The 288,358-nt window shown below is 39.5% G+C and overlaps 2 protein-coding genes across 6 annotated transcripts; one reads left to right on the forward strand and one right to left on the reverse strand.

Annotated features, from left to right (window-relative positions):
* The first annotated feature begins 1,784 nt into the window (after positions 1 to 1,784).
* PHYHIPL (phytanoyl-CoA 2-hydroxylase interacting protein like) lies at positions 1,785 to 60,694 on the forward strand. Its single transcript, XM_003409273.3, has 5 exons — positions 1,785 to 1,890; positions 46,058 to 46,254; positions 48,430 to 48,604; positions 52,430 to 52,547; positions 58,912 to 60,694. Exons 1-5 carry the CDS (start codon positions 1,785 to 1,787, stop codon positions 59,444 to 59,446), a joined length of 1,131 nt encoding a protein of 376 aa, XP_003409321.1. The 3' UTR covers positions 59,447 to 60,694.
* An 878-nt stretch (positions 60,695 to 61,572) lies between these two features.
* Positions 61,573 to 221,835, reverse strand: FAM13C (family with sequence similarity 13 member C). 5 transcript variants are annotated; one of them, XM_010589138.3, is made up of 14 exons: positions 221,774 to 221,835; positions 211,831 to 211,887; positions 208,461 to 208,662; positions 154,820 to 154,938; positions 130,181 to 130,244; positions 110,758 to 110,842; positions 86,153 to 86,363; positions 84,914 to 85,052; positions 79,166 to 79,247; positions 76,804 to 77,015; positions 68,895 to 68,990; positions 67,423 to 67,622; positions 65,987 to 66,088; positions 61,573 to 61,776 (listed from the first exon to the last, which is right to left on the reverse strand). In XM_010589138.3, the coding sequence occupies exons 1-14, from the start codon at positions 221,833 to 221,835 to the stop codon at positions 61,653 to 61,655; spliced, it is 1,755 nt and encodes a 584-aa protein (XP_010587440.1). In that variant the 3' UTR covers positions 61,573 to 61,652. The 5 variants fall into 5 exon arrangements, with proteins under 5 accessions (XP_010587440.1, XP_010587442.1, XP_003409322.1 ...); XM_023546973.2 differs by lacking the exon at positions 61,573 to 61,776 and having other exon boundaries at positions 65,377 to 66,088; positions 67,423 to 67,619; XM_010589140.3 differs by lacking the exons at positions 76,804 to 77,015; positions 79,166 to 79,247.
* Positions 221,836 to 288,358: the final 66,523 nt, after the last annotated feature.

The raw sequence follows: 288,358 nt of genomic DNA on the forward strand, positions 1-288,358 counted from the left end.
GGCTTCAATTAACTAAATTTAGTCATGTTAATGGCTAAATGGCTGTGACTGGAACGGGTAGCATGTAGCAAACTATATGTAAATTGTTGTTTTATTGGTTAACATTCATGTTTGAAATTGGAAAATCAATTAAAAAGGAACTTAAATTGATTCCAAATATACACACTAAAAGAAAGGGCAAGGTGTGCTATTTTTAAGGTCCCTGAGTGGCCCAAATACTGGACTACTAACCTAAAGGTTGGCAGTTTGAACCCACCCAGCCACCTGAAACAAAGGTCTGGTGATCTGCTTTCCTAAAGATTACAGCCCCAAAGTTACACACAGGTCTCCATGAGTCGGAATGACTCCAGGGCAACCGGTTTGGTATTTTGTTTTTTGGTGTGCTATGTTTGAGACTAAGCTAGCAGCAAAACTAAAAACTAGTCCAATGAAGCAAACGGGAACAGAAGTCAATAGGCTGTGACTTATCTCTATAAGAACGTTTGCTGCCCATTAAGTGCACTGTAGAATCTTAGATGCTATTAAAAGCAACTGATATACAGGTTTTAGGGTAACAGGTCAACCTTTATTTCCCGTAGTAGCAAAGGTTCCTTCCATACCCATGAGGACAGGGGCTATTTCTCTCCTCCCCGCCCTCGTCATCAGCACTCAGAACAGTGCCTGGGACGGAGTGAGCGTTCAATACGTATTTGTTGAGTGAATTAATCTAGACTTCGAAGCCTGTCTGATGAGTGGCTGTCAGCTTGAAGCATGCCTGCCTGCTGCCTTCCCAGCACGCAGACTGGCATCGTCTCATCCCCTCGTCTTTTTGGCAGTTCTGAATTCCCATGTTTGCCGCCTTCCAGCAAAGCCCCGGTGGGTCAGTGGTTAAGAGCTTGGCTGCTAACCAGAAGGTCAGCAGTTCGAATCCACGAGCCACTTCTTGGAAACCCTATGCAGCAGTTCTACTCGGAATCGACCTGACGGCACGGATTTGGTTTTAGTGGTTGGTGGCCAAAATCCTATCCTTAAACTCCTCGAGTTCTTAGATAATCCGCTTCATTTCTGTGAGGATTGTCCGGCTGAGCAACCAGGGTACCAGCAGCGAGTAGCCAGGGATTTTTTTTTTTAAGGAAGAAGCCCGCCGGCTCCAACACCCCAATATATAAAGGGTCTGAGCTCTTATTTTTCCAATCCTTGAGAAACAAGGGAACTGCTACCCTCGCCTCGCCATGCAGACACCACACTGCCAACTTGGACTCGGTCTGACACTACGAAGAGGGCTAAAAACCCAAACCGCCATCACAAGAGCGAAGCGAGGCGAGCGCGCAGGCGAAGAGCGGCCCCGAGGGCCCGCCGAGCGACACCTCAGGCGCGGGGTTGCGAAGGCAGCCGCGCGAGGGCAGCCAGGGGCGCGTGCGCACGGTCGGGAGTGGCGACGGGGGAGGGGCGGGAGCCGCGCGCCAGCAGGTGGGCGCGTCCTCCCGCGCGTGCGCGCGCCGCGCCGTCTCCCGCACGTTCCCCGCGCGCCGCGTCCCCTCCCCGCCGGGAGCGCGCGCCTCCCGCCCTCGCGCCGGGTCTCGCTCGGTCTCTCAGAGCCGCACACTCCCCCGAGCTCCCGTCACGGCCGTCGTCTCGGCCGCGGTACCCAGCCCAGCGGCTCAGCCTAGGCACCTCAGCGCCGTGTCCCCGGCGTCGTCCCCTCCTTCCGCCACTGCCCCATTCCTTTCCTGCCCTTCTCTCCCACCTGGTCCGCCGAAAGAGCCTGGATACGAAGCAGGAGGGCTTGAGAAGGGGTTGGAAAAATGGAGGTGCCGCGTCTGGATCGTGCCCTCAGCAGCCCCAGCAGCCCCTGTGAGGAGGTGATCAAAAACCTCAGCCTGGAGGCCATTCAGCTGTGCGACCGGGACGGTAAGAGAGGCCGGGACGCTGAGGCGAGGGGCCGAGCCCGCGCAGCCAACGCTGCCCTCCGGGGCGCCGGGGTCTTTTGTTGTCCCCCGCTCCCGCCCCGTGCAAATAAGTGCAGGTGCCGGCTCCCCTCGGCCCCCTGCCCTGCCCTCAGACCCCAGAAACAGAAGGTCCCCGGGGCTCGCGCGTCGGCGCCGAAAGTCTCCGCCGTCCCCGGGCGCCGTGCCCTCGCCGCCGGCCAGGCCGAGGGCGCCGCTTCCCGCCCGGCTCCTACCCGGTACGAGGCGTTTCCGATCTTTGCCGCAGTCCCGATTTCCTGGGTGTCCCCGCACTGACGGGAAAATGCCCTCTGGATGCCTGGATGCTTCCAGCGCACCCCCACCCCCCACCCCGGCGCACACACTAGTTGGCATCCTCTGCCAAGAAACTTATCGGTTCCTTTTTAAACCTCTCATCTTCAGACTCCTCGCATGGAGAAGTCTTTTAATCCCCTCAAAGTGAGATTGGGATGACAGTTTTTCAGTGAAGGGGCAGAAAGAGTGTGTTTCAGCACCACGGACAGACACAAGCTTCGTGGTTCTAGGCTGTGATTCAGAAACTGTCAAAAATCTGTAAGGGAATTGGACTAATACATCAGCTATGATTCAAAATATGTGGCGAGTACTCGCCATTGTGTGGTGATGTTAAATCGTTTATTCTATTGTTAAAGTTGGTTGTCTCCTATGAAGGAAATTGATCGAGCATTAAAGAGATAAGCTAGTACTGTGTGCAGTGTGGGTAGTTATAGTGCTTCTGTGTTAGTTGCAATAGTTGGAGAGTCGATGCTGTTTCAAAAATATGGAATAAAACTTCATTTGTAAAGAAGTCATCTGATTTAGTAATTGGTTGGCCAAATGATTGTAAAATTGTACATCTGTCAAAGGAGAAACAGTTTACACGTTGTCAAGAGGAAGGACCCTGAACACTTTTGGTTATAAATGAAATTAACGTTTAACTGCATATAGAGAGGATGATTTTAAACAATTTTTAGCTCCAGTTATGTAGCGATACTAATGTCTTCACAATGATATTGTAAAATTTATCAGTGTGTAATCCAAGTAGAGAGCAGCGGTCTTCTTGCTAAAGTCATTTCAACGGTAGTAACTTGGTGTTGCTATTCACTACTTTTAAGCAGCTGAGCACTGAATTCCGGTTTATTAATAAATTTAGGAAACAAAATGATTACTCTTTGAAACCAAAGCCACTTTAAATAATTTCTGGAACAGAATAAATAAATACTTCTGCAAAGGATCTGTATATTTCCTTTATCTTTACCCTGTTCTGGACACCATAGTTGTAGGTGCATATATTTATGGCTTCTAAAAAATTCATCATTTTTGTATTTCATTATATAAAGATACATAAAGATTATTTTTAATATAAAAATAGGAAGTCATTGGGTTTTAGTTTATGCTTTTATGAAATTTATTTTCCTAATGTTATCATTGTAAATTGTAAACAGATTTTGATTTTAAGTTGGTTTGAGAGAAAACTAAGAACCTAGGAAAGAGAGATTTCATTTTCATTTACTTCAGTGATTCATCAAAAGCTCATTCCAGTGGTAATTGGAAATAGACCATTCTTTGTGGCCCCTCATAATCCAGTACTGTCAATATTTAAAATTTCATTTGTCACACTTTTCAAAGAATAGTAAGGAAAGCAGGGTTTTTTTTTTTATCATTATTTAAACTTTACGGGACTAATAATGCAGAGTGCAAAAATTACTTCTGCATTTACTCTGGTCTCTTCCCCTAGAATAGTAGCTCTTTTATTCTGGTAATATTGTTTAGCCGTTTCTATTCACATTATGAATCTTGCAAAATGAGCTAATTATGTAACATCTAATTTTTGGTAGGGGGTGCTGATACTGAGCAGTATCTTTGAAAATTGCTACTTATTGTAGACTTCTAATGGATTCAACACAGATTAATTAAATAGGATTTCATTTTGTAAGATAGCTCATGCCAACAATTACAAAGAGCTAATTCTTCTATTAGAAGATGCATAAAAATTTGGAAATAGCTTATGTAGAGAGGTTGTTAAAGATTTAACTTTTATTTATGATTCTGCTTCACATGTCATTTCCAAAAATATTAAGTCAGCTTCATAGGGATAATTTAGGGGGATCTTTTTACAGAACAATTATAAGGTGTTGCGTTAAACATGTCAATCAGACCTTATTTAGGTAATTGTGTATTTACTACTTTCCTTTCTCTTCCTTTCACTTTCTTTCCTCTCATGTCCCATTATTTACTTCTGTAAATATATAACATAGAAAGATAAGGATGTGGCAGAAGAACATATACCTAATAGGATCTGTAGTTTAATAATTTTATGAACATATAAATACATTTGTGATGCCAGCTCTTTACTTTTCTCACTTCTTTTACTCTACTATTTGTTGTTGATAAAAATAAGGAGAGAAACATTAATTCTTTGGAAGTAAAATAAAGAAGTAGAACAGGGGAAATGTATAATAGAATTAATTGTTAAATATACATTTCCTTTTACCCTCTCCACTCATATTTTATGTTTTGTGTATTGCATTAACTAAGAGTTATAGCTCCTGTGAACATAACTGCATGTCTGTCTTATGTTTTCTTGGCTTGTCTTTATGTTTTTGTCTGTTACTTGTCTATTTTACTGTAAATTCATCTGTTAACATTAGTAGCAACAATTCACAATGTTTCTTTTTCTCATAGTTTCTCAGAGTATTTAATAGTCTCTGAAAAAATGTGGGATAGAGTCCAAGTGGCCATATAATTGGGTTTAATTAAGCAGGGGGGTTATTTTGTACACACACACACACACACACACACACACACACATACACAGGACTTCACGGATATAGTCTTCCCTAGGCTTTAGTTGCTGGTACAAGGTCATTGCCTGGATGTTGCTTGTTTTTCAAAATGAGGATTCTGGATAGACTTATATTAGGAAATCTTCTGCAGATGTGCTGTGGATCTAGTGGCTTCTATAATCCCTATTGTAAATAGAAGAGTGTTTCTCTTTATCTACAATGCTGAAGTATACTAAAGTTGCATACATGACGTACTTTAATTGTGGCATTTTTTAAAAAAAAGATGAAGGAAAATAGCATCAATTTCTCATCTGGAAGCATTGATCATATGGGAACCCATTTCCAGTGTGTTTCTTCCTGTGGCGACTTTAGACCTTTACTGACCTGTGACCAAATAAAACAGCCTCTCTCTATCCCTAGAATTCTACATTATTCCTGACTCTCTTCATATTTTTATCATACATGCACATATTTGCTGCCTTCTTTCTTTCTAAAAAGGAAAGTTTTGTATAGGTTGCCTTGCAGGGATCCAACTCCCTGTGCCCTTGCTATCATAAAACATAAGAAAATAAAAGAAATACAAAATGAATTTGTTGTATAGCACTTAAACCCACCTCCAAGACTTCCTAACTTTACAAGTATTATTTCTATGATTGGAATCGACTCAATGGCAGTGGGTTTAGAACATTTTATGACTGCCTAGAACACTTTATGGAGTTTATGATGCTAGTCAGCAAGGGAACACATTTTAAAAGAATTACGTGGTCAGACGCTAACAGATTTCCTTGTCTTTGTCTCTAACAATAGTTCTGTGGAGGAGAAGAAAAAAATTGTGGGGGGCTTCTCTCTTTTACTTATTTGAAAGAATAGATTACTTTGAATTTGGACTTTATCATATCTTTTGAAATTATAACTCAGTTTTGGCTTCCTTGTTTATGTTTATTGCCACATGAATTAAACAGATTTTAACTATGGAACCAAAGTAATGCAAAAATGTTTATCAGCACAGTGCTCTATTAGATCATTCTTAGTGACATTTTTCTGAAGCAGACGTCTAGAAGGAGCACCTATAACTGTTACCTTTAATAGTCTTTATTTAAAATATATGTATATATAAATTACTTATAATAATTGGACTGCAATATAAAAAAAATATAGCATAGTGATAATACCATTTTAGAATCAGACAGACCTTTGAAATATTGACTCTGATAGATGTGGAATTTTAGACAAATTATTTAATCTTTCCTCATATAAAATGGGTATAATAATGCTTATCTACAGGATTGTTGAAATGATTAAATGACGTGTTACTTATATAACATTTATCACAGTTCTTGACCCAAAATGGATAGTAATAATAACTATTATATGACATACCTTCTTGGGTTGACCTACTAATTTTTCTCCCAATGTTTAGATCTTCATCATTTTCATAATTTCTTTTAATTGCATGTTGTTTAGCTAGAAAATCCTTCTTATGAAACTTTCATATATTTCATGAGTAGTTAATGGAAATGGTAAATGCTGATCTTTAAAAGGACAGTAACTTTTTAAACCAGTTATAGTACTCTTATCCCTTGCCTCTATTTTACCGTCCCATCAGTAATACTCTTGTCAGCCTTAATCCTAAAAGCTGTTTTCAGCTTCTAGCTCAAACCTACTGTTTCCTGTTGTTCATGTGCCTTGTGACCTTGATACATGCTTTGGGTTGTTATTTTCATCAGGGCCCTCCTCTGTTCTCACTTTACAATTTTTATGATTTTTCTCTGAGGCTAGATCTGTACTAGCACATGTGATCTCTAAATTCATTTATTTGACCCAGCTATGCAGTTTTTTATTTTTTTATGACTATAAAAAAGATGCTGTAAATTTCCATTAGTGGGAATGAAACAAAACAAAAATTAAATAAAAATTAAAACAAAAAGCTTGAAAACCATTAGATCATGTTAAACCAATTCTTATTCTTGGTAGGGGTTCTAATTCTTTCCCAGGGAAGACCAGGAAGTTATTAGAGTAAAAGTCACATCAAAGGATGTATGGCCAGACTCCCTCCAGTGGTAGAATGACTTTGTTGCCTAGGTAAGGTAGGTCAAAAATTCACCCCATACAGGACGCTAGTTAGGCAATTTTCAAGTCACTTGGTTTTATCTCCACTGATATCTCTCCCTCGTTTAGGACCAGTCTTGCTTTTTACCTCGAATTTATGTGAGTATAGTTTCCTGATAAATTTTATATTTTATTCTGGGCCTCAGAATTAGCAGCAGTTACCCATCCATCATTACTTATTGCAGCAAGCTTAGTATTTCTAGTTTCTGGGTCTCCTTCTCTATCCTTACCCAGATATATAATTTAAGTTTTGCAGGATTTGCCTTATTCTTTAACTATTTAAAATATTTTATTATTACTAGTCAGTAGTTAAACAGTGATGTATTGAGCAGGCTGTATTTTTTACATACATACTTGAGAAAAAAGTAGTATTTGGGGAAGACTTCTTTCTAGCAGGTATGCATAGAAGAGTTGGAGAGGTTAGGCAGGAAAAATAGGTAGGAAGCATCAGCATGTTTTGTATATATAAGAATAGATGGTGGCAGTGGTATAAAAGAAATCAAGAATTTGTGATTGATTGAATTTTCAAGCAAACATAAAATGATCAGGTGTAACTTCAGGATTTTAAACCTGAGAACTCACAAAAATCATTGACAGAAATGAAATAAAAAAATGGAAAAAGGAAATACTGTTTAGAAAGCATGATGATGTTAAATTTTCACATCTCAAATTTTAGATATCAGTGGACATCCAGGTATATCCTATCCCACAGATATATCGCTAGAACCATATTATATAGTGGTTTCACATTAGTGTTTCAGCTTGAATCCCCCAAAAAGAACCCACTTATATTCTTTTTAAACTCTTCCTTTTTTGATTTCCCCTCCTCAAAGACGTCCAACAATAATAATTTGAGAATCGTTACTATATAAAAACTAGCACTTGATACTTAGCATTGTGAAGTAGAGGTTTTTGAGTTATCTGCCTAAAAGCATGGGAGTCTTAGGAGACTCTTTTTTTAGAGGGACTGAATATAAAGTGAAAAGATTTGAATTATGTTAGGACATTTGGAATCTAGCATTAAGAGATTCCTTAGCAACATAATCATAACAAATATTCAGCATTTTTTTTGTATTCTAGAATAAGAGTTTAGAATGGAGAGAAGAATTGTTCATAGAAGCCTATATGCCACTAGGGAAGTGAACTTAGGTGGACGTGGAAGGTTAGGATTTGACTTCAGTTTTAGCATGACCTAATGAGTTTTGTATCGTATCCTTTGAAGGAAGAGAGTGATCGCATCCTGGGAAAGGCTGCCTTTGAACCTGAAAGATTAAATAAATCTACAATCCAGGTTTGTTAAAAAATATAAACAGGAGCTCTGCATTGTGTAGGTGCTCAGTAGATGTGAGTTGAATGAAGACTATCATACTCTGCATTGTAGTTAAATTTGCTTATGATGTTTTGACTATTTGGGCCAATTTTATGGTTCATTTAAAAAGGGGCTGCTCTGTAGGGATTTTTGAATATATGCTATTTGTTGTAGCAGTTGTGGCGACTGGTGTAAATAAATCTGTCTTTTGTTTTCTATTCCTGTGGGGAAGTGTTGCTTTCTAATAATAGTCAGAAAGGCTTATAGCTTCCCTAGATGTTCACTATTAAAGACAAGGAAAAAAGATTATTCGATGTAATCTTCTTTTCAATATAATATTTGTTTTTTCTTGAAAAATAGTACATCTTCCTTTAGCCTGAGTGTTGGCAAATCTCAGTCTTTAACATTTTTAAACCTAATTATAATTGCAAACAAGAATCAATTTTTGAGCATTTACTATGTGATAGGCTCTTAGTGACTGCATTTTTTAGTTATATGTAGTGCAAGGGTCAGCAAATTACTGCTCTTGGGCCAAATCCCCAGGCCTGCTGCTGGTTTTTGTAAGTAAAGTTTAATTGGAACACTGTCACGCCCTTTTGTTTGTATTTTGCCTATGTATTTTTTATGGCTGCTTTGTTGCTACAATAGTAGAGTTGGGTGGCTGTGACAGACCCCATAGCCCAAAAAGTCTAAAATATTATTTGGACCTTTACAGAAAGAGTTTGCCAAACCCCTAATGTAGAAAATTGAGAAAATAAGTTTATGTCTCTTGATAAGAATAAAAGTATTGAGAGAAGAGCTTCTGAAAAAAAAAGTTGTATGTTTGGTTTGCTTTTATGTATTGTCAGGTTTTGAGATTATGCAGATCAGGTGGAGCTGTGGAAAGCAGGCAGTAGGCCAGCTGTGTGTGGAGGCAGTCAAAGATGGGTGGCTCTCTGTGTCATTGTGTTAGATAGGCAGCGAGAGAAACAAGCCCTAGCTTTAACTTGGAATCTGGTCTCCATATAAATAAATTTAGAAAAAAATGCTAGTTTTCCACCATTATTTCCCAATACACTTTCAGTTCTATTAATAGCTGTGTTTTTAAGTGTCAGAAATGATGATGTGAACTTTCAGAAATATGTATATTATATTCATATCAAAGCCAAAACCAAACCCGTTGCTGTCGATTCCGACTCATAGCGACCCCATAAGGTTTCCAAGGCTGTAAATTTCTATAGAAGCAGGCTGCCACATGTTTCTCCACGGTTAGCAGTTAGTCGCTTTAACCACTGCACCACCAGGGCTCCCAATATTTATACATATTATAAAATTTATATGTAGAGGATATCCCTCCTTTTAAGTAAAAGTCTTCTTGAAAAATAGTCAAGGTTTTATTCATCTTATCTTCCATAGTCTAATGCAGTGCTTCTCAAGCTATCTGTAGTAAAGGACCAGTTTTTAAATTTTAATTTCCAATCTGTCACTGATTGATACTTTATAAAATATAGTAAAAATGAATTACTAGAAAAATTAAATACAAAATACAAGCCATTTTTTTAATCATTAAAATCAACTGTCATAGTTACATTCCTGTAGAAGTTTCTAAATGCTTAATGCCAGTTTTTAGATTTAGCTCATCACAGACTGGTAACAAATATTTTTCAGTCCATTGCTTGTGGATGGACCACACTTTGAGTAGCACTGGCTAGAGGACAGTGCCATTCTATTCTTGTTTAATATTTATAGGTACTAGACTTTTAACTGGTTCAGATTCTCGCTTTGTTTCTTTTTGCTCTCTTACTTGCCTAGTATTTTTCCTATTTATATATGCATTCCAATTGTAGAGTTTGTATTAAGAACAAGGTGGGAGGGAGGATGGGAGGATCCACGAATGAATGTAACTTGGATCCTGCATTCAGAGGATTCACAGTCCAATCAGGGAGACAAAATATTTAAATAGATAAATATAATGCTATGTGATAAATACTGTAGAGTATAGAAAAAAGTGGTGAATTCTGTCTGGAGTCCTCAGATGGCTTCCAGAGGAGGCAACATTTTTCTGGGTGTTAAAAATAGAATAAAATTTTGCTAGGGGAAGTGCAAGAAGGGAATTTCTGGTACAGAGATTGTATATATAAAGGCGTAGAATCATGTATGTTCTGAGAATACATAACATGTAGTATTGCTGGAGCAAAGAAGTGTATGCCTGATGGGAAATTAAGCTGAAAGTTTAGTCAGGGCTGGTTAGACTATGCCATGATTAAGAGTTTGGCCTTTATCTTCTTAATAGGTTTCAAATTTACTATTCAGTTAAGAAATTTTGTTTAAAAATATTTTCTTTGGAACTCTCCCAAGTTAAAGTAGCATTTTATTAATATACATTTTAAAGTCAGTAAATGGATATTCTGAGAAATTAAAATTAGCAGTTATGTTTGGAAGTTGTTATTTTATATTAGCCTAAAAAAAAAAATCCGTTTATTTCATTATTTTATTTAATTTTGATTGCATTGTGTCTAGGAAATTCTGGTTTATAAAATAAGTAGTGGCAAATAGGGTAACAGTTTTTAATTCATATTGCCTTTTCAGAATACTGTTCAAATAAATTTATCCAGAACTGAAAAAGAAATAGAATTTTTTTTCAGAGTAGAATCATGAAAGATACTGATAAATTAATATAGGAAATATTCCATTTGAAGGGTAGTGATAGACTTGATTCCTCAGATAACTTATTCATTATTCTGTGAGAAAATAGTGTATCTTCTAACATTGTGAGATATTCATAACATTCAAAAAAATCTCACATCCCTTCTGTTATAGATTGAACTGTGCCCTCCCAAAATGTTTGTCAACTTGGTTAGGCGATGATTCCCAGTATTGTGTGGTTGTCCTCCATTTTGTTATCTAATGTAATTTACCTATGTGTTTTAAATCCTAACTCCCTTGACAAGGCCAGATTAGAGGCATTTATGTTAATAAGGCAAGACCCAGTCTACAGGATTAGCTTGTATCTTGATTCAATCTCTTTTGAGATGTAAAAGAAAGAATCTAGCACAGAGGAGAGGGACCTTATACCAGCAAGAAAGAAGTGCCAGGAGCGGAGCATGTCCTCTGGGCCCAGGGTTCCTGTGCTGAGAAGCTCCTAGACCAATGGAAGATTGATGACAAGGACCTTCCACCAGAGCCAACAGAGAGAGAAAGCCATCCTCTAGAGCCAGCACCCTCATTTTAGACTTCTAGCCTCCTAAAGTGTGAGAGAATAAATTCCTGTTTGCCAAAACAGTCCACTTGTGGTATTTCTGTTATAGTAGCACTAGATAACTAAAACAGAATTTGGTACAGGAGTGGGTTGCTGCTCTAACAGATACCTAAAATGTGGAAGCAGTTTTGAAACTGTGAAGAGGCTGGAAGAGTTTTAAAGTGCCTAACAGTAAAAGCATAGATTGGCTTGAAGAGACTGTTGGTGGAATTATGGACATCAAAGACAATTCTGGTGATGGCTCAGAAGGATGTGAGGAAAGCTGTAACACTGGAGACGGTGCAGACGGCCGGAAGCAACACCAGAGAAATGTTAGCGACAGAGCCAGGAGACTAGTGCAAGACAGGGTGGGAGCTGACCCACATAGCAAGAGAGCTTAGTGTCTTCAGGCAGGAGGCTTGCCGGCAGAGTGGGTTTCCTCCAGACACTTATCAGCGGAGCTAGGCTTGCCAACCCACAGAGGGAGAGAGGTGAGTGCCTTCCAGCTGAAGTTTTCTGGTGGAGTGGAGTATCTCCAGGCACTCAGTAGAACTAAAGAGCTTTGGAATGCTTGCCCAAGCAGGACAAATGCCAAGTAGGCCCATGAGGCCCGAAGGACCAAAATGGCCTGAGGTTGAGGGGCCAAGGAACCAGGAATCAGAAGGTGAAGAAACAAGGAGCACAGGAAGCAAAGCTGCCTTGGTCTCAAATGGTATGACCAGGACCTCTGTAGTTTCAAAGTATGGAACCATGGCTTGCTGGGTTTCAAAGGGTGGGGCCACAGCCTCCTACGTTTTAAAGAGTCAGGTCTTCACCAACTCGGTTCTGGAGTGTGGGACTGCTTCTTGCAAGTGCCAGCAGATGGGGCCAGATCTGCTGCCCAAAGCTGAGGGGGTAGGGCTGCCATGCCCAAGGGGCAGAAGAACTGGGCCTGCCAGAGCCTTGGGGTTGGGGTTGCCACTCAGATGGACTGGGAGAATGGGGCCACGAAAAGTCAAGGGAACAGTGGGCCTGGAAAACAGAGCTGAAGTTTAAGGCTGAGGAGCCTCCATGCAGAATCCAGGGAGTGTGGCCAACATCCAGAGTCTGGAAGGCAGGGCCATCGCCTGAATGGCTTGAGAAAACAGAGAATTATTTTCAAGGCTTGAGAGATAACGTAAATTGTTGTACAGGGTTTTTGACTTGCTTGATGTCTGTTATTCCTTATGTCCCTTTAGTTTCTCCCATTTGTAATGGAAATGTCTGTATTATGCCTGTTATGATATGATGGGGTGAAAGTGTTTTACATGTGACAAGGACATGAATTTAGGGGGACCAAAGGGTAGAAGGTTACAGATTGAATTTTGTCCTCCAAAAATGTGTGTCAACTTGACTAGGCCATGATTCCTAGTATTGTGTGCTTGTCCTCTGTTTTGTTATCTGATGTAATTACCTATGTGTTGTAAATCTTAACCTCTATGATATTAATGAGGCAGAATTAGAGCAGTTATGTTAATGAGGCAGGATCAATCTACAGGATTAGATTGTATCTTGAGTCAACCTATTTTGAGAGGTTAAAGAGAAAATCTAGCAAAGAGGAGAGGAACCTCGTGCCCTAAGAAGCACCAGGAGTGGAGCCTGTCCTTTGGACCCAGGGTCCCTGTGCTGAGAAGCTCCTAGACCAGGGAAAGATTGATGATAAGAACCTTCCCCTGGAGCCGACAGAAAGAAAATGCCTTCCCTTGGAGCTGGCACCCTGAATTTGGCCTTCTAGCCTCCTAGACTGTGAGAGAATAAATATCTGTTTGTTAAAGCCATCCACTTGTGGTATTTCTATTATAGCAGCACTAGATAACTAAGACACCTTCATTCTTATCTTTGTTAAAATTTCAGAACAGCTGAATTTACTTTAATTGCATGATGAGTCTTAACTGTAAGGATCACTTTCATTACTGACACTTGTCTGCATATATAGGCTTGATAACATTTTGACCCTATATTGTCAGATCAAGTTCTTTTAGCTTATTAATGAGCTAGATAACCAAATTGGTTTTCCCAAATTATTTATATTGGAAAGATATCTATAAAATGAGTTTTTAATTAATAAAAACATATTTCTTGTTTCTTTTGAAATATTTATACCTCTTGCTTCAGGACACCCAGCTAAGTTTGGAATGAAAAATGAATCCTGATATTCTCTACTGTTTACAAGTAGCTCAGAAAAATCTTCAGTGTAACTGATAGTTTGCATGTGATTATCTAAAATGGTTTTGAAATATTTTATAAATATCTAATCCTTATTAATGTGTACTTAACAAATTGATGAAATATTGTAACAGCTTTTACAAGAGCTACCACTTATGAGGTTTATTATTTTACCTACTTCTTTCAATATAGTTATCTCAACACTTCAAAAAATGTAGTTGATGGTGTGTTAAAAACTGACATAGACATTAAAATTTTCTTCTCCATTGTGTGTTGCTTTCAGAGTAGTATATTGTCCTTGAATTTATCTATCTGAAAAAATTGTACAAAAGCAAATGGATATTTTCTTTCCAGTTACATTGGAAAGATTTTATATAATCTCAATATTTGAATCAATCAGTATATGTAATGAATAATTTTGTGTTTGTCTCTACATTTTTAGACATGGTACCAATATTTCAGTTTTTGACAACAGCTTACTCCTCTGACATATTTGTTGCAATATCAGAAATATAGGATTTAATAAGTTTTTTCTTAATTGCATATGCATTTCCACATAGGTGATATGATGACTTTGTTCTCAGCATATTTTAATTGTTAGATTTTTAATAATGTCAGGCATACTATGTTTTATTTCAAAATTATGGAGCACATCAGAGACCATATCATTATTTTATAAAACCTTATTATATAAAACTTTATGAGAACTTGTCAGTTTTTATCACCATAAAGTAAATCCTAATGACAGATGACTATCATTGTATTTTAGGTTTGAAGGGGTACGTATAAGAACGTTCAGATTACTTACTTCATTTTGAACATAGTTGCCAGTGTGGCCAATACTAGCTGAAAACTCAACTGGTAGTAGTATAGTAAGACTTGAGACATCTGAAGCCTAATCATTCTCAATATACCCATTGTTAAATTTGTTTAACATTTCCTTTTTATAACTAGGGGAGCATTTTTAGTTTTATAGGTTTTCTTTTATTACCTGCACTGAAAAAAAATGTGAAGGAATAAACTTGATAACAAGCTATTAAAGCAGTTTCTGGACAAGTTGAGTTGAGATGCCTATGAAATATCTAGATTGAAAATCCGGAAAGCTGTTAGAAATATCAATACGTGTCTCGTAGAAAGAGTTTAAGGATAAAGATTAAACTTTGGTGGTCCTTTTAAAGATGTTTTTCCATTGCCCCTATTTCTCCTTTATTGTGTTTCCCATCCTTAATTTTGTTGTCAGTTGGAAACCTCTATCAAATGGGTGAGTAAATTAGAATCCTGGCTTTGTGAAGTCCGAAAGGAACATTTGAAAATTCATTACTTTTGATATAATTACATTTGTCTGGGTGTGGTTATTTGGGGCAGTTAGTGGAGAAGAAATACAATTGACCTAAGCTTCACACTTAATAGATAGACCCCCGCACCTTCCTCCTTGTTTTGACAGTCAAGAGAGTTAAGTGTATGATTTTCTGTGTTTATTGTGGAAATATATTGGATTAATTTTTCCATCCTCGGTGATATAATCTGCAATTCATAAAATAAATAAACTGTTGGAAACTCAAATTAGTGGAAAAATAATGATATTGGAGCCTAAAAAAAAAAAAAACTTTAAGTTTTCACCAAGGCTATTTCTAAGACTTTTTTATGGAATGTATATTTCCAAAATTTTCTTTGGACCATGAACCTACTAATATTTATGATTACTGGGGCATTTATTGAGCACTAGTCTAAATAAGTCACAGTCTTTTTTACTCTTAATTTTTGTTTTTGCAGATTATTTGTGTTTAAGGTTAGATAAACCTTCCATTTTAATATAGTTTTTATATGACTTTTTCAAGGTGTATTTTGACTGGGTGTTTGAGCCTATTTTTCTATATTTTCTTCTGATGCAATTAGTTCAGTATGTCCAAATTTGATTTCCCAGGGGCTTGATGTAGCTTTCATGGTTGTTATTTTTAGCGACTTTTAAAAAATGGAAACTCTCATGAATAAAAAGCAGTGGTTCTAGAATTTGCTGTTTATACTACTTGTTTTGCCAAAAGCTTTACTCATTCAAATTCTAATGATAAAATTTGCGGTAATAAAATGTGAGGTTGAAATAATGATAAATGTTCCAAATACAAGCTAATCTTCTAGAACTTTCATTTTGCACCATGTATTATGGAAGTGTATATCTTCACTTAGGTAAATATTTCTAAGAAATTTGTATGGGCCAACAAACATTTAACTTTTTCTTCATACCCTCATAATAGAATAATTTTTTTTTAGTTTCTTTGCCTCTAGTATTATTACTCTCAGATTTTAATTTTTTGATACACAAAGACTTCCTAGTTTATCATGTAATAATATTTTAATGAAAATCTTAAATATGTTTTCTTTAATACATGCACAATGCTTTTTAGTGCAGGTGTCTATTTTTTTTCCAGAATACTTTAAAATGCAGATGTTCCATATTTTAAGGAAATCTGAAATCTAAACTTATAAGACAAATTGATCAGGGAATAATTATTTTCCCTACAGTAGTGTTCTCTGGAATTTCTCTAGTTCTTAATTGTTTCCTTCTGAAGAATTTGACAGAAAGACAAAATGGTACCAAAATGTAACAACTAGATTGTCATAAAAAATGATTTCTTATATTATCTTCTTAAATTATTTTTGTGAGTGGAAATATATACTACACATTGGAAATTCAAGGTTAAACATTTTTAATTTCATCTATTTATAGGCCATATCAAAGGAAACTAAATTGTCATTTTGCTTACAAATTTTAATAGCACTCTGCCACTACTACCAGTTGCCCTTGAGTATTCCAGCTCCTGGCCAGCCCGTGTGTGTCAGAGTAGACTGTGTTCCACAGAGTTTTCAATGGCTGATTCTTGACAAGTAGATGAACAGGCTTTTCCTACAAGGTGCCTCTGGGTGTACTCTAACCACCAGCCTTTCAATTAGCAGCCTAGTATATTAATCACTTGTACTACCTAAGGACATTGGTGTTATTTATCCCTGAGTTTGCAAAGCTGTTGCACAGCCTATCTATGAACATTTCTTTATTATTATTTCCTTTTATTTGAACACACAAAACTCTTGTGAAATGTCAAGAACATTGTTTTTAAGTTAAAACAAAAACCCATTGCCATTGAGTCAAAAGCTAAATGTGCTAGCGGGAGAAAAGGGAAAGAGGAAGGATTTTAACCAGAAGAATAAAAAATAGTTATGGATAAATTAAACATTTTTGTATTGACTAGTGTTATTTATTCTGACAATATAATTTATGGTACCATGTAATTTATTTTGGTGCCAGAATTTACTTGAATTGCTGTATAAACTACTTTTATTGCCGTTTTATCACTAAGGATCTGTGAATGGATCACTTTCATTTTTCTCTTGTAATCTACTACATTTCATGGGGAAATTGTGTGCTTTAATTGCATTTACAAATGAAAAGACTTTCGAAAGTATCAAGTGTCTTTTTTAAATGCTAGAGGCATGTGGTAATGGTCTTCAGAGTAATGTGTATGAACCTCAGAGGGCACGTAAGATAATCAGTTTGTCCATGGAGGAAAGTAATAGAACTTTTACTCATATTTATCTTATCTAAAATAAGAAAAAAATTGTTAATGTTAAATACATATATTGGTTCCCATATCCAACTATCATGTATCCTATATCTGTATGGGGTACCTTTGTATAATTGGTATATAGAATTGAGAAATGAGGAATATTATTGTTTAGTAAGCATAGCTAATTAGCGATGCACTTTGTCCATTTTGATGTACCCATGTGTGGTATCTTTTCCAACTATGACCAACTTTAAAAGTAAATATCTAAATAAGTCAAATTCAGAACCAGTCATTTGAATTGCTGTACCATGCACTTTAGACATGATTTTTCAAACTGTATCTTTAATATATTTTTATTTTACAAATTACATTTGGTAATTTAATACAAGGTCAAGGTCACATTAACATAAACTGTGGCTTACATACCTTTTGTAGAATTTAGTGATACAAATAGTTCACGCTAAATTGCTCATTTAGCTGCATGGTACAAAGGTTCCTTTCCATCAGCTATGATGGGAGCAAAAGAAGCCTAAATGGTTACATTGTTATAGAAATCTACATCAAGGTCAAATTCCATAAAAAGTCTGTATGTGGATATAGTACCATAGTATAAGCCAGGTTTTGAAAAGCTATAATAGGAACTATCATAAGTAAAACAAACAGGTCATAAAATATGCTTTCAGAATTTACAAGTATCAAAAATAAAATGACCTAGTCTCCTAAGAGATTGGACCTTAAATTAACTCTAAAATATTGTGAAAATTGATGACTAACTGCTGCCATTTAAATTCTGTGTTGCTATTAGGTACATGGTATAATTTGAGGGGACATTTACCCTCCTAAATAGTCTAAATGGTTATGATGTTAAATACAGCTATATTTTATTATATAGTGAGTCTAGGGGTGATGACTTTTAAAAGATCCCTTTTTATGGGAGCTTTAAATTTCTCCTGTCAGTCAAATTGGAATTCATTTATTCAAAAAAGAAGAGGGGAAGAAAGAGGATCATTAATTTTAAGGTCCCTGGATTAGTGCAAAATTTAATTTGGTTATTCCATTTCCATGTCAGCTAAGAGAACTCATGTTTTAGTGTATCTTCTGTGTAATGACTTAACATTGGTTTTTAATCTGAGATTTCTGTTAAGTATTGTTAACCTTCGGTAGGGAGTGCCATCTCAGTCATGTATTCATGTTTCCATGCTTTCGTATTCATTCATTCATGCAACAAATATTTATTAGGGCCAGGTGCTTGATTAGATATGGTCAGTAGAAAGGAGGAGGAGGCTTATAAAGTTGTTAAAAGAACATCAAGTTGATATACTTCAAGTTACATATACGATATGATAAAATCATCTCAGTTCCTTGCACTTTGTTCATGTTATCCTGATGTATCAGCTTTATTTTGCCCATGGGACTTTCTACGTGGGTATCTCGTGATTATAAGATCTTACATGTGTTGGAAAGGGGATCAAAAGGGAAGTAGATGATTCATCTATTTTCCACAGAAGAATTTTCTCTTATTTTTCTTTTATTACAACATTGCTACTCTTTTGCCAAACATGAGATTGCCTACTTGCTCACGTTATTATTTTATTTTTTATAGTCTTTAGTGTATTCACATATTTTGTTTGCTCACAATTGAGAACATGCTTGTATATGTATTCCAAATGGTGTGGTAATTTTCTAAATGCAGCATTTATCTGCTTATAGAGTTGTTCATCATAAATAACAAATTAGGAATAAACTATAACTCAGTTAATGTTTCCTTTTGACTTTTATATTTGTTGCCTGTGTTATATTCAAGGTGATAGTTGATAAACAGTCTTGTGTTCATATTATCTGTCAACTCATAACTATTAATTTTATAAATTAGTTGGTGGTCATAATTCTGTATATGGTTCCAAAGTATACCCTGTACCCAGTACCCAGTGCTGTCGAGTCGATTCCGACTCGTAGCGACCCTATAGGACAGAGTAGAACTGCCCCATAGAGTGCCACCAGGGTTTCCCCCAAAGTATAGCCTTTGATCAATAATTTGCAGAAACTACTTAAAATGTGTAGTAAGGCTCTACATCTATTTAGATGAAAGAGAGATGGGGTAAGATAGATGCCAAGCCACATGGAGATCTTGGAGGAACCAGGAAACAGAAGCTAAAGAGACGAGGACCTTCCTCCAGAGCTGACAGAGAAAGCCTTTCCCTAGAGATAGCACTCTGAATTTGGACTTCTAGCCTCTTAAATTGTGAGAAAATAAATTTCTGCTTGTTAAAGCCACTCACTTGTGGTATTTCTGTTATAGCAGCACTGGATAAAAAAGCAAATCTTATGTCATCCAATGTACTTTCACCAAGGTGGTGAGAATGATTCTTATGACAAAAATTTGATCATGTCATTTGCTACTCAAAATTATTCAATGGTTCTCTTTGTCATTTGGCCTCTGCCTCATAGTCCAGCCTTATTCCTCCTATTCCTCCTACCTATTTTTTTTCTAACCTAATCATTGTGCTTGCTTTGCCTTTAACACTTCATGCTGTCTTTGACAGCTTGAGAATGACTTTTATAGAAAAAATAATATTTAAAAATAGATTTAAATCTTAGGATAACCACTTGGAATTATGTTTACTCTTTTAAATTAAAAATAGAAAAATAATGAAGTAGTGTGAGCTACCTCATTATTGGTTAGTTTTTTTTATATGTAATAGAGTAAATTACTAGAGATAATAGTCAAAACTTTGGTAATTATAATCGTGGACATGAGTTTAAGCTACAGAATGAAGAGCAGAGAACCAAAGACCGAATTTTGGGGGATGCCCACCATTGAGGACTAAGGTGCGCCTGATTCAAGCCAGGGTATTTTCAGTCACCTCATGTACATCCAAAAGCTGGACCGTGAATAAGGAAGACCAAAGAAGAATTGATGTCTTCGAATTATGGTGTTGGCAAAGAATATTGAATACACCGTGGGCTGCCAGAAGAACAAACAAATCTGTCTTGGAAGAAGTACAGCCAGAATGGTAGAAGTGAGGATGGCAAGACTTCATCTTATGTACTTTGGACATGTTATCAGGAAGGAGCAATCCCTGGAGAAGTACATTATGCTTGGTAAAGTAGAGGGTCAGCAAAAGAGAGGAAGACCCTCAAGGAGATGGATTCACACAGTGGGATGGTTAAGGTTGTGTGTCAATTTGGCTGGGCCATGATTCTCAGTGGTTTGATAGTTATGATGTAGTTTGGCAGCTATGTAATGATGTAATCACCTCTATGATGAGATGTGTTTGAGCAGCCATTGAGCAGAAAGGGAGTTTCTTTAGGGGTGTGGCCTTCATCCAATATATTTGGACATTCTGGCAAAGCTTGCTAGATTTTGCTGTCTGTGGATTCTGTAGCTGTCTCCTCAGCTGACCTCTGGTTCTTCGGATTTGAGCTAGCAACTTACCTGCTAATCTTCGCATTCGTTGGCCTCCACAGCCAGAGGCCTGCTGTCTGACCTGCCGATCTTCGGTTTGCCAGCCCCTGCAGCTACATGAGTCAGGAGAAGCCTCCAGCCTGATTCATGGACTTGGGACTTTTCACCCTCTACAATAAATAAAATAATAAAAAATATTTTATTTTTACAACCATGTGACCCATTTTCTTGGTATAAATCTCTCTTTCTCTCTATGTATATACATATACACACACACACACTTCACTGATTTTGCTTCTCTAGAGAAACCAACATAAGATAGACGGGCTCAAGCACAGCAATGATTGTGAGGATGGCACAGGACCAGGTAGCATCTCATTTTGTTGCACTCAACACCTAACAACAACTACCATTGAATTTTGGGAGAAAAATCCTATTGTACAAGTCAGAGTTCTTGACTGTCAACAGCCAAGCTAGCTTGATTTCAAGTGGCTATCAATTAGTGTTAAAAGTAGAGAAGACCTAGGTTGGACAGAAAAGAAAGGATGCAACATAGCCAAGATTCTGCCAGGAGAATAGTCTACTTCAGGTACCACCACTAGTGACATTTCCAGCTAATGGTTTCAGCCATTGTCACTGACCATTCTGCCACTGGAAACTCCCTGCCATGCCTCTGTGCTCTTAATAAATAATGGCATTTCTTATTCATATGGGAAAAGATGAACTACTCAATAAATGGTGTTGGGACAACTGAATAGCCATCTGGATTTAAAAAAAAATTAAAGTGATTACTTCCTCCCATAAATTCTGTACAGATCACAGTTTTAAATATTTAAAAAGTGAAACCATAAAAGCGCAGGACAACACATGAGTGAATATCTAAAAATATATAATGTTGGAATGCAGAAAGTACTCAAAGTACGATAACTGTTGCCATCAAGTCAATTCTGACTCACAGCGACCCTGTAGGACAGAGTAGAACTGCCCAGTAGGGTTTCCCAGGAGCAGCTGGTGGATTCAGACTGCTGACCTTTTGGTTAGCAGCCGAGCTCTTAACCACTGTGCCACCAGGGCTCCTCAAAATATGAAACAAAGCCCCGAAATCATAAGATTGATAATCTGAAAAAAAGTGAAAACATAAAAGAAATTTTAAAATATTCCTAAAATTTTAAAATAAAATTAAACATTAACTTCAAAGTGTATCCAGTTGTTGGCATGATCACACAGAAGGAAGTATTCCAGGTAACTTGAAAATATAGCAGTTAGACTGTACATCCCTAGTGATATATACCCTACTGAAAAAAAGAACTAAAAAAATAAAAGCATTTACAGTAAATCATATTGTTGGTGATAATGGTGTTTTAGTTTTTCTGAGACTATTGTGGTTGTGTTAGGATTTAAAAAATAAGTACATAAGTAATACTCTAATTCTGTCTTTTCTAGTCCCCTTGAGAACCAGGCATGTGAGAAAAGAAATTAAAATATATAAAAAAAAAAAGAGTTTAAATATAGTGCTGAATTTGAATTAAAGAAGTATAAGTAGGTTTCATGCCTCCATGATGAATTTTGTATCGTGATGAATTTTGTCTTTAAAAATAAAACAAACAAAAAAAAGCTTTGTCATCTAAAAATGCCTAAAAACAAAGGCCAACCCAGGAACCTAAGAATAAGCTTCCTTCCTGTCAAAACCCACTGCCGGTGAGTCGATGCCAACTCATAGCAACCGTATATGACAGAGTAGGACTGCCCCATTGGGTTTCCAAAGCTGTAAATCTTTACAGAAGTGGACTGTCACATCATTTTCCCACAGAGCAGCTGGTGGTTTTGAACCACGGACCTTTTGGTTAGTGGCTGAGTGCTTAACCACTGCACCACCAGGCCTCCTTGAGCTTCCTTAGCACCTAGGTTATGGTCTTGAAATGCCATTTTCCACCAAAAAGAACCAGAGCTTCTTGAAGAAATGGTTGATTCCAGGTCTGGACAGGGCAAGAAAAGTATCTGATAACAAGAATATATGCATAGAATATTCCAGAAGAATAGACAGAAAAACTGATAATAATGGTTATTTCTGGCTGGGTGATAGGGTAGGTGATCAACTTTGTACTATACACTCCATTGCTTTGAAAATATTGTATAGATATTTTGTCTTTAAAACAATAAAACAAAATAATTTTTAAAACATTTTCTTGCTCATTGTTACAGTCTCTACCTGAGATAGCATGTTATTTGAGGGTAGGGTGGCAGAATTTACCCACATAACATGATAGCAAAACATTGTAGTGTCATATGTATGCTTTAGAACTTAGTTATTAACTTCATTAAATCTAAAAATAGGTCATTGCCTTCTAATATGTTATCACCTGAGTATACAAAAGACATGCAGTTTGGTAGCTGAAATGGTAGCTAAAAGTCAACTTAAACATTTGGATAATTTATCATGAGGCTTCAGGAATCAAATAATTAATGGTTAAAATTTATTTTGCCAGTTCATCAGATAGTATATCAAAAGCATAAAAATAATGTCAGTTCTTGAGAAATAAATTAGTTGACTTATTAAACAGTTATTTATTCAATAAATATTATTTTTAGGCACTGTAGATATATCAGTGACAAGATGGACATGATCCCTGCATTCATGTAGCTTATGTTCCAGTGGGAAAAACATACTAAATACATAAAGAAACTAATAGATGATAATTGATAGCACTTAGAAACTATGGAAATGATATGTGAAAACAAATAAGGAGCATATAGAGAATATCAGAAGTAGCGGAACAAACTTACTTTAGATAAATAGTCAGAGAAGGCTTCTCTGAGGGGTCATATTTAAGCTGAGACCTGGAAGATGAGAAGTAGTTGTCTTTCAAAGAAGCAGAAATAAAGCATTGTAAGACAAGGGTAGAAGCCTTCAGGGAGAAAGAACTTGAGTTTTAAAAGAACTGGAAAAAAAAAAGTGTCGTTAACTTGTATTAGTTATCGAAGTCTAAAATTTTGGAATGGAGGATTTGGGTGGATTTGATGCTGTTTAGTAAAACGGGGGAATACAGGGTTAGGGGATAGGTTTGGGAGGGAAAATCAAGAATTCTGTTTCAGACTGAAAATACAAAGAATCAGATAGCTTCATGTAGAAGAGAGAAGAAATTCTGCTTTGGATGTTTTTTCATGAACAGATTCATCCATTCTCATATTAAATATTTCCTGAGTACCTCCCATGGGTCAGACATTGTGTATATAGGCACTGAAAACACAATGGTGAACAAAACATTACTGTTCCTTAAAATGTTTAAGTTTGGGTTGCTTTCAGGGGCATCAATTGTGCTTATATATGGTAGTTGTACATTTATTTGGGCCTGGGGTTTGTGAGCTAATGTGAGCCTAGTGATAAAGATGGAAGAGACATCAGCATACATCATCATAAAGTCTATGGTTTATGGTTTCTTACCTTAAAACAAATCCTTTTTTGAAGTGTTTAATATAGAGTTATATGAGCCAGCATTCCACTTCTAGGAATCTAAGAGAAATGAAAATGTATGTCCTAACCAAAACTTGTACACAAATGTTTATAGAAGCATTAATTGTAAGAACCATTATGTGGAAACAACCCAATTCCCCATCAACTGATAACTAAAATGTTCTATGTTGTTTTTCACCAGGTCTGTTTTCTGAGGTGCTTTTCTGAGTGCATTTGAACTAATATCTGTGTATTATTAGTCAGGGATCTCCAGAGAAGAATCAGTAATTATATGTATGTAAAAGAAAAAAGAAACTTTCTTTTATGGAGAGACACAGACAGACAGACCCTAGGTGGTGCAAACAGTTAATGCCCTTGGCTGCTGACTGAAGGGTTGCAGGTACAAGTCCACCCAGAGGTGCCTCTGAAGAATTCTTGGCTGAAAAATAATAGCCATTTGAAAACCCTGTGGAGCACAGTTCTACTCTGATACACACAGGGTCACCCTGAGCCTGAGTCAACTTGACAGGAACTGGTTTGGTTTTATGTGTGTATATGTATTCAAGGAAACCCTGGTGGCTTAGTGGTTAAGTACTATGGCTGCTAACCAAAGGGTCAGCAGTTTGAATCCGCCAGACGCTCCTTGGAAACTCTGTGGGATAGTTCTGCTCTGTCCTATAGGGCCTCTATGAGTCGGAATTGACTCATTGGCAACGGGTTTGGTTTTTGTTTTTGGCATATAGACATATATATGGATTTATTTTATGGAATTGGCTCATGCAGTTGTGGGAGCTGGCAAGTTCAAAATCCATAGCTCAGGCGACAGGGTGGAAACTCTGACAGTCTTGTGTCTGAAATCGATAGGCTAGGAGGGAAGCTGGAAACTCCAACAAGATAGCTATGTTCTTTCTCCTTTGGGAAACCTCAGTTTTTGCTCTTAAGACCTTTAACTGAGGTCCACATAGAGGGTAATCTGCTTTACTTAAGGTCAACTGATTTAAATGTTAATCACATGTAAATACCTTCATAGCAACATCTAGACTAGTCTTGGACCAAACAACTGGACACCATAGCCTAGTCAAGTTGATGCTTAAAATTAACCATCACACTATCAATGGAGTATTGTGCAGCAATAAAAAGTAGTGAGGTACTAATATGTGGTACAATACAGATGAATCATGAAAGCATTATGCTAAGTGAAAGAAGCCAGTACAAAACACACACACACACACACACACATCAAACCATTGTTTGGTTCCATTTGTAGAAATGCCCAGAATAGGCAAATCTGTAAAGACAGAAAGTGCATTAGTGGTTGCCTAGGTCTGGAATGCAGGATGGAGAGTGACTGCTGATGGGCACAGGGCATCTTTTTGGAGTGATTGGTGATGGTTGCATAGCTCAAATACACTAAAAAAATAGTGAATTATATACTTTAAATGGGTGAGTGTTATCATATGTGAATTATATTTCAATAAAGATGTTAAAAAAAACTTTTGTCTACAAGATCGTAATGTAAGCTCTGTGAAAGCATAAACTCTGGTGTCTCATTGATTCATCTTTAAATCCTTATGCGCTTACATTTAACAAATATTCAGATCAGTCTGCCTCCTATGTGTATCAGAAAAAGTGGTTTGTAATAATTATTTTATTCTGCTATTATTGGATTGAGATTCTCATCCTAAAAAATTATATATTTACTTATGAAGAACTGCGTTTGCTTTCTTATAATCTTGAGGTGGCAAGTGATACAGTATACTCATCTACCTTTTATAAAAACAGATTGTTTCTAGTATTTATTTTGCAACGAAGACACTTTTTTGTCTTCAAGTATAACAGGAATCTGAAGTGATGGGGAAAATTGGCCTTTTTTTTTTTTTATTTAGGAAGATAAATTTCAGTGGGCTGATCAATCTTATTAACATGTACAGAATACAAATAGAGCTTCAGTTTTAAAACACTTTGTGTTGCAATAGATTCTCTAGTGTTCGCAAGCACACTTGCCGGTGAAATTAAATTAAATAAAATGATTAAATAGTTAGTCAATAACAGCTATTATGTATACATTCTTAAATGAAAATATTTGCATTTTAATGCAGAAAAAAATGTACATCTTCCTCATTTTTCTTTCTAGTATAGATCCAGGCTAAAACACAGTTATGGTATTTGTATTTCATAAAAATAGTTGCTCCTGAAATGTTTTAGCTGCTTCTGGGTACTATTATTTGAGATGTTAGTATATTGTTGGTATATCTTGCATTTTAAAAATATTTTTGTATAAGTTTATTGTGCATCACAATGAAGGGGCAGATATGGTGAAAATATCTACCTTAAAATATGATACATAATAAATTCTATTTTATAAGTCATTACTCAATTTTTAAAAAAAAAATTTGGATAACTTTATGATGATTCATAACCAAAGTATAAGGAAAACAATATAAATCACTTCCTACTAAATAGATGGAGTAGCATTCCATCATTCTTATCTTCATGTGCGAGACAGTTCTTTTTAAGGATACTCACCAGAGAAATACTGTCTTTCGTATCCAGAGATTCAGGTATGCTGCCAGCATAAACCTTTCTGACCTTCTACTCAGATCAAACTTTTATACTTTTTTCACTTAATGTTACCTTTTAGTTGACCACAAAAAGAATAATTCTCTAGCTTTAATGTAAGATTTATTGAACTCATATGCAAAGATGCTGGTGTCAATGCCCTGAGTCATCCAAGTCCCTGAGCTCAGAATTTTGGTTAATTAGCTGTTCTTGTTCTTGAACATTTTGGAGCTCCATATTTATATGTTTGTTATTATAAAAGATAATAAGATAGATGGATCTAGGTTTTGTAGTGCCTGAAATTTATACAATTATTTTTTTTCTATGAGAAAAAAATACAATATTGTGGATGGAAAATCAAGTAATACTAACAAGCACAAGTGAAGGACCCTTGAGTCTTCAGCTTTATTAAGCTTCGTGTTGTAATAGGTCTCATTCTTCTCATTTTTAAGGCGAATCAGTTGCATACAAAGAATTTAAGTAATCTCTCAAGATCATAGAACTTGAAGTGGCAGAGATACCTGATTCGAAATCCCTATTTGATTCCAAAGCCCATGCAGCATAGAAAGTAGAAAAGAGAAGAACTATACAGATCTGACAAAAAGTGTCATAAGAGTTCTGAGAGAGCTATTTGTATACCCTGGTATCATAAAGATAGATTTTGGGCAGATATGGCTTGAGGTCAACTTCAAAGACTAGGTTAAAAACATGGCTGGATTAATCATTCAAAAAAAAATCGTACCTCCTTTGGAAGAGTGGATCCAAATATTATGCGACTTCCACCTTATATAATTTGGGGGACCTTCTTTATTTTTTTTTTTCTTTAGAAGAAAGTACACATAATTATAAATAAAATGTTATGTACTAGGCCATGGAAGGGGACTGTACAAATGAGGGACCCTGAATATTAAACTTCATTAACCTCATAGTAACCAGTTGCCATAGGGTTTTCAAAGGCTGATTTTTTTAAAGTAGATCACCAGATCTTTCAACCAAGATGCCTCTGGATGGGCTCAAACCTCCAACCTTTTGGTTAATAGCTGACTGTGTTAAATGTTTATACCACTTATGGACTCCATATACTCTATAGTTTTGGAAAAAAGGACTGGCAAAAACAGTTTGGATCCTGAGTTTAATGCAGATTCTGCCTCCTTTCACACCACTTTTTTCCTCAATTGCTGATAACTAAGAAAATGAATAGATATGTCTCTTGTCCACTCCCCCTTTTATCTGCCTCTGCATGTCCTTGTTGAGGATTTTAAAAAACTATAAAGTGGCAAAAAGATAGGCAGTAGAAGAAAGTCCGCAGACAACTACCCAGCAACCCAACCAACCCATTGCCGTCGAGTCGATTCCAACTCAGCGACCCTACAGGATAAGTAGAACTGCCCCATAGAGTTTCCAAGGAGTGTCTAGTGGATTTGAACTGCCATCTTTTTGGTTAGCAGCTGTAGCTCTTAACCACTATGCCACCAGAGTTTCCAACAGACAACTAGTAAATAAAAATTTCTCAGTTCTGCTTTTTATAATTTTTTTCAAATCAAAAACCAAAAAATCACTAAAAAGAATGGGAAGCATTGACAAGTACCCTCAACTTAAAGAGAAATCTGAGTTCAAAAGAAGTGAATTAGGTAAGGCCATACAATATGTCTTACCACCTGTCTCTCAGTTTGTCATACTGTGGTGGCGTGTGAGTTGCTGTGATACTGGAAACTTTGCCACTGGTATTTCAAATACCAGCAGAGTCACCCTTGGTGGGCCGCTTTCAGCAGAGCTTCCAGACTAAGACAGAACAGGAAGAAGGACCTGGCAGTCTGCTTCTGAAAAGATTGGCCAGTGAAAACCTTATGAATAGCAGTGGAACTTTGATACAGTGCCGGAAGATGAGCCCCTCAGGTAGGAAGGCATTCAAAATACAACTAGGGAAGAGCTGTCTCCTCAAAGTAGAGTGGAACTTAGTGACGTGGATGGAGTCTAGCTTTCAGGACTTTCATTTGCCGATGTGGCATGACTCAAAATGAGAAGAAACAGCTGCAAACATCCATTAATAATCAGAACGTGGAATATGTGAAGTATAAATCCAGGAAAATTGGAAGTCATCAAAAATGAAATAGAATGAACAAAGATTGATATCCTAGACATTAGTGAGCTGAAATGGATTGATATTGGCCATTCTGAATCAGCAATCGTATGGTCTACTATGCCGGGAATGACATATTGAAGAGGAATGGCATTGCATTCATCATCAAAAAGAACATTTCAAGATCTATCCTGAAGTACAATGCTGCCAGTTTTAGGTAATATCCATATGCCTCCAAGGCAGATCAGTTAATTCGACTATTATTCAAATTTACTTACAAGCACTAAGGCCAACAGTGAGAAAATTGAAGATTTTTACCAACTTCTGCAGTCTGAAACTGATCAAACATGTTATGAAGATGCATTGATAATTACTGGCGATCAGAATGTGAAAGCTGGAAACAAAGAAGTATGGTAGTTGGAAAATATGTCCTTGGTGATAGAAATGACTCTAGAGATCGCATGATGGAATTTTGCAAGACCAACAACTTCATCATTAAAAATACCTTTTTTCAACAACATAAACGGCACCTATACACTTGGACCTAGCCAGATGGAAAACAGGAATCAAATCAACTACATCTGTTGAAAGAGACAATGGAAAAGCTCAATGTCATCAGTCAGAACAAGGCCAGGGGCTGATTGCGGAATAGACCATCAATTGCTCATACGCAAGTTCAAGTTGAAGCTGAAGGAAATTAAAACAAGTCCACAAGAGCCTAAATACAACCTTGACTATATCCCACCTGAATTTGGAGATCATCTCAAGGATAGATTTGACATATTGAACACTAATGGACAAAGACCAGATGCGTTGTGGGAAGACATCAAGAACATCATACACGAAGAAAGCAAAAGGTCATGACAAAGACAGAAAAGACCAAAATGGATGTCAGAAAAAATTCTGAAACTTGCTCTTGAACATAGAGTAGCTAAAGCAAATGGAAGAAATGATGAAGTAAAAGCCAAGCAAAGGATTTCAAAGGGCGGCTTGAGAAGACAAAGTAAAATATTATAATGATGTATGCAAAGACTCGGAGTTAGAAAACCAAAAGGGAAGCATGTGATTGGCATTTCTAAAGCTGAAAGAACGGAAGAAAAAATTCAGGCCTCAAATTACAGTTTTCAGGGATTCTATGGGCAAAATATTAAATGATGCAGGAAGCATCAAAAGAAGATAGAAGGAATACACAGAGTCACTGTACCAAAGAGAATTGATCAATGTTCAACATTTCAGGAGGTTACATATGATCAAGAACCAATGATACTGAAAGAAGTCCAAGCTGCACTGAGGGTGTTGGCAAATAAACAAGGCTCCAGAAATTGATGGAATGCCAGTTGAGATGTTTTAACAAATGGATGCAGTAGTGGGCTCACTCATCTACTCTAAGAAATTTGGAGGACAGCTGTCTGGCCAACAGACTGGAAAAAATCCATATTTGTGCCCATTCCAAAGAAAGGCGATTCAATAGAATGAAGAAATTATCAAACAATATCACTAATAATACACACAAGTAAAGCAGCCATCTGAGATGCAACAATTGGTCTCAACCCACATGGAGCAAAGGAGAATGAAGAACACCAAAGACACAAGGTAAATATGAGCCCAAATCAGAATGGGCCACATAAACCAGAGACTACATCAGCCCGAGACCAGGAGAACTAGATGGTGCCCAGCTACAACCAATGACTGCCCTGACAGGGAACACAACAGAGAATCCCTGAAGGAGCAGGAGAGCAGTGGGATGCAGGCCTCAAATTCTTGTAAAAAGACCAGACTTAATGGTCTGACTGAGACTAGAAGGACCCTGGAGGTCATGGTCCCCAGACCTTTTGTTAGCCTAAGACAGGTACCATTTCCAAAGCCAACTCTTCAGACAGGGATTGGACTGAACTATGGGATAGAAAGTGATAATGGTGAGGAATGAGCTTCTTGGATCAAGTAGACACATGAGGCTATGTGGGCAGCTCCTGTCTGGATGGGAGATGAGAGGGTAGAGGGGGTCAGAAGCTGGCTGAATGGACACAAAAATAGAGAGTGGAGAGAAGGTGTGTGCTGTCTCATTAGGGGGAGAGCAACTATGGTTATATAGCAAGGTGTATATAAATTTTTGTATGAGAGACTGACTTGATTTGTAAACTTTCACTTAAAGCACAATAAAAAGTAAAAAAAAAACCACAAGAACCAATTTCTGTGTAATTGAAGGAAAAGCAATTGAATTGTTGAATGGTGCTGGAGGATAGAAGAATGATTAAATTTGACAGGGACACAGGGGCCTTCAAGATGGACCTGGAAGTATTGTGCTGAGAGAAGAATATGAAGTAGGAAGATGATCTAGGCTGAGAAACAAGGTAAGTAAAGGTGCTGAGGTATGAACCTGTAGGAGGTGTCCAGAGTGTCCAAGAAATAGGATCCAGAAAGTGCAGAGAAAGTCCAGAAGGATGTTGGACAGAGAGATGGGAGTAGAATCACACAAAGCCACAAATATATATAGAGGGATGAATAGTGTCCCCCCAAAATTCACGTCTACCTGGAACTTCAGAATGTGACCTTATTTGAAAACAGAGTCTTTGTAGATGTAGATGATTTAGGACCTGGGAATGAAATCATCTCCTTTAAGGGGACCCGAGATCCAGTGACTGGTGTGCATAGGAGAGGACACACAGAGATGCAGAGAAGAAAGCTATGCAGAAACAGAGACAGAGATTGGAGTTATGCTGTCACAAGCCAAGGAATGCCAAGGGCCACCAGAAGCTGGAAAAGGCAAGAAAGAATTTCTTCCTAGAACCTTCAGAGGGAGCATGCCCTGCAGATATCTTGACCTTGGACTTCTAGTCTCCAAAACTGTGAAAAAATAAATTTCTGAGTTTTAAGCCAAGTAAATAAATACATAACACACACAAGTAAAATTTTGCTGAAGATCATTCAAAAGCAGTTGCACCAGTACATCGACTGGGAACTGCCAGAAATTCAAGCTGAATTCAGAAGAGGACATGGGAACAGGGATGTCATTGGTGATGTCAGTTGGATTTTGGCTGAAAGCAGAGAATACCAGATATTTACCTGTGTTTTATTGTCTATGCAAAGATATTCTACTGTGTAGATCATAACAAATTATAGATAACATTGTGAAGAATGGGAATTCTAGAACACTTAATTGTGCTCATGCAAAACCTGTATATAGACCAAGAGGCAGTAATTCGAACAGAGCAAAGGGATACTGCATAGTTTAAAATCAAGAAAGGTATGCATCAGAATTGTATCTTTTCACCATATTTATTCAATCTGTATGCAGAGCATATAATCCCAGAAGTTAGACTATATGAAGAAGAATGTGGCATCAGGATCGGAGCAAGACGCATTAACAACCTGCAATACGCAGTTGACACAACCTTGTTTGCTGAAAGTGAAGAGGACTTGAAGCACTTACTAATAAATTTCAAAGACTTCAGCCTTCAGTGTGAATTACACCTCAGCATAAAACAAAAATCTTCACAACTGGACCAATAAGCAACATCATGATAAATGGAGAAAATACTGAAGTTGTCAAGGATTTCATTTTACTTGGATCCACAATCAACACCCATAGAAGCAGCAGTCAAGAAATCAAATGACGTTTTATTGCATTGGGCAAATCTGCTGCAAAAGACCTCTTTAAAGTGTTATAAAGCAAAGATGTCACTTTGAGGACTAAGATGCTCCTGACCCAGGCCAGGTTATTTTCATTTATCTCATATGCGTGTGGAAGTTAGACAGTGACTAAGGAAAACTGAAGAAAAATTGATGCCTTTGAATTATGGTGTTGGTGAAAAATATTGAATATACCATGGACTGCCAGAAGATCGAACAAGCCTGTCTTGGAAGAAATACAGTCAGAGTGCTCCTTGGAAGAAGGATGGCAAGACTTCGTCTCAGGTACTTTGGACATGTTATCAGGAGGGACCAATCCCTGGCGAAGGACATCATGCTTGGTAAAGTAGTGGGTCATCGAAAAAGAGGAAGACCCTCAACGAGATGAACTGAGACAGTGGCTACAACAATGGGCTCAGACATAACAATGATTGTGAGGATGGCGCAGGACCAGGCAGTTTCGTCCTGTTGTACATAGGATCGCTGTGTGTTAGAACTGACTTGATGGCACCTAACAACAGCAACAAATGATCTGTCGTTGAGAAAACTTGGACCAGATACTGAGCTGCTCTATTCCTACCGCAGTGTACTTCCCACTATACCAGGACACTCCAATTCATTACCCTATTGAAAGAAAATATCAGAAAAGGATTAAGTTCCTGAATAGAAGAATATTTTTAATTTGATCATAAGATGCTGGAATAGAAGAATATTTTTAATTTGATCATAAGATGCTGGAAAACTACTGTTAAGTAATAAATGTAAGAAGCTTAAGAAAATGGCACTTGAGAAGAAATGCACTACCCTTAATTTTTCTTAATTTTGGAGTCGAATGTAACTTGAGAGAATCTAATGTAGACTAGTTCTCTTATTTTACAAATGAAGAAACAATGAAGGATAAATCATTTGCCCAAAGCAGTACAATTAGTTTTTATGGTAAGGTAGCTGTAGTACAGTGGTTAAGAACCTTCTCTAATGCCAGGATTCTGGAGTTGAAATCTTGCCTTTTATATCAGCTATTTGACCTTGGGCAAGTCATATAACCTCTTTGTATCTCTGTTGCCTCATCTGTTAAGATGAGGATTATAATAATAATACTTGAAGGTTTTTATGAAGATAAAAATATATGTAAAACTCTCAGAACGCTGCGTAGCACGTATAAGTGCTTATTTAGTGTTTAAAAGGCTTTGAGCCAATGCTATATTTAGTGATTGTATATTGTAATTAACTAAGAAACCTTAGCCCAGATAGTTAGTGAGAGAACCCGGGCTAGTCCTCCGATGTCGAAAATTGCCGTCTAATGTTTTTTCCATAGAATTTTTTCTTTTGCTACAGGTGTCTGTTTAACTTGAGAAATCATTCCTGTTTTAGCATGTTGCCATCTACCAAAGATCTTTTCAGCTTTATTCTTTGAATACTTTTAACATTCTTTGAGTAGTGAGACAAATGAAAAATAAATTTACTTCACCTTTAAAACTTGCTTAACAGAATGCCTTCACTTTATCATCATTGGTGTAGTTGCTAGGAGCTCTGGTGGTGTAGCGTTTAAGCGTTTGGCTGCTAACAGAAAGATTGGCAGTTTGAACCCACCAGCCACTCTGCGGAAGAAAGATGTGACAGTCTGCTTCTGTAAAGATTTACCACCTTGGAAACCCTATATGGCAGCTCTACCCTGTCCTGTGGATCACTATCAGTTGGAATCTACTTGATGGCAATGGGTTTGGTTTTGGTGCACTTTTAGCGTTTGTAAGGAGAGATGACAAAAGTCATTGCTATTTGATTCACTGATTTTCAGCCTACATGTATGTACTTGAGTAATCTAACTACAGAGTAGATGCTGAATGAGTTTTACTTTTTCATTTGCTCCTCATTTGCTAATGCTTCAGTTCAACTTCAGAGGCAGTGATCACATCCTTAAAATCTATTAGACAATTGAAGTCGGAACTTAACACTGTGGCTAAGAGAGATAAGCATACAAATAGGAGCATGAAGCATTGATCTTGTGCTGTTCCTGATGTCAGTGAAGCAAGAATTTTGTGTTTATTTTTGTGGACTTGAGACTCTAGAATTATATATGTGAAGGGTGACCACCACAGAGATAAACAGATTTTTCTTAGTTTCATACAATAGCTAATAACCCTAAAATCCATGAACATTGGAAATTAACTACATTCAGACTTTTTCAAATGCTGGTGTCTTGTGCTTTAGAGTTTGAAGTTCCTGTGTGGTCATATTCCACTGCTTTTGATAACATAGGTTGCCTTTCCAGAGAGGGAAAGTTTTCTTAATATTTGAGTGCCAGATGGTTGGTTCTCTGTAGAACTCTTTCCCTAGTATTGTGAGTTGAATTGTAATGTCCTGCATTTGTAATTCTTATTCCCTGGAGTAATAAGAAGCTGTGAGAAAGCATTGTTATCAGGAGCTTTCAAAAGCCCTGAAGCTGGTTCAGTGAATGAAGAGTTTCATCACTGGTGAAGAGTTAAATAACAACAACAACAACAAAAAACCAAACCCATTGCCTTTGAGTTGATTCCAGCTCATAGCAACCGTACAGGACACAGTAGAACTGCCCCTTAGAAACTGCTGACCTTTTGGTTAGCCCTGAACGCTAAACAGTACCTCATAAAACTCTCTTGAAAAATAAATTAGCATTCCCTTAATAAAGAACTACTGTCACATGAATTTAAAACATACACAGGAGCTGTAATCACAGAATAATAAGAGATTTTAAGTGAATTGGCATTTGAGTAATACGAATATTTGGAATTAATGCTTTAAAAATTTTTTTCATTAGTGATTTGGAAGTGAAATAACTGAAAATGTGCAGAAAGTTAGGAGGTATTATAAGCATAAATGCAGCCTCAGTGGCACAGTGGTTGAGAGCTTCAGATGGTGACCAAAAAGTTCAAGTCCATCAGCTCCTTAGAGACTCTATGGGGCAGTTCTACTTTGTCCTATAGGGTTACTATGAGTTGGAATCGACTCAATGGCAGTGAATTGTCTTTTTTTAAATAAGCATGAATGTAAGAGAAAAATAATTCAAAAAGAGGGATTTAAAGGGTTAGATACATTAGAAAAGAAGTAATAAAAAGTGATGTACAAAAATAAAAGCTAGAGTCCTGTGAAAAAAAATAATGGACCAAGCAGGGTGGCAAGCTATAAGGTTAAACAAGACTTTAAACACATGAAATTAAATGTTGCCTACAAAGTAATTTGGTTAAAAAATAAAGAAAGAAAAAGGTAGGAGAGTATATTACAGATAGGAAAGTATGAAGTAATTTAGAGATCATTTATACTCAAATGTCACATCAAAATAAGAAAATTGTAGTCTCCAGCATGTATGGATTTACTAAAAAATATTTACCTAAATATGGACACTAATGAATGTTAGCAAATTGGGGATTTTAAAAGAAAAAAATCATTAAAGATCACTGGAGGCACTGACATTCCGTAGTGAATTCGAAGAGCTGTGAATTAATTGGACCAAAGGATGGAGTTAATTACTATTGCCTTTTATATCAATATAATGTTAAATTAGCTATCATTTATTGCGTGTCTGCTACATGCCAGATACTTTGCTAAATGTTTTCTGTCTTCCTTACCTCATTTAATATTCATTCACCCTATGAGGAAACCAAGGCTTACAGGGTTGTATAATTTACTCAGGTCAGACAGCTCTATGTAGCATAGGTAAAATTCAAACCCATGTATCTGACTAGTACTCACACTCTTTCCCACTTTGTAGTTAGTAGTTGTTTACTTGTGTATGTGGGATATAACTATAAACATAGGAAATTGATTTGGATATTACTATAACGGAAGTATGAGATTTATGATAAATGTTTTAGGCTTACAAAAGACAACTTTTGTTGTTGCTAGGTGCCATTGAATTAGTTCTGACTCATAGTGAGCCCAGGTACAATAGAATGAAACTCTGCCAGTCCTACACCATCTTCACATTCGTTGTTATGCCTGAGCCCATTGTTGCAGCCACTGTCTCAATCCATCTCACTGAGGGTCTTCCTCTCTTTCAATGACCCTCTACTTTACCAAGCATTATGTCCTTCTCTAGGGAGAAGGAAACAACTAAAACACTCAGATTGTTAATATAGTTGATCTTTTCACTGGCATCTTTTTCCACACTGCTCTGATCATTCAAATAACATACAATATTCCAAATAAAAACTCATTAGTGATCAAAACTGGGAGAGAGAGCAGCCTATGGACTTGAAGACAAAACATGGAGGCCATGTTCAGAAAGAGGGTGTATAATTCTGCAAGCTTATAAATAGTAGTTCTGTTATTTACTCTGACCCAGTAAGAGCAAGGAGCACTGGTGATGCAATGGTTAAGTGGTCTGCTGTAAACTGAGAAGTTGGCAGTATGAACCCACCCAGTGACTCTGTGGGAGAAAGACCTGGTTATGTGCTTCCATAAAGAATACAGCCGAGAAAACCCTCTGGGGCAGCTCTACTCTGTCACACAGGGTTGCTATGAGTCAGAATTGACTCAACAGCACCCAACAACAACACAGAATAATATTTTAATGAACTACATAAGGATAATCTGGTGAATGCTGCTAGAAAGAATTTAAAAAATTTTTTTAAATGGATAAAAAAAGTCAGATGAAAACTTATTATTTTTAAAATGCATTAAAAAACCTCCAAGTAAGATGGTAATTTTGAGCATATTTTTATGAAATTAACCCACTCCAAAAAGATCTTAGCCAAAATGAATAAAGAAAAGTGAAAACAGTGGAAAACTTCCCTTAGCCTTGAAAATTATGTAAGAGTTCCATCAGCATTCCACTTACTGACGAATCTCCATTATATAATTTATACATGGAATCATTAGAGAAAGGCACTTAAAATTTTGACTCCTATTCCTGAGAAAACCACATGATGTTGCAGGAAAAATAGTAGAGAAACTCTTGGTAGACTTGTTCTAGCACCCTCTGATTTTGTGGAGAGAGGGATGGATAGGGAATAATTCCACTTGAAGTTTCCCTTGTTGCTGGGAATCAATGGTTCTTAATAGGGTATATGCTAGAAAACCAAAACCAAACCAAACCCACTGCCGTCTGAGTCAATTCCGACTCATAGTGACCCTATAGGACAGAGCAGAACTGCCCCGTAGAGTTTCCAAAGAGCACCTGGTGGATTTGAACTGCCAACCTCTTGGTTAACAGCCATAGCACTTAACCACTACGCCACCAGGGTTTCCAGGGGGTATGCTAGGGCCCACAAAAAATGGAGTTTACCACCTGGTAAATAACTAGGTTATCCCTAAAATAGTGAGACTATGCTAGAAAATCCAAACCTGGCTGTACATTGTAACTAGAGGAAGAAGTCAGCTGACCCCTGATCAGTAACAAAACCAAGAGGAGAGACTGAGATAACGTTTCTCTGCTGGCATTGTCCACATCTCTAGTTCTTTTTCTTCATGTGGACTTCAGAATCTCTTTACAGGAAAAATAAACATATACAACTATTGCTTCTGATTAAGACTTAAGGAAAATTTAATAATATCCTCTTATAGCAAGTGAGGAAATTTAAGTAGGATCCATCTACCCTATACCATACCTAAACACATGTCTTCTTTTTCAGGAACGAATACACAGAAAAACTAAAATGCACCTAAAACAAAGGAACCTGAAAAGATTTAAAGCAAAAAGAAAAATGGCATTCAGAAATGAGCAAAGATATTCCATTCACATGCAAATTGAAATAAACCAGTGTTGCAAAATTATTTGAAAGTATATTACAGCTATTAAGTAAGGTACCGTATAACCTGTGAAAGCTGGAACCTGTGTAAGGTGGAAGCCTGTCAGAGAAGGAAAACTCGATTATTTTCCACTTATAGAGAGTAATAGAGAAGTGGTAAGACTGCACCCTGGCAAAGGCAGGAAACTTGTGAGACCCAGAAAAAGAAGGTTGTACCATTGAGTTCTGGCTTTCACAGGTCTCACTGTATATGGGCTATTTTTAAATAAAGAGGGTTATATCCCTAACGACGATAAAACTGTTATATACATATGGCGTCAAGACATATAAAGGAAAAGTTTTAGACACATAAAGTGAAACTAGCTAAAACAAAATAGTAGAAGGATACTTCAAATAGACTTAAAAAAATAAAATAAGGATAAGAAGGATCTGAGTAGTATAATTAGTAAATTCATATATAAATTGTACCATAAAACATTTTCTCAAGTGATTACAGAACATTTATAAAAATTGAAACATATTTATAAAACAGAAAAGAAAATCACAATTCTGAAATTTCAATACATAAAATTGAACAGATCTTACTCTCTGAATACAGTGCTATAAATTTAGAAATAAATGACAAAAAGATAAAACAAGCCATTTAAATGTTAAAAATAATTACAATTCTCATATGTGATTCTTGGGTCAAAAAAGAATCAAAAGTCACATTCATACTCCCTGAGGGATGGAATTACTGGGCTGAGGGCTGGGGACAATAGTCTTGGGGGACATTTGGCTTAATTGGCATAGCAGTTTATAAAAAAAAAAGTTCTACATCCTACTTTGTTGAGTAGCATCTGGGGTCTTAAAAGCTTGTGAGCAGGCATCTAATATACTCCCCTGGTCCTACCCCGTCTTGAGCAAGGAAGAATGAGGAAAACCAAGGATACAAGGGAAAGATTAATCCAAAGGACTAATGGACCACAACTACCACAGCCTCCCCCATACTGAGTCCAGCACAACTTGATGGTGCCCGGCTACCACCTCCAGCTGCTCTGACAAGGATCACAATAGATGGTCCTGGACAGAGCTGGAGAAAAGTGTAGAATAGAATTGTAACTCACAAAAGACCAGACTTACTGGTCTGACAGAGACTGGAGAAACTGCGAGTATGGCCCTTGGACACCCTTTTAGCTCAGTAATGAAGTCACTCCTGAGGGTCATCCTTCAGTGAAAGATTAGACAGACCCATAAAACAAAATGAGACTTAAGTGGGCACACTAGCCCAGGGACGAGGACAAGAAGGCAGGAGGGGACAGGAAAGCTGGTAATACGGAACCCAAGGTTGCAAAGAGGAAAATGTTGACATGTGGTGAGGTTGGCAACCAATGCAACAAAATAATATGTGTATTAATTGTTTAATGAGAAACTAATTTGCTCTGTAAACCTTCAGTAGAAAAGAAAAAGTACAGTAGAAAAGTACTGTACAGTACAAAAGAAAAAATCAAAAGTATATAAAACAATGTAATATATGTAACAATGATAATTAGAATAAAATATTTTGGGAGTTAGTGAGTTGCTATAAAAATATTCTTAAATTATGTCATTCTAGTAGAATTAAGTTAACTAGCATTCAGATTAAGATTATTCTGTAAATAAGCCAGAAAACAGTCCCAGGGTTTTGTCGTGGTTGCTATTTTGAGTATTATTACCATCTTAATCAGTTTTCCTTTCATGGCTTTAAAAGTATTACAGTTTATTGAGAGACTGCACTTCTGTTTGTCGAAGCCATCCACTTGTGGTATTTCTGTTATAGCAGCACTAAATGACTAAGATACCACCCTACATATAGCAGAATGAAATGTTCTCAATCCTATTCCCTCCTCACAATAGTAGGTGTGTTTAAGCCCATTGTTTTAGCCACTGTGTCATTGTATCTTATTGAGGGTCTTCCTCTTTTTCACTCACTCTCTACCAAGCATGATGTCTTTCTCCAGAGACTGGTCCCTCCTGATAACATGTCCAAAGTAAGCAAGACAAAGTCTCACCATCCTTGCTTCTAAGGAGCATTCTGGTTGTGACTTCCTCCAAGACAGATTTGTTCATTCTTCTGGCAGTCCATGGTATAGTTGATATTCTTCACCAACAATTATTTCAAAACAAAAAGTTAAAAAAAAAATTCAACTTAAAAATATTTTTTTAAGGTAAAAGAAGATTTCGGTAATTTTTTTTTGTCCATCAAAACACATGGGTACTTTAAATTACAATATATGCAGTTGATAAAGGTACACAGAAGTAGACACTCTGAAACTATAGTTGGCAATACAAATTGGTGAAAACAAATGTGATTCAGCAACTGCACTTCTTTGAGAATTATCAAAAAAAAAAAATCATAGATATGTACCAAAATTTACACGGAATAGTGTTGACTGAAGTATTATTACCGGAAAACACTAGAAACCACCTACAGTTATTAGGATAACTGATTAATTGAATACACCAGGATTAAAATCATGTCACCGAATTAAATGTAAATGGGAAGATGTTCATGATATATTATTAAGTAAGAAAAATAGGTTAACAAAACAAATTCACAATATATTAATAGTATAGAGATTACAAGTGATTTTTATTTTGCTTGCGTTTTTTTTCCCTAGAAGCTCCAGAAATATTTAGTATTCAGTGTTACCAGTAAGAGTATTTTTACTTTGAGAGTTTATTGTAAATAAGCCAGAAAACAGTGCCAGTGTTTTGTTGTGGTTACTATTTTGAGTGTTATTACCATCTTAATTAGTTTTCCTTTCATGGCTTTAAAAGTATTGCAGCATTTTCCAGTTTTTATGAAGAGGAAAAGACTTTTCCCCAGTAGATGGTGTATCTGACTTTATAATGGAAGTTATTGAATGTATATGTATATATACACATATAGTATATATTAAAAAATCCTTTCTACCTATGTGGTAGCACACTTTTTTTTATAACTTTAGAAGGGAAATTGACTTGGGTTTTTTTTTTTTCTTCTAAGAGTTGCATAGCTTTAGCTCTTACATTTACATCTTTGATCCATATTAAGTTTTTTGTATGTAGTGTAAGGTGAATTGTGTGGTATATGAATTACATATCAATAAAGCTGTTTAAAAAAGATCTTGATCATTCTTTAGTTGTTGTTATTGTTAGGTGCCATCGAGTCGGTTCTGACTCATAGCGACCCTGTATACTACAGAACAAAACACTGCCAGCCCTGCAGCACCCTCACAATCCTTGTTATGCTTGAGCCCATTGCTGCAGCCACTGTGTAAGTCCATCTTGTTGAAGGTCTTTCTGTTTTTCACTGGACTTCTACTTTACCAAGCATGATGACCTTCTCTAGGAACTGATCCCTTCTGATAACAGGTCCAAAATCTGTGAGACCTAGCTAGTCTCACCATCATTGCTTCTAAGGAGCATTCTAGTTGTACTTCTTCCAAGACAGATTTGTTCATTCTTTTGGCAGTCGATGGTATATTCGGTATTCTTCACCAACACCACAATTCAAAGGCGTCATTCCTTCTTTGGTCTTCCTTATTCGTTGCCCAGCTTTCCCATGCATACGAGGCAATTGAAAACACCACGGCTTGGATAGGGGGAACCTTAGTCTTCAAGGTGACATCTTTGCTTTTCAATACTTTAAAGAAGTCTTTTGCATCAGATTTGCTCAATGCAACGCGTCTTTTGATTTCTTGACTGCTGTTTCCGTGGCTGTTGATTGTGGATCCAAGTAAAATGAAATACTCGACAACTTCAATCTTTGCTCTGTTTATCATGATGTTGCCTATTGGTCCACTTGTGAGGATTTTTTGTTTTCTTTACATTGAGGTATAATCCATACTGAAGGCCATAGCCTTTAATCTTCATCAGTAAGTGCTTCAAGTCCTCTTTTACTTTCAGCAACCAAGGTTGTGTCTATCTGCAAAACACAGGTTGTTAATGAGTCTTCCTCCAACCTTGTTGCCCCATTCTTCTTCATATAGTCCAGCTTCTCATATTATTTGCTCAATATACAGATTGAATAGGTATGGTGAAAGCATACAACCCTGATACACACCTCTTCTGACTTTAAAGCCTGCAGTATCCCCTTGTTCTGACAGAACGACTGCATCTTAAACTATGTACAAGTTCCTCATGAGCACAAATAAGTGTTCTGGAATTCTCCTCCTTTGCAATCTTATCCACAATTTATTGAGATCCACACAGCTGAATGCCTATGCGTTGTCAATAAAACACAGGTAAACATCTTTCTGGTATTCTTTGCGTTCAGCCAGCATCCATCTGACATCAGCAATGATTTCCTTGATTCCATGTCATCTTCTGAATCTGGCTTGAATTCTGGCAGTCCCCTGTTGATATACTGCTGCAGCCAGTTTTGAATGATCGTCAGCAAAATTTTTCTTGCTTGTGATATTAATGATATTGTTTGATAATTTCCACATTTGGTTGGATCACCTTTCTTGGGGATAGGCATAAACATGGATCTCTTCCAGTCATTTGACCAGGTAGCTGTCTTCCGAATTTCTCGGTATAGGCTAGTGAGCACTTCCAGTGCTGGCATCTGTTTGTTGAAACATCTCAATTGGTATTCCATCCATTCCTGGAGCCTTGTTTTTTGCAAATGCCTTCAGTGCATTGGACTTCTTCCTTCAGTACTATGGGTTCCCGATCATATGCTACCTCCTGAAATGGTTGAACATCGACCAGTTCTTTTTGGTATAGTGACTCTGTGTATTTCTTCCATCTTCTTTTCATGCTTCCGGCGTCGTTAAATATTTTCCCCATAGAAGCCTTCAGTATTGCAACTTGAGGCTTGAATTTTTTCTTCAGTTCTTTCAACTTGAGAAATGCTGAGCGTGTTCTTCCCTTTTGGTTTTCTACCTCCAGCTCTTTGCACATGTCATTATAATATTTTGTCTTTTTGAGCTGCCCTTTGAAATCTTCTGTTCAGCTCTTTTACTTTCTTTTGAAGAGCAAGTTTCAGTCTTCTGACATCATTTTGGTCTTTTCTTTCTTTCCTGTCTTTTTAATGACCTCTTGCTTTCTTCATGTATGGTGTCCTTGATGTCATTCCACAACTCGTCTCGTCTTTGGTCATTAGAGTGGTAAATTAAGTACAGTGAGAAAAAATATACCGTATATATTATAATTTGCAATTTTTTTCAGCTGGCATTTCAGTAATTGCAGTTGCTAGAAATAGTTCTTTTGAGATGTTTGTTCTCAAAACCAACTTTCATATTTAAACAAAGTATGTGAAGCCATTTTTTTTATAGCATCTCTAAATGTGAATCTCAGCTTCTATTTCTACATTCAGTTTTACTAATCAGCAGTGTAGCTGTGCGTGTTAGAATCATCTGGTATAAAAAAAATAAATGTAGCTGGAATTACCCTTAAGATGGAGTTTTATTAAGGAAGGTGAGTAAGCTGAATTGGAAAGCACAGTGATTTGATGGGACTGTGATTGTGCTGGTTATTGAATATTAGTGTCATGTGGATCACTGTTGTTTCATCAGTTTTGTAGATGGAATCATCTTCTGTTACTTATCCCAAAATCTTAATCCACTAAAAATTGATTTACAGAGTATGAGAAGGAAGAAAGTTACATGTATACTGATTATAAGTTTTTTTTTTTAATTAAAATTTTTACTTGTTCTACTAAATGAGCAGACTGTGGAGCCCTGGTGGCACAGAGGTTAAGTGCTTGGCTGCTAACCAAAAGGTCAGCAGTTCAAATCTACCAGCCACTCATTGGAAGCCTATGGGGCAGTTCTCTGTCCTGTAGGGTCACTATGAGTTGGAATCAACTTGATGGCAACGGGTTTGGTTTTGATATAGAGGTTAATCTAGAGTTGGACTATGAGTAGTAGCTTGGAAATAAGATTTTTGGAAACATACAGTTTTAACACAGGTTTTCCCATTTCAACAAAGGTAAATTTTTTTACTGAAATCCTAACAATTAGAAGTAAACAAGTGATAAAATATACGGTATTATATTCTGTGAAATAGCGTGTTTTTGACTTTAAGGTCGAATGACAATAATAGAAGTTTAAATGGCAAAATATAGTCTCTTAAATAGTATTAATATATTGAAGTTGTATTTTCATTAAAGTGAATCAAATATAATATCACTTTATTTTTCTCTATATGATCTTGTAACAATTTTAATACATTTTTACTCAACTTTTGTGGAATTATGTGGATATAGTCATAATGTGGATGTGTTCTACAGAAATTTGTACCACTAGAATCCAGAAAGCTTTTCATTAGCATTACTGATGTTTTAAAGATAACTTCAATCAGAATGATAAGTTGGAATGTGAGCTTTTCTAAACAGGACAAAAATTACCAATGTTTGAGTGTTTATTGCCTTTTCCTTTGCCAAGACCAATAAAGAAGATTCCATTTGATTTTTTCCCTTGCCTTGACTTCTGAAAAGTTTTAGGCCAGAAGCAATTTGGGACATTTATGAGGCCAAATGGGGAAGAAAGAGAAGGGGGGGGGGGGTAATTTTCCTGGTAGTTTATTAGAGAGGGAATCTGGAGAAGTCGGAGGTGTGAGGGAAGTACATAGGAGAAGAAAGATTTTAAGAAATATTGTTCAATAAATAAAAGTAAAGACGTTATTTTGAAGTTAGTTTTCAGTTGTTATCTGGTTCCTCTGGCCACAACACAGCTTGAGATGAGACCACGTGGGTTAAGATTTAATAAATGTGGGGAATTGTCAAAAGTTTTGTATCAGTTACGGGTGGCAGAGAAGGTAACAATCTAACCTGAAGTGGGAAAGTATTGCCACAAGGTGGCGTTCATTGTTGTTGTTTTCCATTTTTGTTGAACAGCATTTGCTATTTTGTTCTGTTAAAGAACAAGTTATGTGCTGATTTGTGACCTGATTTTTTTTATCATATGAATGAAAATTTCATTTAATTTTTCCTCTTCTGGGGTGTCTGAACATTTTGTTGGATTGGGAGAAAGGGAAGTGGGGAGGATAAGTAGAGTAAAATTTGATCCCAGTGTGTCTTGGTAAGTCTATATTTTCGCTTTTTGTTCTGTCATCTATCATATGCTGCTCTATACTGTTAGCCAAGCTGTTAGCATTTGCTCTAACTGGAAATGTAGACACACAATCTTTAAAGTAACCAGGTGTTACATCAATTCTTCAAGATTTTAACGGTAACGATCAACGTGGCAGTTGACTTCAGCCTTTTGTATTGTTTTAGTATTCAAGATTAAATGTATCAAAATATCACAGGCAAAAGATTTCTTGGAGTAATCCTTGATATGGTAACTTGTAAGCGAACAGTCTTTAGTATTATTTGTATATGTAAATAACAGTTACATGCTGTTTCTATATATTTCCAAAAGGGAAAAGAAGTACTTTTTATAGCTTGCTGTTGATACCTCACAGATTTCTTAAGAAATGTCTCCTTTATTTGACTGGACCCTTACATTAACAAAGGAGCCCTGGTGGCACGGTGGTTAAGCACTAGGCTGCTAACCAGCAGGTCAGTGGTTTGAACCCACTAGCCGCTCGCTCCACAGGAGAAAGATGTAGCAGTCTGCTTCCATAAGGCTTTACAGCCTTAGAAACCATATGGGGCAGTTCTACTCTGTCCTATAGGGTCCCTATGAGTCAGAACTTGACAGCAATGGTTTTTTTCATTATCAACATTTCTGTGAAGTCACCTAGCTTAAAATACCTGGTAGTACTTTAGAGAAAAATTTATTAGTCATACAGAAAAGATCATCTCTTGTGGATTTTCACAGGGAACTTACCATGTAAGCCTAGCTTTTCATAGATTAGAAAGATGGAATAGCAGTGCTTTTGTTCTTATTTTGAGAAAACATAAGTTGTAAAAATAAGTTGAAAATGTATAGGAGGTAAGGACTAAGTCAGCTATGTTTTTTATTGGTATCGTGACCTCGTAAAAGTTATTTACCGTAACTAACATTCAAATTACTTCGTAAGCAAAATGAAATTGCAGAACCAGTAATGAGATAGTCGAGTTCAGAAATATGTATACAGCTAATGACCTTGCAAACTGGAAAAATCAATTGACTGGGAACTAACTTTCTTTGCATTATTTTCTTGCAGGGAACAAATCACAAGACAGTGGCATAGCAGAGATGGAAGAACTTCCTGTACCACATAACATAAAAATAAGCAACATTACATGTGACTCATTCAAGATTTCATGGGAAATGGATTCAAAATCAAAGGACCGTATTACACACTATTTCATTGACCTCAACAAGAAAGAGAACAAGAACTCTAATAAATTTAAACACAAGGTAAACCCTAACACATCGCAACGTTACAATACCCGTTACTGTTGAGTGAATTCCGAGTATGCAAAATCACATTCATTTGTATCTTAAAAATATTGTATCTAAACATGAGGACATTTTCAAAGGAATAATAAGACATTTTATAAGAATATGAAATGCCATGCATATTGTTAAAAGAAAATGTAAAATCATTGCTCATATAGATATAAAAGTGGAAATGTGATAAAAGTTTTATTTAACTCATTAATAAGGAAACTGATGGGGTGTTGCAACCAGCTCAAAGGATAATCCTAAGAAGAGATACATTTACAGATCAGGAATATTGAAATGAATGTGCAGGTAGAAGCAAAACTGGTTTTTCCATCTGGAAGGAAGGAAAAGGTAGGGAGGGTTGTTCCTCCACTGGACAGAATTCATTTCCATGCCTTTAGAGGAGAATTACTGAGCTGTTATCAGTTATCTACAAATCACCAATACCAAACCAAACTCGTTGCCATCAAGTCAATTCCGACTCATAGCGACGCTATAGGACAGAGTAGAACTGCCTCTTAGGGTTTCCAAGGAGCGACTAGTGAGTTTGAACTGCTTACCTTTTGATTTGCAGCCAAGTTCTTATAAAATAGCTTCCATAGAGTCCGAAGCAGATATCCAGAAGAGTGTGTTAGAGGCATAGTTTTCCCCTTAAGCACAAGTGTTTCCTCATGATAACTGCCAAAAAGGAATCTGATGCAGCTTCTGAGCTTTAGGATACTTGTTAAAGCAACTTAGGGCTAACATTGTTTTATGTAGTGAATTTTATTTTGTGTTTTGAGGACAAAAAATAGCAACCTTTAGATGTGTTAGGCATGTAACACTTCTCTGATATTTATTCCTATATCTGTGGTATGGGTCTACATAGGATACATCTCTTCTCTAATATATATCTCCCTCCAGAAATAGCTGTAGAGAAGATCACAGGTATCTGGTTTAAGTTATCCTTTCTTACGTTTTAATGTTTTCACCCATGATGAGAAACTCATCTCCCCCTCCCGCTCCCCCATTAATACTGAGTTTTGACTTGGAAAATCTTTTGAATGAACTGCCTGTCTGGAAATGTTGCATTTTAATAGAAATGCAATTATAACATACTAAAGATAAGTGAAGGTTATACATATGAAAGATGAGAGAGAGCAAGATTGATCAGTCATTATTCTTCCCCTGTTCCCATTCTGTTATGCTTTCTGGTGACAGGTATTTGTTATTTGCCTTCTTGAAGCAGCTTTGAAATATTTAACACATACAATGAATGGGTCATTTGACCCCTTTTCTTCACTCCACACTTAGACTGCCATACCTTTGGAAAGGTTTAATTACCTTAGTAATAATTGTTTAGAAATACTCAAACTTTATGGTGATACATAGGCTCTATACCTGAATACAAGTGAAACAAATGTTACCTCATTTGTAGGTAGAGCTGATTTTTATATTTTAAAAGTTTTCTTTCACATATAAAATGTTCAGCAATGCTACCCTGGTAAAACTATTGAGTTGCATAAATTGAGAAAGAAATTAAGAAAATATAGTATTTTAAAGTAGTAAATCTATTGAATTTTATCTCTTTTGTTTCTCTCTCTCTCTTTTTCTTTTTTTCCTTAAGTTTTACCACTTAGTATGAGAGTGTTACACTTTTAAGGAACATAATGTAAAAAGAGGAATACCAGCTGCCATTGAGTAGATTTGGACTTATAGCAATCCTATAGAACAGGGTAGAACTGCCCCATAGGGTTTCCAAGGCTGTAAATCTTTACAGAAGGAGACTGCCACATCTTTCTCCTATGGGGTAGTCTCGTGGGTTTGAACTGCCGACCTTTCGGTTAGCCGAGTGCTTAACCACCGTACCACCAGAGCTCCTTATGAAGAAGAAGACTACTATATTAGAAATCAAGAGATCTGAAATTCAAGTACATTTATGTCATTAACTAGCTGTATGATCATGGGCATGTGACTTAATCAGCCTTGCCTTAGTTTCTACGTATGAAGAAAAAGGGAATTGAATAAAAGAATTGTTAAATTTTTTCGAACAGGAAAATTCTGTAATCAGCCAGGAATTTAATTAGTTTCTCCTCCCTATTTAAAATTTTTTCAAGTTATGTTGCTCTAATTAATTTTTCTCCTTCCCTTCCTCCCTTCCTTTCTTAGGATGTTCCAACAAAGTTGGTGGCAAAAGCTGTTCCCTTGCCTATGACTGTCCGCGGACACTGGTTTTTGAGCCCAAGAACTGAGTATACAGTAGCGGTGCAGACTGCCTCCAAACAAGTTGATGGTGATTACGTTGTGTCTGAATGGAGTGAAATTATAGAATTCTGCACAGCAGGTAAGAGAACAAAGTACAAATACAGAGATGGTAATAGTTCCTGGAAAGCTAATTACAGAAAATTATTTCTTTTTTTTAATTATCAGTTGATATATATTGCATTAGTCATTTTTGCATTGTCAGTAGCATTCTGTAACAGAACAGCCATGCAATATTAATTGGAGTGTCCTGAGGCTCTTAGTAGCAAAAAGCTGGGTCATAGCATCAAGGTATTTTTCTGCATTCTTAGTTTGATTTTTCAAAGCAAAAGTTTTGCAAATACAAATTGATACAGTTTGAAGAGGCACTCAGCATATTTTGAGCTTCATTTTGAGAGAGTGAGCTTTTTTTCTTTCTTTCAATTTTCACAGAAATTAAGAGAAAGAAGTGAGGAGCATCCCTCCTTAATTTAGGGGATTGAATGTCTCTAGCAGAAGTCTTACTGGATTTTTTCATTTGAGGGCTGGGAAAGCTGAGAAAATCTACCTCTGACCTAGTGTCCTCCGTGTGTGTGCCTTTGTTTCAACAAAGTACCTGCATAGGCACTGGGAGATCTGATGTGGACAGCAGTCCTCTTTATTTAATTAGATTGGAAATATTGCCATCGTCTCATTCACTTGTTTATTCACTTATTCAAGAAATAAACATTTATTGAGAGCTCGCAGTGCTGCCCAATAAGTCAGCATTTTGATCAGTGTTGAAGGAATACAAAGATACCTCTACCTGAGTACAACTGTCACCCTCACCTTTTGTCTGCTTTGTTTCCTCTTCTTTGTCTAGATGATTGTTTCCTATAAACAATTGTAGGAAAAGGCCAAATGTTTGTTTCAGCTTTAACCTTAAAAACAATTGGCCTCACCTATTGCAGGTTTTTTTTTATTTTATTGCAGGTTGCTTAGCAACTTTCTGCAGCTGAGGCATCCTTCAGATAAATCAGCTTTTTCTTTCCCATGGCTTCACACTTCCATTATTTTAGACTCAGTGCATGGTTAGCTACTGCTTTATCTCAATGTGTTCTGTTCTTTCTTAATCTCAAACTCAATATAAAACTTCTTATACCGGTATGTTAAATGAATGAAATTTTATTTTACTTCTGAGTGAATTTGATTTTATCTTCAACCTTTTTAAATTGTTTATTCTATGAGGAAGTTGCCAAAGATTGCAACATCCTTATATTGCTAAGAATTTCAGTATTTGAGAGCAAGGAAAACACTACCTTTGGTACCATATTTCTTTGTATTTAAGATGTCATCAATTATAAGATCCATTCTGACAGAAAAAATACTGCCAATGAAACTGTTTTCTTATCACATTTATTGTCAGACACATTTCAGAGATGATAAAATGTGAAAAAATGAATTTTAGAAGACATGAAATATGGTATTAATCATAGTTCAGTAATCAATAATGAAATATCTACATATTTTACTATTGTATTAACAGTGAGTAAACAGTTCTTTACACTGACATAACATTTACCTGTATTTTATGTGTGATATTGGAATTCGTACTTCCCCTTGTTGTTTTTCTGAATTCAAATTCCCGTTTGGAATCTACTCTTGTTTACTCTTTCTATTGCATTTCTTTCTATTTGCTTTCATTGTGCCCTACCAGGGAGGTTTAATCTAAATTAGACATGTAGGCACAGTCTCTTTTGACATTGTCTTAATACATGCTATTTTCAATAAGACTGCACCAAACAGTATCATATTATTCGTCTACTAAAAGGAATTCTAATTTACCTACTAAAACCTCATTTACTGTGAGGGAAGGGTATGAAATACTTCTTCTTTGGCTTAAGGAAAATCCTTGACATTTCCACTTCCAAAATACATACACACACACATATGTACGTATGTATACACATACATGTATGTATGTATACATGTGTATTTAATACACGTACATGTATTACAGAATAACCTTATGTTTTCTTACTTTCATTTAGAGTGATCGTTTCCCTGTTGTTCTTTTATTTACCTACATCCCGTAATTTTTCTAAGGAAGTTTTGAAGTCAATAATAAGGACAATTCCAGCTTTTAAATGTGCCACGATATTTTTCTATAAATTATTTTGCATTTTTTGTTTCCATGGGTAAAATCTAAGAACTCATGCTGTTCAAAGCTTGTCTCAGTTTTTCAAAATAATTTGGAGACTATTTTACCCAAGGTTTATCAGTGACCTCAACTCCTGTAAACTTTGAGAAAGCTCTTTCATGCAAGGTGCCTTTTAATCTAGACATCTAATTCATTCAACATTTGTTGAGCACATATTGTGTGCTAGGCACTGTGCAAGGAATTAGAAATAAAATGGTGGTGGATACAATCTATAACGTTAAGGATACCACAAGCAGATTTACTTTTAGTCTATGACAGAGATAAAACCCTGTGCTTACCCCAACCTTAGAACATTAATACTTACAGTGTTGTCATAAGCTATTGTTGAGTCAGCCCCTGACCCATGGTGACCCCATGTACAATGGAAGGACATGCTGCTCAGTCCTGTGCCATCCCCATGATTGGTTGCGGATCAGACCATTGTGATCTGAAAGGCTTTCATTGACTGATTTTTGGAAGTAGAGTATCAGGCATTTCTTCCTAGTCCATCTTTGTCTAGAAGCACCTCAAAATCCTGCTCAGCATCTTAGCAACACAAGAGCCTCCAGTGAAACATGGATGGTAGCTGCTTATGAGATGCATTGGCCAGGAATAGAACCCTGGTCTCCTGCACAGAAGGTGAGCATTCTACCACGGAACCACCAACGCCCCTCATAATACCATAAAAACCAAACAAAACCCACTGCTGTCGAGTCGATTCTGACTCATAGTGACCCTATAGGACAGAGTAGAGCTGCCCCATAGGGTCTTCAAGGAGTGGCTGGTGGATTTGAAGTGCAGATCTTTTGGTTAGCAGCCAAGCTCTTAACTGCTGTGACACCAAGGCTTCAAAACTTACTATAATAAGTTACAATTGTCTAGATACTTATCTCTTCCCTAGACTGTGAGTTAGTTGAGGAGAAAAATAATATCTTTTAATCTAATAGTCTAATTTTGCATGGTGCTTAGTACATTGTATGTTCTAACCTAAATAAAAGAAGCAGTGAGTCAACAAATAAATGGCGCAGTTCAACTAGATTCCTTTTTTTTGGAAAATCTTATGAATCTTTATAAGCCCAAATTTTTCCTTAAATTCTGGTGCAGGGTTTTGACAATTCCCAATTTTCCAAACAAAAAGTTGTCAAAAAGAATCAAATTACTTTGACAGATGCTTTAGATTTTAAAGTCTTTTGTACCCAAAGAGCTTCAACCAAGCACCAGAAGACAGTCTGTATGTTACTATGTGTTTGAACATTAGGCAAATCATTAAATTTTGACAAGCTTCAATTTCTACATTAGTAAAATGGGCATATTATAATCTACTTTGCCAACCTTATAGATTTAGGGAATACATTAAATGAGTGATTTTATTGGTCCTTTTCAGCTTTTCTATTGATTGTGGGTTATAAGCTTCTTTTATTCAACTTATCAACTGATTGAAGAAAAGCCGATAAGATGCTGATTATTATTACTTGGGTTGTACAGAGTCCATATTCCATATTTAACATGTTTTTGTTTCAGGATCTTTAATTTCAAAGAATGAAGAAATGCAAGGGTATTCTCAGAAACAACTGTAAACCGTTATACAATTATTTTGTGGAAAGAGATGTGTCTCACAAAGTCAATGAATGTTTTCTTTTTCAAAAGCATTTTCCAGCTTCCTAGAAGTGAATTTTAATCTTCTCTAATTTATTAAGCATGTACTTTTGGCACTATGTTTTTAATAGCAGCCTTTTTTGTTATTTTCAGACTATTCAAAGGTTCATCTAACACAACTGTTGGAGAAGGCCGAAGTGATCGCAGGACGTATGCTTAAATTTTCTGTTTTTTATCGTAACCAGCACAAAGAATATTTTGACTATATTCGGTAAGATTAAAAAATATATAGTGATTTGTTTTACTAAATACCATTCTAAATTCTATGCCAAGTTTCCCTTTGCTTCTAGTTCTGTCAGATAGCAATTTCAGTTTTTTTTTTAAAAATATTTAATTGTACACTGCTTTTATTTCCCAGAATAAGTAAGTATAACAAGTCAGATCATGGGATTTTCCCGTTTCACTTAGATTTCTTTCCATACTCATTTGAAATATTAATTCCTGTATATTTTAACTGCAGTGTCTTAAACCTCTAGTGTTTATACTGATGAATATTTCACTCACAGATTTCCTTCCCTAATTCCCAAAAACTCAATGCACTCTACCTCATATAGACTACTACCTTTTCTCCTCTATTTGTGGACCCTTTTTGGATACTGAAAATGAGAAACTAAAAGGGTGACTATTTCATGAAATATTATGGTGAATCAGTTGGGATTTGTAGGCTTCTGACTAACTGGAATCTTTCAGCTATTATCTTGAATTAATCATTCAATAGGACAGTCTCCTTTGATTAATTTTGAATTCTAGACCAGTGATTTGACTAGTATTTCTAAGATTGCCTATGTTTATCCCTGGAAGCAGATTCCAAATAGGCAAAAGAACTCTATCCCATAGGCAGTTTTGATGCTTACGGTACTTTTGTATGTGTGGAAAGAAATTTCAGGGGAGTAAATAGGCAGGTGTGTGTTTTAAAGTGAGACTGAGGCTTTTAAAATGACAAATGCTATAAAAATTCCTGAAACTTTTACACAGCAATTCCTATAATTTTGTCATTTTATAAGCCTCATTCTCAATTTAGACTCTTAAGGATTCTTAAGTTGACAGGGCTGTATATATTTAAAAAAAAAAAAAAGGAAGATTGTAAGTTTCATATTTCTCTAGTTTTTCTTAAGTCAATATCATGGTTCCAGATTGAAAGCAACTCAAAACTGTGAAAAAAGCAAAGGAAATTAATAGGGAGAAAGTGGATTTATGTGTCTGTGCTCTTCGAATGAAATACTTGGCAATGTCATATATATTTATATATTTTTGTGGTGAGAAACATTCCTTTTGTTTGAATAATTTTTAAATACAGAATTTAGTCCACCATTCTATTAGCTGGTAAAGTATTTACCCTAGAAAAAAACTTCTGTAATTCCTGGCAGATGCCATTCACCTAATTTGGAGAATGCAAACTAAGAGACAGACCACAAATTGATAGAGAGTATATCCTCAGCAAGAAAGGTGTTTCTTTATATTTGTTAATCATAAAAATTGAAAACAAAAAGAAAAATTTACCATTGCTATTTTCTTTAGTAAGAAATACATCAACGGATTAAGTTATTACATCTTTGGTCCTAGGTTTAGATGCCTGGAGTATTGCTAGGATCTATTTTAGGTGGCCACTGGAGGTCAGTATTTCTCTATGATTTTCCCTGTCCTTTGGGTGAGAACTGACCTTTGTTTTGAGGTCCTTAGATTAAGGAGCCATAGTGGCACAGTGGTTAAAGTGTTCAACTTTGGTTTGAAATCACCAGCAGTTCCTCGGGAGAAAGATGTGGCAATCTGCTTCCATAAACATTTACAGCCTGGGAAACCCTATGGGGTCACTATGAGTAGGAATCGACTTGATAGCAGTGGGTTTTTGGGTTTAGACAGTTTTCAAAAATCGTTTTGAAAAGAAAAAGTCAGAGCATCTGAAAAATGGAATAATTTATTCTGTGTGTGTGTGTGTGTGTGTGTGTGTGCATGCGTGCGTAGAGGGAGAGAGATTCCAAGCTACTAGCACAAAAGATATATTTGCTAATGAGGAAATTTATCAGATTTTTCATAATGTTAGTTGTAAAATTCATATAAATTACATCTTAATGCTGTATATATAAATAAAGTATATACACTTGCCAAGGCACGGTGCAATTTTTCAAGTTTTTTTTTAACTTTATTAAAAAAATGAAACCAAAACCTGTTGCCGTCAAGTCGATTCCAAATCATAGTGACCCTATCAGATAGAGAGTAGAACTGTCCCATAGGGTTTCCAGGAAGTGGCTGGTAGGTTCAAACTGCTGACCTTTTGGTTAGCAGCCAAGCTCATTACTGCTCCACCAGGGCTCCATTAAAAGAATAAAAACCCAGAATAAAAAAAAAAAAAAAAAAAAAACCCAGAATAGGAAACATTAATTCCAGTGGATCTTGGTTTCCTTTTTATGTAATGAACTCTAATCAGGACACACACCTTCCTTAATCAGAATCCATGTAAAATGTTATCTTATTATTCAGAATGGAAAGGAACCTTTCACTTGTCTGATAAACTTTCCAAATCATTATAAATTATGAGAAAGCCCGTGGTAAATTCTGACTCATTCTATCTAGAATGAGCTCATTTCATTCTCTTCCTCTAGGAATGATTTCCTAAGTGGACATTGCTTGTCCTTACTCCAAATGAAAATACCACTTTCTCTCTTACCTACTGTGTTTATTGATTAGGTAGCTTAACAGGAAGGGACTACTTATGTGTCCTTAAAATTCTTTTTTATATCTGAAAGTTTTCTCTTCAGGAATCCACTGACATTGGTAGGAAATCTTATACTTTTGGCATGAGATTATAAATCCTCAAAGTTGATATTCTGTCACAAATATTAAGATACTTTTCCTAGCCGAAAATTCCTGTTTCTGTGTGTAGTGAAGAGGCAAAGGCTGACCAGCTGAGAACTTCAGGACTCAAGGAATGACACAGTGATGAGTTTCTTGGATTTCCCCCTCTCATATTCTAGACTAGGTACTGGAGAAGTCAGCAACCCAGAAATGCCAATGGGCATAGGCGAAAAAAAAAAAAAAAATCCCCCCCAGAAAGTCTGTTCTCTCTACCCAAAGGACTAGAAAAAGGGGCAGCCTTGCAAGACAGAAAACTTTTAGACAGCCACCATTCTTTTCCAGCCAAATACCGTGGACAAAAACCTGCAGGCCCCTCCCCACCCCTACCAGCCAAGGCCAAGTGGGAAACCTAGACTTCCACCTAGCCTAGCTGAAGAAGGTACCTTCCCACCACACCCCTCTACAGGGATTGTCTCAGAGAAGGCCAAGTGGGGATCCTGGACTTGCACTCCCCACCTAGTGACAACAGGGTGCCCATCCTTCTCCCCACTGGGGTGGTTATCAGAGGAGGCCTAGTGGAAGCAAAGACTTTTGGTAAAAGACCAGCAGTAATGAAACTTGCCCTCACAATGTCCGTGAAGGCCACATAAGGAGCAGTAATGAGGTGCTCCTTCCCCTTCCCAGCCAGAATGTTAGTGGAGACATAGTAGGAAGCCAAAACTCCCACCCTCACCCAAGAGTAAGTTCCTCTTCCTATGTCATTGGAGCTAGAGTTGGGAATCTGGACTTCTATCCCCCACCTGACAGTAATGATGTGCCCCCCCCCAACTTCTGCCATCTGTACAGTCAGAAGAGGCCTGCTGGTTAAACTGAAGATTTAAATAAGATCCTTATGCTCATATCTAAATACCTAAAACACACAGGATACAACTAAAATTCATTTATCATGCCAAGAACCAGGAAAATCTCAGTTTGAATAACAAAAGGCAGTCCACCAACACCAGCACCAAAATGACAGAGATCTTGGAATTATCTGACAAGGATTTTTTGAGATCAGATGAGATCGAGCACATTCAGTGTGGTACGACCTTAGACCCAACAAGGATATTCAAAGAGCCGCCATAAAGATGCTTCAACAAGCAATTATACTACCACTGATCTGTCAGTTTGTTGCACTGTGGTGCTTCCATGTTGCTACCAGTATTGCAGATACCAGCAGGGTTAACCATGGTGGGCAGGTTTCAGGGGGGCTTCCAGACTCAGACGGACTGGGAAGAGAGATCTGGTGGTCTACTTCAGCAGAGTGACCAGTGAGAACCCTAGGGGCTGCAACAGAACACTGTCCGATACAGTGCTGGCGGATGACCCTCTCGGTGGAAGGCGCTCAGGGTGTACAGTGGCCACGACAATAGGCCTGAGCATATCGACAATTGTGAAGATGGCACAGGACCAGGCAATATTTTGTTCTGTTGTATATTTGTACATGAGTTCACCAGGTGTCTGGGTGACTCTATGGCAACTAACAAAAACGACAAAACACTTGAAACAAATGAAAAGGGAATCAACAAAGAAATAGAAGACATAAAAAACTAAACGGGAATTTCAGAACTGAAAAACACAGTAATAGATAACTCAATAGATGGACCCAGCAGTAGAAAGAAGGGGATAAAAGAGTCAGTGAACTTTTACCCATTGTCCTTAAATCAGTTCTGACTCATAGTGACCCTAGAATTGCCCCATAGAGTTTCAAAGGCTGTAATCTTTACGGAAGCAGACTGCCACATTTTTCTCACTTGGAGCAGCTGGTGGGTTCGAACAAGCAACCTTTCGGTTAGCAACCAAGTACATTAACCACTATACCACCAGGGCTCCTTTAGTGAACTTTAAGGTACAACAATAGAAATAACCCAATCTAAACAACAGAGAGAAAATTGACAAAGATTAGTAGAGCCTCATGAACTTGTGGAACTGTAACAAAAGATCAAAAATTCATGTCATCAGAGTCACAAAAGGAGAGGAGAAAGTTGATAGGGCTGGAAAAAATAGAGAAATAATTACTAAAAATTTCTCATATTTGGCAAATGACATAAATCTACAGATTCAAGAAGGTGAGCAACCAGGATAAACCCAAAATAATTCACACCAAGACACATCATAAACTGTTGAACGCTAAAGACAAACATCTTAAAAGTGGCAAAAGAGAAACAGCACCTTATCCATAAGGGATAAACAATTCATATGACGGGATATCTCATCAGAAAACATGGAAGCCAGAAGGAAATGGCACACCATTTTTCAAGTGCTGAAAGAGGATTGCCAACCCAGAATCCTATATCCCATGAAATTATCCTTCAAGAATGAAGAGGGAATCAAGACATTCTCAGCAAAAGGAAAACTAAGAGAATCTGTCACCAGCAGACCTACCCTAAAAGAAGTTTTTGAAAAAGATAGGAAATGGTAAAAGAAGGAATCTTGGAACCTCACGAGGGAAGAAGAAATAACAGAATAAAAATATGAGGTCCTATCCGGGACACCACACTGCATTTATTCATCATGTTTCCTGGTCTCTTCTGATCTGTGACCGTGTCTTGGTCTTTCCTTGAATCTGCGTTTTTAGTAAGCTCCCTAGGTGGTTCTCAGCACTAGAATTTGAGACCTATTGCTCTTCTGAAACCAGGCGCAGATCCTGGGCACACCTCACTGACCCACAAACTCTAAGAAGCATGTTAAGTAGGGTGGAAACCCTCCCTTGCCTGCCTGGTAGTTTGTACTCTGCATCCCAAATCATGCTGGTAGCAGTTGGAGACTCAGCAAGAAACAGAAACACTCAAGGGTAATTCTGGAGAGAATTTAACAAAAATACGATTAACAGAAATGTAGGCATGTTTAAGGGAACAAGTAAAAAAAAAAAAATGGGGAACAAATAAGGGCTGCTAAAGTAACTAAGAACTATTAAGAGACGAAAGGTTTTACTATTCTTGGAAAGGTGAAGGGGACTAGGGGCCACCCAGAGGAGCAGTAGTTGGGAATGTGTAGTTATAGAAGAACTCAGTCCTGCCAGAACCATAAGGCTTTGAAGCATGGAGGAAGTGAAGGAAGACATGCTCAAGGCTTTCTTCCTCCTACCCTACATTTCTTGCTGGCACGTCCCATTGGCAGAACCCAGCTAGAACCCAAGGGGTAAGGAAGAACTGGATAAGAGTCCCAGGCCACAAAAGAAGACAAGAAGGGTGGAGAATGGGTCTGGGGTGAGGGCAAAGTTACTGTTTTACGCAAAATGCAGGAGATATAGCCTGATAAGTAAATCATGGCTGGATAATTGATCAATTTGATTGTGCTAACATAAGTGAAAGCACTGATTTTGTAACTAAATTCTGGTGGCTTGAAAGAAATATTGGACAGATTTAACGAGTGCTGTTGGTCTAGTTCTCAGTAAGTCATTTCTGAATGTGACTTCAGATACAAGATTTCTAATTCCAGCTTATTTTCTCTGGCTAGGAAACTTATTATGTTGAAGACCTCCAACGTGTGTAGTAGAATATCCTCCTTACTTTAGGGTCAAGGCTAGAATTGGGTTATCTATAAAAATATATATATATATATATATATATATATATATATGTAATGTAAAAAAATTCATTCTCTTTGATCTCATAGCAGGATGGGCATGCAAGCCCTTTAACACTAGACAATTGACTTTTGGGCATATCACCATGCATATGTACAAATTAGTGGCTTTACCACTATCGTACCTGGCAATGACCATTTCTTTTCTCTTGCAGAGAACATCATGGGAATGCTATGCAGCCCTCTGTCAAAGATAACAGTGGTAGCCATGGCTCTCCCATCAGTGGAAAATTAGAAGGTATCTTCTTCAGCTGCAGCACTGAATTCAATACTGGGAAGCCACCCCAAGATTCACCTTATGGAAGATACAGGTTTGAAATCGCAGCAGAAAAACTTTTTAACCCCAATACTAATTTATACTTTGGGGACTTCTACTGTATGTACACTGCTTATCATTATGTGATTCTTGTTATTGCCCCTGAGGGATCACCAGGAGATGAATTCTGTAAGCAGCGCCTTCCTCAGCTAAATTCCAAGGATAATAAATTTTTGACCTGCACAGAAGAAGATGGGGTGCTGGTTTACCATCATGCCCAGGATGTCATTTTAGAAATCATTTACACTGACCCCGTGGATCTTTCTCTGGGCACCGTGGCAGAAATCACTGGTCATCAGCTCATGAGTTTGTCTACTGCAAATGCAAAGAAAGATCCCAGCTGCAAAACCTGTAATATCAGTGTTGGACGTTAATGCCCATATTCTTACTTAGCCCCTTTCCTTCCCCGAGGAGCATTGATCCTCTGTTGTCCATTTTCATCACCAGATGTTTTCCACTGAAGCATGCACATGCCGCTGTCACCAAAAGCAGACTACCATATTTCAGATTTCATCCAGAGTCGTTCTGGTGTTTCCTATTCCCTACCCTTCCCACTACTTTCAATGATGAAGTATCCTAAGTTCTCCTTCTGACACTTTATTGCCTAGATGCTGCAATGTTTTTATTTTTCTTTTATGCCAAACATAACAAAACAATTCTATATAGACCGCTTTAGCAAAATATCAAATAATGGCTTATAAATGGTGTTTAAATATGCATTCATTTTAATCTACTGAACAAATGCTGGGAAAACTCCAGACCGCATGAAAGGGTGTAATTGCAGCATGAGTTAAATCTTGAAGCCTAGAATTGTCAGCACTTCCAACTTGTTGTTTGATGGTGTTATTTATGTTATTTATATTAGCTAACAGGGAACAACTGCTGTGTTTCAACATAATAAATATAATAGAAAAATATTTTATTCGTATTGTTGTATAAAATATTTACAGTCATAGAATATATAGAGTTACATTTTAATAGCAATTGTATACATGTCACGAAACCATTTCCCTTATCAAAGCTTTAGTTTGTAAACCTCAAATTGTTGTGTATCTGTCCTGTTACAAGTAGATGACTTTAATTAAACACATTTACGAAGGACGTTATTCTGATTCATAAAAGTTATAAAACGTCACATAAATACAGAGAAAACAATAAGTCTCTGAAATAGTCTGCTTCTGAAAGTCAATATTCTTCCCATCCAAACTAGATGAAAACGTGAATTTCTTCAACATCATGCTTAAACATTACAGAAAATAGAAATGCATAGTTGCTACATGAAAGAAAATGTTGATTTTTACTTGTTTTTACAAAAAGAAAAATAAACATGTGCTTTTTTAGTACAAAGTAACACAAAATATTATATACTGAAGTTGATGAACAAATCAAATATTCTGGCTTCATATCTAAGACGTTATGGCAAACAATTTTCAAACCTTTAATTTTGTACAGAAACAAGAATAACAACTATAGCTTGTGAGAAAGCTTTTTTGACTTTACGAAGTATAGATCTTGGAACATTAAGAAAAATGCATATTCTCAATGGAAAAATAGTTATATAATCTTAGTTAAAATAAACAAAAAGATTAGCAATCTTAACTATGATCACATTAGATTATATACTAGACACATATCTATCCAAAATATCTATTTTCAAATTTTAATGCAATATTTTAATATAAACATCTGTCAATTATAGACAAAGATAGTAATTCACAAAGTACATGCTATCAGAATGAACTTTGGTAATCAGAAATGCAAAATTTCAAATAACAGATAAAATATTGTGATTTTTTTTAATATAGAAATAAAAAATTAGCAGTGACACATTCTAGTATATGTTAGAGTTACTGAAAGCCTAGCAGACTTAAGGAACAATGTAGTAGATTTTTAAAAACCACTTAAAAATCTATTAGAGCTTCAAATAAGTTACTGTCTTACTAGCTGCATCCCTTTCTACACGAACATAAGCAGAAATTCTTTTCTTCCTCTCACTAGGCTTTTCCGTACATCAACACAAGCAGTCTTTGAACACTAAATAGACTTTCCCTAACAAGTAGCCTGTTAAACAAGTAGATGCTATATGTTATTTAGGTTTCACAAAATATTAGGTAACTTTTTTAAGTAATTATATTGATTGAATTTTCGCCTTGGCATGGAGCGGGTTGGATTTTTTTTTTTTTTTTTCCAATTATACTGTCACTTGTATTCTTCCCCTCATTTAAATTCCTCTTCCTCATATATGGGGCCCTGGTGGCACAGTGGTTAAGAGCTATAACTGCTAACCAAAAGGTCAGCAGTTCGAATCCACCAGCCACTTCCTTGTAAACCCTATGGGGCAGCTCTCCTGTCCTATAGGGTCGCTATGAGTTGAAACCAACTTGAGGGCAAGAGGTTTGGTTTCGGGTTTTTTCCTCATGTATAATTACAGTTGCCATCCTTTCTTAGAAACAACTAATACTACCATTAAAGTGCTTCAATTTTCAGTATGTCAAAACTATAGCAGGAATGATAGGAGAAAATAAACTTGATTTTTTAATTTTTTCTTGGATGAAAGTGATCCAGGAACATTTCCTGACCTCAAATCGTTTTGGCTACATCTTGCTTGCTGATGAGGACCTCTAGTAGTCTCAGTTTGGCTTTTATATGCTTGTATTCATGGTACTCGTCTGCCATGGGGATCCTATCTTCCTTTTGTGGACTTCTGCAAAATGGAAAATACAGTCTCTTAGTTCATAATGAATCAAGCTATTACAAATCCTTTTTGAATTTGAATTCATACATGAGAAAGTACAGCGTAGCAGCTTCTCTTTATTTTCTGCACCATGTCTTCTTTACCTTTGGGAACTTGAATGGTTTAGATGATGTGCAAATACATGGCCCAGTACATAGGTATATATGACAGTAGGGCAAGGGAAAAACAGAAAACCCTCAAGGCATTCTGTGTCCAGTCATTCTCCCATTACCTCTCACAGTCCCATATCTTGTAAAATGTTCAGCCCTTATAGTAAGAGTTATTAAAAATGTCAATCTAAAATGACAGCAATTTAGTTACAGAAATAATTTATAAATTTATGATGGCAGGGAGAAAAAAGCTTAGTTGCTACCTTACAAACCTGAAACATTTCCAAGTTTCCTTGTAATTATAATGCCTATCTCTGCGAATGCAAAGTAGAATCACTGAGGAGTTCCATGATAGAGGCAATTGATAAGAGTCCAAATTGCAATGGTTCTCTTCTGCACACTAATTCTGAAAAGACTAGACATACAACAATGCATAGATTTTTGTACACGTGCATTCTAACTACTACATGTTCTCGCCATTTACTACGAGAAATAATTGGGTAGCATCTGCAGTTAAAATCATTTGCCTTCCCACAAAAATATATTGCCAGGATAGGTTTTCTAAAGGCAAATAGTTGCTGCAAGTTTTGAGAAGGTTCTTTTCATCTTGGCTGATAAGATGACCAATTGTTTTTAAGATATTTCCACTCATGACTTTTCAGTTGCAACTGAATACAAACATAAGTATTCTCCAATGTTAGTATGGCTGAAACTGGGCAAACAGTAAACATTTAGTGTTTTACCTGTTTCCCAGTATTCATAAAAAGATATTTCTTGACACTATTACAAAAAAAAAAAAAACCCAGATGATCTATAAAGATTCTCTAAGAGTGTAGTTATCTACTTGTGTGGTACCACAGTTTACTGCTCTGGAGTATCTAGTAGAGAACTCAGAAAAGTCCATAAATCCATAGACCTGTCTTTTAAATGTTGCCTAAATTATATAACATAATTCCTTTGCTTCCATTCTATCCTGTGTGCCAACCGTATCATAGTAGCTGGGTGCCTGAATACCACCTTGATTTGTGTAAGCAGATCTAAGTGAAGGAAGAAGTGGTCAAATTTATAGGGAACACTCATAATCAATAACATGACTTTTTCCTGGTCCTACATACCCCCATTTTGGCAAATAAACAAGAGTGCTATGGCCAGAATGAAAAATGTTCCCGTCTTCCCTGAAGAAATCGTCCCATTATATAAAACATGCTTAAGTCCACAGCACAGCTCTCAGCCCCTAATTGCTAACAATAATATCATCTATGTGATTACCATGCCTCTTACATGGTAAATATTACCAAGAAAATTTATAGTACCTTAAAATTTCTAGCAATCCATTTGCATGGTTATTTTACCTTATGGTTAAAAAAACCAAACCACACCCATTGCCATCCAGCTGATTCTGACTCATAAAAAATGACTCATAGCCACCCTATAAAAAACACCCAGTGTCATAGAGTCACCCTATAAAAAACACCCAGTGCCATAGAGCCACCCTATAGGACACAGTAAACTGCCCCATAGGATTTCCAAGGAGCCGCTGGTGGATTTGAACTGCTGATCTTGTGGTGAGCAGCCAAACGCTTACTCACTTCGACACCAGGACCCCATGGATGTTTTGGCCTTTTCAATAAGATGTCTTAGGAAAACAGGATTAATATCTGTATTTTCCAACTGTTTAATTTTAATTTTCGTAATCACCACTTTCGCATTTAGTTAAAATATATCACCACAAGAGGGCGTACAATCTCATAGCCAGTTATAGGCATACCTGAAGTGGGTTTAGGACTCAGAGATGCAGAATACTATAGATAGAACATAACTAGCATCCTTGTGTGCAAATAGACATGCCAAATACTACTGCAGATCTACTAGGCAAGACTACTAGCACTTTGGGGGGTTCTCAAACTCTTTAAGGTAGATTCCTGAGTTCAAATGGGTAAAAATGTAAATTTATTCAGAGAACCTAGTTATGAAAAGAATTTATGTACATATTAAAGTGATTGACTAGTTTCTCACATATGATGACTATTTAGATTTGGAATACTGATACCATCTGGCCATGTATTTCCCTGAGTGAAAAATCCCACAAAATACATTTAATCTAAAGGAAGCAGAGATCAGAAACTTTTAGGCAAATCGATATATACCCAAAGCATAGTATAGCTGACAGTCCTGAGAGACAAATTCACAACTTAAGGAATGTTTTGCAAAGAAAGTTGTATGAAAGTGTGGTAAAGAAAACCAAACCCGTTGCCGTCAAGTTGATTCCAACTCATAACGACCCTATAGGACAGATTAGAACTACCCAATAGGGCTTTCAGGGAGTGGATGGTGAATTCAAACTGCCAAACTTTAGCTCATCAGAAAAGAAAAAGGTATGGAAAAAGAAAAATAAGAAATAATGCTTTATACTCTAAATTTAGCATCCACGAAACACTTCTCACTAGATTAGTTAACACCAGCAGGACAATAAATGCCACAAACAACAATCATTTAAGTGTCTGTAATCCTCACAGCCATCCTATGAACTAGTTACTATTTGGAGAAACAGACTTAGAGAGATGAAGTTATTTGGCCCAAATCACAAAAACTAGCCATTCAAACCATGCCATTTCCTCAGGAAAGTAGGATTTAACAACTGGAGAGGAAGATTCCAGGTACGAAGCTAGGTGGGTTCCATCTGTATTTGCTGGATGCAAAAAAAATTCCTGACGTAATAGGTCCAGTTGTAGTGAACAGCCCTGGAGGTCTGAAATGGAAAAGCTGCAATGACTAAGAGGTGAGTAGTTCAAAGTGCCTTTAGAAGATAGTCCATCTCCACCAGGGTAACCCTCAGGCTGCTGAAATGAAAGCGATTGATGGAAAGGAACATCAAGGAAAAAAACCAGTGTAGTACTGACTCCGGTGCTTATGTTTTAAAACCCAAAGGGAGGTTTTAAAACCCAAAGGGAGATTTTAATCTCATCTCTGCCACTTAGTAACTTTTGACTTTGAAAAGTTACAGCCTGTTTTTTGTTTTTTTTTAAGACTGGTGTCTCATATGATAGCATAACAAAAACAAATCCACTGCCATTGATTCCGACTCATAGCGCCCCTGTAGGACAGAGTAAAACTGCCCCATGAGTTTTCTAAGGAGCGGCTGGTGGATTCAAACTGCCAACCTTTTGGTTAGCAGCCGAGCTCTTAACCACTGATCTTACAACAGAAGAAACTGAGGCTCAGAATGGCAAAGTGTTTTATCATTATTTTATTGATGATACACCAAAAATTAGTGGAAACTAATGGAACGCATGATGAAACTAGGGTTGACACAAAAAAATAGAGGACAAATAGAGGATAAAGCTCTAAAACATTCATTTAAGGTATAAAAAATATATATATAAGGTATAAAAAATAGAAAGGATAAATATGAACTTCTGACCACATTCTGAAATAAAATAATTAGGGGAAGATCCTGAAGTTTAAAGGAGATATTTAAAGCAAAAGAAAAATTATTCTTCAATAAAGTAGGGAATACCTGTGTAACTAAGTAATCAGGAACCGTTGAGTTGGTTCCACCCATAGCGACCCTATATACAACAGAACAAAACACTTTCTGGTTTGTGCCATCCTCACAATCGTTGCTATGTTTGAGCCCATTGTTGAAGCCACTGTGCCAATCCATCTCACTGAGGGCCTTCCTCTTTTTTGCTGATCTCTCTACCTTACCAATCGTGATATCCTTCTCCAAGGACTTGTCCCTCCTGATAACATGGTTTTAATAGGTTTTTTTTAAAGTTTAGATAAATTCAACACTTGAAAAGAGATTTATTATGCAAAGTTAGGGATGTTTGGAGTAGGTTCTTTAGTTTTTAAAGGTTGATGTCACACTTGACAGCTACAGCCTCCCATAAAACATTCCTAATAATTGCACTATAGAATGTTGCATTGAACAAATCCTAGGTCTAAGCCAATATGATAATTTTTAACCTCTTATATAAACTCCCTGTTTCTGCAGAAAGTTGCAGCTTATTCCTGTCAACAGTTCTCTAGGAAATATTAACTTAAAAAATATCTCTTCCCACACTCACCTTCCTGTTTGTTTAAAAAACTGTTCTTCAAATTCCCTTAGGGCTTTCCGAAGTCTCTTCTTATCAGCCCTCGTTTCTCGGAGATGGTCAAGAAGCACAGGCCTGGAACAAGTAAAATATGTATTTGCAATTACTGATCTCTGGCCTAACCTATTCGGCAAAAGCATATTATGATTCTGAGTGCTCTGCTTAAAGAGTGTCTTTTGAATAGTATGGCATATGTAGAGCCTGATCATAGGGGCACACATAAGCAGGGGAAATTACCCAATGAAAGCAATGTGATAGGAAAGGAGAAATACAGCAGGCAGAGAGACTGGTTTGAGTTCACTGTAAGAAGTAATGAGGGTAATGGCTGTATGAATAGATGAAGGAAGAACAGACGTTTTGAAGAAATAATCATCAGTATTTGGTGACAGACAACATAAAAGACACAAGAGGAAGAGACTCCAAAGAAAACTCTACCCTTCCAGTCTGTAGGGTGGGGAGAATGACAGTGTCCTTGGGAATTAAATTAAGCCTGAGTATAGTATAGTTACACTGCAAATTCTACTCACCTCATTCTTCTAAAAGAAGAAAGAAGAGTCATACATTTTAGAAGTGAGATTTTTAAACTGGGGACCCTATGTAGGGGTTTCAGTAACTGTGAACTCCCTGAAATTATATATGGGCATTTTCTAAGAAAAAATTCTATTGCTTTCAAAAAAGTCCAACACCCCCAAAAAGTTAGAGGAACCACTACTTTAGAACAAGAAAGAAAAGAAAAAGGGTTTTCTGCATCCAAACAAGTTATTCTTCTGTGAAATTAAGGTAGCAACTGATTCTCTAAGCACATTAAAATCTCACCTTACACTGTAGTCCTTAGCTTCACCTCATAAATTTGTGTGGTTCCCATCCCTATCTTGGGATATAAACTCACTGCACTATATAATAGATGTTATAAGAAAATCTCATAATCTGGGCTGTAATATACAAAGAAGGCCAAATAATCAAAAGGAATGCCAGCCGCTGATGATAGCAATAATGAAATACTAATGAAAATCCAAATAGCTACTGCCGAAGGACCATTAGGAGACAAGAGACAACTCATTTACTTAAAGCCAAGAGGATTTTTCAGCATTTTCAAGGGCCAGCTCTGCTTTACACCCTGCTCAGTGTTAGACTGGGGTCAGACCTTGCTGAAAAGAGGTGTGGCCATTGCAAATTAAGTATTAGCATTTATGGCATCTTTAGGATCTTATTGGGAGCCCTTGGCTTCTCATGGCTTTGTCTTCTCCATTCTCCAGTTAAGAAGACAACCAGATTATCCTTTTAGGACTACTTTTTGGTGGATGGCACTTGTTAGAGAGTCTAATAGCTCTTTTGAACTTCATATGCAGATACAAGGTACCTCAGGCTAGGAGTTAAAATGAGACTCCACACTTAGGATTTACACTCACATGGTGGCCTCATGTAAATTGGACATGGAGAGGGCTGGTTGTTTGACTTCTTTCTTTTCATCTGGTAGCAGGGCCCCAACAGGTTCAATTTCACTGGAGTAGGTGAGGTGGTCACCAACAGGGATGTGAGATGCTGGATCTGGCAAAGAAGATTGTTGGCTTCCCCGTGGACACTCTTCATCAGAGTCCTCTTCCTCCTGCTTATCACAGGTAAAGTTAAATAAAGTCACAAAATGTGAAGTGCCTGTTGAGGAAGCAAAACCAGGAAGGGGAACCATAAACGTACATCATGAAAATCATTAGATGATCCCCTGTGCCTACTGAGGACCAGGAAGAAAGCAACTAAGATGAGCAAAGAGGCACCCATTCTGGGCTAAAATGCTCACCATGTTCATCTGTGTTTACTGTGCCAAAGAAGGCACAGCCATTCAGGATCTGGTCCAGTTCTGTACTACATTGTCAAGTGATTCCTCCCCATGACCCAAACCTTCTGGGTCCTAGGTCCACACCAGTGATGTGAGTTCAGATAAGATGGACTACAGACCCATTCTGTCACCCAGAAATACCCCAAATCAGGTCCAGATATGGGCCACATTCGGGCAGAGAGGTACTTAGCAAACTGACAAATACAGGGAAGAGCTCTATGAAGGTCAAACAAAGCAGGATTACTCCTTAACATGTTCTGATACTCCTTATCATGAACAAAAGATTGTCTTGCAAGGAATATCTGAAAATCATACTCTATTTTAAATGAGGAAATTTCAAAGACTATGAATCATTATGTTTTATGTCTTTAAAAATACTTAAGTATAAATATATTCAATATTTAAGTATAAATATATTCAAGTATACTTAAATTTATATTAATTATTCCTTTTTATATTGATAACTTGAGCAAATGTTTTGGTACTGTTGGAGTGGTATTTGTGGTACATTTTCTAGTTCTTTATTCCCATAAATCATTCTTTATTAAAAGTAGTCTAACTCAATTTCAGCACTTCTATTTTCTATTGAAAGAAATCTACTCATATTTTTTTATGATGATTGTCAAATGGTACCCAAACCAAATGCTACATTATATCAAGGAACATAATATCAATTTTCTTATTAAAGGAGAAGGATTAACCAATACACACAGAATAGACGGGCTCTGTCTGGTCTAGCATTAGACAATGCCAAGCTGAAATAAATTGGTTCTTCTTCCGACTCAAGACAATGGAAGCAAATGTTAAAACTGACTTCAAATATATAATAGCTCTAACTGTATTGAATAAACACAATAGTTCTAATTACCAGCCACTGTTAAGTACAGTATTAGGGTTGGGGGAAGCCACTTTCTATTTTCTGAAATAATAACTGGCCATGTTGGCAGCATATATTGCCTTTATAACTCTAACAGTACTGCCTCCCTAACTAAACATCAATACCAGCACCAGTACAGGCTTCTAGTTAATGCAAGCATCCTGACTTACAATTGTTGGGATTAGGGAAGGTGTTGATAAGATTTGCTTGATAATTCTGTATCGGTCGTAAAGAGGCTTTATGAGGTTCTTGTCTTGCTTAATTACCTGAAAGACATGAAATTCATTATTGCTCCTTTCTCAGACAAGGATCAAAACGCACCAATGTTTTTAGCAGGCAAAAAAGTAAATGTCTTGAAGAATCAAAGTAAAGGACTATAACACTATAATGCAACAGTAATTAGAAAAAGTAAAAGAATGTGTAAGGTGCTATATAAAGCACATGACAATTTTCTTTGGGAGAAGTTTCTTAAAGACCAGCTCTAAGTTTAGAAAGATATTTTTAAAACTTTCTGGAGGAGTCTTCAATGCCTCTTCTTTCATTACTTCATTTTCAAAAAATCAATAGGTGATCAAGACCTATTGATTTTTATTCTGAAAAATCTATTTTATCTGTGCTTCCATAATTATATTCACAAACACCAACCTTGTCCAGGTCTTCATCCTTAAATACTTGGATTATATACTAGTTTACTGGCTAGCTCTGACATAAACTAGGCAATTGTGATTGGTAAGGTTGTACGCAAGCTGGCTAGGCCATGATTCTTAGTGGTTTGGCAGATATTAAGTAAGCTGTGATCTGGTGTGAGCAGCTAATCAGCTGAAGGGGGAGTTTCTTTGGGGGTGTGGCCTTTATCCAATATATATGAATGTTCTAGCAAAGCTCGATCTCCCTTGATATCCTGCATCCTACTCGTCATCCTCTGACCTCTGATTCCTGATTCTTGAGCCAATAGCCTGCTGCCTGACCTGTAGATTTTGGGATTCACCAGCTCTTGCAACCCTGTGAGCCAGCAGCCTTCTGCCTGACCCGCTGATTTTGGGTTCATCAGTCCCTGCAACCATGTGAGTCAGGAGAAGCCTCCAGTCTCACCCCTGACCCACAGATTTGGGGCTTGCCAGCCTCCACAGCTGTGTTACTTCCTTAAAAAAAATATATATTCATATATACACTTCATCGGCTATCAGGTCACTATGAGTTGGCATTGACTCGATGGCAAGGGGTTTGGTTTTTTGTTTTTTAGGTCCACTATCCATTCAATGTCCCTCTATTGTATGACCCATCCATAAGAACTGTTTTCAACAGGTCACACCATGCATAAAAATCTGAATAGCTTACTATCTATTTATTATCATCAATCCAAAGTAACCAAACTCTTATGCTTGGCTTAGTTTTCTCCCCGCTGTGTATTCTGCATTAATTTGCAATAGATGTACTACACGTGGCCTCCTCTTTCCCTCTAGACCAATGGTCCTCACTCAGCAGAGAATGGAAGGAACGTGGTAGAAATTGCACAATACATAATCACCCAGGTATCTTTTATCAAAGTACATATGCCCAAAAGTGCTATCTGGCTCTGCCTTCCAGATTCCCCAAAGAGAATCTTAAGGGGAAAAAAGATGGCTTGAGCATGTATATTTTTAAAGCTTTCCAGTTATTCTCATACTACCCTGAGAACATTGCTGGTCCCTGTTGATCTGACTTTCTATCTCATTATCTGGCCTTAACTTTCTTCCATGTTTCAGTTTTCTTGGCCCAAGTAAGAAGTTTCTTGAGAACAGATATCACATCATATATTTTATTAAATTCTCACAGTACCCAACATATCCCATTCCCACTACCAATCTATTAATTCACCTTTATATGCAAAAAGAACCCTGTTTTTTATAATCTTCATATAAATTATACAAGCTACAATCTAAGTTTTCCTCTTTATTCTTAGCAGAAAGAAAGATCACCTCTTCTCTGTAGAAGCCTTTTAAGTATTAAGTGACTCCAGGAACTTTCAATTTTCTAGCTCAACCATTTCTTAAATATTTGCTTAGTCATGACACAGCTTTCCAAGAAAAACAAAATCCATCAAAACATATTCCCTAGGATTTTAATAGGTGATAGAGGAAAGAAATCGCAATCTAACCAATTCAGAAAACATTGAAATGTTTTCTTTTTAAAATGCAGCACTCATCGGGATTTATATCCCACAGAAAGCACTTCATAAAATGCCACACTTAAGTATTATTGGCATCCTTCTGTTGAGCTCTGGTGGCACAATGGTTAAGCACTTGGCTGCTAACCAAAAGGTTGGCAGTTCGAAACTCCCCCCCCCCGGCACCCAACAGCCCAGTGACTCTGCGAGAGAAAAACATGGAGATCTGCTGTAAAGCCAAGAAAACTCTATGAGGACAGTTCTCCTCTGCCACATGGGGTTGCTATGAGTCGGAATTGACCCAGTGGCACCCAACAACTACTGTTGCAATTTGATTTTTGTGATTTTATTTATTTATAGTACATTGCCTAGATTCTAGAAAAAATTAAATTTAATCCTAAAAGAAAAGAAAAGGGGGGAGTGACCAGAAAGCAAGTTAGAATGATGAATGACCATCCCAGGTTTGTTTCCTTTTGGGCCCTGATCATAGTTTTTTGGGAAAGAAGTGCTGTAGTGCAACTGCTTCTACAAGTGCATTTGTCTTCCCTCCTCCCATGCCACCGTCCCATTGATCCTTCCATTGTAAACCACCGAAATGCATAAGAAAAATCCTCTTTAATCTTCTCCATAGGGGGTTCTTCTTCAAGGTGATAGATAAAACTGACTTTCTCTTCTCTGGAGATTAAGTGGCAGAAGTCTTTTACTATTTACCTTTAGGGACTCAAGTCTGCTGAGATTTTTCTGTGTCTAAGTATTCCCAACCGCTCTGTTGAGGGAGACACGATGTATGGAACAAGTCTGACCATTTGACAGAACTAACAACGTATAAAGTCAGTAATTGAAATAAGCATGCAAAAGAAATTTATAAGCAGGGTAAGGCACATCAGCAGTAACCTTGAAACCAGAGGACCCGAGTTCAGACACCCACCTTCGAAACTTGCAATCTCTGTGTGATCTCTGAACTCTAACTTCCTGGTATGCCGAATGACGATCACTTTTAATAAGATATCACAGTAAATACGCCTGGCACAGACTCAAGCACGCTAAATGTTAGTTGAGCTATCAAACTAGTCAACCCTGAGATTACTATCAATGTCGTCTATTACTAAAAAAGGAATATTGTGGTGTTATAAAAGACTAGATTTTAAAAAGAAGAAGAAAGAAACTATGTCTTGATGGAAAAACTCTATGGAATATATAAATTTTAAAAAGGACACATAATTGTGTAGATGGCAACCTAAGAATATATATTGATAATTACTTGTATATTTATTTAAAAAAAAAAACAAAACTCCAAAAGGAGACATAAACTATCAATAACAATAGCTATCTGCTTGGGGTGGAAGACCTCAGAGCTGGAGATGGTGGAGATAGGGTAGTCAGGAGTCTTTTTATTATGTAAACTTTTAGATATACATATTATATATATTTACATAAAATATATGTATTTTGAACTATGTGAGAAAGTATTACCTAGTCAATAAATTAAAAAATTTTAAGGATATATAAGCAGGAAGAAGAACTTGATGGTCTCTTTCTTTTGGTGCTCTTACCTCAAAGTCTTCCCTCTTCCCAACTCACAACAAAGATACTAATCACTTCTTAATGTTTTGTTGATTTTAAAAGTTAAAATAAATTAAGTTTTTGTTTTTATTTTTAATCTTCCCCCCTCAAAGATGCTACAGTTGATGAAAGACCAGAAGAGGTAACTGCCAGTATAAGTACTGGTACCAATTCAAGATTTTCAAAAGAAAAGGGCATAAATAGGCACTAGAGTCATAGCCAGGGAATGATTCATTTCCAGTCCACAAAAGATGCTCCGTGACCCAGAAGTAATTATCTCCAAAAATCATCCATAGATGAAAGAGGAAGAAAATTGCTCAGTAACCATATCTGAACTGACAAGGCAATATTGTAGGATTTATCAGCTTTAGTATGGGCTCTGACTAAACACCCAAAGCAAAAAATTCAGAAATGAAGAGTCACAATAAAGGTCTATCTAGAAAAATAATTTTTCATCTTGGAAGTTTTATTATTTAATGCATTTTCAGCAGTAAGGCAAGAACCCCAGATTAAAGTTATCTGTCAATTTGAGTTTAAAGAAGCGGGACCTAATGAGATGCTGTCAAGTGCTGATGAGTTCACTGAAGAGCTAGGAATAATACCAGCTGCTCTGGAAATTTAGTCTGCCCTTTGGTTCTACTATAGCCTCTGGACTTCTCCTTAGGACCTACCTTATGACCGACTAACCACTGCATGGCTTGCTGTGTTAAGCTCTCCCAGAGACAATACTGCAGCTTTATATATTGAGGCCTACATGTTCTACTACAGGTGCTCTCTGTTTAAAGGGCCTAACATTAAAAACATTAGCCTACTATAAACCCCGTTGCCGTCAAGTCGATTCCAACTTGTAACAACTCTATAGGACAGAGTAGAACTGCCCCATAGAGTTTCCGAAGAGCAGCTGGTGGATTCAAACTGCCAACCTTTTGGTTAGCAGTCAAATGCTTAACCACTACACCATATAGCTACCAGGTTTATTTGAAGGGGCTTCTGACACTTAATAGGTGGTTCAATGGATACTTTATTTAAAATAACTGAAATAACTGCCACATATACAAAGATGACTTCTAAAGAACTCAGACATTTTTCACTGATCTTAGACTCTAATTGCAAGTGCCTACTTGATAGCTGCACTTGGATGCCCGAGTAGAGTGACCAACCATCCCAGTTTTCCCAGGAGTGATAGCGTTTTCAAGACATGGGGCTTTCAGTGCTAACACTAGGCAATTCTTGGAAAAACTGAGATGGCTGGTCATCCTATTCCTCAAAATTGTTAAAATTAACGTGTTAAAAATGAACAGACATCTTGAATTGTCACCCCTACTCCCACATCTCCTCTTTCTCTAATTTTTCCTACTGTAGTAAATGACTCCATTGCCATCCTGGATTCTTCCTTTCTTCCCTCACATCTAATACTTGAGCACATCCTTTTGATTATACCTCCAAAATATACTTTGAATGTGTTCACTTCTCTCCACCTCTTAGGTCACCATGCTAGTCCAATACATCTTTTTTTCACTCTTGCTCAGAAAGATTTTTTTTAATGTAAATGATGTCATGTCACTTTCCTGTTCATTCAACAGCTTCTCAATACCTTCCATGGCCTATAAGATCCTGCATAATGGGTCCCATTCTACCTTTCTGATTTTATCTCACATCATTCTGTGTTCCAGCCCTTAGACCCAAGAATTCCAAGTATGCAACAAGCTTGTGCTTACTTCAAGGCCTTCATACTTCATAGTTCTGTCTAGAATGTTCTTTGCTGCTCCTTGCATGCTGATTCTTCTTTATTAAATGTCACCTTCTTGGCCTTCCTAATCACCCTATCTAAAGTAGAAACCATACCTATTGTTTTCTATCACCCTGTTTATTCCCTACACAGTGCTTATCAAATCTGTAATGATTTTGTTTATTGAGTTGTTTATTTGTTGTTGTATCCCAAACCCTTGGAGAACATGAGCCCTACTAGGGCAAGGAATCCCATAACTTCCCATCTTGTTTCTTTGCTCTATACAGCATCTAACCTAGTTCACAGCACACAGTATGTACTCAAATCTTTTTGCAAATAAATGTTTTCCCACCAGTCACCAGGCATTCCCCTTACTGTCACAATAATTATATAAATAGATATCATCTGTATTTTACAAGAAGTTGAAGCCCAGAGAATTAATTCTCTTGCTAAGTGCATGTGGTTAGAAAGCACCTGGCTCAAACACTAAGTCCTGCTCTGAGTCTACTATATAAATCCCAACTCACTATACTGGTCAATTGAATATAGAATTAGGACTTGGGTGTTGATCAAGCTGATTTTTCAGATTGTGGTAAAGGTAACTATAAAATAGAGAAAGATGGAGGACCACAGATGTGTCTGAGGATATGTACATAAACTGGCTAACACAAAGATCTAGAATCTTTGCAGGTGGGGAGGGGATAGATTGGCTGAGTGCTTAAAATTATATTCACTGTTCACAACATGTATTGGTTGATTTTGAGTCTAAAAGTATTTCATGAAGACAGAGGTGGCGATGGGCCCATTTCTACCTGTAGACCACAACACCCAGTGTAAAGGACTAGTCCAGAAGTACATGGGGAATATTTTGGAATTTGGTGTATGTTGGTACCTTATGATTAAGAGCAGATAATGTTTACTAGAGCAGGGACAGGCATCTTTCTTCTCAAGAAGTCTTCATTACACAGTTAAATGTACTAGTTCATTTATCTGTCCCTCCATCCATTCACTCAACAAACATTTATTTCATACCTATTAGGTACAGGCACTGCAGGGAAGTTTAAAGTGTACTGTGAGAGATGAAAAATGACAAGGAACATAATAAGAGCTACAGTAGGGTAGCTACAACTCTTACTAAAGAAAGAAAAGTCAATCACAGCAGGGAAATTTCCTGGGTGTCTTAGGCTGGGTTCTCTAGAGAAGCAAAACCAGTGAAGCACATATATATGTATACATAGAAAGAGAGAGAGAGAGAGAGAGAGATTTATCTCAAGGAAATGGTTCACGTGGTTGTAGAGGCTGGCAAGTCCCAAGTCTGTGGGTCATATGTCAGGCTGGAGGCTTCCCTTGACTCACATAGCAGCAAAGGCTGACAAATCTGAGATCAGTGGGTAAGATAGCAAGCTGCTGTCTCACAGGCTATGGAGGCTGATGAATCCCAAGATCTACAGACAAGCCACTGGCTCAAGTCCCAAGAACTGGAGGTCAGACGATGATGAGCCAGATGCAGGATCCAGAGCAAGAGATCTTTGCCAGAAGGTCCATATTCATACTGGTTGCAGGCTACACCCCTGAGGGAACTCCCCTTACAACTGATTGGCTGATCACATCAGATCACATCATGGAGGATGACTACATTATTAAATAACTGCCAAACTACATCATTACTTAACTGCCAAACCACTGAGAATCACGGCCCAGCCAAGTTGACACACAACCTTAACCATCACACTGGACATACCTGACATATAAGCACATTGAAGAGGAATTAGCCAGGTAAATGCCAATGGCTCTTCTCTTCTTTGTAAAATATAATCTTATTTTGAGTTTCAGATTCATATATCCACATGCATAATTGACAACTCTACCTGGATGTTTCACAGCAGTTTCAAAACTGAGATATCTAAAGCTAAATCTTGAGTTCCAATCTGACATTCCACAAGAAACCCTACATCTCTAATCTTATTAAATAAAATGCAAGACACTTTTCTTACTACTTAAACCTTTTACCTACTTTATTGTTTTTGTATAAAATACATGAGAAGATGGGACTGTAACTGGAGCACTTTCCTTTTAAACAGTATGCTTATGTTCTAGTCTTGGATTCATTAGTTAACTTTTGTAGGGGAAAACTGGGGGAGGGAGGGATATGACATACCCTAATGTCTTTGCCATTTGCTTCTGATCAATATGCTATAACTTCCAAAATGGCAACACATCCTGAAATCATGTGGCAACACCCATAGGTCACGGCCAATAGCCCACCAGGAACTCAAAAAATAAAAACAAACAAAAAAAAACCCCATTGCTGTCAATTCTGACTCATGGCAGCCCCATGTGTGTCAGAGTAGAACTGCCCCAAAGGGTTTTCTTGGCTGTAATTTTTACAGACATAGATTGCTGGGCCTTTCTTCTACTGTGCCACTGGGTGGGCTTGAACCACCAACCTTTAGGTTAGAAACTAATTGCAAACTGCTTGCGCCACCCAGAAAGCTACTAGGAACTCATCTGACTTAAATTTCAGAGCCAGTCTCCTAAAGATGTTTAGGTGGTCCCAAAGTGCCCAGATAAATTGGTCTAAACCATGATCTCACTAGCACCAGGTTGGGTGTTAGGACCCTAGGAAAATAATGTGAGGTACCTTAGCATCCTCCTGGGGGGGAAGCTGCTCTCTCTTCTCCTTCAGGCATTTCAACACAGCATCTGGGGTCTCCTCTCCAGAGGAATTTGGCTCAGGGCCTGCAGCTTCTGGCTTCCCGTTGTCTCTGGGGACTGTGGGTTGCTCACAGAACAGGTTTCTAGGTGGGCCTTTGGGGGCACTCCCTTGTTCTTCCGACAGCTTCAGCTTTAGTTCTGAGAGAAATGCAGTGAGTTACTACGAGCAAGGACCACTCACAGGCCCTGATAAAAACGGAGAACCTTTCAGCGATTCCCTTTCCTGATGCCAAGTTATTGGAAATAAACAGTGTTAACAGTACTAATGGTGGCATTCCATGGAGTGAAGGCATCCTTAATCACCAGGGCCAACAGCATCAGCTCCCAGTCAGGTATGAAAACAGAGGCTCTAGAAGATGGGACCCCATGGAGGTGGAGGATCATGTGTGGAAATAACCGAGTGGCTTAGATTTCAGAAAAGAAGGAGTTCTGGGGGAGGACCAGTATCACTGGCCCCCAAATGTTCACTGACACTTATCAAAACAAACAAACAAACCCGTTGTCGTCAAGTTAATTCCAACTCAGAGCAACCCTATAAGATAGAGTAGAACTGCCCCATGGAGTTTCCAAGGAGTGGCTGGTGGATTCAAACTGCTATCCTTTTGGTTTGTAGCCAAGCTCTTAACCACTGCGCAACCTGATATTCTACACTCAAGGAATTATTTCCTTCAGTTTTAAAAGCTGTGTGGTCAAGAGTCCCTCTGTGGAAATGCAAGTACTTCTCAAAGGCATTACATATGCAGATAAAAAAAAAAAAATGCAGATACCCAAGGAAATATAGGAGGGATAGGAAAGGCGAAATGGGAGTGCCAGTCCCAATCTGACAGATCCCACTATTTTCTCTAATGCCAGCTTTTAAAATCCAGGAATCACCATTATTGCAACATGGCTTTATATAAATATGTTGTTGTTGTGTGCCATTGAGTCGATTCTGACCCCGTATGACAGAATCCATAGTGACCTTCTAGGACAGAGTAAAACTGCCCCATAGGGTTCCAAGGCTGAAATTTTGACAGAAGCAGATCACCAGGTCTTTTCTCCTGCAGAGCAGCTGGTGGGTTCAAACCAGCAACCTTTCGGTTAGCAGCCAACTGCTTAACCATTGCATCACCAGGGCTCCTTATATAAGTATAAAAAAATTAAGAAGCCACCTGGGACTTATCAGGAAATTACATTTCCAAATATTCTAGGGGACTGCTCATTTGAATGAAGTCATTTATATCGACTGCACAATTACATAGGTCATTTTGTTTGATTGATGTTTGTTTTTTTGGTAGACTCTGGCTTGGTGTTTAAGCACTGCATATTTTATAAACCTGCTACATCATTACAGTTTGATACAACTGAATTAATCTTCCTTTCCAGCCCTTTAGTCACCATCCTTCCAGAAATTTGGAAAAACGCTCACATCTCTAAATATTGAAATAAGGGTATAGAGAAAAGAAAAAAATTAATGCTTATTAATAATAATCATAAACCAAAAAAAAAAAACTGTCACTGTCCAGTCTGCTCCAACTCACAGCAACCCTACAGGACAGAGTAGAACTGACCCATAGGGTTTCCAAGGAGCAGCTGGTAGATTCAAACTGCTGATCCTTTGGCTAGTGGCCTATGTTCTTAACCACAGTGCCACCAGGGCTCCATAATAATGATAAAAAGCAAATCAAACCCATTGCCATCGAGTCAATTCTGACTCATAGCAACTCTACAGGACAGAGTAGAGCTGCTCCATAGGATTTCCAAGGAGCACCTGGTGGATATAACCTTTTAAAATGGATTTTAGAGCTAATTAATTCTCATACCACCATACCTAGAGAGGGACACAGAAGGAAGAATACTGGATTAGGAGGCAGGAGAACTGAGTTTTACACCTGGCTCAACCTCACCCCAACTGTGTAATCTTTCTGTCGCTCTGGGCATAAATTTCCTCATCTGTGCATTGGGATATTGGATTAAAGGTTTTCTCAGGCCTCTTCTGTTTCTAACAGCCAAGAGTTCAATAATTCAGGGAGGTTAATGCTCCATACGTTGAAGTATTCCTGGCAATGAAGTGAATCATCCCACCTGGGAGTCTGGAGTTCCTTAGACCTTTGTAAGAAAATTAATTAAATGGGGCCAAACAACGAAGGAGATCTAGGACCCTTTATTTCAAGATAGGACCCCCCATCTAGGTGAGAAACAAGGTTCAAAAGGGCACAGGTGGAAATGAATCAAAAATGACCTGGAGTACATGGTCACTACGTTCACTGTTTCCTTTCTGGGCAAAGGGACCCTTGGCTGGCATTTACCTTTGAGCTGTTTACGACCTTTAGCCAAATCATTCATCCATTTCAGGACTTCAGGATTAGAAGTCTTGTCACCATGTGAAGGCTACGGGGAGAAGGAAAAGTAGGGATGGAAGGAGGGAGAGGGAGGGAGAGAAAGAGAGAAAAGGAAAAACAAAATTTATCAATAGCTGAGCCACGCAAAGATAGTTTAGGAACATAAAACTGGGAGAGATATTCAGGCATGAAAACTTCAGCTGATAGAGTTGCTTCTGGAAAACAAAGCAAACATTTCTGACCTCCTCCACTCTTTTATCTTTGCCACAGGCATTATTTCTAAACAACACACCATCCAGTATGCTAGAGCCTTCTGCATTCTAACACTCAATCACCTTGTGGGTCACCCACACTCCACACCCCAATGCCAGGCCATTCTTCATCTGTGCAGATGACTGTACTGGTACAAATCAGTGCTTACTCTCTTGCAGTTGAAATGTTGACATGTTCCTGGCACTGAAGGGAATCATGCCACCTGGGAGTCTGGAGCTCCTTGGACTCTTTGTAAGGAAATTGATTAAATGGGGCTAAACAATGGAGGAGGTATCTAGGATCCTTTATGGACCCTGGATCTTGGAGGAAAACAAAGTTTAAGAGGGCACGTACACAGCAAATGACTGCAACCTGCCTGGGGAATACTGACAAGCAAACTGGAAGATTTAGACCCTATCAATCAAGTCCAAGTTAAAGAAAGGAGACTCCAGGATTTCTGAAACCTGTCAATAGTCCTGAGAAGCCAGTCTGTAGGAGATACCCAGATTTCTAATCCTTTCACTGTTTATAGACTCAGTGTCCTATGGGGCTAGCATTATAGTGAAATGTAATCATACTTTAATGCCTGTTACAGGTTGAATTGTGTCCCCCAAACTATGGTGAAAGTCCTAATCCCAGAATCTGTGAATGTGGCTTTATTTGGAAATAGGGTGTTTGCAGATGTAATCAAGTTAAAATGTCATACTGGACTAGGGTGGGCCCTAACCCAATGACTGTGTTCTTACAAGAAAAAGGCAATTTGGACACAGAGACAGAGGGGAGGGGGCTGTATGAAGACAAAGGCAGAGATCGGAGTGATGTATCTACAAGCCAAGGAATGCCAAAGGGTGGCCAACAGCACCAGAAACTAGAAGAGACAAGGAAGGATTCTTCCTCTAGAGCCTTCAGAGAGAGCACGGTCCTGCTCTCTCAATTTCAGACTTCCAGCTTCCAGACTGTGAGAGAATAAGTGTCTGTTGTTTTAAGCCACCAGTTTGTATTTCTTTGTTATGGCAGCCCTAAGAATCTAATACAGTGACCCTGGGCAAGTTATTTAGCCTCTCTGTGCTTTAGTCTCCTCATCTATAAAATGAAGATTATACTAGCATCTCCTTAGTAGGGTGGTTGTGTGGGATAAGTTAATGCATGTAAAGCACTGAACACAGTTCTAGGTACAGGCTAAATACTATAGAAATGTCAGCTAGAATTAAATATATCATTATTATTATCATTACTAACAGTGGGGTACTAGTAGTGTTACCACCAAACCTTCAAAGGAATACTATGTTTTCCTCAACAGACATGCATGTAAGAATATGTATGTCTATTAAGTAGCTAATCACACCTTGGGTGTAGTGATAAGAATATATTTTTATTTTAGAAGGCTAAAAAAACATAAAAAAATAGTTTATTTTATTTTTTTTATGCTCTGTCAATACCAATGATTCACCTGGATCTAGTGATTTCTCCTTCTCAGAGGACAAAAGTAGATTTTGTACAGAAAAGAGAAACTAGGAGAGCAGTGTAGCCAACATACTCATCCCCGCTGTATTCCAGCAAGAAACTGTCTTGCACAAATCAAGGCCAAGCTGGTTATGTACTTACATGCAGGCCCAAGAAGATTAACGGTTACTTGTTGGAATTGAGGATGTATAAAGGACTATTTAGCAATTCTTAACATGACATGATCAGAAACAGAATGAAATGTATGCATTGTTAGTGATCCAATTTAGGGCCCCTGCCATGTTTCTTCAAAAAAAAAAAAAAAAAATTTTTTTTTAGGTTCCACTAAATCCGTGTAACATCAGCAGGTTATTGGTGAAAGGGAGGCACAGGGAGATGGAGAACACTTTCAAGTTCAAAGTGGGGGAAAAAAAAAAAACATGTACTTGTAAGTATAACAGGACCTTCTAAACTACATGGGATCAGGTATGTGAAGTTATGAACCATAAGGCATGATTCTGTCAGTTCTGCAGTGCTTGCAGTGCTATAAAAATCATTTTTAAATGAGATAGAAAAGAATTCTTTCCTAAGAGAGCTTGGACAGGAGTCTGTGCTTTCCACTATGAAGCCCTGGTGTCAGGACCGATACACTGACGTGTGCCACCCTCCCCACCTCTGTCACTTAGCCTGGCCCCATCTATGGTCTGGTAAAATAGCCAACTATTATAAAACTATTCTTGGAACTGCTTCTTTTGCTAATCACATAATGCTTTGGCTTTCGGTAACAGTCTGGTTATATGGACAGTCAAATATTTTACATTTGGGTTCTCAAAATTCTTACAGGGTCCTCCACCATGATCTGACAACACACCCTGTTGAATAGTGCTTCACTGGGTCTGCCCTATGCATTAATGCCATCTTTTGAAATATGGTAAAAAAAAAAAAGAACTCAGACGCTAAGCCATTGACCACCAAAGATAATGAGCTTTCACTACTGCACATAGGACTTGGGGGAGATTTAAGACTAAATTTTCCTATAAAGTATTTTAAAGTTTGAAACTAGTTTCAGAAATGATTTTTTTATTTCCCTACCTTTGAAGGAGCTTTTAAAACAGGTTAAATCAAGATTGCGTGGATGGTGGCCCTCAAATCATATGGAATGTTTCATATACAAGCTGTGGATCTCAAGCCCTCCATCTTCTGAGCTGAGACCTGCTGGCTTAATAGACCCCAATGGCCATACACAGAGAAGTTATATGGTTAGGGTTTTATTCAATGCAATTAAAATGGGGCTCTTGAGTCACATAACTGGGGGTAACCCTAGACCAGCTTTGTGGTCTGCCGAAGATGGCTCAAAAGACACTTGAGAGAGATTTCTGGAATGGGGATGAGAAGACCTGAGTTATTGTTTTGGCTAGAACCATCTTTGCTGTGTAATTCTGGGGAAGTCACTTTCCCTCTCTGGGCCTCAGTTTCCTCCATTATCAAATAAGAAATAAGACTTGCTAATCTCTACCAATTCTAATATTCTCTGATTCCACTGAAAGTGGACATCTGGCTGAAGCAGGCTTTTTCTAGGCCATTAGACCAATGTTGGTCAAATGTAAAATCAATTGGAGGGAATAAGCATGGTTTGGGATTAGGGATATGAAAAGGTTACAGTCAACATGGATGGAAAGATGCATGCTGTACATGGGGATCAGAATAGCACACAGGCCCAGCAGGAGCTCACATTCAAAAATTAGCAGAGGATGCTATTAATTCCACAGTCAGGCTGCTAGGAAGTCTTACACACAGCAACCAATTAAAGCCCACTGACACGTCAAACCTCTAACCACAGCCTGGCACCCTGACAGGAAGGGCAAGGGGAAACCCTGTTTCCTGAGACAAACAAGGCTGATTACACCAAAGACTTTTATATGCACTGAAACCTCCTTCAAAGCTTCGAACTGGTTTGTTCCTGTTTGAGCCTCTACTGAGAATTTGTATCTCTAACAAGTTCGCAGGTAGTGCTAATGCTGCTGGTTAGGGACCAATTCTGAGAACCATTAGCAGAGCAGTGCTTCTCTAAAATTTATTATACATAAGAATCACCTAGGGATCTTGTTTAAAAAATGTAGATTCTGATTCAGTATATCTGGGGGTGGAAATGCAAACTCTCAGCAGTGGTTTGAACTAGAATGAACAGGTTTGAAACCCTGGCTTCCTTCCCTTCCTGTTCCTGAGTCTGTCTGTCTGCACGTGTGAGTGTTTAAGGGTGTGTGCACGTGTCTGTTCCGACTCTAAAGCTTATCTAGACAAACGCAGGATGTGCCAGGAGAAATCGTCCTCCAAAATAGGCAGCTGCTGGGTGGCAGTTATATTTGAGTGAAATGTCTGTGGCTGTAGGTAGAGAAATCCAGTGGAGAATTAATGTGGAAAAGTTTCCTTCATTTTCTGACAAGGGTGGGATTGTCTTGTAGCAGTCTCTTCCAATACAACTTAAATAGATTAAAAGCTAATAATATTTGGGACCACTCACTTCCATTGTCATAAGCATTTTACCGGTACCACCTCATTTAATACTCACAAATTTAAGAAGTCACTAACAAATGTCAGCTCCACTCAAATGGATGAACTGAGACTCAGAAAGGTAATGTAATCAGTCTAAAGTCACAAAATTCCTAAGTGGCTGTGCTGAGATTCAAGTACAGGTCCATCTGACTCAAGGACTACCAGGTAAGAAGAGGTATAACAGATTCAGGGAACAGAGCCCTAGTTGTTACTCTACACTTTTCAATGTGAGGGCATCACAGAACCAATTACACTCTAGTAGCAAATGGGAGATCAATTTCTCTCAGAATATCTGGAGCTCTCAAAATCAGGACACTTCTTTAATCTACCACCCCAAGCCTGGGCTGATAGAACACAAACTATCTTAAGCAAGTTACAGGTCTTCTCTGGGCCTCGGTTTCCTCATTGGTAAAATAAAGGGCTAGACTAGTAATACGTTAAGCCCCCTCCTGCTCTATGGCAGACAATAAGGTGCTGTGACTTCCAGGTAGCTGGGAAAGAGGAGTATCTCCAACACCCTGACTAAGGTAGTCTGGAAAGACAATCTGATCTTTTTTCTTTTTTTTCATTTTGCAAAGCTGAAAACCATTCCATAAAACCCTCTTTTTAGTGAACTTGAGGCCACTGTGGGAAACACAGGACAGGAAGAACAGGAGTGGAATATCACCCATCTCATCTCACTGTCACAGGGACCTTCTGATTGCCTCAGTACCAAGTGCTCAGGAGCTTAAAGATTTCAAGATGTGCAAGAGATTATTCCCCAGTCTGTTTTCATTCTAATAACAAGCTATTCTGGGCCCTCTGCCAAACACCCAGCATCCTTGTGTAATTCTACATGACATGATTTTTCTCTATACTATGGTCACCATAAGAGAAACTAAGAACCAGCACTGGCCATCAGGACATGTACCTATGACTATTGTTTCTTATGTGAAAAAAGAAAAGGTTCAAATGTGTAATACTGTAACACCAGCACAAAGACTGGTGTCTCTGGCAGGAGGGGACTTATCAGGTCCTGAACAGATGTCACTTGAGAGGACTCCATCTTTCAACCAGTAAGTACTTTTCTGTCAAAACTCTCTCCCCCTCCATTCTGCTTCACAACTGAGATTTTGCCCTTTGGGTCCTTGATAGGTTATTATCACAACATAAATGGGAAAAGGTTAAAAGAAAATAAGACTATAATTCAAGTTGTTCCAATTTTGGTGGTAGGAAGACTAGTGATAATCTAGCTCCTCAAAAAAGGGGGAGGGGGAGCTTGATAGTCAAATAAGATCAACTGACAGCATCTGAGAACAAGACAGACCCAGGATGGGGGACTCAATTCATGATGAGTTCTCGACTGCCCAATGGGCACAGAAATGTTGGCTGGCAGAGAGGTGTACCCCAAAAGGAAGGTCAGAGATACAAGAAAACCGATACACCTCTGACACAATGTGGTCTTATTTCAAATCCCAGGGTCCTTACCCGGTACTTCTTTTCTTGTTCAAATTTTTCTTCAAATTTCCGAATTTTCCGCTTGAGGCTCTGGATGTGCTTGGTAAGTTGGGTAATGGTCTGTGGCTCCTTGCCATCCCCACAGCTACATCGTGAAGAACTTCGGGGCCTGCAATGGTTATGGGGCAGGAAAGGGCATCAAGAACAATGGTTTTCCTGTAAACACTCAGGTCTACAACCAAACTTCCTTGATCATGTGGTAGGTCTATGAACATCTGTTCATTGATGGTGACCCCTGATCACAGAACTCCATTATGGGTGGATACAAACATCAGAATATTAGCCCAGGAGATGAATTTCCTAAAGCCTGGAGGAGAACAACTTAAGTCCAAGGAGAGACAGCTCTGCAGAGGCATTATCCTCAATAGGTTGCATGAAGCCATCTACCAACATTTTCAAGGAAGATTTAGATGAGTGCTTAACTCTTATTGACTTAACAGAGGCTTTGAGAATCTGATGAAAGGAATGGGCCCTTTTTCCAGAGAAATGTATACATCCTTTCACATGCACACAACTGTACAATGTAATAGCAATAATTCACTTATTCGCTCGGTCCATGAATTCAGGTTTGGATAAACTCATGAATAACAACATGATTTAGAGAAACTAGAGATGCCCTGGGTATATTTTTAGCCAAGGAATTTTCAATTTTAGATATGCATCAAAAATAGCTGTATAACTTCAAAAAGAAAAAAGAATACACAGTTCCCCTACCCTACTCCAATCCCAAATGCAAATTCCAAGTAGAATGTTTGAGTTTTTTTTTGTTTGGTTTTGTAGCCAATGTAACCTACCATGTCTCTAGACTCTAAGAACTTGAGTTGGGCAAATCCCAAGCATTCCCAAATTCTACCCATCAAGGCCACTGTTGGAAATGGAAAGAACATTGAGCTCCTCAGGTATGGTATTCCTGATGTTCACATGTACGTATATTTTCTTAGAACTCCAATCATTTCGCCAAAAGCATTTAAACATGTAAGCATTTGGGGAAATTCGTATCTCATGGCCATTTCTTCTGAGACGTTTAGGCTTGAAATAACATTTCCAACCAGGAATTACACTGATTTTGTCACTTATCATTCAGGACTTGGAGTTGCATTGGTAGATCTGCTTTTACTCTTTCAGACACACACACTTCATTATAGTTTGTAATGCAATATTTGAAAATTCGTATTCAATGAAGGTAAGGACATAACCAGGTTTTCTTACATCATAAACTGCTGAGTGCTAGGTGGGGAAGGGGCGGACTCAGGGTCTAAGTTGAATCTCTGGCTTTGGCTGAAGATGGAGCATCGCGGTGACAGGAGTGGATTGTCCCCATCAGTTATGTGATAAAGCAGCCTGCTGGGCCCAACAGACTGGAGGTCATCCGGTCCATCGTCAGCTTCATTTTGCCAGTCTTTGTGGACTGGTGCGGGCTCTGGGAAAACAAGATAAATCATCAAGACTTAGAGATGACAGAGGGTTTATGACTGTCATGTTCCTAAATAAAGATCATAAACATTCATTATAATGTCTTGCCTCTTTGTCATTTCTTCCTTCTGGGGATATAAAAGGCTTTCAGAACACGGTCATATTTGTTCTCATAGAACCTGGATGGAAACAATAACAAAGCTACCAACAAAAAATGGAAACATAAATTTTTCCAGTATGCGTTATAGAGTCAGCGTAACCCAAATTCTACAAAATTTCTCTCTTTATTTCATATTATTTGTGTATGTTCGAGGGTCTATTACAAAAATTAGAGTGGCTAAAAATAAAATAATAAAATGGAGCTGGAGCAAAAAAAGACAGATGAGGAAGTAAAGGAATACCGAATTGCTAATGAAGGGAGGGAAAGAAAGGAGTGTGGAAGAAGAGAGAGAAGAGAACAAAGAGTGGGGGGACAATTCCCCAGAGAGAACATTTTCAGCAGGCATTAATGATGGTGACCTCTGCTTATCAACATGGAATGATGTTCAGAATGAAAACCACAAATTTCAAAACATGATTCTGCTTTATATAGAATGCATAATTTATGTGTACAAATAAATGCAACAGAAGATCTATCTGCAAAATACTGGGATGGACCACTCGGGCTCATAGGTAGCATTCAGGTACATTCCAAAATGCCAGACATCAGCCTTTATTGGTTTTAAAAGCTAAATAACCAAAAGCATGTCCATGAATCTAATGAGGCTTGCACATCAGGGTTCTTGGCCAGCCTCTCTCAGACCAGATACCAGAGAGGAAATAGTGTCACACACACAAAGATGGCTGTAGCCCCTCCCCACCAATAAAAACAGAAAAATAAAAACAAAACAAAAACCATTAAATGATAAATGGATACATGATGGGTTCTTACTACAAAACATGGTAGAATTAGGAATGATTCTATATGCTTCAAAAGTTTATCTAGTGTTTTATTTTAGACTAAAACCAAACGAAACAAATACAAACCTTGCTCCAAACACTCTCACCAGCTAGCCAACTTTATGCAGGAAATCTCACCCTTTAAATTAGCCCCAAGGCTCCCGCCCCAGGACAAGTTCAGAAGGCTGGCAACCTGGTGCTATGGAGGTGGGTGGGGATAGGGGGTGGGGCACGGGGCATGTCAGCAGAGGAACATTAGAACACTTGACAGCAGAGGGGCCCTGGTAAGAGTCTCGCCATCCTGGGCTCTGTAAAATATTATTCAAGAAGCAGCCAAACAAACTCCTCAATTGTGCCCAGCAAACAAGTCAGGACAACCCAACCTCTTCTACTTCCCCAAAGGAAGAAGAAAACAAAACTTATCTAGATGAATAAGCATCTGAAAATAATGACAATCCACTTTTCCAAAATAAACATTAATCACAATTTAGTACCTTATGAATCTTAATCAGGTTTAGAATGGTTCTGTTCTCTAGAGCTTGAAATGCAATTTGCTTTGTGTAACATCAAAGGTCTGATTGGGTCTTTGCGTGTTTTCAATTGGTTTCTTCCCTGTTGGGTTGTAGACTGTGAGGGTAGATATGCCTTCCTCCTGCCTCTGAAATTCTCGGACAGCACTTCCACCAGTAGCTGAGACAGGTCAGAAATGCACATGAGGGCTGGGGAAGAGGTGGAGCCAATGCCAGTGTCTCAAGACCACAGGCAAGGTATGCTTGTGTGAATGACAGCTCAATACAGCAACACCCTTGCTATGAATAATTCACCCAGAAAACACTGTGGTTTAGCAGGAGCCCTAAGGAGTAACGGGAGCAACAGTTACTACTGATAAATCACTGCTTACACTAACAATCACTTTCGAAATCAACCAGGAGGTGTATGGGTCCCTCATCCAATAATTTCTTAAACCATTGGGCTCTAAGAAGAAATGCATTTTACTCATGCTCTGTTTCTTGGCAGTACCTTCTGGTAATAATGATGGGGAAGAACAGAACTTTTAGCAAGCATGTGGGATCAGCATCATCGTTATCAGCTGCCATGGAGCTGGCTGCTGCCTGAAGGCACAACGGGACGGACCGTTGTGATCCAAAGGGTTTTCACCGGCTGATTTTCGGAAGTAGATTGCCAGGCCTTTCTTCCTAGTCTATCTTAGTCTAGAAGCTCCGCTGAAACCTGTTCAGCATTATAACAAGCAAGCCTCCGCTGACCCACAAAGAGTGGCTGCGCTTGACGTGCACTGGCCAAGAATCAAATTGGTCTCCGGCAAGGAAGTCGAGAAGTCTACCACTGAACCACCACTGCCCTCTGGAACCAGCACGCTTTTGTTTAAATGGGAAAGGTCTGGGGCCTTTAACCCTCAGCTTAGCAGTGGCCCTTGTGTCAGAACCAGCAAGGGTCTCAGAGGTTTCCAAAATGGAGGTACTTCAGATCCTAGCTTCACGACTATGAAGTGGAACTGGAGTAAGAGTACAGCTTCTGAAACCCACAGTCCTAAGCTATAATTTTACAGAATCACAAAACCAAAACCAAACCAAACCTGTTGCCGTCGAGTTGATTCCGACTCACAGTGAGCCTTTAGGAAGGAACAGAACTGCCCCGTAGAGTTTCCAAGGAGCACAGATCACTAGGAATTGCTCTCTCTGAACTGCACTGTAATAGTAACTGTAAAATTCCATTTTACATAGCCATCTGTTTTCCTTGGGCACTCACATAACTTACCAGTGCTGCCTAATTAACATCCCTGCCCTCCCCCCAAATGCACCACTGAAGGACACGCTCAGCCCAAAAGATTCCAAAGCACCCAGTTGAAAAGCATCGAAGAGTCAAACACTGGTAATGTGTAATGCCTCAGTTCTTTGTGGGAACTCACCATCTGAGTTGAGAATCAGCTTAATTAAATCAGCTGGCACGTGTATATGTGTGTGCACTTGTGTGGACAGAATTATTGAGCTCCACGCTCAGAAGAGGCCAGTGGTGATTCAGAGCCAGCCAGCATTGCTGCTGTCCTGGGAAAAGAGCCCACGCCCTGCTCCCTCCCAGGTTGGACCCCAACAGGGAAGCATGTGGCAATATTAAACTCAGGTGGCTTCTGATGATCCCCTAGGGCACTTTGCTTTTTCTTCCAAAGGAAGGGGCAGCTTGCCAGGGCCCACTGTGTAATGCAATGTGGTTTGAAGGACAGGGTCTGCAAGCCAGGAGTCCTGCTGTGCCTATACTTTCTTGTGGGCTCCAGGCAAGTTCCCTACTTTTCTTAGCTTCCTAGTTTGGCCCGACTCACTCACAGGTCTGTGACTAAAAAATAATAATATAAGGAGACAACAGATATGAAAGCATTTCTAAGAAAGGCGTAAAAATGCACCCAGGGCAGCACGATAGAGAGGAAAGTTTGTAAGTCTGGAGCCCAGGCCTACCACTTGTTAAGGGACACTTTGGAAATGACGGACCTTCTTAAACATCAGTTTCTTCATCTGTAAAATGGGGAGAACAGTGGCGCGTCTGCCTTACAAGTGTGAGGATGAATGAAATAAAACTGTATCCTTTACAAACTTCTGTATATATATATATATATATATATATATATATATATATATAAACCCTTCTTGAAACTCCACATATGTATACATATACTATAGGGTCGCTATGAGTCGGAATTGACTCGACGGCAATGGGTGCAGGTATATATACATATACATTTAATTTTATTAGTAAAATATACATTTATTTAAATTTTAATCTACTTTTTTTTTTAATTTCAGCTTCATCCTAAGCAATGATGGACAAGAAATCATGAATGTGAAGTGTAAGTTACATTTTTTTGCTAATACACATTAAAATAAATTCCTGTTAAAACTAACAATGTTTACCCATATGTCCGGTATAGATCATAGTTGGTAAAACACTGAGACAAGGCATAAAAACTGCTTACCACGGTAATCATAAGAATCATCATTTTAAGTATTGTTATTAGCAAATTAAAGGAGTTGAATATTATCTTCCCATACTGAGAACTAACTTCACTAGGTGACTCCGTAGGGTTACTATGGAAAATGAAAACCAATATACTTCTCAACATGTTGTCCCTCCAAGCCATCATTATTTATAAATAAGAATAATAATCATATTTAATATTTACAGAGTGACTCACTGTGTTCTCAAACTTGTTCCAAGAGTGTTTGCATGTATTTAATCTTCATAGCAACCACGTGAGGCTGGTGGTAGTGTGGTGTGATAAATTACTTCTGTGTTGGTCCTTTTAGTCATGGTCTGGTAGCTCCCACCCAGGTGATTGTGTGATAGAGTAATTGTGACCACGAAGGGGACTGGTGAGTTTTGCCTTAAAAGAGAGCCAATGCCAGAGCAGAAGGAGGAGCCCACCGCCAAGGAAGGAGAGACCTGGCGCAGAGACCCGGCAAGAGGAGACAGCACCTTGGGCTTCCGGGCCCACAGAGGGAGAAAGCCGAGTACCTTTGGGCAGAGGCCAAGGGGCAGGGAGAGGCTTGCCTGCAAGCACAGCTGGAGAGAGGCTGTCCTGATGAGTGTTCCTGAGCCCGAACTGTAACTGTTCCTTCCCTTATAATAAACCCCAGAATCGTGAGTATGGTCTGTGAGTTGTGTGGCCCTTGCAATGAATTATCGAACCCAGCAGAGAAGTAGAGGGTGATGTGTGAGGGACAGCTGGTGTCAGAATTAGTAAAGATGGCACAGAGAGGAGGCTTGTCTGGCCTCTACCTCATGGGAGTCAGCCTTGCACTGTTGATGTTGGTTCTCCTTCCCCCTTGTGGGGTTGCAGGAGGTCAGACACTGTCCCCAAGCCACTCCTACAAGTAGTATGCTCTCCAAATTCAGTAGGGAAGGTGGTACGTTAACTCCATTTCGGCAAGGGTTGGCCAGTGTCTGCCTTAGAAGGCAGAAGACGCCTTAGGCTCCCCACTCTGACCTGGGGAGCCTAAGGGTGTTTCTGGCAGTCCCCTCACTAAGCAGAAGGGAACACTGAGAGCAGAATAGTTACCGTCAGTGTGTGGAGGCCAAGAGACCACTTCTGATCTGGCTTCAACCCCAGGCAGAAGCAGACGCTGTATTACAGCTGTTATATGAGTCAGTCAGATTTAAAAATATGCCTTTTTAATGTGAATTTTTAAAGTGATTCAAAATTTAAAAACATTTCTATCTGCAAAATCTTGGGATGGACTAAGATTTAACAGTAATAAATTAGCTACAGTCGTGTAGATTTGTTGATCTTCACTCTTGGGTTTACCAATTATGGCAGGCTCATAGATGGTATTCAGTTACATTCCAAAATGCCACATATCAGCCTTTGTTGTGGTTTAAAAGCCAAATAACCAAAAGCATGTCCATGATTCTAATGAGGCTTAAATATCAGGGTTATCTGCCAGCCTCAGGCCAGATAACAAGGAGGAAATAGTGTCACACACACAAAGACCCCTCCCCAATAAAAACAGAAACAAAAACTATCTACTGGATACATGATTAGTTCATTTTTAGGTATGTTGAATTTGAGGTACCCTCGTGGCATAGTGGTTAAGAGCTATGGCTGCTAACCAAAAGGCTGGCAGTTCGAATCTACCAGGTGCTCCTCGGAAACCCTGTGGGTTCCTATGAGTCAGAATCAATGGCAACAGGTTTGGCTTTTGTTTTGGTTAGAGGCACTAAGGGTGAGACACAGGGTCAGAAGAAAGAAAACACTGGTGAACCTGAAGGCCATTACAATAATCGAGGCTGGGGAAACAGGTGAGCTTGCTTGGTTAGAGACCACAGAGAGACAAACAGTGCCACCAATGTTTGGATGCACAAGATGGGAATGTGGGCGGATGAAAAGGTATTCTGGGTTGGAGAGGCTGACCATACTAGGAGAGGTCAGCACTCCAAGAAGGCTTCTGGCACTAGCTTCTGTGGAGAGCCACCAGAAATGCCAGAGAGAGAGGGGTAGGAAAATTGTCATCGTGAAGGCAGGGCTGGGTTTCATGACAGAACAGCACCCTGAAGACACCAAGAAGTAGTTTGCCATCATGGATAAGAGCATGGGGTATAGGGGCAGAAAGATCTAGGTTCAAGTTTTGTCACTTACTACCTGTGTGACCTGGAACACACAATCCCTTTCACCCTCAGTTTCCCCATCTGTAAAATGGAATTCATTCATTCAAAAAATGTTTATTGACCATCTACTGCATGCCACATCCTGTTTTAGATGGGAATAATTTTTAATAACAGTACCTCATGATTTGCTTAGAGGATTAGAAAAGATTAAAACTGTCAATGCTTAGGACAGTGCCTGAAGGAGGGGAGCATGAAAATCCAACAATAAATGCTAGTTGTTGTCTCGTTATTTTTGGTGATACATTCCACCTAGTTAGAGAACTGAGGAGGGGAAGCAGCTGGTGGAGGGAAGGATGAGTTCAGTTCCGGGTACACTGAGTTAAGAGGCATTTTGAACATTCAGGTGGAGATGCCCAGCAGGCCCTGGATATAGGTACAGAGCTCAGGAGAGAGAAGTCAGTGTTCACTGTCAGCACACATTTCCCTAACTCCTGGAGTGAATCTCATTTTCATTTTGAAGGAGCCAGCGCACTCATTTCAATTAAAAGGCAAGACCAATAGATAAGGGCGTTGGGTTTGCTGAGCAAGGAGAAATTCCCAAATTCCTCCAAAAGCCAGAAAGCTACATGGATCAAGAAGCCTCAGCCCAGATCTACATCTGCTCCTTGCCTTTGTGTTTTCTATCACAATCTTCTTGTAAATTTTCATTGGTAAATACAGATCCAAGTTTCAGGTTTAGAGGAAGCTCTTAAGATAAATTTATTCTCATCACTTCTGTTTCCTAGAGAATTAAGGAGAGGAGGACCAATTTTGGAATTTTTTTTTAAATAATTTTTATTGTGCTCTAAGTAAAAGTTTACAAATCAAGTCAGTCTGTCACATATAAGCTTATATACACCTTACTCCATACTCCCACTTACTCTCCCCCTAATGAGTCAGCCTGCTGCCTTCTTCCAGTCTCTCCTTTGTGCTGGTTTTGCCAGTTTCTAACCCTCTCTACCCTCCCATCTCCCCTCCAGACAGGAAATGCCAACACAGTCTCAAGTGTCCACCTGATACAAGTAGCTCACTCTTCATCAGCATCTCTCTCCAACCCATTGTCCAGTCCCTTCCATGTCTGATGAGTTGTCTTGGGGAATGGTTCCTGCTCTGGGCCAACAGAAGGTTCGGGGACCACGACCGCTGGGATTCTTCTAATCTCAGTCAGACCATTAAGTCTGGTCTTTTTATGAGAATTTGGGGTCTGCATCCCCCTGTTCTCCTGCTCCCTCAGGGGTTCTCTGTTGTGCTCCCTGTCAGGGCAGTCATCAGTTGTGGCCGGGCACCATCTAGTTCTTCTGGTCTCAGGATGATGTAAGTCTCTGGTTCATGTGGCCCTTTCTGTCCCTTGGGCTTATAGTTATCGTGTGACCTTGGTGTTCTTCATTCTCCTTTGATCCAGGTGGGTTGAGACCAATTGATGCATCTTAGATGGCCACTTGTTAGCATTTAAGACCCCAGACGCTACACTTCAAAGTGGGGTACAGAATGTTTTCATAATAGAATTATTTTGCCAGTTGACTTAGAAGTCCCCTTAAGCCATAGTCTCCAAGCCCTCGCCCTTTCTCCACTGACCTTCAAAGCATTCAGTTTATCCCGGAAACTTCCTTGCTTTTGGTCCAGTCCAGTTGAGCTGACCTTCCCTGTATTGAGTATTGCCCTTCCCTTCACTGAAAGTAGTTCTTATCTACTAACTAATCAGTAAATAACCCGCTCCCACCCTCCCTCCCTCCCCCCCTCGTAACCACAAAAGTATGTGTTCTTCTCAGTTTATACTATTTCTCAAGATCTTATAATAGTGGTCTTATACAATATTTGTCCTTTTGCGTCTAATTTCACTCAGAATAATGTCTTCCAGGTTCCTCCATGTTATGAAATGTTTCACAGATTTGTCACTGTTCTTTATCGATGTGTAGTATTCCATTGTGTGAATATACCATAATTTATTTCACCATTCATCCGTTGATGGACACCTTGGTTGCTTCCAGCTTTTTGCTATTGTAAACAGAGCTGCAATAAACACGGGTGTGCATATAGCTGTTCGTGTAAAGGCTCTTTTTTTTTAAAGGCTCTTATTTCTCTAGGGTATATTCCGAGGAGTGGGATTTCTGGGTTGTATGGTAGTTCTAACTTTTTAAGAAAACGCCAGATAGATTTCCAAAGTAGTTGTACCATTTTACATTCCCACCAGCAGTGTATAAGAGTTCCAATCTCTCCGCAGCCTTTCCAACATTTATTCTTTTGTGTTTTTTGGATTAATGCCAGCCTTGTTGGAGTGAAATGGAATCTCATCGTAGTTTTAATTTGCATTTCTCTAATGGCTAATGATCGAGAGCATTTTCTCATGTATCTGTTAGCTGCCTGAATATCTTCTTTAGTGAAGTTCGTGTTCATATACTTTGCCCACTTTTTGATTGGGTTGTTTGTCTTTTTGTGGTTGAGTTTTAACAGAATCGTATAGATTTTAGAGATCAGGTGCTGGTCAGAGATGTCATAGCTGAAAATTCTTTCCCAATCTGTAGGTGGTCTTTTCACTCTTTTGGTGAAGTCTTTAGATGAGCATAGGTGTTTGATTTTTAGGAGCTCCCAGTTATCTGGTTTCTCTTCGTCATTTCTGATAATGTTTTGTATTCTGTTTATGCCTTGTATTAGGGCTCCTAACGTTGTCCCAATTTTTTCTTCCATGATCTTTATCGTTTTAGTCTTTATGTTTAGGTCTTTGATCCACTTGGAGTTAGTTTTTGTGCATGGTGTGAGGTATGGGTCCTGTTTCATTTTTTTGCAAATGGATATCCAGTTATGCCAGCACCATTTGTTAAAAAGACTATCTTTTTCCCAATTAACTGACACTGGTCCTTTGTCAAATATCAGCTGCTCATATGTGGATGGATTTATATCTGGGTTCTCAATTCTGTTCCATTGGTCTATGTGCCTGTTGTTGTACTAGTACCAGGCTGTTTTGGCTACTGTGGCTGTATAATATGTTCTAAAATCAGGTAGAGTGAGGCCTCCCACTTTCTTCTTCTTTTTCAATAATGCTTTACTTATCCGAGGTCTCTTTCCCTTCCATATGAAGTTGGTGATTTGTTTGTCCATCACATTAAAAAGCGTCATTGGAATTTGGATCAGAAGTGCATTGTATGTATAGATGGCTTTTGGTAGAATAGACATTTTTACTAAGTTAAGTCTTCCTATCCATGAGCAAGGTATGTTTTTCCACTTAGGTTGGTCCTTTTTACTTTCTTGCGCTAGTACTTTGTAGTTTTCTTTGTATAGGTCTTTTATATCTTCGGTAAGATTTATTCCTAAGTATTTTATCTTCTTGGGGCTACTGTGAATGGTATTGATTTGGTGATTTCCTCTTTGATGTTCTTTTTGTTGATGTAGAGGAATCCAAGTGATTTTTGTATGTTTATCTTATAACCTTAGACTCTGCCAAACTCTTCTATTAGTTTCAGTAGTTTTCTGGAGGATTCCTTAGGGTTTTCTGTGTATAAGATCATGTCATCTGCAAATAGAGACAATTTTACTTCTTCCTTGCCAATCCGGATGCCCTTTATTTCTTTGTCTCGCCTAATTGCTCTGGCTAGGACTTCTAGGACAATGTTGAATAAGAGCATTGATAAAGGGCATCCTTGTCTGGTTCTCGTTCTCAAGGCAAATGCTTTCAGGCTCTCTCCATTTAGAGTGATGTTGGCTGTTGGCTTTGTTTAGATGCCATTTATTATGTTGAGGAATTTTCCTTCAATTCCTATTTTGCTGAGAGTTTTTATCATGAATGGGTGTTGGACTTTGTCAAATGCCTTTTCTGCATCAATTGATAAGATCATGTGGTTTTTGTCTTTTGTTTATATGGTAGATTACATTAATGGTTTTTCTAATATTAAACCAGCCTTGCATAAAAATAAATCCCACTTGGTCCTGGTGGATTAATTTTTGATATGTTGTTGAATTCTATTGGCTAGAATTTTGTTGAGGATTTTTGCGTCTATGTTCATGAGGGATATAGGTCTGCAATTTTCTTTTTTTGTGGTGTCTTTACCTGGTTTTGGTATCAGGGTGATGGTGGCTTCATAGAATGAGTTAGGTAGTATTCCATCATTTTCTATGCTTTGAAGTACCTTTAGTAGTAGTGGTGTTAACTCTTCTCTGAAAGTTTGGTAGAACTCTGCAGTGAAACCGTCCGGGCCCGGGCTTTTTTTTGTTGGGAGTTTTTTGATTACCTTTTCAATCTCTTTTTTTGTTATGGGTCTATTTAGTTGTTCTACTTCTGATTGTGTTAGTTTAGGTAGGTAGTGTTTTTCCAGGAATTCATCCATTTCCTCTAGGTTTGCAAATTTGTTTGAGTACAATTTTTCATAATAATCTGATATGATTCTTTTAGCTTCAGTTGGGTCTGGTGTGATATGGCCCATCTCGTTTCTTACTTGGGTTATTTGTTTCCTTTCCTGTATTTCTTTAGTCAGTCTGGCCAATGGTTTATCAATTTTGTTAATTTTTTCAAAGAACCAGCTTTTGGCTTTGTTAATTCTTTCAATTGTTTTTCTGTTCTCTAATTCATTTAGTTCAGCTCTAATTTTTATATTTGTTTTCTTCTGGTGCCTGATGGATTCTTTTGTTGCTCGCTTTCTATTTGTTCAAGTTGTAGGGACAGTTCACTGATTTTGGCTCTTTCTTCTTTATGTATGTGTGCATTTATCGATATAAATTGACCTCCGAGCACTGCTTTTGCTGTGTCCCAGAGGTTTTGATAGGAAGTGTTTTCATTCTCATTGCATTCTATGAACTTCTTTATTCCCTCCTTAATGTCTTCTATAACCTAGTCTTTTTTGAGCAGGATATTGTTCAGTTTCCAAGTATTTGATTTCTTTTCCCTGATTTTTCTGTTATTGATTTCCACTTTTACGGCTTTGTGGTCTGAGAAGAGGCTTTGTAATATTTCAATGTTTTGGATTCTGCAAAGGTTTGTTTTATGACCTAATATGTGGTCTATTCTAGAGAATGTTCCATATGTGCTAGAAAAAAAAAGTATATTTTGCAGCTGTTGGGTGGAGTGTTCTGTATAAGTCTAAGAGGTCAAGTTGGTTGATTGTAGCAATTAGGTCTTCTGTGTCTCTGTTGAGCTTCTTACTGGAAATTCTGTCCTTCTCCAAAAGTGGTGTGTTGAAGTCTCCTGTGATAATTGTGGAGGTGTCTATCTCACTTTTCAGTTCTGTTAAAGTTTGTTTTATGTATCTTGCAGCCCTGTCACCGGGTGCATAAATATTTAATATGGTTATATCTTCCTGGTCAATCGTCCCTTTAATCATTACGTAGTGTCCTTCTTTATCCTTTTTGGTGGATTTAACTTTAAAGTCTATTTTGTCAGAAATTAATATTGCTACTCCTGCTCTTTTTTGATTGTTGTTTGCTTGATATATTTTTTTCCATTCTTTGAGTTTTAGTTTGTTTGTGTCTCTAAGTCTAAGGTGTGTCTCTTGTAGGCAGCATATAGACGGATTGTGTTTCTTTATCCAGTCTGAGACTCTCTGTCTCTTTATTGGTGCGTTTAGTCCATTTACATTCAGTGTAATTATAGATAAGTATGTGTTTAGTGCTGTCATTTTGATGCCTTTTTGTGTGTGTTGTTGACAATTTCATTTTTCCAATTACTTTTTTGTGCTGAGACGTTTTTCTTTGTAAATTGTGTGTTCCTCATTTTCATAGTAGTTGAATTTATGTTTGCTGAGTCGTTATGTTTTTCTTAGTTTTTATTTTGAGTTATGGAGTTGTTATACCTCTTTGTGGTTACCTTGATATTTACCCCTATTTTTCTAAGTAAAAACCTAACTTGTATTGTCCTATATTGCCTTGCTTTCCTCTCCATATGGCACTTCTATGTCTCCTGTATTTAGTCCCTCTTTTTGATTATTGTCATCTTTTACATATTGACTTCAATGATTCCCTGTTTTGAGCATTTTTTTCTTTTTAAAAATTAATCTTAATTTGTTTTTGTGATTTCCCTATTTGAGTTGATATCAGGATGTTCTGTTCTGTGACCTTGTGTTGTGCTGGTATCTGATATTATTGATTTTCTGACCAAACAATTTCCTTTAGTATTTCTTGCAGCTTTGGTTTGGTTTTTGCAAATTCTCTAAGCTTGTATTTATCTGTAAATGTTTTAATTTCACCTTCATATTTGAGAGAGAGTTTTGCTGGGTATATGATCCTTGGCTGGCAGTTTTTCTCCTTCAGTGCTCTGTATATGTCATCCCATTGCCTTCTTGACTGCATGGTTTCTGCTAAGGAGTCTGAACTTATTGAGTCTCCTTTGTAGGAGACCTTTCTTTTATCCCTGGCTGCTTTTAAAATTTTCTCTTTATCTTTGGTTTTGGCAAGTTTGATGATAATATGTCTTGGTGATTTTCTTTTTGGATCAATCTTATATGGGGTTCGATGAGCATCTTGGATAGATATCCTTACGTCTTTCATGATGTCAGGGAAGTTTTCTGCCAACAGATCTTCAACTATTCTCTCTGTATTTTCTGTTATCCTTCCCGGTTCTGGGACTCCAAGCACATGCAAGTTATTCTTCTTGATAGAATCCCACATGATTCTTAGGGTTTCTTCATTTTTTTTAATTCTTTTATCTGATTTTTTTTCAGCTATATTGGTGTCAATTCCCTTATCCTCCAGGTCTCCCACTCTGCATTCCAATTGCTCGATTCTGCTCCTCTGACTTCCTATTGAGTTGTCTAATTCTGTAATTTTACTGTTAATCTTTTGGACTTCTGAATGCTGTCTCTCTATGGATTTTGGCAGCTTATTAATTTTTCCACTATGTTCTCGAATAATCTTTTTGATTTCTTCAACTGCTTTATCAGTGTGTTCCTTGGCTTTTTATGTAGATTGCCTTATTTCATTTCTGAGGTCATCCCTGACATCTTGAAGCATTCTGTAAATTAGTTTTTTATATTCTGCATCTGGCAATTCCAGGATTGTATCTTCATTTGGGAAAGATTTTGATTCTTTAATTTGGGGAGTTGTAGAAGCAATCATGGTCTGCTTCTTTATGTGGTTTGATATCGGCTGCTGTCTCTGAGCCATCTATAAGATATTGTAGTGACTTATTTTATATTTGCTCACTGAGTCTTATCTTGTTTTGTTTTCTCTCAATATACGTAGATGGGCTACTAGATTGCTCTGTCTTGATTGTTGTAGCCCTTGAATCACTTATGTCCTATTACCAGCTGGTTTGGGCTGTTACCAGATATATAAGCCTAAGAGTCCATTCACTATTCTTGAGTAGAATCTGATTTTGGGTCACCAAGTGTGTGGTGCAGACTGTCACCTATCCACCTAGAGAAGTAGCGGTGCTAGTTGTGTGCACCAGATTCTAGTAGCAGCAGGGCGTCACACTCCAGGGGGGGCAGGATGCTGACAGGGTTCCCCCAAGTGCCAGTGAGGTAGGTGTGTCTCTATTCCTTAAGCACTTTGGTGGGTGGGCTCTGCAGCTGTACCTTAGGCACCCAATGCATGTACCTCTACAGATTGGTAGGTATCACCATCCTCAGACCCCTAAGGCAGGAGGCTAGGTGGTCTGGGGGGAGCTTCAGCCCTCAGTTCCCCGTTGTGGGTCAGTGAGGGCTCTGTTTAATATGCAGAGATATCAGACCTGGGAAACTTTCCAGCAATCCGCTAAAACAATTACAGTCAGATCCCTATCAGAATTGCCTTTGCATTATAGTAGCCACCTTGTTCCCTGTAGGGATGAAAGCCCAAGACTGTGGATCTCATATACTTGGCTGGAGCCGGTTCTGTATTTTTAGTCCAATTTCGGGAAGTCTGGGAAGGACTTCTGGTCCTTGGGTTTTTTGTAATTGCTTCTCTCAGGCCAGGAGAATGGGTTAGGAAAAGACCAAAAAAAAAAAAAAAAAAACCGCGGAGCACTTCATTCTCTGGCTCAGGAAATTCCAATGTTAATGAAGGCGCCTGGGAAGGGGAGGGGAGGGATCAGATAGATAAGAGAGAGTAGCACCCGGGAATATAGACAAAGTTACTTATCTTGTTTGTTGATGATTGTTTTATCTGAGATTCCCGAGGGGTGTGTAGCCTGTGCGGGTTGGCTGGGTCCAGATTGTCCCCGAGGGTCAGGCCCGCGTCCTTTGCTTGTGCTGTCTCAGAAGTCGTGGTCAGTTCCTCCGGTCCCAGTCCAAAGCCCAGCGCCAAGGTTCCCTGGCTGCTCCAAAACCAGTCGCTGCCTCCTGGTAACTTCTCCTCCTGTCAGCCCTGTCATTGTGCTGCCTGCGTGCACTGGCTGGGCTTCCCCCAAGGTCACTTCTGGGGGTAGGGCTGTGTCCCGTGTTTGCGCCGTCTCAGGATGCCGTGCTCAGCTACTCTGTGCCCAGTCCAAAGCCCAGCGCCAAGGTTTTCTGACTGGGACGCTGGCTCCAGGCTCCAAAAACAGCCATTGCTTCCCCGTGGTTGCTCGTTCTCAGTCACTGTTACTCAGGTCAACTCTTTCTATCTGTGTTTGATGGTCAGGGTTCGTAGGTTGTCATGTATGTGATCGACTCACTTGTTTTTCAGAGTCTTTGTTGCAAGAGGGATCCGAGGTAGCTTCTACTTAGTCAGCCATCTTGGCCCCGCCTCCCCAATTTTGGAATTTTTATAAATAAAATTCAGCTTCAGTCATCACCATCATACCTAATATATACAACACTTTTTACCCAGTGCACTTAGTCATCTACTGCAGCTATAACAAATACCACAAGTGGATGGCTTTAACAAAAAGAAATTTATTTCCTCACAGTAAAGTAGGCTAAAAGTCCAAATTCAGGGTATCAGCTCCAGGGGAAAGGCATTCTCTCTCTGTTGGCCTTCTCATCAATGTTTCCCCTGACTAGGAGCTTCTCTGTGCAGGAACCCCAGATCCAAGATACACCACACTCTGCTCTCGCTGCTTCTTTCTTGGTGGTTCTTTTATATTTCAAGAGATTGCCTCAAGACACAATCCAATCTTGTAGGTTGAGTCCTGCCTCACTAAGACAACTGCTGCCCATCCTCCCTGATTAACATCATGGAGGCAGGATTCACAACACAAAAACAAAATTCACACAGGACTGGGAATCATGGCCCAGTCAAATTGATACACACATTTTTGGGGGGACATAATTCATGACACGCATGTAACATTTAAATCTGAGGAATACATAGAGCTTCAGGCTATATTGTCGCTGGTTATTTTAAAAGTCCAGTAATACCTTATATAAACTGCGATGGTTAAACTTGTATTTCAACTTGGCTGGGCCATGATTCTCAGTGGTTTGGCAGTTATGATGTAGTTTGGCTGTCATATGACGATTGATCACTTCCATGATGTGATAATAACATTATCACCTCCATGATGGAATCTACTGTGAGTAGCCAATCAGTTGAAAGGGGGTTTCCTTGGGGGTGTGGTCCATGTTGAATACAAGTAGAGCCTCTGGCAAGGCTCATGCATGGCCTTTTGTTCTCTCTGGATCCTGCAGCTGGCTCCTGTTCATCTGACCTCCAGTTCTTGAAACTTGAGCTAGTAGCTCACCGGCTGTCTTGGGTTTGCCAGCCCCTGGGGCTATGTGAATTAAGAGAAGGCTCCAGCCCGACCTATGGATTTTGGATGTTCTAGCCTCTACAACCTCGTGAGCCATTTCCTTGATATAAATTTCTTTATATGGCTATTTATATACTTTACTGGTTTTGCTTCCTTAGAGGACACAGACTAAGACAAACTTTTATTAAGACTTTTTAAAGGGCTTTATTAGTATTTCACTGTCTCAATAGTCAGAATAAGGAGTAAATGACCTCTACCTTAAAGTAATATCAACTGAGGTTCAACAAAAGGAAAATCGCATTGTTATTTGGCTGACTTGTTATTTAAGATATAATTTTGGAAGAAGTACAGAATTCAAACTCACCCAAATTTTAAGAATCATAATGGAATTCAATAAATTTAAGTATCAAAATGAAATTCAATAAATTTCTTAAGTATGTTTTAATTCCATACCATGGTCAGTTTAGCAAAGGAAAGTCCCAAAGGAAAAGAAAAGAGGAAACAGACCACTTGGTTGAAAGATGACAAAGGCAGATTAAGTGGCAAGATAGTAGATAAGAAAGAGAAGCAAAAGAAAGCTGCAGAAGAAGAAAAACAAAAAGACACCGTCATGGCAGGAATGGATGTGAAGGAGAGGCAGAGTGACAACACTTGAGTTGGCTTGAAGAAATGTGCAATGTAGGTAAACTCTTCCGGCCAGTAGAAGACTGAGGCCTTCAGAAAATTTGCACCTTCTACCCTAAATAAGAACTCTACTGTGGGCTACAGAGTCCCTGGGTGGTGCAAATGGTTAGCTTGACTGCTAACCACAAGCTCAAGGTTCGAGTATACCCAGAGGCACCTCAGAGGAATGTCCTGGTGATCTACCTCCGAAAAATCAGCCATTGAAAACCCTATGGAGCACAATTCTACTCTGACATGCATGCGGTTGCCATGAGTCAGAATGGACTCGATGGCAACTGGGACTGTGGGCTCCAGCTGCATGACCCAGCTGAGGACAGGTATGGTAGGAGTCCCCCAGACCATTGTGGTACTGGGAAAGGGAAGAAACCCATTCTTGGCAAAACTCTGTAGTAGTACCTGTGAGGCGAGTATAATTCATATTCTTGGAAGTTGTTTTTACACAGCGCTAATCCAATTGTCCAATTTGGGAAGGAAAGAAAAAACAATCTTCTAGACAAATCTATGGGGTGCCCAGATGAATCTTTTCACTTTTCCTCTGGTTAATCAGGACTTATTACTTTGCCTGTAGGCATACTGTCAAAGAACAATTGAGAAATAACCAAGGGAAATGGCCAATAAACAGAGTTTCATCTCATCTTTTTCCCCTCCTGTGTCACAAATGTGCAGCCAACTGCTCGGATTACAATCAGGCTGAACAATGCCTGCTCAGGTGCACAGCTGCCTGGCAGGGAGAGGAGGCGGGCAAACATCACCCACCACAGCATCAAAGATGCAGAAGGCCTCTTGGTAGATAGAGCTGGGTGCTGTGATGCTGATCATTTTTCAGCCTAATCGACTTCCCAGGTCTTCTAGTCAATTCCTGCACAATTGATCACCTTAGTGGTACAGCTGATAAAAATCTGCTTATTAAGATAACAAGAGCCATTTTCAAAAAGGAGTTGTCATTTATGAGCAGATATGCTTTGAGAAGCAGAAGAGAAGTTGAATTTACAAAGCCAACAAGAAGAATATGGAAGGAAATTCCAACCAAGGAAGTGGTTGTACCTTTAAAAGGCTCATCCAAAACCTATTAGGAAACATACTCATGAACTGCCATCTCAAGGTCCAGTTAGTCTGAATTAGCCAACTGAGTCAAAGAAAGTAGGCCAGCAGCTCCACAGGCAGAACCACAGAAACTTATGATTCTCAGGGAACTAGAAGAGACTAGAACAGATGTTCACCCCAACCCTGGGCCTGGGAGTGTGCAGAGCAGTGTCAGGCCCCAAACCTCTCAGCATATTGTCTGATCACTTCCAGACTCTGCTCTTCATAACCATGGAGGAAAAATACCAAAATAACCATAAGATTAAAAAAAAACACACACATATATATATACATATATATATATATATATATATACGGGAAACTGTGTGCAGAGGGAGAGCTGGTATATGGTAACTCTCTGTATTATCCGTTCAGTTCCTTGTAAACCTAAACATGTTCTAAAATATAGTCTTAGTTGTTTTTTTTTAAATACTGGTTAAAAGCCATTGCAAGTCAGAGTCCTGGGTCTAATCTGTTGGCGCCACTAACTCACAGCTGTTATATCCTTGGGCAGACAAACCTCTGCAAACTCAAATCCTCATTTGTAAAGAGTTGTGGGAAGGACAAATGAGATAAAGCAAATTATCCCGGTACTTGGCCTGACCTAAGAACTAAATAAAAATTAACAAATAATAATCATGTAGTAGTTGGGGCTGTGGGATTGATTATTTCCTTCCTTTACAAAGCAGTTATAGAAACAGCCTCGGAGAATTCATTACCCTATCATCTACAACTTTTGAAATCACTTAAAAAATGCTTCCTTTGGAAAACAAGGGGTTAATGTGAAGCTCCCTCTGTGAGAGGTTAAATGAAGGTGGTTATAGAAACATCAGAGAAAAATTATGAACAGTAAGTTATGTCATAGGTTTAGTACAAGAGAGGTTTTATTGCAACAAATGTAGTTTCAACTTTTATAGGTGGTAATTCAGCCATCAGCTCTAAAGATTATTGCTGTTATAAATACCTTCTGCTTAAGGGAAGTAGCGTGATGTCAGTCATAAGCAAGACTTTAGAGGGAACTTGGAGAATGAACCATTCTAAATGTCATTTCCACACCTTTAAAGTAGTTAAAAATGACAATAGAGTATAGACATCTTAGGACAAATTCAACCATTTTCAACTAGAAGAAAGGCAACTAAGTTCGGAATGCAGTAACAACTCCCAGCTTTACTAATGACAAACTGACGTTTATTGAGCGTTTACCACAGTGTGCTAAGAGCTTCACATGTATCATGGCGTGTCATTCCACAACCATCTTCAGAAGTAGATACTATTATTTTTCCCACTTTTCAGAAAAAGAAACTGAGGCATGAAGAGGTTAAATGGCCTGTCCATGCTTGCCCAGCTATCACATGGAATTCTGCAAGAAACTATGTTTCTGAACAAGACAGCCAATAAATAGAACTTATCTGGGCTTTCAAAAAGTCTATGGCATGGTTTTCATACAGAAGGCTATTTAAAAACAAAACCAAAACAATGACGGGGCTAAATGTTTTGCAATGGATACAAAATTCACTTAACAATACGCCAAAAAGGGTAGCGTTGAATTCCTATCTTTATGATGGACACGTCAGTACCAATCCTTGCAAATGGATCCTAGATTAATCTTATTTTACATTTGCAGAAATGCCAGGGAAGAGGAAGTAGAGAGTGATAAGTCTAAATTTGCAGATGATGGTGATGTTTTTCAAAGAGTAAAATGCTAAGCAAATCACAGAAGAGTTCACAAGCCGTGGAGAGGCTAAGCATCGATAGATGACTGCTACAGCCCAGTTGCTAACGTGGCTAGAGAAAATGAGTCAGTCTACTCTGAACAAATAATAAGCACTAAACTATTAATTTGATAGGGAATGTGCTCCAAAAATCTCATTCCCTGTCAAATTAATCGTTTAGTGCTTATTATTTGTTCAGAGTAGACTGACTCATTTTTGGAGCTCTTGTTAAATATACTACTATGACAAAAAGGCAAGACAACACCGTGCATCCCTAGGAGGAATTTGGAAAAGAATCTTAAAAGCAGAATTATTTCGTACTTACTTTTTAAAACACCCCTGTGTCCATATTGTTTTTTAGATATTAATTCACTTTTTTAAACTGAGATTATAGATTCCCATGCTGTTGTGAGAAATACACAGAAAGATCCCTTGCACACTTTTCCTAGTTTCACCTAATGGTAACATTTTGTAAAATTATAATACATCTGCCCCTACTTAAGAAAAAAAAATAAAAAACTTGACTCCAAGTGGAATACCTTATGTAAGTCAGATAAATATACATCAAGGAAGGCAAAGGGAAACAGGAATGGCGTTTCCGCAGCCAGGTACATATCTGTAACAAGCACTCAACAGATAGGTGGAATCTCAGTTCTCAGTGATGTGGTTGCATAGTGAGGAGCTTACATCCTCACCGGGAGCCTCCTCTCTCCCTTGACAGAAACCAGAATGGATGTACAGTATGTTTCTTCTGGATGGTGTGGTGTGCAGAGGTGAGGCCCTAACTTTTCTCAACCCTTTAACTATCCCGAAAGAAGACAGCCTAAACAATGGGAGTGACCAATGAAAAAGAATAGAGCCAAAGAGTTCACAAGGAAATACTAAATTGGAGTCTGGATGACGTCCTGAACCTTTGGATCATCACTCAATGCCTGAATCTGGGATTCTTTAAACTTCTCACTTAGCTAAGCCAATAGAGTCTTCTCTTTGGTTAAGCCAAAAAGAAGGAGAAGGAGAAAGGTACAGAGACTTAGAGATGGTTTAGCTCAGAGGAGGTGAAATGACTATGGAAACAGAGGGCCTGCCACAGATTAATCAACAACAGATCTGGGTCTCTTCAATTTGACAAAATTAGGGATAGATTAAAAAAAAAAGTCTTTGTCAAAACCTTAGTTATGTATAGTATATGTAGGCTAGCTAAGGGCTTAATTTGAAATTCTAGGATATTAGAACTATGGGGCCTTAACACTTAGGCTGGATGGCAATTAGAATAATGGGGAATAGCTTAGACTATAGAGCCACAGTAAGGAGCCACCCTGAGGCCCATGTCTCCCATCCTCCCTACCCCTCCCCGCCTGCCACCCAGTAGCTGTAGGACCTTCTGCAAGTTTTATCAACTCTCCAAGTTCGTTCTGTGTCTTTAAGCTGGCAATAATAAGCTTCACAGAGTTCTTGTGAGGATAAAATAAGAAAATTCATGTAACAATACCTGGTGCAAGAGGTGAGTGACAGCAAATGTTGGTGTTATTCTTTAAAAGTTTTAAAACAAGGATTCTGAACTTCAGCACTATTGGCATTTGGGGCCAGATCATTTTTGTTATGTAGGGATGTCCTATGCATTGTAGAATGTTTAGCAGCATCCCAGGTCTCTACTCACAAGATGCCAGTAGCATCTACCTCTGAGCTGTGACTAAACCAAAATGTCTCCAGATATTACCAAATGCCCCCTTGGGGGAAATTTGACCCCAGTTGAAAACCACTGCTTTAAAGGATCCAATTTAGGACAAATGGCGACTTTCCACAGTGGTGGTGATTTTTTTTAGTTAAAGCAACAGGTTGAATATACTAAAAATATAAAAAGGTTCCAGAGGGGTTTAGAAATAATGCGCACACAGACACCCATGATGAATGAAGTTTCTAAAAGACATTTGGAAATTCCATGCCCTTCTGAGGTTGAAGAAGCCCTTGTGGTGCAGGGATTAAGTGCTATGGCTGCTAACCAAAAGGTCTGCAGTTCATATCCACCAGGACTCCTTGGGAACTCTATGGGACAGTTCTACTCTGTCCTATTGGGTCGCTATGAGTTGGAATCGACTTGATGGCAATGGGTTGGGTTTCATTATTCAAGGCACTGTTCACTTGACCAATGGTTCCCAATTATCTGGGTGTGTTTATGAAACATACGGATTCCAGGACTCCCACCCCAAACTATCTAGAGAGGAGGCTTGAGAGCCTTCATGTTTAAAAGTTTCCCCTAGTAATTCTGACATGCAGGCAGATTTCTACTTTCTACAACACCATGAAATGTGTCTTGCTGCAGTTGAAGTTTAGGACTGGATTTCTGGACCAGGGGAGCATCTCAGGCATTGTACCATCAGGTCTTTGCAACTCATAGGCCTAAGATAAAGCCCAATAATTGATCTTTAGACACTGAGACCACTATATTTTGTTCATTGAGATAACCATCATTTCAGATACCCACCACAGAAGCTAAAAAATGTACTTAAGTTATGCCCTAATTAAGTCTAAATTAAGTTTGAAATCTATTTAAGTGACATCAATTTATAAATATTTGTCTTTAATGGTAGCATATGGTATCTAGACATTTCCATAAAAATCACTTATCACTGTAGCCTATTCATGGGTTTTGTCTCCTTTATACCAATTATTGACACAAACATTACTAATTGAATATGTACATGTAAGGCTCAGGGCTAGATGCTAGACTTGAAGAAAGACAAAACCATTTTTAAATTACTGTAATCTTTTATTAGAAACCCTGGTGGTGTAGTGGTTAAGAACTATGGCTGTTAACCAAAAGTTCGGCATTTTGAAGCCACCAGGCGCTCCTTGGAAACCCTGTGGGGCAGTTCTACTCCGTTCTATAGCATCGCTACGAGTTGGAATCCATTCTGGAAGTCCATTCACAGGCCCTGAGTTAAGAACCCTGATCTAAAACAGCATAAATTTCTTCCCTCTGAGTGACGCTAATTAGAAAATGTATGGTGTTTCAGAGTTCGTCTTAGAAGCCAATAAGACCAATCCATCCCATAATTTAAATTGTAGAAGTGTCTTCCAAAAAGCCTTTCATTCTGACAATATCTCTGCCAAATGAAGAGACTCCTTAGGTCCCTGAAAACATCTAACAGATGGCTTCTACATTGTGTCAAAAGGTTTTATTGGAAAATTAGAGAGAAACATGTATCAAATAAAACCTACAAGGTCTACCGCATTCCCCATATGAAGTTCCCATGAAGTCACTTCAGCTAAACCAGACTCCTTCTTGTACATGAGCTCTGCAAGGTGAAAAACATCAGGATGGGTTTTATCTTTGAAAATGTTTTAGAGCTGTTCTTAGCTAGTGAACACGTTCTACAAGTGTTTGCACACGTGCGCACACGCACACACATATACACACACAATGTGAAAACCTCTTCAAAGATGGCCTTGGAAGAGCTCTGGGACACCTCAGATTCATCTACATTTTGGAAAATCCAGCATCCAACCAAAAGCCTCCACTGTAAGGAGGCTTTTGCCCATTTCTGCCATTTGCAACTTACCATAGAATGAATGTATCGTTGGTTTTTTTGTGTGGGCAATCCCTACCTAAACCCAGTATGTGTTTCCATTTTGCAGTGAGTGTTAAAATCTTGTTTCAAATTCTGTCCATCCAAAGTGAGAAAATGCAAAACTAGTCTTGATCTTTGGGAGAAATAGGAGACACACACATACAAGTAATGATTAAAAAAAAAAAATACATCCACATCCAACATGTAACAACTACTTTATTGAACAATCACTCCTTGCCAGGCTTTTACATAGCTAATCCAAAAACATCAGATGCTTTATAGGTTAATCTGTGTTTGACTTGGAGCTGTTTTATGTGTTTTGTATGTATTCGTTTGCAGGAGGTAGGGTATGGGGTTGGAGGAAGAAGAAGGATGTCGTCTAATAATTTGACTTAAATCTCTAATTGACTTGACATTCGTCCTGGCACAATTTTACATGCAGCCTACTCCAAACACAATGGCCAACAGCAAGGGGACTCTCCAGGCAACAAGGCAACTGGATACCTACATCCATAGGGAAATAATCTACCACCTACCAGCAGTCACCTTGGGCTAGTTACTTAACCTCTCCAGGCCTTGGTGTACTTACTATAAAATTGGAAGAGTATTATTTCACTGGTTGGCCTAAGGATTTAATATAATACAGATAAAGTGCTTAGAACAGTGCCTGAATTATAGAGTCTTCAGTAATAACAGTAAAAAAAAAAAAAAAAAAAATTTTTTTTTTCAACAGTAGCTACTATTAATAGCTATCATTTGACACTATTATTCATCTGCATTCAAACATTGGAATGACTGTTTTGCCTGCCGTAGACCATTTTAAACAGTAGTGTCTTAAATGTACTATTGTTAATGCTGCTGAAATATATGACCTTTGTAAATCTCTTCCATCAATTCCTAGAGATAAAGGACATCTCATGAAGCAAGCTCACCTAAGCCTATTTCTATCATCCATCCAGAAACCAGCCTGCAAACGTCTGACCCATTTGAGTTAGAAAATTTAAGCAGTGCTCTCATTTCTACTCACTTGAATTAGTACCTCTTTCCTATCTAAGTCTTCTGAGGAGTGTTTGCCTTCTGCTTGATAGTCAACCTACCAATCCTGGGATTAAAACTGGAGAAACTTACAAATGAGACCTAATTCTGAGACTTTTTGACACAAATTAAAGCTAAAAAAAAAAAACCAGACAAGACAATATGGGATAACAGTAAGCTACCCCATTTACCTCCACTCTCCCTGTGTTGATGGGTCATCTTACAAGCAGTTAATAGAAGAAAGGAAGTAGCAACGTTTAAACATCTCCATCCCCACACAACCTCAAAGATACCAGGAGTTTCAAGACAGCGCAAGTAGGTCCAGTGATAGCAAATAAGCACACACTCAGTTGACACATAATTACCAAACAGGAAAATGAAGGCTACAAGTTGGGGTGAGTGCTTTCCACCTGAATCCCATTTACATAAGCCTGACTCTTGGTCCCTAGCTGGAGAAGAAGGTTCTACCTTACAGCATATCCTCATTCCCCCTGCTCTGGCTCAGCTACTCCTGGGTAACTCAGAAGCACCTTTTCAGCTTTCATGTTGCACCAGGTACCGTTTCCCACAGGGAGCCAAGTTCAGGATGAAGCAACAACAGGCTGAACTACCTTGAGAGTACAAACGAGGACATCCCCCAGCCCTGCCTCTTACCTGCAGAATCCGCGGTTTCGGCAGGCAAGCTCTGGGTTGACGCTGTGGCTGGGTCCTTGACTCCAGGCACCTGAGCAGCTTCTTCCTGATTTATCAAAAATGCAGAGCACAGATCAGATTCAAGGGCTTGGAGCTTTAGCAAGGAATTCTGCCAGCAAAAGCAGAACATTGGGCTAGCTCAGTAGATGCCTAAAACCCGGCTGTGGCTCCTCAGCTTCTGGGAGAGCACCTTTGTCCAGGGCCAGGCAGGAAGAGGGTCGCGGCCACAGCTGCTGCAGGGAAAAGAGCTGCTTGTCTCCGAATCAGATAGGCTTTATTCCACATGCAGCCTCAGAGTCTGCCTCATTTAAATCCTAAGGTATATGGATTGTCTGTGACACATGGGACTGGCGATTTCGTCAGCAAGAGATGCTGCACTTGAACTAATTTGAGAAGGTTTCTGTTTCCCAGGTGCTTGAGGCTTTACGCTTTGCAAGTGTTTCATTCATTGTGCTGATATCAGGAGCAGATGACATTAGGCCCCTCCCAGGCAACCATTCATAAAAGCTGTCGTCCTTCCACTGCAAAGCCTGCAGCAGACCGCAGTGCATAAAGAGTTACTGCTGCAGAGGGCGCCCGGCATCTGGGAGGGGCTTCGGGGGGCGGGCCTTATCTGCATCTGGGGGGTGTGTCTTCTAAAGTTCCTTCTCTCACATAGTATGACTGCAGCTGCCTCTTATCAAAGCAGAGTCAGGAGAGACAACCTTGGTCCCTTATTGTGGCTGAGCCACGGAGGAAGAAGCGATTTATCTTTCATAGCCCCCAGCACAACCTCCCACCCGTCCCCTTCACTTTTCCCTTAAAATCTCTCCTATGGTTCGTAATAAAAGCAAAGTCATACAGACTGACGCACACATCCTGCCGTGATGCAGACGCCCAGTAAATTAATTCCCCTGACCAGGTGAAAGTGAGTCACGCCTGAGTCTCTGGCCAGCACAGCTGCCATGCAAGGGAGAAGCACTGCAGGTCTCAGCAGTTGCTCCACCTACCCAGCTCCGGGAGGAGCAGTCACCTGGAGCGGAGCCATGGGTCCTTTCCTTACTATGACCCCCAACACACACACACTCCTATTCACAATCTGTGCTCCACATATCTTATCCCTGAAATCCTCACACCCTACCCCTCCCACACATCCTCACACCTTATACCCCACACACCCTACCACACACATACCCTCACATCCACCTCCCCCACCCTCACAACTTACCCGCCACACACCCTTACACCCTACACCCCACACACCCTACCACACACACGCCCTCACACCTACCCCCACATACCCTCACAACCCACTCCCCTATACCCTTACACCCCACACACCGTCACACCTTACACCCCACACACCCTACCATACACACACCCTCACACCCACCCGCACACACCCTCATAACCTACTCCCCCATACCCTTACACTCTCATACCTTACACCCCACACATCCTACCACACACACCCTCACACCCACCCCCCACACCCTCACAACCTACCCCCCACATCCTTACACCTTACACCCCACACTCTCACACCTTATACCCTATACACCCTACCACACACACCCTCACAACCTACCCCTCACATTCTTACACCTTACACCTCACACACCCTACCACACACATACCCTCACACCCACTCCCTTACACTCTACTCCCACACACACAACCTCATAACCTACCCCGACACCCCCCACACACTCTCACACCCTATCCCCACACGCTCTCACCCTACCCCCCACAGACTCTCATACCCTACTCCCCATACCCTCACACCCTACCCCCCACACACCCTCACACCCTACCCCCCATACCTTCATACCCTCCAACCCCATATACATGCTCTCACAACAAACCCCCACCCTAACACCCTACTCCACACTATACCCCTACCCGACCCCACACACACTCCTATCCCTACCCTATAAATAGACTCACACCTTACCTCATATAAATACCCACCCCCTCAACATCTCCTCACACCTCACTGCTCCTCTCCACACAATATCCAACCACCTAACCTTATCTGTTCTATTAATGTGAGTAACTATGAACCTACATCAATGTTTTAAAAGCTGCCCACTGAGGGACATCTTAAATCTGTTGTCTCTTGTCAACTTTGAAAGCAGCAGCAGCCTAAGCAGCTCAGGATCCCTCCTGTACCATGCTCAGAGCTGGGGCTAGATCTGGTACAAACCCCTCTGTGTTCAGGGGCTGCTACCTGAGAGTCAACAGCTCAGCTGAGGCACCTGCAAGATACCAGGCCATTTTTTACAGCCTTCTTTCCTTTCCAGGGATGTTTTCCCAGCAGCTGAGTATGGAAATGGGAGCCTGAGGTTGTCAACAGGAGTTGTGGAAGGAGCAAGGGCACCAAGTTCCTGGAAGGGTTTAGCAGTCAAACAGCTGAGAGGCAAACAGGACTCCAGGGAAGTTTCCTACTAGAAGAAAACAAAAACTAAAGCAACTGCTGTTTAGTTGATTCCAACTCATAGTGACCCTGTAAGATAGAGTAGAACTGCCCCCATAGGGTTTCCAAGCTGTAAACCTTTGCAGAAGCAGACTGTCACATCACTCTCCTGCAGAGCGGCTGGTGGGTTTGAACTGCCAACTTTTTAGTTGGCAGTCAAGCACATTAACCACTGTGCCACCACCTTGGAAATCAGAGTGACTTCTCAAAAAGAGCAAAATGACTCTGAAAATTAATAATGCCAGTCCCTCTCTTCATTCAGAAACCCTGGTGTATAGTTATTAAAAGCTACAGCTGCTAACCAAAAGGCCAGTAGTTCGCATTTACCAAGAGCCCCTTGGAAACCCTATGGAGCAGTTCTACTCTGTCCTCTGGAGTCGCTATGAGTTGGAATTGACTCAACGGCAGCGAGTTTGGGTCTCTGTATTCAGAGGGAAGACCTGGTACCAGCAGCCTCTCTGAAAATTCATATGCACCCTGTTTATTCTGTGAAGCAGAATTGGGCACAGTCTTCAGGTTCATACAAGACCCAGAAGGGAATGTCAGCTCAGCTACGCACTACGTGTCTGACTTTAGGCAAGTACCTTGGCTATTTCAAACCTTAATTTCCTTATCTGTAAAAAGTGAGGATAATCACAGTAACAATGACAACTGCTTTACAGGGCTACTCTAAGAATTAAAAGAGAGAAGTCATGGCAAGCACTTTGCACAGCATCAGCACATGGAAAACACCCAAGGACTGGACACTGAGGTTATTTGTAATGTCTCTTATCTCTAGTCAACCTGGAGGCCGCTGGGAAGAGCTCAGGTCCTGCGGTGAAGCCAAGCTGTACACAAGCTCTGAGACCTTGGCTCATCGCTTTACCTCCCAGGGACTCACTTTCTGCACCTGCCCAGCAAGGACCTCAAGCTAGATAATTCTGAGTTCCCTTCCAACTTTTAAGGAGAGAAAAGCCAGTACAAATAGACTGAGGGTTGATGCACAGAATCTGGTACCAAGTGGGTGCTTGGATAGGTTTGAGGAACTGAACCAAGTGTTTACAAAAGACAGACAAATAGCAAAGAAAATGAAATAACAGTTCACTGCACAGAGTATTCTGTAGTTCATATTCAGAGGCTGCTGGACTCCCACGGGGAGTATTAATCAGTACTAGAAGTACTACTAGAAGTATTAATCAGATTGTTCTCATCCATCTTCCTTTCCCATCTTCTCTCTCACTTGTCATACTGAAGCAGAAACAAAATTCCAAGAGCCAAAGGAGGTCGATTGGCATTGCTGATTTACTCTCCTCTGAGATGCTAGATAGAACTAAGCTTCAAGGAACGGAGAAGAAAAGGAGGAGTGGGAAATGCAACAGAAGAGAGAGGATGATGGTCTGGAAAGAAAAGAAGACCTCCAAGTAGAAGGGAGAACAAAAAACTGTAAATTGAGGAAAAGCACACAGAGTGGAAGAAACTCTGCACTTCCCCACTCTGCACCGACCTGTGGCCTGAGGACAACCTGATGTTCAGCAGTAAAGGGCACCTGTAAACAGTAAAGTATTACCCTGTGTGGGTGATATGAAGGGATACCTCTCCTGATGACCAAGCTGGAACTGGACGGAGCCCAGGTAGGGCAGAGTGGGGGATGGGGACTTACCTATGAGCAATTTGTGCCACTGTTATATATATGTCCTTCTAGTAGAAGACAAGTGACATCAAGCCTGTCCTATCAGGGCTGACCCTTGTAGAGACCTTCCCACCCCCAAAAGGCCACAAACAGCCCATACCACACACCTGGGCTCATACTCCCATGCAGAAGTAATATCATACACAAACCTTCAGATGCTCAGACGTAGTTATGAATTCACAGATAGCTACACTAGACACATATGGGCCCCTTCCTCATGGGGCGTCCAGTCTAGTGGAGAGACAGCTAGCAAATAAGTAAATAAATCAGGAAAATAATGACAGTTATTATTGTTATAGGGCTACGGAGGAAAGAAACGTAAGGCCCTGGAGAGAGTGGCTAACCAGCTGCTTCACTATTCAATCATGCCGGACTTACTGACCTTTAATGTAAGACCATGGTTTTCCACTACAGGAAGATGAAGAAGGAAAGAAATGTGGTCCTAGTGCTACTTCAGTCCAGCCCTCCTCTCCCAAAGACTTCTGCTCCCTGCCAGGCTGCCCTCCAGCTCTTCTTTTGGGGCCAGGATGCTAGCATTTTTTCCAAAGTCTCTGTGAATGGATCTGCAGGAAAAAGGAGTAAGGGCTAATGGGTCCTCTAAAGAACAACTATCTCTGCTTTCCCAACTCTTCTTTCTGGCTACGAAAGAAGCTGAGGGAAGTCTGGAAAACCTAGCCGTAGTTTACTAAAGCTAATTTTTCTCTTTTACATAACAGACAATATGCTACTTGTTTTAGAAAATGCTCTACTCATTTTCCCTCCTCTACAATTACCCAGGTCCCACTTTCCTTGGGTTGGAACAGAGAACACCTACACAGGCTGGATTGGTAAATGCTATTTTAAGGTGGTGTCATCTGCAATGTACCAGCTGCAGAGCAGGGGCCGCTTGCTCTTAGTTTCTATAAAGGATTTGATGCCCCTCCCCACCCTTTATCTATCCAAGAACTGCAGATACATGCTCTATGGTGTTATATAGCAAATCAAATGAGAAATCTGCTCAAAACTGGGGATAAAACTGCGTTCCCAAACATCCCCATGTTCACTTACCACTCTTCTTCCTTTAGTATCCACGTTCCCTGAAAATATTCACCCTCTCTCCACATGCACACATATAATACCCTTCCTTTACATATGCTCATTCGCCTGCCCCCACACCACCTCCCAGACTCTATTTAGCTGTAGTTATTACTACAGTCTAAGTTCCATCAAAAAGTCTTGAGTTAGTTCTGATTACCTTATCTAAGCAGGGCTCCCTTTATGTCTCTCTTAGCATTGTGTTTGTTTCTTTCTTCACACTCACTACAATACGTGATTTTCTTTGTCTACTTGTGTATCAGCTTTTTCTAGCTCCATGAAGGCTGGAACCATGGCTCAATTGTTCACTATTGCATACTAGCACAATCTGGAGCACAGTAATTGATCAATTCAAGGCTGTCGTTGTATATTAGTTTTTATAGGCTCTTTAGGCAGCATGCTTGAGGATGCCCTCTGGCTACCCATATTTCAAGCCCCCTGCAGAAACTTTAATAAGCTTAAGAATCACTGGGGGAGTAAGAAGTCTGTTAAAGATGTGTACTCCCAGCAGGCCCCAACCCCCAAAATTCCAATTTACCCCCAACAATCCCTGGTGGGGTCATTTTAATTGCAGGAAATCCAATGTCCACACTTTGAGAAACAAGGGTCTATTCCCTGGGGCCCTGACCCACTCTAAAAGTCCACCATGGTTTCCTTCATGGCTCCAGCTGCCCTGGGCCACAGCCCTCTGACACCCTCATTAGCCTTTTGCTTCAGTTTGCCCTTGAGAGCTGGACACCCACACAAGAAGCATAAAGGGGCTGAAGTGCTTAGAATCATGCCAGTGTTGCCTCCTAAACTCCTGTTGCTGTACTCTGGATGTTCTTGCTAAAAGAGTTGGGACTTCTTTCAACACTGATGGCTACAAGAATAAAGCCAAATTCACCAGGCCCCTGAGGACCTGGGGTTTTTGGTTGATCCCTCTGGAGACTGTGTTGCTATGTCCCAGCATGCTTTGTGGCGAAGTCTAACTGAAGAATGGTTTACCTCAGCTCAGCCCACCCCACACAAAGAAAAGTGATCCAACAATGAGGAAATTATCCAACAATATCACAAGCAAGCAAAATTTCGCTGAAGATCGTTCAAAAGTAGTTGCAGCCATGCATAGACAGGAAACTGCCAGAAAGTCAAGCTGGATTAAGAAGATGTGGAACAAGGGATATCATTGGTGATGTCAGATGGATCCCGGTTGAAAGCAGAGAACATGAGAAGGATGTTTACCTGTGCTTTATTGACTATACAAAGGCATTTGACTGTGTGGATCATAACAAATTATGGATAACATTGTGAAGAATGAGAATTCCAGAACACTTAATTGTGCTTATGGGGAATCTGTACTCTACCAAGAGGCAGTTGTTCAAACAGAACAAGGGGGTACTGTGTTCTGGAAAGGTGTGTGCCAGGGTTGTATCCTTTCACCATACTTATTCAATTTGTATGCTGAGCAAATAATCCAAGACGGTGGACTATACGAAGAACTCAGCATCAGGATTGGAGAAAGACTCATTAACAACCTGCGATATGCAGATGACACAACCTTGCTTGCTGAAAGTAAAGAAGACTTGAAGCACTTACTGATGAAGATCAAAGACTACAGCCTTCAGTATAGATTACACTTCAACATAAAGAAAACAAAAGTCCTCACAACTGGACCAATAAGCAACATCATGATAAATGGAGAAAAGATTGAAGTTATCAAGGATTTCATTTTACTTGGATCCACAATCAACACCCATAGAAGCAGCAGTTCAAGAAATCAAATGACATATTGCATTGGGTAAACCCTGCTGCAAAAGACCTCTTTATAGGGTTAAAAGGAAAGGTGTCACTTTGATAACAACTAAGGCATGCCTGAGCCAAACCATGATATTTTGGTATTTTCAATCACCTCATATGCATCTGAAAGCTGAACAATGAATAAGTGAGACTGGAGGATTGATATCTTTGAATTATGGTGTTGCAAAGAATATTGAATATACCATAGACTGCCAGAAGAATGAATAAGTCTGTCTTAGAAGAAGTACAGTCAGAATGCTCATTAGAAGCAAAGATGGCGAGACTTCATCTCACATACTTTGGACATGGTATCAGGAAAGATAAGTCCTTGGAGAAGAATATCAGATCTGGTAAATTAAAGGGTCAGTGAAAGAGAGGAAGACCCTCAATGAGATGGATTAACACGGGGGCTGCGATGATGGACTCAAACACAGCAACAATTATGAGGATGGTGCAGGATGGGGCAGTGTTTTGTTCTGTTGTACAGAGGGTCGCTATGAGTCAGAACCCACTCAAAGGCACCTAACAGCAAAAGCCCACCACTATTTCTGTCACCTCTGGATGGTCAGACCTTGCTTTCCTGCACTCCCTGATGGAGAAATTCAATTTAAAGAACAAACTATTCACTTCAAGGATCTCTCTATTGATAAGAGGATCCAGGACCTATTCTGATTCTATCAGCACTCTTTTTAAACAAGGACTCTTTCAAATCCAGCCACAGCACATAATAACCCAAAACAAATTTCCTTTCAGCCAAATGATGTCATGTTGGGAGAGGCAGTCTTCACCTAATTGTGATATCCTTGTTACGTTCACTTTTTAAGATAAAAAAAAAAAAAAAAAGATCTGGGAGAGAATAAGACAGCTTTATAAACACACTTTAAGACTCTGGTCTTCTCTAGAGAAGACACTGATTTTCTAAAAAATAGAAGGTCTCATTTACAACTCACAGAATGGGCTTCAAGGCCTTCTCTTTGTTGTCACTATTTTTTAAGCCATCCATAAGCACAGGTACTAAGGTGGATAAACCCTCAACTAATCATTTTCCTAAGAACATCAATTACATTCTGAGGGCTGAGGTCAACAAATCTATGCTTATTTCTTTGTGGCTATTTTTGTTCTGATTTCTTTTAGCCCTGAAAAATATTCTAATTAAAAACTAAACTTGAGTAAGATGCAGGTACAATAGAACTTCTAGTCCCAAATCTACTACGGACTCATTCGGTGTCCCTGGGCCAACCACCCAACTGTGCTGGGCCCAGGCCCTTAATCTTTTCTGATGACACTACCTTAAGCCCTTCAGTTTCTGAAATTCAATAAATATTAGAACTTAATAACTTTCACACCAGGAATCATAAAATCACATGCCGTATAAAATAAATGACCTACCTATGCCTTTAAAGGTGGCGGATCACACTGGAAAATATTTGCCATTTCCTCAGATACAAGTCTTTTGTTATAAAACAAAAAAATGCAGCCTTTGTCTGCCTTAAAACCTGAATTTTATACCCTTAAGAAAACCAGCCGTGTCTAAAAAGGGCAAAAGATAACAATACAAGGAAGGCCAGAATCCAGGATATGAAGTCAGGAGTTGATGTGTGCCCCTATAAATCTTCAACCCCTATATAGAAAGGGAGGATCATGGAGTTTATTCTTCTACTGCAGCCCCTCTACCCCCACCCCAGCACTAATTCTGGAGCTGGGTATATATTAGATTCTCAACTACTGTTGAAATAAAGAATTACTCCTTAGAAAAAATATCAAAAGGTCACAGCTTCCAAGCAAAATTGTGGTCTTAGGAATAGCAGTAATATTTTTTCAAAGTTGAGTGGGAGATATATATATATATATGAAGGCTGTTGACTTTATATTTTGCCAAGTGAGAGCATGTAGAAAAATGAAAAATCCCATTCCCCATCATTTTATCACCAAATGAAAAATTTAAAGAACAATTTATAAATTAAAGAGTTATTCAAAGACTTTAGCTTTATGAAAAAACTCACTACATTGTTCTTATTTTTCTCCTTTGCCTACAAAGCAATAACAACTACAACACAAGCTGACATTTGGGAGGCACAGTACTAGATAAGGTCCACCAAGCCATCCATGAGAGTGAAAGGAATTAGTAGAGTAAAGAAGAATAAATCAAAGAGTGAGAAATAAGAAAAAGGACAGGGATGACATGCCAGAGATAAAGAACACGGGCCAACGGGATAAAGATCTAGTGGAATGTGGAGGACAGGGAAGGCAAAGCAGCTAAAGGCAAACACAAGTGGGTCAGCTCATGGTAAGTCTTGCCACAACTTCTCCGCTCAGCCCAACACCTCTGAAGTTTCTCCAAGTTAATCCACCAACAAGGAAGAATATGAGCTGCTGGCCTGGTTTCCATCTTTTCTACCAATACTGCTCTAAGAACTCCCTTGAGGGTGAGGGCTACAGGCTTTGGAAACAAGAAGCCCTGGTGGATGGTTGCTTATGAACAATGGGAGAGAATAATCCAAGCCTCAAAGTGGCTCTGAGAGTTTCTTTGGTGTGCAGTTAATTCAACTGAGAATGAAAACTAAGATTCACATCATGACCATGTTGGCTATGGTACATACTCAATGACACAGACAACAAATTTGTTATAAATAAATAAATCAATAAATCATGGGACATCATTCTAGCTGAGTAAACATAAAGCTTTTCTTGTAAGAAACCTTGGTGATGAACACAGTCTTTTATATCAATTTAGAAAATCATACCAGAAAAATGCCAGGGCCTTCTACAGTGGTCTAGCAGACAGGGGAATTACCTTGCAGACCGTATTTACAGAGACCAATATTATCCAACCCAGCATCCACTTCCCATCTTCTGATAAAAGCACTCCCAGATCCACAATTGGAAATATGGCCCACATCTGGCCATCAGCTTATTCCAAGCCCCAAGGTCATAGCGCCTGGTTTAGGAATGAGCACGTGATCCAAGCCAAATAAATGAGCACCAAGTATCAGGCTTTTTAGAACTAGAAAGAAGGACTTTTCCACTGCGTGATAGGCAGAATTCTAAAGACAGCCCCCAAGATTCCCATCTCCTGGTAATTGAATCAAACACTAATCCAGATACTGTTGTGAAGGGATTATGCAGATAAAATTAAAGTCCCAAATCAGAGACCCAGACAGCCTGACCCAATCAGTGAGGACTTTAAAAGCAGAGTATTCTCAGCTTGTAGCAGAAAAGGAAGAGTGAGAGATTCAAGGCACAAGAAGGATTTGGCATGCTGTTGCTGGTTCAGAGATGAAGAGGGCTACATTTCAGGAAATAGAGCCAGCCTCTGGAATCTAAGAGCACCCCTCAGCTGTTAGTCAACAAGGAAATGGAGACCCCAGCCCTACAACTGCAAAGAACTGAATTCAGCTAAAAACCTAAATGAACTTGGAAGCAATTCTTCCCCAGAGCCTCCAGATAGGCGCCCAGCCTGGCGATACTTTGATTTTAGCTTTAAAAGACCTGCAGTAGAGAACCTCATCAAGCCCACCCAGGTCTCTGACCTACCTACTATGAGCTACTAAATGGGTATTGTTTGAAGTTGCTAAATTTCTGATAATTTGGCACAGTAATAGAAAACTAAAGTTGTTGTTGGTTGCCATCAGGTTAGCCATAACTTACAGCAACCCCGTGTACAACAGAAGGAAGTGCTACTGGGTCCATGATCAATTACGGATCAGACCATTTTGATTCATAGGGTTTTCATTGGCTGATTTTCAGAATTAGGTCATCAGGCCTTTCTTCTATTCTTTCTTAGTTTGGAAGCTCCCCTGACACCTTTTCAGCAACAAACAAGCCTCCACTGACAGGTGGTGGCTGTGCTTGAGGTGCATTGGCCAGGAATCGAACCCAGGTCTCTCACATGGAAGGTGAGAATTCTATCACTGAACCACCAAAACTAAAACACACTGCAATTACTAGATATGAAAATGATGTGTCCCTGGAGAGGGGTGTACCTAAAGATGAAGCCAAAATAGGAAAGCAGAGCCAAGAGATGGAAATAGATGGAAACACGTGACAAGTTTGTAATCCCTGGGTCTACCCAGGCATGAAGTCTATTCCTATCCTAAACTTTCATCAGTATGAGCCGATAAATTCTTGATATTATTAAAGCCAGGTTGAATTTATTTTCAGTCACAAGGAAAGATTCCCAGATACTTAAAAAAAAAAAAATCATCATCATCAATTCTGAACTAAGGCCCAACCCTATGTACTGGGTTTACATTTGAACAGAGAAATACTCTCAATACCTGTTCTTACAGAAATACTATTTGACCAAATCAGAAGTATCAAAAGTCTAAACAGGCCTCTTACTAGACCATTTTCTCAAAATTAAAACAATTTTGAGGGAGAAATGCATCTTGAACAAAACAGTAAATACCATCTTGAGGTCTGATATGATCGATACCAAAAGATCTATATGCTAAACTATGGATGGCAATGAAACAACAATCAAACCCTCCACACACAGACACATATGGACACAGATATATCATATACACTGCAAACTGTTTTGCTTTTACTAAAATTAAGTAATTAATCTCAGGCTTCTTCATAGACTTTAAAAGAGGAAGATATCTTTAATGTTCAGGCTATGTTGAGCTATTATGACTACCATAATTCAACAGATGAAGGGTACCAGCAGCATGTAAAGAAAAGATGAATTTTTCATATCAACTTCAGGTGGATAGATGATCTTTTTCACACCCAGCTAAACAAAAATAGGTGTCCCTGTGGTAGAACAAGACTGTGGTTAAAGGTCCAAGGTTTAACTTCTTGTCCTGGTATTAGGTGATTATTGAGGATTTGTTCCATGCTAATAATTTATTACATTTGTTGATTGTAACATAGACCCTTACTGAAAGTTCCCATGGTATTCCTAAGAGTTTTATCCCCTTCTGATAGAACTTCAGTCAGAACATACCACAGCATGAGACTGAATCCAGTCTCACTCTGCGCATTTTCCTTTACTCTGGCTCTCTACCAATCAAGAAAAGTAAAAATCCAGAAATCTCCCAGTTATTTTTATTTTTTTATTAACTTTTATTGAGCTTCAAGTGAACGTTTACAAATCAAGTCAGTTTGTCACATATAAGTTTATATACATCTTACTCCTTACTCCCACTTGCTCTCCCCCTAATGAGTCAGCCCTTCCAGTCTCTCCTTTCGTGACAATTTTGCCAGCTTCCAACTCTCTCTATCCTCCCATCCCCCCTCCAGACAGGAGATGCCAACACAGTCTCAAGTGTCCACCTGATATAATTAGCTCACTCTTCATCAGCATCTCTCTCCTACCCTCTGTCCAGTCCCTTTCATGTCTGATGAGTTGTCTTCAGGGATGGTTCCTGTCCTGTGCCAACAGAAGGTTTGGGGACCATGACTGCCGGGATTCCTCTAGTCTCAGTCAGACCATTAAGTATGGTCTTTTTATGAGAATTTGGGGTCTGCATCCCACTGATCTCCTGCTCCCTCAGGGGTTCTCTATTGTGCTCCCTGTCAGGGCAGTCATCAATTGTGGCCGGGCACCAACTAGTTCTTCTGGTCCCAGGATGATGTAGGTCTCTGGTTCATGTGGTCCTTTCTGTCTCTTGGGCTCTTAGTTGTTGTGTGACCTTGGTGTTCTTCATTCTCCTTTGCTCCAGGTGGATTGAGACCAATTGATGCATCTTAGATGGCCGCTTGTTAGCATTTAAGACCCCAGACATCACATTTCAAAGTTCTCCCAGTTATTATGATAGAGTTAAAACTAAACCTCAAAGCAATCACAGATTTAGGACACATCTCTAAGGGTCATATGACACCTAACATGTTTCGACCCTATTCTATACACTCAAAGAGAACCCATAGTGGAGTACTCAGTATAGATTTGCAATAATATCTTTTCATTAAAGAGATTCATTTGTCCTCTTGCTTAAACACTGAAAAAAAAGGAGAACAGTATGGTATCAGAGAACTGTGTTTGCCTCTTTCAGATATACTAGGTTTTATTGGTTACCAAGTGAAATGGCATAGCCAGTTTGACTGTGCCAACTTTCCTCATGAAGAAACAATGTGGCTAGAATTTTCTCCACCTTTGGAAACCATTTCTTTTTCCTACTCTTGACTTCTCAGAGTTAGGAAGGGGGCAGCAGGGTGGAAAGGATGGACTACTATACTGTTTTGATCTTCACTGCTGAGTCTATCAATTTTTTCTCCTCTACAGAAGATAACGCCATCATCTTCTCCAATTCCATGACCTGGGTGTATGTGACTCACTGACTTCTGGCTGGTTGCTTTCTTCCTCTCCATCAGTGGTCCCTTCCACATTCAGTTATTTCAGTGTCCAGGCTGATAACCATGCTGAAATCTGGCCCCATAATTCCTTGGCCCCTTGGATTCTAATGCCGTTTCCACTTTGGCTGGCCGTATCAGCAGGTTTCCATAAATTTTGAAAATTTCAGACCTAAACACAACCTCCTGTCCTGTTCATCTCTCCCATTCTTGCCCTACAACTGAACTTGTTGGTCACCTTAATGATATTAAGGTTCTAGATCCTCTATGTTCTTACAGTCAATCATTCCACTTAGACCTCTTACCCAGTGGAAATTATATGTGGGGGAGGCAGGTAGCTGTCTTCAGTTTGACTCTGGGGACACTGAAAGGCCAGTATACCTGCCTAGAAACATTTCCCCTAGTGACTTCATAAGTCTTAGCCACCTTGAAATCCTCACCATTAGAGTTGCATGACTTACTAGTGGGCAAAAGACTAGGGCACCCATTCTAAGATTGAGCATCTGCTTCTTTGTGCTTGACACATCTCTCTTAGGTAAAACCACTAATCCATGGCAAGATTTTGGTTTTATTTTGTTTGTTTGTTTTAAGATCTATAAACTGGCTCCTTAGCCCTGGAAAAAGTAAACTGTAGAGTTGGTCCATGACAGCACAAGACAGTTTCATAGCCAGTAAGCCTCAAAGCCAATTGACTTGTGGCTTAGCTCTTAAAAAAAAGAAAAAAAGAATACTATGCATCGATAAAGAACAGTGACGAATCTGTGAAACATTTCATAACCTGGAGGAACCTGGAAGGCATTATGCTGAGCGAAATTAGTCAGAGGCAAAAGGACAAATATTGTATAAGACCACTATTATAAGATCTTGAGAAATAGTATAAACTGAAAAGAACACACACTTTTGTGGTTACGAGGGGGGGAGGAAGGGAGGGAGGAAGATGGTTTTTTACTGATTAGTTAGTAGATAAGAACTGCTTTAGGTGAAGGGAAGGACAATACTCAATACATGGAAGGTCAGCTCAACTGGACTGGACTGGACCAAAAGCAAAGAAGTTTCCGGGATAAACTGAATACTTCAAAGGTCAGCGGAGCAAGGGTGGGGGTTTGGGGACTATGGCTTAAGGAGACTTCTAAGTCAATTGGCAAAATAATTCTATTATGAAAACATTCTGCATCCCACTTTGAAATGTGGTGTCTGGGGTCTTAAATGCTAACAAGTGGCCATCTAAGATGCATCAATTGGTCTCAACCCATCTGGATCAAAGGAGAATGAAGATCACCAAGCTCACACGATAACTATAAGCCCAAGAGACAGAAAGGGCCACGTGAACCAGAGACTTATATCATCCTGAGACCAGAAGAACTAGATGGTGTCCGGCCACAACCGATGACTGCCCTGACAGGGAGCACAATAGAGAACCCCTGAGGGAGCAGGAGGTCAGTGGGATGCAGACCCCAAATTCTCACAAAAAGACCATACTTAATGGTCTGACTGAGACTAGAGGAATCCCGGCAGTCATGGTCCCCAAACCTTCTGTTGGCCCAGAACAGGAACCATTCCCGAAGACAACTCAGCAGACATGAAAGGGACTGGACAGTGGGTAGGAGAGAGATGCTGATGAAGAGTGAGCTAATTATATCAGGTGGACACTTGAGACTGTGTTGGCACCTCCTCTCTGGAGGAGGGATGGGAGGATAGAGGGAGTTGAACGCTGGCAAAAATGTCACGAAAGGAGAGACTGGAAGGGCTGGCTCATTAGGGGGAGAGCAAGTGGCAGAACGGAGTAAGGTGTATATAAACTTATATGTGACAGTCTGACTTGATTTATAAACGTTCACTTGAAGCTCAATAAAAGTTAGTTAAAAAACAAACAAAAAAACCCAAAGCCATTGTTGACAAATTGATTCCAACTCATAGCAACCCTATAGGACAGGGTAGAACTGCCCCCATAGGGTTTCTGAGGAGCAGCTGGTGGATTTCAACTGCCGACTTTTTGGTTAGCAGCCGAGCTCTTAACCACTGCACCACCAGGGCTCCACCTTACCTCTGGGACCTTTGAATTCCAGGTAAAAGGTGGAACAGAAACAGACTTTTATTTACGCAGCTGACACTTGCTTTACCCAGAAGTTAAATACAGAATGCCATCAAAGTGTCTCTCAGATAAGGAAATAAAACATTTTCTTTAGCACAGAGACCATGAACATTTTTTGAAGTGACCACTCTTTCTGTAGAGTGATGACATAAAAGCTGGACTGGGCAAGAATAAAATGGCAGGCCAGAAAGAAAGCTCCAAATGACTCAGGGCTTCAGCCGGCTCCTGAGGATGACTGTGCTGTTTCAGAGCCTGGGTTGTCCTCAATTCTTCCCTTAAGATAACGTGGCCTCTCTCCCTGGTGTAAGGGTGATTAATAACTACACTAAGCACATGTGTCTCTTTTGTAGCACTAGTCACTATTTATTCTCCAAAGCAGGCCTTCAGATGGTTGGCCTTAAAGATATCTTACCCCTAAGTAACACTGGGACAATTTGTCTCAACCCCTCCTTCGTGGGAACGTATGACTAAATTCTACAAGCACTGGGAAAATGAAAACGAACAGAATTAATGAGTGTTAAAACTAAAAGGACTCCCAGATTGAGCATCCTGTCCCAAGTTTACATATAAAACACTAAAAGAAGCTGATATAATGCTCTCTGTGATACTGCCTAGGAGCTGGAAAAGTAGTGTGGGGTCCAATATGCCATATTTGCTCAGGGAAGGGGAGATCCATCAGTTTTCTTTATACATCTATTATTTTTCTTAATTGGAACTGAACCCAGGAGTTGGGTCTGCTAGGACGTAAAGAGAGAAAACCACAGTTCTTCCTCCTTTTATCCTTCAAGTGCTTTTTTGATCTATTGAACTTTTATCAAATATATAGACATAGAGAAATAATTAAGACTAAGAATTAAGGCGAGGGAACATTGATAGATCTCAAGTCTAGACTTTATTCCAATCAGGATGCAGAAGAGTCTACCAAATAAAATCTCTTGGTGTCTTATAGAGGTAGACTCAGCTCTGATAAATGGCAGGAGGGAGGTTTAATCAGTTTTTCAGATACAAACACATACTGCATAGTCCCAGAGTCACCAAAAAATACAGAATGGAGATGCAATTCCTATCAAGAGACTCAAGGTTAAAAATGGGAGCCCTAGACCAGTGGAGGAAAACTGAGATTGGCAGGGACCAGATCGATATATCAATTGGAAGCAAGAAGTGAAAAGATTCTGCAGCTCCTGGAGAAGTATGGGGAACATACACACAGAGACACTCATAGATAGATATGTCACATCATGTATCACTATACTGGTCATATGAGACCTTGGGTTGTCTCTATGCACAAAGACCTTGGGTTGAGTACCAGTTCTGGACCCCAACTATAGCTGAGCTCACCTGTCTGTGGCAAAGAAAGTAGAATTAAGAAGTGCAAATAGTAGAAGTGAAATACCAGATGTGAAAGTTGGGGAAAATATGGAACACTTATGCAGCTTCTTATAATTGTTATTGTTTACACACAATGTCAGGATCCATGCGAAGCCTGGAAAATACTGTGGATTAGGCCTCTCATGAGGCTCAAGAAAATGTTTTTGATGTTAGTCTTCCAAGTGGGAGTGGAAGAAAGACAGAAGATATAGAACTGGTGTGTTCTTTTAGAGAAATAAATGGTTGGGGAACAAATAAATAAAGGGATAGAGGTCAATGTAGAGAGCTAATATAACAAGAAATGATAACTTAAACGTTTTTGTTTGAGATGCAAAGAATGCTCCTATTAAAAGTCAGCTGTACAAAGAGGCAAGAAAAAAGCTCATAGTTTAAAAAAAAAAAAATTACAATCCTTAAAACAACTGATCATAATAGTTAAATGCTAGAAAAAAACCATACAATGAGATACAGTTACAGCAAGGAGAATGAAAACCACAACTACGTGCCAAAACATGGATGAATCTTGCAAAGATAATATTGAACAAATTGAACCAGACACAAAAAAGTACATACAGCCCATTTCTAAAAAACCTCCAAAACAGGCAAAACACATTTATGTCAGTCTGAAGAGCAATGATTTTTACAGAGGAGTAGTGACTGGAAGGAATTACTGAAGGACATCTAGGGTACTGGTAACATTCTCTTTCTTGATCTAATTACTGGTTACACACTTTGTAAGAATTCATCCAGCCGCACACTTGCAATTTTTGCACTTTTCTGTATGCATTTTCTATTGCAGTTAAACATATTAAAGCAGTATTTCCCATCGTGTCCCACAGTGCTCTGGTACCGAATGAACTATTATCAGGGGGTTATTCCATAAAAGATTTTGGTGGTCAACAAGTTTATGAAATGCTGGCAGAAACCCAGTTAAATATGTACCCACTCTATAGGACCTCTCCATTGATGAGTTTGAACATGGCTCTCGCTGCATGGCCTTTGCCCCATTATGCTGCCTGCCCCCGTACCCCCTTCATTTCTCCAAGGTCTCTTCCAGTTTCCCCAGTTTTGGTCACAACGGAAACAGCATGAAAGAAGATGAATCTGCACAGACAGTTTACTCTCGGAACTGGGACAAAAACACCTTGAGCGCATACTCACAGTCCATACAAACAGGCTGAGTCAGCAGTGCCAACTTTTCATGCAAAAGGGCACCTTTAACAAATGGCGCTGCCTACTCTTTCAGATGCACGTCTCCATTCAGCACTCTCGGTGCCCAGAACAGTGAGCTGGCACAGTCCGTGTACTTTACAAACACGATATAGTGAAAGAATACAGAAAAGCAGGTTTTCAAATAGTGATTTTTGCAATAGTAATTTAGGAATAGTAATCTCGGCATTCTCATCTGTTACCAGCTCACAAATCGGGATTTCTCCCAAATACTCGAAACATTACGAGTTGACTCTTGTAATCACCTCATTTTTCTAGTCACTAATGTCAAAATAAACCACGGCTTCTTTGCAAATAGTATTTTGCTTGTTCACGTGAGGCAGACAGCTGTGTTCACTGATTCAGGCTCTTGCCTCTTTTCTCTTAAGCTGTTTCACTCTTGTTACCACGAGTGAGGCTGAAATCTGAAGGCTGTCTCTACGCACAAATAACAAGCAGCATTTTATGATGTTATCTTTAGGACATTTTTTTTTATAACTTTAGTTATTTAACTTGGTTTCACCAGGCAGCTGGTTCACCTTTGGATATTGGTTTCTGCCAAGTTCTAGAGTAAAAAATGAAAATAAAATCACCTAAATTCAGTTAAATTCTTTGGTGGGAGGTGGTAGAGGGGTGTATCCTGAAAATATCAAATAAACAATTTGCCTAAAGCCCATCATGCCTCTTCCAGTCATCTGGACATCAAGTTTTATCATTCTCTTTGCTATGATCCTAATCAGACATATCACCCTCTTTTCCTTAATTATATAATGAGGGGAAAGGAAACTAGACAGGGTATTCTAAACCAATATCTTAAATCAAGACATTCATAACAACATGGATTGTAATTATATTAGACTGGTCTCCAACAGTATAATTAATTTATATATTTCAAAGAAAATCTAGGACAAGCTAATTAGCAGTATGAAGTCCAGTTTGGTGGGAAACCACTTGGATTGGGAATTATGGCTTTGTGTTTCAAAGTACACTAAGAAGACCTGATTGCAAACACCAAACTCTATCATGCTCAGTGGATAAACAGTAAGCCTGATTATGTTTGAGGCTGCAAAAGCCATTAGAAAAAAAATAGAGAGGGCTAGATGCTGATAAAATAAAATTAAGAGAAAACTGCACAAATGTTCACTGTCACGGACATCGTTATACAATCCTGAAGCAAAGTTGAAAGAGTATAATGAAATGACTGCTGGACTTGGTTTCAGGCCAAGATGTGGTGAGCAGTCTTGCAAATAATATTTTTAATGTGCTTCCCACAGAGTAAGGAAAAACATTACCAATTGAACAAAGAACTACAAGCCTGGCAAGTTCACTTAAGAGCAAAAATACTTAAAGTTTTAATCAGAAAGAATTCCTAGTACTGTGAAAAAAGAATACATTTTATGATCAGCTAATTCAAGTTCATACAACCAGCAACGAATGCACCTACCTCATTTAAGTCCTGCCGAGTTTCCAAAGCATCCTTTGACCAGATGGCAGCCCTCTGGTCTATTCTATAAAACACAAAGGAAAATTATTTCCACTTAAAAGAAGCCTTTCAACAATGTACATTTGAAGCCAGTGGCTACAAATCTGGCCAGACCCCTATTAAAAACCCACAGTGGTATCCCACCGCCTGTAGGATAAAACCCAAACTCCTTATAATGGCCTGTAACACTTCACAGCATTTGAACTCAGCCTGCTTTTCTGGCCCCACCTCCTCCCACTCTTACCCTTGTTTACCCCACTCCAGCCTCCTTGGCCTTCTCTCTGTTCCCTGAACAAATAGTGTTTGTTCCCGGTTCATGCCTTTGCACTTGCTAGTCCCTGAGCCCAGATTACTCTTCCCCAGATTATCATACAACTGACTCTTCTCATCATTGGCACATCAGCTCGGCTCCCATGTCACCTCCCCCAATAACCTTCTGACCACTCTAACTAGAAGCAGCCCCCTCTCGTGCTCTATCACACCGTCCTGTACATTTTCCTCTTTCACTTCTCACCATCTGAAATATATCCGCTTATTTGTGCTTTGTACACTAAAATGTAAGCTCCAAGAAAGCAGTTATTATGTCCTACACTGCTAAATATTCAGTACCTGGCACAAATTAGTACAGGTAGACCCCGACTTACGAGCGGATTCTATTTCAACAACTACATCATCAGTCAGTTCAGACATAAGTCCAATACCTCTTTTATATATATAAAAAAAAAAAAAAATTTTTATACATATATATGTTTTTAGTTTTCATTATTGCCTGCTATACAGCAGTGTTTTGAACAGTCAGTCATAACATCTGAAGATGACAACATCAGCAAATTACATGCTGCAACAGTGTATGTAGCACATATTCCTAATGATAAACCAAACCCATTGCTGTTGAGTCAATTCCGACTCATAATGACCCTATAGGTTAGAGCAGATCTGCTCCACAGGGCTTCCAAGGAGCAGCTAGTGGATTCCAACTGCTGACCTTTTGGACAGCAGCCAAGCTCTTAACCACTGTGCTACCAGGGCTCCATTACTAGATGCACAAAAAAAACCCATATGTTTGTAAGTGTGGGTTTGTAACAACTCTAATATGTCATAAGTCAGGGACTACCTGTAAATGTATTTTAAATGAATGAATGTGATCTGTGAATGAATGTGAACAAATGTGTTGTTTGGAAATCCCATCCTATCTCAACTAACATAATAAATATTACAGTAATTGCTGTGATGTGAAACTAGCTGGGTTTTGCCACTGCATAGTTAGTTCTGAAAAGGAAAAAAAAGGGAGAGTGGGGACTTAAAACAAGGCCTAATTTACTCTAAATCTTTTTTTTTAATTTAACTTAAAAAAAAAAATCCCAGTTTCGATGCTTAGCTCCAAATCATGACTTGTCCAAAGATATCTATTACATAACATTCAAATTTTTCTCCAGCAGTTTGCATGCTATTATAATAATAAACATACTAAATTATAGTTATTATCTTTGTAAAAATGCCAGCTATCTTAATGAAGAAAAGGTTTAGTCAGTGTTAGGTCATTTATAAAAAGTTTTATTTGGGGACATAATTATTTACACTTATTAGTCTGCCTCAATTTGAATCTTGAAGAAAGCATATGTATCTTCTAAATGGTCAACAAGATTAATCATTTTTAAATGCCATGAGACACACTTCTAAACGCCACAAGCCCAACTTCTTCAAAATATTCTTAAGAATGCAAACTTCTTTCAGTCCACAGGCAAGCAATTTACTTTTAATGAGAAAAGCAAGAAAACGGTAAAATAAGAAAATTGTGAGGTCAAACTGATGGACTGGGCTACCGATGTCTACCAAGCCTGCACAAACCACCAGCATTTCTCATTGCATGTAAGAGGCTCCCAACCCTGAGTTCATGGATAGTTCAAGTGAGAAGAAAGAGAAGAAGAATATTGTTGATGTACCTATCTTATCTCCATCAATCCCCTGTACCACAAACTGTGATTTCCAGGCTTCAAAAAATACAAAGTAGCTCTTTCCCCAAATATGGGCAAAAGGACTCAGAACTGAATCCACAGGTATGGGCTGGGGCGCAAGGACTCTTGGGGACAGGGATTAACCCATCCTACCTGATGGAGCCCTGGTGGTGCAGTGGTTAACTGCTACAGCTGCTAGCCAAAAGGTCAGTAGTTTGAATCCACCAGCTGCTGCTTGGGAACCCTGTGGGGCAGTTATACTCTGTCTATAGGGTTGCTATGTGTTGGGATCGACTTGATGGCAATGTTTTTTTTGTTTGTTTGTTTTTGTTTGTTACTCAGTAACATGTAAAACTTTGACTGGCTCTTAATTTCTTCGTAACCTTCAAGGGGTTCTCAAACTACACTTCTGCAGAGGTCTGGTAGTACCAGAAAAAATGGGAGCATTGTGTTTCTTACTGGAAAGAGTATTTACCAGTTTACACTTTTTAAACACAAATTTCTCTAGGACTTTGGTGCCAGCTGCCTGTTCATGAGTGTCTTAAAAAAAAAAAAAAATTGCTATCCAGGCTATTCCGACTCTTAATGACCCTATAGGACAGAGTAGAACTGTCCCATAGGGTTTCCAAGGCTGCAATCTTTACAGGAGCAGATCGTCACATCTTTCTTCTGCAGAGCAGCTGGTGGGTTCAAACTGCCAATCTTTTGGTTAGCAGAGGAGAAATTAACACTGCACCACCAGGGTTTCTTGTTGATGAGTGATACCAGATAGTAAGACAAATAAACAAGTAGCAAAAATTAATGGAAGAAAGGAGAAATACAGTTTTTTAAAAATACAGTATATATTATTGAGATGCAGAGAACAGCCTACATGTAATATATTTACATTATCTTCTAGGAAAATTATTCTTAACCCATTAGATCAACCCCCAGAGCAAGCGTGAGAACTGTTGGTCTCAAGCATGATTTAAAAAAAAAAAAACTGTTGCCATTGAGTTCATTCCTACTCATAGTGACCCTATAGGACAGAATAGAACTGGCCCATAGGGTTTCCAAGGAGCAGCTGGTGAATTTGATCTGCCAACATTTTGTTTAGCAGCCGAGCTCTTAACCACTGTACCACCAGGGCTACATCGAGCATGACAGGTGCTTTAATTTAATAACCATCTGAATGCCTACTATGCACCTAGTACTGTGTTGGGGAGATAATAATAAACAAGTAGAGAGTCTATGCATTTAGGGGGACATGCAATGTAATGGAATCTTAAAAAGAAGGGGATAAAACTAACACACAGCCTGGAGATGATTTCAGTAAAGCAGAAATCATAACATAGGTACAATATTAGAATGGTGAAGAGGAAAGGGAGAGGTAGAGACAGATAAGAGAAAATTAACAAAAAGAAGAGAAATGGAACAGTAGCTAGACTGTCTCAAATTCCCGTCTTTTTTTTCTTTTTAATTTTTATTGTGCTTTAAGTGAAAGTTTACAAATCAAGTCAGTCTGTCACACAAAAACTTATATACACACCTTGCTACATACTCCCAATTACTCTACCCCTAATGAGACAGCCACTCTCTCTTTTCATGTCCATTTCACCAGCTTCTAACCCCCTCTACCCTCTCATCTGCCCTCCAGGCAGGAGATGCCAACATAGTCTCAAGTGTCCACCTGATCCAAGAAGCTCACTCCTCACCAGCATCCCTCTCCATCCCATTGTCCAGTCCAATCTCTGCCTAAAGAGTTGGCTTTGGGAATGGTTCCTATCCTGGGCCAACAGAAGGTCTGGGGGCCATGACCACTGGGGTCCTTCTAGTCTCAGTCAGACCATTAAGTCTGGTCTTTTTAAGAGTCAAATTCCCTTCTTTTTAAGATCTTTACAGATATTGCTTGAACCATGTATAATCCTAGATGGAAGCTGGCCTAAACACAAAAATTGGGTCACACTGAAAAATTCCTTCTAATCCTCTTGCCTCCATCCACCCAAAACAATAATAAGAAAGCTGCCCACTTACATCTGTATCAAATATATGCTTCTGGAGAGGGCAAAGAAAAGAAGGCCAGTCAGTATACTCTGCCAACTCCAGCACAACTCTGCACTTTAGCCCAGGCCCATGCAATGGGAAAGGCAGTCTATACTTCTTAAAGCCCAATTATGGCCCTCAGCACTGATGAGAGTACAGTGCTGCCAATCACCACCACCATTCCCATTACCACTGGCACCACCACCACCATCATCAACACCACCACCACCACCATCATCACCACCATCACCACCACCACCATCACCACCATCAGTATTACCATCACCATCATCAATACCACCACCACCACTATCATCATCAATGCCACCATTACCACCACCACCACTACCACCATCACCACCACCAGCACCACCATCACCATCAATACCACAACCACCACCATGATCAATACCACCACTACCACCATTGCCACCACTGCCACCACCATCACCACCACCACCATCACCATATAATTTCAAAATAAGAACACTTCTCAATAGAGAAACACAAAACTTCTGTAATGAAATTTAAAAGAACTTCTCCCTAGATTTTTTGACTCCACAATCCCGAACAACCCAGTGAGGCACAACTTTTCTAAAGAAAACTTTAGTGTCCCCACGTTGCTGGAAATCTAAAACGTGTTGAGTCAGCCTGTAGGGTCCTGCAGTGGCCTTCCCTTCAGAGGTGGACTGGAATTCAAACAGCAAAGCCAACTAAGGGTTAAGATATTTGTCTTGGCCTGAGGATAGGGTCAAACCACAGAGGCTGATAATTTGTGAAAAAGCAGTATTTTAGCTCAGGATTTTAGATTTATATAAAAATTTTAACTATAACTAAATTAGCAGATGAAAGCAGAGAACTTTGGGAATTTTTCTTTTCTACAGGTGATATTTTCTAATTAGGTACAACATCAGACTTACAAAGATAATTTACCACAAAATGGAAGATTCCCTCCTGGTATATCACACACAAAAGAAATCTTTATTCTCTTCTTAGAGCGTTTTTCTAATACCCAGAACCAAAAAAAGAGCATATTTTTCTAATATGCTCTAATAAATGAGACCAAGATAATCCAAAGGGTTCTTCCTACAAATTCAACAATTGAGCTTGTTCAGCTATTATAACATGTTGTACTGTATATATTTGATTCGTATCCCTGAGAGTACTCCTAAAAGTTGATGTTTATTTTCTTTAGAACCCCATAACCTCATTTTTTACTTAAAAAAATAGAAACCTAACAGAAGAAATAGTGTAAAAGATATACTTTTTTTTTTTTTTTTCCAAAAATGTAGGCAAATATAACTAAATAGCTTCAAATCCTAAAACGGTGATCTCTGAGCTGAATTACTACATCAGTGTTAAGTTTCTTTCCAGGTAGAATTCCTAAGGAATGGTGTTCAAACACTCAACTCTGTTAACAAGGCCACTTCCATTACTCACTATTTGTATGCGCTGTAATCTCTCAAATAACACCTCATCTACTTGAGCAGTTTGGTAAAGTGAAGGCAGCCAGCAGAAAGATCTGGGTTTTAACTAGCTGCTAGCTGATTGCCCTTAGGCAGTAGCAACTATGCCCCCATTGGCTGAGCACTATGTGTCAGGCACAGAAGCTAAGCACTTTAACCCCTCAAACTTATGAAGCAAGCATTTGTCATAATAATATGGATGACACCATCTGGAACATGATGACACAGAGACTACACATGATCTTTAAAGGTACTGCTTGAACCATTTACAAACCTGCCTGGAAAGTGATCTAAACAAGCAAGCTACTTCAATATATGCATCCTTTGCCCAATTAGAGTAAAAATTGTTTCAGAAGAGGAACCACAGTCTTAGTTTTCCTACTCTCTTGAGCTTCTCCTCCCCAGTTCATCCTTTTCTTACTGATCCACTAGGAAACGTTCCTCAAGATCCAGCCTAAACCCTCCTATTACTCCATACCGTTTCCTCAGGCAATTTCATCCACTCCAGTTGCTTCAATTACCATCTATGAGCCAATTTCTACTTCCAGCCAAAACCTTTCCAGATGAAGCCAACTGTCTATCTCTCTACTCGGATGTCTCAAACTTATAATCATCAGGTCCAGAACTTATAATACCCACCTCCTTAGCGGACTGTCTCAGTGTTCTCTGCCTCAGTGAAGAGGACCACCATCAAACCTATTATACATGAAAGTTATCTGAGAGTCATCTAACACTTTCCTCCCCCTCAAGTCCGATAGCTAATTTATTACCAAGTCCAATAGCATTTGCTTCTGTCCTCTCCCTTCCATCTGCACTACCACCACCGCCTTAGGCCAAGCCACCATCATCTCTCATCTGGACTACCTGGACAATTATAGCTTCCGTGCTGGTATGTCCACTTCCTCTCTAACCTCCCCGAACCATTTCCTAAACATTGATCTTGTCACTACTCTTTTACACACTGCCCTTAATATAAAGATAAAAATTCTTTTTTTCTCACAAAGTATTTTGTTAATTGAAGTAAACTTGGAAACCCTGGTGGCGTAGTGGTTAAGTGCTGCGGCTGCTAATCAAAAGGTCAGCAGTTCAAATCCACCAGACACTCCTTGAAAACTCTGTGAGACAGTCCTACTCTGCCCAATAGGGTTGCTATTAGTCAGAATCGACAACAGTGGGTTGTTTTTTTTCCACATAACATAAAATAACCATTTTGTACATTCACCACATTGTGCAACCATCACCTCTATATACTTCCAGGACACTTTGATAACCACATATGGAAACTCCATACCCACTAAGTAGTCACTCCCCATTCCCCCTGCTAGTCTCATCCTCTGTCAACCACTAATATTTCTCTATGGATTTAACTATTTATCTCTCTATGGATTTACCTATTCTGAATATTTCATATAAATGGAATTAAACAATAAGTGAGCTTTTCTGACAGGCTTCTTTCATTTAGCATAATGTTTACAAGGTTCATCCATGTTGTTGTATATTTCATTACTTCATTCCTTTTTATGGCTGAACAATATTCCTTTGTATGGATATACCACATTTTGTTTATCCATTCATCAGTTGAGGGACATCTGGGTTGTTTCCAACTTTTAGCTGTTGTGAATAGCGCTGCTATGAACATTCATGCACAAAGTTTTGTTTGAGTACTTGTTTCCATTTCTTTGGGGTATACACCTAGAAGTGGAAAGAACACTTACGTCTTGAAAGAAGTACAGCCAGAATGTTCCTTAGAAGCGAGGATGGAGATACTCTGTCTTATATGCTTTGGACATGTTATCAGGAAAGACCAGTCCCTGAAGTGGAACATCGTGCTTGGTAAAGTAGAGGATCAGCAAAAAAAAGAGCAAGACCCTCAACAAGATGGATTGACACAGTGGCTGCAACAATGGGCTGAAACAGCAACAATTGTGAGGATAGCGCAGGACCAGGCAGTATTTCCTTTTATGGGACATGGGGCAGCTATGAGTTGGAACCCACTCAATAGCACCTAACAACAAGAATGGTAACTCTATGTTTAACTTTTTGAACAACTGCCAAATTGTTTTCTATAACAGCTGAACCATTTTACATTCTCACCAGCAACATATGAGGATTACAATTTTTTCACATCCTCACCAATATTTGTTATCTTCCCTTTTGTTTCTTTTTGTTTGTTGGTTTGTTTGTTTGTTTTTATAGTCAACCTAGGCGGTATGAAGTGGTATCTCATTGTGGTTTTGTTTTGCATTTCCATGATTACTAATAAGGTTGATCATCTTTTCATGTGCTTGTTGGCAATTTGTGTATATTCAAGAGCTTTGCCCATTTTTAAATTGGGTTGTCTTTTTGTTATTGAGTTGTTTATATATTCCAGATACTAGACTTGTAACAGACATATGGTTTGCAAATATTTTCTCCCATCCTATAGGCTGTCTTTTTACTTTGTTGATAGTATCCTTTGATGCATAAAAGTTTTTAATTTTTATGAAGTCCAGTTTATCTATTTTTTATTTTTGCTCATACTTATGGTGTCATATAGAAGAATCAACTGCCAGATCTAAGGTCATGAAATTTATGTCTATGATTCCTCCTAAGAATTGTATGGTTTTAGTTCTTACGTTTAGGTCTTTGATCCATTTTAAGTTAATTTTTATATATGGTATGAAGTAGGAGTCCAACTTCATTTTTTGCCTGTGGATATCCAGTTGTTCCAGCACCATTTGCTGGTAATACTATTCTTTTCTCATTGAATGGAAAGACCAAATTTCTTAAAATATCTTGCAATATCCTGAAGGACCTGGTGTCTGTCCACCTCTTCAACCTCACCTTGCATCTTTCTTTCTCTCTGTGCTTCAGCTATGCTGACATCCTTTCAGTTTCTTGCATACAACATGGTCCTTTCCACCTCAGGACCTTCATATTTGCTGTCCCTTTGCTCCGAATGTTCTTCCCTCTCTACTTTTTCTCTTAGCTAACTCAGTCATCCTTTGTTGTTGTTAGGTGCCATCGAGTCGATTCCGACTCCTAGCGACCCCATGCACAACAGAACGAAACACTGCCCAGTCCTGAGCCATCCTCATAATCGTTGTTATGCTTGAGCTCATTGTTGCAGCTACTGTGTCAATCCACCTCGTCGAGGGGCTTCCTCTTTTTTGCTGACACTGTACTTTGCCAAGCATGATGTCCTTCTCCAGGGACTGATCCCTTCTGACAACATGTGCAAAGTATATAAGATGCAGTCTTGCCATCCTTGCCTCTAAGGAGCATTCTGGCTGTACTTCTTCCAAGACAGATTTATTCATTCTTTTGGCAGTCCATGGTATATTCAATATTCTTCGCCAACACCACAATTCAAAGGCGTCAATTCTTCTTTGGTCTTCCTTATTCATTGTCCAGCTTTCACATGCATATGATGAAAATACAATGGCTTAGTCTTCAAGGTGACATCTTTGCTCTTCAACACTTTAAAGAGGTCCTTTGCAGCAGATTTACCCAATGCAATACATCTTTTGATTTCTTGACTGCTGCAGTCATCCTTTAAGCAGTCATCCTTTAGATACCACATTTTCTTGGTAGCTTCTAATTAGGTCCCATTTACATGTTTTTACTGTATTGTGGTTTGCTACTTCTGCTATGTAGCACTTTTCAGTTCCTAATCACGTATTCATTTAATGATATAATTGTCTCTCATGACAGTAAGCTCTATGAGGCAGGGGCCATATGAGTCTTGTTAAAATTTTATCTCTATGATCTGTCACGGTACCTGGCACATAGTGGGTATTTAAATGTTTGTTTAATAAGTTGTTAATGCTAGTGTTATGGGCAGCTGTCAATTCTGATATATTAATGATTATGATACGACTCATGCTCCATCTCCACCCCCAACCTGTGTCATGCTGTCAGGGCCTGCAAGATGAGATGACTCTCCACTCATAGTGAGGAGGCCTGCTAAGCACTAGCAAGTGGCTTTCTAAGCCCCAATTTAGAAAACTTGGGCAGAAAGAGAAAAAGGAAAGCATCCAACAAACTTTTCAGAGTGCTTTGCATAAAATCAGAGCCTTAAAGCTGAACAGTGCCTGCCTCACATCACATCTTAAGAGTTCAAGATATTCTACTGCATTCAATTGAGCCTCTGTATTAGAAAGCAACACTTGGGATACACTAATGTATACCCAGATGAATGTTGGCTGGCTGTATGAATGTTGCTTCCTGAAACTCTTTCGAAAACAAAAAGTCTATCCCAAGAGGACAACCCTCTGAGGAAAGCATTCTTCATGTACAAACAATAGCTCTATATGCAGACACAGAGAAGGTGCCAATAAATTCCAGTAATATTATTAGCAACAATAACAGCTCTCAACGTCAGTAAATATAAAGCTCCTTTCTCTAAGGAGTGTTATGGTACAGGAAAGATATTCTTTTATTGATTCTTACCAAACTTTTGTGCTAAAAACTGAGGTCAAATGTTGGGCAGCCAACTTCAAAGGTAAAGAAACCAAGGCACAGAGTTTAAAATGATTCCCAAAGAGACTACAAGCAGGAAACAGAGCTAGAAGTCAATAGACGTTCATGAACTGACTTTCCAATTCATGTACCTACTTGTCCAGATCAATCAAAGCCCATAAAGGGAACAAAGGTTTCATGGCAGGAGGCAGGACACTGGTCCCTACTAACATGCTGCCCAGTCAGTAGCTGGGACCCAAGTCCCATCAGTACACCTCCCACCTTATACTTCTCTCAAAATAAGGCTCAACTGGTAAACTTACTAAAATCAACTGGTATACTTACTAAACACCAGACCTACTCAATGCACATTTCCAGAAGGGTGGACTGGTAGCTTGTATTTAACAAGCACTTCAGAGGATTCTTAAATAGGAAACATTATCCTAAAAGTTCAAGTACCAAAGTCTGGAAGGAGGCCAGTGGCTAAAGACACTGGTGAGGGGCTTTTATGAGTACAGGCATGACTTTCTGGCCTGGCCTTCCAGGGAACACATTCTAGGAGAGGGAATGGCTGTGTCCCATAGCGAAGATACTATGAGAAACTCAGTAAACAAGGTAGCCCTGACTGCACTGGAATCCATACTTCTTACTTTGGTGAGCTGGATCAGAGCCCAAAAGCAGCCAAGACCACACGAGAGAATGGGTGGGCAGAAAGTCAGGGCCCAAGAAGTTAGTATCAGGGCTGGCAGAGGGAAGAAAAGTAGACGTAGCCATGGGCGTGGTTCAAAACATCCCACAAACCAGAAAGGAAGAGTTTGGGATGGGATGCTGGTGACAGGGGATCCAACAATTTTGTTCATGGGGACCAGGCTAGAGACAGGCCCTAATAATAAATTATTAGGCTGCTAACCAAAGGGTCGGCAGTTCGAATCCACCAGGTGCTCCTTGGAAACTCTATGGGGCAGTTCTACTCTGTCCTATAGGGTCGCTATGAGTCGGAATCGACTTGACGGCACTGGGTACTGGGTAATAATTATGAAAGAAGCACCTGATTTGCTGAGTACTTGTTGTGGCTAAGCAGGATACAGAGCTCTTTGATTGCATCATCGTATTTATTTCATTCACTTAGTCAGCAGATAATGATTAGACACCTGCTCCCTGTGCTAGGCGGTGCTCTGCCCAAGAGACAGAGTGGCTACAGCTCCGTGGACAGTTCTGCTCCCTCGCAGGTCCCTGCTATATCTCTTCACTTTTCTGCCTCAAGGTTTTTCTGAGGTAGAGACCCATTCTCTCAGCCAAGAAGTATAGGAGAGGTAACTCCCGGGGACAACCCTCAACCAATGGAGAGGAGGACTGGTGGATAAATACTCCTGCCTCCCAGAGGGATAATTCTGAGGTATTTTCTATTCAGTTTCTCAGAGAGGCCCCCCGGCGACTGCTCTCCAGTTACCAACAGTGATAACTACTCAGTAACACACCCATCACTGGCTGTTCCTCCTTCCCTGTCTTCCACTTCCTGGGATCACCTTCCAGTACCCAAGTCCTCGTATCAGGCGCTGCTTTCAGGAGAAACCTAATTTAAGAAAGTAGTGAACCACGTAGGCATAAAACTCCCTGCCTTCCTAGAACTTACAGTTGGGGAAAGAGAAAAAAATAATCACACAAATGAAGACCCAGTTCAGTGATAGATGCAGTGAAGGGCAATGCCGGTCTGAGACACAAGTAAGGGAGCCCTCCATTGATTCTGGTCTTACCAGATTTTTGTCACGCACAAATTCAACCAGGAAGAGCTAACACTTTTTGTTTTCAGTTACCTTAAGTAAATTCTCTTCTCCTACCGGTTTCAAGCTTTCCCCATATCCCCAAACTACCCCAACACAACTGACTGATTTTATCTGCCCAACACTTTTTATCTCCAATCTCACTTCTTCTGACAACAACCTGAGAAACTGGCCCTCCATCATTCCAGGTAGAGGGATGAACGTGTGACCTGAGCTAAGCCAGCTGGCTTCCCTTTCCCTGGAAGTAAAACCTTGAGCAGGAAGGAAGGTTTCTGGCACTGAATCATACAATAAGTCCCTGGGTTGCAAAGTTCCTACTTGCCTTTTAATGTTATGTTGGTTTGCCCTCACTTTGAAAACACTGAACCAACAACCCCTAACTGCAACAAATCTTCGCCACTATCACCTTCACTTGCTGCACCTGCAGCTTTTAAATCATTGAAAAGGCTTCAAGCCTTTTCTTGGACTAAAAACCAAAAAACCAAACCCGTTGCTATCAAGCCGATTGCAACTCACAGCAACCCGATAGGACAGAGGAGAACTGCCCATAGAGTTTCCAAGGAGCGCCCGGTAGAATCGAACTGCCAACCTTTTGATTAGCAGACACAGCTATTCGCTAAAAAAAAAAAAAAAAAAAAAACCCATTGCCATCAAGTCAGTTCCAACTCAAAGCTGCTAAAAAGTAAGGCTAAATAAGGACCCTATGTGCCTGTTTTGACTTACCTACAAATTCGTTCCATTCGTGACCCAGGGACTGCCTGTATTTTCATTTCCATTGCACGTCTGAAGAAACCAAAGCCCAGGGAGTTTAGGGAATTTGTCCAAGGAAGTAGCAAAGCTTGAATTAGCATCCAGGTCTGCCTACGATTTTTACACTAAAAGTTTGTTGGATATGTTTTCTCAGCCCTTCTCTGGGGCTCTATTAAGTGTGTTTGGATTTATGCAATAGGCTGGGTGTGGACAAGATTGTTTTCATTTGTTGGTGTTAAATTCAAGGCATTGTCTAAGATGCCTCTGAAGTCTGGCTACTCCTGCTTCCAGCCCTTTTTGGCCTTTCTCCTCAGGGACCCCCACCTGCATTTGAATGGGCCTTGGTATTTCCTTTGTCCCTGGCATCTGCAGGCAAAATCTCTTGTTCTCTTGAACCTCTGAGAGGCTTTCTCTGTTTAAGGGATTGAGAGGATGTTTTCTATTCACAGAGTGAAACATTCAAGGAAAGAGGTGTCTAGAATATAAGTTCTGGTCTTAAACTTCATCTGGCTCTGTAAAAATCACTTTCAATATCTGCTTTCTGGTCCCAACGACCCAAACCATAAAATTCACAATAATGATCAAAATTCCTTTTAAATTTCCCCCAGCTAGCCGAAAACAAACAAAAGCTCCTAATACCCTGCTAATGTTGTTGTTGTTGTTAGGTGCCTTCGAGGTGATTCTAACTCATAGCGACCTTATGTACCACAGAACGAAACACTGCCCAATCCTGCGCCATCCTCACAATTGTTGTTATGCCCGAGCCCATTACTTCAGCCACTGTGTCAATCCATCCCCCCATGTATGTCAGTCTGTCGTACTGTGGGGGCTTGGGTGTTGCTATGATGCTGGAAGCTATGCCACCAATATTCAGATACCAGCAGGGTCACCCATGGTGGACAGGTTTCAGCTGAGCTTCCAGACTAAGACAGACTAGGAAGAAGGACCTGGCAGTCTACTTCTGAAAAGAATTAGCCAGTGAAAACCTTGTGAATAAAAATACTCTCCTAATATTCTTATCTGCCCCAGACTAAGATATGACAGGTAAAAAACAAGGAAAGTAAGGCAACTTTACAGGATTGTAGACACTGTAACACATTTGTGATGGTTCTGTATCCTGGGCAGTACATGCTATCATTGTCTCTGCATTTATAATCTTACCACTTTTTCCAATTAAAAAATTTAGCGGGGGCTCAATGGGAAAAACTCGGAAAGCAAAAGCATAAAGAATATTTTTAAATCACTCAAAAGTAACCACCAAGAAAATGTTGATTTATGTTTTCCACTATATGTTTCTATATATTATATATTAAACAAAAACATGATTACATTGCAATTGTTATTAACGGCTTTTTATCACTTATAAATATATCAAGAACATATGCCCATGTTAATAAAAAGTTCCATAACACATGGTTTTAAATAAGGTAACCATCAAGCAGATCGGCATTTCTCAAGTGGGTGGTGGTCCATCCCCTGGGCACATTTAGGAAATTGGAAGGTTATTCGGGATTGGTACAGAGGCTGGGAATGGCAACCAGCATTCAGTGGGCTAGGGCCAAAGACGCCACAGGCCTGAGACGTGTGAGGCAACATAGAATTAGTCCACACCCCACTTGACTTTCCAACTTCCCCTGGGAGAGTTAGAGCTGGAGGCACTTTGCCCTCAGCAAATTTGAACTAGAAAACCACCAGGGCTAGTGTACTAAATAAAAGTATCAAGTGAACACACAAATATGGCAGAGGGAATTGGACTGAATTGTCTCAAATGTTCCACCATAGCCACCATCCTACGATTCCAACACTAACAGAAATCCAGCCACATGATCTTCTATGTGGTTCTCTCATAATGGTCAATTACCTATTATGTCCCTATCTTCTTCCAGGATCAGATAACTGAAAAATGTATATCCTAAATTTTATTTCAGCTAACCATTTCACATCTCGTGCCTAGACGTCCTTGGAACCTTAAGCACAAACAAAGGAAACTATAATGGATGTATATAAAGGTTATTCTATAAAGATGTTCACTGTAGCAATATCTACAATGATGAGTATCTAGAAGTAATCAAAATGTCCAATAATTTGGAATTAGTGGTGGTGCAGTGGTTAAGAGCTCAGCTGCTAACCAAAAGGTCAGCAGTTCAGATCCATCAGCTGCTCCTCGGAAACCCTATGGGGCAGTTCTACTCTTTCTATAGGGTTGCTATGAGTCAGAATCGACTTGACAGCAATGAGTTTGGGTTTTTGTTTTTTGGATATATGGTATAAGGAGCTCTGGTGGCACAGTGGTTAAGTGCTCAGCTACTAACCGAAAGGTCAGGGGTTCGAATTCACCAGCCACTCCACAGGAGAAAGATATGGCAGGCTTCTACCATAAAAGATTTACAGCCTTGGGAACCCTATGGGGCAGTTCTACTTTGTCTTATAGGGTCGCTATGAGTTGGAATCGACTCAATGCCAGCAGGTTTGGTTTTGGTTTTTTTTTATATATGGTATAACCACAGAATGAAATATTTCACAGTCGTTAAATATATTGTAAAATATTTAATGATATAGAAAAATACATTATGTGGGGAAAAAGTTGCACTGCAATGTGCCTCTAAGATTTTGTTACATATAATAAAACCTCTACATTTTGTTTATGTATGAAAAAATTTCAATCCAAAGTATGTTTTAATCCAGCCTTGGTTGAAATGAAAATACATACATATACATATACATAAAAAAAACCTTTTTTTTAAATGTATATGTATACTTTTTTATATATGGAAAGAGAAAGAAAAAGAGAGGGGGAGAGTTTTGTGTCTCCCTTTGTGTGTGTGTAGAATTTAATATAAGTCTCAAAAAGGAATAACTTTGTCGACGAATACTGTGACAGATATACTGGAGTAGCCATTCCCTTATTGGGAAGATAAAGAGAGTAAATTGAAGAATAGCTACATTCCAAGACCTCAGGAATCAGGTTTAAATTTATACATTCTGTTTCTTACAGGGTCTCCATGAGTTGGAATCAACTCAACGGCAACAGGTTTGGTTGGTTTTCTCTTATAAGGAACTCCAGTTGTACAACGGTTAGACGCTACACTGTTAACCGGAGGGTTGGTGATTCAAATCCATTCAGTTGCTTAACAGTAGAAAAGACCTGACAACCTACTCCTATAAAAATTACAGCCTAGGAAACCCTATGGGGCAATTCTACTCTGTCACATTGGGCGTCTATGAGTCACCTAACAACATTTGTCTCTTATTACATTATTGCAGTTTCTCTCCTGAATCTATTCCAGGTTAGTCAGATTTAAGTACAAAGTTTTCTGTTTGAGCTCCCAGGATTCTGATTTCTAACACAGGGCTATGATGAAATCAAAGCTTGTAAAACATGTTTCACATAGAAAATTGTATGATAGAATATTTGTTATGAAAAATCAACTGTAGTCACTTTACCCATAAATGAGCTCACTGGCCTTGTGATAATTAACCTACTACTACATTACTCAGCTAATGGTTTTATGTTAAGTAACCACACTAAAGATATTGTGTAGTCAGAAGGAGCTCTGGTCTATCTTTCTGCTCTTGAGCCTGCTTGAAATAAATAGTGTTTCTAGAAGAGTCAAATCCCACGGCATAAGGAAGGTCCTCTCATACACAATTCTTTTTTATGCCAACATCAAAACAATAGCAACAACATACGAACACATATCAGTCAAACACATAGACAATCAGAACACATATCAATCTGAGTGGTAAGATTATAAGACATTTTTATTTCCTTGGAATTTTCTGTATTTTCCAATATAACAATATTTCACTTACTTCATTCTGGTTATTTTTTTTAAATGAGAGAATGTATCTCAGTTTCCCTTTTATCATCATGACTAATCATTGTCTGGTAAATGCTAACAATTTCAAGGGGCCAAGGGCAAACTACTTAAAAAAAAAAAAAAAAAAAGAGTTTCATTCCCAAAATAATCAAGTGTGGGTTCTTTTTCAATCAGCAGTTTAAGGATTTGGTATGGGGTTCCCCCCAACAACATCAGGGGGAATTATTTTTAGCTTTGACTGCAACACCTTGTATTATTAAGCTCAAGTCTTTCCATGGCTAACTCTTCAGACATCCAGTGGTGAGTATTTTAAAAGTTAAAGCTGGAAGAGGCAGATATTACTTGGCACAAACACCTCATGTTAGAGGAGAAGATCCAAGGATTTGAGTGATGTGCCCAAGGTCACTTGACAGACATAAGAGCCTGCGTCTCCCCTTAATTGGGATTTTTTTTTTCCATTTCAAAATATTGTTTCTGCACATATATGGGTAGTGGGGTGAGGTGAAGGAGAGGCGTTACTATAGGGCTCCCTTCCTATGGAATAAAGTTTATCTTAGAACCCATTCATTACCCAAAAGCGTACCAGGGATTCTCCAGATTTGTCAAGATAAGCTGTTTTTTTGTCTCTACCTCATAGCCCTCCCCCCAGTACAACAAACAAAAACAAGACAAAACTCTGAGATTACACTCATGGGAAGAGAGGACATGCTAGTATTTCTAATCCAGTCCAGTCCAAGAAGGAAGATCTTTTTCTTTCTTATTATCAAAAATCTCTGGGTGCTCAGCCTTTTATACATTCTTTTTTTTTTTTTTAGTAAAAATCATTCAGGCCCTGCTTACCTCCAAGAAAAACATCTAAATAAGAAACAATTTGCTATTAAAACACACACACACATTGGCTATCCCAAAAATAAAAGATGAAAGGATTTACCCCCCATGGAAAAGTTGCTGCCAACAAATCTTCCTCTTTCCATATAGGAACAATGCCTCCCAATTTTTTCTTTTATCTGGAATGTCACAAAAATAGTCAAAGCCATCAAAGGCCATTATCCTTGTGACTACTCCAATCTTCAACCCCCTCCCACTGGGGACTTCCAGATGAAGAGGCTAAAGAATTCGAAAATGTAACCACCAACATTATTAGTGTTAAGACAATGCTATAGAATAGCTCCCATTTATGCAGACAAGATCTTTAAAGGCATTAAGTGTTTAATGTTGTCATAAATTTTAATACAATATTTTAAACACAAGCGAGTTAATGGCCCTCAAAAGTAAATTTACATAGCTGGATAAGAAATTCCCGACTTCATTAGAATTCAGAGGGTTTACGAAACTGGCACGGGCCTTAGCTATAAAAATTGATCAAACCAATGCATATTCATCAAGTCACTGCTCTAAATAGATGGACGGCATTCGTCTTGGTCCTATTACCAAAAAGAGTGAGAACTTAAGCAAATCAGATTCTCTGGTGTCAAACTAGAAAATAAGGGGCTTGCAGTAAGTGATTACTAAGGCTTCTTCTAGCTCCGACTAAACATGGTTCTGTAATTCTACACGGTTTGCAAAGCACCAGATACCGAGGAGCCTGCTGGAGTGGTACAATGCTCCTCCACTCAGATGCACTGAAAAAAAAAAAAAAGAAGGTCCCTATTAAAACATAAACATGTCACCTTGGAAAAGGTGGCATTAAGACATAATCAGCCATCACCTTATAAGGACTTAGCTCCAGAAACCTAGCAGATTTCCCAGGATGAGCAGGTACAGGGAAGAAAAGAATTTAAGCAGGCATTATAAATCAAGTGCCTACAGGAGCCAGACAAAGAGCATAAGTACATGGAGAAGGCAGGGTGGGAAGAGTGAAAAACTGGAGAGCTCATGTACCATCTTAAAACGACAGTTGTTTCTCAACTCCACATAATCATTGCTTTGTGGCATTGTAGGCTCTGTTGCTGTATCTTCAGGTTTTTCAAGAGACAGTCAAAATTCTGTAAAAACCCTGGATTTCTAAATATTGGCTCAAAATATTTTAAAACACTGCAAATTGAATATGACTCCGTGACAGGTAAGCATGCAGGGCACCAAATTTGAAGCCTCTGGTCTGGGATACCATACTGCCAAAGAATACAACGGGGGGTAGGGGTGGCATGACAAAAGGGAGGAGGGGCACAATGAAATAGGATGGAAGCAGCCAAAATGATACCTAACTTTGGTTCTGTTGAGGGAATTCAGAAGAACAAGCAAGCTTGGAGGTATGAAGAGGTTAGGACAGAGTTTCTAACTTTTCTGGGGTCATGAGCTCCACATGAGATTCTAATAAGTGCTTTAGAGGCTTTCCCTGGAAAAAAGAAACATATGCCATAAGCAGAATAATGGTCCCCTCCAAGATGCCCATGTCTTAATCCCTGGAACCTATAAATATGTCACCTTACGTGGTAAAAGAGACTTTACAGGTGTGATTAAATTAAGGACCTTAACATGGGAAGATTATCCTGGATTACTTTGGTGGGCCTAATCTAATCCCGTGACTTTTTAAAATCAGATCTTTCCTGGCTGTGGTCAGAGGGAGATGTGACTATGGAAGAATGGTCAGACAGATGCAACGTTGCTGGCTTTGAAGATGGAGGAAGAGGACATGAGCCAAGGCAGCCTCTGGAAGTTAGAAAAAGCAAGAAGTGGATACTTCCCTAAAGCATTCAGAAAGAAATACAGTCCTGCTGACACCTGTATTTTTAGCCCCGTGATACCCATGTTGAACTTGTATCGTATAGAACTGTAAAATATAAATGTGTTGTTTCAAGCCACAAGCTTGTGCTAATTTGTTACGGTAGCAATAGAAAACCAATGCAGTATATGTCAATTTTTTCTTTAAATTTTACTTATTTTGTTGTCGTTGTTGAGAATATACACAGCAAAACATACACCAATTCAACGGACCATTTAGTGACATTGATTACATTCTTTGCCATGTGCAACCATTCTTACCCTCCTTTTCTGAGTTGTTCCTCCCCCGTTAACATAAACTCACTGCCCTGTAAGGTTTCTATCTCATCTTTTAAGTTGTTGTTGTCAAATTTGATCCCATATAGATAGTTCTTAAAAGAGCACAATGCTCAAGGAAGACCTTTTTACTAGTTAAGCTACTGTTCAATTTTAAGAAGACTTAAGGGGATACTTTTGGGTCAAGGTTCCTAGATTATCTCAGAGCTATAGCTTCAGGGATTCATTCACTTTCCATGGCTCCAGAAAGTTTAGGCTTCATGAGAATTTGCAATTCTGCTCTGCATTTTCCCCCTATTCATCAAGATTCTTCTGTGGGATCTTCGATCAAATTGTTCAGTAATGGTAGCTGGGCACCATCCAGTTCTTCTGGTCTCATGGCAAAGAAGGCAGTTGTTCAGAGGCGATTAGCCACACATTCTATATCCTTCTCCTATTTTTTTATTCCTAACTCTCTTTCATCTTCTGTTACACCAGGTGAATAGGGACCAATCATTGTGCCTTGGACAATATATATTAATTTGTTACACTAGCAGTAGAAAACCAACACAGTGGTAGTATACTTCTACTGCTACTATAACATATTAGCATGAATTTGTGGCTTGAAACAATACATTTATTATCTTAGTTCTATAAGATAGAAGTCCAACATGGATATCATGAACAGTATTTATATATATGTATCTATCTATATACACGGTACATGTGTATATATATGTATATATTATACCAAAACCAAACCCGGGGCCATCGAGTTGATTCCAACTCATAGCGACCCTATAGGACAGAGTAGAGCTGCTGCATAGGTTTAAAATCAGAAAGGTATGTGTCAGGGTCATATCCTTTCACCATACTTTTTCAATCTGTATGCTGAGCAAATAATCTGAGAGACTGCACTATATGAAGAAGAGACAGCATCAGGATTGGAAGAAGACTCATTTATAACCTGTGATATGCAGATGACACAACTTTGCTTGCTGAAAGTGAAGATGACTTGAAGCACTTACTGATGAAGATCAAAGACTACAGCCTTCAGTATGGATTATTCCTCAACATAAAACAAAAATCCTCACAACTGGACCAATAAGCTAAATGGAAAAAATACTGGTGTTGTGAAGGGTTTCATTTTGCTTGGATCCTCCATCAATGGCCGTGGAAGCAGCAGTCAAAAAATCAAACAAAGTATTGCAGTGGGCAAATCTGCTGCAAAAGACCTCTTTATAGTGTTAAAAAAGCCAAGATGTCACTTTGAAGGCTTAGGTGCACCTGACCCAATCCATGGTATTTTTAATCGCCACATATGCATCCAAAAACTCGACAATGAATAAGGAAGACAAAAGAAGAATTGATGCCTTTGAATTACGATGTTGGTGAAGAATAATGAATATTTCATGGACTACTAGAAGAGTGAACAAATCTGTCTTGGAAAAAGTACATCTAGAATGTTCCTTAGAAGCGAGGATGATGAGACTTCATCAAAATTACTTTGGACAGATTATCAGGAGGAAGCAGACCCTAGAGAATGACATCATGCTTGGTAAAGTAGAGGGCCAGCGAAAAAGAGAAAGACCCTCAATGAGATAGACTGACATAGTGGCTGCAACAATGGGCTCAAACATAGCAATGAATGTGAGGATGGCACAGGGCTGGGCAGTATTTCATTCTGTTGTACATAGGTCATTGTGAATTGGAACCAACTCAATGACACTTAACAACAAAGCAACATATATACACACAAACTTTTTCAAGAACATTCATAGACTTCCCTGCAGCTTAGGCACAAGTAAGGGCTTCCTGTCCTAGAAAGAGCCCGACACAAGATCCTCTGAGAGGTATAGGTACCAAACTATTTCTTCTTGGCTTGTATGGGAAGATCAATACCCACCCCACAGGATGACCTCACTCAGCTCCAAAATCTCACTTCTACAAGGATGTAATCAGTCTCTGAGGACTTTCTATTCCTTCAAGTCTCACCCAAATAAAGAGTGACCCCTTGACAACTCCTTGCTGCAGAAAGATCTTTCTTCCCTTTCTCACAGTGTTCATTATGTTAGCAACATTCTCACCCTCTCCCCAGGAAGGGGGCACTTTACACCTGCTGAGGTCTGACTTTGAGTCAGACCTAGGTCTGGCGTGTCCTGTTACAGTATCATGTCTCTATCTAGATCGTACTGGGCACGATATCCCTGAACCTGGCTACATGCTGGCTCAAATCGGAAGAGGAATGTTATTAGGAATGTGAGCTACCTAATTCAAAGTTGTTTTTAGCTTCAGATCACATTTCACCAGCTCATAAAATTTCACAATCTCTCTATGTTTTGAGTGGATTTTTTTTTTTAAGTTCCATTAGAATGTTTCTAGGTGATGCCACCATGGTTCTGGTAAATAACTGTAGTTTAAAGGCTACCATCCCAATATAAATGCTAAACCTAACAGTATGACATATAACTGCCCTAACATAACCCCTGATGAGTGACTTAACATCAGATTCTTTGATTGATGACATGGTGCACAGAACATTCTGGAATGCTGCCAGCTGGAAAGCTAGATACTGTGAAAGCAGGGCATGGAGGTTAAAGAGAAAGGGGAGAAAAGGACTAGAAGGTATTTGGGATTCTATGGAAGTTTGCTAAGGAGTAGAGGAAGAGAGGCCAGATCCGCTTGTGTGAGAAGCAGCAGCTAATCTATTGAGGACTGGAAGAAAATATCAGCTTAATGAGGAAAGGCTGCCCCGTGACCCTGTATTTGGTTTCTTTCTTAACACAGAGTGCATAGGAGGTCTAAGAGGCTCCTAAAACATTATTCAAACTTTTGTGGTATGTGCATTTTTTTTTTTTTTTCTGATGAAGATTGTCATAGGTCTCCGAGAACCTGAATAAAGCTGTCAAAAAAAACCATTGTGGTCAAATCAATTCTGATTCATAGCGACCCTATAAGACAGAGTAGAACTGCCCTATAGAGTTCCAAGGAGCGGCTGGTGGATTGCAACTGCTGACTATTTGGTTAGCAGCTGACCTCTTAACCACTGTGCCACCAGGGCTCCGAAAAAACCTGTAACCCCCCAAAACTGAAGAACTGCTGCTCCGTGTTTCCTCATCTGAACTATTCTTATTTAATACTGTTAAAAAAAAAAAAAATACTGTTAGCTCTTAATTATTCCTATGGGAAAGATTTCCACCATAGAATCCTGTTCCATCTCTGACTTTCCCTCTGGCGATAGTGAAGTTAAAAGTTACCTTTGCCACCACAGATGGGACATAAAGTGGTTTTAACTTTAGCAAACATCAGCATCTTTGAGAAAATAAATTACTAATACTCTGTTTTTCCATCAGCCCCTGTCCAATTCCCACCCCAAAAGACCACCTACGTTCCACCCACATATATGAATGACTTAGTCTTGTTTTTTGTCTTGTTTCTTGCTATTTTGAAATATACATGTGAATATAAAACAAGAAAATTAACACTCGCTGCCTTGAAGTCAGTTCTGAAGCACAGAGACCCTATAGGGCAGAGTAGAACTGCCTGACCCATAGGGTTTCCAGGCTGTAATCTTTATGGAGGCAGGCTGCCACATCTTTCTCCCATGGAGCAGCTGGTGGACTTGAACTACCAACCTTTCAGTGAGCAGCCAAACACTATAACCACTGTGCCACCAGGGCTCCTTGCATGTGAACGTAGTTGGCCTTATTCTTGCTGGGGTAGCAGAGTCCTGGTGGTGCAGTGGTTAAGAGCTTAGCTGCTAACCAAAAGGACAGCAGTTGGAATCCACCAGCCACTCCTTGGAAACTCAATGGGGCAGTTCTACTCTGTCCTATAGGGTCACTATGAGTCAGAATCGACTTGATGGCAACGGGTTTGGTTTACTATTTTTTTTACTCTTGCTGGGAGAGGCAGTCACCAGGCTAGTGGCAGAACACAGGGTCACCACCTAAATTGATTCTAAACCAAACCAAACCCATTGCCATAGAGCCTATTCCAACTCGTAGCAACACAGGACAGAGTGGAACTACCCCATAGGTTTCCAAGGCTGTAGTCTTTACATAAGCAGACTGCCACATCTTTCTTTCAGAGAGTGGCTGGTGGATTCTAATGGCTGACCTTTTGGTTAGCGGCCAACACTTAACCATCGCACCCCACCAGTGTTCTTTCAAATTGATTCTAGCAAACCTAAAACAACTTTATTACAAGGAAGCCTCAAGTAGGAGGAAGAATGTCCTGATCAGCAGAGAAATGACATGGTTGAGTCCAGCAGGTGTTACCTGAGGTCAAGTAAGAATAAGCAGATCAGAGATGGCAACTTGTGAAGAAGCCTATAAAAATGTCCATGAATCCAGCAAGAGAGTGGGCCACTTTGCCTTTAGTGTCCCCTCAACCCCTTTGAAGCTCTTGATTCTAAATTTAGTATTCTAGGCATTTTAAAGTACAATTGCCCAGCACATCCAATCATCCCTGTAGTTGTTGATTTACTTAAAATGTGCTGCCTTAGAAAAAATTTGTAAAGGTCATACTAAGAAGTATACCATTCCCTTTCCACTGAGAGGGCTGTGAATACTCCCGTACACAAGATCCTACAAAGACAGCTGACATAACTAGGGGTTGAATTCTTTCTTCTGTTTATTTCCAGAAGAGACTTTCCATAGACAGCTGCAATGCCAGTCTCCCATCAGAATGCAATGCCAACCTTTCCTCAGGCAGCTTTCCATCCACGCATTTGGCCCGGCTCCTGGGCTGACTCCAGGAGGTCTAGTAGACCAGAGAGCCTGCCCAGGGGCTATATCAGAGCTTAATGGCACCACTTGGGTCAGAACAGAAGCTGCATCTGCCATGCCATAAGTCAGACATTTGTAGGTTCAAATTCTGGCCCAGCCTTTTTCTACCTGTGAAACATTAGGCAAGTGCCTTAATGTCTCTTGGCCAGACTCAGGCCGCCCCCCCATAACATGGGGCTGTGAGTGCCAGCTTTATGAGGAAGTTCCAAAGGCTAAATTAGATAAAGGGCAAATCTTCTCTAACAAGAAGATGCCTGCACTGTCATCTCTAATCATCATTATCATGGAGGAAAGCCTCGTCACCTCTCATGTGGAGTGAAAGAAGGCAGAAAGAATAAAGTCTGCCTGTCTCCCTCCCCTCTGAGCCTTACCACTGAATATCGGCAAACTGCAGACCAAGTTGATATTTTATATTCCTCTTTAACTCAGACTCAATGATTCTCCTTCCAGGCCCCTTCAAGTAGATTCTCCGACTGTCAGTAACACCAAGGAAAGTCAGAAGAAAGCCTGAACCCTTGCGTAGAGGTGGCAGGTACATGCATTAGCATTTTTGTGAAATGAAGCCCAGGCACAGCGCTACTTCCAACAAAATGGCCCACCTTGGTTGAAGTTGCACTGTTTCTTGGCACCTGAAGGTGTTGTTTTGTGGATTCTCATGAGCTGGCGTTCCTGCTCTCCCCTGACACTCCAACTGGCCAGGCGCCAGGTGCTCTGTCTCCTGTAAGAAGCAACAACAGGAGTAGACGAGCTGTCAGCAGTGATGAGTTCCATGGGATTCTTTGGCTCCATGTGGGGATGGGGGCTGCAGGGCAGGGCAGCAGTGCTATACAGCACACTCTGCTGACTGTCATGAGAGAAGGGAGCCAGTTCAGTGACCTGGAACTTAAAACACCTCCTTCTATTAGTCAGTTGGTACAAGATTAAAAAACAAATGGTAGTGAAGAAAAAAAATTATTTTAACTAATTTCCAAAAGAAATGATATAACCATACAATGAAAAATTCGAAGCTATTAATAATGTTGCTGTAGAAGAGTATTTAATTAAAAGATACGCATGAAAATGAAAATTTATAGAACAATTTCATAGCATAAGCCCAGTTTTGCAAAAATGAACATACACACACTTGCGTGGGCACACACAGATTTGGATGATAGGAACCAAAATCTTAACAGTGACTAACTCTGAGATGGCATATTGTTTGGTTTTTTCTTTTGGGGGCTCATCTATATTTTCTTAATTTTCTGCAATGAACATACATTATTTCTCTAATTAGAAAGAAATATGTGAATTTGAAATCTGAAGAACCAGTCATCTTTTGAACTCTGTCTTAGTTAACTAGTGCTGCTATAACAGAAATACCACAAGTGGATGGCTTTAACAAACAGAAATTTATTCTCTCACAGTCTAGGAGACTAGAAGTCTGAATTCAGGGCACCAGCTCCAGGAGAAGGCTGTCTCTCTCTATCAGCTCTGGAGGAAGGTCCTTGTTATCAGTCTTCCCCTGGTCTAGGAGCTTCTCATCACAAGGACTCCTGGCTCTTGTTTCTTGGTGGTATGAGGTCCCTCTCCTTCTCTTTTTTATATCTCAAAAGAGACTGACTCAAGATAAGCCTAATAATCCTATAGATTGAGTCCTGCCTCATTAACATTATAGAGGTAGGGTTTACAACACAGAGCATAATCACATCAGATAACAAAATGGCGAACTACCATACACAACTAGGAATCATGGCCTAGTCAAGTTGACACACATTTTGGGGGGTCACAGTCCAACCCATAACAAACTCCAAATCCCAAACATGCATAATCTCTCTCTTTCCCCCATTCCCTCTCCCTGCCTTCCTTTCCCCACCTATCTGTCATACGCACACATACGTTACTGCCATCGGCTATGCTGCATCAAAGAAACCACTACATAGGTCATCCCATGATGTAATCTACTCATTAATTTATAAAAACTCCAGATGCAAAACTCTCTAGAGAATATCACAAAAACACTCAAGCTAAAACTAACGTGGATTCAATACAAGGACCAAAACCAAAACCCAGTGCCGTTGAGTTGATTCCGACTCATAGCGACCCTAAGGACAGAGTAGAACTGTCCCATAGAGTTTCCAAGGAGCGCCTAGCGGATCCGAGCTGCCAACCCTTTGGTTAGCAGCCGTAGCACTAAACCACTTTGCCACCAGGGTTTCCAATAAAAGGACACACAGACCAAAAATGAATGATTTATATACAGCTAGCAGTTGAATTACTGGTCTTAGAGCCATTTCAAACCTCTGACAACTTTTTCTTAGGATAAAATAGACCCTTTTTACCAAACAACAAAAATTTTACCTGAAAAATGAGATTCTAAAACCAAAATTGGTTATTTCTATCAGAAATTCAGTCAATCTAGATGGGTTGGCAATTCGAATCCGCCAGGTGCTCCTTGGAAACTCTACGGGGCGTTCTACTCTGTCCTATAGGGTCGCTATGAGTCGGAATTGACTCGACGGCACTGGATGGGTTCTGGGTTAGATGACTAGTGTCATACAGTGAACATACTCAAGTGACGCAGGCGATCCGTGTGGTATTTTGTGGTGTCAGTGGAGACCCAGCCCCTCTACTAGGGGTGTGGGCTGAAGTGAGTAAAAGTAACAATGTGCCAGGTGTCTCAGATATCAATTTCAGAAAACACTAGAATAAACTGGTGGGACTGTTTGCCAGTAGTCATTCCAAGCTCCTAAAACAAAATTATATGAATGCCTTCCTGTCATAGATTGAATTGAGTACCCCAAAAATGTGTGTTGAAATCCTAACCCTTGTAACCTGTAAATGTGGTCCTGGTTGAAAATAGAGATTTTCTTAATAAATACAGAAATATTGTTATGTTACTGAGGTCATACCAGTGTAGGGTCGATCTTAAATCTAATCACTTCTGAGTAATAAGAAGAACAGAATAGACACAGACACACAGGGTAAGATGCCATATGAAAACAGACACACACAGTAGATTCATCTACAAACTCCAAGGATTAGAGGTTACAAGATGCTGATATAGACAAAGAGGGGTCACCCTCAAGACTCATGCCCTGAATTCAGGCTTCTAGTCTCCTGAACTGTGAAAATTTCTGTCCTTTAAAGCCACCCACTTGTATATTTTGTTATGACAGCACTAGGTAATTAAGACACTCCCTGATTAAAAAGTAAAAGAGAAAATAGGAAGAGAAGCAGAGCTGAGGGAAAAGACTAAATTAGGCCTACTAAGATCCTTTCTTTGATTCCATTTTTCTTCCCCAGGCTCCAGGAGACAATTCACATGAAAGCTTTTCACTAATATGCAATAGTCACATATACTTAGCAGGTACTTACGAAAAATTCTGTAGATACCCAACTACTGGTCAAATTTCCACAAACAATCATTTCCAAATGAGACAGCTGTGCTCTGCTACTTTTAGGCATGTGAGCTTGGGCAAGTTACATAAATTATCTGGGCCTCAGTTTCCTTGTCTGTAAAATGGGAAGTCATTAGTATTTCTTTTGGTGACTGTCGACTCTAGGCACACAGGGAATGGTAAATATTAATAATGATAATATTCCTTTTATTAAATATTCTGTTAAAGTTTGCTGCTATGAAACTAGTGTTAAGAAAATCCTTGGAGACTCAATTCAAAGGAACTCAGCAAAAGAATACCTATTTTTTTGTGGTGGAATGCTTATTCCAAGTTTCTATACTAATTATGATATTATTTTAAACATCATACTGAGAAGCCTCAATACTTCTAGGCCTTAAGAAATGGTCTTTCTAATCTCTAAAACATTTAATATAGAAATTTCTGATTGATTAAAACTTTACCATTTAGGAAAGAGGACTTTGGGTTTTTTTTCAAAGGCGATTTTTTTTTTTTTTAATTTTTATTGTGCTTTAAGTAAAAGTTCACAAATCAAGTCAGCCTCTCATACAAAAACTTATGTATGCCTTGCTATACACTCCTAGTTGCTCTCCCCCTAACGATACAGCACACTTTCCACTCTCTATTTTCGTGTCCATTTGGTCAGCTTCTGACCCCCTCTGCCCTCTCATCTCCTCTCTAGACAGGAGCTCTCCACATAGTCTCATGAGTCTACTTGATCCAAGAAGCTCACTTTTCATCACTATCATTTTCTATCCCATAGTCCAGTCCAATCCCTGTCTGAAGAGTTGGCTTTGGGAATGGTTCCTGTCTTGGGCTAACAGAAGGTCTGGGGACCAGGACCTCTGGGGTCCTTCTAGGCTCAGGCAGACCATTAAGTTTGGTCTTTTTAAGAGAATTTGAGGTCTGCATCCCACTGCTCTCCTGCTCCCTCAGGGGTTCTGTGTTTCCCTATCAGGGCAGTCTTCAGTTGTAGCTGGGCACCATCTGGTTTTTCTGATCTCAGTCTGATGTAGTCTCTAGTTTAGGTAGCCCTTTCTGTCTCCTGGGCTCATAATTACCTTGTGTCTTTGGTGTTCTTCATCTCCTTTGCTCCAGGTGGGTTGAGATCAGTTGAGGCATCTTAGATGGCCACTTGCTAGCGTTTAAGACCCCAGACGCCACTCTCCAAAGTGGGATGCAGAATGTTTTCTTAATCGATTTTATTATGCCAATTGATTTAGATGTGCCCTGAAACCATGGTCCCACCAACCCCTTCCCCTGCTATGCTGGCCTCCGAAGCATTCAGTTTATTCAGGAAACTTCTTTGCTTTTGGTTTAGTCCAGTTGTGCTGACCTCTCCTGTACTGTGTGTTGTCTTTTCCTTCACCTAAAATAGTTCTTATCTACCATCTAATTAGTGAAAACCCCTCTCCCTCATTCCTCTCCGCTCTCATAACCAAACCAAAACCAAACTCAGTGCTGCTGAGTCGACTCCAACTCACAGTGACCTTATAGGACAGAGTAGAGCTGCCCCACAGAGTTTCCAAGGAGTGCCTGGTGGATTCAAACTGCCGACCCTTTGGTTAGCAGCTGTAGCACTTAATCACTACGCCACACTCCCATAACCAACAAAGAATATTTTCTTCTCTATTTAAACTATTTTTCGAGTTCTTATGATAATGGTCTCATACAATATTTGTCCTTTTGCAACTGATTAATTTCGCTCAGTAAAATGCCTTGCAGATTCCTCCATGTTATGAAATGTTTCACAGATTCATCATTGTTCTTTATTGATGCATAGTATTCCATTGAGGGAATATGCCATAATTTATTTATCCATTCATCCATTGATGGGCACCTTGGTTGCTTCCATCTTTTTGCTATTGTAAACAGTGCTGCAATGAACGTGGGTGTGCGTATATCTGTTCGTGTAAAGGCTCTTATTTCTCAACGATATATTCCAAGGAGTGGGATTGCTGGATCCTATGGTAGTTCTATTTCTAGCTTCTTAAGGAAGCACCAAATTGATTTCCAAAGTGGTTGTACCATTTGACATTCCCACCAGCAGTGTATAAGTGTTCCAGTCTCTCCACAACCTCTCCAATATTAATTATTTTGTGTATTTTGGATTAATGCCAGCCTTGTTGGATGGAATCTCACTGTATTTTTGATTTTCATTTCTGTAAGGGCTAATGATTGTGAGCATTTCCTCATGTATCTGTTAGCTCCTTCAATGTCTTCTTTAGTGAAGTGCCTGTTTATTTCATTCACCCATTTTTTAATTGGGTTATTTGTCTTTTTGCAGTTGAGTTTTTGCAGTATCATGTAGATTTTAGAGATCAGATGCTGCTCAGAAATGTCATAGCTAAAAACATTTTCCCAGTCTGTAGGTAATCTTTTTACTGTTTTGGTGAAGTCTTTGGATGAACATAGGTGTTTGATTTTTAGGAGCTCCCAGTCCTTTAGTTTCTCTTCTGCATTGTTAATAATGTTTCATATACAGTTTATGTCATGTATTAGGGCTCCTAGTATGTCCTTATTTTTTCTTCCATGATCTTTATCATTTTAGATTTTATATTTAGGTCTCTGATCTATTTTGAGTTAGTTTTTGCACATGGTGTGAGGTATGGGTCTTGTTTCATTTTTTTGCAGATGGATATCCAGTTTTGCCAGCACCATTTGTTAAAAAGACTGTCTTTTCCCCATTTAACTGACTTTGGGCTTTTTTCAAATATCAGCTGCTCATATGTGGATGGATTTATGCTGGATTCTCAATTTTGTTCCATTGGTCTATGTATCTATTGTTGTACGAGTACCAGGATGTTTTGACTGCTGTGGTGGTATAATAGGTTCTAAAATCAGGTAGCGTAAGGCCTCCTACTTTGTTCTTCTTTTTCAGTAATGCTTTACTTATCTGGGGCCTTTTTCCCTTCCATATGAAGTTGGTGATTTGTTTCTCCATCACATTAAAAAATGTCATTGGAATTTGGATGGGAATTGCATTGTATCTATTAATGGCTTTTGGTAGAACAGACATTTTTACAATGTTAAGTCTTCCTATCCATGAGCAAGGTATGTTTTTCCACTTAGGTAGGTCTCTTTTGGTTCTTGCAGCAGTGTCTTGTAGTTTTCTTTGTGTAGGTCTTTTATGTCTCCGATAAGATTTATTCCTAAGTATCTTATCTTCTTGGGGGCTACTGTAAATGGTATTGATTTGGTGATTTCCTCTTCAATGTTCTTTTTGTTGGTGTAGAGGAATCCAACTGATTTTTGTGTGTTCATCTTGTATCCTGATATGTTGCTGAACTATTAGTTTCAGTAGTTTTCTTCAGGATTCCTTAGGGTTTTCTGTGTATAAGATCATGTCATCTGCAGATAGAGATACTTTTTCTACTTCCTTGCCAAACTGGATGCCCTTTATTTTTTTATCTAGCCTAATTGCTCTGGCTAGGACCTACAACACAATGTTGAATAAGAGCGGTGATAAAGGGCATCCTTGTCTGGTTCCCGACCTCAAAGGCAATGCTTTCAAACTCTCTCCATTTAGGATGATGTTGGCTGTCAGCTTTGTATAAATGCCCTTTATTATGTTGAGGAATTTTCCTTCTATTTCTATTTTGCTGAGAGTTTTTATCATGAATGGGTGCTGAACTTTGTCAAATGCCTTTTCTGCATCAATTGATAAGATCATGTGCTTTTTGTCTTTTGTTTTACTTATATGATGGATTACATTAATTGTTTTTCTAATGTTGAACCATCCCTGCATAAAAAAAAATCATAGCTGGTATGAATCCCACTTGGTCATGGTGAATTATCTTTTTGATATGTTGTTGAATTCTATCAGCTAGAATTTTGTTGAGGATTTTTGCATCCAAGTTCATGAGAGATATAGGTCTGTAATTTTCTTTTTTGTTGTGTCTTTACCTGGTTTTGGTATCAGGGATATGCTGGCTTCATAGAATGAGTTTGGGACTATTCTGTCCTTTTCTATGCTCTGAAATACCTCAAAGGCATATTTTAAACAATTCTTTGAACCCTAGAGTTTGACAAAGACCAGCTGAAAAAGGGAAGAGAAGGGACAAAGGACAAATAAGCTATACATTGCCTGACTCCCCTGAACTAACAATTTACCTTGGGCATAAGTAAGAGAGGCTATGTAGAAAGTGCTCCCTTAAATTACACAGCTCAGGGGTCTCGGAGCATTCCAAGAGCAGAACTTCTCTCTGAAATGAGTAGATAAGGAGTTCTGGGGACAGTTGACAATCAAGTCTCTGATTTGTATGGAGAAAAAAGTAGCACCGTCAGCTGTGCTTCTTTGCAGACTAAGAATTTCAAAGTTCAACATGGTATACAGGTGGGGATGAATAAATAGGTAAGGAGCTTGGTACAAATCACGCTGGATATTGATGAGCAGCGCAGGCTCTGATGTGAAATATATGCATGACCGTGATAATATATGCTGCCTTTGGCAATGTCAAAAAGTTAGATCCAACACTCTGATTGCCAACCCCCCCTCAGAAATTCAAGTCCAGCCTCTCTCAGAAAACACTGAATGTGTTCTTCCTTTCCAAACTCTTTTTGAGCTTGAAAATCTTTTGTTCATAACAAATGGTATAAACGCTTTTTTTTTTTTTTAGTTTAATCTCTTTCACTGTACTGTCTCTTCCTGGAAACCCCCCACCATGTGGGTCAACAGGCCCAGCTAAGCCCACCTGGGAATAGACGACAGCCTTCAGATGAGTCTAGCTCTCAGGCCTCAAGTCTTCCAGCTGAGGCATCAGGGAGCAGAGACAAGATCTCCCTACGGTGCCTAAGTGAATTCCTGGCCTACAGAAACCATGAGAGACACTAAATGATTATTGTTATTGTAGGTCTCTAAGTTTTGGGGTTATTTGTTATGCAGCAATAGGTAACTAAAACATCACCACCTTTCTTCTATTCTAAGATATTATCAAGTATAAATGCCACCATCAACTTGATTAAATAACAACTTTAAAAAAACAACAATGACAAACAATACCCCACTGAGTACCCATCAATTTTAAGGTACACGCAAATTTCAGAAATGTGAAAGTACAAAAAGAGGGGTGTGTCAGCAATAAGGAACTAAGGCACATGCCCAGCAGAGCTCAACACTGTGAATGACACAAAAGAAGTCTTCTCAAGGGGACACACTCAGAAAAAGCAAGCTCAAGAGTTTAATCTGGAAGACTCATAGTGAATAGAGAGGTAAAACCCAATACTTAGTGTCTTAGTCATCTAGTGCTCCTATAACAGAAATACCACAAGTGGATAGGTTTAACAAAGAGCTTATTTTCTTAGAATAAAGTAGGCTAAAAGTCCAAATTCAGAGCATTGGCTCCAGGAGAAGGTTTTATCTCTCTGTCTGCTCTGGAGGAAGGTCCTTGTCCTCAATCTTTCCCTGGTTGAGGAGCTTCTCAGGCACAGGGACCCTGGGCCCAAAGGACACACTCTGCTCCCGGTGCTGCTTTCTTGGTGGTATGAGGTCCCCAGCTCTCTGCTTGCTTCCCTTTCCTTTTACCTCTTAAGATAAAAGGTGGCACAGGCCACACCCCAGGGAAACTCCCTTTACCTTGGATCTGGGAGATGACCTGAGTAAGGGTGGTGTTACAATCCCACCCTAATCCTCTTAACATAAAATTACAATCACAAAAAGGAGGACAACCACACAATACTGGGAATCATGGCCTAACCAAGTTGATACACACATTTTTGGGGGGACATAATTCAATCCACGACAGTTAACCCCAATTTAAAAAAATAATCTTATGCTTTCCCTTAAGGAGGAAAGAAGAAGGAAAAGGGATACCATTCATATGGTATTAATAGAACAGTAGCTTTCAAAGGTATTGTATTACTAACGGAAACCTTGCTGGTGTAGCGGTTAAGTGCTATGGCTGCTAACCAAACTGTTGGCAGTCTGAATTCACCAGTTACTCCTTGCAAACTCTATGGGGTGGTTCTACTCTGTCCTATAGGGTCACTATGAGTGGGAATTAACTCCATGGCAACGGGTATTACTAACTGCCATTTATTCATAAGTACATAAATGAAATATTGATATATATATATATATCAAATGAGAACAGTAAGACTCAATCATATTTATCTGCCTTCATAACAGAGATTTACCAGACACATGAGAAAACATGACTCACCCTCTCAGTGTGCTAGATCTGTTCCAGTTGGACTCTACCAGCTGGCCAGTGTCAAGGTTAACCAGAGATGCCAAGGAAAATCCTTATAGTTGATAATGTACTTATGGGTGAAGAGAGTTAACCTTTTCTCCCTGTGCTTCCTTCTGTATACCTGGCCCATAGTAGTTGCTCAATAGTTGATGAATGACTGATCAAATAACACAAAGAAGTGGTGGATAGAAAAAAGGAGATGTGTAGAAGGGAACTTCTGGGTAGGAGCTAACTAGGTAAGAAATCCCTGCACAATTCCAAATTACGCCACTAATATTAAACGTTATTCTTTGTTTTTAAATCCTATCCCCAAAGTACGACTGATGAAGAAGTATTCTCCATATTTAGGATAGAAGAGCACTGAGACAAAACAGCTAAGAGAGTTGCTTGAATGAAGGGGACTGCTCATAAATTCTATCCCAATATATAACTAATCATGAGACACTTTCCGAGTTTGATAAAGACCAGCTAGACTACATCAGGTTACAGGTTTAAAAAAACCTCTCAGTAAATAATTATACCTTGAATGATTATCACAGACAATTAACATTTTACTCCCTGAAGCTCTAAAATCTGGTCTTGGTCTTGTAGTCTTCTGGTCTTGTGATCTCCCAGATCACATTGTTTTTGTGTTGTTGTTGTGTGCCCTCTAGTAATTCCAATTCATAGCGACCCTATAGGACAGAGTAGAACTGCCCTATAGGGTTTCCAAGAGGTGGTTGGTGGATTTGAGCTGCCAACCTTTTGGGAGCAGCCTGAGCTCTTAATCACTTTGCCATCAGCCCTCCAGATCACATTGTACAAGGCACTTAACCACTCTTGAGATTAAATGCAAAGACAAAAGGAATTTAACAACTCAAGAATGTTTGTTACCCTGGGCAGAATGGGAAAACTAAAATAATTTCTTTTCTTTTCTTTTAAATGTGATTGTGAGATGGTAAGTTCCAAGCTGACAAAAATGAGTTCCTCCACCCTTGCTACCTACTGTGTCCCAAGTCCTGCCTTAGGTGGAGTTATTTGTTCGTTCTTTGTTATATGCAAGAGTAATAAAATTGACTGTGTTTCTGAGATATAAAGAATAATAAGATATTGTCATTTAGGTCATTTCTGAACCACGGACAGAGGCTAGAATAGTGTACATTGTGACGAGAGAAGCTATGTGTGAGCCTGAAAGACTCAAAACCTCGACTTAGTTAAGCCAAAATTAGCTGTCCCTAAGAAGGGATGGTGAAATGCTATAATGGTATTCCATCTTGTTGGGATTTTAGTGAGTTCGGCTGACTCCTGTGGAAGTTGGAAGGAACAAAGAATCGAGCTTCGATCTAATGGCATGGTCATTGTCTCACACCCTTCCAAATTCGCCATTGGTACAAACCGTTAGCTCAGAAAAAAGAATTTTCTATCCTAATCCAAGTCCTTTCCCATCTCTTCCAGTTTGCCAACCAGAAAATTACTCTTGAGTCTCAAAGACAAATGCATCCTCGAAAACTTCCTCCTGAGATGCAATCAAAGCCATAAGTCTCTTCATCTTTTTACACTGGAGGGTTTCCCTGGACCCGTTATAGTCTGAGGTTGATAAACTTTATTTCCCGCAATGGCTGGCTTAAATTAAACGGTCTTAGAAAGAACTGGGGAAACCCTGATAGCGTAGCGGTTAAGCCACGGCTGCTAACCAAAAGGTCGGCACTTCGAATCCACAGGCACTCCTTAGAAACCCTATGGGGGAGTTCTACTCTATCCTATCGGGTCACTACGAGTTGGAATCAACTAGAGGGCAGTTGGCTTAGGTTAAGAAAGAATTGGAGCCCTGGTAGTGCAGTGATTAAGAGCTATGGTGAGCTACAGCTGCTAACCAAAAGGTCAGAATTTCGAATCCACCAGCCACTGCTTGGAAACCCTACGGAGCCGTTCTACCCTGTCCTATAGGGTCACTATAAGGCAGAATCAACTCGAACACAATAGGTTTGGTTTTGTCTTATAAGGACTTACTCCATTGCTGATAACAACGCCTTGCATTTATGGTAGCACCTTTCTCCCAAGAGCTCTAATTGCTATGTGATTAATACATGTGACGTCTCCCTAGTTTGGAAGAGCAGACAAATTCTGCTCTTAGGTTCAACTGGGGGAAAGTGTTATAAATCTTCTCTACTCAGTAACACCCTAGAGTTCCTCTTACCTTAAACCTACCCAAGCCCATGAAATTGGCTTAAAGACACTCTGAATAATTGGGGAATTTGAAAGACTTTTTTCTCCCTGATTAAAAGAATTGTTGGATTTTTACAGTCATTTCATAACTAGGGGAAAAGGAGGTCTTGGAAGAGTTGACTTAAATTTTCTTTCAAAAGTTTGTGTTTATTACTTAAAATATTACGGCCCTTTAAGAAATAGGGGACTTAGAGAAAAGCTTCTTCAGAATTACTTTTAAAATACCTTCTGGATACCTGAGTCACTGTTTCAGCAAAGAAGTAAAATAAAGCATGGAGGAAGGCAGGCGTGAGTTCAAAATCTACAGGTATCCTCGTAGTAGCTATGTGATCTTGGGTAAATAATCCATCTCTTCTGATCCTATTTTCTTATTTGTAAAATGGAGATAATATCCAGTTTTCTGCTTTGCTGAAAGAATTTCTAGTAGAAAGTAGACATTTAAATCATGTTGTCTACCTTATCCACTTTCCAAATCACATTCTGAGTGAGTGATCTGTAAAAGGCACTAAACTAGGCACTTTTTACCAACATTTCTTCATTTATAGGTCTGTCTGAGTCTCCTAGTTTTCCCCAGTGAGAAAAATCAAGTGAAGAAAAGACAGATGACTTACCTAGGCCAGAGATATAAAAGATGCCTTCCTGATGACCTTGAATAACCTGACTGAGATTTATGTATTTTAAGACTATTCCCATGACAGAAGATACTGGGTAGTTCTGTTCATCCGTTAAAAAGGAAATGCTTAAATAAAGTGCACACAGTTTATAATTAAGTAGGCCCAAATAGCTTTGGAATTGTGCAATTCTTGATCAAATTGGGGGAACTGCAGAATTTCGAATTGTTTGTATAAGGAGAGGTTTATTACTTTATATTTAATTGAAAAATGCATTGAATCACAAGAGTGAGTTAGAGAACCCAGATCCTAACTCCAACCTCCTGATCCAGAAATTCAGAGTTCTTTCCATGTTACGTTTCAACAGCCGAGTTTACTATAGAACTGAGAAGTATCCCATGCAAGTCAGGCGAACACAGTCACAATTAACAAAATATAACAGCTGGAATGGAAGTGTTATTCAAGTGTAAAATCAACACAGTATACAATAGAGAATAAAAGAGAATCAAAGGCATTTGGGTTCTCACTGGTATTTGTTTTTTTCTCCTCTGCACCATGTGGATAATGGACGAAGGGAACCTGAAAGAAACTAGTCTTCTCTTTAATGAGCTCGGACAGACTGATAGGGGGCGGGTGGCAGGATTAACCAGCTGCCAGAAATAAGATCAGCCACCTCAGATACCTGACAACTGGCCACCCAAAATCTAAGAAACCTTCTCCAGAAATTCTTACATTTCTGCCCTTGCTCTGCCCAGATATTAGGCCTGTCTATGCTGCCAACTCTCCCGCTTACTCCACTTGCAACAAATCGCTGCATCTGTAGAAGACCCCAAAAAGGATGAAGCAAGAAGGGAAACAGAAGGTAGACAGTGTCTGGTCCTGATTCCTCTGCTTTACTCCCTGTATTAGTTTCCTAGGGCCACGTAACAAAGGACAACAAGCTTGGTGGCCTAAAGCAAGACGGATTTATTCCCTCATTGTCTGGAAGTCAAAAGTCCAAAAATAAGGTATAGGCAGGGCCTTGCTCCCTCTGAAAGCTCTAGAGGAGAAATCTTCCTTGTCTTTTTCGGGTTCTGGGGACTCCAAAGCTTCCTTGACTTGTGGCCACATCATTCCAATCTCTGCCTATGTCTTCACATAGTCTTTTTTCCCTGTGGCTTGTCCCTCTGTGTGTCATTGGGCTTAGGGCTAACCCAGATAATGCAAAATGACCTCATCTCTAGATCCTTAGCTTAATTGTATCTATGAAGACTCTTTTATTCCAAATAAGGCAACATTCACAGGTTTGGGGGATTAGGACATGAACATACCTTTAGGGGGACCACTACTCAAATGACTGCACTCCCTAATAACGCTGGTATCTCAAACTGCCACATCTGACCCCTGAAATGTGCTAAAACTGACCTTTGAGTCACTCTGGTCCCTCAAGGCTTTGAGGCCTCTTGGACTTGACCATTGTACCTGTAGGGTTCAGTAACTTGCCATCGCTCCAGCTTTATGGGGCTTCCTGGATTTCTGACTTCTTTCATTCATCATCCAAAATTTGGGTTTTATCAGGTGCCAGATTCTATACTACTCCTGGCACCTTCCCTCAAGGAGCTCACAGTCTAATAGTGGTGATGGAGGTGGGGTGACATAAATAGGCAATTATAGTATAGTACGTTGTTTTATTTTTGATGTTCAATGCTATAGGTGTTCCAAGGAGCCCTGGTGGTGCAGTGGTTATGTGTTTGGCTGCTAACCAAAAGGTCAGCAGCTTGAATCCACCAGCTGTTCCTTGGAAGTTCTACTCTGTCCTACAGGGTCGCTATGAGTCGTAATCAACTGAACAGCAATGAGTTTAGCTTTTGGGGTTTAAGATCAACGCTACAATAGAATAAGTGTCCAATGCTTTGAGAACATATAGGAATGACACCAAGCCCAGTTTTTTGAAGAAGTACCACTGAAATGACCCAAAGCATGAAGAAGCATCAACTGGAAGAAACAGAGAGATGGAGAGACAGAATGTAGCCAGGCAAAAATGTGCAAGTGACAAATAGATATATGCACACCCATGTTCATTGCAGGACTGTTCACAATAGCAAAAGATGGAAACAACCTAGGTGCCCATCAATGGACGAATAGATAAACAAATTATGGTATATTCACACAATGGAACACTAAGCAACGATAAAGAGCAACGATGAATCTGCGAAACATCTCATAACATGGATGACTCTGGAAGGCACTATGCTGAGTGAAATTAGTCAGTCACAAAAAGACAAATATTGTATGAGACCACCATTTTAGAAACTCAAGAAAAGGTTTAAACACAGAAGAAAACATTCTTTGATGGTTATGAAGGTGGAGAGGGAGGGAGACGGGTACTCACTAAGTAGATAGTAGATAAGAATTATTAGGTGAAGGGAAGGACAATATACAATACAGCAGGAGTCAGCACAACTGGACTAAACCAAAAGTTTCCTGAATACAACCAAACACTTTGAGGGACAAAATAGCGGGGACAGGGGCCTGGGGACCATGGTTTCAGGGGACATCTAGGTCGACTGGCATAACAAAGTTTATTAAGAAAATGTTCTGCATTCTGTTTTGGTGAGTGGCATCTGGGGTCTTAAAAGCTAGCAAGTGGTCATCTAAGATATATTAATTGGCCCCAAGACACCCGGAGCAAAGGAGAATGAAGAACACCAAAGACACAAGGAAAATATTGGCTCAAAAGACAGAAAGGACCACATAAGCCAGAGACTCTACCAGCCTAAGACCAGAACTAGATGGTGCTTGGCTACCACCAATGACCACCCTGACAGGGAACACAACAGAGAGTCCTTCATGGAGCAGGAGAAAAGTGGGTACAGAACTCAAATTCTAATAAAAAGACCAGATTTAATGGTCTGGTGGAAACTGCAGGGATCCTGAAAGACATGGCCCCCAGACTCTCCATTAGCCCAGAACTGAAACCACTCCCAAAGCCAACTCTTCAGACAAAGATTAGGCTGGACTACATAGCAAAACGATACTGGTGAGAGAGTGCTTCCTAGCTCAAGACTGTATGGCAAAATGATACTGGTGAGAGAGTGCTTCCTAGCTCAAGTAGATACATGAGGCTAAGTGGGCAGCTCCTGTCCAGAGGCTAAATAAGAAGTCAAAAAGGGACAGAAGCTGGTTGAATGGACACGGGAAATTTGGTGTGGAAAGGCGGAGTGTGGTGTCACATTATAGGGAGAGCAACTAGGGTCATGTAACAATGTGTGTATCAATTTCTGTATGAGAAACTAACACGAACATTAAGTTTTCACTTAAAGGACAATAAAAAAAAAAGAAAAAATGTGTAAGTGAGAACATGGGATGTTCAAGAAACTCAGAGTGGCTGACTATGTTTGGGGTTAGGGTCAAATGTGGGTGTGGGCAGCCATGAGGCAGGTGAGGCTTAGAGGCCAGAGCATATGAACCCTGCAAGTCTTAAAGAGTTGGACTTTATTCTGAAGACAACAGCAAGTCACTGCATATTCTAAGTAGGGGAGATAAGTTCAGATTTGCAGTGTAGGAAGATTATCTGGGGCCTCTGAGGAAAATGAATCAGAAGTTGGGAGAGTGGGCGGACAATTAGAGTATCCCAAGCCAGAGATGATCATAACTTGGATTACAGAGGTGTGAGTCAGAATGGAGAAAAACTGATTACATTAAAAGATATTAAAGACGTGGGAGTAATAGGTCTGGTGATTGACAGGATATGGTTGAATTAGAAAGAAGTCAAGGGTGATGCCAAATTTCTGGATTGAAAAAATGGGATAAAGAATAGTGCTGCTTCCTGTAGTGAAGACAATGAGAAGTAGGAAGAGTTGGGTACGTGGTAGCCATGGGGGGTCCAAGTAGACAATGATAAATAGATGGGCTGGAATCCCAGAGACAGATCAGGACTGGGAAAGGATATTTAGGAATGCACATTTGGGTGACTGAAACCACGGGGTCAGGGGCGGGCTGGGGAATGAGATCATTTAGAGGGTGCAGAGAGAGAAGAGAAAACCTAGGACAGAACCCTGAGGAACACCAATATTTATGAGACTAATGATATATTGCTAATTAAAAATCAAGCTGATATATGGTATACATATCGAGTACACATAGTGTCAAGTATATATTTAGTAAAGATGCATGTTGTTATTAGTCGCCATTTCTGACTCATCATAACCCCATGTTGGGGTGGGGGACAGAATACGTATACATGCACGTAAATACGTAAATTATGTTATTTAGATAAAATATATAAACATGTATTTCATAACACCCTGGTGGCGTAGTGGTTAAGTGTTACAGCTGCTAATCAAATGGTCGGCAGTTCAAATCCACCAGGACTTCCTCGGAAACTCTATGGGGCAGTTCTACTCTGTCCTATAAGGTCACTATCAGTCGGATTCTACTCGACGGCAATGGGCTTGGGTCTTTGGTTTATGTTTTTATGTGAGATTTATTAATTATTAAACTACTCCATTGTTTGAATTGTTTAATGAGTACGTATTGCTTTTATAATTTAAAATTAGAATATTTAATTTTAAAAATATTTAAGAGACATGTAGATAGAAAGGAAACTGCAAAGGAGACTGAGAAGGAGAGATGGGAAAAAAATGCAGAAAGTGGTATCATAGAAGCTTCTAGAAGGAAGTTTATTGCCTGACCGTTCTTTTTTTCTGGTTTTAATGGAATGCTGAAGTGTTTTGACTCCATGTGGAAAATCAGGGTAAAGTGATAAAGAAAACATTAAATATTAGTAAAAGTGTACTCAACAGTATGGCTTCTGTCTTAAATGTTATAAATAATGTTCTTTAAAAAATTTCTGACCATCTACTATGTTGTATTTTTTAAAAAGATACACAGTTTTCATATATAAGGTATCAAAATTCAGGGTTAAATGGGACAACTGGAGCAGTGACTCAGTACCTATAAATATGGTGACAGAAGCTTAAGACTTTCTACTAGAACTCGGTCATGTCCACGGCAGGGAGACATGAAGGGAAGGCAAAACAGAGCCTCTGTCAAGTCTGTGCCCCATTCTCAGCCACAGCACCTCTCTAACCTATTACAAAGGCTAGTGACTTATTTCAACTATGGCTGCTAACCAAAAGATTGGAGTTCAAATCCACCAGGAGCTTCTTGGAAACCTTATGGGGCAGTTCTACTCTGTCCTATAGGGTCTCTATGAGTCGATTCGATGGCAACGGGTTTGGTTTTTTTGGTTTACACTTACAAGAATCAAAAATGCTAATTTTTACGATATCAGTATGAGTTAAATATTCATGTAGTTTTAAAAGCAGCTCTCTCAGAGTTGAGTTTTAAGCTGCCTCCAACACCTCTTACTTGCTATGGACCATGAGCATCCCAGGAACGAACCTGTTTATTCCTCTTTCCCCTGGAAGGCAAGCAGCCTGTTGATATGGAATCGCTACCATGTTATTTTCTGAATTATTAAACTGTTACTTTTTTGCTTTCAAAAATCTCTCAGTGTTTCATTTCACAAGCTCCCTTGTTTCTTCAGTTTAGTAATAGTCAAATCATCCGTGTATTCCCAAAGCAGTCATGAGAAAAATAAAAAATTGCCATCACAAAAATTAACCCAGTTACCCAAACTTCTCCACTAATGTCAAGCACAAGAAGTAGGATTGCTGAGCTCAGAGAAAGCTCCACAGTACAAGACCAGGTGGGGAAAGAGGGGCTTCCAAATTTGGTTATTCAAGTCTGTGGTGGTTACTTAGGCATTGATTCAAATATTTACTGAACTCTTTCTACAGTGCCAGGGACAGTTCAAGCTGGGGGAATACAGTAGCAAGCAAAGCAGATTACTCAGGAAAAAACAAAAACATTTTTTAAAGTTTTACATTTTAGCTGAGTCAGTACAGATTTGTTTCCATTTCCTACCTTCTGCAATATTAATAAACACTGGTGGTGTAGTGATTAAGAGAAAAGGCTGCTAACCAAAACACTGGCAATTCAAATCCACCAGGCACTCCTTGGAAACCCTATGGGGCATTACTACTCTGTCCTATAGGGTCGCTCTGAGTCGGAATCGACTCGATGGCAAAGGGCTTTTTTTTTTTGGGAGGGGGGATATGATATTAATAGGAGCCCTGGTGGTACAGTGGTTAAGAGCTCGGCTAATAACCAAAAGGTCAGCAGTTCGAATCCACCAGCTGCTCCTTGGAAACCCTATGGGAAAGTTCTACTCTGTCCTACAGGGTCGCTACGAGTCTGAATCAACTCGACGGCAATGGGTTTGGCTTTTTTCTGTTTTTGGTTTATGATATTAATAAGGAGCCCTAGTAATGCAATGATTAAGCATTTGGCTGCTAATCAAAAAGTTGGTAGTTTAAACCCACCCAGTGGATCCGTGGATGAAAAGACCTGGCAATCTACTCCCATAGAGATTACAGCCTAGGAAACCCTATGGGGCAGTTCTACTCTGTCCTATAATGCTGTTACAAGTTGGAATCGACTCGACAACACACAACATCAACAAGAAAGGTCTGGCAATCTACTTCTGAAAAATCACCTATTTAAAGCCCTATGGAACACAGTTCTACTCTGACCCACATGGGGTCTCTATGAGTCAAAATTGACTTCACAGTAACTGATCTGTTTTTTCAATGATATTAATAGGTTATCAAATCAATAAGCCTAAATGGGCCATAAGACACAAAATACCCTCTTAGGGGTTCGTTGTACTCTGACTGCCTCTCAGCTTACACTCTTTGGTCCCTGAATGCAGTTGCCTCCTTTCAGGGATGCCTGCTCCACTCCCTCTATGTCCCAGGGATCCTGGGTTATCCATTGCCATTGAGTTGATTCCAACTCATAGAACCATAGTTACCCTATAGGACAGAGCAGAATTTCCCTATAGGGTTTCCAAGGAGCACCTGGTGAATTCAACCTGCTGACCTTTTTGGTTAGCATCCCTTTCTCTTAACCACTGTGCCACCAGAGCTCCAGCCTATCTCAAATCCCATCTCCTCCAATGAATTGAGGCTATGTCAACATCCTTTCTCTCTCTGTGCTCTCATTCTCTGTGGCGTTGAATCCTGTCCAGCTTATTTTGCAGTATATGCAGAATGTATGAACTTGACCTATGTCTCCCAAGCTGAAATATAAGCACCCCAAAGGGGGAGATGTGAGAGTGCCTGTGTCCCGCATTCCTTTTGCTCTCTCAACCTGCTTCAGCACCTTACCAAATATTTGTTCATTCAGTCATTCAGTCCTATGTGCCCACTGAGCACCGGTGGGTGCCTGGTGCCAAGGAGCAGTAGTTTGTGGATTTGGAAACTTAATAAAACACTCATACACAAACTTCCACAACATAAAAACTCCTAAGATTGGGACTAATTGAAGAAAAATACAGTTAAACCTGTAAGAGCTGGAACTTGACGGGGCTGCCTTGTTTTTCCGGGTCTCCTAAATTTTCTGCCTTTAACAGGATGCACTGTCACCATTTTTCTATGGCTCATTTTAATGGAAAGTGCTTGAGCTTTCCTTCTCTGTCAGGTTTCCACCTTACGCGGGTTCTGGTTTTCACAGGTTGTACTGTACCAGTTGAATTTCTGATCCAAAAAACACATTTTCTAAAAATCTCACTGCTTGCATGCTCATTTCTGTAACTGGAATGAGGCTAAGGAAGTTTGGCCTAGGGAAGGGCCTTGAGCAGCTGTTTTACTGAATAAATAAGAAACTGCCAAATACTAACAGCAGCTTGTATTTGTACTATGTAAACTTATCAAACTGCCTCCCCAGCCATTAGCATAACTTAGCAACATTGTTTCTTAAATGAAGGCATCTAAGTATTTGGAAAGGAACAGTCTTAAGTGCTTCCACTGTCTACATTATTATTATGCTTAACAATTTTTCATAGATGGTGATCATTGTAAAATCCAACCTGGCTTTTTTTCTCACAAATTCTGAACAAATGACAACTTTAGGTCTTTTTATATAACACTGAACCACATGCAAGTTCTGAACAAAACACACCCAGAAATGGGCGTTTATAGCTCTCAACACTGGGCTCCAAATATGTTCATGTACACAGGAGGGACCTGTCTGTCGTCCATTCTATTGAATCAATCATCAAGGATTTTAAGGAAAGTCTAACTGCTCTAAAAATAATAATAATAATGCAGAGCACTTAGTATCAAGGAGAATCATATTACTCTAGCGTTCTTCTTTTAAAGACTTCATGGAAGCCTCAGAAGTTCTCTTCCATTCTTAAAAGATACAGTTCTATAAAGACCATGGAGGAAAAAATAGGGAAAACATTAGGAGCCCTAATACATGGCATAAACAGTATAGAAAACATTATAAAGAATGTAGATGAAAAACTAGATAACTGGGAGCTCCTAAAAATCAAACACCTATGCTCATCCAAAGACTTCACCAAAAGAGTAAAAAGACTACCTACAGACTGGGAAAAAGTTTTTAGCTATGACATTTCTGATCAGCGCCTGATCTCTAAAATCTACATGATACTGCAAAAACTCAACTGCAAAAAGACAAATAACCCAATTAAAAAATGGGCAAAAGATATGAATAGACACTTCACTAAAGAAGACACCCAGGTAGCTAGCAGATACATGAGGAAATGTTCACGATCATTTTGCCATTAGAGAAATGCAGATGAAAACTACAATGAGATTTCATCTCACTCCAACAAGGCTGGCATTAATCCAAAAAACACAAAATAATAAATGTTGGAGAGGTTGTGGAGAGACTGGAACACTTATACACTGCTGGTGGGAATGTCAAATGGTACAACCACTTTGGAAATTGATTTGGCACTTCCTTAAAAAGCTAGAAATAGAACTACCATACGATCCAGGAATCCCACTCCTTTGAATATATCCTAGAGAAATAAGAGCCTTTACACGAACAGATATATGCACACCCATGTTTACTGCAGCACTGTTTACAATAGCAAAAAGATGGAAGCAACCAAGGTGCCCATCAATGGATGAATGGATAAATAAATTATGGTATATTCACACAATGGAATACTATGCATCAACAAAGAACAGTGAGGAATCTGTGAAACATTCCATAACATGGAGGAACCTGGAAGGCACTATGTTCAGTGAAATTAGTCAGTTGCAAAAGGACAAATATTGTATAAGACCACTATTATAAGAACTTTAGAAATAGCTTAAACTGAGAAGAAAACATTCTTTTGTGGTTACACGATGGCGGGGGGGAGAGGGGTATTCACTAATTAGATAGTAGATAAGAACTACTTTAGGTGAAGGGAAAGGCAGCACACAATACAGGGGAGGTCAGCACAATTGGACTAAACCAAAAGCAAAGAAGTTTCCTGAATAAACTGAATGCTTTGAAGGCCAGTGTAGCAGGGGCAGGGGCCTGGGGACCATGGCTCAGGGGACATCTAAGTCAATTGTCATAATAAAATCTATTAAGAAAACATTCTACATCCCACTTTGAAGTGTGGCATCTGGGGTCTTAAATGCCAGCAAGCAGCCATCTAAGAAGTATCAATTGGTCTCAACCTACCTGGATCAAAGAAGAATGAAGAACACCAAGGACACAAGGCAACTGCAAGCCCAAGAGACAGAAAGGGCCACAAGAACCAGAGACTACATCATCCTGAGACCAGAAGAACTAGATGGTACCCGGCTACAGCTGATGACTGCCCTCAGAGGGAACACAAGAGAGAACCCCTGAGGGAGCAGGAAAGCAGTGGTATGCAGACCCCAAATTCTCATAAGACCAGACTTAATGGTCTGACTGAGACTGGAAGGATCCCAGTGGTCATGGCCCACAGACCTTCTGTTGGCCTAGGACAGGACCCATTCCCTAAGCCAACTCTTCAGACATGGATTGGACTGGACAATGGGTTGGAGAGGGATGCTGGTGAGGAGTGAGCTTCTTGGATCAGGTAGACACTTGAGACTATGTTGGCATCTCCCGCCTGGAGCAGAGATGAGAGGGTGGAGGGGGTTAGAAGCTGGCGAAATGGACATGAAAAGAGAGAGTGGAGGGAGAGAGCAGGCTGTCTCATTAGGGGGAGAGTAATCGGGAGTGTGTAGCAAGGTGTATATGGGTTTTTGTGTGAGAGACTGACTTGATTTGTAAACTTCCACTTATAGCACAATAAAAATTATTTTTTAAAAAAGATACAGTTCTGTGTTTTTGTTATTGTTTTATTTTGAGGGGGGTTATAATAGGCAGGGGAAGGGGGAAAGGAAATAGTATTATCTCAGAAGCCAGAAATGCCTAGATGGATTTTAATTTCACAGAAGCTTATTTAAGAAACCATTGTATACAGCCTCATCTACCCTGAGACCAAAAGAACTAGATGGTAGCCGGCTACCACTACTGACCGTTCTGCTCACCACCACAATAGATGGACCCTGATAGGACAGGAGAAAAATGCAGAACAGAACTCAAATGCTTAAAAAGTCTAGACTTACTGGACCAGTTGAGATGAGAGGACTCCCTGAGACTATCATCCTGAGATATTCTTTAAACCTTGAACCAAACTATCTCCCGAGGTCACTTTTTAGTGAAATAATAGATTGGCACACAAAATAAAGATATTACCCGTGAGTAAAGGGCTTCATTAAAAAAAAATCTATAGGAGACCAAAAGGTCAAAAATTACTCTAACACAAAGTTGAGAAGACAAGTGGGTCAGGGAAACTAGAGTACTGGAAACGGAACAACCAAAACACAATTAATGAAAATATTGACACATTGTGGAAAATGTAATTATGTCAATGAACAACTTGTGTAGAAATTGTCAAATGGGAACCTAATCTGGTGTATAAACTTTCACTGAAAATACAATAAAATATTATTTTTTTAAAAAGAAAGCACTGTAGCTGAGATTAAAATAAACAAAAGTGAAAATGTAATACTACACAGTGTACTTTCTCAAATTAAAAATAACATTGTGTTATATACACTTTATCACAATAAACTGTTTTTTAAAATTGACAGCAGTAAGAAAGTAAATTCTGATAATAAAAGTATTTGAAGATATCTAAAGGGAAATGACATACAGAAAATAGCAATATCTTGTGAATGCCTAACATTCACTCGCATGATAGCTTTATGTCCATTTTACCAGTGATTAAAGGATGCCAAATCCTTGATGTTATGTCCCTTCAATAACACCCAATAGTAAGATGGGGGGAAGGTGTTTCCACAAAGTTGCAAACTACTAGCTCCTTTTTTTTAAATTTACTTTATTTTTGTTGTTGTTTAGAATACACATAGCAGAACACACACCAACTCACCAATTTCTACTTCGGTAACACTGATTACATTCTTCAAGTTCTGTAATCATTCTCACCCTCCTTTCCAAACTGTTCCTCCCCCATTAACATAAGCTCACTGTCCCCTAAGTTTCCTATCTAACCTTTCTGGTTACTGTTGTCAATTTGATCCCATATAGACAGTTCTTAAAATAGCACAATGCTTGGGGCAGACATCCTTTCCTAGATAAGCTAAACCATTGCTTGGTTTTAAGAAGACTTCGGAGACTACTTTTGGACAAAAGATTATCTCAGGGCGGTAGCTTCAGGGATTCATTCAGCCTCTGTAGCTCTAGAAAGGTTGGAGTCCATGAGAATTTGAGATTCTGTTCTGCATTTTCCCCCTTTTCAGCATCATTCTTCTATGGGATCTTTGGTCAAAATGTTCAATAATGGTAGCCAGGCACTATTCAGTTCTTCTTACCTCCTGGCAAAAGGGGCAGTTGTTCGTGGAGGCAATTAGCCACACATCCTACTTCCTCTTCCTATTCCTAACTCTCCTGTTTCCTCTGTTGCTCCAGGTGATTACAGACCAATTGTTGTGCCTCGAACGGCCGTTTGCAAGCTTTTAAAGCCCAAGGCACCACGCAACCAACCCGTAGGTAGAACAGAAGCACTAAACACAATATTAGGCCAATTAGCTGGAATATCCCACGAACTCCTGACCCTAAACCTGCAAAGCAAAGAACCAAATCCCATGAGGTGTTTGTGCATAAACAGCCTCAGCAGCTACTTTTTGTCATTGTTGTAAATATATCTACCACACAACTTTGGCCAACTCAGCTTTCTGTAGGTGTACAACTTATTGACTGCAATTACACTAGCTTCTTCATAAAAAGTTAGCACAAAGCCAGAACCACCTCTACAGTGGCTGAACCTTCTCTTATCAACAAAAAAAAAAAAACCAAACCCAGTGCCGTCGAGTAGATTCCGACTCATAGCGACCCTATAGGACAGAGTAGAACTGCCCCATAGAGTTTCCAAGGAGCGCCTGGCTGATTTGAACTGCCAACCCTTGGGTTAGCAGCTGTAGCACTTAACCACTACGCCACCAGGGTTTCCTCTCTTATCAAAGGCTGCACAAATAGCCTCAATTAACAGTTTTTATAACTGTTTATCTCTAAGTCTTTTATCAGACTCTCTAGTCACAAGTGAAATAGGTAAAGCTTCTCCTCAAAAGGGGTCTCCATTTAGAAAGCATGATAAGATGACACTTTTGGACTGAACTGAATATTCCAAATATAAGTAACGCATGACAGTTTTTATGTGGACCCGGGAAAAGCCACAGAAGGGTCCATTAGACTACAATACCAATTGTAGCATCAGTCACTCTGAGGAAGTTTTTAACTTGGAAACTCAGCAATTATCTGGACTGACAAAAGAACTTAACACCCAGAACACCTGAACTCAAAAGCATTTGGAGCTCGACAGACATCTGGCATCTCCAACCCAAAGGCCACAGCCCCCTGCTCCAAACTAATTTCCATAGAGCTTCAAGACACAGGAAACCCTGGGGGGGAAATAGAATTCAACCAAGTAGAATGAGGATTGCACTTGAAAGACGTTCAAAATGACTGAAGAAAGCCATTAGACGTGATTCTGCAAATCAGGTCACATCAGTTCCCCAAGGTAAAGCACCTACCAGCTCTCCACTGTCTGCACTGTACTTCTCAGCCTGGAGTCAAGTCCTGGGGGATGGGAACTGCAGGCATTAGACACTGTTCCAAGGAGTGCAAACCACAAGATACGAATTAGAATGAAAGCTCCAGAGGACCACCCTCACATCAGACTCATTCTCCGTAATATCACATAGAAGCACTGAATAGATATTTGTTGAACAATGAATTATTACCATGGCACAGCTTCCTGGGACATTAATTTTAAGAGACAATTTAGAGAAAAAAAATATTCCATTAAAACTGATATATTAATGGACTGCAGCATTCTCAAGACTTTTTAAGATGCTGTGGATGTACCAGTCAGGATTCTTAGTTCCAAACAATCAAAACAAACTTTAATTTAAGCAAACAATGCATTTATGGGAGGCTTACGTAACAACCCAAAGGACTAAAGAACCAGGCGTGGGGCTACAAGGCCAGGAGCACACCCAAAGCTGTGCTCAGAACTGATCCCACCCAGATACTTATGCCTCCACTGAGCGTTCTGGATTTATGATGTCACTGACTCTCAGACGGACCATTGTTTCATTTGTTAGGGAAAAAAGGAAACAGTGTTACTTATCTAACTACGATATGCATGGATTATAAGAAACATCCTGATTTCAGAGATAAATGTTGCAAATACACATAAAATGTGGCCGATGCAACAAGCATGAGGTGTTCACTGATGGTTCAACAGAATTCTCACCTCTCATGCTCTAGAACCAGGTTTGATTCCCAGCCAATGCATTTCACGTGCAGTCGCCACTCGTCGGTCAGTGGTAGATTGGGTTTTGCTGTGATGCTCAACAGGTTTCTGCAGAGCTTCCAGACTAAGATGTACTAGGAAGAAAGGTCTAGAGATCTACTTCTGAAAATCAGAATCACGTCTGGTCTACAACTGATCATGGAGATGGCGCAGGACTGGGCGGTTCCATTGTGTATTGGGTCACCATGAGTGAGGGGTTGACTCAGCGGCAGCTAACGACAACAGCAACGCACAACATAGATACACATTAGACACTGGGCACGACCACTCTGCTGCACACAGCCCAGGATCTTGTTGCTTGCTCCAACCACTGCCACTCCAGAGCTCCTGCAGTTGCCATTGCTTTGGTCCACAGGCTCTCAGTGCTGGGGTGGGCACATCTGACTGGCAGAAATCAGGTTATGCCCATGTCCTAGCTGAAAGTACTGGCATTTCCAGCTTAGTCAAAATCGACTTGATGGCCATGGGTTTAGTTTTAGGTTTTGGTTACAGTGAAAAAAAGGTTCTGCCTTTTTTCCCTCTGTGAGAAATTCTCCAAGCACAAGTACAGAGTTCAGATGCTCGGCAGCCAAAAATGAATGACAAAAACCCCCTCCAGGGAGATTTCAAAGAAACTCCCTCCAATGGTAAAAGTTCACTCTCCTCTGCTGCTAGAACTTAGAAGAACATGTGAGAAGCACCAGAACAGTAAAACTTCCTAGGACAAGATCAAAGGCTCTTTCCAATCCAGCCCCTACAAACTGCTCCAGTCTAGCTTCCATCACCCTACCCTTTTCAAACTATAGGCCAAGGATGACAAATTAGTGGCAGCTCTTGAACTGCCATTATCACTCACATCTTCACCCTTGGTGTGTTCTATTGGCTTCGAGTACCTCCCTCCCTGTGCAATTCTCTCCACTTACATAACTCCAATTTCACAGCTCAGGCCAAGTAGCACATTTTGTGTGAACTCTTCAATATAACACCATCTTTGTGAACCCTTGGCACTCTATACATATCTTTATTATTGAAGGAAGACGTGGTCATTCAATATCTAGGCAAAAAAGCTGAACTTATTGCTTGCTTCAGCAAGGAGAGATAGACTTTCAGAGACATTTTTCTTGAGCAAAGCAGAGAGAGCTGATCTCATATACAGGGTTTTTGCACCTCTGGAGTTTAGGAACTGTTAGATATCCAAAAGCAGGAATGTTTAGAAATTGGTTGACCTTTTGCTGCAGAGGAGTCCCTGGGTGGTGCAACGGTAAATGTACTCGGCTGCTAACTGAAATACCTAGGAAAGGTTGGAGGATTAAATATACCCATAGGCACCTCAGAAGAAAGGCCTGGCAATCTACTTCTGAAACCCTATGGAGCACAGTTCTACTTAGACAACCCCTGTGTTGGAGTTGACTTGACAGCAACTGGTTTTAGTTGCAGAGGCTGGCCAGAATGAGGATGATTATGATTGGGTGACTTGCAGAAGCACGGTCACAGAATTAAGCTGTTGCTGAGTGGCTGACTTGACAACTGTGTGTTTGAGGGGAAGGAGGTAAGGAGTGCTGTCACTCATTGGCTAGCTTACAGAAGCATTGTTGGTTACTCGTGTCCATAACACAGAACAGTTTTTTCCTAAGAGGACAGTAACATTTCATTCCCACTATTGTGACAATCTATTAGGATATAATAGCAAGACTGATAGCTAACATTCTAACATTTATGCAGCTGTTACTATATTCCAGGCTTTACGGTGATACAAGGGTTATTCCTTTTGATCCTTGTCCATGGGTAAGTACTATTATTCCTCACTTTACATTTACTTTAGGTGCCTCACTGGGATCGGAAAACAAGCAGAATGAGCACAGAGGCAGTACTTTTATGGAGTATATGATAGTGGGTCTGCTGATTGCTCTTATTGCTGTCCCCACCATGATAATGGAGTTACCTCAAGCACAAACACCAGATCTCATCTCTCTGTGTGCTTACAACTCAGTTCAAGGCCTCACATGCAGTAAAAAACAAAAAAACAGTCGCCATCGAGCCAATCCCAACATACGCTGATCTCACATGTTTCAGAGTAGAAGTGCGCTCCACAGGGTTTTCAAGGCTGATTTTTTTCAGAAGTAGATCATCAGACCTTCTTCTGAGGTGCTTCTGGGGGGATTCGAACCATAAATCTTTTGGTTAATAGCCAAGCGTTTAACTGTCTGCACCACCGAAGAACCCCTCACACACAGCAGGCACCCTCAAATGTCTGCCGTTACAGGAAAAAAGAAAGAATTCTGAATCACTTAATTCGTTCAAAACTTATCTGAAGGTCAGGAAGCTCTGGATTTTGCTCTCCAACCATGGCCAAAGTAGATAATAGAGCCAACACCCTGTACAAACTGTCCAATACATCTGTGATTTTAAGAAAGCAACACCCCAGGGTCATGTATTCCCCCTGTGTTCCAACTACTTTGTAGCCAGTTCTTCATCACTGAGGCAAATACTACTGAGCCTAAATAACTGGTCATCAAGCTGCCTCAGCTTCTCCAAAGAAGGCAACCAAAAAAAAAAGAAAAAAAACCTATTGCTGTCGAGTCCATTCAGACTCACAGTGACCCTATAGGACAGAGTAGAACTGCCCCATAGAGTTTCCAAGGAGCACCTGGTGGATTCGAACTGCCCATCTTTTGGTTAACAGCCACAGCTCTTAACCACTATGCCCCCGGGGTTTCCAAAGAAGTCAGGAGCCTAAAAACAAATTAAAAAACCAGCTGAATAAAACCAGCCACTGATTATGTTGCGCTTTCAGCACAGGTGCAGGCACCCAAATAGAACTTCCCCAACTCATTACTTCTGAAGAAAAACACTCCCATATCATCTGATAAAACTCAGCCATATGAAACACACCAAACCACATCCAAACCACAGCACTCACATCACAAAGGCCCTTAGACGTCATGACAACCCCTCTTTTGCCCTCCCATCTCTCCTTCATAAGTGCCATGAACTCCATCTACAATTTATTTTCTATTGAAAATTCATATATTCTTCTTATACTCTACAAATGAGAGGAACCAGATGGTTCGGTGCCCTCTTCCTCGCAAGCCAGCCAGGTCTTCTCCTCCAAGGTCCTAGACATAAAGTCTGTAGTAACTGATTTGGTGTGTGTACTGAGGGACTCAGCAGTCCTGGTGGCACAGTGGTTAAGCATTCAGCTGCTAACTGAAAAGGCAGTGGTTTGAACCCACCAGCTGCTCTGCTGGAGAAAGATGTGGCAGTCTGCTTCCATAAAGATTACAACCTGAGAAACCCCATGGGGCATTTCTACTCTGTCCTATAGGGTCATTATGAGTTGGAATCAACTCAACAGTAATGAGTATTTTTTTTTTTTTATTGAAGGTCCTACATATGATTAATACACATCCAAATCAATAAAAAACTCACATCCAAATCAATAAAAAAACTCAAGGCAGGGTCAAAATGACAGAATAGACAGATGCATCCTGTTATCCCTCTTATAGCAAAGACCAAAAAAAACAAGTAAATCGATTATATATGACAATCTAGGTGCCCTGCTCATCAAACACAAAGCTGAAGAGTCAGACTGAGCCGCTAGGGGAAGGAGAGACAATTCAAAAGCAGCAAAGAAGTGCCAGTCACGAGGATGCTGGCACCCTGCTGGCTGGGTTGGCCAGTGCACCTGGGCTGAGATGAGCAAGTGTTTGTGATGTGCCTCACCATGTCGGGAGAGGCCAGACAGCAGTGAGTCTGCATAAGCCTCCGGAGCCAGGTGGAAGCTGCACTGGACCTGCAAAAGTTAAGTGCAAACATCTAACCTACCATGAGGGGACAAAATAATCCCTCCACCTACAGGAGCATCACAATGGAGAAGTGCCTCTTTCCCCTCACCCACCTCCATCCCGCTCCACTCCAAAACCAGTCTGGCAGTATTCAACAACTGTTACACTTCCTGAGCTGGAACTCAGGGCTATCTGCACCAAAACCAGTCTTGTGTCTTAGAAAACACCATGCCCCCTACATCTGGAACTCAGAGCAGGTCAGGAGGCCCTGCCCCTTTGCCTAGGCACTAATATAAGGGGTCCATGGACTTGCAGCATGCTTCACCCCTTCCTAGACCTGTGTGGGCCAATTCAACACTGTGTGCCTTTATTAGCATAAAACAACAGGGCAAACACCTGGAGCCTATTTTCAACTGCAGCAGCCAAGGGGCAGTTGCAGATTCCTGACATTTGACACTGCCCAGCCCATTAAGCAGGGACTTCACATACCCATATCAGGGGCCTGAGGTCTGGAGGTACCACCCACTCCATCTAGCCACCCGTGACAGAAGTCTGAGAATACGTAGTGCCTCCCAGTCCCTCCACCCAACAGCATTGGGTGCCCAAGGACCCAATGCAATACCCACCCCACTACACGCTCTAGGTGACAAGGACACACCCTCCACCCAGGCACCCGGGACAGCTGTCAGCCCCCTGCCTTGCTCTGCACGTAGCCCCTACTGTAGCCAGATAATTTTGCCTGCTCTGAGCACCCCTATGCAGCCCTGCCCATCTAGGACTGTAGGTGAGAGTCTGCACCACACACTCGGTGACCAATGACCTGGACACCTGTGCTGCATCCACACAAGAAAAGTAAACAGACTACTGGGCTCACTCTAATAGCACTAGTAGCTACTGTAATCATCTGAAGACAGGACAAGAGATCTTCAAAGATGCCAATAGCCAAAATAGCTCACACACCCAGCCTACTTGGGCATATCAAAACAAAACAAAAAGGTAGGATGTAGCAAACAAACATACAATAAATAAATATAATAACTTATTGATGACTTGGAGACAACAGTCAATATCAAATCACATAAAGAATAGGTTAAGATGGCTCCAGCATGCGACCAAAATAAAGAACTGGGAAATCTTCCAGAGGAAGATAAGGTCATGGAATTACCTGAGCTAGAATTCAAAAGATTAATACACAGAGCTCTCCAAGAGATTAGGAAGGAGATCAGACAAAACTCAGATCAAGCCAAGGAACACACAAAGCAATAGAGGAATTCAGGAAAACATTACAAGAACAGAACGACAAATTAAACAGGCTACTAAAAGCGAAAGGGAGACAGTAACCAGAAATCCAAAAGATTAACAATAAAATTTCAGAATTAGATAGCTCAATAGAAGGTCATAGGAGCAGAACTGAGGCAATGGAAGTCAGAATTAGTGAGACTGAAGGTAAATCCCTTGACATCAATTTACGCAAGGAAAAATCAGAAAAAAGAATTAAAAAAAACGAAGAAAGCCCAAGAATTATGTGGGACACCATCAAGAGGAAAAATCTATAAGTGATTGGAGTACCAGAACGGGAGGGTTAACAGAAAATACAGAGAGAATTGTTGAAGATTTGCTGGCAGAAAACTTCCCTGATATCATGAAAGACAAGAAGATATCTATCCAAGAAGTTCAACGAACCCCACATGGGTTAGATCCCAAAAGAAAGTCGCCAAGGCATATTATAATCAAATTTGCCAAAACCAAAGACAAAGATAGAATCTTGAGACTGGCTAGGGATAAATGAAAAGTTACCTACAAAGGAGAGCCAATAAGACTAAGCTTTGACTAGTAAGCAGAAACCATGCAGGTGAGAAGGGAATGGGATAACATACATAAAGCCTTCAAGGAAAAAAATTGCCAGCCAAGAATTATATATCCAGTAAACCTGTCTCTCAAATATGATGGTGAAATTAGAGCATTTCCAGATAAACAGAAGTTTAGGGAATTTGTAATAACCAAAACAAAATTACAAGAAATATTAAAGGGAGTCCTCTGGTTAGAGAAGCAACACTATCGGACAAGACTAGAACCCAATACTAGAACACAGTACAGAACAACCAGTTATCAGCCCAGATACTGGAAGACACAAAAGTAAGTCGAAGCTAAAAGACTGAAAATAGGGAAACAAAGACATCAATATGTAAACTATGACAATATCAGATCAAAAAAGAGGAAATAGTGTAGTCATAGAACTTTCATATGGAGAGGAAGTTAAGATGATATCAAGAGATAAAAGATCAGTTTAAACTTAGAAAAATAAAGGTAAATTTTAAGGTAACCACAAAAAAAGCTAACAAATCTACCCAACAAAATAAAAAAAAAAGAAAAACATAAAGACTCAGCAGACACAAAATCAACAATAATGAAAAAGATGAAAAGAAAATACCTAAAGAAAAAGACTCTTCACAGAAAATTAAATGGAACAAAGAAACTGTCAACACCACACACACAAAAATACATCAAAATGACAGGAGTAAATTCATACCTGTTAATAATTATGGTGAATGTAAATGGACTAAATGTACCAATAAAGAGACAGAGACTGGCAGAATGAATAAAAAACACAATCCAAAAACACACCTTAGACTTGAAGATGCAAACAAACTAAAACTCAAAGGATGGAAAGAAATATACCAAGCAAACAACAATCAAAAAAGAGTAGGAGTGGCAATATTAATTTCAGACAAATAGACTTTAAAGCAAAATTCATCACAAAGGATAAGGAAGGACATTATGTAATGATTAAAGGTCAATACACCAGGAAGACATAACCATAATAAAAATATACACACCCAATGACAGGGCATCAAATTACATAAAACAAACTCTAACAGAACTGAAAAGGGAAATAGACAGCTCCACAATAATAGTAGGAGACTTCAACACAACACTTTCGGTGAAGGACAGAACATCTAGAAGGAAGCTCAGTAAAGACACAGAAGATTTAAATGCCACAATTAATCAACTGGACCTCATAGACGTATACAGAACACTTCACCCAACAGCAGCCAAGTATACAGTCTTTTCCAATGCACATGGAACATTCTCCACAACAAACTACATTTTAGGCCGCAAAACAAGCCTTAATAGAATCCAAAACTTCAAAATATTACAAAGTATCTTTTCTGACCATAAAACCATAAAAGTAGAAATCAATAACAGACACAACAAGGAAAAAAAATCAAATACACAGAAACTGAACAGTACCTTGCTCAAAAAACTACTGCATTACATAAGAAATCAAGGACAGAATAAAGAAATTCATGGAATCAAACATGAAGGAAAACACATCTTACTAGAACTTTTGAGACACAGCAAAAGTAGTGCTTAGAGGTCAATTTATAGCAATAAATGCACACATTCAAAAAGAAGAAAGGGCCAAAATCAAAACATTAACCCTACAACTCAAACAAATAGAAAGAGAACAGCAAAAGAAGCCCTTGTGCACCAGAAGAAAGGAAATAATAAAGATTAGAGCACAAATAAATGAAATAGTGAATAGAAAAACAATTGAAAGAGTCAAGAACAAAAGTTGGCTCTTTGAAAAGATCAACAAAATCAATAAACCATTGGACAAACTGACAAAAGAAAAACATGAGAGGAAGCAAATAAGCTGAATAAGAAATGAGATGGGCAATATCACAACAGACCCAGCTGAAATAAAAAGGATCACAACAGAATACTATGAAAAATTGTACTCCAACAAATTTGAAAACCTAGAGGAAATGGACAAATTTCTAGAAACACACTCGCTACCTACCTATACTAACACAAATTGGGGTAGGAAAAAATAAATAAACCCATAACAGAAGAAGAAATTGAAGAGGTAATTAAAAAAAAAAAAAAACTCCCAACAACAACAAAAAAAAGCCCTGGCCCTGACTGCTTCACTGGAGAATCCTACCAAACTTTCAGAGAAGAGTTAACACCAGTACTACTAAAGGTATTTCAGAGCATAGAAAAGGAAGGAATACTCCCAAATTCATTCTATGAAGCCAGCATAACCCTGATACCAAAGCCAGGTAGAGATACCATAATAAAAAGAAAATTACAAATCAATATCCCTCACGAACATAGACACAAGAATCCTCAACAAAATTCCAGCCAGTAGAATTCAAGAGCATATCAAAAAAAATAATTTGTCATTACCAAGTAGGATTCATACCAGGTATGCAGGGATGGTTCAACATTAGAAAATCAAGCAATGTAATCTACCACATAAATAAAACAAAAGATAAGAACCACATGATCTTATCAACTGATGCAGAAAAGGCATTTGACAAAGTCCAACACTCATTCCTGATAAAAAATTCTCAGCAACATGGGAATAGAAGAGAAATTCCTTGGCATAATAAACAGCATTTATACGAAGCCAACAGCCAACATCATTCTAAATGGAAAGTCTTAAAGCATTCCCCTTGAGAACGGGAACCAGATAAGGATGCCGTTTATCACCACTCTTATTCAACATTGTGCTGGAGGTCCTAGCAGAGCAACAATGCAAGAATAAGAAATAAAGGGCATCCAGTTTGGTAAGGAAGAAGTAAAAGTATCCCTGTTAGCAGATGATATGATCTTATACACAGAAAACCCCAAACAGTCCACAAGAAAACTACTGGAATTAACAAAAGATTTCAGCCAAGTATCAGGATACAAGATACACATGCAAAAATTAGTTGGATTCCTCTACACCAACAAAGAGAACTTCGAAAAGGAAATCACCAAATCAATACCATTTACAATAGCCTCCAAGAGGATAAAGTACTTAGAAATAAATCTAACCAGAGACATAAAAGACCTATACAAAGAAAACTACAAAACTCTACTGCAAGAAACCAAAGGAGACCTACTAAGTGGAAAAACATACTATGCACATGAATAGGAAGACTCGACGTTGTGAAAATGTCTATTCTACCCAAAGTGATCTACAGAGACAATGCAATCCAGATCCAGATTCCAGTGGCATTTTTAAACAAGATGGAGAAATAAATCACCAACTTCATATGGAAAGGGAAGAGGACCTGAATAAGTAAAGCATTACTGAAGAAGAACAACAAAGTGGGAGGCCTCACATTACCTGATTTTAGAGCCTATTAGTACCACCACTGTAGTCAAAACAGCTTGGCACTGGTACAACAACAGATACATAGACCAGTGAAACAGAATTGAGAATGTAGAAGTGAGTCCATCCACCTATGAGCAGCTGATATTTTATAAAGGCCCAAAGTATGTTAAATGGGGAAAAGACAGTCTCATTAACAAAAGGTGCTGGAATAACTGGATAACCATCTGCAAAAAATGAAACAACCCATACCTCACACCATGCACAAAAATTAACTCAAAACCGATCAAAGGCCTAAATATAAAATCTAAAACGATAAAGATCATGGAAGAAAAAATAGGGACAATGCTAGGAGCCCTAATACATGGCATAAATAGTATGCAAACCATAACTAACAACGCACAAACACCAGAAGAGAAACTAGACAACCAGGAGCTCCTAAAAATCAAACACTTAAGCTCATCAAAAGACTTCACCAAAAGAGTAAAAAGACAACCTGCAGACTGGGGAAAAAAATTTTGGCTACAACATATCCGATAAGGGTCTTATCTCTAAAATCTACAATATACAGTGACACTTCAACAATAAAAAGGCAAATAATCCAATTAAAAATGAGCAAAGATTATGAACAGACAATTCACCACAGAAGACATTTAGCCGACTAACAGACACGTGAGGAAATGCTCGTCATCATTAGCCACGAGAGAAATGCAAACCAAAACTACAATGACATACCATCTCATCCCAACAAGGCTGGCACTAATCCAAAATGGCAAAATAATAAATGTTGGAGAGATTGGAATACTTATACACTGCTGGTGGGAATGTAAAATGGTACAACCACTTTGGAAGTCAATTTGGCGCTTCCTTAAAAAGCTAGAAATGGAAGTACCATATGATCCAGCAATCCCACTCCTAGGAACATATCCTAGAGAAATAACAGCCATCACACGAATGGACATATGCACAGCCATGTTCATTGCAGCATTGTTTACAATAGCAAAAAGATGGAAGCAACCTTGGTGCCCATCAACAGACAAATGGGTAAACAAATTATGGTACATATGCACAATGGAATATTATGCAAAGATAAAGAACAATGATGAGTCTGGGAAACATCTCACAACATGGATGAATCTGGAGGGCATTATGCTGATTGAAATTAGTCAGCCACAAAAGGACAAATATTGTATTAGACCACTATTATAAGAACTCAAGAAGACATTTAAACACATAAAAAAGCATTCTTTGACGGTTACGAGGGTGGGGAGGGAGGGAGAGCGGTATTCACTAACTAGATAGTAGACGAGGATCAACTTTAGTGAAGGGAAGGACAACACACAATACAGGGGAAGTCAGTACACTGGGCCAAAGCAAGAGCTAAGAAGTTTCTTGGACACAACCAAACACTTTGAGGGACATAGTAGCTGGGCTTGGGGGTTGGGGACCATAGTTTCAGGGGACATCTAGGTCAATTTGACATAACAAAGTTTATTAAGAAAATGCTTTGCACCCATGTTGGTGAGTGGAATCCTGGGTCTTAAAAGCTTGGGAGCAGCCGTTTAAGATGCATCAATTGGTCTCATCCCACCTGGAGCAAAGGAGAATGAAGAACACCAAAGACACAAGGAAAATATTAGCTCAAGAGACTAAAGGACCACATAAACCAGAGACTCCACCAGCCTGAGACCAAAAGAACTAGATGGTGCCCAACTACCACTAATGACCGCTCTGACAGGGAACACAAGTCCCTGATGGAGTGGGGAGAAAAGCCTGGAGCAAAACTGTGGAGCAGAATTCGAATTCACGTAAAAAGACCAGACTTAATGGCCCGGCAGAGACTGGAGGAACCTCCAAAACTATGGTCCCTGGACACTCTGTTAACCCAGACTGAAACCATCCCTGAAGCCTACTCTTCAGATGAAGATTAGACAGGAATGTAAAACAAAAAATAACACGTGAAGAGCGTACTTCTTAGTCCAGTCAGATACAGGACACCAAACGGGTGGCTCCTATCTGGAGGCAGGATGAGAAGGCAGGAAGGGACAGAAACTGGTTGAGTGGACACAGAGAACCTGGAGTGGAAAGGGGGAGTGTGCTGTCACACAACAATATGTGTATAAATTTTTGTATGAGACATTAACTTGAGCTGTAAACTTTCACCTAAAGCACAATAAAAAAAATAAAAAAGCGTAAGTCGAGTTTTAATACAACCATAAGAATGATAAGAGAAATAATACCTACTAATACCATTCGATTTTTCGTTCAGTTTGTGTGGCCTTGAGCAAGTTACTTCTCTGTGCCTCAGCTTATTCAACTGTATAAACAGAGGAAGAGTACCAGTACCTCATAGGATGGTTTTGAAAATTAAGTGAATTATTATATACAAAGCACTCAAGACAAGGCTGTATATCATTGCTATAGAACTAATGTTTTCATAATTATTGCAGCTCCCCAGGTAAAATCTGGAAAGTTTATGTGATATGGACAGGGAACAAACACCTGGAAAAGAGATTTTGGGTGCAAGGATGGAAGCCTTCAACTCATCTGAAAACGCAAACAGCATCTACCTGGTGCTCGACAACTGCACAGGAACTGAACACTTCTGTCCATAGCCAGAAACTTCCACTCATCTGTTTGTTTTGTGTGATGAACTGCTTGGCCTTCTGACTTGCTCCACCTCTAGAAAAGGACATCTTACTCTTAGTGTGAGTTAAGGCTCAGATCCGCCAGGGTTAGAGACCAGTTCTGTCCTCTGTCAGCAGCTGGGGTAACTCAAAACAGATCTGTCTTACTGCAATGGCCACTCTGAACTTTTACTCAGAGTATCTGCCTTGTACTTGTCCCCAAGTCCTCACTTTGTACTCCTTTGTAGTAAGCAGGTCCCAGCGTGCTTAGTGCCCCAGATCCTCCTGGACTGGAATCCCATCTGGCTCTTGCCAGTTTCCGCTGGGGCAGCAAGGAGCTTACAGTAACTTCAGGAACCTACCTCCTTGTCTTAGGTTCCTAGGGTTGCCATAAGAAATTACTACTACCTGGTGGCTTAAAGCAATAATTTCTGTTCTCACAGTTGTGGAGGCCAGAAAGTCCGAATCAAAGCGTGGCAAGGCCACACATCCTCCAAGGCCCTCGGGAAAAACCTTCCTTGTTCCTCTCTGCTCCAGGTGGCTCTTGGCACTCCTTGGCTTGTGGCAACATACCTCCAATCTCTGCCTCCATCTTCACAGGGCCTTCTTCCCTGTGTTTTTGTGTGTCCTTTTTCTGTCCTTTGCAAGGACACTCTCAGAATTTAAGGCTCACCCAAATCCAATATGATCTCATCTTGATTCTTCCCTTAATTACATCAGCAAAGACCCCTTTTCCAAATAAGATCACATTCTGAGGTTCCAAGCGGACATGCATTTTGAGGGGAAACTATTCAATTCACTACACCCCTCAGTTTACAAAAAGAGAAACTGAGGCCCAGTGATGGGCACACTCAGTCCAGCGTCACTAATGAAACTCCATGTTTTTGAACCCCATTTGGCAAACCAAGCAAAACTGACTAATGGTTTTGTCCAGGAAGGGGTTATTAGTCTAACCAACAGTTTGGGAAATGAAAGAAAAGGCCAAGTAAGTCAGTGTGAGTGGGGAGGGCCATCTTTAAAATAAGGTGTGGTCCTGAGATCGCTCTAGCTAAGAAAGGGGATTAATTAAAATCATCCATTTCAATCTAAAGAGATGAAGAATTATTTGTTTTAAAGACACACTCTTTAGTTTTTTTACAATTGGAAAATCTCCTTCTGAAGAACACAACATTAAAAGGCTCTGAGACAAATCATATTTAGCAATTAGCTTACAAGTAATTAAGAGGCGGCCAAAATAAACCAACTTCCAAAGTGCCTTATTCAACAAGACATGCGTGATCAAAGGCATGGCATTAAAACCAGACATTGTAATAAATTCTAGGTATCTCATTTCTGAAATTTTAACCAAGTAATGAAAATTTCAGTCACAGGAAAATCAAATCATTCTCCAGAACTTATAGCTACTGAATTTTCTGATTTAAAAAAAAAAAAAAAAAATTCTGCTTTTAAAAATACAGTCTGCAAAGACTTCCATTATTTTCTGAAATAGAATTTCACCTCTATGGTCCAGAGATGAGAATCCTGTCTCTTCACCAGTGCAACCTCCCAATTGCCTCTCGTCTTGATCTCTATCTTGAGCCCACGCCAATCTCTGCATACGGGAGGTTCCTACAGTTGACTCCTTCTTGGTGGGCTGTCTGCCTGGGCCCTTCACTGCCCCCAACCCTGGAGACACCACGGCTGTATTAGACACAACAGAGCTCAGTTCCCTGCCCACACATTGCCTGGGGATGTCTCTAATATCCAGACCCTTATTTCTTCCAGGCTGTTCATTACATTAAAAACCAGTCACTGACTTCCCATCCTGTTCTTCAACAGAACGTGGAGGTAGAATATTTAGAGATTTAACAGTTTTATTTTTTCTTTGTTTCCATCCTAATATTTCACATCAGGTAGAAAGAGTCACAGCTGTCAAAGTCTTAGTAACCATTGAAAAAGAAAGAAGGAGGCTCTAATCATTAATGTTGGCCTGTTTTATATTTAGAGCTAAAGTAATTCAGGCTTATGTTCCATCTTCTTGTCTTTCAGAGAACGATACCCAGGTCTTCAAAGGACCAGGCTCTCTGTGTTTCTAAATCAAATGTCACTTTCAATACAGCTGAGAAGACAGTAAGCATCGGTGAGGCAGACGCTGACAGAGGGAAGAGGTGGGAGGGGATAATGCCCTCCTGTGGATCTACAAAATGAGCCCTGGTAGCACAGAGGCTAAGCACTCAGCTACTAACCAAGCTCTCTGTGGGAGAAATATGAAGCAGCTTGCTCCTGTAAAGATTTACAACTTTGGAAACCCTATGTTGTTGTTTTCTGTGGAGTCAGTTTCGACTCATAGCCACCTACAGAACAGAACAGAACTGCCCCGCAGGGTTTCCAAGGCTGTAATCTTTACGGAGTAATCACCAGGCCTTTTCTCCTGAGGAGCTGCTGGTAGGTTCAAACCACCAACCTTTTGGTTCGCAGCTGAGTGCTTCAACCCTGTGCCACCAAGGCTCCTTGGAAACCCTATAGAACAGTTCTACTCTGTCCTGTAGGGTCACTATAAGTCAGAATTGACTTGATGGCAACGGGTTTGGTTTGGGTCATAGATTCAGTACAGAAAGTGTTTTCTGGATAAAACCACACTAAAAACCACCACCACCACCACCACCACACTGGCAAACTGATCTAGACAGCCTGGTGTGCCTGCCACAAGCCATGGTCTTTTTAATCGCCTCACATGCGAGAGAAAACTGGACAATGAAAAAAGAAGACGGAAGCAGAAAGAATGTATTCAAACTGTGATGTCAGTGAAAAATATTGACTAGAATGTGGATTGCTAGAAGAGCAAACAAATCAGTCTTAGAAGAAATACAACCAGAATGCTCCTTAAAAGCAAAGATGGAGAGACTCCGGCTGGCTTACTTTGGACAAGTCACCAGGAAAGGCCAATTACAGAAAAAAAGATATCATGGTTGGTAAAGTAGAGGGTCTGTGAAAATAAGGGCCGCCCCCAATGAGATGGACTGACACAAAAGCTGAAAAAATGGACTCAAACATACTAACAGCCATGAAGATGCACAGAACCAGGCAACATTTCATTCTGTTAGGTATACATAAGGTCACTATGAGTAGGAGCTGATACGACAGCAACTAACAACAACAACGACAAACCATAACAGTGTCCCTTCTGTTATTTAATGTTAGTTTCCGCTGAAAAGCTAAAAAATCTTAACATACAAATGACCTTTCCCATTGGAAATTTCCCTGGCAGAAGGCAACGTTACCAAGCCAAGCAATCATAGTGCCATAGCTCAACACGTTAAGGAACAAAGAAGGCAGCACTGAACACCTTTGTTCCTCAAGAAATCCCCTAATTGTGGTTACAACTTGTTAAGCAGTAGTTAAAGTTTCAGAGAGCTCAGCCATGAAAGATTCATCACAAAACCAAGTCGAGCCTTGTTCAGCGGAAAGGCAAAGTTCCATCATGACTCAAAGACCATCAGTTACCTGTGCCTGGAGGTAACTATAAATAAAGAAATAAAACAATGCTTAAAATAGTAAAACCATCCTCATGTGCAACACTCTCCTTAGTCTAGAGCAATTTTCAAAGCAGCAATCTTCTGGCTAGCCACTTATCTCCTGTAGCATGAACGCTCAAAACATGGCACCGTTGTTCAGTTTCTGGCATGAGTGGTGTTGTTCTTGATAATTAATTTTAACACAGAAGCTGGCTTATGAAAGTCAGCCTTCCTATCAGTTTAATGATGGCCCCGTTCGTGGCAAGCATGGTCCAGTGGAATAGGTGGGCTGCAGTATACTTTGAGGGCAAAGATTCTCAAATTTTTTGAGCGCTTTTACCCAGTTTTCAAGGCTTTATCATCCCAAGATAATATAGTTGGCAACTTTTCCCAGGATGTTTCATGCTGTTTGAATGCGAGAGAGATAAAATAAACATTGTAATACGCCTTCTAGAGCTAGCCAGGCTGCTGACTTCCCTTCCTATTTCTTCTATAACTTCCCTAGAAAGATTTAACTAAAAAAAAAAAAAAAAAAAATAGCAAATAAATTTTTAAAAAAATGTTTAAATTCCAGCCATTCTCAGACCACATGGGTGCAAATGATTCTTTCTGTCTTGGGAGGAAAAGGTGAGTTTGGTTAAATGTTCATGGCAATCATTTTTGATAAGGTCATTAGATTTAGCAAACAGAAATACAGGATATCCACTTAAATTGAAATTTCGGATAAACAATAAATACTTATTCAGTATAAGTATGCCCCACGCAAGATTGGGACATATGTATACTAAAAAATTATCTTTCGTTTAGGTGAAATTCAACTGGGCTTCCTATATTTTATCTGGCAACTACATTTCTCGCAAAACACAGAGCTCAAAATTGCAGACTTGGGGTTGATAGGTTCTGTCTCAGTCCCAGAATGATATTTAACCATGTTTGATAAAAGTTTAGATTGAAGATTCTTAGTTACCCAAAATGTCAGTTCATTATGTTTCTGCTATCCAGACTTTCCAAACAGCTTCGCTTCCAAGCTCCAAAACAGGCTGTCTGAGTCCTTGCTTAGCAGTTTTCTTTGCCTAAAGAACACCCTGCTCTTGGATAAATACCACCAAGTACATGAGGATATAAATTAGCATATTTGTGTGTACGCGGAAACCCAGCTTCCACATTTGACAATATCCAAATCGTCAAATCTACTTTCTATAGGAAGTATTTTTGGATCAAACATAAAAATGCCTCCTAATCACAGGACTGCATTGACTGTGACCATGGTGCAGGACTGAGCAGTGTTTCGTTCTCTTGTACATAGGGTCGCTATGAGTCGGAACCCACTCAACAGCACCTAACAACACCAATAACAACAATCACAGCACCGCAGGCTTGGTTGGCGTAAACCACAGTTACTACAATCTTCCGGAAAGAGTAAGGGCACAATTATTCCTAAATAATAGCAAAAACAATGAGCTCTGGAGTTTCATTTGGCAATGGAGAAGAAATCAATAACTAGACCTACCTCTTTGGTCCCCATAATAACAAACAGATGTTCAACTGAAGGGACGCTTGTATAAAACTGCAATTCCTGTTCAAACAATAAGATAATGGCATGTATATCCTTTGGTGATACTTAATTAACCAAATTAATGTTCCTTTTCTTCTTCTAGTTCTTCACATTAATAACACTGATACTTCCTTACAGTTAAGGTCTAGGAGAGAAAAAAGACCAAATCACTTCATTCTGCTTCAGGTTATCTGCTATTTTGGTAAGATGTGGAAGTCATTTGCACTGTTCACCAGTATTATGTTCTTCTGCCTTAGGACACGTTATAAGACCACACTTTCTGGTCCCTTGTGTTATGGGATGGAGCCATTGGGCGGTACAAACGGCTAATGCACTTGGCTACCAACAGAAAGATTGGTGGTTTGAGTCCACTAAGAGATACCTTGGAAGAAAGACCTGGCTATCTACTTCTGGAAAACCAGCCATTGAAAACCTTATGGAGCACAATTTTACTCTAACACACATGGGGTTGCCGTGAGTCAAAATCAACTCGACAGAAACTGGTGCTGTGTACTATGCGATAGGGCTAAAAGTCCAAATCAGGGTCTCAGCTGTGGTGATTCCTTCTTTGTCTGTAGCCAAGGGCGTTCCTTGGTTCTTGGTGATCCCCACATGGCTTTTGTCTGCCCCAGTATGTGCCCCTCTCTGCATCTAATGTTGCTCTTTTATGACTCAGCAGTGATTAGGTTTAGGACATACCCTACATTGGTATGGTCTCATTGACATAAAAAATACCCGTTTCCAAACAGGATTACATCCACAGGAATAGGGGTTAGGATTCCAACACACACACACATATATATTTTTTGTGGGGCGGGGGGGCACAATTCAATCCATTAAAAGGGTAGAGGGTTACACCTTACCAGCTCTGGCCACAGAAACACTGTGCCTGACTTCGGGCCTGGAATTTCTAATTGCTGGCAAGGGGCCCTCCAGAGCTCTTTTTCTCTCTGATTCAGAAATGGGCAACATTCAAGATTGGAACTGCTTCATTTGCCTGGGTCCTTAATTCACCACAATGAACAGACGCCTCTTGATGACCAATGATGGCTATGTAGCAAGTGTTAAAAGTACACTTTTGTTGGTTTAAACCAGTAAGGTTTTGGGTTATTTGTTATTGCAGTAGAACCCAGCCTAACCTGACTCAGGAGATATGTAATTAATGAGGTTTAGTGTATTTTTTTTTCTAGTGTATATTCAGCCAAATGAGTCTATAAGACATTCTATAAATTACTTTCAGTCCCCAAGAACTTGCTATCATTTTTAATCATTATATACCATTATCACTATTAATTCTCAACAACCTCTTGAGGTAGATACAATTATCATCTCCACTTTACAGACAGGAAAACTGACACTTAAAGAGTTGGTAAGTAGATACTTAAAGTCACACAGAAAGTAAGTGGTTGAGAAGGAATTAGAACCCACATTCATCTGGAGATCATGATTTTCACTACCTCACTATACTACTACTCAACTACTTATCTCTGGGACCTATTAAAGGACACTTCTCCATAGTATAGGAAACAAGTCTTGAAACTCACTGGAAGGATATAAGGTGCCAATAGGCACAAACATGTCCCACAAATGTTTCTCTTTTTTTTTTTTTTCTCATGTGTGGGTAGGTCTTGACTATGAACTGAATTTATATGGTTGTATTTTTTTTATAATGTCAGAAACTGTCTTTGGGACTATGTAGGGAAAATCAGAAATCCTTTATATAAGAACTTATTTATCTGTGTAAAGGATCCCTGGTGGCACAGTGGTTAAGTGCTAACTGAAAATTGGTGATTTGAACACATCAGCCACTCCGCGGGAGAAAGATATAGCAGTCTGCTTCCGTAAAGATTGCAGCCTTGGAAATCCTATGAGCAGTTCTACTCTGTCCTATAGGGTCATTATGAGTTGGAATCGACTCCACAGCAATGGGGGTTATCTATGTAAAAGATGCATAGACAAGGAAGAGGCAAAACAGACAAGTTTAACAGTCATCCCATACGGAAGCTATCAGCATCTCTGTTAAATATTCCAGGGAGCATGTAAATAGAGAGATCAATCCTTACCATCCTCCATCGCTGTGCTCAAAGGAACCAATACCATCGATTGTTCATTTTTTAAAAGAATTCTTCTGTAATTGCTATTCATAGGTAGAATATCAATTAGATAATGTGGCCCCAAGCACTACAATGCCAAATATAAAATTTCCCATTGCTTGTACACTTAAAGTCTCAAACCAGTTACCATCTGAGTGGCAATTTTTTTAACTTTGTAAGATTTCATGCCCAGGCAAACATGGTACTTCACTTAATTTTAAGATTCCTTCATGTCAGTATTTAAGCTGAACATACTGCTGTATTTCAAAAAGTGATAAAGTTATTTTACAGACATTCCCAGTTCTTTTCTCACAGTATCCTTCTTCATCAGCTTAATCATTTTTAGAGTATCAGAATCTGATTTGCCATGAGAAACGCATGATCCCAAATGTCTATTCATCTGGCCTTACTTTCAAGAGGCCTACATTTCCCAGAGCCCGTTCTTCTGAATCTCCTGGAGGAGCAAAGGAGAACTCAGAAAACAAATTCAGAGGACCACCTTTCTCCCATCCAGTAACAGGTCTTCCAAAAAAATCCACACCTAAACAAAAATGGAAGAAAAATGTGTACACTAGAGTTGCAAAATCATGTGTGAGAAATAAGGCATGAAGTGACATGCCAGAACAATCACCTAACAAAGACCAATTGTTATAATCACAGTGAATTCATACTCTTGACAAGATGCAAATCCTCAAAGGCGTATTCAGAACTTACAAGTCTTCCTCTTACTGAAAAGCAAATGAAAATCTATTTGAGGTTCATTTTAGCTTTACAGGGCATTCAATCTCAAAGTCAATCAGCTATATTGATTTCTTACTTTTACTCAATGGGAGTTGCTCATTGGTTTAGTAATATATTAATAAAAATATACATTATGTAGATCCATAAATGGAAACAAAATCTTAGTTACTTTTTGGAAAGAAAAAAAAAAGACTCAGAATTAACTTTCTTTTAATTTGGAAACCCTGGTGGCGTAGTGGTTAAGGGCTATGGCTCCTAATCAAAAGGTCAGCAGTTCAAATCTACCAGGTGCCCTCGGAAACCCTGTGGGTCAGACTCGATGGCAACGGGTTTGGTTTTTTTTTTTTCTTTTATTTCAGAGTCCAAAGCAGTAGGAATAAGAAATATATCCTTCTAAAACAGAAATATAGTAAATACTTCCCAGGTTATCCTGCCTGAAAGTGTTTAGGGTTTTTTATTTCTGTGGAAAGATAAAAGCACAAATTTCACAATCAGACCCGGATCTCTTTCCAGCCTCTTAACACATCCACTGGAGCCAAGTGGGAGAAATCTGATGCTGATGTACACCAGACCAAACAGCTGGTCTCCCCAAGGAAGTGGCTTAGCAGTCTGATCACAGCACGGAGCTCACTGCGGAAAAGCCTTCTTTATCGCTGCCTACTTTTTGTCTTCTGCTAAAATAGCCACCAGAGAAGAAGACAGAAGGAGGTGCAGAGCATGATTCCAGAGAGAAGAAGACAGAAGGAGGTGCAGAGCATGATTCCAGATGGCCTGCGGTGGGGGTGATCAGACAGGGTCTGTCAATGCTAAAACTAAACACTCTCTGGACCTTTACGAGGTTCAATGCAGGGAATTGGCTTGGTTAGTCACGTCTGATCTTTCCAAATAAAGCTGTCAGGGATTAATAGGCTAACTTACATGGTGATCAATGCAGTATCACTTTTACTTTTTCACAAAATATTACAACATATAACCCAGGCCTTGAATCAGTTCTTCTCCCTAGAAAGAATGGTTGCTACCTAATAAAACATTCCACACAAAAGCAAGCAGTTACTGGATTCCACTTCTATCAGGAGTTTATGATCAGCACTGATTCACACACCTTGTTTGAACTCTAAAATTTATCATAACAATGAACTTTATTATTAGTGTCACTAAAACACGGCCTTTCAAGAAACTGGCCGTTAAATTGGTTCTCATCCAAGCCATTCCTTTTGCAAGGTCCATTGCCTGAAGAACACCAAAAAGGCCAAGCCTGTTGCTTTTGAGTGGATTCTGACTCACAGCGACCCTATAGACAGAGTAGAACTGCCTCATAGGGTTTCCAAGGACCGGCTAGTGGATTCCAGAGCTGACTTTTTGGTTAGCAGCTGAGCTTTTAAGCAGGGATAAACAAGCAGAAAGGAAAACTGCAGTTGATCCTGGTTCAAATAAATATTCTTATTCCAAAGATCTTAACTTCTTCAAGGACAATCTTGCATTGCCTTCCTGGCCCCTTGTCTTCTGTTGTTAGGTCAATAAATATAAATATACCTAATGCCTCTCCTTTTAAATCATTCAAAGTGGGTGCAAAATGAATCAGTCATTCATATAGGCACATCAAACCTCAGATTCTGCTGCTCTATCCATGGTTCCTTTTCTTAGAGATGGCCAAGACCAAGATTACAGAAAAATTGCCAAATAAAAGTGAGACTTGAATCTGACCCTCCACAAGTAGAACTTCTGATTTTGACTTTGGAGTTAATCAGAAAGGTAACAAAGGTGGGAAACTAGGCCAAAACTTTCAACAGTTATTATCTGACTCCTTCTCCCTTCTCCATCTCCCTTCCCTAATTTGGTTAAGATCTGACTGACAAGTTATGCTAGGGTCCTGAAGACAAACTTTGTGAAAAGAAAATCCAGTGATGGCAAAAGCTAAGTCCCTACAATGGTGCCCTTCAGTTTCAAAGAGGTTGTTTATAAATTCATAAAGGTTGGGCCTGGAAGTTCTCCACAGGTGCTTTAGAGGAGTGACGATCTCACAGCAAATCATTTAGAGCTCCGTGTCTTTATGATGGCAAGAAAAGCCCAGGAGTATTGGTAGCTGAGACATAAACTCAAGTTCCTCAAATCCAGCTTTACAAATAGAACCTCTCTCTCTACCACACTGCATGGTAAGCCTAGTTAATGTGACATTTACCCTGTGATTAAAACTCTTGTGAAATATTTCTATCAAGTTCTCCTATATTTGTTGAAGTCCTGGTGGAGCTTTGCCTAATGATATTAGACAACAACACTGTCTTAATTATCCAGGGCTGCTATAACAGAAATACCACAAGTGGATAGCTTTAACAAAGAGAAATGTATTCTCTCATAGTTTAGGAGGCTGAAGTCCAAATTCAGGGTGCCAGCTCTAAGGGAAGGCTTTCTCTCTCTATCAGTTCTGGGGGAAAGTCCTTGTCTTCAATCTTCCCTTGGTCTAGGAGTTTCTGAAGGCAGGGGCCCCAGATCCAAAGGACACGCTGTTCTCCCAGCTCTTGTTTCTTGGTGGTATGAGGTTCCCCCGTCTCTCTGCTCGCTTCTCTCTTTTATATCTCAAAAGAGGTTGATTTAAGACACAACCTTGTAGACTGAGCCCTGCCTCATTAACATAACTGTCTCCAATCTTGCCTCATTAACATCATAGAGGTAGGATTTACAACACACAGGAAAAATCACATCAGATGACAAAATGGTGGACAATCACACAATACTGTGAATCATGGCTCAGCTAAGCTGATACATATTTTGGGGGGACACAATTCAGTCTACAACAAACACTATAGTATTATCAATGATAATTTTGTAATTATTTAAAATGTTGACTTGTCTACAGCCTTACTTCTTTAATTTAAATTTAGCATCCCCTGGGCCAGTGATTTTCAATAGGGGATGCACATCTGACTTACCTATGGAGTTTAATTAAAATACAGATGTCTAGGACCTACTCAATACTACTTAATGAATCTTTTTATTGGTATTCTTGGTATATTCTTAGTATATGCTTGGAATATTCTTGATCTATGACATATATGCTTAGATATATATAAATATATGTATAACATGTCTTAGGACTATTAGGTTATAACTCAAGTTTTTTTTTAATTTTCTCTTTAAAAATTATATTCATCTATTTCCTAGGGTTTGCACTTGAACTGAGAACCTAAAGGTTGGCAGTTCAAACTCACCCAGTGGTACTGCGGAAGAAAGACTGGGCAATTTGCTTCCATTAAGATTACAGCCAAGAAAACCCTATGGAGCAATTCTACTCTGTTACACATGGTGTGGCCACAAGTTGAAATCGACTCGATTGCAACTAACAACAATTTTATAAAACCAAAAGTAATATTCCCTGGCTTCTTTGGAAATAGGTTTACTCATTATCCTTCTAGATATTTGTCTAATTTTTTGGAATGGTTTTATTATCTTGTTTTCCATGTCATATTATACATTGTTCTTATTATGAATCTCATTAGACTTTTTACATTTGAAAATTGTTAGTAATAAATTAACCATAGTCATTTTCAATTTCTGTCATCTACAGATAGTTTTGTTTTACTTGGATGCTTGCCTGAAGGTTCTGTTGTCAGTGGCAGGTCCAAGTTTGTGTGTTCAACGACGAATACTCTCAACAGCCCTATGGTAAAGGATCATATCAGATTTTGAACTATTGATACTTCAGAGAACAGACTTTTGGGTACGAGTTTGTGAAGGCATTGTTTAGACAACTTTCAGACTATTTCCATGGGTCAAGTCAAAGTTGGCAGAACTTTACCCAAGAAATAGACAAATTCATGATATTGCTAACCCCAGGTCAAGCATACCAAGAATTAATTACATAGGATTTGAATGGATTGAGAAGAGACATTTTACTCGGGTTATTTGTTTGGAATATGGCTGTTCTGATGTTCTATTTTTTGGATATATAAGAAGTCCTTTCTCTTTATACTTCAACTATCTGTAACTCATAACAATTCAGTAGACTGTTTATGTTATCTGAAATGAAATATTTTTAAATGAGTCTCACTGACTCCTAGAGTTCAGAAACTTGAAGAATATGTTCTTGCTTTTCATGGCAATATGATTATATGTATACATTCAATAATAATCTGTATTCTTTTTTTTAATCAGGATATAACTGGAAAAAGAAGTTATGACACCAAAGCCTTAACTAGAATGTCGTATCTGAGAATGACGCTCAGGAAACGAGGAAGAACAGGCCACTTTCAGTGAACTAACGTCTACAAAGCCCTCCTAGGAAAACTGGCCTGCTACCTGGCTTACTGGGTCCAGCCTTAGAGGTAGTAGCGATGGTCACTTCCTGGCAGGCAGAAACCTAAGCTTATTTGGGGGATTGAGAAGAGAGAGGAGGACCCCTGATGCTACACCGGTTAAGTGCTTGGCTGCTAACCAAAATGTTGGGAGTTTGAACCCAACAGCCACTTCATGGGAGAAAGAAGTGGCAGTCTGCTTCCATAAAGAATATAACCTTGGAAACCCTATGGGGCAGTTCTACTCTGTTCTATAGGTTCGCTGTGAGTCATAATTCAAAAACAATTTTTTTTTTTTTTGATGGATGAAAAGAGAGGAATTCACCTAAATGCATGGGTACTGCAGGCGAAATCTGGTAGAGAGGGTTTCTTGGACTTGATTTTCTAGCAAATAAAAGAGGCATTAAAAATCTAGTCAGAGATTCCTTAAAAAAAATTGCAGAGAGAAGTTTATTTTGTAATTATTCAATCCTATAAGGCTCTAGATTTTGCAAAGCACAAGACCTCAGCTGTCCAACCAAAAGGTCGGCAGTTTGAATCCACCAGCCACTCCTTGGAACCCTATAGGGCAGTTGTACTCTGTCCTGTAGAGTCACTATACGTCGGAATCGACTTGACAGCAACAGGTTTGATTTGGTTTTTGGTATGTAGTAAATTACCACCCTTGCTGTACCTATGCAAATGACCAGGCCAAACTTAGTGAGTCTGGCCTTATTTTGTGATCAATAAAAATAATTATTTGAGATTATTACGATCGCAAGGAAGATGGGTGGGGGGGTTGTAAAGAAAAATTGTAAAGGACTTTGAAATTTAGTGGGTGTCCTGGCTAGCTCATGCATCTTTTGTTAGGAAAAAAAAAAAATGTGACTGTGACTAGGCTATTTTACAACTCTCCAGAGATAGAAGTTAACTTATACAAACAGATGGAAATGCAAATTATTCCTGTCTTCAGAAAGGCAAATTGTCTCCAGTGGAATGTAACTGATTATTGCCCTACGGATATTGCAGGTTTTGCCAATCTTGCATCCATTTCTAAATGTATTTCAGCATTCCTCATTGGACTATAAATATGTGTTCCTTGCATTCTTTTTTTAGCTTGTTGTATTATCTTACTGGTTCTCTCATTATTTTACTGAGTTAAATAAAATATTTGACATATCTCTATTTTATACAGGTACGAGAATAATAAGGAGCTATGGTGGCACAGTAGTTAAAGTGCTCAGCTGCTAACCAAAAGGTCAGCAGTTCGAACCCACCAGTCGCTCTGCGAGAGAGAAAGATGTGACAGTCTACTTCCGTAAAGATTTACATCCTTAGAAACTCTATGGGGCAGTTCTACTCTGTCCTATAGGGTTGTTATGAGTCAGAATATACTCACTGGCAATGGGTTTTTTTTTTTTTTTTTACGAGAGTAATAATTCTATCTTCTTTAAAATGTATCTTTTAACAACTGGATAAAAAGATCATGCTTACATTTTACAAATATATATATGTATATGTATATACTTCCATATACATATATGTAAGCATGGTCTCTTCATTCAGTTGTTAAAAGATACATTATTTGTTGAGGACTCAAAACTGGTATGTATGTGTGTTTGCGCATATATATATACATGAAACTCATTGCCGTCAAGTTGATTCCGACTCATGGTAACCCTATAGGACAGAGCAGAACTGCTCCATAGGGTTTCCAAGGAGTGGCTGGTGGATTCAAACTGCCAGCCTTTTGGTTAACAGCCGAGCTCTTAACCACTGTGCAACCAGATCTATATATATATATACACACACACACACACACATCTATACATACATATATATTTACACGTAAATATACATATACACATACACACACACACACTTATTTACCAGTTTTGAGTCAGTCATCAAATACTGCTTACTGGAAATAAAACAATAGACAAGGTAAACTGAATCGTTGACTTTGAGGAACTTACATTCTAGTGGACCTAACATTCACTCAAACATTTGTCTAAATTTTAATCATCAGTGTCACAAAGCTTTAGGGCAGAGAAGGGGGGAAAAAAGTTTTAAAATCTTCTCCAATATATTCCTTTCTAACTAAGTAATTACTGCTTAGCAACACAATGTATCATCAAAGGTTAAAAAAAAAAAGGGTGAAAGAGAAATCACAGGTTTTATATATAAAATTAAGGTCTGAGTAGTAAAAAAAAACAAAAAGCCAAACCCGTTGCCACTGAGTCGATCCCAACTCATAGCTAGTAGTGAAAGGAGGCAGATGCATCTCCAGACTCATGGTTGGAAGATCTGGGTACCTCTTCTTAGAAACACTGCTTTTATGGAGAATACTAGACATTTCTCTCAAGTTCTTTCAAATACTGGTTGTGTGACCTTAACCAGGTTAACTAATCTCTCTGGTCTTTAGTTTTCCCGTCTGTATAAAAAGATACTACTACTCACTTCACAGAGTTGTAGTAAACCACGGCACATGCATGGAACACAGTAAATGCTTAAATAAGTGTTAGCAGATTTCATTAATAATTTTATTTACTTGAAATATCTTTCAAATTTCCCCAGAATGTAGAAGACCTAAAATATTATTATCAAAGCTCTCTCAGTCATGTGTAAGGGAATAAATTGAGTTGTGCAAATGTAGACAGATGATGTAGACAGATGCAGACAGTGAGAGAGATGTCATGAGGGAACTAAGTATTTTGCCCGTAGACTAGGATCCCGGTGCTGTGTATGAGCGAAGACTAGTTTCTCTCTGCTGAAATCTTCTTGGATATGGACAACGGATTAGGAATTACATGCCATGTTGGCACCTTATTACAAATTACTACTGCATCATTTCTGTGAGATCAGACTACAGAATGACAAGAAAGAAGGTGCCCGGAGGAGAGATAGCCAGTCACCCTGAAGTCCACAATATCACAGGTGTCCCCTGGCAGGGAGATTCGAGGTCTAAGCCTCTCCCAGACAGCTCAGACTCTGGGGCAGCCCTTTTGAACTCTGTTTCATCCCCGGCACTATACTCCTAACCACACAAGGGCTGGGGGAACACTCAGGAACAGGCAGGGTCTCAGGCTTATCATAACTCAAATGATATTTCCACAGTCACCTCTGTCTGCAATGAGAGTTATACTCAGTTTCAGATAATCACAACACCTTTGCAAACGTAGAGGGCATTTTCATCTCCCTGCAAAATTAACTGACTAAACAAGGAGGTCGCGATGCCAAGGAAGGAGGGAGACAAAGGCACAAGACCCATAATAAAATTAAAAGGTCAGATAGACTACTTAACCGAAGCTGTTCTAAAAGGAAGATCACCTGCTTCTCATTTGTTGAACAGGGCTGGACTTGAAGTTGCTACATAATTAATCTATTATTCTTAGAGACTCTCGCATTATTTTTAAGATTAAAATTTAAATATTAACAGAAAAGCAAAGTTAACATTTGTGCAACATCTATGCCCCAGACAGCATCAGGTGTATTACAGGTATAATCTCAGTGATGGGAACATTAACCCCCTAGTAAGGTTAAAACAGATTATACTCATAATCTCTTTTAAAAGCATCACAAATTATTTGAGGGTTTTTTTTTTTTTAAGATTAAAAATATCACTGTCTTTGCTCTATCTCTATACAAGTAAAAAAAAAATTGTAAATTTATTACCAGAATTTCATTGGAAAGGTGCTTCATTCATTCATTCAAACACTTTTTGAGCTCAGAGAGCCAGAGGCTGCAGCCCGTACAAGCACACACGTACACACTTGAGTGTTCACTCAACGCTGCTAACCTGCAGCCTGAGGAGCATGACTGCCGGGAAAGCTGGGACTTCGGATTTGCTGAGCAGAATCCCCCAGTTCGGGGCCAGAGCTATATCATCCTGGGTAAGTGAAGAGAGTTAGAGGGGAGGGTTCCTGCTCCTCCGCCTGCCCCCACAAAGCGCATAGCTGCTCCTCTAAATCAATGTCAAATTCCAGTATTGAAGAATATCAATTAAAACAAAACAGTTGCCCTCTAGTCGACAATTAAAAAAACAAAACAAAACAGTTGCCCTCTAGTCACCTCCAACTCACGGCAACCCCATGTCTGTCAGAGTAAGAACTGTGCCCCGTAGGGTTTTCAATGGCTAATTTTTTGGAAGTAGACTGCCAGGTCTTTCTTCCAAGGTGCCTCTTGGTATATTGGAACCTCTGACCTTTCAGCTGCAGAACAAGTTAACCGTCTGCACTTCCCAGGAACTCCATTAATTTATAAGGATGCTAAATTATTAGCACGGCCAAGAGCACCCAACTGCTAACCAATAAGAGCATTCTCAAGTCTCTGGCTCCCATATTCTCAATAAGTCACTTAAATCCCTCCTGCCAAACAAGGCCCTCAAACCATCTGCCAGAATTGTGCCCCTCCCCCTGAGAAGCAGCCATCTTGGCAAAAGCCTGAAAAGCAGAGCCCGCTACCTGATTTTCTGTGTGGCTCCTCCCGTTGTCTGCTTTGAAGATGGACTTGGGCTTCCGGGACTTGAAGTTGCCCATGCTGGGTCGCCACAGGCTGTCCACCAGCAAGGTCTGCTCTACATGCTGCTGCGGCTCGCACGAGGGCAGAGGACACTCCTCTAGGAGAGCCCTGGCGTCAGGGTAATTTTCTTTATTGTTTTCATCTCTACAACAGGAAAGAAATTTAGAAAACACAAAAGAATTAATAAACTACTGCAGGAAATTGAGGCTGGTGGCATTCATTGCAGCTGTATTTATATAGTACCTAGAAATATTTTTAGGGTAGACTTAGAAACTTTTACAGGAAAAAGAAACTAAGAAACGTGAATTTCACTCTTTATGTCACTCCACAATCCCTTTCACTCTTTGGCAATATTATATATATGTATACACACACACATATATTTTATAGTTGTAACAATGTGCATGGTATTGTTATTTGTTTTTAATTTTCTATTTTAAAACACTTTCTCATGTCTCATATTTTCCTCTCACAATAATGATGTGAGATATCCAGGTTAGATGTCATCACCCATCTCTAAGTTTAAGACTCTAAATCCAGAAATTAAATACCGCACCTAAAGAAGGGCTAATTCACACAGACCCACAGCCTCCATCCCTGTCAGTCTTCAGACTCTCAGGCCTGCAGTTCTTGGTGCAAGGCGTGATGCTTCCTCCTGACTGGCAATATTAGTTTAAATCATCTCTCTGTAACTTTCAGAGGCATTTAAAAGTTTTGTTGTTAGCTGCCATCAAGTCAGCCTCTGATTCATGGTGACTCCATGCACAACTGGTTTGGATCATTGTGATCCATACCGTTTTCATTAGGCTGATTTTTTTGAAGTAGATCCCCAGGCCTTTCTTACTGGTGTTTCTTAGACTGTAAGCTCTATTGAAATTTGTTCACTGTCATAGCAACACTCAAGCCTCTGCCAATAAACGGGTAGTGGCTGCACGTGAGTTGCATTGGCTGGGAATCGAACCTGGGTCTCCCTTATGCAAGGTGAGAATTCTACCACTGAACCACCACTGTCCCCATTTTAAAAGTTTATTAGGCTTTATTTTAATAGGATGCATGTTACTTGGATAAAATATAAAAGGCAGGGGTCAAGTTTTACCCAACCAACGCCCTGGGTTTTATCAGGATGGGTAAAGCTGGTTGGTTTTTTTCCTTAAGACCATCTACAATTAAAATTTTTTTTCTGTCATTAAAGTGTTCAGAGACCAATGTCAAACCATGAATTGGAAATGACACCAGTTCATCTGAAGTGCATTTCTTTCACTGTGAATCAATAATACTCATCCACGTGCTCTACTTCCCTGTGCAAAAAACAAAGGAACAGCCGCCTTTACAGTTACTAAATAGTCCTCATTCAAGGAGGATTCTAGAACATGAAAGAGGAAAATAAGTGGTTTTTCAAATCTAAAATGCTTCTTTTTATAGGCTCATTCCCAAAATAGCACTTGGATTTTGTTTTTATGTCATGTTTTCAAGGTACCCCAAATTTTTAAGTGTCATCATCTTGTTCACCTTCTTGACTTGGAAGATAAGAAAGAGGAGGGAAGGGAGCAAAATATGCCCTGCTCCCATTAGACAAATATAAAACCTGAAGTAAAAAGTCATCTTTAGAAATATGTTTCTAATATATTATTGGTTCCTCAAAATATCCAAAGGAGAAATATATTGGTTCCTCAGAGTGCCCAAATGAAATGTATGCTACTACTTAGCAGAATAAGTCCTAACTGAGAATGAGCATGGTGTTCTGAAATGAGCAAGGGTCAAGCCGTGGAGCCTGAGCCACATCACTTCACCTCTCTCATCTTCAGCCATGAAATGAATGCAGTGTCTACCTCTCAGAGATAATGCAGTCGGTGAAAAGTCCACCATAGAAAACTGGCCCCAAACCACCACCAGATAAATAGCAGCTATTGTTGCCTTCATGTGGGGCCTTAAGCAAGTGGTTATGGGCAAAGAGAAAAACTGAGGCTTCCTTTTAGTCTTCCCAGTGCTCCAGGATACATTGCAAACTCCTTAGCAAGGCATAGGCACCCTCTGAAATCTAATCTCTGTTTATCTCTCCAGCTTCATTTCTTATCACCCCTTGCTTCCACTCCCCACCCTGCTCTCAGGGCTCCTGCCATCCTGAACTAATTGCTACTGATTGCTGTTCCTTCACCTCAGACTATTCTCTCTACCCTCTGTGGCTTCCCAGTGTGATACATCTTCTGTGTGGTGACCTCATCCGTTTCTTGGCCTTACCTATCTACCAGTTGCCATTGAGTTGACTCTGACCTGTAGTGACCCGATGTGTGTCAGAGTAGAAATGTGCTCCATGGCGCTTTCAATGGCTGTGATCTTTCAGACGCAAATCACCACGCCTTTCTTCCAAGGCACCTCTCAGTGGACCCAACCTCCAACCTTTCACTTAGCAATCACATCTGTTAATCCTTTGTACCCACTAGGGACTCCACCTTGGCCTTAGACCCATGAATGAACAAATAAATGAAGTCGTGTGTAATTTTCTTTGGGAAACCATCCGAGAAGCCTCTCTGGACTATTTGTCCTTCTAAGTGAATTTTCTATTTACCTTTAGCTTGCTAGCACATAACGCCTTGTCTGGTCATTTCTACATTCTTGTCTATCTCCTCAGGTAAAATGAATTCCTAGGAGCAGATATTTGTTTGTCTTTCTCCACCCCTCATTTAGAATGGTTTCTGGCACACAAAATAGGCCTTGGATGAATGTTTATAATCCAGTAAGTGGATTATGGAGAAGACAGACCTGGGTCCAAATTCTGCCTCACAGTGGCTGGGTTATCACGGATGACCTCTAATTGTTTTGTGCCTCAATTTCTCCATTTATAGAATGAGGAGAGAAACATGAGCTTCCTTTCACTGGTTTAGATTACATGATGAAATGTGCCTGAAAGTGCCTAGTACAAAGAACATGTTGAAGAAATGGTGAACTGTTAAGGTTTTACCACCATACCATGATGACATATTTTGATGACAAAGACCAGACTCCAGACACAAAACAACATCTTCAGTGAATAAATTCAGAGCCTCTTCCTTAGGGTCTATTATGGGAGCATTAAGATGCCCTACTAATGCTCAACTCAACAGGAATTTATTACATATTATGCCAGCACTGAATTGGGTGGTAAGGGGGGAATCCAAAAGTGAACAAGACAAAACCTCCTTGAAGAACTGAAAATCTAGAAGAAAAGGTGAGACACATAAATAAATTATCAGAATTCAAAGAAGAGATTAAAGACACCAGACCCAGACAGTTCCTGTCTTTCATAAACAAGAACCAAGTAATGGAGGGTTGTACCTGAGACTGGAGCAATCAGTCTGTTCTTCATGTAGAGTGACTGTGTCTTCGTCACACCTGGGGAGAGGGAACAAAAACCGTGTCAGATACAACTGTCTGCTACAGCAGTAGGAGAATCATCTAGAGTTATCTCAAGAGTAGCATGTTAAACTAAAAAATGTAACAACTGTCACTGCTGTCTCCCAAAACAGCTCCCATTCCCAACAAGTCTGCTAGGCAATGATACCAACATTACCATATCCTGTGAGCTTAAAAGCTATGTGACTCTCCCTTTTTCCTTCCACTGCTGTTTCACCTAAGCTAACAAGACCTTAGCAAGGACCTAAGCATTCATAGCACTTAAAGGGACTTCAGTCACCAAGAACTGTGTTGGTTCAAAAGAGACCCACTACAAGCCCCTTTCCATTTCCCCTGCTTCTGCCAGTCCCAGACCACACAGGCTCTGATTTAGCTTACTTAAGTAGCCTCCAAATTGGCCTCCAGACTTTCTTGAACCCTTCTTTTCACAAAATTTCTGTATTAACCTTATGAAAATTCTTGACTATTCCATATTGACAAATCTCCAGTGCTCCACACTGTCTAGAGGAATCTGGAGTAGGCATTTATGTTGAGAACAGACCATTCTCTCACTCTAGTGTCCATGGACCCTTTGTTCCTGTTTTCAGCCATCCCACGCCACCCTCACTTCAGCCTGGAATGCGTTTTCCATCTTCGACTCCTACTGGTTCTTCCTTGCCCAAGTCAAGGCCCACAAGCTCCATAAACCTTCCCAGCCAAGTCTATCCCACCTGCCTGGTTCCTATTTTAACGCATAAATGTTTACTCTTCATTCTGAGGTTTTACTAACCACTTATATCTTGCCTCACAGTGTTATTTAATTGTTTTGCACTCCTGAGATCTTTTTAAGTAGTTGTTAATTCCATGAGAAAAAATAACTTTCTTTTTCTAGGTATATACCACAGTGCCTAGCACAGCACTACTCCAGAGCAGATAATAAATACTTGAATCATTAACTCTGGCCCCTCAGCAGGTCTGGTCCCTAAAATAATTTAATAAGCATTTGTAAAGCTTTTACTACATTCTAGGCACTTCACTGGAAACCCTGGTGGTGTAGTGGTTAAGTGCTACTGCTGCTAACCAAAGGGTCGGCAGTTCGAATCTGCCAGGCACTCCTTGGAAACTCTTTGGGGCAGTTCTACTCTGCCCTAGAGGGTTGCTATGAGTCGGAATCGACTCGACAGCACTGGGTTTGGTTTTGGGTTTAGGTACTTCATTCGGCATTGAGGTTGTCCTTCCCAAACTATGGGAGATGTAAGACTGACCAGATTGTTTTTTTATTTCCAATCCATTGTGGACAGACACTGGTAAAAATGTTACACTGTTGCTGTTATTGTGCGCCATCAAATGGATCTCTATTCATAGCAGCCCTATACAACAGGGTAGAACTGCCCCATAAGGTTTCCTAGGCTATAATCTTTAGGGAAGGACCCTGGTAGCACAGTGGTTAAGCACTCGGCTGCTAATGGAAAGGTCAGTAGTTCCAACTCACCAGCCACTCCAAGGAAGAAAGATGCAGCAGTCTGCCTCCGTAAAAATTACAGCCTTGGAAACCTGATAGGGCAGTGCTACTCTGTCCTGTAGGGTTGCTATGAGTCGGAATCTACTCAATGGCAACAGGTTTGGTTTTGGTTTTTAATCTTTATGGGAGAAGATAGCCTGGTCCTTTCTCTGGCAGAGCAGCTGGTAGGCTCAAACCAGAGACCTTTTGGTTAGCAACCAATCTAGCAATGCGAAATTCCTATAAGCTCTATTAAATGCTTACTCACTATTTTCTGTACTTCTCTCATGTCGGACAAGTTATAAGAATTCAGAGACTCACACTGCCCCAAGCCCACGCTTTGCATTTAAAGGACACAAAGCTGAAAAAGACCTGGACCCAGATCTCCACAATGTGCTGAGATTCCACAGTGTACTGAGAATACAATAAAATAAATATAACTGTCATATAGTATTTACATTATGTGCAATCATGGAAATTTTAAAAATATTCTTCATTGGTAATGGAGTATAATTTACCCACAGAACAAATCCGTGACAGCTCCAGTCCTCTTCCCTTCTGATCCCTTTTAAATTACGGTTTTGTTGAGACTTAAACAAAGGCACCTACAGACTCTAACCCTCTCTACCTGCAGAAGTACTTTGTTCCCGCTGGCAGTTAAAAATATTGGCCAGCTTAACAAAACACTCCTCTTAACAAAATGAACTAAATGTCCCTGCTTTCATGTGTTTTCGACTTGCCAGTAACCCACTCTGCCCATATCATGAAAAACAACAATTAATGCACAGGTATTGCCTTGTTCTCCTCCATTAGAGACATTCACTTTAATAGATCATCTGGGCTTTGTAATGCAAATAAAAATGGTTCCCAACAGAAGCAACCTAGCAAAGTGGAAAAATCAATGAAGAACAGAAATTTACAATTGTTGCTTCCAAAGAACTAGGACTCAGTTAGAGGTTCAACCCCGGAGCTCAATAACACCTATTATTTGGGGGACTTGGCAAGAAGTTATTTTTCTCCCCCCTTTTATTTGATTTATTAATCTTTCTCCTCAAAGTACAGTTAGCTAAAATGGAAACTCGGCACCAGAACATACAAAGTTGCAGATGCCTTCTGAAGTATAACAGCGGGCCTAATTAGTTGATCAAAACTCCAGGTTCCACTCAAGAAAACACAAGTCGAAGCTCACAGATGCAGCAACTGAAATAGACCTCCCTATTTTTACTGGCTTACACGGCACACATACGGAAGTTCTTTTTAATTTTCTTTTACTTTGATGAAGATCATCAAATTCTAGTCAATTAAAGGTCCCGCTCTGATTGTTCTGGAGTCCCCGGGTGGTGCAAACCATTAACACACTGGACTGCTAACCGAAAGGTCGGAAGTTTGAGTCCATCCAGAGGTGTGCCAGAAGAAAGGCCTGGCAACCTACTTCTGAAAAGTCAGCCACTGAAAACCCTTTGGAGTGCCATTCTACTCTGACACACATGGGGTTGCCATGAGTCAGAGGGTTTTCAATGGCAAGTGTTTTCTTCTGATTGTTCTATGGAGTTCTTGCCCAGGATCCAAAAAAAAAAAAAAAAAAAACCAAACCCGTTGCCCTTGAGTCGATTCCGACTCATAGTGACCCTGTAGGTCAGCGTAGAACTGCCCCAGAGATTTTCCAAGAAGTGCCTGGTGGATTTGAACTGCCGACCTTTTGGTTAGCAGCCATAGCACTTAACCACTACGCCACAAGAGCTTCCTCTTGCATAGGAAAAAAAAAAAAGAGCCCCCTGTAAATGTACAACGCTGGCTCAATTATAAAACTGGATTCAAGAGTGGGGACCCAGATTCACATCTTCCCACTTCTGGAAGAAAATCAACTCAGACCAAGGACCCAGCTGATACTGACCATGGCATCTTCTTCCTACACTGCAGCCTTATACAGGTATTTTAAAATGAAGCCCTTTCAAGGTCTCCTTCTGAGATTTTCAAAACTTGGCATCTTCTAGTGCAATGTTTTCAAACTATAGATTGTGACCTATTCGACCTGGAATTAGATAAATGCAACCTTTTTTTTTTTTTCTTTTAGAAAATACAAGTATATTAAGAGGTAAGTGTTGTTTCATAATATTTATTTATATTATGTGTGTGTATGTGTGCTGGATTACAAGTATTTTTCTTACTGTTTTTGATATTAAACAAAAATATGAAAGCCACTTTCCTATTAGATGACTTCCTTTGTAATTCTCATCAACTGGACTCTAAGTTGCAGAGTTCTTAAGTTGTGGTTGCCCAGGCAATATACAGGTCATTGATCCTTGCGACCATTTTCTGTGAAATGCTCAGAGTTGGTACTTTTTTCTTTATTTGTTCTTTTCCTCCTTGTATCAACCAAAAATGAAAAAAGCATATGACCACAGAGTAGGAGAAAATGATTGTTAAACACATATCTGATAAAGTTGTTGTATGCACAATGTACAAAGAACTCTTAAAACTCAACAATAAAAAAAAAACCACTCAATTAAAAAGTTGACAAAGGATCTGAACAGACACCTCACCAAAGAAGATATACAGATGGCCAATAAGCAATGAAAATATGCTCAATATTGTATGTCATCAAGGAATTGCAAATTAAAATGACAGTGAGACACTACACGCCTGTAAGAATGGCTAAAATCCAAAACACTGATATTACCAATGGATGAGGAGGAGGTGAAGCAACAGAAACACTCACTGGTTGCTGCCGAGTATTCAAAATGGTTCAACCACTTTGGAGGAGAGTCTGGCAGTTTCTTACAAAGCTAAACATAGGCTTACCATACTACCCAGCTATCGTGATTCTAGGTATTTACCCAGATAAACTGAAAACTTTTGTCCAGACAAAAATTTGCACTCAAATGCTTATAGCAACTTTATTCATAACTTCCAAACACCGAAATCAACCAAGATGGCATTCAATAGGTGAAAAGACAAACCATGCTATGTTTGTATTATTTAGCGATAAAAAGAAATGAGCTATCTAAATGGACACACCAGCCCAGGGGCAAGGAAGAGAAGGCAGAAGGAGACAGGGAAGCTGGTAATGGGGAACCCAAGGTCAAGAAGCAGAGAGTGTCGACATGTCATGGGGCTCGCGATCAATGTCAACAAACAATATGTGTATGAATTGTTCAATGGGAAACTTGTTTGCTCTGTAAAACTTCATCTAAAGTACAATTAAAAAAAGAAAAAAAAATGAGCTACCAAGTTACAAAAAAACATGGAAGAACCTTAAATACATATTGCTAAGTCAAAGAAGCCAGTCTAAAAAAGCTACATACTATACGGCATTCAGGAAAAGGCAATAAAAAACAAAAACAACAGAGACAGTACAAAATCAATGGTCTCCAGGGGTTCCGGGGGAGAAGGGTAGAGATGAATAGGTGGAGCACAGGGCATTTTTAGGGCAGTGAAACTATTCTGTATGATATTGTAATGGTGGATATGTGACTTTATGCATTTGCCAAAACCAACATAACTGTATAACGCAAATGGGTAAACCTTAATGTAAATTATGGACTTTAATTAATAATAATGTCTCAGTATCGGTTCATCAATTACAACACAGCAATAAGAGAAACTGTGTGCAGAGGGACAGGGAGTACTGTACTTCCTGCACAGTTTTTTCTGTAAACCTAAAAATAAACTTTATTAAGAAAAAAACCTGTATGGCACTTCACAGCTCACCTCCTCTTTCACATTACCTCATTTAAGCCTGACAGCTCTGTGAGACAGGAATTACCTTTACACAGTAAGGCTAAAGAATTGCCAGGATTCTAAGGCGTAAAACAGTGAAATCTGTGTTACCACCCAAAACCCAGAAAAAAACATCAAACCCACTGCCATCGAGTCGATTCTGGCTCATAGCGACCCCACAGGACAGAGTAGAACTGCCCCATAGTGCTTCCAAGGCTGTAATCTTTATGGAAGAAGAACGCCACATCTTTCTCCCACAAACTCAGAAAAACAGAAACAAAATATTCTCTTCGGTCTGTCTTCCCAAAAGCTCATGCATACAGTGCTCATAAACTGAGAACAACCTTGCTTGCTCAAAGCACTTACTGATGAAGATCAAATACTATAGCCTTCAGTATGGATTACGCCTCAACATAAAGAAAACAAAAATCCTCACAACTGGACCAATAAACAACATCATGGTAAACGGAGAAAAGATTGAAGTTGTCAAGGATTTCATTTTACTTGGATTCCAATCAACACCCATGGAAGTAGAAGTCAGGAAATCAAAAGACGAATTGCATTAGGCAAATCTGCTGCAAAAGACCTCTTTTCAAGTGTTGAAAAGCAAACATGTCACCTTGAGGAATAAGGTGCTCCTGACTCATGGCACTGGGTTTTTGGGTTTGACCTAAGCCAAGGTGTTTTCAATCGCCTCATATGCATGTGAAAGCTGGGCAACGAATAAGGAAGACCAAAGAAGAATTGACCCCTTTGAATTGTGGTGTTGGCGAAGGGTATTGAATATTGACTATACCATGGACTGCCAAAAGAATGAACAAATCTGTCTGGGAAGAAGTACAACCAGAATGGTCCTTAAAGGCAAGGATGGGGGGACTGACTGTGTTTTACATACTTTGGACATGTTGTCAGGAGGTATCAGTCCCTGTAGGAGGACTTCTTGCTTGATAAAGTACTGGGTCAGTGGAAAAGAAGAAGACCCTCAATGAGATGGATTGACACAGTGGCTGCAACAATGGGCTCAAGCATAACAACAATCGTGAGCATGGCGAAGGACTAGGCAGTGTTTCGTTTTGTGGTACATAGGGTCGCTGTGAGTCAAAACTGACTCGATGGCACCTAACAACAACACTTGTTTCTTATAATGATGACAGGGAAAGAAGTGCCTGTGAGAAGTTCTCTTTTCCAAGTTGGGGTAAGTAAGAAGAAAGGCCTCGGGTTTCTTATTAGATAAAATGCAGTTTATCAGTGCTGACAGGGGAATTCTATTCACCCTGTGATATCATATTCCCTGAGGGTACCATTGTAGTAGTGCTGCCTCACATGGGGCTTCTCTGAGCATGGCCCCAGCACCACCTGTATTAGCACAACCTGGAGTGCCTGTTTAAAATAGCATGCTCCTGGCTGGTGGCCAGTGGTTAGGAGTTCAGGCTACTAATCAAAAGGTCGGCAGTTCCAATCCACCAACCGCTCCTTGGAGACCCTATGGGCAGTTGTACTCTGTCCTAAAGGGTCGCTATGAGTCAGAATCGACTGGATGGCAATGGGTTTGGTTTTTTTTTTTTGGTCCCCTAACACTCCTACCCCCTAGTTCAACACTCTGAGGGTGGGGCCCAGGAATGTGAGTTTTTAAAGCAGAATACCCCCCATACGTAATTAATGTGCCTCTAATATTCCAGTGAGGACATTGGTGGTTCAGTGGTAGAATTCTCACCTTCCACGCAGAAGTCCCCACTTCCAAAAATTAGCCAATGAAAATTCTATGGATAACAATGATCCAATCTGCAACAGATCATGAAGATGGCAGAGGACTGAGCAGTATTTACTTCCGTTGTGCATGTGGTCACCCTGAGTGGGGGGCTGGGGGTGAACTGACTCAAGGGCTGTTAACGACAACAACAAACGTTTCCCAGTCCCAGACCCGTGCTGGACTAACTCCAACACAACCATGCATTCGGGGTTTCCACTTCGAAGAAAGCCTGGGAAACTATTTTTCACAAGTCCCCCTCCCCCACCCCTGGTTGATTTTGATGACCAGTTGGGTTTGGAACCCCTGCTTCCGATGATGACAAGTCAGAATTCCTTTTGTACCAGGCTTCATTTCAAATAGCAGGTTTGCCAAGATGACCTAGGAAATGACCCTGGAAAAATAACGGATGAAAGGGTGCTTTGCATACAGAAGAAAAGGTCAAGACCATTTTGATCTTGAAAGAATTTGGGTAGAAAAAGAAATTGTATTGGCCCAGAGCTGCAGACCATGACTGGGAAAAACCAAGAAGTGAATAAAAACTGTCCTGAATCCCTTCCAATTCTCCTTCCCTCTGACCCTTATAAGACCCCCAGCTGGCCAAAGCAGAACTCTGTTAGGTTAGACTATCTGAAGAATAATTTATGGTAAAGCATTAATGACAACTTGAATCCACTTCCAGGGGGCACATACTTTTTAATTTCTATTTTAATAAGGGTCACCCCTGAGGCCTTATTCCAAAAGAAATCATCTCTAGGTGGAATTTCAGGCACTGAAGAAAATCAGCGGGTGAATTTTAGGAGTGGGGGTGGGGAAATTTTCTTGTATCCAAAACATACACCAGAGGAAAGTGCTTCCAAAGTGTCTACCAAGGCCTCATCCAAACATGTCCTGAGCACCTGTGATGTCTGCATCTCAATACAGGGCACTCTTGCACTGCCTGTCATGGGGACATGTCCAGAGAGCCAAGAAAAAAGAGTTCATATGACCCGGGTGAGAAGAAAATGCTGTATTTGACAATGACTAGTTTTAAGTGACACTGGTCCGTGCTGTTTTACACGTACACAGCTTTTGGAATGTTTTAAATATTCTCTTTAAATTTTGTAAATTAGCCAGATGGTTTTCCAGTTGTCACTCAGTGCTTTTTAAAATAAATCACTGTCACTTTTCTGAAAGTAACCACATGATCTTATGCAATCAGAACTCCCTGGGGAGTGTCCAGAGACAAGGTACCAGACTCTCTCCAGCATTTAACTATAAAAAAAAAATTTTTTTTTTTAAATGGCTCAAGTGCGACCTAGAACTAAGTGTCTCCGTTTTGAAGCTGTTATGCCCATGGCTGACTAAGGGGATTCAGCTGCATAGGGTTTCAGAGAATCAGGCCCAGAAAGCACTTGTGGCTTGTATGCACAGCAACGGGAGGAGGTCAGCACCTGTGCACCGGAACCAGGAAATCAAGCCTTCATCTTTGGCCTGCATACCTTGGCAAGAAGCATCCTTTCCCCTCTCTCCAGCTTTGAGAAGAGCAAAGTTGCTGAACAGGTTACCCAGCAATCTCATTAGCAGGATGCAGGTCCCCATGAAAATGTCATATTACCTCTTCTAAAGTCAAGCCTGCTTTTTAAAAAGCGACTCCACTTCAGTGAGTTCAAAGCTGGACACATCCAACCAGAGAAACAAAAGAAAGTGGGAAACTAGAGACACTGTGAAGCGCCATGGGATCTTAGCCCTCCATCACCAAGGCATCGTGACAGTGCAGGACTTGACACTCAAATTGTAAATTCTTACTTCCCTTCCATGGAACTTTAGCACCTAAGTTGGGCATTCTATATCAAACATAGCATTTATATATATACATACATATATATATATATATATATACACACATACACATAATGTGGAAACCCTGGTGGCCTAGTGGTTAAGTGCTACGGCTGCTAACCAAAGGGTTGGCAGTTCGAATCCGCCAGGCGTTATACGTAATGTAGCTGAGGGCATAAACCTACACAGCCTTTTTTCCTGAAAAGCTGTGTAGAGTGACTTCCACAGAAAGGTCCCAGAAGTAAACATCCTGAGTTAGAGAAAGATTGCTAGATGTAATACATGCATTGCATATGTATATACATACACTGTATATATATTACATATACTAGCCAAAATACTATTACTTTTTAATGTGTATTATGGTATTCATAAAACATATTAAGAAGGATGATGAGAATTAAAACCACGAACTATAAATATCGATTAAAACACACTGCCTGTTGGCCTTGAGTAAAACATTACCCTCCTTCATTCCACACAGAAATGGTGTTAGTTGCCCTAATCACCAGTTTTTATCACAGGGCCAAATGAATCATTACTCCCACAGTCAGATCTTTGAGGTCAGAAGACAAAAATGACAAAGGACATGCAAGAAAAGTTTACTCTGCTGTTTCTCAAAAAATCTGAAGACAGAAGAGGATGAAGACAAGTTTAGCCTGTTTATCACACGCTTGCATTCAGCTCAAGTAATTTCACACCCATTCTCTATTTGCTGTAAATGTATACAGTGTGCACTCCATGAAAACTGACACCAGTGTTGGCAAAATACAACCAAGCTTCCTTTCTGACATGTCAAATAGATTTAAAAAAACAAAAAAAATCTTAGCTCCAAGAACACATATCTTGGAGCATTCAGCTCCCGCAAGCATTCAGTTTGTTTTAATATCTCTCCCGCAGCTGCTAAAAGGTTGCTTTCAACATGTAAAGATTTCTGGGCCCATCAATCAGCACGTCTCGCAGTCTTCACAGCCCCAGATAACAGGAGACAATGCATCTAATATGAAGAGCAGCTGGGGACCGTGGAGGGTACCTTCACGATAGTTGCTTCCACCAAAAGGCATGCAAGTCTTATTTTAATGGCAAGAATCACTTACTCTGTTACAATGGTGCTGCCGAAGGAATTATCCTGAAGGCTGAAACAGAAACAAGAAAACATCAGCCAAGTCTGGCCGGGGAGCCGTCTCCCTGATCGCTCTCCGGGAGTTAGAGCACACACACAAACATGGCATTGCAAGGCAAGTCTCAGGGCTCGCCCGGCGCGCTCGCTCTACCTTGGGCTGCTGTCTGCACATGCTCGTAACGACACCCCCAGCAGGGGCCCAGCGGCACGGGCGAACCACAAAGCCCGGCAGCCCGCGAGGCTGCGGGACTGAGCCGGGCGGGGCGCGGCTGCGGGGCGGAACCGGTACCCGGGATCCCAGCACGGAGCGCTGGAGAGTTGCCCCGCGACCCTAGCCTCGCCGGTCCCGGCGCCGCGTTTAATCCAGGGCTTTCGCCCCCCGCGGCTGGAAATAGCAATGCCCAACTCTTTCTGCCCAGGAGACTTGCTGTCCTCCAGTCGTCTCCTACCAATTTTCCTGAGCTACCCACCCACCCCTAGGGATGGAGGCTGGCACAGATTCAGCAGCGTTCAGAGGAAGCCAGGAGGGAACGAAAGGAGGGAGGGAGACATTGCTAGTGTGTTTTGTTGTACTGTGAGTGTGCGTGTGTGTGTGCGCGCGCGTGCGCGTGTGTGTGTGTGTTTGGCGAGGAAAAAGAAGAGCCGCTAACGAAGGACTTTCTGCATCACACACGATCTGTCCTCGCTGTTATTTCAGTTCCTAACAGGAAGCGCCCAGCCCCTGAGTACAAAGCTGTGAATGAGCCCACGCAGGGCGAGTGGAGGAATTATTACCTGGTGACTAGGGGACAGTGCAAGGAGTGGGGTTTGGTGTTCCCAGGAGCAGCCCGCTGGAGCTCAACTCACAGGCTTCTTCACAATGGACAGGGAGATCACAAACATTTCCCCTTTGAATAAAGTCAGCGCTGTTGGGGGAGGGGAAGATTACCAGCCCTCTCCTCCTGCATTCCCCTGGAGATATGTGTCCTTCCCTCCTTCCATTGTTCATTTGTTCTGCCATGTTGACCTTGACATGGAATAAACAGTCATCAGTGACAGATGCTTATTTTAAATTTTGAATTAAGAGCCCCATTCCCCCCCCCCTTTTTTTAATCTCTCCACTCCCACAAATAACTGAGATGACAGTGAGGTACATAATAATTTTTTATGTATAAATTTTCATTTTCAGATAATTAGAAAAATTACCCAAAACTGGGACATGAGGGAGAGGAACGTTAGCCGTCAGTGTCACTGGAATAGACTGTTTAGCAGGTCCACCCGAGGGCTACTTAATTCTCTAGGAGAATATGGCTGACTTTACTATTCACTATTGATTTTTTTTAGATCCCAGACACTGAGGTTACATGTTAACCGGCAAATTTTGTCTGATCTGTCCAGAAGAAAAGATAACCTCAGAGTTTATGGTTTTATTGCACTGTAAGACATTGAGCAATGTTGCATCCAACCTAACAATCTAACACTAACATTCTCTCTAAACGCCTTTAAACACTCAGATTCTCAGCATGCTCTTGGAACCAGCTTTACCATTCCACAGGTTTCCTCTTGAATAATTGATCTCTGACACGTGGCCTAGATTTGTATGAGAGTCACATTCTTTGATAAACCAAAATCAAGTTTTCAAGAGAAAAACAGGTTTCATTAAGGTTCTTTGCAATTTCACTTTCTTCTCTACAAATATTTTTAAATTAAGCTGAATAAAAGCCTACTGTGGTCTTAGACTTGAACTCTACGGGCTGAAATAAATTTGGAGATATCCAGCCTTTGGAGGTTTACCTGTGTTTCATTGACTACACAAAGGTATTCGATTGTATGGATCATAACAAGTTACAGATAATATTTTGGAGGATGGGCATTCCAGAATACTTAATTGTACTCCTGCCAAACCTATACATAGATCAAGATGCGGTCATTCCAACAGAGTAGGGAGATACTGCACGGTTTAAAATCAGAAAAGGTGAGTGTTAGGACTGTATCATCACACCATACTTATTCAACATGTATGATGAGCAAATTGTCCGAGAAGCTAGACTAATATGAAGAAGAATACAGCATCAGGATTGGAGGAAGACTCATTAACCTGTGCTATGCAGATGACCTGTGTTGTTCAGTATTAAACAACCCCCCAAACCCAGGAAGCATCAAAAGAAGATGGAATGAATACACAGAGTCACTATACCAAAAAGAATTGCTTGACATTCAACCATCTCAGGAGGTAAAACAAATGATCAGGAACCCATGGTACTAAAGAAAGAAGTCCAAGCTGCACTGAAGGCATTGGCAAAAAAACAAGGCTTCGGAAATTGACAGAATACCAGTTGAGATGTTTCAACAAATGGATGCAGTGCTGGAATTGCTCAATCCTATTCTATGCCAAGAAATTTGGAAGGCAGTTACCTGGCCAACCGACTGGAAGAGATCTACATTTATGCTTATTCCCAAGAAAGGCGATCTGACTAAATGTAGAAATTATCAAACAATATCATTAATATCACATGCAAGAAAAATTTTGCTGAAGATCATTCAAAAGCAGCTGCAGCAGTATATTGACAGGGAACTGCCAGAAATTCAGGCTGGATTCAGAAGAGGACATGAAACCAAGGATATCATTGCTGATGTCAGATGGATCCTGGCTTAAAGCAGAGAATACCAGAATGATGTTTACCTGTGTTTTATTGACTATGCTAAGGCATTCAACTGTGTGGACGTAACAAATTATGGATAACATTGCAGAGAATGGGAATTTCGAAACACTTAATTGTGCTCATGAGGAATCTGTACATGGGTCAAGAGGCAGTCATTCTAACAGAACAAGGGGATACTGCATGGTTTAAAGTCAGGAAAGGTGTGCGTCAGGGTTGTATCCTTTTACCATACATATTCAATCTGTATGCTGAGTAAATAATCCGAGAAGCTGGACTATATGAAGAAGAATGGTACATCAGGATTGGAGGAAGACTCATTAACAACCTGCATTATGCAGATGACACAACTTTGTTTGCCGAAAGTGAAGAGATTTTGAAGCACTTACTGATGAAGATCAAAGAACACAACCTTCAGTATGGATTACACCTCAACATAAAAAAAAAAGAAAGAAAGAAAACAAAAATCCTCACAACTGGACCAATAAGTAACATCATGATAAACAGAGAAAAGATTGAGGTTGTCAAGAATTTCATTTTACTTGGATCCACAATCATCGCCCATGGAAGCAGCAGTCAAGAAATCAAAAGACAAATTGCATTAGGCAAATCCACTGCAAAAGACCTCTTTAATAAAAGTACTGAAAAGCAAAGACATCACCTTGAGGACTAAGGTGAGCCCGAACCAAGCCAAGGTGTTTTCAATTTCCTCGTATGCATGCGAAAGCTGGACAATGAATAAGGAAGACTGAAGAAGAATTGATGACTTTGAATCATGGTGTTGGTGAAGAATATTGAGTATACTGTGCACTGCCAAAAGAATAAACAAATCTGTCTTGGAAGAAGTACAACCAGGATGCTCCTTAGAAGCAAGGGCGGAGAGACTACATCTCACATGCTTTGGACATGTTATCAGGAGGGATCATTCGCTGTAGAAGGATATCATGCTTGGTAAAATAGGGGGCCAGCAAAAAAGAGGAAGACCCTCAATGAGAAGGATTGACACAGTGGCTGCAACCATGGGCTCAAGCATAGCAACAATTGTGATGATGGTGCAGGACAGGGCAGTGTTCTGTTGTGCATAGGGTCACTATGAGTCAGAACCTACTCAACAGTACCTAGGAACAACAACAATGCAGATAACACAACCTTGCTTTCTAAAAGTGAAGACAACATGAAGCACTTACTGATGAAGATCAAAGACTACACCCTTCAGTATGAATTGCACCTCAACACAAAGCAAAAATCCTCACAACTGGACCAATAAGCAGCGTCATGGATAAACGGAGAAAATATTGATGTTGTCAAGGATTTCATTTTACTTGGATCCATAATCAATGTCCATGGTAGCAGCAATCAAGAAACCAAATGATGTATTGCATTGGGCAAATCTGCTGCAAAAGACCTCTTTAAAGTGTTAAAAAGCAAAGATGTCGCTTTGAGGACTAAGGTGCCTCTGACCCAAGCCATGATGTTTTCAATAGTCTCATTTGCATGCGAAAGCTGAACAATGAAAAAGGAATACCAAAGAGAAGAACTGATGCGTTTGAATCATGGTGTTGACAAAGAATGTTGAATGGACTGCCAAAAGAAAGAACCGCTCCTTCTTGGATGAAGTACAGCCAGAATGCTCCTTAGAAGCAAGGATGCCAAGACTTGTCTTTGGACATGTGATCAGGAGAGACCAATCCCTGAAGAAATACAGCATGCTGGGTAAAGTAGAGGGTCATCGAGGAAGAGAAAGAGCCTCAAATGAGATGGAGTGACACAGTGGTTGCAACAATGGACTCAAACACACCTACTGTGGTGAGGATGGTGCTAGGGCAGCATTTCGTTCTATTATACATGCCATCACCATGAGTAGGAGCTGACTCAAGAGCACCGAACAACAACAACATATATATAAACCACCTACTATCTCACAGGAGCTACTTTGTGGAGCGTCAAGACTTGGCTTCTTCAGTACAAGCGAGAATTTAGTACTGAATCATCACAAATTGAGGTCTACTCTTTCTATTTTATTGAGATTGATGAAGGTAAGTCTACATTCAGCTTTTTTAGTTCTACAGATCCAAAGTTTGCCAGTTTCCGGACCCCACTATGGTACTGTTTTGAAAAGTTCTTAAGCAGAGAAAAGGAAACCCTGGCGGCGTAGTGGCTAAGTGCTACAGCTGCTAACCAAAATTTCAGCAGTTCGAATCCACCAGGTGCTCCTTGGAAACTCTGTGGGGCAGTTCTACTCTGTCTTATAGGGTCACTATGAGTCGGAATCAACTCAACGGCAATGGGTTTTGGATGCAGAGAAAAATTATACTGTCTCATTTATACTTTCTCAGTGGTCCATTCGGAATGGAAACGTACATTGTTTTTAACTTTGAAACAGGACTTAGCTGTATGAACTAATATGGACCCTTTGAGAATAAAATTAAATAACAAATGCATTTAATAAATGCATTTAATAAATTCATAGGAAATAAATAAGAATTCTCAAAAACTTATGAATGGATTAAATTAGGTTTCAGGTAGTACCCACGTACAATCAAAACAACTTGTTGATACAGCTGATTATGGCTACAAAGCAAAGATGTTCCAGAAACAAACAAAAAAAAAGCCCTGAAATGTGGCAGTATGTAAGGATATCAACCATTTTAATTTTTACTTCTCAGTCATTTCTTATGACATTATTTGTTCACATCTTAAGTCAGGTTTAGAAATTATCTTTTCAAGTGTCTTTTTTTTTATGTGTTGTATTATGCAACATGGAATAGGACAATAATGATGGATAACCATACAACATCTGGTTATTTTGAAAAGCCTCAGTTAGACTAAACAGCAGTTCAAGGAGAGTTCAAAAAGAGAGGCAGAAAAACTAACATTTGAGTTTTTGAAAAGAGATTTCTAGACCAGTGTTTCCCTAAGTGTCCTCGGTGGAATTCTAGTCTCTTAGGTGGTCCAGAAAAGAAAAAAAAGTTACATGGCCAAAAATAAAATGTATAAATTTGAAAGTTATAAATTTACAATGTGTGTTAGGCTCTGAGGGGTTCAGTAGCAACAAAAAAGTTTCATCATTTTTAATCAAGTATTTCTCAAACTCATTGAAGACTGAAATAGTTGGTGTTGTTGTTTTAATTATATTATCTATTAATGCCATGTTAAATTTTGAGAAAAGAGCTCCTGAAAATATAGGGGAAAATGCAAAATAGATGAACTGGTATAATTTACTTATTCATTGAACAAATGCAACATACCTGTCAATGTTCCGTAGTGATAAAGAAAACATAGGCCTTGCCACCATGATGCTTTTAGAGTAATTGTTGTTGTTGTTATGTGCTGTTGAGTAGGTCCCGACTAATAGCCATCCTATGCACAACAGAATGAAACACTGCTTGGTCCTGCGCCATCTGCACAATCGCTGCTATGCTTGAGTCCATCGTTGCAGTCACTGTGTCAATCCATCTCATTGAGGTCCTTTTCTTCAATGACCCTCTACCAAGCATGCTGTCCTTCTCCAAGGACTTGTCCCGTCTGATAACATGTCCCAAGTATGTGAGAGGAAGTATCGCCATCCTTGCTTCTAAGGAGCATTCTGGCTGTACTTCTTCCAGCGCAGAGTGGTTCTTTCCTTTGCCAACACCATAATTCAAAGGCATCAATTCTTCTTCGGTCTCCCTTATTCACTCTCCAGCTTTCACATGCATACAACCAAACCACCAAACTGCCTTCAAGTCGATTCCGACTCATAGCTTTCCTATGGGACAGAATAGAACTGCCCCGTAGAGTTTCCAAGGAGCGCCTGGCAGATTTGAACTGCTCACCTTTTGGTTAGCAGCCGTAGCACTTAACCACTACGCCACCAGTGTTTCCACATGCATACGAGGTTATTGAAAACACTACGGCTTGGGTCAGGCACACCTTACTCCTCAAAGTGACATCTTTGCTTGTTAACACTTTAAAGAGACCTTTTGCAGCAGATTTGCCCAATGCAATGCACCATTTGATTTCTCGACTGCTACTTCCATGGATGTTGATCATAGATCAAGTAAAATGAAATCCTTGACAACATCAATATTTTCTCCATTTATCATGCTGTTGCTTATCAGTCCAGTTGTGAGGATTTTTCTTTACGTTGAGTTGTAATCTATACTGAAGGCTGTGGTCTTTGATCTTCATCAGCAAGTGCTTCAGGTCCTCCTCGCTTTCAGCAAGCGAGGTGGCGTCATCTGCATATTGCATGTTGTTAGTGAGTCCTCCAATCCTGATGCCCCCTTCTCTTCATATTGTCCAGTTTCCTGGAAAATTTGCTCAGCATACAGATTGAATATGTATGGTGAAAGGATACAACCCAGGCGCACACATTTCTTGACTTTAAACCATGCAGTGTCCTCTCATTCTGCTCAAATGACGGCCTCTTGGTCTAAGTGCAGTTTCCTCATGAACACAATTAAGTGTTCTGGAATTCCCATTCTTCACAATGTTATCCACAATTTGTTATGATTCACACAGTCAAATGCCTTTGTGTAGTCAATAAAGCACAGGTGAGCATCTTTCTGGCATTGTCTGCTTTCAGCCAGGATCCGTTTGAACTCAGCAATGATCTCCCTTGTTGCACATCCTCTTCTGAATCTGGCTTGAATTTTTGGCAGTTCCCTGTCTGTGTACTGTCGGCAATTGCTTTTGATTTATGTTCAGCAAACTTTTGCTTACGTGGGATATTAATGATATTGTTCGATAACTTCAGCATTCTATTGGATCACCTTTCTTTAGAATGGGCACAAATATGCATTTCCTCCAGTCAGTTAGCCAGATAGCTCTCTTCCAAATTTCTTGGCATAGAGGAGTGAGCTCCTCCAGTGCTGCATCCATTTGTTGAAACATCTCAGTGGTAGTCCATCAATTCCTGGAGCCTTGTTTTTCGCCAATACTGTCAGTGCAGCTTTGACCTCTTCCTTCAGTACCCTCGGTTCATTATCACATGCTGTCTCCTGAAATGGTTGAACGTGGACCAATTCTTTTTGGTACAGTGACTCTGTGTATTCCTTCCATCTGCTTTTTATGCTTCCTGTGTCATTTAATATTTTCCCCATACAATCTTTCAATATTGCAACTCAAGGCTTGAATTTTTTCATCAGTTCTTTCAGCTTACAAAACACCAAGAGTGCTCTTCCTTTTGGTTTTCTACCTCCAGGTCTTTCACATTGCTTTATAATACTTTACTTTGTCTTCTCAAGCTGCCCTTTGAAATCTTCAGCTCTTTTACCTCATCATTTCTTCCTTTCTCTTTAGCTACTCAATGTTCAAAAGCAAGTTTCAGAGTCTCTTCTGACATCCATTTTGGTCTTTTCTTTCTTTCTTGTCTTTTTGCTTTCTTCATGTCTGATGTCCTTGATGTCATTCCACGACTTGCCTGATCTTAGGTTATTAGTATTCAATGCATCAAATTTATTCTTGAGATGGTTTCTAAATTCAGGTAGGATATACTCAAGATCCTACTTTGGCTCTCGTGGACTTGTTCTAATTACCTTCAACTTCAATTTGAACTTGCATATGAGCAATTGATGGTCTGTTCCGCATTTGGCCCCTGGCCTTGTTCTGACTGATGATATTGAGTTTTTCCATTGTTTCTTTCCACAGATGCAGTTGATTTGATTCCTGTGCATTCCATCTGGTGAGGTCCAAGTGTATAGTCACCATTTATGCTGTTGAAAAAAGGTATTTGCAATGATGAAGTTGTGTCTGTCATTTTGTATTACTGTGAGGGCACTGGGTTTTCGGTGGTGGCTTGGGTGTTGCTGTGATACTGAAAACTTTGCCACCAGTATTTTAAATACCAGCAGGGTCACCTTTGATGGACAGGTTTCAGCTGAGCTTCCAGAGTAAGATAGACTAGGAAGGAGGATCTGGAAGTCTACTTCTGAAGAAATTGGCCAATGAAAACCTTATGAAAAGTAGCAGAACATTGTTTGATATAGTGCTGGAAGATGTGACCCTCGGTTGGAAGGCACTTCAAATACAACTGGGGAAGAACTGCCTCCTCAAAGTAGAGTAGAACTTAATGACATCGTAGATGGAGTCGAGCTTTCAGGACCTTCATTTGCTGATATGGTATGACACAAAATGAGAAGAAACAGCTGCAAACATCCGTTAATAAGCAGAACGTGAAATGTACAAAGTATGAATTTAGGAAAATTCTAAGTTGTAAAAAATGAAATGGAACACATAAATATCGATATCCTAGGCATTAGTGAGCTGAAGTGGACTGGTATTGGTCATTCTGAATCAGACAATCATATGGGCTACCATGCCAGGAATGAGAAATTGAAGATGAATGGCGTTGCATTCATCGTCAAAAAGAACATTTAAAGATCTATCCTAAAGTACAACACTGTGAGCGATAAGACAATATCCATACACCTGCAAGGAAGACCCGTTAATACGACTATTCAAATTTATGCACCAACCTCTAAGGCCAAAGATGAATAAATTCAAGATTTTTAACAACTTCTACAGCCTGAAATTGATCAAGCATACAATCAAGATGCATTGATAGTTACTGGCAGTTGGAATGCAAAAGTTGAAAACGAAGAAGAATTGGTAGTTGGAAAATATGGTCTTGAGAGTAAATACATGTTTATATTTATATAGTGTGTGTAGTGTGTCTATCAAATACATATGTCATTTTCAGAACACTATTTTATACACTGTAAGTAGAATAGGGAAAATGAAGATGCTAGATTTGAATATGATTTATTTGGAATCAACTCGATGGCAACAGGTATATTCGCTTGCATGTTGGAAATTTCAATTTTTTTGCTTTTCCTATCAGTGGTCTTAAAATCAACATCTGAATTCCATAAGCAATACAAATAGTATTTTTATTACAACTAGAAATTTTTTAACTCTAATGGTTTGACTTGGCTAATTGCAAAATATAAAGCAATAGCATAGTAGAATGAAGATTCTAGAGTCAAACTACCAGGGTTCAAAATTCTCCACTTACTGTAGTTTGAACTTGGATAACCACTTTATACCTCAGGTTTCTTATCTGTGAAGCGGAGATAATAATAACCTACCCATGAGTTCTTGTGAAGATTAAATGACATAATGCTTGGCAAACAAAAAGTTGATACATTCTAGCTATTATCATTATTATTATAAATAAGAATTTATAAACATCAAGTTTGGAACAGGTTGAACAAAATGCTATGCTTGGGTGGTAGGGTTATCGGACCAAAAAACCAAACTCATTGCTGTTGAGTCGATTCCGACTCATAGCAACCTTGTAGGACAGAGTAGAACTGCCCCATAGGGTTTCCAAGGAGTAGCTGGTGGATTCAAACTGCTTACATTTTGGTTAGCAGCCTGAGCTCTTAACCATGACACCAGGGCTACAGTAGGGCTACAGGTGATATTTTCTCTTTGTTTCATGTAATGGCACAGTGTTTACATAACCTTCTCTTTTTTTTTTAAGAGCAACAATAAGAAACAGAATTTACTAAGTGTGGAGTGGCTGCTCCTAGAATGAAATAAGCTCCATCCAGTACGGCTTTGTGCTTATTTTACAACTCTTTAGCATTCTCACACATCCCTGGAGGAACAGACAATCCTGAGAAACCACTTTCTACAAGAAGCTTCGGCAAAGAGCCAGAACTGTTACAATGCCAGGAAGTCAACAGAGGCCTGCTCTACTGGCTTGGACACAGCGACTTGTAGCTTCCTTCCAGTACCCTTGGGAATGACCAGGCTTCCCTGTGGAAAGGGCAGTCGTACCTAAAAAGATAATTTTCCACAAAAAAGTTTTTTAAATTCTCTTCGATTCTCCATTCTCAAATCCTTCCCCTAAACCAGTTAGCGTGGAGTCAATTCCAACTTATGTATATCAGAGTACAATTGTGCTCCACGGGGTTTCCAGTGGTTAATTTTTCAGAAGTAGATCACCAGGCGTTTCTTCTGAGGTGCCTCTGAGTGGACTCAAACCTCCAACCTTTCAATTTGCAGTTGTGCGCATTAATCGTTTGCACCACCCAGAGACTCCACCCCTTCCTCTAGCCAGTCCCAATACCTGAAGTTATACCAAGAGAACCATCATTGTCTGAGTGGTCAATATCTGAGCCTCTGACGATTCAAAGATACCCAAGGAAGCAAAGTCATGATCACGATACAAAAATACATACTCACGTCAGACTACTTATGATTCTGGTCTTCATTCAAGTATCTCTCCCCAGTTAATACCGGCATATCTTTCTGATTCATCTGACAATAAAATGCAAGTACCATGGTAAGTTGATTGCTAAGGGAAATTTCAATTCTTGCAAAAGATTCAAAATTTCATTACATCAATGGGAGTGATATTCGAGAACAGTCTGAATCATATTCAATACCAGTGACAAGAGAGGTTTTGGCAGTGATGAACAAATAATAAAAAACTGACAAGGATGAGGGCATGTCAATTCAAAATAAGTCAAATATAGAAGCGTTAACCATGGCTCTTAGAAATTTTTTTTAATGTTACCTTTTATATTTATGCAGTGAGGGTCAAATGTGAGGTAAAGGTTAACATTTTGAGCTGTTTAAGTTTTCTGAGAAAAATTGTATACAGTCATGCACTGTATAATGTCTGCTCAGGCAATGTCTGACAGCACACATGTCCATGGTCCCATAAGGTTATAACATCAAAACCAAAAACCAAACCCGTGCCATTGAGTCGATTATAACTCATAGTGACCCTATAGGACTGCTGCAAAGGGTTTCCAAGGACCACCTGGAGGATTCAAACTGCCGACCCTTTGGTTAGCAGCTGTAGCTGTTAACCACTATGTCAGGAGGATTTCCTATAGAGTGCAGAACGTAGTGGACGTAACCGGGCGTAGGAAATGCAGCATATATCTCATGTCTCTTGTATACGAAGTGATTGTGCTGCCGGGGATATAATGGTACAGTACATTAATAACACGTATATCTTGATATTCATAATAAATGCCTATGTTACTGGCTGGTGTATGTGCCGTACTGTACTTTCTACCCTTATTTTAATGTGAACTTTCCCTACTTATAAATAAAAAAGTTTACTGTGTGACAGTGTATGCTTTGACTCGTAGGCAATAGCATCCAATCTTGTGTATCTCGAGTCTCTTGAGTGTTGTAGCACTATCTCTCTGTTTAATTTTTCTTTTTAAATATTACCGTGAAGTGCGTGCATCTTGGCTCCCAAATGCAGCAAAACCAGTGTTAGTGATAGAAGTAGCAAGAGGTAAAGGAGAAATATCGCTTTGGAAGTGAAACAAAAAGCATCCCACATAGCTTTGCTAAGTATATAATATAATGTTCACACAACGTGCAACTCACATAACGTCCTATTTCACAGAACGTATTTTGGACATTAAGCAATGCAAGACTATATACTTCCCCCCACAAGTAACACAAATTATTCTTTATTGTTTCTAGGAAAGCTCACTGTTACAATTATATCCAGGATATAAATTAAGAATAATGTTATAGTTTTTTTTACTGTTTACCATAGCCTACCAGACCCCGCCCGTTCTGGCCCTGGAGACTACTCTGAACTCATTACCAACCTCATTGGCCTCCTTGCTATTGTTACAATGAGCAAACCTGATTCTACCCTAGGGCCTTTGCATTTGCTACTACGTTTGCTTGGGACACCACCTCTAGATATCTGCTTCACTCCCACTGCTCAAATATGCTTCTTCAGGAAGACCTTTCCTGACCACCCTCCCTAAATTAGCAACTTTCATCTCTTTATTCTTCTTTATTTTCTTCATAAGACTTGTCATTGCCTGACATTTAAATTTTACTTGTCTGAAGCATAGGCCAAGATGGCGGAATAGTCAGACACTTCTAGTGGTCCCTCTTACAACAAAGATCTGAAAAAACAAGTGAATGTTAGGAGCCCTGAATATCAGAGGCAAAGTTAAGAAATAGGACTGAGCAGCAGGGGGAGGCAGAGGGGGTTCAGAAGCAGCAAGGAGTTGCCAGACCTGACTCAGCGGGAACCGGCGCCCTGCAGGCCTAATCCCTGGCACAACTGCGGCGGGGCTGGCAGCAGTGTTTGAGATGCATTTTCCACAGTGAGACAGTTAGAGGCACAGAGTCTACTCACACCTCCGGAATCAGCAAAGAACAGCATTCTTGGCAAAATTTAAGTACTTGCGTCTGCTTTACCGCATGGAGCAAAAAGCACCCCTTTTGAAAGAACTCTGCCCCATTTATCTGATCTCTCCTCCTCTGCTCCAGCCCCCAAGCCAGCTTCAGTGGTGGTCACTTTCCCTGAGCCTGAGATAGGTTCTGCTGCATATCCTGAGCCATCCTCCAGGCCTTGGAGAAGGAACAATTAACAAATAGGGAAAAAATAATTTGCTGGCTCCCCTAAACTGAGAACTCAGGGCAGAAGTGGCTCCTTTGCCTCGGCACTGGCACAAGTGGTCCACCGACTCTGAATGCCTTTCACCCCTGCATGAACCTGTGTGGGCCCATTTCAGTAGCTTAGTCCCTTGTTGGCACAGTGCAACGGCATATGTGCCCGAGGTCAGACCTCAACTGTTTCAGCTGTGTGGTGGAAAGGCAGGTTTTTGACATTTGACACCTCCCTGCCTATTAAGCAGGATCATCACCTACCCGTATCAGGGGCCTGAGGATTGGTGGCCCCACCTATGCCACCTAGGCACCCATGACAGAGGTCCAAGGATAAGTAGTGCCTCCCAGTCTTTATAGCCAAAAGAATTGGGTGCCCATGGTCCGGCTGTAGATCCCACTCACCTGGGCACTCTAGGGAACAGGGATGCGCTTTCCTCAAAGACACTCAGGGGACGGTTGTCAGCCCTCTGCCTTGCTCAGAGTGTGACCCCTGCTGTAGCCAGATACCTGTGCCTACACCAATCACCTCTGTTCCTCTAAGGCTGTAAGTGAGAGCCTGCACCACACACTTGGTGACCAACTACCTGAACACCTGATCTGAACCCACACAAGAAAATCTAGTGGACTCCTGGGCTGATACACCTGGTAACAGCTCTTGCCATCTGGTGACAGGATGTTACAGCTTCAAAGGTGCCAGTAATCAAACTAGCTCACATGAGCAGCCTATTTGGGTATATCAAAACAAAACAAAGCAAGGAGCTAGGACACAGTAAGCAAACATAAAATAAATTAATACAATAGCTTATAGATGGCTCAGAGACAACAGTCGATATTAAATCACATAAAATTTACTTGTCTATTTATTTAATAATTGCCTCCTTCATTCAAATGTAAGCTTTTTGAAGACAAGGACTGGGGAGTCTAACTGTATCCCCAGGCTGAAAGTAGTCTGCCCATAACAGGTACTCGATAAATATTGGTGGAATGAAGTAAAAGAATATTTAATTTCATTTTTCAAGATAAACTCCCATTTGCCCTTTTTTAAAGAATTTACTGTGAAATATTAGCTCCAATTTTAAGTGGGCTTCTTCCAGGACAAGTTATCTTCAGATAATGAGGGTCTCCTGTATTCCAAACTTCTTCCTTTGCTTTTCAGGAACAACAGATTCCACACTGTATGCCAACTTGGTTGATGGTAATGGCTGTCCAAAACATTGTTTCCGAGGTGTGGATGCTGGAATTGATTGCTTATCAGTGTCTACTGCGGGAGCAGGGTATGAGCATCGTAGTGGAATTATCTACCTAGAAAAAAAAAAAGCCAAACCCATTTCCATCCAGTCGATTCTGACTCATAGCAACCCTATAGGACAGAGTAGAACAGCCCCCATAGAATATCCAAGGAGTGCCTGGTGGTTTCAAGTTCCTGACCTTTTGGTTAGCAGCTTAGCACTTAACCACTACACCACCTGGGTTTCCTATCTACCTAGAGCACCCTAGTAAGATAAAAATTCTCTTGAGAAAAACACATTTCATTATTAACATCTTAGCTTGAGTTAATTATTTAGATAACCAGATGCATCCTTCCTGTCGATATGAGTCTATAGAAACATCAGAGATTATCTGGTTTAATCCTATTTTAACACCTAAGCTTCTTCCAGGACAACCTCAACTACTACTTGATTTACGTGATTTCTTTTTTTTCTCCTAATTGAGGCCTCCCCTTGGCTGAATGTCCCCTCAGGATTAATCTACTCTGTCTTCTTGTCTCCAGGCCAGATATTCCCAGCTCCTATAGTAGGTCCTCATAGCACATGACATGAAGGATCCTTCAGCATCCTTCTTGGTTATATAAACCAAAAAACCAAAAACCATACCCGTTGCCATCAAGTCGGTTCCAACTCATAGCAACCGTATAGGACAGAGTAGAACTGTCCCCTAGAGTTCCCAAGTAGCAGCTGGTAGACTCGAACTGCTGACCTTTTGTTTAGCAGATGAGCTCTTATCTTGGCTACGTAGCACTAGATAAAGTGTGATAATTCCCTCCTAAAGTGCAGTCCCTAAACTGGACATATTATTCCAAGTGTGGTTTCATCAGTGAAGAGTGAGAGGTGACTTACACCTTCTTCTTCTTAATATTATTAGCATTATACCTTCTCATGTGGCCAAAGATCATTGTGAGTGCTTTTTGTGGTTACATCACACTGCAGACTCAGATTATTGGAGTCAGTTAATACCCCAGAGCCACAACTGGGCCATTCAAAAGGAAAGCAGTTGGTTTGTAAATTTCAGCTTTGGATGTATTCCTGTGAAATTACGTATTGCTTGATATGACACTTTGTACTATTAAATCCAAACTTTCAGATTTTTCGAAGATACATTTGAGCAAAAATTATGTTGGCTTTCCTTTCCAGTTTCATATAAGCAATACTCTGTGGGTGTAGTCCTTCCAAAAAGTTGTGGCATGTAACAAATATACTTTTATTCGATTCATAATACTCTTTTACTTATACAAATCCCTAGGAAAGATTTTATCAAATAGTTATTTAGTACCTTAAAATCCAGAAGATTTGAATTTGTTTTACTTTAGGGGTGGTAGATAGGGAGAGACAAAATGAGAAAAAGGTCTTAGGCCCTGCTGTGAATTTAATCGTTTCCCCCGCTCCCCCCAAAAAGATATGTTGAAGTACTAACCCCCATACCTGTGAATATGACCTGTGAATGTAGTCCTTGAAGATATAATCAGGTTAACATGAGGTCATACTGGAGTACCAAAACAAACAAATAACTGTCGCCATGGAGTCCGACTCAGAAGACCCTGTAAGGTAGAGCAGAATTGCCCCATAGGGTTTCCAAGGAGTGGCTGTTAGATTCAAACTGCTCACCTTTTGGTTAGCAGCCCATTTTTTAACCACTGTGTCATCAGAGCTCCTACTGGAGCACCCAAACCAATTCTGTTGTGACCCTGTAGAACAGAGTAGAAAGATCCTAATCCTATATAACTGGCATCTTATAAAAGATGAGAAGATACACAGAGAAAGAGAGACAGAGAAAGGAGGCAATGTGAAAGGATAGAAATGCCACTGCACCTTGAATCAATCAGTATCTTCATGCTGCCTTCTAATAACTAAAAAGTCTCTGGCTACTTAATTTAGTTAATTCAAACAACAATCTGTAACAGTGTTATTTCAACATATTGGTGTGCCATTGGGAGACCTGGTGGCATTGTGTTTAAGCACTCACCAGCTAAACGAAATGTTGGTGGTTCGAATCCACTAGCTGCTCCCTGGGAGAAAGATGTGGCAGTCTACTTGCATAAAGATTTACAGCCTTGGAAACCCTATAGGGCTGTTCTACACTGTCCTATAGGGTCACTGTGAGTTGGAATCAACTCAACAGCAATGGGTTTGGTTTGGTTTGGGGTGTGCCATGATTAGTTGTGAGGTGTGTTGCTGTTTGCAAGTCATTTGTCAAATATTGACATTTGTGAGTAATTCAACTTCTAAACAGTCAACTAGAGCAGATCCAACATTTTCCCTACAATATGACTGCTCTCCTTCACTACCTTCCTAACTGCATTTTTCAGTGCAGATTAAGGGGTGGAGTTGTTGCAGTTATTCCTCCGGGAACCGCTTATAACCCTGGCACACTGATGAGAAAATCCCACACCCTAGCCATCATCAATCCTATGTGGCTTGAAGGGGGGAAAAAAAAAAGAGTAAGAACTACTAGCTTCGAACATGTTGCTAATGAAGTCAGTATTAGCTAGTTAGACAAAAGCTGGGTAAAATCCAAGTATGAAGCAATTTCGCAGTTTGCTTTTGGTCAGTAACACTAAAGAAAAATCTTAGTTTTGTCCTTCCTTCTCTCTTCTGTCTTGCCCTGCTCTCTTCAGCCTTTCTCCCTCCTTCTCCCAGATATTTCCCCAGTGGGGTTACAATCCTGGGTTAACAAGACTTAGTAAAATGTATCAACTACCAATCAAACTGAAAAAACAACTTGAAAGTACTACTTTGCTAAGGTTGGGTCAGGAATACTGTTTACTGATACTGAAAAGAGCAGATGTATTTATAGTTACAAAAAGCAAAATGTCTCACTCCAAAATTATTTCTAATTACGAAGTGCATATTAGTGTATAGCCATTCGGCAGAGATATCGCGGGTTTGTTTCCAGGCCACTGTAATAAAACAAATCACATGAACTTTTAGGTTCCCCAGTTGCATATAAAATGATGTTTACGTTATACTGTAGTCTATTACTGTGCAATAGCATTATGTTTAAAAAAAAAACAACGTACATAGTTTAATTTAAAAATACTCCATTGCTAAAAAATGCTAACCATCTTCTGAGCCTTCATCAAGTCGTAATCTTTTTGCTAGGGCAGGGTCTTGCCTCGACGTTGATGGCTGCTGATTGATCAGGGTGGTGCTTGCTGCAGATTCTGCTGGCAATTTCTTAAAATAAGACAATGATAAGTTTGCTGCATCAATTGACTTCTCCCTTCATGAAAGACTTCTCTGTAGCATAAAATGCTGTTTGATAGCATTTTTCCAGAAGTAGACTTCTTTCAAAATTAGAGTCAGTCATCTCAAACCCTGCCACTGTTTTATCAACTAAGTTCAGTAATATTCTAAATTCTTTGTTGTCATTTCAACGATGTTCACAGCATCTTCCACCTCAAGAAACCACTTGGTTTAATCATGAGATTGCAGCAATTCAGTCACATCTTCAGGCTCCACTTCTAATATGAATTCTCATGCTATTTCCACCACATCTTCAGTAACTTCTTCCACTGAAGTCTTGAACCCCTCAAAGTCATCCATAAGGGTTGGAATCAACTTCTTCCAAACTCTGTTAATGTTGATATTTTGACCTCCTCCCATGAATCATGAATGTTCTTAATGACATCTAGAAAGGTGAATCCTTTCCAGAAAATTTTCAATTTACTTTGCCCAGATCCATCAGAGAAATCACTATCTATGGCAAATAGATGTTGTTGTTATATACCATTGAGTCAGTTCCAACTCATAGCGACCCCAGGTACTACAGCAAGAAACAATGCCAGTCCTGTGCCATCCTCACAATTGTCGTTATGCTTTAGCCCATTATTGCAGTCACTGTGTCATTCCATCTCACTGAAGGTCTTCCTCTTTTTCGATGATCCTCTACTTTACCAAGCATGATGTCCTTCTCCAGGGACAGGTCCCTCCTGATTACATGTCCAAAGTGCATGAGACAAAGTCTCTCCATCCCTGCTTCTAAAGAGCTCTCTGGCTATACTTCTTCCAAGACAGATTTGTTCATTCTTCTGGCAATCCAAAGTATATTCAATATTCTTCTCCAATACTGTAATTTAAAGGCATCAGTTCTTCTTTGGTCTTCCTTATTCATTGTCCAGCTTTTGCTTGCATATGAGGTGATGGACAATACCATGGCTTGGATTAGGTGCACCTTACTCCTCAGTGTGATATCTTTGCTTTTCAACACTTTAAAGTAGTCTTTTGCAGCAGATTTGCCCAATGCAATATGTCATTTGACTTGACTGCTGCTTTCATGGGCATTGATTGTGGAATTAAGTAAAATGAAATCCTTGACAACTTCATCTTTCCTTCTGTTTATCGTGATGCTTATTGGTCCTGTTACGAGGATTTTTGTTTTCTTTATGTTGAAGTGAAATCCCTACTGAAGACGGTAGTCTTTGATCTTCACCAGTAAGTACGTCAAGTCCTCTTTACTTTCAGCTGAAAGTGGACAGAGTAGCAGGTATAGTCTTCTGAACTGTATTTCTTAAATAATAAGACTTGAAAGTTGAAATTGCTCCTTGATCCATGGGCTACAGAATGGATGTTATGTTACCAGGCATGAAAACAACATTAATCTCCTGGTACATCTTCATCAGAGCTCTTGGGTGACCAGGTGCATTGTCAATGAGCAGTAGTACTTTGAAAGAAATCTTTTTTTCTGAGCAGTAAGTTTCAACCAAAAAAAAACACCCTGTTGCCATCAAGTCAATTCTGACTCATAACAACCCTATAGGACAGAGTAGAACTGCCCCATAGGGTTTCCAAAGAGCGGCCGGTGAATTCAAGCTGCCGACCTTTGGGGTAGCAGCTGTAACTCTTAACCACTGTGCGCCAGGGCTCCTAGGTCTCAACAGTAGGCTTAAAATATTCGGTAAACCATGTTGTAAACAGATGTGCTGCCACCCAGGCTTTGTTGTACCATTTACAGAGAAAAAAAAAAGGCAGAGCAGATTTAACAGAATTCTTAATGGCCCTATGATTTTTGGAATGGTAAATGAGCATTTGGCTTCAACTTAAAGTCACCAGCTGCATTAGCCCCTAACAGGAGAGCCAGCTTGTCCTTTGAAACTTTGAAGCTGGGCATTGACTTCTCTCTAGCTATGAAAGTCCTAGATGGCATCTTCTTCCAATATAAAGCTGTTTCTTCTACATTGAAAATCTGTTGTTTAGTGTCGCCACCTTCACTGATTATCTTAGCTAGATCTTCTGGATAACTTGTTGTGGCTTCTACATCAGCACTTGTTGCTTCAACTCTACTTTTGTGTTGTTGGAAATGGCTTCTTTCCTAAAACCTCATGGACCAACCTCTGCGAGATTCAAACTTTTCTTCTACAGCTCCCACACCTCTCTCAGCCTTCAAAGAATTGAAGAGTTAGGGACTTGCTCTGGATTAGGCTTTGACTTAAGGGAATATTGTGACTGGTTTGATCTATCCAGACCACTAAAAGTTTCTCCATTTGAACAATAAGACGGTTTTGCTTTCTTCTCATTCGTGTGTTCACTGGAGTAGCACTTTAATTTCCTTCAAGAACTTTTGCTTTGCATTCACAATTTGGCTAACTGTTTGGCACAAAAAGACCCAATTTCAGCCTATCTTCAATATGCCTTCTTCACTAAGCTTAATTAGTTCTAGCTTTTTTTTTTTTTTTTTAAAGTGAGAAACGTGTGGCTCTTTCTTTCACCTGAATACTAGGAGGCCATTGTAGGGCTATTAATTGGCCTAAGTTCAATATTGTCACGTATCAGGGAGCAAGGAAGCCTGAGGAGAGGGCGGCAGACTTGGGGACGGGGAGCAATGGTTAGGGAACAGCCAGTTGGTGGAGCAGTCAGAACACACACAGCATTTATCAATTAAGCTTGCCATCTTGTATGGGAGCAGTTCGTGTTTCCCCGGAACAATTACAAGAGTAACATCAAAGATCACTGATCACGGACCACCATAATAGATATAATAATAATGAAGAAACTTGAATATCGTGAGAATTACCAAAATATGACACAGAGACATGAAGTGAGCACACATTGTTGGAAAAATGGCACCGATAGGCTTACTTGACGCGGTGTTGCCACAAGCCTTCAGTTTGTAAAAAACACAGTATCTGTGAAGCACAATAAAGCAAAGCACAATAACCCCTTGTAGGGGGTTTACACACATCCAGAGAGAGCCTCAGTCCCTTGGGCCGTGGAGGAGTGAGAGCTGCTCCATTTCTATATTTGGTATCAATCCCTCAGTGTAAGATTCAGTTCAGTTCACTGTTGGGCCTGTTGCCACTGTGCTTGACCTTGCACAGAAACCAGCTACAGTCAAAGCTGTGAGAGCTGGACCTTAACAGGACTGCCTTTTTTTTTCCCGGGTTTCGCAAGTTTTCTACCTTTGACAGGGTGCACCCTTACCACTTTTCTATTGCTTGTTTTAGTGGAAACTATTTGAGTTTTCCTTCTCTGACAAATTTCTGCCTTATACAGGTTCCAGCTTTCATAGGTTTTACTGTAACTTTCTTAATGATCCTCAAGAAATAATTAAAAATTCAGGTGTGATGTAATTTTTCAACCAAAATGCTAAACATCAAGGCCTAGAACTAATAGAACCTCCATTACTTTCCACAAAAATGAGCAGAATTGGTCAACCTATTAGATAAAATCTGAATACCCTTAGTCAATTTACATAGAAAAATAAACTTTAAAATGGATACCGCCTGTTAGAGATACTTTTCGTCTAATAACTAAAATACTAACTGTTTAAAAGCCTAGAGAAGTACATAACATAAAAGTCTACCGGCAGGGCATTCTGGGGCCTGGGTACTGTCTCTGCTCTACCATTGACACACTCCACCTTGTGCCTAAACTGCTAAACTTTTCTGGACCTCAGTGTCCTAAAATATGAGACTTGATGATAAGGAGCCCAGGGGACGCAGTGGTTAAGAGCTTGACTGCTAACCAAAAGGTCAGCAGTTCGAATCCATCAGATGCTCCTTGGAAACCTCTGGGGCAGTTTTTCTCTGTCCTGTAGGGTCGCTGTGAGTCGGAATTGACTTGACAGCAAGGGGTTTGGTTTTTTTTTTTTAGACTTGTTGGCCTTTAGTGGCTTGACCAACTTTAAAATTCTGTAATTCTTGAGGAAAATTAAAAGTAGCATCGCCAATTTTTGAAGAAAAAAAGAACAAGGAAGGCAGAAAAAAAGGGAGGAAAACTATGTATAGAAAAAACTTGAAGTTAACTATACCTCTATCTAGGTAATGACAGCATCAACACAATAAATGGCTTAGTTAAAGTGGTAAAAGGTGGTTAAGATTTTGAATTTCTGGTATTACAATGCTACTAAAAATTGATTTGCTCGTTATATAGAATGTTTGCATGTGGGTTCTATTTACTTACTTATGAGGTTTCCTAGGAAGCCTCAATAACACAATAAGATTCTATCCTATTTTTTAAAATAGGGTGGTACTTTTTCACTGTGGTTTGTTGCAGTTTTCCATTGAGAGCAAATTGAATCAGCTACCTTATGGGTAAGTTGACTTCTGTAGGCTAGCCTGGTTATCTAAAACTCTGCTCTTGGTGAAGTTTTTTTTTTTTTTTAATAGGAAGAAGCTGAAGGGACTAAGATGACATCTCACATCATTATAATCATGGTAGAGCTGGGATTAGAAGTAAAGAAGGGAAGACTTTGGAAGCTACTGAGGAAAGAGAGAAGACTCAGAAGGAGAAAATTAGGATAATGAGAGGTATCAAAGGAAAAAATGGCAAGGATTGTGTGAGATTAAGAGGAAATGGAGGTGTCTGACTTCCTAATTAAAAAAATATATATATTTAGGCCCTGGGATTCTCCCTACTGCCTGACTCCTAGGCTGTTTCACACCTTAAGAACTCTCTGTCTACCATCCTGACAAATAACACAATGTGTATCAGTCAGGGCTGCCCAGAGAAACAAAATCAACAGGAGATTGTTGATGTTGTATGCTGCAAAGTCATACCAATCCTATGTGATAGAGTAGAACTGCCCCATAGGTTCTCTTAGCCTGTAACCTTTATGGGAGCAGATCACCAGGTATTTTGCAGTGAATTTGCCCAATGCCATATGTCATCTGATTTCTTGACTCCTGCTTTCATGGGCATCGACTGTAGATCCAGGTAAAAGTAAATCCTTGACAACTTCAATTCTTTTCTCTGGACCAGTTGTGAGGCCTTTTGTTTTCTTTATGTCGAGGTGTAATCCATGCTGAAGGCTGTAGTATTTGGTCTTCACCAGTAAGTACTTGAAGTTCTCTTTGCTTTCAACAAGCAAGGCTGTGTCATGTGTTTATCACAGGTTGTTAATGAGGGTTCCGGCAATCCTGATGCCACATTTATCTTCATATAGTCTAGCTTCTTGGATTATTTGCTGAGGATACAGATTGAATAACTATGGTGAAAGGATACAACCTTGACACACAGCTTTCCTGATTTTAAATCACAAAGTATCCCCTTGTTCTGTCCCAACGACTGCCTCTTGGACAATATACGGGTCCTGTATGAGAACAATTAAGTCTCCTGGAATTCTCATTCTTTGCAATATTGTCCATAATTTGCTATGATCCACACAGTTGAATGTCTTTTCATAGTCAATAAAATACAGGTAAACATCTTTCAGGTATTCTCTGCTTTCAGCCAAGATCCATCTGACACCAGCAACAATATCCCTTGTTCCACATCCTCTTTTGAATCCTGCTTAACTTTCTGGCAGACCCCTGTTGATGTACTGCTGCAACCATTTTTGAACTATCTTCAACAAGATTTTACTTGCGTATGATATTAATGATACTGTTTGAGAATTTCCTCATTCTGTTAGATCACCTTTCTTTGGAATGGTCACAGATATGCATCTCTTGCTGTTAGCTGTCTTCCAAATTTCTTGGCATAGATGAATGAGCACTTTTAGTGCTGTATCCACTTGTTGAAACAATCTCAATTGGTATTCCATCAATTCCTGGAGGCTTGCTTTTCGCCAAATCTTTCAGCACAGCTTGGGCTTCTTCCTTCAACACCATCAGTTCTTGATCATATGCTACCTCCTGAAATGGTTGAATAATCAACCAGTTCTTTTTGGTGCCGTGACTTTGTGAATTCCTTCCATCTGCTTTTGAAGCCTCCTGCATTGTTCAACATTTTGCCCATGAAATCCTTTAATATTGCAACTTGAGGCTTAAAAATTTTCACCAGTTCTTTCAGCTTGAGAAATTCCTAGTGTGTTCTATCCTTTTGATTTTTCTAACTTCAGGTCTTTGCACGTTTAATTATAATATTTTACTTTGTCTTCTCAAGCCACCGTTTGAAATCTTCTGTTCAGCTCATTTACTTCATCATTTCTTCCATTTGCTTTACCTACTCTACATTCAAGAGCAAGTTTCAAAGTCTTTTTTGACATTCATTTTGGTCTTTTCTTTCTTTCCTGTTGTGTTAATGACCTTTCACTTTCTTCATGTATGATGTCCTTGATGTCATTCCACAACTCATTGGTCTTTTGTCATTAATATCAATATGTCAAACCTATTCTTGAGATGGTCTCTAAATTCATGTGGGATATACTCAAGGTTGTACTTTGGCTATCGTGGACTTGTTTTAATTTTCTTCAGCTTCAACTTGAACTTGTGTATGAGCAATTGATGCTCTGTTCCACAGTTGGCCCCTGGCTTTATATAGTGACTAATGATATTCAGCTTCTTCATTGTCACTTTCCATAGATGTAGTCTATTTGATTCCTGTGTATTCTATCTGGCGATATCCATGTGCAGTTGAAAAAAGGTATTTGCAATGAAAAAGTCACTGGTCTTGCAAAATTCTGTCATACAATCTCCAGCATTCTTTCTAACACCAAGGTCATATATTCCAACTACTGAAAGTTGGAAAGTTGTTTCCAACTTTCACATTCGATTCACCAGTAATTATCAATGCAGCTTGATTACATGTTTGATCAATTTCAGACTTCAAAAGTTGGTAAAAATCTTGAATTTCTGTATCTTTAGCTTTAGTGGTTGGTGTATAAATTTGAATAATAGCTGTAGTAACTGGTCTTCCTTGTAGGCATATGAATATTATCCTATCGCTGACAATGTTGTCCTTCAGAATAGATCTTGAAATGTTCTTTTTGACAATGAATGTGACGCCATTCCAGTTCAATTTGTTATTCCTGGCATAGTAGACCATGTGATTGTCTGATTCAAAATGGTCAATACCAGTCCATTTCAGCTCACTAATGCTTAGGGTATCAATGTTTATGGGTTCATTTCATTTTTGATGACTTCCAATTTTCCTAGATTATACTTCTTACATTTCACGTTCTGATTATTAATGGATGTTTGCAGTTGTTTCTTCTCATTTTGAGTTTTGCCAAGTCAGCAAATGAAGCTTCTGAAAGCTTAACTCCATCTACAACGTTATTAAATTCAATTCTACTTTAAGGAGGCAGCTTTTCCTCAGTCCTATTTTGAGTGCCTTCCAACCTGAGAGCCTCATCTTCCGGCACTATATCAGACAATATTCTGCTGCTATCCATAAGGTTTTTGCTGGCTAATTTTTTCAGAAGTAGACCACTAGGTCCTTCCTCCTAGCCTGTCTTAGTCTTGAAGCCCCTCTGAAACCTGTCCATCATAGCTGACCCTGCTCGTATTTGAAGTACCAGTGGCATGGCTTCCAGCATAACAGTAGCATACAAGCCCCCACGGTACAACAAACTGACAACTGAGTGGTGGAATATATGCATATGTATTTTTTTATTATATATATGGCACTGGGTTTTATATGTTTATAGAGAGGGAGAGAGAGAGATTGATTTTAAGGAATTGGATCATGTCGGAGCTGGCAAGTCTGAAATCTGTAGGGCAGGCCGGCAGGCTAGAAACTCAGGGGAGAGGTTGTTGCAGCTTTGAGTCTGAAATCCCACAGGGCAGGCTAACAGGCTGGAAACTCAGGCAGAATTTCTATATTATAGCCTTGAAACAGAATTCTTTTTCCAAGAAACTTCTGTTTTTGCTCTTAAGGACATCAGCTGATTAGATGAGGCCCACCAACATTATCGAGGGTATCTCCTTTACTTAAAGACAACTGATTATAAATGTGAATCACATCTACAAAATACCTTCACAGTAGCATCTTTACTAGTGTTTGGCTAAACAACCAAGCACCAGCCAAGATGACACATAAAATTAACCACTGAGCAGCGGAACAGAATTCATTTTACACCCTTCAGCCTCTGGAGCTAACACAGGGACACTCTTGCCCACCACCTGATAACAAGTGCTGATAGGAATGTGTTTCTAGACTAGGGTCTGCCTTATACCATTCATGAGTGCGAAAAGATGCTTTGTTGTGCTACATATTGTTAAAATTAGGTTTGGAGTTTCACGTTCACACTCGTGAAGTAGAAGACCATTTCATTGGACTGTAGGAAGCTGATACTAGGGCTACATTTTGTAGTCTACTTATCACATTGTCTGAAGCTCTCATCACCCACTCAACAGCTTTTTTCCTTGGCCTCCAGCCCAGCTAGCTTTAACTCAAGGATTTTAGTTTTGTTTTGTTTTTAACTTTTCCAACATATATAAAAATAAAGAAACTAGCGTTGTGACTCCGTGTATGCCTATTAACCAGCTTCAACAACGATCAATATTCAGTCACTCTTGTTTTGCCAAATGCTGGCTACTCAAAAATATCACCAACACAACCTATTGATAAGACAAAGCTGGATTTATTCTTACCCAATAAGGAAGAATACTACTTTGTCAGAGTTTTAATACCAACTTGAAGTGGGGCTAGCAAAGTTGGAATGTTTATGAGGTTTCTGAGCCTGGTTTAAGGTGGATCTCTCATTGGGAGGGAAGATTGATTAGGATTAAGTAAGGATCGTGAAATAATAATTTAAGATCTGTGAATACAACAGGGTGAGGATTTTGAGGCAAAGCGTTTAAGACTTCAATGAAAAGTTTGAGAGGACACAGTTCAATGCATACTAATTAGTGAAGAGAGCAGAATAAAAAATGCATGTTAGTGTATGTAGTAAACTCTGTGGGTGTGTATGCTTTCAGCTCCTAGTGTCATCTATACCATTCACTTTTATTGTTGTTGTTACTGTTTTTGCTAAAGTATTTTAAATTATTGCTTGTTTTTAAAATTTGCCAGGTGGTATTCAGCTCACATACACAGTCTGTTATTAGGCAAAATCTTTAATAACCAGGACCATCACGTACATGTCATTTTTTTTAAACTTTCGGTTGTTCTTTTAGCTTTATCAGGAAAGCCAAGGAAATCACTCTCATGCTAGAAATTCACCATCACACTCTAGAATACAAAATGCTGAGGGCTATCCTGAATTTCCAAGAGCTCTAAACAGAAATCTTGGCTGTATTGAGCAAACGGACAGTTTAAAGCCATGATAACAGGCGCAGAGAGAAGCAGCAAGCACAGACTCAGTGTGGCCTTTATGCGAAAGTGCCAGGTGAAGACAGTTCCTCCTTAGTAAATTATGCCATCTTTGAAAATACTGCCAAAAGAGAAAATGTAGTAGCTTTGACATACTTCTTTTTGGTTCTGGTAAAAATAGAAGTGTACTGCAAACACAAACATTAACTGAGCACATTTTACGTGCAGTCCTTGGAGGGCTGTGCAGAAGATGAAGGCCATCTCTGGGTTTTTGTGAGAGGGCTGTCGTGGTGGAAACCTGCTGCCATCGAGTCAATTCTGACTCATAATGACTCTACAGGACAGAGTAGAACTGTCCCATAGGGTTTCCAAGGAGCAGCTGATGGTTTCGAACTGCAAACCTTTTGGTTAGGAACCAAGCTCTTAACCACTGAGCCACCAGGGCTCCATGGTGGAAAAAGCACCATATTTGCAGCTAGACCTGGGTGGGAATCCGGAAGAAATTACATTAATCTCTCTAAGATTCAAGTTTTACTATAAACAATCTTGCAAGCTTTTGAAGTGGGAAGAAATAATGTACGTATAGTGCCAAGCATGTAGAATTTTCTTTCTTTCTTTTTTTTTTTTGAGATTGGCAAAGGCCAAGGAGGAAAAAATCCAGTTGCAGTACAGCCAATTCTAAGTCATGGTAGCTCCATGTGTTTGCAGAGTAAAACTGCTCCATAGGGTTTTCAAGGCTGTTGCCTTTCAGAAGCAGATTGCCAGGCCTTTCTTCCAAGACACTCTGGGGGGGTTTGAACTGCCAAACTTTCTGTTTGTGCCAAGAGTAGGAGGTAAAGCCAGAAGGTCATCTCTGCCCAAAATATCATGTTTGACTATATTCTGTGCATCAGAGACTATTTCTGAACAGAGCCCGGGGATGATTAAAGCCACAGTGCAGAAATACGAATTTGACAACCAGTGTCACTCGTAGACTCTGGCATAGGGGCCTCTGTGCTGGGCTGCGTGCTTTAAAGGGCTGTTAGCAAACACATGCGTGTCCCTGTCTTCCAGCACTCAGCACTTGGCACTGCCCAAATGTGACCTATGACCCTAAACACTCCTTCCTGCATCTAATGCCTTTCAGCCTCAGAGAAATACTTCACCACGTCTCTTGCCTGGTATTCTTGAAAACAAAGAAGGCTGTGTCTAAATGCCCTGGCATTTTGTGTGTTTTTCCCCAGACGCAGCTTCTGAGTGCTGGGAAGATTTGAATGGCAGAAGAGTTTAGGTAAGAGAAGAGACAAATTAGCTAACTTGCCAATCCTTCCTCTCAGATAGATGGAATGTACTAGATTCTTACATAATGGAGTATTTCCCAGCAGTACTGAATACCCATTTGCCTCTCTTCTTTCTAATTTTTAGTTCTAGAGGTACTCACAAATTACTGAGGAGTTGACAGCTGAAGAATATTTTATAAAATTAAACAATTCATATAACTTAAGTATGTACGGGAAACCCTGATGGTGTAGTGGTTAAGTGCTACGGCTGCTAACCAAAAGGTCAGCAGTTCAAATCCACCAGGCGCTCCTTGGAAACCCTAGGGGGCAGTTCTACTCTGTCCTATAGGGTCGCTACAAGTCAGAGTCGACTCTATGGCAATGGGTTTGGTTTTATTTTTTAAGTATGTATTAGATTGAACCATATAAAATTGTCTATTTTGTAGGTCAACCTGCACAGCTTAAACACACAGAGAGCTATATCTAAAGGCATAACATGCATGATACCAATTCTTTATATTACTTATGTATATAATATTGCTTTAAGAGATGGTGAAAGTCAAGGAGTATTACAGATTTATACAATGAAATTATATTTTGAATATTTTCATGATCATAGTCTATCACATGCAATCTTTTTACAATGTTTGGATATGATGTGTAAAAAACATAAAATTTAAGATTAATCTCTCTATTGAAATGTTGCTTAAATAATTTTTAGACAATTCCAGTTGCCATTGCTTTAGAAGATTGAAATTTCTATGAATTGAAATCCATAAAAAGCTATCTAAAAACTACAATAACAAAAAAAAGTGTGATTGCTGAAAATAGACCACAAATTATTTGAAAATCTTGGTTATAGTAACAAAATTATTAGTTTTGCTAAAATAAAAGCAAGAAACATAAATTTTATGGGATAAATATGAAATAATTTATGAATTATGTAGGTCTTTACTACTCCTCCAAACATCATCAGTCCATTGACAGAACAACTATATGTGAAAAAATAATCAAATTCAGTTGTCTTTCAAAAATTTGTTGTTGTTAGGTGCCGTTGAGTCGGTTCCGACTCATAGCGACCCTATGCACAACAGAACGAAACACTGCCCAGTCCTGAGCCATCCTTACAATTGTTGTTATGCTTGAGCTCATTGTTGCAGCCACTGTGTCAATCCACCTTGTTGAGGGTCTTCCTCTTTTCAGCTGACCCTGTACTCTGCCAACCATGATGTCCTTCCCCAGGGACTCATCCCTCCTGACAACATGTCCAAAGTATACAAGACGCACTCTCACCATCCTTGCCTCTAAGGAGCATTCTGGCCGCACTTAAGTTCTGTTAAAGCCATAACCTAAAATATATTCTTGATTTGTTATTATGGAGACCTGTTTGTCACAGTAGGAAGAACGAATGTATCTTATTTAATAGTTAAACTTGCTTTATAATTTTCAAATACCTCCAATTTTTGCCCTAGCCTCCACAAATGTTAGGACAGACCTATTTCAAGCAATATCATTATTCATTGGTCACAATTAGCCATTGGCACCTATTATGTGCCAGGTAAATTGGAACAAATGAAGATTTAAAGGTTATAGAAGAGACTCTTGCAAGAGTCTTTAACTCAGAAACCTAAAGTGGCCAGGCAAGTACTACAAACAAGTGATGTGGACCGAGAGGAAGTACAAGGGAGTGGTGGAGACTGTGGTAAACTGGACAGAGTTCATGTTCTGTCTAAACGGGACATCTACTGCTCAGCCCCACACCATTGTTTCTACATGGGAATGTGGGTCACCTATTGCCAGATCTTATAGTATTTTTTTAAAAGAAGCTAGAAATATCCATTTTTATATAAAACTCTCAGCTTAAAATTAATATTTTTAAAACTATGTAGACCACATAACCAGTAATCTACTGCTTTGCAATCTTTACATTAAGGTCACAAGAACTTGAACTAACATTCTCTTGTGTTCTTTTGCCATTTCTCGTTTGTTCTCATTGAGTATCTGTTTTTTCTCCCTCTCTGTTTTTCTCTTTTTTACTGTTCCCATTGTGACATAAAGCTCCCCCTTGCTTCACCAAATATCTGTGGGGGATAGGGTAAAAGTTAAAGATGTTTAAAAGTTATAAAACAAGTTTAACTATTAAATAAGATACATTCTATTTTCCTACTGTGACAAACAAATCCTCATAATAACAAATCAAGAATATATTTTCAGGTATGGTCTAAATAGAACTAAATTTGTCATAAGATGACTGAATTTAATGATTTTTGCATAATAATTTCCAATCACAATTAGAGACTCACTAGCCAAGGAGAGAAAATTCTCACAGTCCAGATGTGTCAATGAAAAAGGAGCTCCTAGAGAACATGATTTGGGCACCAAAGATATTTCCTGAAAGATGATGGCAAATTGACTAACCCAAGATTAAACTGCCTTGAGTAGGCATACATGGACAAAAAAAAAAAATCAAAGGGATTGTACTGAACGCCAATGACCAAATAATTCCTATTTCTCATGTTTATTATTCTCAACCTTATATACTTCTTCACACTGGAATAACAAAAACCAACTTGCAATATTATTATTATTATTATTATGCATAGGTTTATATAACATACGGTGTAATAAAAGTATAATTGTTGTACATACTCAGATCTGACGGTAAGTACCTGAGAAGATTTGTTCTCTGTTTATACCTGACAGAGTTGAGTATATCGAGGGCTGGATTTTACGTGCCAACGCATCTCTTTCCACACAAAAGCAACGGGATGAAAAGCAACTGGAGCAAGAAGACCAGAGCCCCAAAAGAAACATCACAAAGAACCCAGCAAGAGAATTGGTAAATTGAATGCCATCAGCCTCACAGTGCAGCCACAAAAGACTGAACAGGATGGGGAAATTGCATTTTGCTTAATGTTTCAACATTTGACCTTTCCAAATCTAAATCCCCAATTTCTTCTCCTAAATCTTTATTTTCATTGTTTGTGATAGTCTCATTTCTATGCTCTAAGCAGCTATTTATAGGAAATCAGACATTTAAAATACCAAACAGTATCTAGACAGCAAATATTTAAACATAAAGTAAACAATTTGTGAAATTAATCATCTGGAATTACAGTGACTCCATCGGTTGCAAGCCCTACGTTACTGAGCCTGCTTTAAGTCAGAAGAAGATGGAGTCAGAAAGCTGGCGTTTTGTCATCTCCCTAACCTTCCCAGAAAATCGTTTTTCAGGCTCCCTAACCCACTTCAAAGGAGTGCTGGTGCACAGTGGTTAAGCACTCAGAGGCTAACCGAAAGGTTGTTGGTTCAAACCCACCCAACTGCTCTGTAGAAGAAAGATGTGGCAGTCTACTTCCATAAAGATTTCAGCCATAGAAACCCTACGAGGCAGTTCTACTCTTCCTATAGGGTCTTCAGTGAATCTGAAGTTTCTTTCAGAAGTCTGGCGTAAATCTCTCTTGCTGCAAGTTTAAATCAATTTCTTCTGTTCACTTTTAACTGCAGGTAGGTCATGGCTTCTCATCACTTTATAACATATTTTTGGTAGGTGAGTTCTAGTAATTATATAAAGAGTGAATTTTAGAGCTGAAAAGTTCTTAAGCCTCTAACCCCTATGTTTTACAATTGAGAAGCCCAAGACACAAAGGTATCAGTTGTCTTACCCAGGGTCAAACAGCTAATAAGTGGCAGAGCCTACTCTTGAATTTAGAACTCCTTGGCTTTAGTGCCCTCCTACTATTTCAGGCTGAATTTTCAAGTAAAATGAATAGGCTTCCCTTCCCCAAATGTCCTAGAAGTAGTCTATTTTCCTATACAGTAATCATTTTCATCAATCTTTTTTTAATCTTGTATGCTTTTCTAAATTTCTCATACTACGAAGTTTCAAATTAAACAGTAGGATTTTGTGTCAAACCAAACCTGTATGTTCTTGGATTGGCTTGACTACCCTAGGCAACGTCTGCTTCCTGGACCATACCACTGCTGCCGCTTTTGCTAAGATCCCTGAGATAGAAGATCCTCAGGTCTCCATGGCCCCTATGCCCCTCATCCCAAACCACCCGTGAACAAACCACCCCTGAACTCCAGGACTTAACTAAAACACCATGAAGTGGCTTCCTGAGATGCCAAGGGACTTGATAACACAATCAAGAACTGTGAGAGAGTTAGCTCCCCGCCAGTGGAATCTTCACCAGTGGGAAATGGGAACCTTAGGGAGCCAAACAAATAAATCTGCCCTTTATTTCCACATCCATGGCCTACACTGAAGTGCATTTCCTCCTGACAGCCCTTCTGGAGAGTCCTTCATGTTGAGTGGGCACGCCTGCTGAATGGCCCGCCATATCTGTTTCTCTTCGTGGCTCTTTGGGAAGTGGTAGCCAGGATGGGAACATATCACATCACATAGCTTCACATCTTTTCTTGACTCATTTCCCTTTTTCCTCACCCTTGCTACCCCTAGGTTTATACCTCCCAAATAAATTGTTGCCATTTTAACTCTTGCCTCAGGCTGTCCTTTCTAGAGAATCAAGGAGAAGACAGATTTTCTAAGTTAGGATTGATAATTGCTTGATAACAGATTGGTTTGGGAGGTGGAGAACAGTTAAGGTCATTAAACAGTTGGCAATTTTAAAAACAGAAATTGTACATTTTTTATAATAGATAATATCTTGCTAATATCTAGAGAATGGAGAGTACCAATTAAATAAAATTCCTGACTTGCTTGCAATTAAAATTATTTGACTTCAAAACAAATTGAAAATGTTTTTAGTTTGAGTCTAGGTTTATGAATTTATATGGAGAGAATACTGCTTGTTGACTCTTTGATACATAAAGATTTTTCAGTGCTTTGAGCAGCATTCCCGACATTAATTTTGATAGTGTAATACTGAACATGAAAATGATATGAGAGGCTGTGGGCATGACCGTCTTGAGACTTGCTTGAGATTCCTTTAAGAAAAAGAAAAAAAACTGTGATCTCTCTCCTTCTCTTAAAGTGACAAGTTGAGGGTTATAGTCAGGTAAGTTCCAGCCAACCAAAGTTGCTCTGACACCGCTAACCTACCTAAATACAACCTTGACATCTCTTTCATTCTAGAATAGTCTGATGAAACAGTTCAGAATAGGAGAGAGTTAGATGATGAATGAGGGGTTCAGAATAAAGTTGCAATGCAGTAAATCTATCTGAAATCTTTTCTAAACACAAAAACCATTAGAGAAATAAACTTTCTCTGAAACTCAGAATTGCTGATGTTGACCTCTGCCTCTCAAAATACCTTAGGACGTCAGAGTTAAATGCTCTGGATTGAGTCCCATGGAAACAGGATTTAATAGCTTCACCCAAGGCCCGCTTAGGGCATACTCTGGTCAGAAAAGGGACAAAAAAATCGCCCACAGCTTCTTAATTATATTTGCTCCAAGAGTTAATTTAAGTTTCCTTAGTTTATTAAGCAGAGGAAAAAAAAATTCTAAAAATCCCAGCTTTTCAAAAAACCAGGGATCATAGAAGTCAAAGCACAGATCCACCACTTCCACCCCCAATAATAGAAATGCTATAATTAGAGATCAGCCAGCTGCAATCGTTTCTGATGTTTCAGACAGCTGGATCAAGCTGATTTCATCTCAGCAGTGTCAAGCTAAAAGGCCCCAATTTTTTTTTTTTTAAAGAAATCAGCAAAATAATGTGATTCAGAAACAGAATTTCTTTCCCGCGCCCAAATCTCTAACGAAGTTTTTTTTTTTTTTTTGTACCTACACATTTGTTCCAACTTCACACATCTCCTAGCTAAAACACTTTTATTGTCTTGTCACTCTTGGGTGAGATGCCTAGAAACTCTTTCATCTTGACTTCAAACTGATGGCATTAGGCACGGCTCCTCTGCTCAAAGTCCCACGTTCAATCCTACACAAAAGGAACTGCTCAGTTTATTTTCTCTCTCCCAGCAGCTGGAAAGAGCAGTGACAATAATGACATCAGCAGGTGTTATTACTAATGGAAATGTAAGCATTTGGGCCTACATGCTCCTTTCTCCTAATTCTAACTCACTGAGAGTTTCCATGCAGCTTGAACTCCGTGCTTCAAAATCCTTTCTTCCATTAACCATGGGAGCAGCTGATGCTGCTTTGGCAAGTGTTCTGTGTCGTGAAGTGGGAAGCTGGCCTTATATTTTTTACATAAATCCCAAAGCAAGGAACGTAGCAAGAAAGTATCACTCATTGTTTGCTTCTAAGGTGGCATCCAAAGACTAAAGAGCTTCCAGAATTTGGTGATTTCCTTCTTTCATGATTGTTAGAACCAGGACTTACAGGGATAGCCAACCCAACTGTAAAGGAATCCAGGAATACTTGTTGTTAGATGCTGTCAAGTTGGTTCTGACTCATAGCAGCCCTCTGTACAATAAAATGAAACACTGCCCAGTCCTGGGCCATCCTCACAATCATTGTTATGTTTGAGCCCATTGTTGCAGCTACTGTGTCAATCCATTTCATAAAGGGTCTTCCTCTTTTTCACTGACCCTCTACTTTACTGAGCATGATTGTCCTTCTCCAGGGACTGATCCCTCTTGATCACATGTCCAAAGTACATGAGACAGTCTCCCTATTCTTACTTCCAAGAAGCCCAGGAATACTAGCTAGAAAGATATTCTTTCATTCTTTATTACAATGTCAATAAGTTACTCACCAGCTGGCCACCACCAAAAATTAAGCAAAGACTAAAGAACTGTACTTTGATCCCAGGACACAGATATTGCAGGAAAAGGGGCTATTCTAACTCAGATTATTTAAACAGTTGAGACCAAAAATAAATGCGTAACCTCTGAGGACCACACAGTTCCCATGGGCTTGTCTATTACTTTTCAAGACACCCTTCACACAAGACAAATATTCTAATTATCTGGTTAGTATAACTTCATGTTCAGTCTTCCACAAACAAAATATCTCATGTTCACTACTAGGACTACATCTGTGTCCCAAATCATGTGGCATGGAATTAAATATTAGAGCTGGAGACATGTTCCTTATCATATGGTTTAGTGCTCCCCAGCCTTGTCCAGTCCAGGAGTTCTTCATATTATTTTTCTCCAATAACTTTATGATTTGCAAGGTTTTGTCAATGCAACAAGATAGTTTAACTTAGCAATTTTTTTTATTATTATAATTAATCAAAGACACATCTACTGTCATTCGAGGCAGGAGATGGGGCTGGCTCTATCTGAATGACAAACTAAGTAAGAATGAGGGAGAAATTGTTCTCCAGATTTGGTGGGGGGCGGGGGGGCAGATAAAAATACATCCACCACAAAGCCCAGATTAACGTCTCTCATTTCTTACAATAACCCTTCTACCTGCTCTGCTCTAGCTTCATATACTATTCCCTCTTTCTTCTTGAAGCATGCCTTCTGGTCTTTGTACATGTTATCTTCCTGGCCAAGAATGACCATCCCTCATCTGTCCATATATAAGATTTAGTCAAGTGTCGCTTCTTTTGCGATTTTCCGAGCTGTCCGTGAGTCCCTCCACCCAGTGAGGGTTAACTGTGTCCTTATCTTTGTTCCCTCAGGAAGTTGTTTGTACATGGTCACAAGATCATAATTACACATCAGATTCCCACAATACACTGTGCGCTCCTTGAGATCAATTTCTATGTCTTACTTATATTGTTATCCCTAGGACTTTGCACAAAGATGAACATACAGTAGGGTACTCACTAATGTTTTATTTAATGAATAATGAGTAAAAGTAACATATAAATGTAGTATATAAATATAAATCCACAGCCATTGCTTACGAAAATAAATTTTCCTGTAGATTATAAACCAGTGCTGAAAGGGCAGGCAAGATCTAAAGGATGAGCAAAGTACACTCAGACATCTTTCCCAAAATGGAATAGGGTACCAGATTTGAGACTTTTCGTAATCTAAGAGTATACTGTTGTTTTTAGTTGCATCCCCACCACCATTTTTTCCACTTTAAAGACTCTTTTGTTAGCCAACAATGATATAGTACTTAACAGTTCACAATTTGCTTTTCATGTTCATGATTCCATTTGATTCTCATGCCAACAGGTCACAGGTTATACAGTAGTTTTTAATCATCAATTCTGCTTTATAAGCGTGGAAACTAAGGGTCAAAGAGGTTAAATTTTGCCCAAGATCACATATTTAGTGGACACAATATGGAGTTTAACCTCACGTCTGCTTTTTCCGTAGACTATGATGTATAATCCATGTGCCAACTACATTGTTATTGCTACCTGATCATAAGATTAGGGGAGGCAAGGGGACTCAGGGTAAAAGACTGGGCACATACATCCAGATGTGAAATGGATACCACCAGGACTGATCTGGGTAGGATGACTTCCATTACTCTCACATGAGGCAGTGGGGGTGTAACATCCTTAAGGAGTGTGGTAATTTATCCTCTGAAACTTTGTTTTTAATGACTCACAAAAGCACTCTAAAATTCAAATAAAATGCAAGTCCTCCGATACACTGCAGATGAGGAGGGAAATTCGTAAAACACACAGCAGTGAATGAAACTGATAAAACACATAGCAATACTTAACAGAATGTATTATCAATCCTAAAAATATTCAAACCTTTTGACTCAATAATCTCATTTTTAGGATTTTATCTGAAAAAACTAATAAGTTTGGACTGAGATTTATAAATAAGAATACAATCATTTTAAAATTGTGTTGTCAGAGAATACTTACTGTCTTAAAAAATGCCAGTGACATATTGTTAAGCATGCTTTAAAAGCCATGATAAATAAAATTTGTGTATACTGTAAGCTTAATTACATAGGGAAAAAATACAGATATACACAAACACACACCAAAAAAACAAACCTGTTGCGGTCCAGTTGATTCCAACTCATAGCAACCCTGTAGGACGGAGCAGAATTGCCCCATAGGGTTCCCAAGGCTGTAAATCTCTATGAAAGCAGACTGCCACGTCCTTCTCTTCAGAGGCGGTGGTGTGTTCAAACTGCCAGCCTTTTTGGTTAGCAGCTGAATGCTTAATCACTGTGCTACCAGGACTCCTTCCAAACACACACACTCTGAAAATATACCAAAAAGTTGGGGTTGGCAACCAGTGTCACAAAATAATATGAGTATTATTGTTTAATGAGAAACTAATTTGCTCTGTAAACTTTCAACCAAGCAGAATTAAAAAAAAAAAAAAAAAGAAAAGAAACTCAACATCCATTTAAAAAATATATATATACCAAAAAGTTAATCCTGGTGCCATTATAGGTAACTTTAACTTTCTTCTTCACGTTTTCCTATGTTTGCCATATTCAGGTAATTTAAAAAACATACTATTTGAATAAAAATATAAGATATAGAATTGGACAAGTGGATAGTTCTGTGTAATACCTTAGAAACGAACCCAACGTCTAAGAATTTAGCATAGACGCTCAACTGCTTTATAGTTTCAACTTAGAGACCTAGATAGAGAAAAACAAAACCACGACCCCAAGCCAGGTCTGCACCACCACCAACAGATAGCACTAGCTCTTTCTGGCGATCCCTGTGGACTTAAGAACAAATGAAGTTACACACAATCTGCACAACTAGCCTATTTGTAAGTAGAGAAGCCTCCACATATGGTAGAAGAAACACTAAAATAAATGGGAAGTTCTTTTGAAAAGAGCACTGATTTTTATAAAGAACGTTAATCACAGCATTATTTATGATAGCAAAAACTTGGAATCTACTTAAATATCTAAAAATGGGGTAATGATTAAATATAAATAGTGTATCGCTCTTATTGATTATTACACAGCCATTAAAATTATACTTACAAAGAGTTTTAATGGCTTTGGGAAATTATCAAGATGTAACGCTATTTTTAAAAGCCAGGAGGCAGAATTGTCTACTATCTAAATGTGTGTAGAAAAGACACAGCTAACCGTGAATGTTTCTGCATATGAGAATTATGAGGTAAATTTTATTTTGCATAAATATTTTCTCAATTTTTCATAATTTCTTCAAAGAGCATTTATAAAAATAATAAATATTATAAAAATTGTAAATATAAGTCACACACTTTTCACTGACTTAGAGCCAGTCAGCCAATTGAACTGTTAATCACTCGCAGATATTCTAGTCTTTAATCAATTGATGTTGTCAAGTAGCATGATTTCTCCAAGTAGCATTATCCAGAGCTCTAGCGCAGCAAGAAGAGTCAAGTTACCTTGAAATTCACAGCACAAGTGGGATTAGAATTGTTGAATCATGTTTATGATTCATAGTTCTTAGTTTATGAAGTACTTTGCACATACATTGGCTTAAAACCACAATATGAGATATGTAGGATACACTATCCTCAATTTACAAAAGTACTTACTTTTCCAAGCACTCACAGCTTTTCTAAGTGGTAGAACATGACTTCAACTCCAGCATTTTGAATCCAATCCTAAACTCCTTTCACTGAAAAAAAAAAAAAGAAATTGCCGTCCAGTCTATTCCGACCCATAGCAGCCCTATAGGACAGGGTAGAACAGCCCCATAGGGTTTTCAAGGAGCTCCTGGTGGATTCAAACCGCTGAACTTCTTTGGTTAGCAGCCATATCACTTAACCACTGTGCCACCAGGGCTCTGACATGATGTTGTTCACAAAAACAGTCTTAGTAGTGCCAGAGAAATATATTTATTTTCTTCCTCTTTAGAAAGAGGACACCGTGTGATGTGCAACATTCCCAAAATTCTTAATTATAACAGTGTTACAGGTTGCTAATCAAAAGGGTGGCAGTTCAGATCCACCAGACACTTGTTGGAAACCCTGTGGGGCAGTTCTACTCTGTCCTATAGGGTTGCTATGTGTTGGAATCAACTCGATGGTAGCGGATTTGGTTTTTTTTTTTTTTTTAATAGGGCTCCTTCTAATACTGTGCATCAAGGCAGGATGCTGATATGACACTGAAGCACAATTTTGTGAAAGCAGTTTTACGGCAGGATGAATGAACTGCATGTCCATCCAGGAATTTGCTTGTTCCACCAAACATTTTAAGTCTTAATAACATTAAGCTTTTAAGTCACACTCCCTGCATCAGGCAAGACTTAATGTTGCAAGTGACAGAGAACCAATTTAAACTAGCTTAGGCAAAAAATAAATGGACTCACTGTGAAATTATTGAAGAGACATGCCATTGGGCATACTGGAACCAAGGCCTTGAACACAACCAGAACGCTTTTCCTCTCTTACTTCTGCTTCTTTTGGGATATTAGCTTCCTTTTCTCAGACTAGATTCCTTTGCATAGTCTAAGTCATGACCACTCTTAGAATCATATCTTTAACCTTACCTGTCCCCTCTTTCCTTTTGTCTCAATTTGAAAACCTCAGTGTGATTCTGGTTGACCTAGCTTGGATAGTGACTACTCTTCACTCTGTTGGTCAGGAGGATACCTGTTACCATTGAGTAAATTCTGACTCATGAGCAGCCCATGTGTTACAGAGTAGAACTGTTCCATAGGGTTTTCCTGGCTTTAATCTTTATGGAAGAGCACCAAACCTTTCTTCTGCACCATCACTGGGTAAGTTCAAACCATCAACTTTTAGGTTTGTAGTTGATTGCAAATCTTTTATGGCACCCCATTAGAGAAACATGGCTGGAGTGAGGGGTGGGAGCAGCAATTTTCCACTGAAGTTGCTGCTCCCACAATAGGGGAAGAACACTTGACAAAAAAAGCAATAGTTGGCTTGAGTACTTGCTGTGAAGACCTGGATTGCAGTTATGCTAAACTTCGAGTTAAATGTGGAGATGTGTATTTTAACAGTCAACCAGGATGGTGTAGGGCTAACATTTTCTTATGAAAAATGTTGAGATTCAGAATAATAAATCACTCTATCTCTGAGTTGAGCGAGGACATTTTACACTGGCCAAGTAGCCAAGGTATTGTTTTGGGCCTTCTTCAGTAGACATATGAAAAGGTAATGGATTCTCCAAATTCTACATCACAGATTACAGCCAAAATAATTTTAACCTGGAAAACATTTATAGCATCAGATACTCATTTATGTCATTAACAACTACAACAACAACAAGTCAGTAAAACCAGAGAATATTTAAATTGTGCACCCTGGTATATCCTCCAAAATAAACTCGTTGCAAAATATAATCCAACGTAATTAAAGAGTTAAAATTTGCCATACAGAAATGTTGACTAGAAGACAGTTAAATATTAGGATAAATCTCATCCTCCCCAAATGATATCTTTTGATATTAAAATAGTTGATTTGAATCCCTTCTTTTTGGCGGTAATTACAAGGCTGGTTTAGCTATCCATTAGGGACATCCTAGGCTGGTGATAATAAAATCATGACATCTGAATATTAGAGAAAGCTGATCTTTCTACACTCCATGGAAGGGAAGCGTGTCTCTATCTTGTCCAAAAGTAGTTTTAGGTCAAAAAGCTTTCAACTGAAAAAAATAATAATGGGCAGAACACTTGATGAAAATTGCTATTTGATTAATCAAAAGATGATAGCAATCAATTCTGACACTTGCAAGTCATATTAAGTCTGTACACGTATCAAAAACAAAGGATTTATTTTAAGCTCATCAACTGAGCCCATAACTGATATCTACACATAGAATCAAAGGCTGGGCAAAAGTGGGTAAAAGAACTGAGCCTGATTCTATTCATCCTAAAAGAACTCTTCACCATGTTACAATGAGTAAAACAGCACTTGTGTGCTCCTTGATTAGAATCTCAGCCCAAAAAGCTCAGGTTTGCAATTAATCAAGAAAAAAATGTATTTTACATGACTTGTGTGATAAGATAATAAATCTCTATTTTGGCAGAATAAAGGATGTCCTTTCGAACAAAACAAAAAACATTACTTTACAACTTGAGTAATGTATTATTCTTTCTAAAGAAAAAAAAAGTATTATGGATCCCTAGTGTTGACTCAGTGTTGAATGGTGGCGCAGCAGTTAAGCGCTAGGCTGCTAACCAAAAGGTGGGTGGTTCAAACCCACCACAAGCACTCTATGGGAGAAAGACATAGCAGTCTGCTTCTGTAAAGATTTACAGTCTTGGAAACCCTTTGGAGCAGTTCTTCTTTGTCCTACAGGGTTGCTATGAGTCAGAATTGACTGCAAGGCAATGGGGTTTTTGGTTTTATAGGATCATCCTAAGTTGGAATCAACTTGATGGCAACAAGCTTGGTTTTTTGTTTTTGTCTTTTTTTCAGCTTTGACTCTCGGGTGTGAGTCACGTACCAGCCACTCTACACTTATATTTTAACATTAAGCTATTTAAGCTATTACAAAAAAAACAGTATCCTTCCAATTCCTTGTGGTTATAGGAGAAGCACCTCCCTCCTCCATGTGTGCGTATCTGTGACTTACAGCACAACACACTCCAAATAAATTCTTAAAAAGCCTTACTGAATCTCCTCTCCCGAGAGATGAATAATTCTCCTGTGGGAAATGTAAGATAAATGGTAAAAGCTCTTATGAAACGGTAGCAAAAAGACGAACAGTCCAATAGAAAGATGGGCAAATGCTATTACTAACAGGGGGCTGGTGAGGGCAAGGTAGGGGAGGAGGGAAGCTTCCAATATCCCCTTGTTTCCGCTGTAGGTCCTCTCTCTGGCTACCAGCTGTGTCATTACACTCCTAGTTGGTCATGAGAAAAATAATTAAGAAAAATATATATGATTTATTTTTAATAATCAAGAAAGAATTAGAGAGTAGAAAGAAGTAAAACCAAACACCAAGAAAAAAGGTAGAAAGAAAGACAAAGGAATCAAGGACAGATTGAATGGGAGAATAAAAACCCCAACAAGGACAAGAGATTAACAGTTAAAAATAATGACAGAATATAAATGGCATTTAAAATAAAGCGTAAAAGGCTTGAAGTCAATGAGATTAAAGACTAAAAATCTAAAAGCAAAAAAAGATAAAGGATAAAAATCCATGAAATAAAATTTTAAACAAAGCCCTTATGAGTATGTGAGATTAAGGATTAAGAGCAGAAATTATGAGACTAAAAGGTACAAATAGAAAATATATGAAAAGATATGAATATAAAGAGGATTAGGCCCTGAAGGAAACCCTGGTGGTGTAGTGGTTAAGTGCTATGGCTGCTAACCAAAGGGTCGGCAGTTTGAATCTGCCAGGCACTCCTTGGAAACTCTATGGGGCAGTTCTACTCTGTCGTATAGGGTCGCTATGAGTCGGAGTCAACTTGATGGCACTGGGTTTGGTTTTTTGGTTTTGATTAAGCCCTGAAAACAAAAGATTGAATTTTAGAGAAAGCTTTGAAAAGATAAGGTAAGGCCACAGGGTAAACCCGAGGGAAGGTGATAAACGCAGCCAACAGTTCTTGGGCTGAGCCTCCTTCACCTCATAAGGTACTTCTCTTTAGGTGGAGGCGACCCTTACAAGTGATACACAGAGACAGTGAAGAGCAGTCTTACAACCTTATGTTCCTTGGGTCTCCCTAACACATAAAATGGCAAAATCTGTGGCACACTTGCCTTTAGACACTTCCAAGGCAAGCACCACCAGAGAAGTTACGATTCTTTGTTCTAAAAGACAAAAGCTGAGGGAGAAATGATCCAAACCCATGAAATAAGAACCCATAAAGAAGGGATGAATATGGATTTAATTTCTAATCAAATCTCCTTTTACCATTCCTAGAAGAGGCAATTTCAAAACAATTTAGAAGAAGGCATTTTTAACAGAAGTCAATATACATGGAGCTCATAGCTTAAGTAGTAGTACAGATAAAACTTAAATACCATCAAAAAGATTTGGAATACACGCAAAGTTGGCAGAATGTAGTGGAAAAGAATTTGGAAGACATGCCTGGGTTCTAGTCCCAGCTCTGCCACTAGCTGGCTGTGTGACCTTGTCTATTGTTGTTGCTGTTAGCTGCCATTGCGTTGGCCCTGACTCATGATGAACCCATGCACAACAGAAGGAAACACTGTGCAGTCCTGAGCCAACTTCGTGACCACTGGCATGTTTGAGTCTGTTGTGATCCATAGGACTTTCACTGACTAATTTTTGGAGGTAGATCACCAGGCCTCTCTTCCTAATCTAGAAGCTACCCACCAGGGGTGACTCTGCTGGTATTTGAAACACTGGTGGCATAGCTTCCAGCAACATAGCAACATGCAAGCCACCATAGTCACTTGCAATATTTCATTTTTCCAGAGTGCCAAAGCAGCCCAGAGGGAATATTGTTCCCACCCCTATAAAACTGAAAATAGGACAAGTGCCCCCCAGACCTTACATCCTCTTTTTCTACATCCTTATTCTTGCCCTCTCACCCTACTCCCAGCCAGACTCAGAACTTAGCCATACTCTCCCTAACTTGGCCAATAAAAATAGGACATAGATGGTGCCTAAGTCATCTACAATAATCCTTGGGAAGTGGACAGAAATTTGTATTCCAAAATAGTAGCCTCTGAAACCATCTACTGAAAAGACAACACCAAAAATAACTCAAAGACATCAGCTTTCCTGGTCTTGTCACTTAGAGATTTCTTTATAGGAGGCTTGTAGTGAGACACAGGGATCTGTCATTTTAAAAAAGCTCCTTGGGGAATTTGGAAACATCTAGCAAAAATAAATGGGGACCTATGCCAAAGATACACTGGCAAAAATATGAAATGGCATATGCACGAGTTTATTCACGTCAGCAGTATTTTTAACAGCAAAGGAATAGAAGCAACTCAAACTCCCGTAAATAGGGGGCCGACTGAATAAACTTTACTGTATCCACACAGCCATCTGTAAAACAAAATAAGGACCATCTCTACGCATTGCTATGGAGTTATTTTTAGATTTGTTACTAAGTGACAAAAGATACAAAACTGTCTCTAGCATGCCATGTTTTATCTAAGAAAGGGGGAAATATAAACATACATGTTTTCTTATTTTTTAAAAAAGGGCCCATGGAAAGATAAGCCCCAAAATAATAAAAATAGAGAGAAATTAGTGAGGGAGATAAAAACAGAAGCTAGATTTCTATGAATGTACTTTGTTTTGTAATTTTGACTTTGAAGATGTTTCTTGTAATTGTAAAACAGTTAAGTGAAAATGAAAAAAGCAATCCCTAAAAAAGGAAAGTAAAACAAAACATATAAACCTAACTAAATACTGAAATTAAGGCTTAACCACACAAATAGGGATTATTTCAAGAGACTAAAAAAATTTTTTTTTAATTTTTTTAAATTAAGATATAATACACATACTATAAAATTCACCCTTTTAAAGTTTATAATTCAGTTGTTTTTAGTATAGTCACAAAGTTGTACAACCATTTCCAAGCAGTGGCTGCTAAGGGGTATCGGTTTCATTTGGGGGTTACTTAGCAAGGTCCCAGGATACAAGGTTAATATACAAAAATCAATTGTATTCTTATATACTAGTAGCAAACACCTGAAAAATAAAATTAAGAAGATTCTTTTGACGGTAACATCAAAAAGCAAAAAAAAAAAAAAAAAACACCTAAGAATAAGTCTACTATAACTTGGCCAAGAAATCTATCCCGAATATTGTAAAACATTGCTGTGAGAAATTAAAGACCTATATAAATGAGCATTTACCATATTTATAGATTTGAAGACTGAATACATTTAATTAATTGATAGATTCCCAATCACAATCGCAAACAAAATTCTGGCAGGCTTTTTTTTCTTTTCTTTTTGGTGGAAATTGACAAGTAGGTTCTAAACTTTATAAGCAAAAGCAATGGACCTTAAGGGAAGACTTAGTGGATGAAAATATAGATCAGAGGAAAAAAATATCTGGAATTAAGCACAGAGAGACAAAAGGGTAGAAAATACAGAAAAGAACAAAGAGGATAAAATGAAAGGGTGTAGCATACATGTAATTGTAGTCCCAGAAGCAGAGGAGAAAGCAGATGAGGCAGAAGCAATGTTTGAAGTAATAATGAGAATTTTGCAAAAGAGGCAAAAGATGTCAAGCCACATATTGAAAATGCATTAACTCCAAAGGCATTCGACTCTGTGGATCATAACAAATTACGAATAACATTTTGAAGAATGGGAATGCCAGAACGCTTAATTGTGCTCATGTGGAACCTGTACTTAGACCAAGAGGCAGTCATTTGAACAGAACAAGGGGATACTGCATGGTTTAAAGTCAAGAAAGGTGTGTAGTCAGGGTTGTATCCTTTCACCATACTTATTCAATCTGTATGCTGAGCAAATAATCCGAGAAGCTGGAATTTATGAAGAAGAACGTGCCGTTAAGATAGGAGGAAGACTCGGTAACAACCTGCGAGTTAAAAAGCAAAGACATCGCTTTAAAGACTCAGGTGTCTCTGACCCAAAACTTGGTGTTTACAATTACCTCATATGCATGTGAAAGCTGCACAATGAGTGAGGAAGACCAAAGAAGAATCGATGCCTTTGAATTATGGTGTTGGTGAAGAATATTGAATGTACCATGGACTGCCAGAAGAAAGAATTAATCTATCTTGGAAGAAGTACATCCAGAGTGCTGTTCAGGAGCAGGGATGGTGAGAGTTCATCCCACAAACTTTGGACATGTTATGAGGCGGGACCAGTCCCTGGAGAAGGATATCATGCTTGGTAAAGTACAGGGTCAGTGAAAAAGAGGAAGACCCTCTATGAGATGTGTTGACACAGTGGCTACAACAATGGGCTCAAGCATGACAGTGATTGTGAGGATGGCACAGGACCGGGCAGTGTTTCGTTCTGTAGTACATGGGGTCACTATGAGTCAGAAGCAACTCAAGGGCACCTGTTGTGGATTGAATTGTGTCCCCCAAAAATGTGTGTCAACTTGGCTAGGCCATGATTCCTGGTATTGTGTCATTGTTGGCCATTTTTTCATTTGATGTGGTTTTTCTGTGCTATAAATCCTACCTCTATGATGTTAATGAGCAGGATTAGAGGCAAGTATGTTAATGAGGCAGAACTCAATCTACAAGATTAGGTTGTGTTTTAAATCAATCTCTTTTGAAATATAAAAGAGAGAAGGGAGCAGAAGGAAAACGGGACCTCATACCACCAAGAAAGCAGAGCCAGGAGCACACATCCTTTGGACCAGGGATCCCTGCGCTGAAAAGCTCCTAGATCAGGGGAAGTTTGATGACAAGGACCTTCCCCCAGAGCTGACAGAGAGGCCTTCCCCTAGAGCTGGCACACTGAACTGGGACTTCTAGTCTACTCGACTGTGAAAGAAAAAACTTCTGATAGTTAAAGTCATCCACTTATGGTATTTCTGTTATAGCAGCACTAGACAACTAAGACAGCCCCTAACAACAACTCCAAACAGGATGAATACATCCCAGTACATTCAAGAGGAAAACACATCAATCAAATACAGTGAAACCTGTGAGGGCTGGAATTCGGTGAGACTGCCTTGTTTTTCTGGATCTCACAAGTTTTCTGCCTTTGACAGGGTGCAGTTGTATCACTTTTCTATAGCTCTCTATTAGTGGAAAATATTTGAGTTTTCCTTCTCTGACAAGTTTCTACCTTACACAGGTTCTGGCTTTCACAGGTTTTACTGTAATAATAAAAGCGCTAAAAAAAAAAGAGAAAGGAAGGGTTGTAAAAGTGGCCAAATAAAAAAGATTACCTTTTGAAGGAGCAACTATTACTAATTTAAGTGACATCAATAGAAACAGTGCAAGATAGAAAACAATGAAATTAAGTCTCTAAGGAGCTGAAGGAAAATAACTGTCAACCTAGAAATCTCTACTCAACTAAAATATCCTTCAGTGATGAAGGCAAAATATTTACCCAAAACAAATTGTTTTATTTATTTTATCAGCTTTATGGAGGTTTCATTGACATACAATAAACTGCATGTAATAGCCTATAATTTGTTAAGTTTTGATGTATATATGTATAACCCTAAAATCATCACCACAATCAGGATAATAAAAATATCCATCACTCTCAAAAGTTCCGAAGAAACTTTTTTATCCCTCCCTAACTCTCCTCAATCCTTCCTGTCTCTGCTTCATTCCCAGGCAATAATTTGTAAATACAGAGGATTTTGCATTTTCTAGTATTTTAGGGTCACTATTATGAGTTGGAATCGACTCGATGGCAGTGGGTTTTTTTTTTTTTTTTTAGTATTTTATATAAATGGAATCTTCATTGAACAGGCACATCTTTTTGACTATTCTCTAAGCTTTGGTTTACGTGAAAATATCATTTATCTTGGCCTCATTTTGAAGGATATTTTTGCTGGATATAAAACTCTGGTTTGACAAGTTTTTGCTTTGTTTTGTTTTCTTAAAGAACTCTGTAAATGTCATTTCATTGCCTTTGGAATTGCATTGTTTCTTATGAGAAAATAGTGGTCATTCTTAGTGTTGTTCCTTTGTATGGCTTTTTTTTTTTTTGGTCTGACTTCAATGAATATTTCCTCTTTATCTGTGATTTTTTAGTGATTTGAGACTTGTCTTAGGCTGGATTCTCCAGAGGAGCAAAACCAGTGAAGAGTCTCTCTCTCTCTACATATACACAGAGAGAGGTTTCTATCAAGAAAATGGCTCAGGCCATTGTAGAGGCTGGAAAGTCCCAAGTCCGTGGTTCAGGCTGGAGGCTTCTCCTGACTTACAAGATTGGCAGGTCAGACAACAGGCCTCTGGCTCACAAGCTGCAGAGGCAGACCAATCTGAAGATCATCACATAAGCTGACAGGCCACTGGCTAACAGACTGTGGAGGCTGGCTAATCCCAAGATTGGCAGGTGAGCTCCTAGCTCAAGTCCCAAGAGCCATAGGTCAAATGAAAAGGAGCCAGCTGCAGGATCCAGAACAAGCAAAAGCCCCTACAGCTACATGAGTCAGGAAAAGCCTCCAGCCTGACCTACGGATGTGGGACTTTCCACCTCTACAGTCACGTAAGCCGTTTCCTTTATATAAATCTTTTTCTCTCTCCTTTCCTCTCTCTCTCTATATATAGACCTAGACTAGGCCTACCCTGAAGACATGGCCATCTTGGCATCCCAACTCAATGGTCTCTTTCTATATATAGAGACAGAGGGAGGCAAAGAGAGAGAGAGATGCTTCACTGGTTTTGCTTTTCTAGAGAACCCACCCTAAGACATTTGGTACTGGAAGGGTGAAGTGCTGTTCTAACAGATACCTACAATGTGAAAGTAATTTTGGAATTGAGTGATGGGTAGAGGCTGGAAGAGTTTTAAGTGCCTGAAAGTAAAAGCCTAGATTGCTTTGAAGAGACAGTTGGTGGAATTATGGGCATCAAAGACAATTCTAGTAAGGGCTCAGGAAGAAGTAAGGAGAGCTGTAACACCAGAGATGGCCCAGATGGCAAGAAACAGCAATAGAGAAATGGCAGCAGTAGAACCAGGATATAAGCGCAAGATAGTGCAGGAGCCAGCCCATGGAGCAAGAGAGCTGACTGCCTTCAGTAGGAGGCTTCCTGGCAGAGTGGAGTGCTTCCAGGAACTTATCAGTGGAGCTAAAGAGCTTTGAAACACTTGCCTGTACAGGGCAGAGGCCCCAAGGGCCGAAGAGGCCAAGGAATCAACAAGTAGAGCTGCCTCAGTCTCAGAGGGTAAGGCCACGACCTCTGGGGCCTCATGAGCCTGCTGAGTCTCAAAGAGTGGAGCCGCGGCCTCCTAGTTTTCAAAGAGCCAGATCTTCACCAGCTTGGTCCTGAAGTATGGGGCTGCCTTTTGAGAATGGGATGGGGCCAGATCTGCTGCCCAAAACTAGAGCGGAGTTGCCATTCCAGTGGGTCTGGAACGTGGAGTTGAAGCTCAGGGCCAAGGGACTTCCACACAGAACTTGGAGAATGTGGCCAACACCCAGAGTCTGAAGGGCAAGGTCATTGCCTAAACAGTCTCAGGGAATTATTTTTAAGCCTTGAGAGCTAATCTAATGTGTTCTGCTGCTTGCTTGGTGCCTATTATCCCTTGTTTCCCTCTAATTTCTCCCATTTGTAATGGAAATGTCTGCCTTGTGTCTGTTCCACCACTGTACTTTGGAAGCAGATAATTTGTAATCTAGATTTCACAGATAAAGGGGAATTTTGCCTCAGGATGAAATTTGGACTTGGAGTTGATGTAAAACTTTTGGGATGATATGATGGGTTGAATGTGTTTTACATGTGGCAAGGTCATGAATTTTGGGGAGCCAAAGGGTGGAATGTTATGGATTAAATTTGTCCCCCCAAAATGTGTAACAACTTGGCTAGATCATGATGCCCAGTATTGTGTGGTTGTCCACTATTTTGTGATATGATGTAATTTTCCTGTATTGTAAATCCTAGCCTCTATGACGTTAATTAGGCAGGATTAGAGACAGTTATATTAATGAGGCAGGACTCAGTGTACAGGGTTAGATTGTATCTTGAGTTAATCTCTTTTGAGGTATAAAAGAGAATAGAGCAGAAAGGAGCGGGATCTCATTACCATCAAGAAAGAAGAGCAGGGAGTGCAGTGTGTCCCTAGACCAGGAGAAGACTGATGACCAGGACCTTCCCCCAAAACTGACAGAGAGAAAAAACCTTCCTCTGGAGCTGGTGCCTTGAATTTAGACTTCTAGACTATGAAAGGATAAATTCCTGTATGTTAAAGCTATCTGCTTTTGGTTTCTCTGTGATAGCAGCACTAGAGAAGTATCATGTGCTTAGGTTGATTTTTCTATGTGTATACTAATTAGGAGGAGCCTTGGTGGTGCAATGGTTAAGCACTCAGGGCTAACTGAAAGTCCGGCTATTCAAACCCAGCAGGCACTCCACAGAAGAGAGATGTGGCAGTCTGCTTCCAAAAAGATTTACAGACTTGGAAATCCTATGGGGCAGTTCTACTCTGTCCTACAGGGTCGCTATGAGAATTGACTGTACAGCAGTGGGTTTGGTTTTTGGTATACTGACTGGGGTTCATTGAGGTTTTAAGATCTGTTGGTCAATATTTCCAATAAATCTGGAGATGTTTTAATCATTATTTCTTCAAATATTTTTTCTGCCTCAATTTTTCTCTCTTTTCTTTCTGGTACTTCAGTTACTTGTACATTAGATTCCTTGATATTTTCGCATATGTCTATAGGAGCCCTTGCTCTAGACCTAGACTAGGCCTACCCCGAAGGCATGGCCATGTTGGCATCCCAACTCAATGGTCATTGTGTTCAGCGTGCAGACCTTGGTAAAATTTCCGAAGTTCCACCTCTAAACAACTGCCTCCTCTCTTCAAAACCGCTTCACAAATTCCGGCCACCATGAAAGCTTTTAACTCCAATTTTGGGGATCATTGATCTCTGTTTAGGCTCTATTCCCCTATGCTATAGTTTGAAAAATGCCCCTAATCAGAAAGCCATACTAAATGTTTTGCTCACCTCCTGTGATTCCTTCCTTTCAAGGATAACAAACTAGACATTTGTATTATTGCTACATATATTTTCTTGAGTTTTACATTTGTTAACAGCTGGAGGGTAAGTCTGATACACAGATTGTAATTACTAGGCTTGGGAATTTGTCATTTTAAGTATCTGTTTTAATTGTATGCATAGCGCTCATCACCATAGATTATTTTGTGTCTCTTAGTGGGATTTTTCTCTCTACAGCTACAGTAACATAAACTCCAGGAGAACAATGACTTTGTTTGTCTTATTCAATTTGGATCTCTGGTATTTACAACAGTGCTTGGTATACAGTAATTAAACAATAAGTATTTATTTAATGAAATGAAATAAAACAAATGAGTTAATTATTAAGTAATTATGCATTGCCAAAATTTGCTTCAGAAAATAGGAAACATTTTCCAATAAAAAATATCAAAGGATAGGTGAATAAATGAGACAAAAATTTATCTTCAACCCACAATATGGAAGATGAAAACAAGGGGCAGAGAAGGAAGAAGCAAAGGATTTTTTCAAAATACGGACGAAATGAACAGGGAAAAGGGAAAACGGGAAAAAAGGAAGTTCATAGAATTGCCGAGGGTAAAAAAAGCAGCCAAAATATAAAATTGAGAGAAATGAAGGACGTAAAGGGGAAAAAAAGGTGGGAAAAAAAGAGAAGAGATACATATTATTTTATTTTCTAATACCAAAGAGGAGTCCCTAAGTGATACAAAAGGTTATGCGTTCAACTACTTGCTGAAAGGTTGACAGTTCAAACCCACCCAAAAGTGCCTCACAAGACAGTCCTGGCAATCTGCATCTGAAAAGTCACAGCCTTAAAAACCCTATGGAGCAGGTCTACTCTGCACACTTGAAGTCGCCATGAATTGAAATCAACTGGACAGCAACTAACACCACCACCACCACCACCACCGATACCAAACATATCATGCACTGTCTAAAATGGTGGAAAAAAAAAAAAAACTCTCCTCAAACAGCTTTAGTCCTAAAATAGGAGAAATAACTTGTTTATATATATATATATATATATATATATATATATATATATATATATATGTATATATATATGTATATATATGTATGTATATATATATGTATATATATATATATACACACATAAATAAAATCCAGTGTATATTATAATGAGTGTTATAAAGAAGTGTTGTGGGAATACAATGATAAAAAAAAAAAAAAAAAACCTGGTTGGGAAGCTTTCTTAAGGTAATTGACATTGAACTGAATTTGAAGAACAGAGTTTCAAGAGATGGTGTGGAAGGAACCAGTCTGAAAAAGGTTTGGAGGGGAGAAAAGGAAGGACATGAACCAGAAACTGCCAAGTTTTCTGAAATGCTGCCCTAACAATGTTGGAAGGGCACTGGTGGGTCTATAGGTTGGGAAAGCCAGTTTAAGTCTCCTGTGGAGTGCCTTTGAGTGCTGTGCTGGGAGTTTGAACTTTAAGAGCTCTTTGGCATTCCGGAGCCTCTGAGAGTTTTTCGATGGGAAAGTAATAAGGTCAGAGCAGTGACTTCAGAACATTAAGTAAAATAGCAAAGGGGAGAAACAAATAGAAAAGAGAGAGAAGGCAATTTGGGGGCAAACTTTCTTTTCTTGAAAAAGCACGTTAGGCACTTAGGTCTAGAAATGATGAAAAAATAGATGGGAAAGATGTTGGACTAGAAAGTATTTTAACAGTCTGTTTTCTTCCTGCTTGCTAAAAATAGGACATATCTTTTTTATTATGCATCTAAGAATCTCTTTTATTTTGAGCTGACTCCTTGGAGACACCACCCACTGCCTGATGCTGACATTACCGATGGGCCTCTCCTAAATCTTTTTGCCCACAACAAGAATTAAGGCTCCTAAGCCCAAGTGTCTACAGACTCTGCTGCGCTGAAGTGAAAAATCAAATCAAAACAAAACCAAAACCTGCCAATCCTCAGGATTCAGCCTTCTCCTGCCACAAAAGAGAATAGAGGATCGTTTTCTCCCACTTTGCTTTATTTATGGCAATTAAGTTGGATTTGGTGTACAGAATGTATCTAAATAAGATTCAACTAATACTCAGGAGATAAAGGGCATTTAGTTTTAAATGGAATTGTTTTTAGTTTTGGAGTTAGGATACTTGGACTTTCAGGCATTATTGCTTCTCTCACTTCATACAGAAAGTCAGTCCAAAGACGTATTTCAGCTACGGAGCTCATTCTACCACAGGAGTACCTTAGGCTTAACTCTGGAAGACTGCTGCTGTCATTTCAAGTATATGATATGTCTTTTAATTAGACTTGTTCTGATTGATTTGACAATCCACAAGCAATAACTGTTTGGAGGTAATACTCCATAAAGCATTATAAAAACAATGATTGTCCCCAGAACTATTTGAAAAGAGTGTTAATAAGATGTCAGCTTACTTAATTTATGAGAAAATTTAGACTCACATGCTTGCACATTACCTGGAAATCTTAATAACGTGTATTTGTTCCTCCCTGTCCTAAGTTCCAGAATAACTCTTAATTTACATTACTTTACTAATTTATTATTTTTTTTTAATTCTGTGGAGTCAATTCCGACTCATAGTGACCCTACAGGACACATTAGAAATGCCCCATAGGGTTTCCAAGGCTGTAAGTCTTTATGAAAGCCAACTGTCACATCTTTCTCCCGTGGAGTGGCTGGTGAATCAAAATGCTGACCTTTCAGTTAGTAGCTCATTGCTTTAACCACTGTGCCACCAGGGCTCCTTAATTCATAAAAGCATCCACATAATTTTCTATTTAATCTATACAGAACACTCCACCTAACAGCAACCAAATATACTTTCTTTTCTAGTGCACATGGAACATTCCCTAGAATAGACCACATATTAGGCCATAAGGCAAGCCTTAGCAGAATCCAAAACACTGAAATATTACAAACCCCTTGTTGGCAAACTCCAACTGTTTCAGCTGTGCAGTGGAGGGGTGGGTGTTTGACGTTTAACATTGTTTTGCCTATTAAACAAGGTCCTCACCTACCCACATCAGGGACCTAAGGACTGGTAGCTCCACTCAGGTCACCCAGCCACCCACGACAGGGTCCAAATATAACTGGTACCTCCCAGTCCTTACAACCAAAAACTTTGGGTGCCCGTGGTCCATCTGCAGAACCCACCCACCTGCACGCTCTAGGGAACGGGGATGCGCTTTCCTCAGAGATACTCGGGGGTTGGTCCTCAGCCTCCTGCCTTGTTCAGAGCCTGACCCCCTGCTGCAATCAGACACCGGTACATACACCAATCATCTCTACCCCTACAAGACTGTAGGACAGAGCCTCTACCACACACTTGATGATCACCTACCCGGACACCTGAGCTGAATTCATACAAGAAAACTGAATGGACTCCTAGACTGGTATACCTGATAACAGCTCTAGCCATCTGTGGACAGGACGTCAGAGCTCCAAAGGTGAAAATAATCAAGCTAGCTCACTCAAGCAACCCATCTCAGTATATCAAAACAAAACAAAGCAAGCAGCTATGACACAGTAAGCAAGCATAAACTAATACAATAACTTATAGACGGCTCAGAGACAACAGTCAACATCAAGTCACATAAAGAAACAGACCATGATCGCCTCTACAGGCTCTCAAAACAAAGAATCCAGGGATCTTCTAGATGAAAGTGCATTCCTGAAATTACCAGAGCCAGAATACAAAAGATTAATATACAGAACCTTCATCAGAAAGGAAATGAGGCAATATGCAGAACAAGCCAAGGAACATACAGATAAAGCAACTGAAGAAATTAGAAAGATTATTCAGGAACGTAATGAAATGTTTAATAAGCTGGAAAAATCCATAGACAGACAGCAATCAGAAATTCAGAACAGTAACAATAAAATTACAGAATTAGACAACTCAATAGAAAGTCGGAGGAGCAGGATTGAGCAAGTAGAAGCCAGAATTTCTGAACTCAAAGATAAATCACTTGGCACTAACATATTTGAAGAAAAATCAGGTAAAAGAATTAAAAAAAAAGAGGAAAACTTATGAATCATGTGGGACTCTATCAAGAGAAATAACCTATGAGTGATTGGAGTACCAGAACAGGGAGGGATAACAGAAAATATAGAGAGAATTGTTGAAGATTCGTTGGCAGAAAACCTCCCTGATATCATGAAACATGAGAAGATATCTATCCAAGATGCTCATCGAACTCAACATAAGGTAGATGTTAAAAGAAAGTCACCAAGATATATTATAATCAAGCTTGCCAAAACCAAAGATAAGGAGAGAATTTTAAGAGCAGCTAGGGATAAATGAAAAGTCACCTACAAAGGAGAGCCAATAAGAATAAGCTCAGACTACTCAGCAGAAACTATGCAGGCAAGAAGGCAATGGGATGACATATTTAAAAAATTGAAAGAAAAAAATTGCCTGCCAAGAGTCATATATCCAGCAAAACTGTCTCTTAAATACGAAGGTGAAATTAGGACATTTCCATATAAACAGAAGCTTAGGGAATTTGTAAAAACCAAACCAAAACTACAAGAAATACTAAAGAGAATTCTTTGGTTAGAAAATCAATAATATCAGGTATTGACCCAAGACTCGAACACTGGGCAGAGCAATCAGAAGTCAACCTAGACAGGGAAATGAAAAAAAAAAAAAAAGCAAGATTATTAAAAAAAAAAAAAAAAAGCTCAATACAGGGTAATAGCGATGTTATTATACAAAAGGAGACAACACTAAAACAATAAAGAGGGACTAAGAAATGTAATCATAGGTTTTCCATATGGAGAGGAAGATATGGACATACAAAGAAATAAAAGTTAGGTTTAAATTTAGAAAAACAGGGGTAAATAATAAGGTAACCGCAAAGGAGACAAACTATCCTACTCATCAAAATAAAATACAAAAAAAAAATAGAGACTCAGCAGAAACAAAATCAACAACAACAAATATAAGGAAAGGACAATATGTAAAGATAATCTACTCAGCACATAAAATTAAATGGGAAAAAGAAACTGTCAACAACACACAAAAAAAGACATCAAAATGACAGCACTAAGTTCATACCTATCCATAATTATCCTGAGTGTAAATGGACTAAATGCACCAATAAAGAGACAGAGAGTGGCAGAATGGATTAAAAAACAATTCTGCCTGCAAGAGACACACCTTAGACTTAGAGACACAAACAAACTAAAATTCAAAGGACGGAAAAAATATATCAAGCAAACAACAATCAAAAAAGAGCAGGAGTAGCAATATTAACTTCTGACAAAAAAGACTTTAAAGTTAAATCCATCAGAAAGGATAAGGAAAGACACTATATAATGATTAAAGGGACAATATACCAAGAAAATATAACCATATTAAATACTTGAGCACCCAATGACAGGGCTGCAAAATACGTAAAACAAACTCTATCGGCATTGAAAAGTGAGATAGACAGCTCCACAATTATAGTAAGAGACTTCAACAGACCACTTTCGATGAAGGACAGGACATCCAGAAAGAAGCTCAACAAAGTTACGGAAGATCTAAACACCACAATCAACCAACTTGACCTCATAGACATATACAGAACACTCCACCCAACAGCAACCAAGTATACTGTCTTTTCTAGTGCACATGGAACATTCCCTAGAATGACCACATATTAGGTCATAAAGGAAGCCTTAGCAGAATCCAAAACACTGAAATATTACAAAGAATCTTCTCTGACCATAAGGCCATAAAAGTGGAAATCAATAACAGAAAAAGCAGGGAAAAGAAATAAACACTCTGATGCTGAACAATACCCTGCTCAAAAAAGACTGGATTATAGAAGACATTAAGGATGGAATAAAGAAATTCATAGAATCCAATGAGAATGAAAACACTTCCTATCAGAACCTTGGGACACAGCGAAAGCAGTGCTCAGAGGTCAATTTATAGCAACAAATACACACATCCTAAAAGAAGAAAGGGCCAAAATCAAAGAATTATCCCTACAACTTGAACAGATAGAAAGAGAGCAAGAAAAGAAACCCTCAGGCACCAGAAGAAAACAAATAATAAAAATTAGAGCAGAACTAAATGAAATAGAAAACAGAAAAACAATGGAAAGAATTAACAAGACCAAAAGCTTGTTCATTGAAAAAAACAACAAAATTGATAAACCATTGGCCAAACTGACAAAAGAAAAACAGGAGAGTAAGTAAATAAACCGAATAAGAAATGAGATGGGCAATATTACAACAGACCCAACTGAAATTAAAAGAATCATATCAGATTACTATGAAAAATTGTACTCTAACAAATTTGAAAACCTAGAAGAAATGGATGATTTTCTAGAAACACACTACCTACCTAAACTAACACAAACAGAGGTAGAAGAACTAAATAGACCCATAACAAAAGAAGAGATTGAAAAGGTAGTAAAGAAACTCCCAACAACAACAAAAAAAAAACCTGGCCGGGACAGGTTCACTGCAGAATTCCACCAAAGTTTCAGAGAAGAGTTAACACCACTACTACTAAAGGTATTTCAGAGCATAGAAAAGGACGGAATACTCGCAAAGTCATTCTATTAAGCCAGCATATCCCTGATACCAAAACCAGGTAAAGACACTACAAAAAAAAAAAAAAATTACAGACCTGTATCCCTCATGAACTTAGATGCAAAAATCCTCAACAAAATTCTTGCTAATGGAATTCAACAGCATATCAAAAAAATAATTCAACATGACCAAGTGGGATTCATACCAGGTATGCAGGGATGGTTCAACATTAGAAAAACAATTAATGTAATCCATCACATAAGTAAAACAAAAGACAAGAATCACATGATTTTATCAATTGATCCAGAAAAGGCTTTTGACAAAGTTCAACACCCATTCATGATAAAAACTCTCAGCAAAATAGGAATTGAAGGAAAATTTCTCAACATAATAAAGGGCATTTATACAAACCCAACAGCCAACATCATCCTAAATGGAGAGCCTGAAAGCATTTCCCTTGAGAATGGGAACCAGACAAGGATGCCCTTTATCACCGCTCTTATTCAACATTGTGCTGGAGGTCCTAGCTGGAGCAAATAGGCTAGACAAAGAAATAAAGAGTATCCAGGTTGGCAAGGAAGAAGTAAAATTATCTCTATTTGCAGATGATATGATCTTATACACAGAAAACCCTAAGGAATCCTCAAGGAAACTACTGAAACTAATAGAAGAGTTCAGCAGAGTTTCAGGATACAAGATAAACATACAAAAATCAGTTGGATTCCTCTATATCAACAAAAAGAACATTGAAGAGGAAATCACCAAATCAATACCATTTACAGTAGCCCCCAAGAAGATAAAATACTTAGGAATAAATCTTACCAGAGATGTAAAAGACTTATACAAAGAAAACTACAATATGCTTCTGCAATAAACCAAAAGAGACCTACATAAGTGGAAAAACATACCTTGCTCATGGATAGGAAGACTTAACAGTATAAAAATGTCTATTCTACCAAAAGTAATCTATAAATTTAATGCAATTCCGATCCAAATTCCAACAACATTCTTTACTGAGATGGAGAAACAAATCACCAACTTCACCTGGAAGGGGAAGAGACCTTGGATAAGTAAAGCATTACTGAAAAAGAAGTAGTCAAAACAGCCTGGTACTGCTATAACAACAGATACAAAGACCAATAGAACAGAATTGAGAATCCAGACATAAATCCACGCACATATGAGCAGCTGATATTGGACAAAGGCCCCAAAACAGTTAAATGGGGAAAAGACAGTCTTTTTATCAAATGGTGCTGGCATAACTGGATATTCATCTGCAAAAAAAAGTGAAACAAGACCCATACCTCACTCCATGCACAAAAACTAACTCAAAATGGATCAAAGACCTAAATATAAAATCTAAAATGATAAAGATCATGGAAGAAAAAATAGGGACAATGTTAGGAGCCCTAATACATGGCATAAACAGTATACAAAACATTATTAAGACTGCAGAAGAAAAACTAGATAACTGGGAGCTCCTAAAAATCAAGCACCTACTCTCATCCAAAGACTTCACCAAAAGAGTAAACTACCTACAGACTGGGAAAAAGTTTTTAGCTATGACATTTCTGATCGGCGCCTGATCTCTAAAATCTACATCATACTGCAAAAACTCAACTGCAAAAAGACAAATAACCCAATTTAAAAATGGGCAAAAGATATGAATAGACACTTCACTAAAGAAGACACCCAGGTAGCTAGCAGATACATGAGGAAATGTTCACGATCATTTTGCCATTAGAGAAATGCAGATGAAAACTACAATGAGATTTCGACTCACTCCAACAAGGCTGGCATTAATCCAAAAAACCCAAAATATATAAATGTTGGAGAGGCTGTGGAGAGATTGGAACACTTAGCACACTGCTGGTGGGAATGTCAATTGGTACAACCACTTTGGAAATCGATTTGGCACTTCCTTAAAAAGCTGGAAATAGTACCATACGATCCAGGAATCCCACTCCTTTGAATATATCCTAGAGAAATAAGAGCCTTTACATGAACAGATATATGCACACCCATGTTTACTGCAGCACTGTTTACAATAGCAAAAAGATGGAAGCAACCAAGGTGCCCATCAATGGATGAATGGATAAATAAATTATGGTATATTCACACAACGGAATACTACACATCAATAAAGAACAGTGATGAATTTGTGAAACATTTCATAACATGCTGGAACTTGGAAGGCATTATGCTGAGTGAAATTAGTCAGTTGCAAAAGGACAAATATTGTATAAGGCCACTATTTTAGGAACTTTAGAAATAGTTTAAACTGAGAAGAAAACATTGTTTTGTTGTTACGAGGAGGAGAGGAAGGAACAGTGGGAGAGTGGTATTCACTAATTAGTAGATAAGAGCTACTTTAGGTGAAGGGAATAGACAACACACAATACAGGGGAGGTCAGCACAACTGGACTAAACCAAAAGCAGTTTCCTGAATAAACTGAATGTTTCAAAGGCCAGTGTAGCAGGGGTAGGGGTTTGGGGACCATGGTTTCATGGGACATCTAAGTCAATTGGCATAATAAAATCTATTAAGGAAACATTCTGCATCCCGCTTTGGAGAGTGGCGCCTGGGGTCTTAAATGCCAGCAAGCAGCCATCTAAGATGTATCAATGGGTCTCAACCTACCTGGATCAAAGGAGAATGAAGAACATCAAGGACACAAGGTAATTACGAGCCCAAGAGACAGAAAAGGCCACATGAACCAGAGACTACATCATCCTGTAACCAGAAGAACCAGATGGTGCCCAGCTACACCCGATGACTGCCCTGACAGGGAACACAACAGAGAACCCCTGACGGAGCAGGAGAGCACTAGGATGCAGACCCCAAATTCTCTTAAAAAGACCAGACTTAATGGCCTGACTGAGGCTAGAAGGACCCCGGTGGTCATGGCCCACAGACCTTGTGTTGGCCCAGTACAGGAAACATTCCCAAAGCCAACTCTTCAGAAGTGGATTGGATTGGACAATGGGTTGGAGAGGGATCCTGGTGAGGAGTGAGCTTCTTGGATCAGATGGACACTTGAGACTATGTTGGCATCTCCTGCCTGGAGGGCAGATGAGAGGGTGGAGGGGGTTAGAAGCTGGCGAAATGGACATGAAAAGAGAAAGTGCAGGGAGGGAGCGGGCTGTCTTGTTAGGGGAAGCGTAATTGGGAGTATGTAGCATGATGTATATAAGTTTTTGTGTGAAAGACTGACTTGATTTGTAAACTTTCACTTAAAGCACAATAAAAATTATAAAAAACAAACAAAAAAAGACCCAAGGGAGAGGGTCTTAGAGGATGGATGGGTTTGGTGTAGAAGGAGGCGCGGGAGAGTGGAAGAAGTTTCAAAGCAGAAAGTGTTATCTGGTGAGAACTACAATGTCCCACTATCATGACCCAGGAAGTGATTGAGTGCTTTTCTGTGTGTGTGTGTGTGTTGGTTCCTGAGGCAAGGAAGGAGTAAACATCCATTAAGAAGAGCTGCTGGAAGAAAATTTCTGCCTATTTTACAATTTTGCCTCAACAGGATCCTGGCACACTCCCCAGGTATAGACTGGTCTTTATCCAGAGCGTAAACTGGGAGTAGAATCAATATGCTAGCCATTTTCACTTGCATTATACAAACAATGAGACAATTTCTCAGAGCTTTCTGAGGATAACGAAAGTACATGGCTCAGCAAGGGTGACTCACTTGGTGAGTCAGTTGTTTAATACTGTCTCTTTATAACTCATCACTCAAATCCACTTCCAATGTGATGCCAGTGAGTGGGGCTTCATCTCAACCCAACTCAGAAACAATCTTCCAGCTCAACCCACTGGTCCCCTGCCAAGTCCGTTCTTTATTTAGTGAGAGGGTACTTGGCATCTGTGTACATAGAACATGACAATCTTGGGAGCTTCAGCCAAAAGGAATGAAAAACTGTCATCTCTGCAGTTTTATATTCAGTTTCCAGAGGAGCAAAATGCCTTAGCACCTTCATTGTGAATTCAATCCAATTCCCAAACATTTAAAACAGCAGGGATGTAACAAAAGCAGACATTTAGCTGAACAGTGAGCTGAATTCTGGTTTGTACAGAAAACATGAACTAGATGTTAAGAAATGTCAATACTCATCAAGCTGTTTTCCATTTCCAAACTTGAAAATTTCAGCTCCCCAAGAATTCCTTAGGATCAAAAGTGTAACCAAAAAAAAAAAAAAAAAACCCATAAGCAGAGCTTTTATTAATTCAGTTCCTCTACTTGATGTCTCCTTTGATTTTGTGCTCCAACTTTTCTTGAAAAAGTGTCATTTTTTAAATCTAAGAAAAATGTTTCAATATATGTTAAAGAAAGGTAAGTCTGACATCAGGACTGTAAACAAAGGTAAATGACGCTGCAGTCTGATATATAAGCCTTTAGCCATTTGCAGTCTCTTGTACTAATGTTAGTAACTCCAGACTGATGGGAGAATTAGACTCTCTCAGAAAGGGGATGTAATCAACATGAATTCGTATATCAGGCTGGGAAGAAAAAAAAAATCATTTTTTCCTCTTCATTCTCTGTGTAGGTTCTTTCCTGTCAGGCTTAATAGTGATGCACCCCAGGCAGATTGCAGAAAATGATGCCTTTGTAGACTAAATGGGCTGTGATGAAATCAGCAAGAGGTAAGCTCATCAGGAGGAATTTGAAACCAGGACTTGATGAAGATGGAGGCAACAGCAGAGGCTGCTGAGAGTAGGAGAAAGAGGGCCTCCAAGATCCATTTGGACCCTCAAAAGCAATGTCATAGGAAAGAAGAGTTTGTTCCGGGCCCCAGGCTTACATTTTGGGCAGGCAATGCACTAAGCATCTATTGGTTTTGCTTGCCTATCTCTTCTTCCAGTAACAGAAGACATGGTCTCCTCTCCTGTTCTGAGTCCATATGTATCACCAATTTTCACCCATCACCACCATGGTGGTCATGTGACCCTCCAAGCCTGACCATTGACACTCTATTCTCTTAACCTCAGTGATTGATTCAGGCATGGGCATGCAACCCAAGGAGGTCCGACGAGGACCCCAGTGCTTCTTTATCAAAAACCAAACCCATTGCCCTCAATTTTGACTCAGGGTGACCTCCTGTGTGTAGAACAGGATGCACTCCATAGGGTTTTCAAGGCTGTAACCTTTCAGAAGCAGGTTGCTAGACCTTTCTTCCAAGCTGCCTCTGGGTGGGTTTGAAGCACCAACTTTTTCAGTTAGTAGTCAAACTGCACCACTGAGGGATTCTCAGCACTTCTTTCCCTCTACTGGAAAAAAGAACACTTTATTTTTCCTGAGATTTCTAAATTAGTAGATTGAAAGTAGGGTGCAGCAATATTTCTTGCTTTCAGGAAACAGCCTGCCTCGGAATGAGACCAATGTGGGGGATAACAGACCTGAGTGACAGGCACCTACAGACACACAAAGATGCTAGTGCCCTTTGAGTCCCTCAACCAAATGATGCTGGTCACCCCTTGAACTTCCGAGTTATATAAGCCGATGTATATCACCCCTTCCTTCTTAATCTAGTCTGAGCTGAGTTTTTGTTGATTATTTTATTATTGTAACTGATCTGACTTATACAAGTTATCCACTTTTCATTTTTATCCTGGATTACAATAGAAGTTAGAAAAAAGAAAAAAATTCTGATACTTTAAGGTACCCACTCCAATTTGTGCTATGACAATTTAATCTTCAAAATATACCGTAGGTTCTGAACGACACATGGGTTAAGACTGAATCATAGCAAATGAAAAGCTTATGATGAGTAATGGTGATCAGTGATAATATGCCCCTAATATTTTATTCTCTCAAAGCTTCTCATCTATAGTTATTCTTTCCGGAAATAACTATTATCAATTTCCTTGTGTGTTTGTTTGAACACGGCAAAGAAGTTCTGTTATCAAGCCATTTAGGTAGGAAGATTTAAGTATTGATGCTTTTTAAAGCACTTTACCAGGCTGTAGTGCTTTGTTGTTTTTCAAAAGGAAGAAGATGAAAGTGGACAAAACAACTGACCCTTTCTGAATAAAAACCAATTTTTCCTTGGAGTCATGTTCTTTTCCAAGAGCTGTGAGTCATGAAGCAAGCAAGCTTATGAATCACTATCCCCAAAACAGAACACATTTATAATAAGGCTGTCTTCGATTGCATTTATTATTTATATTAAAAAGATTTTCTCAGAACAATCCAAAACACTAATGATAACCTTATCTGCTAGTCCGAAGGACTTGATTTATTGGCTTGGAACAACAAAAAGCTGGTCAACAACGAGAGTCTGGAAACATAGGTTCAAGTTCTAGTTCTAGATAAATCTGGATGTGTTTCTTCTGTGCAAATGATGTAGGACCAAGTTGTACTCGAACTCTGACACCCTCAGTTTGGACTTTTAGCCTCTAGAGCTGTGAGAAAGGTTAGTGAGAGAATGTCCTGGCAACATAAGTGTTGTGAGCGCTGGGCTTTGGAGGCCCAACTGAATCCTTGCGCTTTCCTCTTCCGAGTTATTCTACCCTTCTATTAATAAATTTCACTTTTTGCTTAAGGTAGTTTGAGATGGGTTACTGAGCACCTCCTATAAGCCATAGGGTGGTAGATTATTTTATACACACGGTTTTTAACCTTCACAACTGGGGTCCAAGGTAGATACTATTATTTCCAGATTATAGGAGAGGAAACAGAAGCCCAAAGAGATTTAGTGACTATCCGTAGATTATAAAGGTGATAATTGGGGATTAAGAAGCCTCAACAGTTTTCATAGGCTGTTTTTCTCTGCTGAGTTATATTAAGTAATGAAAACCTGTGATGATGTCTGGTAAGGCCTGTGAACACATGCAGGTCACCATAAAATTGGAGTGATATAAAAGAAGAGATGATACCAATGGTAGGTAAACTAACATATTTTTAAAAATATTATTTCTACATCAAGTTATGATTTTGCTTTTATTAAATTGCAAAACAGCACAAAATAAAATACTGTGTCAATACCAATAGTATTATGGGGAAATAATATCCACATATATTGCTCATAGTTGTATAAACTAGCAGGAGGTTTTTTGGAGAGCAATTTGGAAAAACATTTCCATACCCATTAAGTGCTCATATCCTTTGACCCATGTAATCTTACTCCTGGAAAAATAACCTCAGGAAATAATCCAAAACTATGTTCAGCAACATGTTTACTAAATTTATATTTATAACAAGAGAAATTAGACACCTCTAAAATGTGCAAAACTCAAGGCCTAGTTTTAGCATGAATTTCTGGATTTATTAATTTGCTTAATCAACAAATATTGAAATGCCCACCATGTGCCAGACACCATGCAAGACACAGGGGTGTACAGAGGTAAACAAGCCAGAAGCAGAACTGCCCTGTGCAAAAACTGCATGTTTATGTCAACAAAGAGAAAATGAGAACATAAAAAATCATTTTAATTATAACTCATTTTATTCCTCAAAGAATGTGAAGGCTACAATATCCTAAAATAGAACAGAGAAACTGAGCACCAGGAATAATGTACATTTTGATAGAAAATCAAGTTTAAGGAGAAAGACGCACTGCAGATGCACAGGGTGATATTTGTCTTAGTTATCTAGTGCTGCTATAACAGAAGTACCACAAGTGGGTGGCTTCAGAAGTACAATGGTGAAACAGGCACAAACTAAACATTTACATTACAAATGGGAGAAAATGGAGGGAAGGAATGAATAACAGGCACCATGCAAGTTGGCAAACCATATTACATTAGCTCTCAAGGCTTGAAAATACTTCTGTTCTCTGAGACCATTTAGACAATGGCCCTGCCCTCCAGACTGTAGGTACTGGCTGCACTCTCTGGATTCTGAGTGGAGGCCCCTCTGCCCTGAGCTTCAGCTCTGCCTCCTAGGCCCACTGTAACAGCAACTCTGCTTCTTCAAATTCAGACGGCCCAATTCTCCTAGTCCATCTGAGTGGCAACTCCACCCTTTAAGACCCCACGTGTTGTGGCCCTACACTTTGAGACTGAAGCAGCTGTCCTTCCCGTGTTCCTTGTCTCTTCAGCTTCTGCTTCCTGGTTCCATGGGCCTCATCACCCACATCTGCACTACTGTGGCAAGTGTTCCAAAATTCTTGAGCTCCACCAATAAGTGCCTGGAGGCACCCTACTCTGCCAGGAAGCTTTGTGTGCAAAGGCACTCAGCTCTCTTGAACCATAGGTCAGATCCAGCACTGCTGTCATTTCTCTGCTGCTGTCATTTCTCTGTTGCTGCTTCCACCGTCTTCACTGTCTCCAGCTTAACAGCTCTCCTCACTTCCACCTGAGTCATCAGAATTGTCTTTGACATCCATAATTCCACCAGCAGTCCCTTGAAGGCAATCTCAGCTTTTACTATTAGACACTTTAAAACTCTTCCAGCCTCTATCCATTCACAGTTGCATAATTGCTTCCACATATTAGTTATCTGTTAGAACAGCACCTTGCTCCTGGTACCAAATTCTGGGAATTCCAGAACGCTTAATTGTGCTCAAGGGGAAGCTATACATAGACCAAGAGGCAGTCGTTCAGACAGAACAAGGGGATATTGCGAGGTTTAAAGTCAGGAAAGTTATGCATCAGGGTTGTATTCTTTCACCATACTTATTCAATCTGTATGCTGAACAAATAAGCCAAGAACCTGGACTATATGAAGAAAGGGGCATCAGAATTGGTGGAAGATGCATTAACAACCTTCAATATGCCGATTATACAACCTTGCTTGTTGAAAGAGAAGACAACTTGAAGCAGTTACTGATGAAAATACCATGGCTTGGGTCAGGCACTCCTTAGTCCTCAAAGTGACATTTCTGCTTTTCAACACTTTAAAGAGATCTTTTGCAGCAGATTTGCCCAGTGCAATACGTCATTTGACTTCTTGACTGCTGCTTCCATGGGTATTGTTTGTGGATGCAAGTAAAATGAAATCCTTGCCAACTTCAATCTTTTCTCCATTTATCCTGATGTTGCTTGTTGGCTGAGTTGTAAGGAGTTTTGTTTTCTTTGTGTTGAGGCGTAATCCATACTGAGGGCTAAGGTGTGCCTGACCTGAGCCATGGTATTTTCAATAGCCTCATATGCATGCAAAAGATGGGCAATGAGTGAGGAAGACGGAAGGAGAACTGATGCATTTGAATTATGGTGTTGGCAAAGAAAACGGAAGAACAAATCTGTCTTGGAAGAAGCACACCCAGAGTGCTCCTTGGCAACGAGGATGGTGACTGGACAAATGTACAGAAAGTTTAATGTTTATATCATTTTAACACATACTTTGGATATGTTATCAGGAGGGACTAGTCCCTGGAAGGACATCATGCTTGGTAAGGTAGAGGGTCAGCAAAAAAGAGGAAGACCCTGGACAGGATGAATTGACACAGTGGCTGCAACAATGGGCTCAAGCATAACAAAGATTGTGAGGATGGCACAGGACCAGGCAGTGTTTCATTCTGTTGAACATAGGGTTGCTATGAGTCGGAACCTACTCGAGGGCACCTAACAACATGACCAATTTGGAAAACCTTGTGGCAATACCAAGTAAAAATGAACGTGCAAATACTCCTTGGCCAGAAATTTCACTCTTGATACAGGCCTGGAGAAGTTTTCAAATGTCTCACAAGAAGACATGTATAAAAATTTATTGTATTTTTGTAATAGCAAAAAAAAAAAAAAAAAACTATATGTGTATCAGTACAAAAAAATGAA

This window comes from Loxodonta africana, chromosome 16 (assembly GCF_030014295.1).
Source record: "Loxodonta africana isolate mLoxAfr1 chromosome 16, mLoxAfr1.hap2, whole genome shotgun sequence".
Classification (NCBI taxonomy): domain Eukaryota; kingdom Metazoa; phylum Chordata; class Mammalia; order Proboscidea; family Elephantidae; genus Loxodonta; species Loxodonta africana.

What these genes read in the sequence shown, in the direction of transcription:
- FAM13C (XM_010589138.3), bottom strand. Translation starts at nt 221,835, where the DNA reads ATGTTTTCTTGTTTCTGTTTCAGCCTTCAGGATAATTCCTTCGGCAGC. An exon ending in GGCAGCACCATTGTAACAGA is followed by an intron (nt 211,888 to 221,773) that starts GTAAGTGATTCT and finishes CCCTCTCCCCAG; the next exon opens with GTGTGACGAAGACACAGTCA. An exon ending in TTTTTTAAACAAACAGGAAG is followed by an intron (nt 61,777 to 65,986) that starts GTGAGTGTGGGA and finishes TCCATTTTGCAG; the next exon opens with AAGTCCACAAAAGGAAGATA.
- PHYHIPL (XM_003409273.3), top strand. Translation starts at nt 1,785, where the DNA reads ATGGAGGTGCCGCGTCTGGATCGTGCCCTCAGCAGCCCCAGCAGCCCC. An exon ending in TCAGCTGTGCGACCGGGACG is followed by an intron (nt 1,891 to 46,057) that starts GTAAGAGAGGCC and finishes ATTTTCTTGCAG; the next exon opens with GGAACAAATCACAAGACAGT. An exon ending in GAATATTTTGACTATATTCG is followed by an intron (nt 52,548 to 58,911) that starts GTAAGATTAAAA and finishes TTTCTCTTGCAG; the next exon opens with AGAACATCATGGGAATGCTA.